This window comes from Triplophysa dalaica, chromosome 3, assembly GCF_015846415.1.
Source record: "Triplophysa dalaica isolate WHDGS20190420 chromosome 3, ASM1584641v1, whole genome shotgun sequence".
NCBI classification, from domain to species: domain Eukaryota; kingdom Metazoa; phylum Chordata; class Actinopteri; order Cypriniformes; family Nemacheilidae; genus Triplophysa; species Triplophysa dalaica.
The window spans coordinates 21,838,275-22,123,770 of record NC_079544.1 but is presented as its reverse complement, the minus strand read 5'-3'; the positions used below and the strand labels follow the sequence as shown (position 1 = coordinate 22,123,770).

Sequence of the window (285,496 nt, the reverse complement as noted above, 5' to 3'; positions counted from 1 at the left end):
CACATCACATATACACCGTAGATGTTATTCTTCCACATTTTGTCATCATACTTTTTCAATTACATTTTTTACTAGTTTTCATCGATTCACACATTTCACATTTATTGTATTTCTCTAGCTTGGATAGCTAACAGGCAGATCATAAGATTGAAGTTTTCCTGTGATGGTAAATGCAATTTGAATGATTCTTCACAACAGACGTCCACTATGAATCAGGTATGTCAGACAGATGACCATTATGAAGAACGTACAGCCCAAATAAAGCATGCAATGCAAATTACAAAATGTTAGGATCAACCGGAAAATTACATTCACACTGAAGGCACATAAGAAACCATCTGATTTATTAACATGTATCTGATTAGAAAATGTCACTTTCGGTGCATTTGTTGGTGTTCACACTGTAATAGATTTTTTTCACATATTTGGGAAATAATCAGATTAAGGCAATTTAGCATCGCGGTATTGTCTATTCTAGGATTGTTGTTGTTATCCATTATATTTAGGAAAGGTGTGTTGGTTATGTCATGATTTGTCTGTTCCTTTTTCGACGGGTGTTGCAGATAAATGAAAAGATGAGAAGATTCGGCCTGGGAACTTACAACGACATAACCTGGCTGAAGGATGAAGGAGGAAAGGTGTTTCATATGGAGATTAATGAAACGAAGCCAAACATTAAATGTGATGGGAACTAATCTTCAAAGAAATATATACATCTAAGAAAATATAATTTATTCACCTTCTTCTCATTTTAAGATGTATGACTTTCTTCTGCAGAACACAAAATAAATTTGAATCATTCACTTCTTCTGTATGGACACAAAACCAAGTAAAGGGGGGCTAGTAAACCAAATTCTTCAAACTAATTTCTTTTGTGTTCTGCGGTGGCAAGAAAGTTGTTTAAATGTTTAAAATTACATAAAGTTGAGTAAATTATGACATAATTTTCATTTTTGGGTGAACTATCTCTTTAAGAGGGGGTGGAAGCTTTATATTTCTTGGTATACTGGTCAAACTCTTGTATGAGTGGGGGTTTTTTTTCGTTTTCTATTGTTTTCTTGCATATTTGAGGGTCCTGAAATTTAAGTTGCAGGGCATGGCTAATTTCTATTGATATTTACAGAAATTACCAAATATTTATTTGCTTGTAATGTCCCCCCACATTAGATTAAGCCTTCAAAATATGAGGTTTACGTTACAAAATGGACAAAGCACTAAGCTTTTGATGTATTTATTGGACAACATCATTTAGCAAAAAACAAATTACATGCAGCATATCAGGAAAAATTAGTTTCTTGAATAAGCAAAGAATACATAAATAAATATCTCAAGGAAATAAAGTCTACATTGACTACAACAGTTATCAATATTTTGTTTATACTCTCTTGTAGTAATAGAGTCATTTGTTTAAATGCATTAATCCATGAAAATCTCTTAACATTTCTTAATTATCATTTTTTATGACCATATGTATAAATTAATATTAAAATAGCTGGGAAATCTTAGTAGTTTAAAAAATCAATTGTTAATAAGCTCTTGGGGAACTTGGGGAACTCCTGTGTCATGACAGATGTGGAAAACGAAAAATGCATAACTGAACCATTACTAAAAATAAATACTCTATGTAAATGCGTTGTTTTATTATTACCCACTAAGCGCTCTAGCCATATATAAAGCTGCATGTGACCTTTTTGTGTTTCTACCTCTAGTACATACGTGACTTTTCATGTGTCTTAGCTTTCTAGTGATTAATCAAGTAACACCAACAGAAAACAGGGTAAAGTGAAAATATACCGAAGCTAAATCTGAACCTGGACCAGCAGTTAGGGTATAAGAAAGATTCCATAACTGGTGAGCTTGAGGCAGTGCAGGGACGGTAAAATAGGTTCATTTTCAATGTGAACCTTTCGGAAGCATTCCCTTTTTGTTTAGAGTAAAACCAACCGTAAAATGATTCCTAGAAAGTCTAAACACCAACTACAAAAAAATCACCAATTGAAACAGACATTAAGATTTTAGTGATTGCTTATAAATCCTTAAACCCCATCTTATATATCTGATTTGATAAAACTCCATGTTCCATTCAAGTCTGTTGACCTTATGTTCTTGGCAGTCCCAAGTAAGACTGAAGCACAGGTGAGAGCGTGCCTCTTTGAAATGCGTTACCGTTGTTAGTGAGGGTGGTACCTTCCTTGTCTGTATTTATAACTAGTCCTAAAATACATTTTTATTTGCTCACTTTTAACTCAGTTTGAGAGATGTGGTTGATCTATTTTCTTTATCTTTGTAGTTCCATGTTCATTTTATGACTTTTTGTAAAGCACTTTGGTCAACTGCAGATGTTTTAAATGTGCTTAAGATAAATATTAAACTTGACATTTGGAACAGACATCAATAATTTTGAGAGATCAAACTGATGAAAAAGGCTACTTTGATGAGAAAAACGTATAACGTGTCCGAAAAAGTGATCGCTTACTTATGGGCGACGTGTGTCGTAGTGATCAAATCATAAAAAGTTTCATGTTTCACATCAAATGTGAGTAAACTTTTATCCAAAAAAACAATTTCAGACATTACGTGTTTAGATATTGTAGTTAAAGAGCTCCACCTTTGAAGAAAAGATCTGGGAGCTCTGTTAGTCATAAACACATTGTTTTACTCGATATGTCAACACATACACAGTTGATTCACGTTGCAGAGATGAGGACATTTTATTTTAAAATTAAGAGTTTTCATGTCTTTTCTTTGTACATCGGTGTGAAGATTTACTATCAGCATTGCACTTCTAACATTCGCAAACAGGGGTCTCATTTATAACCATTGCCTATATATACCCACAAAACGTGACCTGAAAGAGGCGTACTCCACTTCCTACGCAAAAGGAGTCAGTTCCTCTGCTGGAGTCAGAGCAGTTTGGCGACACCGATGGTGAGCGGAGGAACTGGTGACAGATGACAAAAATATTTAACCTGACATGTTTCTCAAAAATATTATTACTTTTGTTACCACAGACCACACACACACAATAAACTTTAAATCCGCATTATACAGTTTAAAAATAATAGAAAATATTTAATAAATGAAAGCATTAGAGTAAATAAATAGTACTTTCATTTTTTAATGATCTCAGGTTTGGTGTAGGGCTTACCATTGATTGTCTGATTGTTATGACATGGCGTAAGGAATTTTATCTCATCGGTGCAAGAATATAAATATAGTGGTGACACTAGGCACCTAGTACAACATGATGGATGCTCTGGCACTACTGGAGAAATATATAAAAATAGCAGGTGAAGGAGGGAAAGAGTGTTTAGGGACCATGAAGATTTCCTGGCCCAGGATGATGACTGCGTAAGCCGATTCAGGATTTCTAGAGCCAGCAGGAATTAACCAATAATTAACTTTTTAAAAAAAATTCTGCGCAAAGCATTTTGGGAATTGTATAACCCTTTTAGTTTGTCGTAGATCTGGGATTTCACAGCCGTCGGTGAGCTCCTTATGTCTGCTGTTTTTAAAGGGATTATTCAAATGACGGGTCGATACATAAAGTTTCTATAGACTGCTGGAGAACAGGCCAATATCAAAAGGCAATTTGCAGCAATGTCCCGTTTTCCAATTGTTATCGGAGCAATTGACTGCACCAATATTGCTGTGGCGCCACAGGAAAACAAATTAATTGGGGACCTATGGAAACTCCACAGCTTTCTGGCTTTCGTCATTTTTACTAGGAGGTCTACGCACTCTTTTATGAATGAGACTGGTCTCATTGGAAAACTTACCTCTGTACATATTGCTACAGTTTTGAGACACACAAGTCCACCGGGGGCGCTAGAGATGAATTGTATTGTAAATTCCAATACACAAAAACGTTTTACATTGACCAAAGATGTTATGCAGTCAGCGTGTAAAAACGTATTCATTGAAAATTAGCTATTTGAATATAAAAATGACTCAATATTAATGATCTTAGCTCATGGAATTATCAAGTGCTTGGGTTAAGAGAAAGTAAAAATTTTGACAAATATGTACGCACTTTAAAAAGACTTTAAAAAAATAGTTCACCCAAAAATAGAAATTCTGTCATCATTTACTTGCCCTCATGTCATTGTAAACTTGCATGAGTTTCTTTAACCTGCAGGGAAAGACATTTTAAAGAATGTTGATAAACAAACGACACTGACCCTTGTGAACTTCTATTGTACGTTTCAACAGAAGAACGAGTCATTTAGGTCTTAAATTACATGAGGATTAATAAATGATACAAGAAGTTTTATTATTGGATGAACTATCCGTTTAAATAGATTAAGCTGATATTTTATCATGATATGAATTTCTTGTATGTATGTCATTATAATCCAACATGCTGCATTAGTCCTCTTTTGAATAACAATTTCAGCACAAAAAACAAAAGCCCTACAGTGACCAGCGTCGTGATTTAATGTGCAAATACATTTAATGGAAATTAGCTCAACGGAAAGAAGGTATTTAAATATGAAAAGTACTGATTTCTTTGTCTCACAAGGTCAAAACTGTGAAGTGATGTTTAATTGTGATATAGAATGTTTAGTGAAATTTTACTCCTAAGGTGTTTACTAATGCCAATCAATAATAATAATTATTAACTGGCCAACAAGTTTGAGCAGGCACTTGTGACACTTTAAACTTTTGTTAATATTATGTTTCTAACATAAAGTTATGATAAAAAATGCATTGAATGTGTACAATATATTCACATTAATGCACGGGATCACCTGAGATGGGGGGGCCTCGGTAATGACTAAAAAAATATTTCTAGTATTTAAGTTACACTTGTAAATATGAGTAAATAAAACATTTTATTTAGACTGAAAGTATTGTTGTTCCTTTAAATTAGTTTGGTTATAATGCATTTAAATTCTTGAAAAACTATGTTTAAGTTACATTAATGTGTTAATGTAAACACGAATGTACACAGCAAAAACGGCAGTGTACATTTTACTCAAAAAATATCATTTATTAAAAAAATGTACATATGACTCCCTCCTTTTTAGAGTTAAAATAATACTTTTGAAAGTGTGAAATGTGTACATTACTCTCAGAGTACATTTGTATACAGTAAGAGTTTATTAGTAAACCAAACAGAAGTCTATGTGTATCCTTCCACAGTGTTATCTTTTCCCACTAGTGTTAAAATGTACACCCTGGAAATATTAAATCAACACCAGCAATGTGTTAATATTAGTGACTAAATATAAATTATTTAAGTCTCGGTTTTGTCTGTAACCTCCGTTCCCCTAATGGAGGGAACGAGACGTTGTGTTGAGAGACAGACTGGGGTTTGATCTTGAGAACCTATCATCTCTGAGATAAATTTAAAATGCCAATGGGCTTGGCGAATGGCCCGCGCATGCCAGTCTCCGGACCATACATAAGGGTATAAAAGGAAGATGGCGGCGGTCATTCACTCACCCTTTGTGCTGAGGAACCTGAGAGGTATCTCCCGGTTGCAGCGGACTGGCAAAGTGTTAGTTGCATGAAGACATACCACAAGCATCAGGAAACGGAGGTTACAGACGTAAACGAGATGTTCCCCTTCAGTCAATCTCTGGACGTTGTGTTGACAGACTGGGGACCTATCTCTACACGCCAAGGTGCTGAGCTGTATCACAACCTCAAGCGGAGCGACACGGACTAGCTTGGCGAGTCCCAAGTGAGTGCTCCTGCGAGACGTAATCTTCCAGTGGAACAGTATACTGTAGGACATACTGAGAAGCCTGTACTGACAGTCATCACAGACAGATACTCTCAAAAATGAGGTGCCGTCCGGAGCCGTAGCACTGGGGAAACACTGTTCTCCTCATGGAGAGTGTGTTACGGAGACCACATCCTACCACTAGGGGAGGTACATGTGGAGACACTGACATTGTCTCACCAGACGGGAGAACACATGCGAAAATAAATGTTAGCCCGAGTAGGGGATACAGACCCAGGTGGGAGTGCCACTGGAAGGGAGGTCACAGATCACCAACGGGGGATCAGGAGTGAGGAATCAACACACGGGACTACCCTGCAGGGCCAATAGTCCTAATATAGGGGTCCACCTGAGTAGGGGCAACTCTACCAGTACTGGACTTGGTTCCTGCAGACCGCTCCGCCCGGTCCGTTACCAGATTGCCAATTCTTAGTAATGGATGGAATGACTATACTTCACCCAATGGGGGAAAGTAGGGAGGCTATATAGCGCACTGTACTAACCTGAAGAGGGGGGAGGGCGCTTTTGCAGGCGCACTGGTTCCACTCAGAGGTTGTAAATGCTTGCGAATGTGCTGGAAGTAGCCCAACCCGCAGTATTGTATATGTCTGCCAGAGAGGAATGGCGTCCATAATCCAATGCGCCAGCCTCTGTTTGGAGACAGCCCTCCCCTGGTGCTGTCTTTCAAAACAGACAAGAGCTGCTCAGAGCTTCTAATGCTCTTTCTGCTGTCCAAGTAAAGGCACAGTGCGCTGGACACAGCATGTTGGAGGTTGAGTCTTTCTTCCCAGAGGGGAGCACCTGAAGGTTCATCACCTGGTCCCGGAGGAGAGTGGTGGGAACCTTGGGCACGTAACCGGGCCGGTGTCTCAGGATGACGTGAGAGTTACTGCCCAAATTCTAGGCACCCATGGGACACGAAGAATGCTAGAGGTCCCTTACCCTCTAGGCAAACGCCATCAGAAGCGGTCTTCATCGTAGAGGAGGAAGAGAGGCGTCTCCGAGGGGCTCGAAAGGCCGTATGGAGCGCGGCCGAGGTTGCGCTGCTGAGAAACCTGGTGACCAGGTTATGTCGATCAAAAGACTTACCCTCCAGGAGATCGTGATGAGCGGCAATAGCGGCTACATACACTTTCAACGTGGATGGGGAGACTCTCTAGACTCTGTAAGAAGTTGAACACTAACCCAATCAAGCAACTCTGTGAGTTCTCCCCGTGGGAAGAATATCAGTACGAGAAGAGGCATCATTTATAAGCGTACATACGCCTATTGGTGGGGGCTCTAGCCTGCAGTACGGTCTCTGACCGCCGGGGGCAATCCACGAAGGGACTGCGCGAAGATGGAGTCGGCACTCACCACGGGGTGTTCCCTGACGAGAGAGATAAAAGTGGCCCTCAGGGATTTGATCATGGGAGGAGGTGTCTGGTGAGTCGTGACATCTGCCGTGAACGTATGCTGCCTGACCTACCAGACTAGCAAGTGTTTTTCCTGAACTAGGGGCCTCAGTCTCCTTAGTGCCAGTAGGACAGCCAAAAAAATCTAGGCAGTTGATATGCCATCGCAGTTGGGAACCCGTCCACTGACCCGATACTGGGTGCCCGTTGCGCAGGGAGGCGTCTGTCGTATCACAGAAGGGTAAGATCTGACCAAGGTATGAGGTGCGCAGACACTGAAGCCTAACCATAATTCGCCCGGTGCTGCTGTGCCGCCGTCCAAGGAACCAGACTCTGAGGTCAGTGCTGAAGTAGCCGCATGTTAATTGGAGATGAAGCTACAGGAAGAATCGAGAACTGAGCATTCTGGAAGCAAAATAAATAGAAACTTTAAACAAACATATAAAAATTGAATCAATTAAATGCTATGTAATTTCAATTTTTTTGTCAACAAGATGTTTTCACATAGCTGAAATGCTTAGAATTTTGGAAATCTAAATGTGTGGTTATGTTGTTTCAAGATCTATAGTATGTTAGGGAAAGCTCTACAGCATATAACTTCTGTAGTTTCTTCCATTTTTTTTAAATAATTTTAATGTGGACTGCTTCATAGAAAAAGTTACCTCCTCAAATCCATATTCCATGTTCATATACAGTATATCATAGACACACCTACCTGAATTCTTGTCAACAACTCTCCATAGGACATCATGTGATCTCTCCTCCAGCAAGTCAGTGAATACTTCATCCACTTCAACACCAGTGTTGTAATATTAGATCTTTGTCACTGATTGAAAATTCTTCTTGACTATGGATAAAAGGAGACAGAAAGGTTTCTTCTCAAAACTCAACACAGCAACTGATAGCACACTACAATGCAATAAGCATAAATAATCAAGAGTATAACATTTTCAATTTATTTAAATGATACCTTGAGTCATTAAACTAGTGTAATCTGCTCCATCTACTTTTATAAGTTTCTTCTTTCCGCCGTATATTACAGTTAACAGTATTGTTACTAGTGAAAACAAAAACAAACTATTAAATTAACTTAATCTTGATATGTTTATAGTTTAAATAATGCTTCTCCTGGTTATTGCAGTTTGGTGATGAAATACATTTGGTTCAAAGTTTAATTCAACAGTTACTGAATATTTAGTATGCCTTTTATACATATTGTTACAAGCCACACCGACCAGGCGATTTGAGATACGCTTAAGCATTTTACGTAAATCTAAGGTTTTCTGTGTGAAAACACATCTGTTCTCATCTCGCACACTTCGCTTGCTAGAGAAGGCGTGTCTTTTTGACCAAAGACATGATAAGGGCAACGCGTTGCTACCCACACATACATTTATTTTAATACTATTACAATGTCCCGTTGTGAGAGTTGTACAATTAAATAATCTGTGATCAAACAAATACATTGTCATGTATTAACCTAACAATCTTTCACAAATGTTTGTAACCAATATGGTATACAATAAGTACTAATGCATTCACAACACATAGGCCTACTCCGGGTTTAGCACTGGGCAACACCAAAAAAATGTACACCCTAAATTGAACTTCAGTAAATTTGCTGTGGAAGTATATACTGATCATTTTTAGGGGGCAATTATAGAATAATTTTAATATATAAATGTTTGTATAGTTTTCCTCATTTAGGTGAAGAAGCAGGATAAATGTTTAAATCTAAGGCTGCAAATATTGCATTTAAGGCTGCTTAAATCAAGCACATACAGTTGTATGTTTGCTTCATTGATTTTTTTCCTCTTTCAAATCTGTCAGAGGCAGGACCAGCAGTCTTCAGACCCTACAAAACGGCCTGGAGCATGCAACACATAGCCAGGCAACCTCGAGATGTGACCCAGTGCGTCTACCACCCCATCGAACATAGCAGATCGCAGAAATAAAAAAACATTAAAGCAAGCGTGTTTACTGTTTTCATTTAAATATTGGCATTAGCATATTTGTCAAACAAAGAAGATATCATCTTTCAAATAGGTAAACTTACCAATTGCTTGTAATTGATTATTGTAGGTTTTAAATGTTTTACTTTTAATTGTGAAATAATCAAAAGGGTAAAGCATACACAGACCTTCACTCTATCTCAAAACAGGCAAACATGAACTGAGACCTGTCGCGAGATTTGATCGTAGCAACTGCTCACATTCATATTGATAAATGGCAAGTTTTGCTTGGAAACAACCAAACGCCCAGTTTTCAGATGACGCTCGTTTCATAAATGAGGCCTACTGAGTGCAAATAGCCCAACTTGCTGGTAGACTCTATTTACGTTCAGCTGATTGTAATAGAAAAAGAAAATGACAATATATGAAATAGCGAGTGCACTGGCATAAGATGTAAAGTCTGTATGGTTCGATGCAGGAGACCCGGGTTCAATTTCAGCTCATGCAAAATCTGCAAATTTACCTTTTTCCAGCACATATAAGATCATGTTGACATTTGTTTTCAATGAAATTAAGAAGGTTTGTGAAAATTGGTAACAATGATACAATTTAAGATAAAGTTTTTGACCACTTTTTCAGCACTTTCAAAATGCTCCTTCCTATATGCAGTACACCAACACCACCTCCCGTTTATTTTAAAGGGGACTTTCACTCTCTCTCCCCAAGCACCCTCGGTCATGATTCTGTCTACACTGTATGTTATGTTGTTTTACCCCCTCATGGTTTTTGTTTTATTCTTTATTAAAGTCTTGTTTAACCCCTTTCCTCCTTGTCTGCACTTGGGTCCTCGGTCCTAACCTCACCAGAGATTCATGACACTCTCTTTGCTAAAGTAACATCCTCAATTCCCTCCAACTTTGCATCTCTAGATGCTGACACTGCCACCGACACATTATGCTCATTATGCCACATTTTATCCTGTCTAGATAACCTTTGTCCTCTGTCCTTCAGACCCCCTCCTGCCCCTGGATTGCTCTGTTCACGGATGTTTTAAGCCTGGGTGCTGATGATCCAATGCGATGAGCTGATTTTAGTGCAAAATCCAGTTTCTTTGTTCTGCACATTAGCTCATTTGCATTTATGGTCACCTTTACTCTGTAATGGGCTGTAATACTCTTGGAATATGATGAAATGATTATGGTATAAAACACATTACTGTGCTGTACACCATCTCTTAAGGAATGAAGAGAGAAACATTTTTTAGATATAAAACATGCCAGGATTATAAGTACATTAACCTGAAATTTGTACAAGAATGAAAATATAAGCAGATTACAACTAAACACAAATGCTTTTGAGGTTATAGGTGAGGCTGAATAACATGGGTACAAACATACAATGTGGAGATATAGGTGCATACCCTTTTAGACCAATTTTTTATGCTTAAGTAGAAAGAAGACAATTTAAAGAGGAATGACCATTTGCCCCATTCCTATTGAAACTTCTGGTGTCCATGTTGGGGGAGCACCCCACCCTCCTCATTGGGACTACTTTGAAGTCCAGGGGAGTGTATTGGAATCTATCCTGGTCAAATGATGGGTGCTTTAAGAGAGGGCAGTTGGATCAGACTTGCTGGCGCCGGTTAGACTCCTGCTGAGAGGTCATGGCGTTTTAAGATGGTCAAATGGTCACCTTTGGTCTGGCCAGATCCTACAACACTGTCAACCACCAGATACTGCTAGCAACCCTGTCATCTCTAGGAACCTCCAGCTGTCCTCTATGCTGGTTTTTAATTCTACCTCTCCGGTAGATCCTTCAGGGTGTCATGGAGGGGCTTGCTGTACACCGCTCACCACATGATCACAGGGGTCCCTCAGGGATTGGTGCTTGGACATCAGCTTTTCTACACGACATCCTTGGGACCCATCATATGGGCACATGGCTTCTCTCATCACTGTTATGCTGATGACACCCAGATCTACATCTCGTTTCACCCAAATGATACATCGCATCACAGCCTGCCTCGAGGACAACTCAAATTGGATGAAAGAGCATCACCTTCAGATGAACCCGGCGAAAACAGAACTACTCCTGTTTCCAGCACCCATGGTGCAACATATCACCTTACAACTTGGCAATACCACAATCACTCCTTCCAAAACTGCCAGGGACCTCAAAGTCATATTTTATAAACAGCTGTCCTTTAATGATCACATTGCAAAGACAACATTAGAAAGGTTAGACCCTATCTCACAGAGCATGCAGCACAACTCCAGGCCCTGGTAATCTCAAGGTTGGATTACTGCAATGCTCTTCTTGCTGGTCTTTCTGCAAAGGCTATCTTCAGCACGCCTCATCTGCCACCAGCCAAAAAGGGCTCATGTGGCACCCATTTCATCTCTCTGAACTGGCTACTGGTTGAAGCTTGAATCAGATTCAATTCACTAATGCTTGCCTGCAGGAATATCACTGGATCTACACAGGTATACTATCACACCCTCCTACATCCCATCTAGATCCAAGCATTCAGCAAACCAGCGGCGTCTTGTACTGCCTTCCCATAAGAGCAGTAAATTGCTTTCCCACTCATTCTTATTCACTCATTAACAACTCTGTCCTGTCAACCACATCTCTTACATTCAAAAAACTACTTAAAACCCAACTCTTCTGTGAATACATGACAGACTATAAAATAACCCTCTATTTCTCAACAGGTAGTGGTCTATCTTTCCCCATCACCTGTGTAGTCCTTGTTATCTGTTCTATTTAAGTTCTACTCCTTGTTCAGTTCCGGGTCGAGTATTGTAACGTTGTTTGATGTTTGTCGGGGCTTATGTTATCCTCTGGAATATTATCCTGTTTACTTTGGTTTTTCTATCAGTCGGTTACATATCTTTCCAGGGATTGGGAATCCCTTTTTGTTCATGGTGGATTTACCTGAAGTTATTCTTTTGGGCTGCCTTTCTTCCAGTAGTGGGTTGTTTTCATTAAAGCTTTCAACCCGAACTATGGTGTGGTAATTTTCTGTCCTCAAGTAACCTTTGACACAGCCTTAAAAATTTTTTAACACAATAATGCACCAATAATGTTAATTATCAGCCTCAATATTAAAACACTGAAATGGACCTTTTTTGTGAATTAGATACTTTTATTTAATTAAAGCTTTGAATGATTCATTAAAAATGTCAAGGCGTTACAGGCACGCAATGAAACTAGGGACATCCTTAGCTGTCAAGGATACATTCGTTCTATCCTTAAAAACCAGCTGAAATAAGGTCGCATTTTGGGGCTGCATTTGTAGCAACCTTTGAATCAGGACAGCCTAACAAGCCTTCAGTCGCGCTGCTGTTACACAATCGGTCTCACAATGCAGCCTTCACAGAACGCAGCCCCCGAATTGGGACAACGGGTTGCACTCCCACACCTGTCAAATTAAGTAAAATGGTTTCTACATGATTTGAGAGGTAAACGATGGTTACTTTCTACCCTAAATAAATGATAAGAATTAAACAAATATGCCTATACAATTTTTGCCTTACTGTTTCAAGACATTTAATATTCAATAAACCTATTTACTATGTCTGCTAAGATCAAAAAAATGTGACACAAATTGTAAACTGTTAACATTTAATCACCACATATTTGATTGAATGTGCAGCTGTCGTCATTTATTCATGTAACAGACATTGGGCGAAGCAAAGAATTGTGGGTTACCTCTAGCAACGAAGGATATACAGCTCATGTATCTTCCGAATTCCTGTCAAAGGTCGCATTCGAAGGGTGCCTCCAGAGAGTCCTTCCTGATTTTATGATACCAGACAGCCTCAGTGACGTAGCAGCCTTCGAATCAGACCACCGGAGGATGCAGCCTTACGAAATGAGACACAGCCAGTGCAGCGGATTAAAGAGCGGTCTGCATGCGGTTTCCTGTTTTGTATTTGTTACATCTATGCCGTATTTAAAAAAACAAAGCACACACATTTAGATTAATCTCCTCGTCACCCACTTCTTTACTGAAATCTTCTCTGTTGCCTTTCTCTTACAGGTAACCGGCGCCCTTTAGCGGCTAATACAGGTAAAAACATAAATGCCAAACAATCTCATACATAACAGTTTTGTTTTAGTGTTTGTACTTAAATTCCTTTTCATTTTGTTAGTAGGCCTATGTTAACATGGTTGGCCAACTTTCAAGTACTTAAATTTGTACACACACTTCCAGCCTATCACGCCATAAGAATAAGCCAACGTCTAGGAAACATATAGCTAGCCATATTCACATGGGTTTACATATATATTTATACATTTGGCAGACGCTTTTATCCAAATATACATTGCTTTGTATTAAACATTTGTTTCTGACTATGTGCAGTCCCCTGGGATCAAACCCATTACCTTGGGATTGCTAATGCAATGCTCTAAACACTGAGGAAAACTAGGTGCCTTAGTGAAAGGTTTAGAGCAGATGCGATTTCTTTAAGACTGCAAGGGAAGCTCAGCTTCCCCTATAATTGTCAAAAAATGAATGGTCAAATATATCTACTATTATGTTAACATTTTATTGACTAAAAATGCGTTAAACACGTTCATCTCGAACGAAAACAATTTCGTTCAGAATCAGCTACTTAGGTCGGCTGACTCGATTTCCTTCTCATTCATTCCCGTAGCGTACAGTGCATTACTCTGTTGAAGCCCAGCGTCCATTGACTTCAATGGGGCTGCTTTAAACAGTTTTTTTCAGTGCTTAGAAACAAGACGGTCATTGGATAATGCTGCGATTATGTCCCGCCCACGGACGCTCAACGTCTCTGGGATGAATGGAGAAGTGGGCTGGCCCGGACTCCGAGCGTCTGCGTGATGATTGGAGGGTCTGTAATCTCTTTTTAATCCACTTTTATGTCCTAAAACGCTCGTTTTTTACGCTTGTTATTATAAAAATGTATTTCTTGTTTTTTTTTAGCTTGTTTGCTATACACATTGTCACATATCAGCTTTTAGACTTTTTTTTTTTTTTATATAAATCATAAATGACAAGGAGGCGGCAGCTTCTCGCAATGCAAAGAGACGGTTGGTGTGGGCGTGGACTTCAGATTATGACGCGTATCACTCTGTGTCTCCATTTCCAACTCAGTCCCATCGCGGATTTTGCATGTGTAGTCGAAAGACAAACTGCTGCAACCTTCATCGTATATTTCACATAATTTCACACCACATTCATTGTTTCAGTTTAACAGAATTCCCACATTTCCTCCCGTTGAGTTAAATATATTGTAGCGAGGAAGGCGTGGCGAGAGCCGTCAGACAAAGGGGCGGGGCCGGTGGCGTGAGAGATAATGGCTATCAGCTGTGCGCACACCGGCTCCGCATTTCTGACGGTGGAGATCGGAAGCATAAAAGAACGAGCTGACAGAAGGTACGAGGAGAGAGGACCGGGCCCGAACATGTAATACGTCTCAAGATATGGAAGGAAGGAGGCGGGAACCGGCAAACATTTAAACAAACATTTAATAAAGTAATAATAGCCGGCGGCCCCTCACGGCCGACCGCCGGCGAACATAACACAAACACAAATACAAACATGTTCGGGCCCGGTCCTTCTCTCCTCCTTTTAGACACGGGCGAACCGGGCAGCCGCCCGGGAAGGCAAATTTTCACGACACGTGGGGGGGGGCGGCAAAAGCACTTGAAAAAGAAAAATATTCTGCGACGCAAAGCGGGTTTCTATTATATATAATATAATTGTTTGTGTGGGGAATTGGCAAAATGCCGCCCCTGCTTGCTGAGAAGCGCAGAAGCTGTGTAAAAAGTGGAAAATGGAGGGGCCGCGCCCGCGATGGACAGTTCACCTCTCCCAATGGAGCGGACAAGGAGGGGGGATCCACTGGGCTAAAGTCAGTCACACCTTGACTTTCTTCCAAATAACGCACATTTCATTCATAATATTAAAGCACAGGCCTATAATTTACATGTTTATTTTTTCTGAATTGTGTGTGTGAAATGTCTAATAAAAAAAGGTAATCCAAAACGATTATGTGGAGGTGAAGTGGTTTAGTCTTGACTTCTGGTCGTGAGTGACAGTGTTGGGGGGGATCTGAAATCTGTTGATTGTCGAGTGCCAGATAAACACAGTGACAGTGATGGAGAGAAAAAGGTTAAATCCGTCAAGTGGCCAATATAGGAAAAAAAATAAAAGTAGAAGAGGAGAAAAGAGCAAAAGATAAAGGTATGCAAGTACGTTCTCTCTTTGTGATTACGTTAGCGTTATCCATGTCATAAATGAAGGGCTAATGGTAATCGGTGGTATAACATTAACTCTTACGTTTGTTAGCCTTCTTGCTATGATGCTTGCTATGCTAATACACGAATAATTCGATTTTAACTCAACAAACACGAGATCTAATTTCACCATAAGATTGTGCTTTGCAACAAAACTGTAACAAGTAAAGTTATTAATTATTTCCATCATTGGGGTTAATGTTGAGCCCTGTAATTAGCCATCGAAATGGTAGGAAGTTTTGCTAAACATTTGCTAAAACTCTGTTGCGTGACAAAGAATATAATTCGAGGCAGTAACCAAGGAGCTAATTGTTCCTCCCTTAGATTAGATTATTATAGCATCTAATGAGTCCTGACAGACATTAGGCATGTAAGGGCATGTTTATTTAAATTTGCAATTCATTAGAGTTATACTGTAGCCTACTGTCTTTTGATGTCAATTGCAATTCAATTTCAGGGGCACTTCTAAAATATTATGGGGAATCCTCTGCCAATGGTCAGCTTTAAAAACCATCAGCCTCCTTGAACTTACCACTTTTATGCATGATAAGGATCTATCGGAGATCTACCCCAACTTTTGGACTGCTCTCAGGATTGCACTTACTCTGACAGTCACTGTGGCTCAAGCAGAGAGGAGCTTTTCAAAACTAAAGTTGATCAAGTCGTACCTGAGGTCAACCACGGCTCACTGGCCTTGCCATCATCAGCATCAATCACTCAATATGGGAGCAGATTTCGTATGATGACATTATTGAGGATTTTGCATCAAGAAAGGTCAGAAAGGTCAGGTTTTAGTTTGTGTTTTCCGTTCTTATAGTGCAATAGTGTAATAATAGTGTAGTAATTTGCTTTTCTGTGATTTGTGTGATGAATTATTTTATTTTATTGTTGTTCTCTGCTCATGTGACATCATGAATGTACATATGTTGCCACTTTTATGTATAAAGAGTATATTTAAGTTCTGAAAACTTATACTGTTTTTTGCAGAATTGTGTTTTTAAAATGTTTGGTTGAAGGATTTGTGCAATTGAGAAATATAAGCTTGTCTTACAATTATATTGTTATGGTCAAACATGGCTGTTTGTGCAAAATTTTATTTTTTTCTCGGATGGGTGGGATAGGTGGGGGGACACCCAGAGGGGATCTCGCCCGGAGAGTGATTCAATGTAGAACTGCCACTGCTCGGATCCACACTGCGCATGAATTACCACCTTCAAAAAAAACAATTACTAATAGTTTAAAGTACAAACACTAAAATCAAAACAATAAAGATAACAGCATGTAGACCCTTCTCTAAAATGCGTCGTCTTCCTTGTCAGGGAGCAATCAATCTAAAACTCACTAGCCATTTGTGCCAGAGAGGCGCAAGCAAACTTGAGAAGCGTAAACGAAAACAAGGAAAACGCAAATGAAATCTGACATCGAATTCAAAAACTATTATTTACATAAACGAAACTTAGAAAATTGTTAAGAAAAATAGAAGTTTATTTGTAAATCATGTCACATTCTTGCAATTGAGTTAATTGTTTTCATTATCAATGTGTTTGTTTCTTTCTCATTGTATATTTTTGTTCGTTTTCTTTATTTTATTGAAACAAAAGTAATCCCATACTTTTTTGTTACATTTGATGATCACTCAAAAATAACCGAATAATTAACAACAATCATTTTATAGATCAACCTCCAATGATTCTCAGAGAAAGTCTATGAAGTAAAATGGATTTAAATGTAGTAAAATCTGTAAATAAAAAAACACTTGGAACCTCCCACACAATGACAACGAGATCAACTGTGATGCTACCGACCACAGTTTGTTTCATTCATGAAATTATTTGGGTAATTTTGGAAGTGTTGCAATGCAACAAATCAGACATTAACTGGGAAAATATAAGGTCACGGCAGAAGTTGTATGTTTCTGTAATAATAGAGAGGATTTATGGGACAAAACAACTTTTAAGAAAAGAAATTCTGTTTTTATTTTATTTCTGATGGTGAAATGAATTGCAAAAGATATAGCTTCATCCGATTTTTATGTTATGTCCACTGGTTGGTTGTCTTATTGCCTTCCAAACTACTTTTAGTTGAGTTACAGACATTGTACATGTGATAAAGATATGTGAGAGTAATGCATGTAGGCCTAAGTGTTGTTATAGCGTTTTTTTAATTTATAATGGAAGACACCGATATGATCAGTTCAGATATGGTGTATCAACTGAAGGTCACGATGCTTTTGGGAATCGCAGCCCTGATCAGTGATGCTGAAACAGCAGAGAGGAGCTGTATGAGCGGTGATGGAAAACTTGCAGCAGCTCAGAGATAGTGCAGAGTGAGGTTTACTGATCTGACTGAATAATGTCAACAGGGTTTTAAAGACAGTAAACAAAGGATACAGTGTATTAGCGTTGATTGGTCAGAAGAGGGCGACAAAGACTCGGCGGCCGTTATGGTCTACAGAAGGGGATCCCGTTGCACAGAGCAGAGGCTGTGCTTCAGGTGATCCTTCTGGTGATTAAGAATGTGTCAGTTTTGCCAGCGAATTTGGGAATAATCTTCCATGCACTCAAATTTGAAACGGTGTGCTGCAATGGTTAGTAGTCGTTGGTGGCTTAAATTAAGATGAAAAGATGTGGCTTTTGCTTTGCATGTTTTAAAGGTGTCATGAACTGAGCTTGTTTTTTGTTTTAAACGTTTGCGTGGTTTTTATATTCAAAACCATCAAAATCAATGAGTAATAGGCTATTTTCTACCCAAGTTTTTAAGGCGTTTGGAATTATTGTGATTGCCATGGTAATTGTTTTATAGCCAATATGTAGGTGTATGTATAGATATATACAGTATATATATATATATATATAAAGTGAATACACACACATAATATATTCACTTTTACCCTAATAATAGAACAGCAATCACAACAACTCTAAACATTGTCCATTTAAGAAACATGAAAACAAATGAGCTTTGTGTTATACATATATGGTCACCATATCTCACGATGCACGGTAACAGGTAACAGGTAAAAATCTGTTACCTTCCCCTGTTTTACGCAGAATAGCCTTATGGTTCTCCATATTGACTCTTTTGACATCTAATGCCTTCTATGTCTTATCCTGAAGAGCATTTAGCTGTGATGAGAACAGTGACTGTGGTACAGCAGCTCACCATATCTCACGACGCACGGTAACAGGCAAAAAAGATCTGTTACCTTCCCCTGTTTTACACAGAATACCCTTATGGTTCTCCATTTTCACTCTTTTGACATCTAATGCCTTCTATGTCTTATCCTGAAGAAGTCACCATATCTCACGATGCACGGTAACAGGCTAAAAAGATATGTGACCTATTTAAAAAAATAATATCAAAACACTTCAAAACAGCCTCCATTGTTTGCCAACGGTGGATAAACCCTTGAAAATGATACTGTATATTAGCCCGACAAATATTATTATTGGACCTGGGTCCAAAATATGATAGTTAAATTGGGAGGGGGGGGTTTACTTTACAAATTACAGACATGGCCAATTGACATCGGATTGAGATCACAGACAACCTCTGCAAATATTATAAATGACTAAAGGTCCCCATGTAATACTAATCCCGTGCAAATAGAGCTCAAGCCATATCTAGCTATCTCTAACAAAGCCATAGAGACGCATAGTACAAATATGTTGTACTCACATAAGATTGCTGCGCCATTCCTATCGGATTCAATATTGACGGCACAGCAATGCTTTCTGCCTTGTTAAAAATATTTTTTCTCAAAATCAAGTACACTCACTGCACTCCATACGTGGAAACTGTACTACAGAAAATGAATAATGTGTTTTTTCTGATCTTACTGAAGAGGAGCTGCGACAGCAGTGATGGACTTGAGTATGTTGTGCTGCTTCTGCTGTCAGGTTTGGGTCGTTATTTAAATCTGTTTTCACAAGTATATGTGCACGTGCATTATTTAAAACATGTTCATTTTAACTTGTGTGCAGCGATTCTGGTGTTCCGCCAAAGTACTACTTCATAAATCAGAATATGACACGGGCAGCAGCTCAGAGTTACTGCGGAGAGAAATACACTGATCTGGCTACTGGGGAAGTAAGAACGTCATAAAGGTTTGAAATGACAAGAGGGTGAGTAAATGATGAAATATTTTTTATTTTCGGGTGAACCATCACTTTAATGTACTTGATGTTTTGTATGAATGACTTGATAATCATTTGAATTTAAAACTTCCATAAAATAAACTTTTAAACAAACCTTAAGAATAGTTTACATACACTCACCTAAAAGATTATTAGGACCATACTAATACTGTGTTTGACCCCCTTTCGCCTTCAGAACTGCCTTAATTCTACGTGGCATTGATTCAACAATGTGCTGAAAGCATTCTTTAGAAATGTTGGCCCATATTGATAGGATAGCATCTTGCAGTTGATGGAGATTTATGGGATACACAAAGATCCCGTTCCACCACATCCCAAAGATGCTCTATTGGGTTGAGATCTGGTGACTGTGGGGGCCATTTTAGTACAGTGAACTCATTGTGATGTTCAAGAAACCAATTTGAAATGATTGGAGCTTTGTGACATGGTGCATTATCCTGCTGGAAGTAGCCATCAGAGGTGGTCATAAAGGGATGGACATTGTCAGAAACAATGCTCAGGTAGGCCGTGGCATTTAAACGATGCCCAATTGGCACTAAGAGGCCTAAAGTGTGCCAAGAAAACATCCCCCACACACCATTACACCACCACCATAATTGCATTAATGAGAAATTGAACATGTGTTCCTAATAATCCTTTAGGTGAGTGTATATGTCAGTATGACAATAACGATTCTGGACCCAAACTGCAAAAAGAAGCAGTCTGACATCAGACTCTTTCAAAAGTAAATATCTCCAGTTCTCAACTTACACATGTTTTATTGTTGTTATGCATGTATGTTGGGATTTCTCTTTGTTTATCGTTCTTTATTATATGTTTGGATATAGCTTTAAGTGGAAGCTTTAAATCGCTAAGTGAAATTCTGTATATTCTGTAGGAGTGTGTTGTTTTTCCTATGTGGTGTTATTAAGTTTCCCTTTAGATAGTTTGAGCGTCTGCCTTCCAGTAAAGACAGAATGTTTAGTTACAGAGACGATGTGACTATTGTATTTTTGTGAATGAAGTACATATTAAAACTGATAAAAATACAAATTGACAGGAATCATATTGTGCTCTTTTTCAGGTGATGTATCATTCTCGAGGGTATGTCCAACATCCGCTGCAGGTTAACAAGAGGCTTGTTTTTCTGGCAAATGATGTAGGCGTCGTGTCATAAGTTCCTGTGTCAAACACAGCTTTTTTCATTTTTAGCCAATTGAAACACCGCCTCTTCTGGGTGGGAGCTTTCATCACTATCCTTTAGTGGAAAAACAAGCCTCTCGTTCGCCAGCAGCGGATTATCGTTAATAGCACTGTCAATATGGATGTTTCTCTTAAACAAACTTCAGGTTTGCTTCAGAAGTCCCTTGTTATGACCACTGAGCTGTGTCGAGAAGTTCTTAGATCAATGGATGAACTTTTTGGAGCTTCAAAAAATGCCCCCCCTTAACTCCCATTCTACAGCTTGAAATAAAAAGGATACGTGTTATTCTAACTCCGACTGCATTGTTCTTCAAGCAGAAAGTCATATTCAGTTACTGTAGGAGGCTTTAAGAGTGAGTAAAACATAGGGAAATGTTGTTTCTTGGCTGAAGTATCCATTAAAAGACGGCTTCCTGAAACGATCTATTGTGATTAGTGAATTTTTGAATTAGTGTATATTACGGTGGTGGCTCAAACCAACATAATTTAAATCAACACTATGTTATTTTTCGACCTTAAAAATAATGTCTCTAAAATTATTTCCGTTGTAGATTTTATAGAACAAATTCTACCTGAGCAGCTCATGGTCAGTACACACAGCCCCCTCCATACCCTGCCTGCAGAAGAGTTTCCAAACATCGTTTCTGCATTCGGAGCTTCCCTCAGCTTAGTCAACAAATTATGTGTATTGCGCTGCCCACGAGAAGCTTAAGCTTACGACACTAGTTACGGAAAATAGTTTGGAACTTCTTTTCTTAGCCTTGACTAAAAGGCTGTTTATTTATCAATATTAGTCACAATATTTGTTAGATGTGGCCGGGGAAGAGGATAAGAGCCAACATGAGGGGAGGTGAGAGAGAGAGAGAGAGAGAGAGAGAGAGGGAGAGAGAGAGAGAGAGAGAACAAACTGACACTATCACCCTCATTGAGAACTTTAATTAAAACTCTCTCTCTCTCTCTCTCTCTCAAGATTCAAGATTCAAAGGAGCTTTATTGGCATGATAAAAGAAAATTTACATTGCCAAAGCACAAGATTAAATATAAACATGCACAAATACAAATTAAGATAAAAAATAAGATAGAATAAAATTTAAAGTGTATAAGTAAAAAAATATATATATACATCTCAGTATAAACAGAAAAAGAGTTTTATTCAAAGTTCTCAATGAGGGTGATAGTGTCAGTTTTTTTATTAAAAACAAAGTATTCAACATCAATGAAATGCTGTAAACTAATATATCAATGAACGTGAAAAAAAGGATTTGTGTAAGCAAGACACATGATATTATGATATACTGATATTAGACCATTAACTATAGTCTACAGTCTATAGCGATAACAATCGCAGTCACAATGCAGCAGTTAAAGCAGTTAAATCCTTCCTTCCACATACACAAACCCTACTACATTAGAATTTTAGTTTTAGTCACTCTGGGTTTTTTTAACTACATTTAACTACACATCCCAAAAAAGTGGGTCGCGGCTTGTTGACCATAGGAAATATGGGTCCCATGGCCAAACCAGTTGAGAACCACTGGTTTAGACCACTTTGCGAGACTTTAACACTGGTCTAGGAATACTTCCAGTTCATTTTTTAATACAGAATACAACCAACAGAACATGCATAGAAATGTTAAACATCTCAAAGACTTATTAAAAAAACTGAAAGAGGAACTGTTTCTGGAGCAGTGCTGTTAATGTCTCTCAAAATCGTCAGTATTTTTTGTAACTGCGATTGTTATCGCTATAAACCCTAGACTATAGTGAATTGTCTAATATCAGTATATCATAATATCATGCGTCTTGCTTACACAGAACCCTTTTTTCACGTTCATTGATATATTGGTTCACATTACCATTTACTTAACATTAGCAATACTTAAACAGCATTTCATTGATGTTGAATAATTTTGTTTTTAATAAATATGAATACATTTGTTAAAGATTCAAATTAGTTTCATTTAACTAGTAATCAACAAGTTCATGATACCGAATGGTAAAAGGACATGCTGACCAGTGTTGGCATACAAACAGTATGCAAAAATATATTCAAAGGAAATTAGCTATTTAAATATTAAAACAGCGCAGCACACGGTGTGGTCCAAAATACAACCCATTCTGGATCTCACACGCACACTCATTGATTGACAGATAGATCCAAAGCTTGACAGGTACAAAGCGCCTCGAAGCACAGAAAATTTGACAAGGATACGTGGATGATTGTCATATAGACTGACTCAGGACAGTTATATCGTGATTTCTTAAAGCAAAAATCCTCGCAAGTGAGAGCTTGGACCAGTAATACAAAGATTCCTTATTTGACATGTAATTAGCGTGTGCTCGTGTTGCAGCGATCGTTTCAATGGCATCTTTTTATGTCTTTGGCTCAAATATTTTAACATGATTGGTTACAGGGTTATGTAAATAGAGAGTTGCAAACTGCTTTTTTTAACCGTCTTTGGTCAACTGCAGTTTTATGGAGAAAATACTCTGCAATAGGTTAATTTGATGAGTTTGCACATGGTTTATCTTAAAGCATATAAAAAACACTGCATATACATATAAACAACAGTTAAAACTTAATTTTACCACAGGGGGATTTAAAGTATACCGATTCAGCCTTTTTAAAGTGAAAGTCAGTCATATTGTGATCTGGTCAGATCAAACGTTACCATTTGGTATCGTAAAACATCATGAGCTCTCAGCAGGGCTCTAACCGGTGCCAACGAGTCTGGTCCAAACTGCCCTATCTTAACAAATTTATCATTGATCAAGACAGATTCCAATACCCTCCCCTGGACTTCAAAGGAGGTTCATGGAGGTAAGAGAGGGTGCTCACCAAAGTGAGAAAACCATATGACCCCAGAGACTGGGATCCTCAAAATCTTTCAAGAGAACTTCTCGTTGTCTCTCCTTAGCCACAAAAGAATGGTCTTAATGTGTTTACACATATATCTTAACATTGTATGCTCGTCTCACCTATAACCTCAAATGCATGTTTGCTTATTGTATTCCATTTACATTCTTGTACAAACTTCAGGATAGAGATGCGATAGAGTAAGCATGAGAAGCGTTCATTGTTTCGTGATAAAGAGGGACTCATTACCTTGAACACGTAACTTATTTTAAAAAAACAACGTATGCAAAATACCCTGAGTATTATTTAAGAGCTCTATGTTCAATGGAATTCTCTTCGTGAAAGATGCTTTTGTCTGAATGCGCCCTGGGCTAATGGTATTTGTTTGTGCGTGTAGCTTTTCCTTGAGAGTCTTTCCATTCCAGGTCATTGCGTGTCAAAGCAACCAAATTTTGGAAACATCCTCATTTAAAAATATTACATTTAATAGTAAATGTTTTTAGACATTCTTTTTTAAATGCAATAAGTATCAGATCGCCATTTTGTTTTTAAACCTGTGCAAATGGAGCCACATTGAGATCCCCATATCTCTGGGATTGTAAAGGGTCTAATAAATAAAGAGACCAAATAAAGTCTAGTCTCTAAAATTTACCTTTAAAATGTATGTTATACTTCTTGAGTGTATACAAGCTTTTGGAGAAAAAATGTGTTTTTTCTCATTTTTGAACTGTCACCATTCGCAATTAATGCGACAAGGATTGCTAAACTTTACAAATCTACAAACAAAAATGTCTGATTGACAACATTTTTTTTAACCTCCTGTAATTTGGATCCCATGATTAATTTGAGTTTGTCATTTTTACACCACTCAACAAAACTCAATAATTATTCCTCCATAGCATTTAGCTTTTATTCAAGAAAAAGAATGATCAATAGGATTACTCAGTTAGTGTTTAAATCTCACCATTAAAGGAACAGTTTACTCAAAAATGAAAATATTCATCAACTCTCCCTCAAGTTATTCCAAATCCGTATGAACACAGAGAAAGGTATTTGGAAAAATGCACCATTGACGATCATATTAGGAAAAACTGCTTTATAAATGTTTTTGTTCTGATGAACACAAAGTCAATAGCTGCTCTGAAACAAAATGTGTAACTTTCTGTTTAAATTTTGTGCATTTTGGCATTGACAGTTAAGCATAATGGCATTTTCAATGTTCACAATCACAATACTTTTCAAAATGTTAAGAAAGGCCATAATAGTGTATTCCTGTCTAATTTTTATGAGCGCACCTTCAAAATACTTTAATATAGACTTGTTATACAGGAAGTGGAAATGATTGATTTGTATACTTGTCTTCCTGTTGCTCGTATTAAAACAGGTCAGCACATGGTGATAAAACATCAGAGGGGAGCTGTGAGAGCAGTGATGGACATGAGTCTGTTTGTGCTGCTTCTGCTGTCATGTTGGTGACATCATTTCAATCTGTTTTCACAAGTATGTTTGTGAATGCGTTTATTTAAACATGTTCATTTTAACAGGGCTTCTGTGCAGCGCTTATGGTGTTCCGCGAAAGTACAACTTCATAAATCAGAATATGACATGGGCAGCAGCTCAGAGTTACTGTAGAGAGAGGTTCACTGATCTGGCAACTGTAGACTCTATAGATGATGTGAACAGGACGGTGAATACAGTGAATGATGGATACAGTGGATCAGTGTGGATTGGACTGAAAAGGGGCACACAGCATCGTTGGGTTTGGTGTGGAGAAAACACAATCTCCGAGTACATTAACTGGGAGCCAGGACAGCCAAATCAACCATTAAGTGAATTTTGTGTGTTTAGCTCTAATGGGGGTTGGCATGATATGCCGTGTAAATCTGTTCTTCCTTTTGTGTGTTACAATGGTGAGTTTTGTGTTTGTTTCAATTTAAGAATGTGCAATTTAGAAAAAGAAGAGCTGATTTTTTTGAATCTATCAATAGAAAATGGGTACATCATGGTAAACAGTTATAAAAACTGGACAGATGCTCAGAGTTACTGCAGACAGTATCACACTGATCTGGCCACCATCCACAGCCTTGAGGAGCAGAACCAGCAAAGTGCAGTTGTAGGAAGCGGACAAAGCGTCTGGATCGGTCTGTCTCTGGACTCTTGGCAGTGGTCTGATCAATGGAATCTCATTTTTAGAAACTGGGCAGCAGGATACACATCACAGACATCAGAATCTGGTGATTGTGCTGTCATGTCCACAACTGACTCTGGGAAATGGATTCAGGACAGCTGTGATCTTCACCATCCTTTTCTCTGCTATGGACGTGAGTTTTTTTTAAAACTAACTTAAAACAGTAAGAATTCCATTGGATTCCTAATGTTGATGCTTCAAATTTTTTTTCTCTTAACTTTACATGGGAATCAGTCTTGTTAAAATGTAATCTTTAATTGAAGAGGATATTTATTGCATTATATATGAACCTCAGGAATGATATTTGAACACTGCAAATAATGAGTTTTTAATTGTCTTCACAATGAAGTTCATTTCTTTGTTGCCTCAGGGCCCAAACCTCTTTATCGACCTCATCACTACATCAACACTAGAATGTCTTGGTCAGAAGCTCAGAGTTACTGCAGAGAGAGATTCACTGATCTGGCTACTGTAGACTCTATGGATGATGTGAACAGGATGATAAATAAAGTGAATGATGGATACAGTACATCAGTGTGGATTGGACTGAAGAGGGCGACACAGAGTCGATGGGGATGGTCTATGGGAGACACTCTTACACAGTACACTGGTTGGAAGTCAGGAAAACCTAATGGTGATGGAGTATGCGGCGAACTTAACAATGGAGAATGGAACGATCTTCCATGCAGCACAAATTATAGTTTTGTGTGCTACAATGGTAGAAATCATTTTTTTATTTTATTCCAGTAATTTAATATTTTGTTTAACTGAAAAGAAGTGCTGAGATCATATTTTCGTTTTGCTTGTCTCAATAGAAACTATTGGAAACATCCTGATACAGACTCTGAAAAACTGGAGAGATGCTCAGAGTTACTGCAGACAGTATCACACTGATCTGGCCACCATCAGCAGCCCTGAGGAGCAACAACAGCTGAATAATCTTGCTGGATATACCTCACATGTCTGGATCGGTCTGTTCTCTGACTCTTGGCAGTGGTCTGATCAATGGAGTCTCTTCTTTAGAAACTGGGCAGCAGGACAACCATCAACATCTGGTGAATGTGTCGCCATGTCATCAGCAACTCCTGGGAAATGGGCTCATGATAGCTGTAATCTGAAACGTCCATTTTTCTGCCATGGATGTGAGTTTCTTTAACAAACTAAATGAATATTTTAGTCAGAAGTCCTCATCAACATGTCTGAATTTTTGCATGGGGTTTAATCTTAAAATAATATTTTGCTGGAAAATTATTTTATATCTGTTGTCGATGCCCATAAACCTCTTTCACGTGATTCGGTAACTAAGTCAACGCAGGGTAATGCAACTTCCCCTACAGATCAAATCCCATTTTAATAGAATGCGCTTGTGTCATTTAAGGCGCGATTCACATTTCGCATCTAAAACCGCGCGGAAAACGCGAGCTGCCCTGCGATCTATTTTTCCCTTTTTTTGCGCTCTCCTGTCGTCTGTCGTCGCTAAGCAACCATTGGCAACCACAAGGTAAAAACAAAGGATATATGGATTATATGCACTGACAATATGTTGCAACAACTCTGCTACTACATTTAGTCATGCTGTGATCATCTTTGTCTATTTTTCATTGAGCTTGTCTTTATTGGCTAGTTGGTTCTTGTCACATGACCTGCGGTGCGCTTGCGCTTTTCTGAAATGTTGAGATTTTTCTCGATGCGGCGCCGACGCTCATGAAAAAAGAGCCCCCTATTTTATAAAAGACACGAAATGTGAATTGGAGCTAAAGCTACGCACGTTTATCTGTACTGTTTTGTTTTGAGACTTTAATATATTTAACATAAAATCTATATCTGTACATTTATCGGTTTTGTGCACTCAGACTGCTAATATTCACTTAAGTGTTTTGATTCATATACCCTCACTGTATTATTAGAAATTACTTTAAAATGCTGGCACTCTTGTTGTAATTAAGATGTCATTAACTGCTAATGTGTTTTTATTGTAATTAAAATACGATTATTTCATTCATAAATTGTGAAAACGTATTAAATGTAGAACTTTACAATTAACCAAGGTCAAGAAATACAAAGGATTACATTCCGTCGTAACCTATATTAATGAATTAGATTTTATTATAAAATGCTTACCACAAACAGCTGTACTGTCCTTTTCCATTTGTTTATGGGTCGCTTTTAATACTACACATTAGATTTTAATTATTCTGAATAATCATGGTCTTCCGTTTATTTTAATATAGCCTACTGTATAGGCTACATAAACAATTATTCACTCCCCTATCACAGTAACACAGGGCAGATCCATCCATCCATCCATTTTCTACCGCTTATCCGGGACCGGGTCGCGGGGGCAGCAGTCTAAGCAGGGATGCCCAGACTTCCCTCTCCCTAGACACTTCCTCCAGCTCTTCCGGGGGGACACCGAGGCGTTCCCAGGCCAGCCGGGAGACATAGTCCCTCCAGCGTGTCCTAGGTCTTCCCTGGGGTCTTCTCCCGGTGGGACATGCCCGGAACACCTTACCGGGAAGGCGTCCAGGGGGCATCCGGAAAAGATGCCCGAGCCACCTCAGCTGGCCCCTCTCGATGTGGAGGAGCAGCGGATCTACTCTGAGCTCCTCCCGAGTGACCGAGCTTCTCACCCTATCTCTAAGGGATCGCCCGGCCACCCTGCGGAGAAAGCTCATTTCGGCCGCCTGTATCCGGGATCTTGTCCTTTCGGTCATGACCCACAGCTCATGACCATAGGTGAGAGTAGGAACGTAGATTGACCGGTAAATCGAGAGCTTCGCCTTGCGGCTCAGCTCCTTCTTCACCACGACAGACCGGTACAGCGACCGCATTACTGCAGAAGCTGCACCGATCCGTCTGTCAATCTCCCGCTCCATCCTTCCCTCACTCGTGAACAAGACCCCCAGATACTTGAACTCCTCCACTTGAGGCAGTAACTCTCCACCTACCTGAAGTGAGCAAGCCACCCTTTTCCGGCTGAGAACCATGGCCTCAGATTTGGAGGTGCTGATTCTCATCCCAGCCGCTTCACACTCGGCTGCAAACCGTCCCAGTGCATGCTGAAGGTCCTGGTCTGATGGGGCCAGCACGATGACATCATCCGCAAAGAGCAGAGATGCAATCGTGTGGTCACCAAACCCGACGCCCTCCGGCCCCTGGCTGCGCCTAGAAATTCTGTCCATAAAAATTATGAACAGAACCGGCGACAAAGGGCAGCCCTGCCGGAGTCCAACATGCACCGGGAACAAGTCTGACTTACCGCCGGCAATGCGAACCAAGCTCCTGCTCCGGTCGTACAGGGACCGGATGGCCCTTAGCAAAGGGTCCCTAATCCCATACTCCCGGAGCACCCTCCACAAGATGTCGCGAGGGACACAGTCGAATGCCTTCTCCAAATCCACAAAACACATGTGGATTGGTTGGGCAAACTCCCATGAACCCTCCAGCACCCTGAAGAGGGTATAGAGCTGGTCCAGTGTTCCACGACCGGGACGGAAACCACACTGTTCCTCCTGTATCCGAGGTTCTACTATCGGCCGGATTCTCCTCTCCAGTACCCTGGCATAGACTTTCCCGGGGAGGCTGAGAAGTGTGATCCCCCGGTAGTTGGAGCACACCCTCCGGTCCCCCTTCTTAAAAAGAGGGACCACCACCCCGGTCTGCCAGTCCAAGGGCACTGCCCCGACCGCCACGCGATGCTGCAGAGGCGTGTCAGCCAAGACAGCCCCACAACATCCAGAGACTTGAGGTACTCAGGACGGATCTCATCCACCCCCGGTGTCCTGCCACCGAGGAGTTTCTTGACTACCTCGGTGACTTCATCCCGGGTGATGGGCGAGTCCGCCTCTGAGCCCTCGGCCTCTGCTTCCTCGATGGAAGACGTGACGGCGGGATTGAGGAGATCCTCGAAGTATTCCTTCCACCGCCCGATGATATCCCCGGTCGAGGTCAACAGCTGCCCCCCTCCACTGTAAACAGCGTTGGTGGGGCATTGCTTCCCCCTCCTGAGGCGTCGGACGGTTTGCCAGAATCTCTTCGAGGCCGACCGATAGTCTTTCTCCATGGCCTCGCTGAACTCCTCCCAGGCCCGAGTTTTTGCCTCCCCAACCACCCGGGCTGCAGTCCGCTTGGCCTGTCGGTACCTGTCAGCTGCCTCGGGAGTCCCACAAGCCAGCCAGGCCCGATAGGACTACTTCTTCAGCTTGACGGCATCCCTTACTTCCGGTGTCCACCACCGGGTTCGGGGATTGCCGCCTCGACAGGCACCGGAGACCTTACGGCCACAGCTCCGAGTGGCTGCGTTGACAATGGAGGTGGAGAACATGGTCCACTCGGACTCAATATCTCCAGACTCCCTCGGGATCTGGTCGAAGCTCTGCCGGAGTTGGGAGTTGAAGATCTCTCTGACAGGCGTTTCGGCCAAACGTTCCCAACAGACCCTCACAGTACGTTTGGGTCTGCCGAGTCTGTCCAGCTTCCTCCCCCGCCATCGGATCCAACTCACCACCAGGTGGTGATCGGTTGACAGCTCCGCCCCTCTCTTCACCCGAGTGTCCAAGACATACGGCCGTAGGTCAGATGAAACAACAACAAAGTCGATCATTGACCTCCGGCCAAGGGTGTCCTGGTGCCATGTGCACTGATGGACACCCTTATGCTTGAACATGGTGTTCGTTATGGCCAAACTGTAACTAGCACAGAAGTCCAATAACAGAACACCACTCGGGTTCAGATCAGGGGGGCCGTTCCTCCCAATCACGCCCCTCCAGATGTCACTGTCGCTGCCCACGTGGGCGTTGAAGTCACCCAGCAGAACGACGGAGTCCCCAGTCGGGGCGCTTTCCAGCACCACTCCCAGAGACTCCAAGAAGGCGGGTACTCTACACTGCCATTTGGCCCATAGGCACAAACGACAGTGAGAGACCTATCCCCGACCCGGAGGCGCAGGGAAGCAACCCTCTCGTTCACCGGGGAAAACTCCAACACATGGCGGCTGAGCTGGGGGGCTATAAGCAAACCCACACCAGCCCGCCGCCTCTCACCCTTGGCAACTCCAGAGTGGTAAAGAGTCCATCCCCCCTCGAGGAGTGTGGTTCCAGAGCCCAAGCTGTGCGTAGAGGTGATCCCGACTATCTCTAGTCGGAATCTCTGAACCTCACGCACAAGCTCCGGCTCCGTCAGAGAGGTGACGTTCCATGTCCCTAGAGCTAGATTCCGCGTCCAGGGATCGGGTTGTCGAGGCCCCCGCCTTCGACTACCACCCAATCCACTTTGCACCGGCCCCTTACGGTCCTTCCTGTAGGTGGTGAATCCACGGGAGGGTGGCCCCACGTCGCTCCTTCGGGCTGAGCCCGGCCGGACCCCATGGGGGAAGGTCCGACCACCAGGTGCTCGCATACGAGCCCCAACCCCGGGCCTGGCTCCAGGGTGGGGCCCCGGCTGCGCCATACCGGGCGACGTCACGGTCCTCGAAATTGTAGTCATCATATGGGTGTTTTGAACCGCTCTTGGTCTGACCCGTCGCCTAGGACCTGTTTGCCTTGGGAGACCCTACCAGGGGCATATAGCCCCGGACAACATAGCTCCTAGGGTCTTTCGGGTACTCAAACCCCTCCACCACGGTAAGGTGGCAGTTCAAGGAGGGGTAAATAATATAATAATAAATCACGCATACATGATGCATGTCAAAAGTAAAACTTTTGATATTGTATATTTTACGTTATAAAAATATTTTTTATAATGTTAGTAGCACTAGCATTTTATGAAACAGAAAGTATGATGTGAGTCAGACGGAAGGGATTGGTTGATGTCCTTCCAGCACAGCGTGCTGCCTTTACTGCTACGTTTATTTTATCGATATAAATCAGAACCAAACCAGACATAAAGAATAAAATGAGACAGAGAACATCATCACTGGATTTTGCAGTTCAGTAGTTAAAATCAGCAAGTACCAGCCTCAGGTTGCTGTCCCATAAACCGACATATAAGATGTGTCCCAATTCGGGGGTTGCAACCTTCCAAGGTCGAGGACTTAAAAACAAGGACTTGCTCTTCGAAGCACGCAACCTCAAAAGTCCAAAAATCGAACTGAAATGAGACGGTCTAGTCTGACAGAGGATTTCCTAATCGTGTCACCTGCTGCTCATGTTGCGTGGTGACAGCAGCAGGACATAGCAGAGACGTTTCTGACTTTTTTTAAACAAATAGAGAGCCAGAAAAATATGTTTTATTTATGGGAATATGACTTGTTTATGTAGATAGACAGTAGATTAAACAGCCCAAAAGTATATAAAATTAATCAACCGTAGAAATTTAAAACACATTAATGCATCAATAATGTTAATTAACAACATTACATATAATATTAAAACACTGGAATGGATCTTTTTTGTGAATTACATACTTTTATTTAAATAAAGTTTTGAAGGATTTTTAAAAAAAAATCATGCGGTTACTGTAGCGCAATGAATCTCTGGATAGCCAAAGCTGTGAAGGATACATTCGTTCTATCCTTAAAAACCCGCTGAAATAAGATTGCATTTTGGGGCTCTATCTGAAGCAACCTTTGAGTCGGGACAGCCGTACAAGCCTTCAGTCGTGCTGCTGTGACACGATCGGTCTTAAAATGCAGCCTTCAAAGAACGCAGCCCCCGAATTAGCACATAGCCATTGTCCTATAAAACATATATACATTGTTTTTATTATGTACCAGTTGAGGACATACAGTAGTAGAATGATTTTTTTTGTTCACTCTTTTAGCTGTAAGTTGTCTTTACAATGTTGATCATTTATGTTCTGCGCAGGGCCCAAACCTTTATATCGACATTATCACTATATAAATGAAAGTAGGTCATGGTCAGACGCTCAGAGTTACTGCAGAGAGAGGTTCACTGATCTGGCAACTGTAGACTCTATAGATGATGTGAACAGGACGGTGAATACAGTGAATGATGGATACAGTGGATCAGTGTGGATTGGACTGAAGAGGGCGACACAGAGTCGATGGGTCTGGTCGATGGAGAACAACACACTCTCTCAGTATATTAACTGGAAAGCAGGAGAGCCAAACTTTGATGGAGAGTGTGTAGGGAGTTCTAATGGAAGTTGGTTTGATGAAACATGCTCAACTTTACTTCCATTTGTGTGTTACAACGGTGAGTCCTCAAATCTGTTGAGTATTTTTCAGTTCAGTTTGCATCCACGTGCTTTATGAATGATCTAACCTGTTAACATAGACATGTTTCAAAATACACACCGCATACGCACTGCAAACGTATGAAACAGATGTTAGAGTTGACCCTTATGTTTCTGAACAGGCACCGCTGGTTTTATTTTTATTAATATGACTCTGACTTGGAGAGATGCTCAGAATTACTGCAGACAACATCACACTGACTTGGCGAGTGTCAGCAGTCCAGAGCAACAGCGTCTGATCAATGATAAATCATCAGTCTGGATCGGTCTGTTTCTACACTCCTGGCAGTGGTCTGATGATTGGAGTCTCAGTTTCAGATATTGGACAACGGGACAACCATCCAACAGTTCAGCGTCTGGTAACTGTGTTGCCATGACAACAAATGACTCTGGAAAATGGGTTTATGACAACTGTGACCAAAAGTTTCCCTTTATTTGCCATGGACGTGAGTTTCTTTAAAAACTAAATGAATAAAGATCAGTATTGCTTTTGTTCCATAATGTTTTCTGTCTTCACAATGAGAGTTCTGTTCACTCTCGTTGTGAAAGTAAGATATGAGCGGCTGTGCTGAAGGGTGTTGTGAGGCTTGATGCGAAGTGGAGAAAATAGTCCCAGATCGTCGCTTCATATTGGCAGTGTAGAATACTTTCTTTTGTGACCCTGGACAGCGAAACCTTTAGGGTCAATTTTACGAAATTTAGATTTTACATAACCTGAAAGCTAAATAAAAACGTTTTTTATTGATGTATGGTTTGTAAGGATAGGACAATATCTGGCCAAGACACTAATGTTTAAGACTCTGGAATTTGAGGGAGCAAAAAATCTAAATATTAAGAAAATCGCAGCAGCGAGTGATGTTTGTAGGTGTGTTTCCGGGCATTTTTGTTAGCGATATTGCTGCATCTATTCACAGAAATAATGTTTTTATATATTTAGGTTATGAAATTTGCAGAATATCTTCATGGATTATGATCTTTACTTAATATCCTAATGATTTTTGGCATAGATGAAAGATCGATAATTTGTATTTGTGTGTACATTTGGCTATTACTAATAATGTTCCCATGCTACTTAAGACTGGTTTTGTGATCCAGGGTCAAATTTAAGATATTAAGAGAGAGCACCATAGCAATAACCATTCATATACAGTATATATAAGCTAAAATACACATTTCTCTCTAGAAATGAAATCAAAATTCATTGAAAGTGGAAATTAAATTTAAATTTATACAAAACTGTGCTCTCATGGGGCTCTCGGCCACCGTTGTATTGTTTCGAGCTTGATCACCTTTCTTGTGCACATACCTTTGTAGCATCGTGAGAAATGTAAGGCAGCAGATGTATCCTTCACTCCCTTGCATTTCTCACATGATTGGTTGAGCAGGATCAAACTCGAAAATAAAATTAGAAGTAAAGTTAATAGGGCAATTCCATGAAAATGTTAAACTTACAAGGAAAGGTTTTTACCAGCGGTTTTTACTATGGTAACAAAACAGATTTTAACATTTGGTGGTTGAATACCCGTGTGAGATCTCTCTTCACATTTGTAAAGCATTTGTTTTATTTTTATTGCATGATTTTTCAGGTAAGTGCCATGTTCAGGATTGTCCCATCCATAACGCTACATATTCCTCATAAATGGACACATGAAAATGTATATAAAGTAAATATTTAATGTTCTATGAAGAGGCATCCATTCTCCATTCATTGGGTATTATTGCTTCAGGATTGTGACTTTTTTTTGGCAGAAATCCTACAAAGTTTATCGTCTCCGAAAAAACGCTTCCTTTTTTGTCACATATATAACGCATGTTTACTTCCTTCTTTTTAATAGATTTTTTTTCATAGACCGACATTTTTTTATGTTTAGACTCTATCAACAAGGCTTCAGTAAACTATAAACAGATGGTTCAACATAATAATAACAAATTCATTATCTGAGCATTTTTAGGTCATGTCCATAACGCAAAATGTCACGACTATAACGCTGAATTTGCCCAATATTGGATTCAGACGTGCCTTCATGGCTTCCTGCTTTGGAATGCAGCGTCTGAATGCAGAGCTTAATAGCTTTCAGATGCAGCCAAATCTGTGCTTTGTCGTAAATAAAACACAGCTATTGAACAATCAGAATCAAGGACTTGAACTAACTGTTTTATAATTGTCTTTACAATGAATACATTTTCTTTCTACCATAGGGCCTAAACCTCTTTATCGACTGTATCACTACATAAACACCACACTGTCATGGTCAGAAGCTCAGAGTTACTGCAGAGAGAGGTTCACTGATCTGGCTACTGTAGACTCTATGAATGATGTGAACAGGACGATAAATAAAGTGAATGATGGATACAGTGGATCAGTGTGGATCGGTCTGAAGAGGGCAACACGGAGTCGATGGGGATGGTCTAATGGTGATGACAGCTACACACAGTACAGAGGGTGGGGTACAGGAGAACCTCATGGTGATGGAGAATGTTGCGAACTTAAGAATGGAGCTTGGAACGATCTTCCATGTAGTACAGATTTTGGTTTTGTGTGCTACAATGGTGAGTAATCAGGTGATTTGTGGGCAATTATTCAGTTAAAGCTGAAAATAGGTGATGAGACTTGTTTTTCTTCTGTCAATAGAAACTATTGGAAACATCCTGATAAAGACTCTGAAAAACTGGACAGATGCTCAGAGTTACTGCAGACAGTATCACACTGATCTGGCCACCATCAGCAGCCCTGAGGAGCAACAACAGCTGTATAATCTTGCTAGAAATGTTTCACGGGTCTGGATCGGTCTGTTCTCTGACTCGTGGCAGTGGTCTGATCAATGGAGTCTCTTCTTTAGAAACTGGGCAGCAGTACAACCATCAACATCTGGTGATTGTGTTGCCATGTCAACAACTGACTCTGGAAAATGGACTCAATACAGCTGTGATCATCAGCGTCCTTTTATCTGCTATGGACGTGGGTTTATTTTTACCTGGGAATTACTGTCAAGTTTTTATTTTATTACAAAGATATTTATTTTACAGAATTCACACTATATCTCTGCATTAGCAATGAACATATATTATTTTCTTCTGCCACAGGGCCCAAACTTCATCGCCATTATCTCTATGTAAATAATAAAATGTCTTGGTCAGAAGCTCAGAGTTACTGCAGAGAGAGGTTTACTGATCTGGCTACTGTAGACTCTATGAATGATGTGAACAAGTTGATGAATACAGTGAAGTCTTGGTATAGCGGGTCATTGTGGATTGGACTGAAGAGGACGACACAGAGTCGATGGCTCTGGTCTTCAGGTTATGACACTCTTAAGCAGTTCAGTGGATGGCAGTCAGGAGAACCTAATGGTGATCCAGCATGTGTGTTTTTCGCCAATGGATTTTGGAGTAAATATTCGTGCTCAAATCGTTTATTCTTTGTGTGCTATAATGGTGAGTAGTCTTTTTTTTCAATTCTTAATATTCAGTTGAGCTATAAAAAAGTGCTAAAGTCGTATTCTTATTTTGCATCTCTCAAAACAAGGTATTGGAAACATTGTGATTCCAATTTGGAATAACTGGACAGATGCTCAGAGTTACTGTAGACAGTATCACACCGATCTGGCCACCATCAGCAGTCCTGAGGAACAAAAGCAGCTGTATAGTGTGGTTGGAAATGGGCCATGGGTCTGGATCGGTCTGTTCTTTGACTCTTGGCAGTGGTCTGATCAATGGAGTCTCTTTAATTTCAGATACTGGGAGACAGGATACACATCCCTGAGTTCTGGATCTGGTAACTGTGTTGCCATGTCCACAACTGACTCTGGGAAATGGATTCAGGACAGCTGTGATCTTCACCGTCCTTTTCTCTGCTATGGACGTGAGTTTTAGAGTTGAGCCGGATACTCGGCTGAAACGAGTATACGTTATGGATATAGCACTTTTGCCGAGTACGAGTATCATACGAGTAATAAGAGTCAATATCTGTGCTCGGATTGAATAATAATCCTCATTGGGTAGCTGACTGTGTCTGCGTTCTATGATAGTCACAGCCCCCCTCCCCTACACAGTACACACATACAGACGTACAGGCGTCTCTGCCTGTCGAGTTTTTTTTTCTTTTTTTAACCGTCAGCTGGCTCTAACCAGTTTTTTTTGTTACTTCACGCACTGAGTCACTGAGACTTTCTTGCTGTATTTCTTAAAAATTTTTTAAGGAAGTAGTGGTATAAAACTATATTACAAATAATTTCTGATCAACCCATATCAACAGCATACTTAAAATAACGTACCGGTTAAAGCCCCGCCCATCTCAAGACAACCCGACCCACTTCCATGTTAAATCCCGCCCAGTCCGAGTACAGATACAGATAATTCATATGGTTAACAGTTACAGATACAGATACAGATAATGCTGTACTCGCTCATCCCAAGTGAGTTTCTTTTACAAACTAACTTAAAACAGTTAGAATTCTATTGGATTCCTAGTGTTGATGCTTCAATTTTTTACATGGGAATCAGTCTTGTTAAAATGTAATCTTTAATTGAAGAGGATATTTATTGCATTATATATGAACCTCAGGAACGATATTTGAAAACTGCAAATAATGAGTTTTTTGATTGTCTTCACAATAAAGTTCATTTCTTTGTTGCCTCAGGGCCCAAACCTCTTTATCGACCTCATCACTACATCAACACTAGAATGTCTTGGTCAGAAGCTCAGATTTACTGCAGAGAGAGATTCACTGATCTGGCTACTGTAGACTCTATAGATGATGTGAACAGGATGATAAATAAAGTGAATGATGGATACAGTACATCAGTGTGGATTGGACTGAAGAGGGCGACACAGAGTCGATGGGGATGGTCTATGGGAGACACTCTTACACAGTACACTGGATGGAAGTCAGGAAAACCTAATGGTGATGGAGTATGCGGCGAACTTAACAGTGGAGAATGGAACGATCTTCCATGCAGCACAAATTATAGTTTTGTGTGCTACAATGGTAGAAATCATTTTTCTTTTTTATTCCAGTAATTTAATATTTTGTTTAACTGAAAAGAAGTGCTGAGATCATACCTTCGTTTTGCTTGTCTCAATAGAAACTATTGGAAACATCCTGATACAGACTCTGAAAAACTGGAGAGATGCTCAGAGTTACTGCAGACAGTATCACACTGATCTGGCCACCATCAGCAGCCCTGAGGAGCAACAACAGCTGTATAATCTTGCTGGATATACCTCACATGTCTGGATCGGTCTGTTCTCTGACTCTTGGCAGTGGTCTGATCAATGGAGTCTCTTCTTTAGAAACTGGGCAGCAGGACAACCATCAACATCTGGTGAATGTGTTGCCATGTCAACAACAGACTCTGGGAAATGGGCTCATGACAGCTGTAATCTGAAACGTCCATTTTTCTGCCATGGATGTGAGTTTCTTTAACAAACTAAATGAATATTTTAGTCAGAAGTCCTAATCGACATATCTGAATTTTTGCATGGGGTTTAATCTTAAAATAATATTTTACTGGAAAATGATTTTATATCTGTTGTCGATGCCCATAAACCGATATTTGAGGGAATATGACTTGTTTATGTAGATAGACAGTAGATTAAACAGCCCAAAAGTATATAAAATAAATAAACCTTAGAAATTTACAACACAATAATGCACCAATAATGTTAATTAACAACATCACATATAATATTAAAACACTGCAATGGATCTTTTTTGTGAATTACATACTTTTATTTAAATAAAGTTTTGAATGATTAAATCATGCGGTTACTGTAGCGCAATGAATCTCTGGATAGCCAAATCTGTGAAGGATACATTCATTCTATCCTTAAAAACCCGCTGAAATAAGATTGCATTTTGGGGCTGTATTTGAAGCAACCTTTGAGTCGGGACAGCCGTACAAGCCTTCAGTCGTGCTGCTGTGACACGATCGGTCAAAAAAATGCAGCCTTCAAAGAACGCAGCCCCCGAATTAGCACACAGCCATTGTCCTCTAAAACATATATACATTGTTTTTATAATGTACCAGTTGGGTACATATCGTAGTAGAATGATGTTTTTTTGTTCACTCTTTTTGCTGTAAGTTGTCTTTACAATGTTAATCATTTATGTTCTGCGCAGGGCCCAAACCTTTATATCGACATTATCACTATATAAATGAAAGTAGGTCATGGTCAGACGCTCAGAGTTACTGCAGAGAGAGGTTCACTGATCTGGCAACTGTAGACTCTATAGATGATGTGAACAGGACGGTGAATACAGTGAATGATGGATACAGTGGATCAGTGTGGATTGGACTGAAGAGGGCGACACAGAGTCGATGGGTCTGGTCGATGGAGAACAACACACTCTCTCAGTATATTAACTGGAAAGCAGGAGAGCCAAACTTTGATGGAGAGTGTGTAGGGAGTTCTAATGGAAGTTGGTTTGATGAAACATGCTCAACTTTACTTCCATTTGTGTGTTACAATAGTGAGTCCTCAAATCTGTTGAGTATTTTTCAGTTCAGTTTGCATCCACGTGCTTTATGAATGATCTAACCTGTTAACATAGACATGTTTAAAAATACACACCGCATACGCACTGCAAACGTATGAAACAGATGTTAGAGTTGACCCTTATGTTTCTGAACAGGCACCGCTGGTTTTATTTTTATTAATATGACTCTGACTTGGAGAGATGCTCAGAATTACTGCAGACAACATCACACTGACTTGGCGAGTGTCAGCAGTGCAGAGCAACAGCGTCTGATCAATGATAAATCATCAGTCTGGATCGGTCTGTTTCTACACTCCTGGCAGTGGTCTGATGATTGGAGTCTCAGTTTCAGATATTGGACAACGGGACAACCATCCAACAGTTCAGCATCTGGTAACTGTGTTGCCATGACAACAAATGACTCTGGAAAATGGGTTTATGACAACTGTGACCAAAAGTTTCCCTTTATTTGCCATGGACGTGAGTTTCTTTAAAAACTAAATGAATAAAGATCAGTATTGCTTTTGTTCCATAATGTTTTCTGTCTTCACAATGAGAGTTCTGTTCACTCTCGTTGTGAAAGTAAGATATGAGCGGCTGTGCTGAAGGGTGTTGTGAGGCTTGACGCGAAGTGGAGAAAATAGTCCCAGATCGTCGCTTCATATTGGCAGTGTAAAATACTTTTATTTGTGAACCTGGACGACAAAACCTTTAGGGTCAATTTTACGAAATTTAGATTTTACATAACCTGAAAGCTAAATAAAAACGTTTTTTATTGATGTATGGTTTGTAAGGATTGGACAATATCTGGCCAAGACACTAATGTTTAAAACTCTGGAATTTGAGGGAGCAAAAAATCTAAATATTAAGAAAATCGCAGCAGCGAGTGATGTTTGTAGGTGTGTTTCCAGGCCTTTTTTTGTAGCAATATTGCTGCATCTATTCACAGAAATAATGTTTTTATATATTTAGGTTATGAGATTTACAGAATATCTTCATGGATTATGATCTTTACTTAATATCCTAATGATTTTTGGCCTAGATGAAAGATCGATAATTTGTATTTGTGTGTACATTTGGCTATTACTAATAATGTTCCCATGCTACTTAAGACTGGTTTTGTGATCCAGGGTCAAATTTAAGATATTAAGAGAGAGCACCATAGCAATAACCATTCATATACAGTATATATAAGCTAAAATACACATTTCTCTCTAGAAATGAAATCAAAATTCATTGAAAGTGGAAATTAAATTTAAATTTATACAAAACTGTGCTCTCATGGGGCTCTCGGCCACCGTTGTATTGTTTCGAGCTTGATCACCTTTCTTGTGCACATACCTTTGTAGCATCGTGAGAAATGTAAGGCAGCAGATGTATCCTTCACTCCCTTGCATTTCTCACATGATTGGTTGAGCAGGATCAAACTCGAAAATAAAATTAGAAGTAAAGTTAATAGGGCAATTCCATGAAAATGTTAAACTTACAAGGAAAGGTTCCCTTTCTGTCGGTCTCTCGACGTTGTGTCGAGAACGACAGATGGGGTTCGCCCTTGAGAACCAATCAACTCTGACTACTATAGAAAAGGCCAATGAAATTTGGCGAATGCAATTTGCATGCCGGGCTCCGCCCCCGGAAATCCGGTATAAAAGGAGGCCGGCGTGCAGCATTCACTTACCTTTTGTTCTTCAGAGCCATCGCTCATGAGTACAACTCAGGATTCAATCCTCTACAACTACACGCTGGTGCTACGACGTGTTACAGCGGATCGTCCCTTCCTGCAGCGACCTTCCCCTGGGCGTCTCGGCGGTTCCGGAGGTGTTAGAGATTTTTTCTAAAAGTCCTTTTCAGGACTGACTGAGCATTCTCCAGCGCGGCATGTCCCGCTGTTCTCTTGGGTGCGGCACCCTCATCGAGGAGGGGGATGGACACGATCGCTGCATTAGGTGTCTGGGCGTCCAGCACACTGAAGCAGCGTTCGTTGACACATCTGCCTGCACTGCGGGCAGATTGTCATTCAGAAGTTGCGGTCACGGGTGGCTGTCTTCCTACGGGAACCAGCCACCATTTCGTCTGCTACCCGGGCTGTGACATCTGTGGCTACGGCCCCGATGACCACCCACGTTAGCAGCGTTAGTGATACGGGGAACTCTGCGAACGTAAACCCGCCAGCCAAGTGCTCACGGGCCGATCGCACCCCGATTCGCTCTTCTGAACGTTCCCCAACCGGCGGTGGCATACCGTCCGGATCCTCACGCACACACTCGGAAACGATGTGTGACGTAGATGAGATGTCGCTCGCAGCATCGGAGGGAGACTGGCATCCGACTCTGCCGAATCCAAACTCCACCCCCAGCGGTCGAGTTCAGGAGGAAGCAGAGGTGATGTCATCCGTGCTAACCCGGGGATACGTGGTTCCCGAGGTCGGTGCGCGGTGCAAACCGCGCCCACCCCGGGTGCCATGTTTTTCCCGGAGGTGCATGAGGAGCTGTGTAAAACTTGGAACGCTCCACTCACGGACCGTTCCAGTGAAACCAGCTCCGGCTCCCTTACTTCCCTCGATGGTGAGGCAGCCAAGGACTGCGTCGAGATCCCCCGGGTGGAACGTCCGCCTGCGGTGCACCTGTGCCGCGGACGGCTACCACCTGGGGGGGGATCGACCACTCCTACCGTCCAAAGCACGTAAGACTTCGGCATCACTGGTGTCGAAAGCTTGCGATGTTGCGGGCCAGGCTGCCTCCTCTCTCTATGCCTTGGCCATCCTGCAGGTCCGCCAGGCCAGGGCGTTGAGAGGGCTCCACGAGGGTAAGGCCGACCCGGGTATAATGCAGGATCTCCGTGCCACCGCTGACAGCGCTCTACGGGCGACTAAGGCGGCGGCACGGGCCCTGGGTCGGACGATGTCCACGGTAGTGGTCCAGGAGAGACACCCCCGGCTATACCTTGTGCAGAAGAGTGACAGCAAGGAAGTCCGCTTTCTTGATGCACTCATCTCGCAGGGTGGGTTGTTGGTAACACCGTCGAGGACTGCGCTCAGCAGTTTTTTGACGGCGAAGCAGACAGTGGCAATTAACCACATTTTTTTCACGCCGCGACTCGGCCGCCTACAGGCCTCCGAGATCTCACGTGACGTCTGCTTCCCTGCAACCCAGGACCCTTTCGGCATCGGCTCCGGTTCCTGTGCCCCCACAGGCGGCACCCCGGAAGCAGAGGTCGAGGGGGAAACCTACACCCCGTCAGCAACCTCCTCGCGAGAAGGGACACTGACGGGAAGACCCCAGGGAGAACAACATCGGGCCCGAACCTTCACAGCCACGGCTCTGATCGGTCGGTACGGGACGACTCCTGCCTCGTCACCAAAGCCGGGCCCTTGTTAGGGCTTGGCGCCCACTTACTCACTGAGTTTTCTGTTCTCCCCGGGTTTACTTGCAGCCGATCGCACACTCCACTGGACTGTGCTCGGCGAACCGACCTCACACCCTGGCGAGGCGTGAGGTCGTACACATACGACAGCCGTCACCACTCTCAAACCGACAGTGCGTGCCGTTGTCCCGCCAGGCAGGTAAGCAGGCGGAGCAAAAACCTTCCCTCCGGGGACTCCCCGCGACATGGTTAGCTCCGCCAGCCGACGAACCACCCCCCGTGGGAATGATGAAGCAGACCGTCCCCTTGGTCACCCTGTCACAGTCCCTGGGAGCTCGAGAGCTGCCCACACTGTCTCGCTGGCTAATGAGGGCGGTCCGTCTTGGTTACTCGATCCAGTTCGCCAGAGACTCACCCAAGTTTCGGGGCATCATCTCTCCCTCTGTCAGAGGCAGGGACGCCTCCGTACTTCGGGTAGAGGTCACCACCCTTCTGGCAAAACAGGCATCGAGTTCGTCCCTCAAAACCAAGATGTTCAGTGGGTCACCACCCGCACTTCATCGTTCCCAAGAAAGACGGCGGGTTGCCCCCAAAGGCTGCGTACCCTGAACAGAGCACCTTCACAAGCTGCCATTCAGGGTGCTCACACAGAGGCGCGTCCTGACATCTATGAGGTGTCAGGATTGGTTCGTGGCAATCGACCTGAAGGACGCTTACTTTCATGTCTCGATCCTCCTCGACACCGGCCGTTCCCACGGTTCGCGTGCGAGAGGCGGGCATATCAGTACAGAGTCCTCCCTTTCGGTCTGTCCCTGACCGCCCTTTCTCCCTGAGAGGAGGAAGGCGAGCGGGTACTAAACTATCTCAGCGACTGGCCTATCTTGGCACACTCGCGAGATCTGTTATGTACACAAAGGGACCTGGTGCTCCGGCACCTAGGTCGATTGGGACTCCAGGTCAACCAAGAGAGGGGCAAGCTCTCCCCAGTGCAGAGCATCCTCTTTCTCGGTATGGAACTCAACTCTGTCACCATGTCGGCACACCTGTCCGCAGTTGTGCCCAACCAGTGTTGAACTGTCTGAAATGAACATTTTAGGCAGACAGCGGTCCCCCTGAAACAATTCAGAGGCTCCTGGGACACATGGCGTCCTCGCGGGCTAATACCCCTCGAGTTGATGCACATGACACCGCTCCAACACTGGTTTCAGAGTCGAGTTCCGAGGAGAGCGTGGCACACCGGCAGCAGGCGCATGGTGATGCCGCCCTGCTGCCGACGCACCATAACCCCTAGTCTTTATGACTTTTTCGACGGACTCAGGTCCCTCTGAGCAGGTTATGAGGCAGGTCGTGGTGACGACTGAAGTCTCCCTGCAGGGGTGCGGTGTAGTGTGCAACGGGCACGCAGGTGGGGTGTTGGACGAACCCCCGCCTGCGCTGGCATATCAATTGCCAAGAGTTGTGGGCTATGCTACTTGCACTGAGCAGGCTACGGCCTCTCGTGCGAGACATACACGTGCTGTTCCGAGGACAGCACTATAGCTGTAGCGAATACAGATCGTCAGGGTGGCGTTCGCACACAGCAGCTAAACACAACTTGCTCGACGCCTCCTCCGGTGGAGTCAACAGGTGACTCGTTCCCTGCAGGCCACACACCCCGGGCAAACTGAACTAGACAGCCGACGTGCTTTCTCGCCAGTTTATGCCTCGTGGAGAGTGGGGACTCCACCCCCGTGCAGTCCAGCTCATTTGGAGGCTGTTCGGGTAGGCCCAGGTAAAACCTGTTCACCTCCCGTAACACCACCATTTGCCCGCTTGATAGTCCCTGCCCTCGGCACGGATATCCTTGCGCACAGCTGGCCGCGGGATGGGCGGAAGCACACCTTCCCCCCCCAGGAGCCTTCTTGTACAGACTCTGTGCAAGGTCAGGGAGCAGGAGCACCAAGTGTTATTGGTTACACCACACCGGTCTAACCGCACTTGGCCTCAGAGCCGATGCTCTGGATAGCGACTCCCCCTGAACCATTCCCCTGACAGAGGACCTGCTCTCTCAGGGGAAGGACACGTTCTGGCATCCCAGATCAGACCTCTGGAACACCCATGTCTGGTCTCTAGACGGGACGAGAAGATCCTAAGATGGCTACTCCCCCTATACGGCTGAGACCATCACCCAGGCTAGGGCCCCATCTACTAGGCGGTTACACGCCTCTAGACGGTGCCTCTTCTCGTCCTGGTGTCTTTCTCAACGAGAAAGACCCACTGAGGTGCTTGATCAGGATTGTGTTCCCCTCCTCACGAGACTGGAGACTAACATCTCCCTTCCACACTGAAAGTGTATGTAGTCGCTATTGCCACTCATCACGACTCAGTCGGTGGAAAGTTTCTAGGGCAACACGACCTGGTCACCAGGTTCCTAAGCAGCGAGAGGGCGGAATCCGCCTCATCTCCGCTCCATACCCTCTTGGGACCCTAAGTGGTCCTGGGGAGCCTCAGGGCCCCCCAAAGAGCCCCTCGGAGGTTCCGATCTTCCTCATAGAGTAAGACGGCCCTCCTGACGGCGCTCACTTCCTTCAAGAGGGTAGGGGACCACCGAGCATCCTCCGTGTCCCTGGATTGCCTTAAACTCGGCCCTGGAAACTCTCACGTTATCTTGAGACCCAGGCCCGGATGCGTGCCCAAGAAGTTCCCACTACTCCCTCCGGGGCCAAGTGGTGAACTTGCAGGCGCTCCCCATAGGGGAGGAAGACCCAACCCGATTAGTGTTGTGTCCAGTACGTACTGGACCGCACGCAGAGCTCTGAAGCTCTGACCAGCTCCGTGTCTGTTGGAGGACAGCAGAAGGGGAAGGCTGTCTCCAAACAGAGGCTGGCGCACTGGGTCGTGGACGCCGTTACGACGGCATTCCGATCTCAGAATCTCCCATGCCCATTGGCAGTGAGGGCTCACTCCACACGGAGTTTAGCCACCTCCTGGACACTGGCAGAAGCGCCTCTCTAGCAGACATCTGTAGAGCTGCGGGTTGGGCTATGCCCAAACACCTTCGCAAGGGTTAACAACCTTCGCGTAAACCCGGTGTCAGCCCACGTCCTGCGTGGCGACATGTAGGACTGGCATCCGGGGGGGCGTATGCCTGCGAAAGCACCTTTCCACCCAACAGGTTGGGTCAGTGTGCTATTTACCTTTTCTTCTTACCCGAACACATCGCTAAGAAACTGGTACCTCACCAGCCTCCCTTCTTACCCAGACACTGGTTAAGAATAGGCATTCCATCCATCACCAAACAAGCACCCCCTGGGGGCTGGCTGGGCAGAGCAGCCTTCCCCCTTAGGCCGGGATACCATGTGAGCTATCACAGATAGCTCTAACCGGACCTAGTGCTACCGGACGTCTGTAACACCCCCTCCGTGGGCTGTTCCGTCTGATGTATCCTCATGAGAATGGTTCCCACTCCTGGTAACCCATGAGCTTCCCCAGGTGGGCCTCCACCTCGCGGTTAACTACTCAGTCCGCACGTTCCATGCGTTCTCCTCCAAGGACGAGACCATACCTATATCCACCATATTCCTCCCCACGGGTAGGAGGTGGCCTCTGTAGCGCTTCTCTGATTAAGAGTCGCGCTTACCCGGTGTAAACTGATCTGGACGGCCTCTCGCCTATAGAGAGCTAAGGCCCCGTCCGTGAAAGTTACCGGTCAGGGCTGTACCCATCTTTCTCCAAGAAAGCTCTGGAACCCCCCGACCACCACACTGGAAGGTTACAGTCTCACGAAAGCTTCGAGATGACACGCCCAGGCTTGTTACCGTCGCTTCGCTAGAGATTGTGACGCGATACAGCGTTGTGGCGTTTTCCATAGGCAACCCCATCTGTCGTTCTCGACACAACGTCGAGAGACCGACAGAAAGGGAACGTCTTGGTTACGTATGTAACCTCAGTTCCCTGATGGAGGGAACGAGACGTTGTGTCCCTTATGCCACGAACACGTATCGTATTCTGCTGCAGTTTGAGAGGTCTCAGGCTCTTCAGAACAAAGGTAAGTGAATGCTGCACGCCGGCCTCCTTTTATACCGGATTTCCGGGGGCGGAGCCCGGCATGCAAATTGCATTCGCCAAATTTCATTGGCCTTTTCTATAGTAGTCAGAGTTGATTGGTTCTCAAGGGCGAACCCCATCTGTCGTTCTCGACACAACGTCTCGTTCCCTCCATCAGGGAACTGAGGTTACATACGTAACCAAGACGTTTTTACCAGCGGTTTTTACTATGGTAACAAAACAGATTTTACTATTTGGTGGTTGAATACCCGTGTGAGATCTCTCTTCACATTTGTAAAGCATTTGTTCTATTTTTATTGCATGATTTTTCAGGTAAGTGCCATGTTCAGGATTGTCCCATCCATAACGCTACATATTCCTCATAAATGGACACATGAAAATGTATATAAAGTAAATATTTAATGTTCTATGAAGAGGCATCCATTCTCCATTCATTGGGTATTATTGCTTCAGGATTGTGAATTTTTTTTGGCAGAAATCCTACAAAGTTTATCGTCTCCGAAAAAACGCTTCCTTTTTTGTCACATATATAACGCATGTTTACTTCCCTCTTTTTAATAGATTTTTTTTCATAGACCCACATTTTTTTATGTTTAGACTCTATCAACAAGGCTTCAGTAAACTATAAACAGATGGTTCAACATAATCATAACAAATTCATTATCTGAGCATTTTTAGGTCATGTCCATAACGCAAAATGTCACGACTATAACGCTGAATTTGCCCAATATTGGATTCAGACGTGCCTTCATGGCTTCCTGCTTTGGAATGCAGCGTCTGAATGCAGAGCTTAATAGCTTTCAGATGCAGCCAAATCTGTGCTTTGTCGTAAATAAAACACAGCTATTGAACAATCAGAATCAAGGACTTGAACTAACTGTTTTATAATTGTCTTTACAATGAATACATTTTCTTTCTACCATAGGGCCTAAACCTCTTTATCGACTGTATCACTACATAAACACCACACTGTCATGGTCAGAAGCTCAGAGTTACTGCAGAGAGAGATTCACTGATCTGGCTACTGTAGACTCTATGAATGATGTGAACAGGACGATAAATAAAGTGAATGATGGATACAGTGGATCAGTGTGGATCGGTCTGAAGAGGGCAACACGGAGTCGATGGGGATGGTCTAATGGTGATGACAGCTACACACAGTACAGAGGGTGGGGTACAGGAGAACCTCATGGTGATGGAGAATGTTGCGAACTTAAGAATGGAGCTTGGAACGATCTTCCATGTAGTACAGATTTTGGTTTTGTGTGCTACAATGGTGAGTAATCAGGTGATTTGTGGGCAATTATTCAGTTAAAGCTGAAAATAGGTGATGAGACTTGTTTTTCTTCTGTCAATAGAAACTATTGGAAACATCCTGATAAAGACTCTGAAAAACTGGACAGATGCTCAGAGTTACTGCAGACAGTATCACACTGATCTGGCCACCATCAGCAGCCCTGAGGAGCAACAACAGCTGTATAATCTTGCTAGAAATGTTTCACGGGTCTGGATCGGTCTGTTCTCTGACTCGTGGCAGTGGTCTGATCAATGGAGTCTCTTCTTTAGAAACTGGGCAGCAGTACAACCATCAACATCTGGTGATTGTGTTGCCATGTCAACAACTGACTCTGGAAAATGGACTCAATACAGCTGTGATCATCAGCGTCCTTTTATCTGCTATGGACGTGGGTTTATTTTTACCTGGGAATTACTGTCAAGTTTTTATTTTATTACAAAGATATTTATTTTACAGAATTCACACTATATCTCTGCATTAGCAATGAACATATATTATTTTCTTCTGCCACAGGGCCCAAACTTCATCGCCATTATCTCTATGTAAATAATAAAATGTCTTGGTCAGAAGCTCAGAGTTACTGCAGAGAGAGGTTTACTGATCTGGCTACTGTAGACTCTATGAATGATGTGAACAAGTTGATGAATACAGTGAAGTCTTGGTATAGCGGGTCATTGTGGATTGGACTGAAGAGGACGACACAGAGTCGATGGCTCTGGTCTTCAGGTTATGACACTCTTAAGCAGTTCAGTGGATGGCAGTCAGGAGAACCTAATGGTGATCCAGCATGTGTGTTTTTCGCCAATGGATTTTGGAGTAAATATTCGTGCTCAAATCGTTTATTCTTTGTGTGCTATAATGGTGAGTAGTCTTTTTTTTCAATTCTTAATATTCAGTTGAGCTATAAAAAAGTGCTAAAATCGTATTCTTATTTTGCATCTCTCAAAACAAGGTATTGGAAACATTGTGATTCCAATTTGGAAAAACTGGACAGATGCTCAGAGTTACTGTAGACAGTATCACACCGATCTGGCCACCATCAGCAGTCCTGAGGAACAAAAGCAGCTGTATAGTGTGGTTGGAAATGGGCCATGGGTCTGGATCGGTCTGTTCTTTGACTCTTGGCAGTGGTCTGATCAATGGAGTCTCTTTAATTTCAGATACTGGGAGACAGGATACACATCCCTGAGTTCTGGATCTGGTAACTGTGTTGCCATGTCCACAACTGACTCTGGGAAATGGATTCAGGACAGCTGTGATCTTCACCGTCCTTTTCTCTGCTATGGACGTGAGTTTTAGAGTTGAGCCGGATACTCGGCTGAAACGAGTATACGTTATGGATATAGCACTTTTGCCGAGTACGAGTATCATACGAGTAATAAGAGTCAATATCTGTGCTCGGATTGAATAATAATCCTCATTGGGTAGCTGACTGTGTCTGCGTTCTATGATAGTCACAGCCCCCCTCCCCTACACAGTACACACATACAGACGTACAGGCGTCTCTGCCTGTCGGAGTTTTTTTTCTTTTTTTAACCGTCAGCTGGCTCTAACCAGTTTTTTTGTTACTTCACGCACTGAGTGTGTGACACTTTCTTGCTGTATTTCCAAAATAAAATTAAGGAAGTAGTGGTATAAAACTATATAACAAATAATTTCTGATCAACCAATATCAACAGCATACTTAAAATAACGTACCGGTTAAAGCCCCGCCCATCTCAAGACAACCCGACCCACTTCCATGTTAAATCCCGCCCAGTCCGAGTATAGATACAGATAATTCATATGGTTAACAGTTACAGATACAGATACAGATAATGCTGTACTCGCTCATCCCAAGTGAGTTTCTTTTACAAACTAACTTAAAACAGTTAGAATTCTATTGGATTCCTAGTGTTGATGCTTCAATTTTTTACATGGGAATCAGTCTTGTTAAAATGTAATCTTTAATTGAAGAGGATATTTATTGCATTATATATGAACCTCAGGAACGATATTTGAAAACTGCAAATAATGAGTTTTTAATTGTCTTCACAATAAAGTTCATTTCTTTGTTGCCTCAGGGCCCAAACCTCTTTATCGACCTCATCACTACATCAACACTAGAATGTCTTGGTCAGAAGCTCAGATTTACTGCAGAGAGAGATTCACTGATCTGGCTACTGTAGACTCTATAGATGATGTGAACAGGATGATAAATAAAGTGAATGATGGATACAGTACATCAGTGTGGATTGGACTGAAGAGGGCGACACAGAGTCGATGGGGATGGTCTATGGGAGACACTCTTACACAGTACACTGGATGGAAGTCAGGAAAACCTAATGGTGATGGAGTATGCGGCGAACTTAACAGTGGAGAATGGAACGATCTTCCATGCAGCACAAATTATAGTTTTGTGTGCTACAATGGTAGAAATCATTTTTCTTTTTTATTCCAGTAATTTAATATTTTGTTTAACTGAAAAGAAGTGCTGAGATCATACCTTCGTTTTGCTTGTCTCAATAGAAACTATTGGAAACATCCTGATACAGACTCTGAAAAACTGGAGAGATGCTCAGAGTTACTGCAGACAGTATCACACTGATCTGGCCACCATCAGCAGCCCTGAGGAGCAACAACAGCTGTATAATCTTGCTGGATATACCTCACATGTCTGGATCGGTCTGTTCTCTGACTCTTGGCAGTGGTCTGATCAATGGAGTCTCTTCTTTAGAAACTGGGCAGCAGGACAACCATCAACATCTGGTGAATGTGTCGCCATGTCAACAACAGACTCTGGGAAATGGGCTCATGACAGCTGTAATCTGAAACGTCCATTTTTCTGCCATGGATGTGAGTTTCTTTAACAAACTAAATGAATATTTTAGTCAGAAGTCCTAATCGACATATCTGAATTTTTGCATGGGGTTTAATCTTAAAATAATATTTTGCTGGAAAATTATTCTATATCTGTTGTCGATGCCAATAAACCTCTTTCACATGAATTTCCTAATCGTGTCACCCGCTGCTCATGTTGCGTGGTGACAGCAGCAGGACATAGCAGAGACGTTTCTGACTTTTTTTAAACAAATAGAGAGCCAGAAAAATATATTTTATTTGAGAGGATATGACTTGTTTATGTAGATAGACAGTAGATTAAACAGCCCAAAAGTATATAAAATGTATCAACCGTAGAAATTTAAAACACATTAATGCACCAATAATGTTAATTAACAACATCACATATAATATTGAAACACTGCAATGGATCTTTTTTGTGAATTACATACTTATATTTAAATAAAGTTTTGAATGATTAAATCATGCGGTTACTGTAACGCAATGAATCTCGGGATAGCCAAAGCTGTGAAGGATACATTCGTTCTATCCTTAAAAACCCGCTGAAATAAGATTGCATTTTGGGGCTCTATCTGAAGCAACCTTTGAGTCGGGACAGCCGTACAAGCCTTCAGTCGTGCTGCTGTGACACGATCGGTCAAAAAAATGCAGCCTTCAAAGAACATATCCCCCGAATTAGCACATAGCCATTGTCCTATAAAACATATATACATTGTTTTTATAATGTACCAGTTGGGTACATATCGTAGTAGAATGATGTTTTTTTGTTCACTCTTTTTGCTGTAAGTTGTCTTTACAATGTTAATCATTTATGTTCTGCGCAGGGCCCAAACCTTTATATCGACATTATCACTATATAAATGAAAGTAGGTCATGGTCAGACGCTCAGAGTTACTGCAGAGAGAGGTTCACTGATCTGGCAACTGTAGACTCTATAGATGATGTGAACAGGACGGTGAATACAGTGAATGATGGATACAGTGGATCAGTGTGGATTGGACTGAAGAGGGCGACACAGAGTCGATGGGTCTGGTCGATGGAGAACAACACACTCTCTCAGTATATTAACTGGAAAGCAGGAGAGCCAAACTTTGATGGAGAGTGTGTAGGGAGTTCTAATGGAAGTTGGTTTGATGAAACATGCTCAACTTTACTTCCATTTGTGTGTTACAACGGTGAGTCCTCAAATCTGTTGAGTATTTTTCAGTTCAGTTTGCATCCACGTGCTTTATGAATGATCTAACCTGTTAACATAGACATGTTTCAAAATACACACCGCATACGCACTGCAAACGTATGAAACAGATGTTAGAGTTGACCCTTATGTTTCTGAACAGGCACCGCTGGTTTTATTTTTATTAATATGACTCTGACTTGGAGAGATGCTCAGAATTACTGCAGACAACATCACACTGACTTGGCGAGTGTCAGCATTGCAGAGCAACAGCGTCTGATCAATGATAAATCATCAGTCTGGATCGGTCTGTTTCTACACTCATGGCAGTGGTCTGATGATTGGAGTCTCAGTTTCAGATATTGGACAACGGGACAACCATCCAACAGTTCAGCATCTGGTAACTGTGTTGCCATGACAACAAATGACTCTGGAAAATGGGTTTATGACAACTGTGACCAAAAGTTTCCCTTTATTTGCCATGGACGTGAGTTTCTTTAAAAAATATATAAATAAAGATCAGTATTGCTTTTGTTCCATAATGTTTTCTGTCTTCACAATGAGAGTTCTGTTCACTCTCGTTGTGAAAGTAAGATATGAGCGGCTGTGCTGAAGGGTTTTATGAGGCTTGACGCGAAGTGGAGAAAATAGTCCCAGATTGTCGCTTCATATTGGCAGTGTAAAATACTTTTATTTGTGACCCTGGACAGCGAAACCTTTAGGGTCAATTTTACGAAATTTAGATTTTACATAACCTGAAAGCTAAATAAAAACGTTTTTTATTGATGTATGGTTTGTAAGGATAGGACAATATCTGGCCAAGACACTAATGTTTAAAACTCTGGAATTTGAGGGAGCAAAAAATCTAAATATTAAGAAAATCGCAGCAGCGAGTGATGTTTGTAGCTGTGTTTCCAGGCCTTTTTTTGTAGCAATATTGCTGCATCTATTCACAGAAATAATGTTTTTATATATTTAGGTTATGAGATTTACAGAATATCTTCATGGATTATGATCTTTACTTAATATCCTAATGATTTTTGGCCTAGATGAAAGATCGATAATTTGTATTTGTGTGTACATTTGGCTATTACTAATAATGTTCCCATGCTACTTAAGACTGGTTTTGTGATCCAGGGTCAAATTTAAGATATTAAGAGAGAGCACCATAGCAATAACCATTCATATACAGTATATATAAGCTAAAATACACATTTCTCTCTAGAAATGAAATCAGAATTCATTGAAAGTGGAAATTAAAGTTAAATTTATACAAAACTGTGCTCTCATGGGGCTCTCGGCCACCGTTGTATTGTTTCGAGCTTGATCACCTTTCTTGTGCACATACCTTTGTAGCATCGTGAGAAATGTAAGGCAGCAGATGTATCCTTCACTCCCTTGCATTTCTCACATGATTGGTTGAGCAGGATCAAACTCGAAAATAAAATTAGAAGTAAAGTTAATAGGGCAATTCCATGAAAATGTTAAACTTACAAGGAAAGGTTTTTACCAGCGGTTTTTACTATGGTAACAAAACAGATTTTAACATTTGGTGGTTGAATACCCGTGTGAGATCTCTCTTCACATTTGTAAAGCATTTGTTTTATTTTTATTGCATGATTTTTCAGGTAAGTGCCATGTTCAGGATTGTCCCATCCATAACGCTACATATTCCTCATAAATGGACACATGAAAATGTATATAAAGTAAATATTTAATGTTCTATGAAGAGGCATCCATTCTCCATTCATTGGGTATTATTGCTTCAGGATTGTGACTTTTTTTTGGCAGAAATCCTACAAAGTTTATCGTCTCCGAAAAAACGCTTCCTTTTTTGTCACATATATAACGCATGTTTACTTCCTTCTTTTTAATAGATTTTTTTTCATAGACCGACATTTTTTTATGTTTAGACTCTATCAACAAGGCTTCAGTAAACTATAAACAGATGGTTCAACATAATCATAACAAATTCATTATCTGAGCAGTTTTAGGTCATGTCCATAACGCAAAATGTCACGACTATAACGCTGAATTTGCCCAATATTGGATTCAGACGTGCCTTCATGGCTTCCTGCTTTGGAATGCAGCGTCTGAATGCAGAGCTTAATAGCTTTCAGATGCAGCCAAATCTGTGCTTTGTCGTAAATAAAACACAGCTATTGAACAATCAGAATCAAGGACTTGAACTAACTGTTTTATAATTGTCTTTACAATGAATACATTTTCTTTCTACCATAGGGCCTAAACCTCTTTATCGACTGTATCACTACATAAACACCACACTGTCATGGTCAGAAGCTCAGAGTTACTGCAGAGAGAGGTTCACTGATCTGGCTACTGTAGACTCTATGAATGATGTGAACAGGACGATAAATAAAGTGAATGATGGATACAGTGGATCAGTGTGGATCGGTCTGAAGAGGGCAACACGGAGTCGATGGGGATGGTCTAATGGTGATGACACCTACACACAGTACAGAGGGTGGGGTACAGGAGAACCTCATGGTGATGGAGAATGTTGCGAACTTAAGAATGGAGCTTGGAACGATCTTCCATGTAGTACAGATTTTGGTTTTGTGTGCTACAATGGTGAGTAATCAGGTGATTTGTGGGCAATTATTCAGTTAAAGCTGAAAATAGGTGATGAGACTTGTTTTTCTTCTGTCAATAGAAACTATTGGAAACATCCTGATAAAGACTCTGAAAAACTGGACAGATGCTCAGAGTTACTGCAGACAGTATCACACTGATCTGGCCACCATCAGCAGCCCTGAAGAGCAACAACAGCTGTATAATCTTGCTAGAAATGTTTCACGGGTCTGGATCGGTCTGTTCTCTGACCCGTGGCAGTGGTCTGATCAATGGAGTCTCTTCTTTAGAAACTGGGCAGCAGTACAACCATCAACATCTGGTGATTGTGTTGCCATGTCAACAACTGACTCTGGAAAATGGACTCAATACAGCTGTGATCATCAGCGTCCTTTTATCTGCTATGGACGTGAGTTTATTTTTACCTGGGAATTACTGTCAAGTTTTTATTTTATTAGAAAGATATTTATTGTACAGAATTCACACTATGGGCCCTATCTTGCACCCAGCGCAATTGACTTTGTACACCGACGCATGTGTCATTACTATTTTGCACCCGCGCAAAACGCGCTTTTCCCTCCACAGAAGCACGTCGCTAAACTAGTGAATGAACTTGCGCTCCCTGGGCGGTTCAGCGCAAAAAAGGAGGCGTGTTCCGGCGCAAACAATCCCTGGTGCTATTTTGCTGTTCCATTAAACAATTGCGCCACTGACCAGAAAAAACCTAGTCTAAAGTCAGTGGCGCGTTGCGCGTTGTTCATTATGTTATTTTAAGGACGCATGCTTGACCATAATGTATAGCGTGCACAACGCGCATATACTTTGCTCATGTTATCTACACAGATGCAACAGTTATTTTTGCAAATCATAAATTGTTAAAAAAAATATTAACACATGAGATGACGGAAATCATTGTGGTGTGCCACGAAGATGTGAAAAAATAGGCATAAATCTAGCTTACAAATTATTCAGGCAAATTGTAGTAATTAAGGATCAGACCTGTTTGCCCAATAGTGGCAAGACATATATGTATATAAGGACATCTGACAAATTGGTTTGTCCGACAAGAACCAGGAAAAAAAATCGACTGAAAAACTGAAAAAACTGAAAGACTGAAAAAAAACTGTGAAATCACCTTTACCATAATGTAAGTGTCACGGTGTGACAAATGGAGAGCGGAACTGTTCTGTTGGATTGGTGTTCCCTCCGGGAGGATAACAATGTAACACCGCTCCCCGTGCCACTGTGTACCTGTTGCCTTGACGACAGTAATGATTACGTGACATCAGGTGTGGAGAATTAACTAGGCACTTGAAAACACATGAAAGGCAAGAGAAAGGGACTGTTGGTGTGGTTCTCCTTCGCTGAGAAGTCCTTTATTCGGGAGTTGCAATTGGTGAGGGAACATTGTGCGAAGAGGAAAGTGCTGACTTGAGAGAGCCCCGATGACGTTGGAGGAGGAGGAAAGCACACTATAAAGGCTGAAGAGGGAGTTAAGTAACATTGTGTGAAGAGGAAAGTAACATTGTGTGAAGAGGAAAGTAACATTGTGTGAAGAGGAAAGTAACATTGTGTGAAGAGGAAAGTAACATTGTGTGAAGAGGAAAGTGTTGACTTGAGAGAGACTTGATGGCATTGGAGGGAGAAGAAAGCACACTGTAAAGGCTGAAGGAGAGAGTTAAGCAAGCGGAAACTGAGTCTCTTAAATGCGTGTATTCGACACTGAATTGGATGTGGTTTGGAGTGCTGGATTGCGATTACAAATATCACTGTTTGGAGTGTATTTGATTCATTACCGACCTCTTTTCTCCTCTTTCCCCAATTAAAACTGGTGATGTGAATTCTGTCCGTGTCTGTGGAGAAATATTCAAAGCATCCTGCTCAAACACCGACGATCGCAGCTCTTTTGACAGAGACCCATGGGTGAGTGCTGGCCTTACTTACACCTTGTGAAGTGGAACTGCAGTGTCCAAATTGACGTGTCTCCCACATTGTATGTTTGAGGTGGAATTGCTGTGTGTGTGGAAGAATTATTCCTTATTGCCGTGTCCTCCCCATGTGTCATACTGGTCTACTGCTTGGAATGAGAGCTCAGTGGTGGTGATCTGCGCCATCTGGCCGGATGTCAGAACGAATAAAATCTGTGTCGAATTAAACCCCTCTGTCATATTAGCAGGAGAACTGTACGCCTTGTCTGGAGTGTCTATCCTGTCGGTTCTCGGGGCGAGCCTGTTCAGACTGCTGACGGGAGCCTGCTGTATGCCTTAGCCCACTCGTGCTGTGGGAAGTGTCCATCCCCTCTGAGAACGAGTGTGAAAGCTGTGTGATCTGCTGGAAATAGCCTTCCTGTCTGGGAAAGAAGCTGCTTGCAGCCAGTCGACATTGAGTCAGCTACATTCCTTTGGCCCACCTGGACTGTGAGAAGTGCTCGTCCCCTTTCGCGGCCCTGTGTCCGTGCTACCTATCCACCTGTCCATCGTTCATCTATGGTAAACCCTGCCCCTGTGGGAAACATAAGGCCCGACTCACCCGTCGGAGTTCCCCTGGCCACTTACCGGTCCCCCGTGCACTCCCCGTAGGATCCCGCACTCTGGAAGAGGGTGGGAGAGACCTTGGCCACTGTCCCGTGGGCTTTCGACCACTGAGAGTGACGAAGGAAGAGGATTTAAATTAGGATTTTCCAATTGTTTTAACTTCAGAAATAAACTTGTTACATTTTATCTCTGTCTCCGACTCGTCTCTGACACGCTCCTCGAGGTGGTCCTGGTTTAGGGTTGGGTGCAGTTACGCTTGGCCCACCCCGACCTGTGACAGATCTTGGCGCAGTCGGCAGGGTTCCGCTTCGAGTTGAGCGATCAGAGTTCGAGATGGCTGAAGAGGAAGAGCCGATGGGGCGACGACATTTTTATGGGAGCCCCATGGGCCCAGAAGTACGGAGGCCCTGGATCAGAATTGACCCTGTCGTGTTGGAAGACCCAGGTGGAATATTTGGCCGGGCTTCAAGGTCTGAGTGCCCCCCAGAGTGTACAGTTTGTTCTAAATTCGTTGGAGGGAGAAGCAAGAAGGGAGGTACAGGCAGCACCGGAAGAAACTCGGACGACTGTTCGAACCATCTTCGAATTTCTCACGAGGCAATATGGAGACACCACCCCGGTAGCTGTCCTGCGTACGCAGTTTTTTAATTGTAGGCAAGGGCCTCGACAAAACGTCCGTGTATTCACACTACAGTTGAGGGAGCAGTTCTCCCGGTTGAAAGGAAGACAGGACCACGGTCTGGGTGATGGGGAAGGTCTGTTGCGAGATCAATTTCTACTGGGGTTACGAGAAGGCCCTGTGCGTCAGAGCTTGCGGGTCCAACTTCGACGAGAGCCCGGGCTCACCTTTGAAGAACTGCGAGGAGAAGCTCTAGCCCTTGAGTGTGACCACACTGCGAGTGTAGAGCCTTCCAGCTGTTTGGCCACAAATGTCATTAGTAGCCCTCCGCCCCCTGTCACGCCGGACTGGAAGCATGCCCTTCGGGAGGAGCTGAAGAGGGACGTACGCGAGCAGTTGTCCGAACTGTCTAAGTCCCTCATGACAGAGCTTCGCCGAGAATATCCCCATTCATTGTCTTCGCCACGGGAGCGGGCGTATTCAGATGGGGGTCATCCCCCAGAACGCCGCCCACCTCGGCCTCGTGGGCCTCGATTCCAGTGGGATGAACAGGGTCGTCCTCTCTGTAATAGATGTGGAGAACCGGGTCACTACTTCCGTCAGTGCCCCTCCAGACGGGCATCGCAAGGGGATTTTTAGGGTATCCGGCCACTGTGGGTCAAGTGGTCGGGACCCCCTTGTTAGACCCTCAACTTCCTACAACTCCCAATGAACATCTGGTAGGCCGTTGCCCGGTGGTGGCGATTCAGGTCAATGGCCGGACAGTACAATGCCTCCTGGACACCGGGTCGCAAGTAACCTTGTTTGCAGAGAGCTTGACTCGGGAGCTGTTTGGCGCACAGGATCGGTCGATGGCCGAAGCCCCCTGGTTGACTCTGCGGGGGGCCAATGGACTCGACATCCCATATGTAGGATATTTGGTGACGGATTTGGAGATACACGGGGTTGTTGTACCCCAGAAAGGAGTGGTGGTAGTACGGGACGACTGCCTGGGGTCTTATCGCGCCCTATTGGGCATGAACGTTATCTCAGAGTGTTGGGAAGAACTGTTCCAGGGCAGACCAGCACGAGCAGCCGTGACATCAGATGGACAGGAGTGGGATCGGGTTAAAGCCGATTGTCGCCGGGTTTGTCTGGCTGAGCAACAAGGTGAACGTGAGAGTATTGGGAGATTGGCCTGCCGTTATGCTTTGTCCATTCCTGCCCGAAGTGAGGCCATGGTCTGGGCCAGAGTGCCCCCTCGGCTCTACAGCCCTGAGGAGGGGGTTTTGGTGGAACCCTACTTGGATGGCCCCAAGGTGGAAGTCGCCCGAGGGCTGGCGACTGTTAGGAGAGGTCGGGTCTCGATTAAAGTCCGAAATTTGAATTCTTTCCCGATCCACCTACACCGCCATCAGCGCCTAGCCCGAATTACCTCGGTGAAGCCCCAGCAAATTCAAGAGCAAGGGGAAGTTGAATTCAGTCAAGTGAGCCCAACAGTGGTAGAGGTGGCCCTGGCACAGACGGGTCGACACGTGGGGGAAGCTGGAGAAGGACTGCCGACACACCTTGAGGGAGAGTCGTTACGGGATAGGGATTGGAAGAGGATCAAGCAAAACAGTTACAGAGTTTCTTGTCGTAATGGCAGCACCTATTTTCCACCCATGACGAGGATTACGGCCGCACGGATGCGGTCAAGCATCAGATCCCGACCGGGGAGGCTGCGCCCAGTAGGGAGCGCTATCGACCTGTGCCCCCGACATTGTATTCTGAGGTCCGCACCCTCCTGAAAGGAATGTTGGATAAGGGAATTATCCGTGAGAGCAGCAGTCCGTGGGCCGCCCCGATAGTACTGGTACGGAAGAAAAATGGTTCCTGGAGGTTCTGCGTGGACTATCGAAGATTGAATCAGGTGACCAAAAGGGATGCTTTCCCACTGCCCCGAGTAGAAGATTCCCTTACAAGCCTCACACAAGCAGCCTGGTATTCAACTCTCGATCTGGCCAGCGGATACTGGCAGGTACAGGTGGATGAGCGGGACAGGGAGAAGACTGCGTTTACTACTCCCTTTGGGCTATATGAGTGGGACCGGATGCCGTTCGGGCTCTGCAACGCCCCCGCCACCTTCCAACGGCTAATGCAGCGGTGCCTGGGCGGCCAACTAATGGAGACTACTCTCGTCTACCTTGACGACGTGATCACCTATTCCCCGGATTTCGGGTCCCATCTCCAACATCTCGAACAGGTCTTTCGCTCCCTGGAGAGGTATGGGCTGAAGCTCCAGCCGGATAAATGTCAGCTTTTCCGAAAGGAGGTAAAATTCTTGGGCCACATAGTGAGTGCTGCGGGGATCTCGGTTGATCCGGAGAAGGTGGCAGCTGTGCAGGGGTGGACTGCCCCTAAAACGGTGCGCCAGGTCAGATCCTTCCTGGGCTTCGTCGGATATTACAGGCGATTCATCCAGGACTTCTCCAAAATCGCTAAGCCGATCAATCAGCTGCTGGGAGGTGCGGGACGAGTTCGGGGCCGGGGGTCCCCATTGATCCAGTGGGGTCCTACGTGCGAGGCCGCCTTCCAGAAACTCAAGCAGGAGTTACTACAGGCCCCGATTCTGGCTTATGCCGACTTTACACAGCCTTTTATTTTGTACACCGACGCTAGTAACCTGGGCTTGGGAGCTGTCTTGGCTCAGAGGCAACAAGGAGAAGAGAGGGTAATTGCTTACGCGAGCCGAAGCTTGCACCCGACGGAGAAGAACGACGCCAACTACAGTTCGTTTAAACTTGAGCTACTGGCAATGAAGTGGGCGCTAAGCGAAAAGTTCAAAGACTATCTGTGGGGAGCGAAGGTGCAAGTAGTTACGGACAATAACCCGCTGGTACATCTACAGACCGCCAAGCTGGGGGCGGTGGAGCAGAGATGGGTGGCACAACTGGCGAATTTCGATTACCAGCTTCGGTACCGGCCTGGGAGGGAACATACAAATGCCGATGTACTGTCTAGGCTGCCGGAGGAAGGATTGGCGGGCCCGGTAGTGACACTCGAAGTAGGGCACGACGAGGGATTGATGGTGGGGATTGTGGAGGTACCAGGGCAACCATCGGAAGAGCCCCCTGGTTGTTGGGGATGGGACCCGCAGCGTTGGAGGTCTTGGCAGGGCGAGGATGAGGATTTGTTGTCGGTCCGGACTTGGCTGAGTCGAAAAACATGGCCAGAGGGAGAGGAATGCCGGGCCCAGACCCGAACAGTGCGAGGACTGCTGGGGCAGAGAAGGAGACTCTACCTGAGGGAGGGAGTGATCTGCAGGGCCCTCCAGGATCCCAGGTTGGGCGACAAGGTTTGTCAGGTGGTGGTCCCCGAGGGACGCTGGCCGGCGTTGTTGGAAGCGTATCACACCAGAATGGGGCATCAAGGGCAAGAGAGGACGACAGCACTATTGCGGCGATACTTCTACTGGCCGGGGATGGAGGGCACGACAAGGGCCTACCTTCAAGGGTGCCCACGTTGTATACTGTTTAAGACCAGGAAAGAGGTACGGGCCCCGCTAGTTCCAATCCAGGCCAAAGCACCCTTGCACATTGTCGCCATGGACTATTTGACCCTGGGTCGACCGGTGGACCGGATCCAGTATATCCTTGTGGTCACGGACCTATTCACCAAATACGCTTGGGCCGTCCCCACCTTGGACCAGACTGCCATTACCACCGCCGATGCCCTGTGGAAATACGTGGTCCAACCGTTCGGGTGCCCCGAAGTACTCCATTCTGATCAAGGGCCTAACTTTGAGTCCAGAGTGATTCACGAGATGTGCCGACTGTATGGAGGGAAGAAGACCCATACGACCCCTTATCACCCCCAAGGGAACGGAGGGTGTGAGAGATTCAACCAGACGCTGCTGAGCCTACTGGGGACCTTGGAGGAAACACAGCAGGGCCATTGGGCCGACAGACTTCCAGCATTGGTCCAGGCATATAATAACAGCGTACACAGTACTACTGGTTACGCCCCAACCTACCTGATGTTCGGAAGGCATGTAAGGCTCCCAATTGATCTGCTTCTGGGGACTGCTGCAGCGGAGGAAGGGAGTAGTCTGACTGAGTGGGTGACAAGACACCATCAGCGTCTCCAGTCAGCTTACGAGCAGGTTTCGGGCCGGATTAATCAAGCTGCAGTGAAGAACAAAAGGCTGTATGACCGGACGGCTCGTGAGGCACCGCTACTGCCAGGGGAGAGGGTGTTGGTAAGAGACAACCGTCGACGAGGGAAGGGCAAATTGAGTGACCGGTGGGAATCCCAGCCCTATGTAGTCCAACGGCAACCACACCCAGACCAGCCGGTGTATGCCCTTCGTCCCGAAGGGAGAGCCGGTCCAGAGCGGGTGTTGCATCGCAATCTGGTCCGCCCTTGTCCGAACTATCCTACTCCTGTTGCAGATAAACCTCCGGTTGAAGCGACATGGATGCCCCAGTTGGTGGGATGGGCAGTGGTCCCAAGGGGACTAGGCATAGAGCCACGGCCTGAAGAGCCCCCTTCCCCAGCCAGACGGTCCCAGCGGGAGAACCGAGGTCGGCCCCCAGCCAGGTATGGAGACTGGGTGTCGGGATCCCGTTCTCGGGACTAGAACGGTTTGGCAGGGGGGTATGTCACGGTGTGACAAATGGAGAGCGGAACTGTTCTGTTGGATTGGTGTTCCCTCCGGGAGGATAACAATGTAACACCGCTCCCCGTGCCACTGTGTACCTGTTGCCTTGACGACAGTAATGATTACGTGACATCAGGTGTGGAGAATTAACTAGGCACTTGAAAACACATGAAAGGCAAGAGAAAGGGACTGTTGGTGTGGTTCTCCTTCGCTGAGAAGTCCTTTATTCGGGAGTTGCAATTGGTGAGGGAACATTGTGCGAAGAGGAAAGTGCTGACTTGAGAGAGCCCCGATGACGTTGGAGGAGGAGGAAAGCACACTATAAAGGCTGAAGAGGGAGTTAAGTAACATTGTGTGAAGAGGAAAGTAACATTGTGTGAAGAGGAAAGTAACATTGTGTGAAGAGGAAAGTAACATTGTGTGAAGAGGAAAGTAACATTGTGTGAAGAGGAAAGTGTTGACTTGAGAGAGACTTGATGGCATTGGAGGGAGAAGAAAGCACACTGTAAAGGCTGAAGGAGAGAGTTAAGCAAGCGGAAACTGAGTCTCTTAAATGCGTGTATTCGACACTGAATTGGATGTGGTTTGGAGTGCTGGATTGCGATTACAAATATCACTGTTTGGAGTGTATTTGATTCATTACCGACCTCTTTTCTCCTCTTTCCCCAATTAAAACTGGTGATGTGAATTCTGTCCGTGTCTGTGGAGAAATATTCAAAGCATCCTGCTCAAACACCGACGATCGCAGCTCTTTTGACAGAGACCCATGGGTGAGTGCTGGCCTTACTTACACCTTGTGAAGTGGAACTGCAGTGTCCAAATTGACGTGTCTCCCACATTGTATGTTTGAGGTGGAATTGCTGTGTGTGTGGAAGAATTATTCCTTATTGCCGTGTCCTCCCCATGTGTCATACTGGTCTACTGCTTGGAATGAGAGCTCAGTGGTGGTGATCTGCGCCATCTGGCCGGATGTCAGAACGAATAAAATCTGTGTCGAATTAAACCCCTCTGTCATATTATCAGGAGAACTGTACGCCTTGTCTGGAGTGTCTATCCTGTCGGTTCTCGGGGCGAGCCTGTTCAGACTGCTGACGGGAGCCTGCTGTATGCCTTAGCCCACTCGTGCTGTGGGAAGTGTCCATCCCCTCTGAGAACGAGTGTGAAAGCTGTGTGATCTGCTGGAAATAGCCTTCCTGTCTGGGAAAGAAGCTGCTTGCAGCCAGTCGACATTGAGTCAGCTACATTCCTTTGGCCCACCTGGACTGTGAGAAGTGCTCGTCCCCTTTCGCGGCCCTGTGTCCGTGCTGCCTATCCACCTGTCCATCGTTCATCTATGGTAAACCCTGCCCCTGTGGGAAACATAAGGCCCGACTCACCCGTCGGAGTTCCCCTGGCCACTTACCGGTCCCCCGTGCACTCCCCGTAGGATCCCGCACTCTGGAAGAGGGTGGGAGAGACCTTGGCCACTGTCCCGTGGGCTTTCGACCACTGAGAGTGACGAAGGAAGAGGATTTAAATTAGGATTTTCCAATTGTTTTAACTTCAGAAATAAACTTGTTACATTTTATCTCTGTCTCCGACTCGTCTCTGACACGCTCCTCGAGGTGGTCCTGGTTTAGGGTTGGGTGCAGTTACGCTTGGCCCACCCCGACCTGTGACATAAGTACATTAAAAACATTAGTCTTCAACTTACCAGTTAAGTTTAACGTGCGCCTGGTAAATACGCCATAATAATAGCAATCCATAATGGAACTTGCGCACCTGCTTTTAAAGGGAATGTTGGATGACGCTCTGATTGCTTTATTTCACGTTACGCCCAAACCACACCAATGAATAAAGAAGCTACTTCAGACCAACCCATTTTAGACTTGCGCCGGGCGCAAGAGCCATTTATCCCGCCAGGAAAATAGCAACAGCGCCGAGACCCGCCCACAAAGTTACTTGCGCTTCGCGCTTTGACACTTGCGTTTCAGATCGTTAAAATAGGGCCCTATATCTCTGCATTAGCAATGAACATATATTATTTTCTTCTGCCACAGGGCCCAAACTTCATCGCCATTATCTCTATGTAAATAATAAAATGTCTTGGTCAGAAGCTCAGGGTTACTGCAGAGAGAGGTTTACTGATCTGGCTACTGTAGACTCTATGAATGATGTGAACAAGTTGATGAATACAGTGAAGTCTTGGTATAGCGGGTCATTGTGGATTGGACTGAAGAGGACGACACAGAGTCGATGGCTCTGGTCTTCAGGTTATGACACTCTTAAGCAGTTCAGTGGATGGCAGTCAGGAGAACCTAATGGTGATCCAGCATGTGTGTTTTTCGCCAATGGATTTTGGAGTAAATATTCATGCTCAAATCGTTTATTCTTTGTGTGCTATAATGGTGAGTAGTCTTTTTTTTCAATTCTTAATATTCAGTTGAGCTATAAAAAAGTGCTAAAATCGTATTCTTATTTTGCATCTCTCAAAACAAGGTATTAGAAACATTGTGATTCCAATTTGGAAAAACTGGACAGATGCTCAGAGTTACTGTAGACAGTATCACATCGATCTGGCCACCATCAGCAGTCCTGAGGAACAAAAGCAGCTGTATAGTGTGGTTGGAAATGGGCCATGGGTCTGGATCGGTCTGTTCTTTGACTCTTGGCAGTGGTCTGATCAATGGAGTCTCTTTAATTTCAGATACTGGGCGACAGGATACACATCCCTGAGTTCTGGATCTGGTCACTGTGTTGCCATGTCCACAACTGACTCTGGGAAATGGATTCAAAACAGCTGTGATGAAAAGTTTCCCTTTATCTGTTACGGAAGTGAGTTGATTATATAAGAAATTATTATATTCATAGTTAAATTACACTACTAATAAACACATTCCTTGACCTGACATAATATGTCTTTATAATGTTGAATTAATTCTGTATATTCTGGTTTGTGGGTAATTTTATTTTGTTTTTTCCTAGATGATGAGTTAATTAAAAGGCAGATTGGTAAACTGCTTTTGTCATGTGATGTGTTACGATCCCCTGCTAAAAAATGCAGTTCTGGTGAGCCTTTACTCAAGACAGCAATTTTAAATAAGGTATGTAAAAAAGTACTTTTTAGACAAATACACAAAAAGGTTGCATGGTTGTCACAGGCGGTTATGAAAAAATGTATGGAGCCATGGTGTGCCAGATTTATATTTCGTTTTTCCAAAATAATTTGGCTTGCAAGTGTGCCTGGAGACTCTGAGGAAACATTACTATTGTTGTTAACTATGCTGTTTCAGCTTTTTGTTTTGTTTTGTTCAGATTGCAGAGATTAATGGGGCTGTATAGCAAGACAATGAGCTGGAGAACGGATGAAGATGGAGATGTGTTTCACCTGGAAAGCTTTTAAAAAATACTTGTGATGGGAATTATTAATACTTAACTTTATTTACATTTAGATATATTCAGTTTTCATTTATGAATCAAGTAATCACTAAATATCTTCTAAAAATGTACTTTTAAACATATATTTCTTTTTTAATTGTGCCTGTTATGGTTGACGTTTTTTAACATCTTTTTTAAACCAAAATTTTCAAAGATACTTCAAAAGTAGTACTACTAGCATATTTTTTTCAATAGCATTGATATAAAATGTATAGCAATCATCCATGTATAATATATTTTGAAGGTTTTAGCAACTTGTAGTTATTTAAAAAAAATCAATGGTTTTAAGCTTTATGTATTACATTTTATTACCTTTATTAAAATGTATTAAACTTTTTCATTGACATAATAACCGCATGTTAAACAAATATTTATTTTACTGTTTTACTGTATATGTAACATTAAAAAAAGGGGGAAAAAAGAAAGTGCTTCTGGATCAGTGTTTACATGGCGCTATTGTTTTTTCCAAGTGGTTGATATCCTTAGGACAACATCATGTTGACCCTGGGACAACATTTAAATCAACCAATCAAATTTCAGAAATAAGTTTGCTTTAACGTTATTCTTCCAACCTAGATTAGGTGCTTCCAGACCATTGTTTTTCACTTATAATTTCCCTCTGATTTCAGGGGTAAATTATGGTTAGGATTGGGGTTTGGTGTGGGTTTAGATTTTAATTACAAAAATGTTGTACTTAGGTCAACAAAATATGTTGTCCTGAGGACAACAACCACTTGGCAAAATCAGGTTGAGCTGTTTACATCTTGCTACGTGGTTTATTATACTGCATGTAAAAGAACAGGTAAACCATTAGTCTGCAGCGTGCTGATTCACTCTCGCAGTGACGGTTCTACATTAATTCACTCTCCGGGCGAGATCCCCTCTGGGTGCCCCCCCACCTACTCCCCCATCCGAGAAAAAAAAAAAAAACAGCCATGTTTTACCATAACAATAGTGTAAGACAAGCTTATATTTCTCAATTGCACAAATTCTTCAACAGAACATTAAAAAAAAAAAAATCTGCACAAAACAGTATAAGTTTTCAGAACTTAAATATACTCTTTATACATAAAAGTGGGGGGGCACGGTGGCTTAGTGGTTAGCATGTTCGCCTCACACCTCCAGGGTTGGGGGTTCGATTCCCGCTTCCGACTTGTGTGTGTGTGGAGTTTGCATGTTCTCGGGGGTTTCCTCCGGGTACTCCGGTTTCCTCCCCTGGTCCAAAGACATGCATGGTAGGTTGATTGGCATCTCTGGAAAAATTGTCCGTAGGGTGTGAGTGCGTGAGTGAATGAGTGAGTGTGTGTGCCCTGCGATGGGTTGGCACTCCATCCAGGGTGTATCCTGCCTTGATGCCCGATGACTCCTGAGATAGGCGCAGGCTCCCCGTGACCCGAGGTAGTTCGGATAAGCGGTAGAAAATGGAATGGATACATAAAAGTGGCAACATATGTACAATCATGATGTAACATGAGAGGAGAACAACAATAATATAAAATATTAAGAATAATATACAAATAAAATATAGAATAAATATTCTAAATAGGACAAATCCTTCATCACACTAAAACAAATCTAATTATTACACTATTGCACTAAGAACACAACATAAACCTGACCTTTCTGACCTTTCTGGCCTTCCTTGATGCAAAATCATCAATAATGTCATCATAGGAAATCTGCTCCCCTATTGAGTGATTGATGCTGATGATGGCAAGGCCAGTGAGCCGTTCCTGAGACATGGTTGACCTCAGGTACGACTTGATCAACTTTAGTTTTGAAAAGCTCCTCTCTGCTTGAGCCACAGTGACTGTCAGAGTAAATGCAATCCTGAGAGCAGTCCAAAAGTTGGGGTAGATCTCCGATAGATCCTTATCATGCATAAAAGTGCTAAATTCAAGGAGGCTGATGGTTTTTGATGGCAGGTGAGGGAAGTAACTTATGAATTGCAAATTTAAATAAACATGCCCTTACATGCCAAATGTCTGCCATGATTGATTAGACGTTATATTAATCTAATCTGAGGGAGGAACAATTAGCTCCTTGGTTACTGCCTGGAATTATATTGTCACGCAACAGAGTTTTAGCAAATAGCAAATGTTTGTCTTTGAAACTTCCTACACATATGTAAATTTCGTTGGCTAATTACAGGCCCCAACATTAACCCAAATGATGGAAATAAACAATAACTACTTGTAACAGTTTTGTTGCAGAGCACAATCTTATGGTGAAATTAGATCTCGTGTTTGTTGAGTTAAAACCGAATTATTGTTGTATTAGCATAGCAAGCATCATAGCAAGAAGGCTAACAAACGTAAGAGTTAATGTTATACCACCGATTACCATTAGCCCTTCATTGATGACATAGATACCGTTACTGTAATCATACAGAGAGAACGTAGTTGCCTACCTTTATCTTTTACTCTTTTCCTCTCTTCTTCTTTTCTTTTTTCCTATATTGGGCACCTGACGGCTTTAACCTTTTCTCTCCATCACTGTCACTGTGTTTATCTGGCACTCGACAATCAACAGATTTCCCATTCCCCCGTCAGCTGCCCGGTTCACCCGTGCCTAAAACCGCCACTGCACCCTCGGCTATTTTGTCATTATACCTGATGCAATTAGATCACAATCCTCCCAACAAACTTTATTCAAGTGCATTTTTTCATATCTACATTTGCATTTATTCATTTGGTACACGCTTTCATATGATTCATAAAAGCATGCACTCTTTTGGAGCTAAACATGATTATATCATGTGTGTGCATTGGCAACTGAACTTGTGATCTTTGCACTGAAATAATCTACCAGTTGACCTTCACAGGAACACTATGCATAAAATTGAGGGATTTATATAAAAAACGCAGGAAAAAAGAGCATACAATGCAATGTGTAACAAATTCCATGTTTGCATTTTCTTATTGGTACATGATGTATCGCTTTTCAGCCATGCAATATGTGTCCATCATATTATAGTCTTCAACAGTACAAGGAGTTTCTGAAAAATAAACTATAATCAGTTTTGACCGTTTCAGAAATATCTTTGAGATAACGTCTTGACATGATGTCCTTATATAATGTCTCTATTAATCTTACTTAGTGAGAAAGGCAGGTTTAGTTTAATCTCCAAGAGACAAATGTTATGTTAGGAAACGTTTCGTTTTTCATTACATATTAAGTTACAGTGGCTGTTGTCAAACATTTTGTCACGAATGAGGTTCCTGCAGACTCTTCCGTTCGCCACCAGAGGGCTCCCTCCCCAGAATATTGAACTTATTTGGACTTCAATTCCCACATGCCTGTTGCTGATTACTTGCACACCTGAACTTCATTGTGGGAGCTATTTAAGTCATGTACACTCCTTGCATCTTTGCGAAGTCTTGTTTTGCCCCGGTTAACATTTCTGAGCTATCTCTTATTATCTGCCTTTCTGTGAATTACCCTTGGACTGCCTTTACCGTTCGTGTCTGTTTGCTGCCTGTCTCTGGACTCTGATCCCTGGTTACTGGAATACTCGATTGTTTGCTGCCTGCCTCGACTTACGCCTGCCACTGGATTCACGATTGTCTGCTGCCTTCCCTGACCTATGCCTGCCATTGGATTACGAACTGTCTTGCCTTTGATATTGTGTTTGCTGGTGATTGACTCTGCTTGTACGACCTTGGTTTCAATAAAGCTGCTCATGGATCCTCAAGATTCAAGTGCTTCATTACACATTTATTTGTTTTATCCACTATTTGAAAATGCTTTTGTATACCTTTTCTACAAATATCCTGCTTAAATTTTGGTTACTGGCAAAAAACCATCTTCAATTGTGGTTTAACTACAAATAGCATCATTAAATTGTCTTGTCTGTGGTAAAATCATTTAAATAAATGGTTTTAGAGACTTTTTTCTCATTTGAATAAGTAAACATGTTTGTTTTACCTGCATGTGATTTTTTTTTGCCTTTTCAAGTCACAGGATTGGCCAATCAACTTGACGAATGGCATGCCAGTCTCCAACCCGTACATACGGGTATAAAAGGAAGATGGCCTGCCCATTCATTCACCTTTTGTGCTGAGGAACCTGAGAACCATTCTTGGTCGCTGCAGCGGATGGCGAAGCACTGTGGCATGAAGGACACAACGTCTCGCTCCCTCTATCAGGGAACTGAGGTTGCATACAGCATACACTGGCTCTACACGGTGGTTGTAGAATCTCGCAAATGTATTGCCAGAGAGGCACAGGAGACCTTGGGATCCCTGTTTGAAGACAGCTCTTTCCTTCTGCGTTCCTCCAAAACAGACAAAGAGCTGCTCAGAGTTTCTGAAGCTCTGCGTGCGGTCCAAGTAGAAGCGCAGGGCGCGTACTGGACACAACACGGTAGGGGTTGGGTCTTCCTCCCCATGGGGGAGTGCCTGCAAGTTCACCACCTGGTCCCAGAAGGGAGTGATGGAAACTTTGGGCATGTAGCCAGGCCGGGATCTCAGGCACTCGTTGGACACAGAGAGTATTTTTATCCAAGGTTATCAATTAATTTCATAAAATAATCTGCTTGCTATATGCTCTTTAATGATCAGCTCTTCCAAGCTTTAAGAAATATCACCCGTGCTTCTAGGATTACTCCCCCTGCCGCAACTACAAGCTCTTCAAGCTTCTTCTCGACATTTCCTCATCTCTCTAGATTTAATGATCCCACAAATTATTATTACATTTACATTTAGTCAATTAGCAGACGCTTTTATCCAAAGGTGGGGTAACCAATGGAAGCAATTGGGACAGCATAAGTACAACAAAAGTGCAATCAAAAAAGAAGACTGGTCTCATATATCCTAACAAAGTATACAGAGCAAGTTAGAGTTTTTTTTATTTATTTTTTATAAAGAGTAGAGAAGAAATAGAAGTCAGTACTGATCAGTCAGGTGTTGACGGAAGATATGTGTTTTCAGACGTTTCTTAGAGATGGCTACAGAATCTGCAGATCTTGTAGCAGCGGACAGATCATTGCACATAGGTGGAACCGTTCCGGAGAAGGTACAAGAGAGAGATTTTTTTTTCCACATTCTCAGCAACTCTGTCTCCTACTCCGATGCCTCAGACTCCGCTGGTCAGTTACAAACACTGAACTGTTAGTTTGCCATTTTGGAGGCAAAAGAATCTTGACTTGTGCGATCTGTAGCTCTCAAGGCCACTCCACACCTTTCTGCCCTAAAGCTTACACTAACTGAGCTCAGCCCGCTGTCCGTGGCGGTGATAATGTAAGCACGCATTTCAACGGTAGAGGACGTCCTATTTTGGAGTTTAAAGTTTTTCCCCTATGTGACTATTTTAATGAATCTGTGTGTTCTTTCCCTCTATGTAAATTTGCTCATCTTTGTAGGTATTGCAAGGACGCGCACCTGAAATCTGTATGCCCACGTCTCTACAGAGCTTTAACTCGAGGGAAGGCCCTCCTTCGGAAAAACTTCTGAGTGGACACCCCTCTAACTGTCACGACCAGGATGAGACACAAGGACAGAGGACCCAAGCACAGACAGTATCTAGGGGGTTAACAAGGGTTTTAATATAACATGAAACAAAACATAAAACAAAAACCCATGATAGTGTAAAACAAAAGAACAGCAAGGTAAGGAGAAGAAGGCTACAAAGGAATGATTAAACTAAACTAGACTATACAAGACTAAAATACAACACTAGACATGACTACAAACTAAACTAAACTTCACTGACAAGACAGGAACTCACCCACGTGAATCGAAATGAACCAGCACAAGACAGAAAACACATGGGCATTATAAAGGGATCAAATCAAGAGGGAAAAAGGTGCAGGGCATGAAATCAATAATGAGGAGACGAGAACAGAGACCAGACCGGAGCGAGTGTATGGAAGGCCATAAGGGCCATCATTGCCTCTCTCCACATAAAACACAAGGCTCTGTCATGAGACACACAGATGCCACTAGATCAAGAGAAACATGACATGATGCGGCAGAATCATAACACTACCCCTATTAATGTCCCAATGCTATCATGTAATTTCTCTTCTCACCCTGATCCGTCCGTTTTCGATTACCTAATCACTGATCTGTCTCAAGGGTTTCGTGTAGGGCTTATTTCTTCTCTCTCGAGCAACTTTGTAGCAAAAATGAAGTCAATAATGCTTGCGTGAGCGGCCCATTCTCTCCTCCGTCATTTAATTCATTCCGAGTTAGTTCGCTAGGTGTGGCAATTCAATTCAATTCAATTCAATTCAAGTTTATTTATATAGCGCTTTTCACAATGTGTATTATTTCAAAGCAGCTTTACAGGGGCAAACAGGAAAAACAGAAAAGTTAAAACACAGCACAGTGCATGGTATTTATACAACGAGTAAGTTCATTCTAATAAATAACATCTAATTTCTAAATAAATAAATAAATAAATGAATGAATGCAGTCTCCCGGTGAGCAGGCCAACACTGCCCTGCTGTGGCGAGGAACCCAAACTCCAATGATTGATTAATGGAGAAAAAAACCTCGGGAGAAACCAGGCTCAACCGGGAGGGCCAGATCCCCTCTGACGTGTCATAGCTGCACTCAGACTGCTGACGTGTGGTTTAGGTTTAGCATTTAATACCAAATATTGTAACTTCAGCATTAATAAGACAAATAGTCCGTCTTTGCTCTTGGTTGGGGATGTAGTGGTCTGAGCTGGGATGGTCCGATGGTCATATTTCTCTTGGCAGCTGGTGGAATTTCCTTAGATGGAGCTGGGATGGTCAGTCAGTCTGCAGCTGTATCTGGTGTAATCTCAGATTGGGGATGGGCATCTGTCGGTCGTCTGGACATGGCAACCCACAAATATTCAGGGAAAAAACAGTTTGTATTCGATATGTCCTCTCCACATTCAAACAACACCGCTAGTGTTAACAAATATATCTCCTCTAAGCCTTTCTCTTTACTCTACGCCTCAGTCAATAACGCCATTCTGTTAATCAAGTTAGCAGGACAGGGTTCTTGGCTAGCGAAAGCTGATATTAAGGATGCCTTCAAAACTTTACCCATTCACCTCTTAGACTGGGCGTCAAATGGCTTTCAAAATTCTACTTCACAGCCAGACTTATCATAACAGGATCCATGGTTTAATGTGGAGAGAGAGAGTTTTGGATCTTTTTGATCACCATACTCATGGGCGCCGTAAAGGGGTGGAAGGTTAAACCGATTCTAAGGGCCCAGGCTGATTTAGGGCCCAGAAGAGCAGACCCGCTTTTTATTTTCCTATTTGTAGGGGGCACAGAAATTTTGGTTTCCATAGGGCCCAGAATTTCTGGCGGCACCCCTGGCCATACTCTCCCTCCAGCTCTCGTCTCTGTTCCCGCCCTTTCGTCTCGTTATTGCTTGTTAATTAGTTAATTCCCTGCACCTGTTCCCTGTTGATTTTGACCTCTTTAAATAGCGCTCACGTTTTATTGGCCTGTGTTCGGTCATTGTGTGTGTGGTTATACCTCTGTGTTCTCTGGTGTTTGTATTGCCCCAAAGTAAGTCTTGTCTATTCTTGTCTATTCTTGTCTAGTCTTGTCTATTCTTGTCTAGTCTTGTCTATTCTTGTCTAGTCTTGTCTATTCTTGTCTAGTCTTGTCTTGTCTAGTCTTGTCTAGTCTTGTCTAGTCTAGTCTAGTCTAGTCTAGTCTAAGTTTATTGTAGTTTTGTCAAGTGTTGTATTTAGTCTTTGTAAGTCCAGCATTTGTTAGTCTAGTTCCTGTTTGCCTGTTCTTGGTATTGTTATCGTGTCTTGTTTTTTTGTTCTTCCTTGTGATTCATGACACAGACTTGCTTTCGGTTCCAGAAGCAGCCCGCGCATCCTAAATTGGCTATCGGAGGCTTTGTGCTGGAACCTATTGAACGTCTTTAAGCTTCCGTTCGGTTTACATGTTCGCTCCTTTTGCTTATCGATTTCCCTTCACCCCAAACGGCAAAACGCTTAAGCAGTTATTTTGTGACGTCGGAGTTCCACTGTCTAAAGAGAAAAGGATAGGTCATTCAACCTCTCTTGAATTTCTGAGCATCTTACTCGATTCAGTAAATATGCATGCCTCTCTCCCAAACAAAACTGCTTATAAGAATTTGATCGTTCATGGAATTGTTTATCGTTTCCGCCGATGTTACCAAACACGACACGCTTTCTCTTTAAGGCCACCTCAACTTTGCCATGAGATTAATTGCCCAGGGCAGAAAATGTATCTCTCGTTTGCTAACCTTAGCTCACTCCGTGCCTAATTTAAGGGAATGGATTTACTTCCATGAAGTGTGTCTGTCTGATCTTAGGTTTTGGACGCACCTGTTAAACCGTTGGAACGGTATCTCTTTTTTTACAATGTCGACAAATTTTTCTATCGAACTAAAGCTTTTTACCGATGTCGCCCCTCCATCGGTTTCGGGGGATTTTCCAACGACTATGGTTCGCCGAGAAATGGCTTAAAGAATTTCCTAGATAAGCTTCAGGTTCTGCCTCCTCTGCACTCCACAAAATATATCCCATAGCAGTAGCGAGCATTCTCTGGGGTTAAGATGGTTGTGAAAATCCTGCTAAACTTGATGTCTCATTCAACTCCCTTTTAAAATCGGCTAGACAAAACATCACCAAAGGAGAAGCTCCCTCTACTTTTAAAGCGCAATCATCCGCTCTGCATGGCCTATCGTGGCATTTCTTCCAGAAAGACTTGCTACGTCATATAGTACAAGTAGTTCCAGCCAATCATCATCCAACACGCTGAGTATATAAACCCTCTACCCCCTTTTTCCGTTAGCAGATACTGACGTCGATTAATTCTATTTTATTGTTTTTCTCACATTCTCTATTGTTTTATTGTATTGCCACACAGGATAGTACCACCGCGCGGCAACAGCTGGAGGTTGCCATAATGGCAGGTTGCACAATTTCACCACTGGCTTTCACAATAGCAAATAATAATGATAAATCTAAGCATAACGTTGGGTGGTTGGAGTAGAGCGTTTGAAAAATGGGTTGCGCCTACCTCCAATCAGGGTATACATGGATAACATGACAACCATTACAACAACCAAAGCATGTACAAAGCGGCTGCTGGATAAGCTCCAGGAGAACAGTTGGCCACAAATGGAGGTCAAACCAAGCAAATCCCGCATTATTTCTATTGTCAAGGGCAGGCTCACCAATGACAGGTTCTGTATAAAGGGTGAGCCCATACCAACAGTCCATCAAAAGCCTTGACCTTAAAGACGCAGAGGAGGTGGAACAACTCTTTCATTTTAAGCGAAAGTGTATTTTTCAATAAATTCATTGATTCCGAGTCATTATGGTAGAACTAATCATTTATATTATTCATTTCATTTGGACTACTTTAAAAAGAGATTTTAATTGTGACAAACATTTTTTATTTTCCAACTTAACGGTTTTTATATCAAACCTAGCTACTTTCTTTATAAAGGCATTTAAAAAGCATAATTAAAGACACTTCTTCATTTTTTGTGTCTTCATCATTAAGTTAAGTCACCTTACCACAAAAATGGTTTGCTTTATTACAAACCTGATGCGGATCCAGTGTTTACTGAATTCATTTATTGTTTTGTAAAACCTGTATTAAAATTATAAGCATGAATATGAGTCTAGTGTGTTATATTTGCTCCAACAGAGGGCCCTGCTCGGTATTATAAATAATTGTGTTATTTTTACATTCGAAATATGGTCGAGAACTACTACATAATATTCTATTCTATTCAAAACAACATATGAATCCCTCAACCTCGCTTTATACTGTGAAACCCAAACAGGTAACACAAGAGATTAGGGAAAGCCCACACAGGTAACATAAGCACGTAGCAACGTGTGAGGTAGGAAGGTCGTTTGACTGCACCCTAAATTTACATTAGTGTTGGTAAACTAAATGGTCCACATTGGTCTCTTTTTTAATTTCGTATAGGTTTAAATGAATATTATACATTTTACAGTGCGGATTGAAATGGGGCGCTATTCTTCAATGTGCCCAGCCGAGGGCGCAACTGACCGGATTCAAGACACTTATTTCCTCACCGTAATTCGGGTGTGTTTATATTTTATAGACATGACATGCACTGTTATTCGGTCTAACATGCTCACATTTACCATTACGAAGTAATTTTACATGTGCGACGAAAAATAATGATAAGATCAATTAAATAAGATCGAAAGTTTTTTCTAGTCCTAATGTCACTAGATGGCAGCACAATCTCACAAAGTGTCGACAACGGGTTTTGAACACAAGAAGGCTCGAACAAATTTTTTCAGTGTGCTGATATTTAAAACATGAATACCTACATGGCATACAATATGAATTACACAATAAACACATGATAACTTCATGATGTTGGGGTGCATCGAAACCCATATGAAAGGCTAATGGCTATCTACCTTTTATGCATTTGGCAGACAGAAGCTGTGAAGCATTGTACTATTCATTTGTTTCTAAGTATGTGCAATCCCTGTGTTCGAACCCATGACCTTGGCAATACTAGCGACATGCTCTAACAACTAAGCTACAGGAAAGCAAATTTAATAAAGAAGATTGAAAATAAGAAATAGGAAATATGCCAACACATAAAAGAACATTGAACCTTTGGCCATATTATTGATACCTTAAACCGAAATAAATTAATTCTCAGTATTGACACTAAAATCAACAGGGGACTGGGTTCAAGCCTTTAATAACTCAACAACAACAAAAACTATAATATAAAACATCTTGGTGCTCAGTATAAAACATAATGCATCCTGCCTGGGTATCATAGTAGATTCAATAGATGAATTTGTCACAAATTTCGGTAACACTTTCCTTGAAGGATGTATATATAATGCATTATAAAGAGTTATTAAAGGGTAAAATGCATTATAATTCTTCATTATGTGTGTTGTAATGCATTATATGTAGGTGTAAAGAATATGACCAATTTAAAATCTTTAGTGTAACAATAAAATCCTAAGTGTTCTTATGTATCAACTGTAATAACAATTATTTATAAGACATTACAATGCTTCAAAACTACTTTTATAATGCATTACAATGCTTCAAAACTACTTTTATAATGCATTATATTGCAAAACTACTTTTATAATGCATACATGCTTCAAGGAAAGTGTTACCCAAATTTCTAATACATAATCAGTTTTTATTTGAAAGCCATTCCGTGAATATTCCAAATGCTAAATAAACCTGTAGGCTAAATCGAGGTTTTGTGTGCTTGTGACGCATTTAACAAATACAGCATTCTGAAAATAAGAAACACCCCCATCTGCGTCAGATCACTTGGTTACCGTGTGTTGTTTCCAAGGGTTTTCACAACGTGGGAATTTGAAGCACACTCCTCCTCCGTGATAGCGTAGTAGATCTAATTCTACCTGAGTAAAGTCTGATATGTGTTTGCTTAAAAGTTGTTCTTCAGATTATTATACAGATGGAGGCTAGATGCTCTATGCAGATTTGTGTTTGATTAGACCAATAATGATTTTATTTGACAATAGTTTACCAGTTGATAATAGTACCCTATAACACTGTGTTCATTATTAGTTTACAGTTTATATTTCGAGTTTATCTTCAAGTTGATCAGTAAGAGTAACATTGAACATATACCATTTTTTATATTTTAATTTTCAAAGAAAAAAACATAGCAAATAGAACGAAAAGAGCCAGGGATGTTGGGGTTGAATCATCCTACCAGTTTGATTGAATGAATCTAATATAAACGCAAACAGTACATCTAATAGTTGATGGTCATATACTGTAAGGATACTAGTGATGTGGGTGTGCGTTAGAGGGAGTGAAGCAGTGTATGATCATGTTTGTGTTTGTGCAGGGGATGTGTGAATGTGCAGTTTTGAAGTGGATGAATGATGATTCACTTCCGCCAGCTCTTCAGATGTGGGCAGCAGAAACATCTCTGTGTTTGGACTCAAAGGGCTTCCAGCATCAGCCCGGAACTATGATCCTTTTCCAGAGCTATGAAAAAATCGTCCTTTCCATCCTTCACACATCCCACCTGCTTATTTATCAAGATTAAGCATCAGATTATTAATATTGAAAGTCATCTAATTTGTAAGAAAACCATGTATCAGTACATAAATCCATAACTTTGAATCTATAGAGCACTTTGCAAGATGTGAACACGGTGTTGCGCAGTACATCTGGTTTAATTTTTCTTTAATCTTACATCATACAATTTTACAGAAATTCATTTAACATTTTGATCCGGTATAATGTTCTGTTGGCTGTATTTTGTTCAAATGTTTGCGTTGTGTTAAAAAAGTTATTCTGTACCAGCATTGGATCAACATTGTTTATGTCTTCTAAAGTGGTCTATAAAATCAACGTTTGGTGCATCTGTAGCTTATTCAGACACATTGTGTACTGTATATGTTCACTGTATTTAAGGCCAGGTAAAAGTACAAGGAATAAAAATCTTAACATTTGCAAAGTCCAGATGTTTTGAAGCTTGATACAACAGGGTTAAGGTTTCATCTTTGCACTATAAACAAATAATAATGAGTCACGGTGAGTATTCATTGCTGAAAGTACAAGTTTGATTCTGTACATCATTAATGTTTGACAGTTTACACCTGCAACATCACTAGCACTCCTAATGGTTCTCATGTACAGGAAGCAGACTCTTCTTCTTTGAATCCACATGGAGAGGTAAGTGATCTCAAATTAATTAAAAAAATCCTTTATAGATGGAGAAACAGAAAGTGTTGATTCTCGATTCTCATTTCTCTTTCTGGTCACCTATCATCAGGGCCACAATGATGTATGATTGCGGTTCCTAAGCAACGCCATTAGACTCATTGTAAGACTGGTAGGTCAACATGACTGAGATGCTATGCTCTGAGATCAGTGGCCCTGAATAGTAATGTGGTCATTTGAATGTACTTTTGAATGTCCTCCTTCCTCTACACGTGTCACAGGAAAACACAGATAAGAGCAGAAGAATGTCTATAATATACAAGATTAGTTTATTTACAAACAGGAAAACAGGAATAAACTTTGACCAAACACAACAGTAACATTTAAGACATGGGTGACGAGAATGTGGATATATACAAGACTGTGATGTCGAGGGTGATGACTGATGAGAGCCACGCGAGGGAACGTGGAGGATCATGGGAAATGTAGTCCAAATGGGGAAACTCAGGGAAACAGGCTAGGGGAGAGATGAGACTGTGACAACACGTGTCTAGAATGCTTAAATTGGGACATTGGGGTCTCATGTTCAGTTGTCTTAAACTTGAACTAAAGCGCATAAAACTGCATATATTATTGCTTATAAACAATGTAAAGAGTCGAATCCGAATTCTAGGGACAGGTTGTCAAACTGAGGTGAGAGATCCCCCGGGAAGTTTTAAGGGGTCACCCGAAAATTTCAGGTGAAAGAGGACGAAGCAAAAAGGTTAAGAGTCTGAACATTATTATAGTTTCATCTTTAAGTGTTCATATTTGATTTGATTTTATTTCCCATTTATTGCTACATACAGTCAAACCAAAATGTATTCAGACATCTTCAACATTTCTCACATTATCACAGTGTATAGCTTAAAAATGGTTATACAATAAAACAAGAACTTTTGTCAGAACAAATTCTCCGTGATGATCTCAGATAACTTTGATAGAAAGAAATGTAATGGATAGGATGAATGGCTGTCAGCTGTTAAATTAAAGTACACATTTAGAGACCAATGTATGGCAACCAAATACCAATGCTTCATTTTGTTCAGTCTGTGGTGTTATGAGGTTGCATTGGCATTTAAAGAAAGTAAAAACATGGTCAGGTCAGTTTTACTGGTACTCCACTGCATGAAGAATCTTTGGAGTTTACTTTATTTTGCTATCCTCACTTACAAATAGGCCTACATGACCTACAGTGTCCTGCAGCCACAAAAAAATATCAAAATATAAATCTGGTGTCTGAATAATTTTTGGTTTGACTATACATACTTTGCAAAACATACTTTTTTGTATCTATTTAGTAAGTTTTGCTCACTGCAGTCCTCTTTATCTCAGTTCCTCGGGTTTTTAAAACTGCTATGAAAAATGTATTGTGAAAGTTGTACACTACAAATACATTTGAATTGAAAATGTTTCTCTAGGTTTATACATTTACTATTACTTTAAGTGCTATTTTATTTTGAAAGCAATATGTTGTCCTACTGTTTAATATCAAACGTACTATTCTTCTAACATTGTTTGCATAAAATACTGTACATACTGATGGATAGGAAATGGGTCGCTGACTAATTGTAAAAAAATCCTGTTCTAAGGGTTTCTTTATATTCCTAACTCTCTTTGAGGAGTTAAAAAATACCTTTACGTTTGACAAATACTCTGAATGATTTGCTGGCAGTAAGATTAAATCCTTTCTTTCATCACTTGTATATACATTATAATGTAAAAAAGTTCACAAAAACAAAACAGAAATGTGACTCTCAGTAAAATCATGGATTATTATAACTCTTATATGCATCTCAAAAGTGTACGACCAACCCACAAACGCAGGGTTTTTTATGCGTTTGCGTGTGAACAGATGGCTGTAAATAATTGTGGAGTTTATTTAAAGCAGACTACCCTGCCTACACACTTTATGTAGGAATGAACTTCTTCACAACTTCATTAAGTTTTAGCAGGCATAAACCTTTTTCATTTGAAAGCAGCACACAAATGAAGAATGACCAGATTGACATTTCTCGGTTGCCCCATCACGCTACATTACTTTAAAATAAGCTCGGTGGGAGCATAAAACTACCAAAAGATCAGGTAGTAGTGATGGCAACAAGAATAACACCTGCAGTAAGCTTGGAAGTACTAGAATCATTTTAAAGCGTTTTTCATAAGATTTGAATGAAGATTTGTCTTTGGGTATTTTTAACATTCATAATTGAAGCTTGTGGAAATGAGTTTTACTGAAATCACCAGTTTAAGATAAACATAGGACTGTAAAGAAATTGTTATTTAGACATATTCCATAATTAGTGAGCATATTTAAGCTTTTTCAATGTTTTGTCCCTTTTTCTCTGTGAGGCACTCAACACACTTACTGATAAGCCATGAACAAAGCCACGTCTTTATCCTTAAGGATTTAAACGTCACAGAGAGCGGTGGGGTGTTACTCTTAATTCTTCTTTATGTCCTTTGTGTCCTCAATTGACACTTTCATCAATGTTATTACTTTACTGTTATTCTGAAAGTGAAAGCCCCAAAAGACTTGTTAAATATGTCTCTATTAACCTACTGTATTGGACCACGAACTGGCAGCAGGAAATCTGGTACGTGTACATAAACAACGGTGTTTCTATAATGTAACTAACTCCCTGTATGCAGATTGCTCACCGTTTTCTGTTCCTGAGGCCGACTGGTTCATGGTGGCACAGGGTTGCGGTGCCACTTGCGCGAGGGCCTGCACATCGCTGCTTGCAGCTTTAATTCTTCTTTATGTCCTTTGTGTCCTCAATTGACACTTTCATCAATGTTATTACTTTACAGTTATTCTGAAAGTGAATAATGGCATTATTATAGTCACTAAAACCCTGATCAATTTAGAAATGCTTCTTTTTATTCATGTTATTAAATAAATGTTAAAATGCTTTTTAATTTGCATAATTTTGTATTTAGATATGCTCGTTGCTTATTTTTAAAGTTATACTTCACCCAAAAATGAAAATCATTTACTCAACTTCAAGTTGTTCCCAATCTGTATCAATGTCTTTGTTCTGATGAATACAGACAAAGATATTTGCAAGAATGCTCATTACCAGACAGATTTTGCCCCGCATTGACTACCATGGTAGGAAAAAAAACAATGGTAGTCAAAAGTGCCCCAGAACTGTTTGCTGTTCCTACTTACTTCAAAATATCTTCTTTAAATGGAACAAAAAAAATGATAAAGTATTTTTCTACCTATGGGAGTCAACGGGGGAAAGATCTTCCAAGCATTCTTCCAAAGATCCTTATCTGTGTTCATCAAAACAAAGACATTTATTTTGTAACAACTCAAGGTGAGTAAATGATGAATGAATTTTCATTTCTGGGTGAAGTATCCCTTTAAATACAGCATGTTACTGTAAGTAAGACATACAGAAGTGCTAGTACAAAGTCAGTTTGATTCGCAGTGAAAAGATGTACTAATGCTTCCTGAATGAAATCTCCCATGCGCATGATATAAAAAGCTCAGCCAATGAGGTTGACACGTATACAGATAGTAAAAAACCTTCCCTGATGATATAATTGGCTCCATGTTACACATAGGTGAGAGTTCAGAATCCTGGTTGAACAGGAAAATTCCACTTTAAGAGGAAAAGAGGAGAGCGGTGAAGAGTCCAGGGAAGTTAAGGAGAAGAGGTCATGCCAAAGACAGATTGCACGCTAGACAGGACAGAATCCAAAAAACTCCTTCCCTTTCACCACTTAGATAGATGGAGATGACAGTGGAAAAACTGCGTAAAGATGCCAAACAACATGAGTTAAGGAGTTACTTACATGAGTAACAAGAAACTTATTTGGAGCAGCGTAAAGAATGTTCAGAATGTGCTATTTAACTTTCTAAGCTAATTTAAACTTGTTTCACGCCAAATCACAACAATTTACTTTAAAATAGCTTTTAAGCTAGTTCACAGTGCATTTATTTTTTATGAAAGAAGAATAAATCGAGAATCGTGTTTCTCCCGCTACAGGCATCATTTTCACAAAAAAAGCTTCTTTAAGATAAGGTGTGATTTTTTTAAATGAGAAATTGCAGAAACTGTGCTTGATATTTGGTGCGATAAATGAATTTCTTATTTTGTTCATTCCTATCAAGAAAGACATACATTAGAAATACAATTGACTAGAATATCCAAGTAATGTACATGGTTGGCTTCAAATAAACTCTACAATTATAAAAAACTATCTGTTCAGAGGCAAACACAAAAGACAGTGAGTGTGTGACATCGTATCTAATCTTGTAGGATGAAAGTAGGTTTCCAAATGAAAAATCTAATTTTATTGTATAGTTGAGGTGTAAAATGGTACATTGTAATTGTATTTCTAGAGAGACCAAAAGGTCATTTTGTTTAAATTATGTACATTTATGAGCAGATTGAAGGAAAGGAGGAAAGCTACAACACATGAAATTCATTTTAGGGTGACAGAATTGCTTGCTAAAGTACAGAATAACAGCCTTTAACAGAGATGTGGGTGAGAGGGAGCCAGGGTTAAACCAGAGAATATTTATATTCAAGAGTAAGTGCATTAACACGTGTGATTCAAAGTAGTGTTTTTGCAGGCTGTTTTTCGAAAGATTTTTTTCAGATTTGAACGAATGAAAGGGTCATTTTTGTGTAATTACAAGGCTGCACATACATTTTTTTATTTAATAAACAAATTAAACAGAAATGAAATGTCAAAATGCCATTTTAGCATATTTTTTGATGTCGACGAAGTCTAGACCCATGAAGTCATTAGACACAAATGTTTAATATCTGTGGAATTCTCACAGTGTTTAAATGAGGCCAAACGGTTGACACTACCATTAAATAGAACAGCTAGCCGCCTCACATGGTTACGAAATAGAGAGAGAAGTTTGTTCTGGGCCAATAAGGACATTGTTATCAAGCCCAGAAAGAGCTTGCCTAGTGCACACATATGATGCCTTAAAATGTTGCCTACATAGATGACTCGCTGGTTTTAGAGCAAAGCCTCTTTTCCACCTTCCAACATTTAGCGTCCACAACACACAGTACTGAAATATCTCTAGAATCCTGTCCCGTTTAAAGCTCCACTTAAATTTGAAGGGCACTTTTTGGCAAAAACACTACAGCAGTACCAAATGCGTCACTCGGTTTCAAGAGTCTGGATGTGATATTGTTTTGGCATATACGGTTGCCCGTGTGCGTCACTTGGACAGCATTTCACAAAGCCAGAAAGAGGAATCAACTCAACACATGACAAACACGGCTTAAACAGCCTCCATCTGATGATCCTCTGAGTAAAGTGCCAGTTATAGGCGGTCCTCCTCAAAGTAGTGACTCGTGGCAATTTCTGGCATTATGGGAACGCTAAGTGCTTCCATTAAGACTGTAAACACAACACCCACATGTCATGTCCCGGTTGGATCGATTAAACCTTAAAACTGTGCTTAGCTTTTTAGCCACAGCCAGTTAATGAATTCATCACCAGTGTTGTCAAGTCGTCGGTGAACCAGTTACCAGTATCTCTCTTTGACTCTTTCAATAATGTGAGAATATTCCTTTTTTGGTCAACTATCTCTTTAATAATCCAAATGATATTGCATATAAAGCAAAATACCTGCTTTTCATTGCACACGGCTGAGAACATCATACGATTTTTAGTGGATTTGTTTCTCTGTATGAGTGAGTTCTGAGAAACCGTCTGGTGTGATTTGATGCCAAATCTTGAGGATCCATCAGCCATCTGAACCATCTGGAGTTATTAGGTTGTTGTTTTTTTTACTTCTGTGTAAATGAGTGAGAAAGACATCACACAAGAAGTCTCATTCATGTTCTTTGTGATGATCAGATTACATTTTTAAAGTGATCCTCTACAGTGTGGAAGTAATAAACGTTGAACCGTTGCTATTTATAATACTATGTTAGCGTGAAGGGTGTTGACGTAACGGATTATACAAACGCATATTTGATGAAGTCATGCTAGGCAATAGTGCTTTTCTCAAAAACATAGTTGGTTGTTTTTTAAGGCAACATTTTACAAACGTACGACACGAAAAGTTTCTCAGATTACACAATTTTGCCTCTTATAAACCTTTAGGCCAAATCACATATATCCTTTAGAAAAAAAAGCTATCCCAGACTGCATTGCGACAGCTGAAGAAAATTATAAATGGCAAATAAATAATTTATCTTATTGTGTATTATAAATCTGCATGTACAGTTGTGTTCAAAATTATTCAACCCCCAATGCTGTAAATGCTTTTAGGGAATTTAGTGTACATTTGTAATTGTATTCAGAATGAAATCCTACAAGGACTTTTTAAATAACCATATGCAACTAAAATGACATCAATTAGTTTTGTAATACAGTAGTAAATGTTTCTTTTGTGAATTCTTCATTGACATAATTATTCAACCCCTTACAGACTACCACTCTGAAGAACAGAGGTTCAATGAAGTGTTTTCAATCAGGTATTGAAAACACCTGTGGATATCAGGGATCAGCAATAAAGCCTAATAAGCACCAATTAGGCAGCTTTAAAATGACTGTGATAATCAGCTCCTTCTAGACATTTACTGGTGTGGTTACAAACATGGTGAGGTCAAGAGAATGGTCCAGGAAGACAAGAGAACAGGTGATTACTCTTCACAGGAAGTTCAATGGCTATAAGAAGATTGCAAAGATGTTAAACATACCAAGAGACACCATAGGAAGCATCATTCGCAAATTCAAGGCAAAGGGCACTGTTGAAACGTTACCTGGTCGTGGCAGAAAGAAGATGCTGACTTGGACTGCTGTGCGCTACCTGAAGCATAGAGTGGAGAAAAGTCCCCGTGTGACTGCTGAGGAACTGAGAAAAGATTTGTCAGATGTGGGTACTGAAGTTTCTGCTCAGACAATACGGCGCACCCTGCGTAATGAAGGCCTCCATGCCAGAACTCCCAGGCGCACCCCCTTGCTGTCCCCAAAGAATAAGAAGAGTCGACTGCAGTATGCCAAAAGTCATGTGGACAAACCACAGAAGTGTTCTGTGGACTGATGAAACAAAATTAGAACTGTTTGGGCCCATGGATCAACGCTATGTTTGGAGGAGGAAGAACAAGGCCTATGAAGAAAAGAACACCTTGCCTACTGTGAAGCATGGCGGGGGGTCAATCATGCTTTGGGGCTGTTTTGCTTCTGCAGGTACTGGGAAGCTTCAGCGTGTGCAAGGTACCATGAATTCTCTTCAGTACCAGGAGATATTGGATGACAATGTGATGCAGTCCGTCACAAACCTGAGGCTTGGAAGACGTTGGACCTTTCAACAGGACAATGATCCCAAGCATACCTCCAAGTCCACTAGAGCATGGTTGCAGATTAAATGCTGGAACATTTTGAAGTGGCCATCGCAGTCACCAGACTAAAATCCGATTGAGGACCTCTGGTGGGACTTAAAGAAAGCAGTTGCAGTGCGGAAGCCTAAGAATGTGACTGAACTGGAGGCTTTTGCCCATGATGAATGGGCGAAGATACCCGTAGATCGCTGCAAGACACTTGTGTCAAGCTATGCTTCACGTTTAAAAGCTGTTATAACTGTAAAAGGATGTTGTACTAAGTACTTCGATTGAATGTCACTTGGGGGTTGAATAAAACTGATAATGATGTGAGCTCAGAAAAGACATTTGTGGTTATTTCATTATAAATGTTATGTTATATTTGTCTGACCTACACGTGCCTCTTTGATTTAATTGTAAGCAGGATGACTGAATGATCATAATCAATGTCAAACCGACCAAAACAATCAATTTCAGTGGGGGTTGAATAATTTTGAACACAACTGTAAACATAATAGTTCAATGAATTGTTAGCTGAGCATCAAACTGTATTGAAATTAAGTCTCCGGTTCCTTATGTGGTTCTCAGAATTGCTACCAGAGCATTTTGAAATGCTTTCTTAGGATTTATAATGGTTTATTGCTGTCTCTGTATGCAGTAGGTATAAAAGCAATGCATGTTTTTATCCAAATGAATGAGTGAAATAGAAACTTAATTATACTATTAGCAGAAGACAAGATATCTGGCACATCTTTTAACAGATGGAGATGGAAAAAGTCCAACACAGAGGTAAAAGTCAGACTGGAGAAAGCAAAGGTGTTTCCCACTGTGTTCATTAATAGACTCTCATATTCAAAGTGCTGCAACAAATCATAAATATGTACACAGTTTGCTCATAACTGCAATTGACAAAAATAAGCCAGTTCAAAAGTTTACGATTGAGCCTTAAAGGTACAGTTGTGTTCAAAATTATTCAACCCCCACTGAAATTGATTGTTTTGGTCGGTTTGACATTGATTATGATCATTCAGTCATCCTGCTTACAATTAAATCAAAGAGGCACGTGTAGGTCAGACAAATATAACATAACATTTATAATGAAATAACCACAAATGTCTTTTCTGAGCTCACATCATTATCAGCTTTATTCAACGCCCAAGTGACATTCAATCTTAGTACTTAGTACAACATCCTTTTACAGTTATTACAGCTTTTAAACGTGAAGCATAGCTTGACACAAGTGTCTTGCAGCGATCTACGGGTATCTTCGCACATTCATCTTGGGCAAAAGCCTCCAGTTCAGTCACATTCTTAGGCTTGCGCACTGCAACTGCTTTCTTTAAGTCCCACCAGAGGTTCTCAATCGGATTTAAGTCTGGTGACTGCGATGGCCACTTCAAAATGTTACAGCCTTTAATCTGCAACCATGCTCTAGTGGACTTTGAGGTATGCTTGGGATCATTCTCCTGTTGAAAGGTCCAACGTCTTCCAAGCCTCAGGTTTGTGACGGACTGCATCACATTGTCATCCAATATCTCCTGGTACTGAAGAGAATTCATGGTACCTTGCACACGCTGAAGCTTCCCAGTACCTGCAGAAGCAAAACAGCCCCAAAGCATGATTGACCCCCCGCCATGCTTCACAGAAGGCAAGGTGTTCTTTTCTTGTTCTTCCTCCTCCAAACATAGCGTTGATCCATGGGCCCAAACAGTTCTAATTTTGTTTCACCAGTCCACAGAACACTATCCCAAAACTTCTGTGGTTTGTCCACATGACTTTTGGTATACTGCAGTCAACTCTTATTCTTTGGGGACAGCAAGGGGGTGCGCCTGGGAGTTCTGGCATGGAGGCCTTCATTACGCAGGGTGCGCCGCATTGTCTGAGCAGAAACTTCAGTACCCACATCTGACAAATCTTTTCTCAGTTCCTCAGCAGTCACACGGGGACTTTTCTCCACTCTATGCTTCAGGTAGCGCACAGCAGTCCAAGTCAGCATCTTCTTTCTGCCACGACCAGGTAACGTTTCAACAGTGCCCTTTGCCTTGAATTTGCGAATGATGCTTCCTATGGTGTCTCTTGGTATGTTTAACATCTTTGCAATCTTCTTAAAGCCATTGAACTTCCTGTGAAGAGTAATCACCTGTTCTCTTGTCTTCCTGGACCATTCTCTTGACCTCACCATGTTTGTAACCACACCAGTAAATGTCTAGAAGGAGCTGCGTATCGCAGTCATTTTAAAGCTGCCTAATTGGTGCTTATTAGGCTTTATTGCTGCTCCCTGATATCCACAGGTGTTTTCAATACCTGATTGAAAACACTTCATTGAACCTCTGTTCTTAAGAGTGGTAGTCTTTAAGGGGTTGAATAATTATGTCAATGAAGAATTCACAAAAGAAACATTTACTACTGTATTACAAAACTAATTGATGTCATTTTAGTTGCAATTTGGTTATTTAAGAAGTCCTTGTAGGATTTCATTCTGAATACAATTACAAATGTACACTAAATTCCCTAAAACCATTTACAGCATTGGGGGTTGAATAATTTTGAACACAACTGTACATTTCACACAAAAATGAAAATTCTGCCTTAATTTACTCTCAAGTAGTTCCAGGTCTGTATCAATTTCTTTGTTCTGATAAACACAGAAAGAGATATTTGAAAGAATGCTTGTAACCAAACTGATTTTATGCTTTGTGATGTTGTTCATGAGTCCTTTATTTGTCTTGTTAGAGAGTCGACCCCGTGACTAAAAGGTCGCCGGTTCAATTTTCAGTGCCAGTGGGTAATGACTGAGGTGCCCCTTGGCTGCCTGGATGCTGCAGTTATAGCTGCCCACTGCTCTGGGTGTATTTGTGTTCACGAATTGCAGTGCGTGTGTTCACTACTCTCTGGATTGGTTAAATGCATAAGTCACATTTTGTCTATGGGTCACCATATGTGACAAATATACTTCCCTTCACTAAATTGCCAGCTGCTCTTTAGGAAAAACCCTATAGGTTCTGCAAATTCTTTGCTTTACAAGCATCTTATTACAATAATTGGGTTAATGTAGCACATAATTAATTATTTGTTTATCATTGTTTGTATATTTTATTTTTTAACTTGAACATGCATATAGGCTTATGGCTTTCCTGTTGCAAGAGTAGAAGATACCATGTTATAAGACAACACTGTGTGTGTGTGTGTGTGGGGGGGGGGGGGGTTGTCAGTGATCTCACCTTACCAGTTTCAATTATACAATACATGATGTGTTATGAAATAGCATCCTTGTGAGATGTTATAAAATAACATATATGATTTCAGATGTTATGAAATGCCAAGTGTTTAAAATAAACAGAAAGTGGTAAGGCATTTGCTTAATTTGCTATTTAAATTCAACTTTTTTACTGTTAAAATACCTTGCTATATCACATTTGCATGCTGTGGCAGATTTAACTTTGTCAATATTCAACATAATCATATAAAAATATGCTATAAGGAGCTACTGTACCCAGATATCTTGTATATATGTAACTGCATGCATACATTTATGCAATTCACTGCAACAAAATAGTCAAATACAGACGCAAATCCTTACAGGTCATTCTCAAAGCATCGCATGAAGAGCATATACGTGTTTGGTGCATAAAGAGAGCCCACATTGACAGTACACACGCTTGTATAACCGTTTGTATAACTAGATACAATTACTCGGACCAACCACAATCTCTTCCCTTCCCATTCACTAGCTTTCCCTCCTTACTACTGATTTGCCCATACGTAACTCACGACGTCACAAGCCATGGATGTCCACGTGAGACGTTTGACATATTTATATAAAAAGACCGGCGGCCTTCTCGGCCAATCACCGTTCGATCCTGAAACTTCCGCGTTCTTCTCATTGAAATCCGTAAGGCTCGGCAAATAGAATCGCGGCGGGGGAGGAGCCACAGGCGGAGCTTGAATTCAGGTCATGCTGCGAGCTGGAGGAACCAGGGCAGCATTCGAGAAACCGGCGCATCTGCTGAAGTGTGTCAAAGCGTTTCTGTGACTGAGAACCGAGACTGGGATTTTAGGAATTTTTCATTTAATCCGGACAGGACAGACATTCTCGCTCTATAACAGAAACTTATTTTTGAGTTGCCAGGTAGGATGCATTCGTCTTGTTTTCGGGTCTCGGGTGGGCGGTTGTATAACACTTTCCATTGAAGCACTGTGACCGATTCTCTAAAACAAAGTTTCAGCAGTGGACAGATAGTGTTGCTGATGCGGCATGAATGACATCATTACGCATTAATACGCGTCGATTTGGTCGTTTTTATACCACACATTTATGTATTTTATCCATCAAACCTGTGCGTTGCATAACTGTGTCAGTGAGGAGGTCAAGCCCCATATCTTACTTCATTGTCCCCTTTATTTCTTTGCTTTCCTTGAGAAATGACGTTACTTCAAATTTACATTTTCTAAAACGTTGCAAGTTACTGAAACTGTAAAATCTAGAATGAAATACTACTAAAGTAAAGTCATTGAGAATTACGTATATTGTTGTGGCGATATATATATATATATATATAGTCATCATGTATGTTAGTATCTCTTGCCTTCTGTGTAACAAAAATGTAAACTCTGAATCAGATGCCTATCAATATGTGGTCATTCATTTACAAAGTGTCAACATGTGTCGCCTATATGTTCAACAAATTGCTATTGAAAGGGCAGTTTTAGCACAGTATTATGTGTGGTTGAGTTTGAACTCTGTGGGGTGTTAAAACTGACCTAGTCCTACAAGAGACGTTTAACATAACTGCCTAATCTGCCTCAATGTATTTAGCACATCAGCTTGGCACAAGTTGTTTAAATGTCATTTAAATTCATCATAAATTGGGTTGTTTTTATACCATTTTTAAGAAAACAAATACAATTTGCCCAATATCTATTGAGTAATATATGCGCCTGTTTTTGCATGCATTTTACTTTTTTGCATACATGCCTTACCATTGCAATTTATTTATTTATTATTTTCTTTGTATATTTAGTTTTGTGAGATCAATGGTGCTGATTCAAATGAGAGTCCATAGATTTTAAGATTGCTGTAATATGTATTTTGGTAAGGCAAGATAAGAAAGCTGGAATGACCTTATAAGCAGCACACAATCTTCTGCTCCTATGAAGGTTGGTGTTCATAAAGGATGTTAGTTTCTATAATGACAAAGACAGAATTGATGGACACAGTCCATACATGTACCATATAGATGGAAAATGGACCCTCTACCATTCATACAAATGATGTGCTTTGCATCATCTCTTTGCTCGGTGGTAGCATTAATTCGCTTGTGGTCTTAAAAACATGTTGTGTGGTCACATGGCTCGATCTTCAACTCTCTCGCCGGCTTTGACACAGAGAGTGGGCGAGCAGCTTGTGGTGATGTGTGTCTGATAACAAGGATTTGTTCAACAGGATAGCTTGAAAGCACTGGCCCTTGCGAGTGGAGTTTGTGACTGGGGCTGAGCACGTAGTAGCTTGGCAATAGGAGGGTAGGAAGTGATGACGCATGAGAGGATTTATTACGTATTTAGATAACAGTTCTGGCTAGGAGCCACACGAACACTCCATCCAAACTTTACACGCTGAGTGCTTTGGAGCAGACATGGGATTACATCACAAAGGGAGTCGACTGATCTGTGACTGCACACAATAATGTTTTTCATCACTCTTCCGCCTGAGAGGAAAAATTCAGCTATTAAAGGGGCTGTATGAAAACTGGTTTATATTATTATGGATTATAGTAGATCTGGACTGCCTTAGGGGCCACCTTGTTGAGATTACACCAACAGTCGAAGGCTAAAATAAAATCGATTTGTTTGCATAAAATATGAATCAGTTCTCATATCCTGACATATATCTTGTGTACAGCACTGGCATAAATCGGTTTTCTCTCCTTCCCGTGCCATTGATTTAGTTTTAAAATACGAAGCCTCTTCATTGTTCCAATAAAAGAGATGACCATACAACCAAACAGCCTCCGATGTGACATTCTTCACTCCTGGAACCGCATGATCTTAGAGATAATGTAATATACTGTAATACAAATATTTTCTCGGCCGTGGGGGTGTTCGTGCAAGACCTACTGACCTCACTGTACATCCTCACTTTCTCTAGTGGTTGTCTATTAACCTGAAAAAGTACAGGAATATTGTAGCCTATAGGCCTGCACAATTTAATATATTGAAAGCCTGCAAGTATGCACATTGCAATGGTTTTGAAATAACAGAATGATTTTCAAAAAGTTGCGTATAGTCAATGTTTTAGGGACTGTGCATACAGATAGAAGAAAGAGTTGCTTGTGAATGTTGGTGCATGTGCGTGCATCACAGTTTAATACATTTTCAGTGTTTAAGTATACTTTGTTATCATCCAGATTAAAGCAGCAATATTTCTCAAGTTATGGTGTTTTTCTTTTATTATAGCTTCAGCTTGCCTTGTCAAATTTGTAGGTGTTGATTTAACCAGAATTTACATCTTTAGGACCCCTATCACGTTTTTAGATTTAATGATAGTTGCATGTTCCACATTCTGTTTAGTTTTTACCATTCACGCTCTTAAAGACTGCAGATCCGCTCATAGGCGAATGTCTGTCTCCGAGCACAATATATTTTCCCCTTTTTTATTGTATTAGAAGGAAGGTTTGAAATACATTTGTCTGTTATAGTGATGTTAAAATGCTGTGTTCTTTAACAAAGACACCTGGCGGCGAAAATCTCAGGAAGATGCATTTAGGTCTTAATAAAGCTCACATTTATGGATAATAATGCACCATTTGAACGTTTTGTTACATGTACAGCTGAATGTGAGTGAGAGTGTTACAAAGGTTAAAACGTCTTATTTGTAACTGCACGCATATATGCATTTTCACTAAGTGTTGCTATGGAGTTTTAGTTGCTAGGTAGTTGTGTACAGGCTTAAATCAAACAGAGACTTTGGGTCCCCTCTTCAGTGCTATTATATTGCGTTTTTTTACACTAGGAGATTCGTTTTAATCTCAAACCCCATGGCGGGAATTGAATAAGTGTGACATAGAAACTTTTTTCAGCTTGCGGGCTTAAATATGGTAATGTGTGTCTGGGAATCTAGAGGTTACCAGTCGTGTTATTGCCCTGTAGGTTACTGGGTTACACAAACCGAACAGGAAACCTGAAAATAATGTTGAAATGGTCTCTTAATTTCTTTTGCGGCTGTAAGGGCACACATGGGATTTTTACACACTGCATGTAGTCTTCGTTCAAACAGGTAATCCATTAACTTCATCTAGTGGTTTATTTTGAGCTTGCAGGTGAACGAGTGGTAAGCCAGACGTTAAAAGAGTCCCGTCTTAATTTGGCATATCTCAGGCCCTGACCAGCTTACCTGGCTCAACCTTTTGCTCTGGTCAAAGACCTTAATTTCACTTTAAGGGTTTATGAGACCTTTAGAACATAGGGGTTGAAGTCCAGTCTAGACAGACGTCTGACACCTTTTATGTGGGCTTGCCAGGATTAAAAGAAATGTTTGAACAAAAGCAGTGTTTACAAGCTGAAATGCCACCTCTGTGTGGCTAAAGGACAGTGCACAGACACAGTGAGGGGTCGCGGGGTCGCCCACCTTTAAACACCGTGCTTAGGCTCTCGGGGTTACAGAAAGAAGTTGATCTGTTTGTACCGGCCAGATAGATCAAACTGGGTTTTTTAAGCTTTGATCTCCCGACAACATTTGGGATAGACCGCCATGACTAGCTTTTACTATTCTACTTTTGATATTGTGTTGTTGGGCAGTAGAGTGCACTTACAGAAGTGATTGTAGTTGGGGTGGCGATGTTTGGGGTGGCCTGCCGATTTGCTCAAAGCATATTCTGTTTGTTCCATCACAAACATATTTGTTTATTTCACGGGGGTCTTTTGGTTTAGATTTTGGCTTGTCTCACCACTCTGCGGTCACAGTTTCGGTTAAACTTTTCACTTTGGCTTTCGACTTATTTTTGTATGGTAGGCAAAGAATCTTGCTATGTTAAATTTGCCATCTGTAACTTTTGCCCATATTATGCCATCTCTATTTAAATCATAAAATTGCTGGATAGGTGAACTGACATTTCTTATAAAATCGTACCAGACAGCCCAAATTGCTCAAAAAGACATTTTAAGATTAACATTGCAAATCAGGGTAGGCGACATTTATTTAACACTTTAAAAATATTTTCTTACTCGTTTATTTGAACAAAAAAAGTTATAATCCACATGTCCACATCGTCATACATGCCACATTCTCATTGCTGTTTTTATTCCCCATAGGAACCCTATCATTGCTCTAAATTCCCTGCACTATGAACATGAGATGATCTCCTTGGCATTGGCTTCTTTTCTTCAAACCCTGTCTGATGTCTGAGGACCTGGATTCCAAAACGTACCGGTTCTCCTCTCTAGTTGGTGGACAGGAAGAGGCAGCCGGCTGCAGTTCCATGGCGACGCTGCATTGCATGGCCAACTTCGCAGAGGGAGCTGGGTTCGGCATGGCATCGGAAGGCAGCGACAGCAGCCAGGACCTGCCCAACTCAACTCACGGTAGCCGGAAGATGACGCATTCCCTGCACGAGGACGTGGAGATGAAGAGCAGCGGGTCCTGTGGGAGTGGAACGGAATTCCACGGCAATGATTCCCATGAAAACGAATCCCACGGCCATGAGTCCACGGGGAGTTCCAATGGCCGAAGCAAAGATTCGGCACTGATTGAATCGTCCGAGAGTAATAACAGGTAATAGTATTCATGCTGATGGTTAGATGTCGTGATAACTGCTTAGTCTTCAAAACTTGAAAGTGTTTTTTTCATTTTCTAAAAAATTTGTTATTAACAGAGCAAACTTCTGCTGTCTGTAAGGGCTGTAACTGTGTTAGATGTACAGTATATGTTGTGATTAACGTTCTTTAAAGGTAATGCTGATGGTGAGCATGATGGTAATATAATATACTCTATCTAAAACATTTTTAAACAGCATTTATCCTGCTGTGCATGCAGCTTATATGAAGAGTTGGTTCCAAAATTAGATTTTTTTATTGAGAGAAAAAAAGAGAAAACTTCTGGTTTGTGCTTAAATTTGATTTGGAGATTTGTGAACAACATGCAACATTCAGACGTCGAACAGACTAAGGGAGATAGTTTCACAATCATTACCTCTTTACCGCTTATTTACTTTAATATTGTGGACCAGAGTAGATGTTGCCATGGAGATGTTTTTAATGTGAAAACCACTGTGTGTGTTAAGTTGGATGCTGAGTGTGCGGTCTATTGTTCAGTAGATGCTCCATCACCTGTTATACCACATGCTGCGATTGCTTTTTCATTTAACATCTGTCAGCAACTGTTGCACTATTTCTCCATTCCTTTCCATCTTCAGTCCTGGATTAATGGGATGTTCTCTTGTTTAAGAGGCCTGTTTATAGAAACCCAAATGAATGTGGTTGCCACAACAGACATTCTTCATACTGGCCAATAAAAAGCTTGATGTTCAAACCCTTCGAGGAAGTTTGTTTAGGGGTATTTTATTAGTTTTTTTAATCTCAGTAAATGTTTAACACTAGGATCCTGTATTATATTTGTTGACATCCATGAAAAAAAAATGCTGTATGGTTATTTATTATATGTAACACATTTTTATTGAATTTGGCCTTTTATGATCATATAAAATGACTCCTGCGTGTGGTTTTGGTGGTACCAGACACACCAATAGAAATGTGTATTTGCGTGAGTAAGACAAGCGAGACGTGCTCGTTTCCAAGATCAAGTACGAAGTAGACAAAATATTTTACAACTCCTAGACAATTGTATAACTTGCACCATCACAGCTGGATTCCATAATCCATAATTTTTTCTCTGTCCTGTTTTGGCATGTTTTGACTGGTAACATTTAATGTTTGTGGTGTTTGTTAAAAAATAAAAGCGTTGAGGGTGTCTGGGCAGCTTCAGCATCATTGCGTCATTGGAAGTCTTTCCATCATTCTCAGGCCACGACGGTTACCATTGACAACCTATTATTTGTTCTAATACACATAGGACGGGTGCGGCCAAAATGACGGTTTGCTGCCGTCATGACTTTCTCCTTTTGGCACGCGTTTGTATTCCTCTTTTTTTCTTTTTCCCTCTCTTTGTCCTCGTACATATATTGTTGTTATCTTCTTTTTCTAACAGTTTTGCTGTGTCTAGAGATTTTCTCTCTCATGCACTTCTTCTTTTGGCTCACATTGTTAGTTTGTGAAGAGTTTTAAGTCCTGTAGTAATGTTATTTCTACTGTACATTTAGTGCAGAAGTGACTGCAATCTTGCGTTTTTTAACAGTATTCAACATGGTTTTTTGGTAAGCCTGCCGAATGCGCTGCAATGTGACATAATCAAATTATGTTAAGTGCCTCTATCTTGCAGCCCAGCATGGGTTTTTGGGTCTAATGTAAAGTACAGTCGCATATAAAAGGTGTGATTAAATTATATTAAAAAAAAGGGAACTGTGAATTGAGCCCTGGGAGACACCGCGTAGGAAGAGACTAAGGAGGATCTAAACCGGTCTAGGAGCGTCACTTTCAATGAATGCCCTTGATGTGCAAATCATGTGGTATCTGCTTAAAAAAAAAAAAAAAGTTTGGTCGCTCACTCAAATCTGTGACTTGTGATATTATAAGCACTTGACTTTCCTACAGCCTACTTATAGACGTCCTTTAAAGGAAAATTTGAGTTATTTGTTATTTACTCAACCCAAATTTTAATTTAAGCGAAACTAATACTTCAAAGAGACTGAATGTAAAGACCGAAACACTTGTTTTTAGCGACACTGGTGCCCATTAAGTGAACTGCAGCTAGCAACTTATTGCACCTGTTCACATTTCATGGTGACAAAACAGTGACTGGATGTATTTAAGAGACATTGTTATAACAGATGAAGGTCATTTAAAGTGGTTCAAAGCTTTTTGTAACCTTTAGACCTACTGTATGTATATATGGAGGACATAAATGCCTCATTCATATGTATTCAAATTTTTATCTATAGGCTTTCATACACAGCCTAGGAGCTCTCATTTTTTCCATTAGGAGCTGCTCACACATTTGCAATAAAAATATATTATTATATTCTTAAGGATAGCATCTTGCAAGAGAACCCGAGATGTCTACTTGTTTATAAAATGACCATAGTGCCAAACTTTTTTCATGTGTAGGTCTATATAGAATTTTCAGAGAAAGTTCTCCGATCTCATTAGCCTCCTAAATTTGCTTTAGTATAGATAGCGTGAAAACTTGTCGTACATGAACACAGATGTACTTTATATAATAAGCTCACCTACCTCTTACATGTGAAGTCCCTGTCTATTCTGAGCTCCTTACAGGGTTATTTATAACCACACTTAGTGTATTCCTGTCGTCCAGCATGTCACATTTAGCTGGACACTGGGCTCTGTAGTAATCAGAATGCTAAATTGAGAGGTTTAATCCATCTTAGTCTGTCTAAGTGATCTACTGTACTAGAAGCCTGCAATGCAAGCTATTCCTGGACATGCTGATGCTGGCATGGTCGAGTATAACACATGCTGTTTATGAGGCGCAGGTGAAGATTACATAATGGACGGCAAAGTCAGATTGACCTCCATGTTGGACTGAAGGACCCATTTTCTTCTCTTGTTGTGCAAAATGATTCTGTGAGATTGGGTTGTCGAGTTGAGGCTTTCTCTGTATTTCTTGTCCATTTATTTCTCTTTGTAAAGACTCACCTGACAGGATTACAAAATAAATGTCTTTTTGTGGTTCTCTCAGTTTGTGTGGGTCACAGTTCATGCGTTTAAATCCAAGAAACGCACAAACTGAACGCTTCTGCCAGGTTTGAGCGGAGTCATGTTCATTTAAAGGGTATGCAAAGTTACGTCGTGCTAAATGTAATGTTTAACATCTTGCACTAATGCTGAAAAAGTGTGTGTCATGATTTGACTCATTGGTTTGAGAGCTGCATCATATGAATGAAGTTACATTGGCAAGGATCATCCAGACATGCTTCTTAATGTGCAACATCTGCAACTGCATCTGTGGTTTATGATGGTTTCTTATGTGCTCTTTATTTACAGCTCCAACTCTCACAGTCCTTCGCCCCCCAGCAGCAGTAACGCTTTCAGCCTTCTGAGTGCAAGTTCAGAGCAAGATAACCCGTCTACCAGCGGCTGCAGGTTAGAAACGCACAAAATCATTGCATCCAACTGCCATCAAGGTCATTAGAAAAGTCTCAGTGCATTTATTTACTGTGCGTTCTTCTTTCTTTTTGAAAGATAATTATATTTGTCCGTAATCTGGCTCTGTAGAGTATATCAAAGAGTTATAACAGCATCGTTTTTCATTACTGTGGCTAAACAACTCACTTGTAGCCATGCCGTACTGTAAATGTGATGAGAATACCACAGCCATTCCCAGCCAGGGTTTGCAGACCCCTAGTGGTTCATAATGGAACATTTTATGAACTATTGATAGAAATGACAACTGTTCATTACATTGAATAAAAATTGATATATATATAAAAAAAGAAGTACTATTAAAAATCATAGTAAAATAATAGACCCTCATGTTCCTCAAAACCTTTATGACTTTCTGGAACAATTTAAAGAAAAGAGAGAAATTTAAAGAAACGTCTCAGGGGGTGTGTTTATACAATGGAAGTCAATGGGGTCAGTGTTTCTCTACCAGCATTTTTCTAAATACCTTCTTTTGTGTTCTGCGGAAAATAAGAAAGTCATGCAGATTTGGATTGACGACGTGATGAAATAATTATGAAGAAAGCGCTGCGTATAACATAGTAGCCACAGTCAGATGGCAGTCAAATGTTTATTTTCTTTTTAAGAACGGTTTTGTTGCTGACCCGTATGTCTTTGTCGTGGACCCCTGCAGTAGTGAAGAGTCTGCCAAGGCGAAGACACAGAAAGAGTTGATCAAAACTCTGAAGGAACTGAAGCTTCGTTTGCCTCAAGATAAGCGGAATAAGGGCAGCAAGTCGACCACGCTGAACACGCTTAAATACGCCCTACGCTGCGTCAGACAGGTGGAGGGTGAGCAATACTTTTTTCTGACTTGTAGAATTATGTAAGTCAATCGGAATGTTGTTGCCTTTGTCTGACAGTGGGGGTGTAGTTTCCCACAGCATTTGTAGTTTTTAATGTTAATTTTAGTTTAATTTTTGCTATTTTGTTATTTTATAATCTAGTTGTTTCTTTTCTATGTTGCTATATAAGATTAATTCATGTAAATTTTAGTTTTATTTGTTTTCAGTTAATAATTTTAGTATCTTAACTTAAATGTAAATATATGAAAATGGTAAATATGTTTAACAGCATTATATTTGCCTATATTTACAAGGGTATTGTTTTTAAAGCCACAGTTATATTTAATGCAGTGTTTTGCAAATAAAAAAAGATTAGAGAAGTAGTCAAGTAACCTTAGATGATTGGTTTAGTTCCTTTTTTTAGGTTATTCTTTTATCATCTACCAGGAATTATGGAACCTGCTTGATTTAATATTTTGTTAGATTTATGGTGTTTTGTTTTCCATATTTTTAGCAAATGAAGAATCCTACCAGTTGCTTATGATAAATGACAGTCAGCCATCTGGGCTCGATGTTTCATCTTATACCATTGAAGAGATTGACAGCATCACATCTGAATACACCCTCAAAAACACAGTGAGTGTCTCTATGATGTCTCTTTATTGTATATAGTAAGTTAGTTATCTTTGTATTTTGTGCCTCAATCTTTTGTATAATGTACAATATTTATGTTAAGTAGATTTCTTTAGAGAGCTGTATTGAATGCAAATGTGAGTAATTTTTTTTATCAGAAATCACTGATCATTGCATGCTTGTTGTGAAGGATATCTTTGCAGTTGCTGTGTCGCTTATCACTGGAAAGATCGTCTACATTTCAGACCAGGCGGCTTCCATCTTGAATTGCAAGCGGGAGGTGTTCAAGAACGCTAAATTTGTGGAGTTTCTCACACCCCAGGATGTTAGCATGTTTTATAGCTTCACCACACCATACAGACTGCCGTCTTGGAGTATGTGCACCGGCGCAGGTATGACACATGAAGACAGCAGACACGCATGACCAATGTGTGCATGTTAGAGAAACACTGAAATAATACAGGAATCATTAAGATATGATATCACTTTTATATGTTAATGTTAAAAAGATGATTCTACATAAATGGATTTTTAATTTCCAGTCCAATCAATTTCCCATAGCCTGCTGTTTTCAATCTGATCAGTTGTGGGGGTTTTGGCACCTAAAGTTTAAAAACATCTTTTACATCAACAATATGAGCTGAAGTCTGACGTCAGTGTGAAATCTCTAGGATTAATCTTTCCACACTATGAATACATTTACGTCAAGTATGGCAGTGCATTGTCAGGACACGCAAACTAAATATTGGAATGAGTTTTGCTTCCTGATTCTTTTACACAGAGATTTTCAAGGACCGGTATGATTCAAACAGTCACCAAATGCTGAATAAACACTTTTACGAGAACACAACATAACAGACGCACATTATTCTTATTCATGAACAAAGCCAGCATGCTGCTTGTAATGCTTAAATATATATAGAAAAAGCAGTCAATTTCTACTGGAGGTGAACGACGATCTGGTCACCTCTGAATGACATCATCCTGTTGAATTAAACCTAAAGCAAAGATATTAAATTAACAAGATGCGTCACTCCGTCATTGAAATGAAGGGGGAGGAACGCAACGCTCAATATGTTAAAGCAACATGAAAAATTAGGTTTCTTATGCGCAAATCGATCATAGGAAACAAACGTTAGGGTACAGTACATCATTTTTAAATGTTGTTTTTAAATATGTCGTTTAACTGGGATATTAGCCGCCAATTGTAGAAATATTTGTATTCCACATTCACGTGTTGTTTGAACTGCCCATATGCGCGTGTAAACATGGCCACCGAGTGGCACGACTTCCCTAAACGGACTTTGCCTGAAGTCATTACGTTCTTGTTTTCCTCTTTCAGAATCGTCACCGTCAGACTGCATGCAGGAGAAATCCTTCTTCTGCCGCATCAGGTCAGTGTGTGTAACTGCACTTTGGATACAAGCTCACATAAGAAAGAAAAATCACAGATAAGATCTATTTAATATCTCAGTTATTTCCACTAGATATCAATGAGATTAAATACAATCCAAATGGAAAGATTTTCTTCAGCCTTCAATGTTTTTTTGCCCTAAGTGTCTGTGGTCAAATGTCAATATTTTTTAATATGATCTCAATATGAACAAACATGAATCGAGAAACATTTCTCATTAAATTTTCCCAAATCCAGAATCTTTTACATATGCCAAATACATTCATTTTTCACCACCGTACGAAACATCGGAGACAGAAAAAAATAAAAACAGCAACCTCTGAGCATTTATAGTAAAAATTGTGAATACAATTTGTTTCTGTTTCTGTTATGGTTACCTTAATAAATATGTGTTGTATGTCTATGGTAACTCCCCATAAAATGTGTGTTTGTATTTGGGTTCTGGGTTGGAGGGTCGAGAGTAAATGTATGCTGCCTTGCACCTGTACACCATCTGTTCAACATGATTTTATTCATAATCTTTCCTTTTTCGATTCAGTATGAGGAAATTCATTACGGTGAACTTCTGTTCCTTTGAATAGGAATGCTTGGTTCACAGAAATGTGCTGGAAATAGAAAACATTCACTAAACCGATAGCAGTTTGAACCACGGTCAACATAATGAGAAAAATAAATGAATAAATGACGAAAGAATTTTCATGTTGAATGAATTAACTAGCCCATCATGAAGGCGGTAATTTCATGTATGTCTGTGTTTAGTCCCAATTTTGAATGTTGGGTAAACCTTTGTGTGTGTGTGCGCTTTTACTGTTTAAGGAATGAGTCATCTTACATGAGATGACATGTTGTGTTGTTGACTCAGTTGGATTTAAAACTTTTGTACCGTTGTTAGCTTGTGCGTCATTGCAGTTGTCCTACTCCAATGAACTTTGCACGGTCGACTTTAGAATGAAGCGAATGTAGTTCTGCGACATCTTCCAATAAGATTCAAATGACATCAATGGCACCCACACGTTAAGGAAAAAGTTATTTTGTGTGTTATAAATGTGATTTTGTGTGCGAGTGAAACTTTCTCTGGTCTTCTTCTTCAGCGGAGGGAAAGAGTGTGAGGGAGATCTTCAGTACTACCCCTTCAGAATGACACCTTATCTGATGAAAGTGCAGGACACTGAACATTATGAAGATCACTTCTGCTGCCTCCTGCTGGCAGAGAGGGTGCACTCCGGCTATGAAGGTCCGTCCGCTTCCATTATTGTATTTTGTTGTGATATAACTTAGCTTGTTCTCAAACATATAAGTGTTGTGGGGTAACAGATTATTTATGCTATGTAAGATACACATTTTCCATTAGCCTGACATTTATTGGTTTCAGAAAACAGGTTCAGGACCAAGTTTTGATATGTAAAACTGCAATAAAGTAGTTGAGGAACAGCTTGTTCTGTTGTCAGCATATTTTGTCATTTACAGAAAAACTTTGACATGTGGGTCCAGTGTGTCATTTTTTTGGAGGGTCTTTTAAAAGAAATGCAATACAATATGCATAACTATGTTTTTCAGAGTTGTCATGATAAATCGTTATGTTTTTACTACATTATACTGAGCTATTTCTATCTACATACACAACTGGTCCCCATGCATAGAATCACCCTGTTGTTTCTACAGTAGCGTGTTTCGTAAATACGTTATCACCTTTGGCAAAGAAAGGAAAACGTGACGACATGTTAGTCATATTTCACCTGCTTTTACATCTTTAAAGGGAGGGGTGGAGTGAGCCCTCGGTTGCAATTTCCAACCACACTGCTGGACGTCGCTCAAATCTCCACATTGCACCTTTCATGTACAGTTTAGGTATATTCATGTTCCAAGATTCTAAATTTATTGCAAAACAAACATTTTATGAAAAACATATCATTGAAATGTATGACTTAGACCAAATGATATGAAACGGCAGACAATAAGCAAAAAGCAAAAAAGCAAACATTTACTCCTTCAACACTGTTTAGAAATTATCCGAGGTTGACACCTTAAAAAATTGGTTAATAAATCGATTTATTTTTTATTTTTATGTCATAACAATTTGTCTAGTTAAATGGCCAAAGTAAGTTCTTCTATACTTTTAATGAGTTCATCAGTATCAACAGGTGCCCCTTAGTGACTCTAAGCCTCTGTGAATTCTCTTAATTTGAAATGGATGATAATCAAAGAAAACATTTTAACAATTTTTAAAGATAAAAGATTTAGGATGCTGTTTACTTTTGTTCCCCCTTTAGCTCCCCGAATCCCAACGGACAAACGGATTTTCACCACAACACACACTCCCAGCTGTGTGTTTCAGGATGTGGACGAGAGGTGAGTAATAATCCTGTGCTGAAAGTTAGCAGATTTAGCAGATTTTCATCATTTCTTATGTTTAAACCTGTGTTGTGTTTTTGTGTTAGAGCTGTTCCGTTGCTAGGATACCTACCGCAGGATTTGATTGGCACGCCTGTCCTACTGCACCTGCACCCCAGTGATCGACAGGTCATGCTCGGCATCCACAAGAGGAGTGAGTGTTTTGATTGGATAACAGTTGGTTTTGTTTGACTGACAAACTTTATTCTTTATTGAGAACATTTTTGTTGAGACAGCGAACACAAATTTAAATCTGTCCATATTTACCTTCTCAAAGTTGATCTGTGTGTGTCATTTTTTTTCTTTATTTACAATGCAAAAACACATTCGTTTTTTCATCTTTCTTCATAATACATAACGTCCTCCACCTCTAAAATGAATTTGCTTTATGGCTGATATCACCAAGCTCTCATATTTTTAAACCCCTCTCTTTCACCCAGATTTTCAGATATTCACGACCAACTGTGACCATGGTGATGATTGGATTTGATTGGATTGGATATTGATGTTTGGGTTGTTAGAATAGAACAATATTTGCCTGAAATACAACAGTTTAAAAATGGAATCTCAGAGTACAAAAAATGAAAATATTGAGAAAATTGCCTTTGAAGTTATTAATCAGGGGCACTGTGGCAGGCCATCCATTCACAAAAATAAAGTTTTTATATATTTAAGGTATAAATGATTTTGGGCATAAAAGAAAAATCTATCATTTTGACCTGTACAATGTATTTTTGTCTTTTACTACAAATGTTCCCGTGCTACTTAAGACTGGTTTCGTGATACAGGGTCACAAATGTAGACCCGATAGATAACGCCCTTTATTCTTTTTGAATAGCCCGTTTTACCAACATCAAACCATGTAAGACAAGCGGGTTAAGAGTCTCCATTTCATGATCAATTCAAAAAGCCTGTTAAGAAACCGTTTATAGTTCACCAGATGGAGCTTTTTCTTCTGTCACATCAGTTTTGCAGAATGCCGGCCAACCGTTCGACCACTCCATCCGCTTCTGCGCTCGAAACGGAGAGTACATCATCATAGATACCAGCTGGTCCAGCTTTGTCAATCCCTGGAGCCGCAAAGTTTCCTTTATCATCGGCAGGCACAAAGTTCGCATGTGAGTGCACAGGATGAATAAAGATTGAAAAATATATATTTAGGGTTGTAACACTACAACCACTACGGTCACGTTTGTATTTGTAACATTTTGATAAACTGACTTTATGAACTGAGTGTATGATAAAGGCCCGTTCACAACAAGAACGAAAATTATGAAGATACTAGTGTCCAACTTTATATTTCAATAGATTTTTCGGTGGTTCTTAATGTTTTTTCATTCATCAGTGGGAAAAAATTCAAGTGATGTTCACGATATTGTTTCTCTGTGTTTGTGTTGTCATAGTTGTGTTGAGAATTTTTTTTTTTTTAATTATATTTATCGTCCTTGGTGTCAGGCCTTTCGTCAAAAACCTTTAATATAACTAATTCCACCAATTGTACGATTTTGCACAAGGATAATGTGTTTTTTAGAAAATGTAAAAATCTAGTTTTGATATGTATGATTTGTGTCTATCCTGATAGGGGTCCAGTGAATGAAGATGTGTTTGCAGCTCCAACTGTGGCTGAGGGGAAGGCTGTGGACTCAGACATCCAGGAAATCACTGACCAAATTCACAGACTCCTCCTGCAGGTGCCAAAACTAAAAAAAAACGACGTATTATTCACTACGTAACTCTGACCAAATATTGTTACAGAAAAAGTTTCCAAACTTTTAGTAAGAAAGAAGAAAAGATGTTATTGACAAAAAGTCTATAAAACTTGTGTGTGTCTTAATGTGTCCGTGTGTAGCCGGTGCACAACAACGCCTCAAGCGGTTATGGCAGTCTGAGCAGTAATGATCACCTGCTGAGCGTGGCATCTTCGAGTGAAAGTAACGGCAATGGAACATGCCAGCGTCAGGAGGACGAGGATGAGAGACGGGCCAAACCGGTGAGTCACATGACACATTGAGAGACGCATTGCTAATGGAGTGCCTGTTGTGTCTGGAGAGGATCAAGATTCACAATTATAGGTCATTTAAAAGCATTTATAAGCTTGCATGTATTTAGTGGTCGACCGATATGGGCTTTTTAATGGATGATATTAAGAAAGCACTGTGCTTTACATCTTACTCGCAATTTTATGCATATAATTGCAGCCAAATATAAAAAAAATCTTGTAAAATGTATCGGCCGATGCTGATCATTAAAAAAAATCTGATTTATCAGCCACGGCAATATACAGGTCTGTCAATACTTGCATGGGACATTTTTTCTGTAATATGTCAATAACGGATGTAACCAAGACGTGTAACCAATGCAGTGAATTAATAGGATGACTTTACATTGAGCTTAATACAATGGCACCGAGCAGCACGTCTACTGAAATGTTAAGCGCTATCTAATGTTATATTGTTTGTTGTTTATTGTTTATTTTCAAGAACATTAAACAAAACGAGGTGTCATGCACCTCATACACAGAATGTTTTGCCCGTAAAGTTAATTTAGAGCATTTGCATTCTAGAGCATTAGGATTAAAATCCAAAATGAGTCATAAGGTATCCCAGAGGGGAACATTTGTCGTGATCCGAATTTCAGAAGTTCTGATGGGATTCATTTTTCATGCTCATATTCATTTGGGTTTGTCTTTGTGCTAATTCAGAGGAGCTTTCAGGAGATATGCAAAGGAATCCACATGCAAAAAAGCCAGGAGCAGCAGTCGAAGAAAAGCCCTGCGAGTACGTACAATTCATGTCCACGTGAATCTCTGCATCTGCGTTCTTCTACGTCAATGAATTTGTACCTTCTTCCCTGCAGAGGTTCTTCAGAAAAGTCCAGCGGTACGACCCAAAGACTCGGCGCACCCCGTCAACTGGAGAGAGCCCACCGAGGAGCAACAGGCGGCTGTGCAAGAGGAGTTGGCCTTCAAAGACCAGACCGTCTACTCTTATCAGCAGATAAACTGCCTGGATAGTGTTATAAGGTACGAAGATAGAAACTCACAATGCAGTGAAACCTGATTAGTGAAGGTCTCTTAGAAGTGCACGGAAAGAAACTGTCTCGACTGGTTTGCTGAATGTCATCGATGTATTGATCGTCTGGCCTGCACAGTTCATTTGTTTGCTCATAAATGAGAACTTCATGTGTCTTCAGGACATTTGATTTGCATTGTTTTGCAATGTCTGGATTGCATTAAAAGGCTTTCGCATCGGAAACTCGGTCATGTGCAGGTCATAAAAAGCACACTCAACTCACTAAACGGATAAAATATATGATATTGGGTTCACAATGTGATAGTATCACAATATTTTGACCAAAATTTAAAACCTGTCACTGAAGTTTCACTAACAAATATCTTTCCAAAACATAAATAATTTTCCGTAACGTTGACAAAATGTTAATGACCTTCTATTTGTAAGTTGTTTACAAAAGCATCTAAAAAAGCGATAGAAGTATCTGCTATAAACCTTTTTTGCTGTGCAAACAACTTGTTATAGAATTGACAACATTCAAGTTTATCTGAAGCTATTATTTGTAAATTTAAACAAAAATTAAAAAGGTATGTCACTGAAAACAAAAAAACTGAACTGTAACAAAATCACGAAGGGGATTAAGAATGCCAACCCCATCACACAGATCTTTTAAAAGAAAAAACATATTTTTCAAAGATATTTTTATTTTACAGGTTAGCTTGTGTTTGTCTGCATTGAAGTTTGCTATGTTAGAGATAAGAACAAGTACCAATAGTTTTCCAATGTCACGACTTTAATAAACAGGATTATATCGTCAGAATAGTACACAACAATGTTATAAAGACAAAGCAAGGTCCCTTTTGTGTGCTTTTATTTTGAATTTAATCAAAATTTGTAAACCTTGTTTAAATTGACGATGGCTTCCTCTCTCCATCAGGTATTTGGAGAGCTGTAACATGCCAATCACAGTGAAGAGAAAGTGCCAATCCTCCTCAAACACAACATCCTCAGACGAGGATAAGCACAGAGTGACTGAGAACACCATTCAAATGTCTGAAGGTACTGAACAAATCCACTTAAAACATCTTGATGATCTTGTCATGTACTATTACATTGTACCTTAGTCTCATGTGATCGGATCTGACTGTAAAAGAAAACCTGATTTCTTTAGTAAATTGTAACTTTTTTTATTTCCTCTGCTTCTCTCTGTTCTTTTCTTTTAGAAACTGGACATTTAAAGGACCGGCTGGGTCTCTCATCATTACATGTGTCAAAGAAGGCCCCAGGCTCTGGCGTCGTGAGTCCGTCTCTCGCTCCGCTTCCACTGCTCAGTAAACCTGGAAGTGTGGTGTCCATCACCAGCCAATGCAGCTACCGCAGCACTATCGTACATGTGGGAGATAAAAAAGGTAATTATTTATTTCTGTCTGGTTTTATAATGGCTCTGTCCTAAAACCTAATGAAAAAGGGCGGGGAAAGGGGTGGGCTAAAGGGGCTGAAGCCCTGTACGAGTCATTAAGGGGCCAATCATATTTCACGTCTTTTGCGTGCATACGTTTTTTTTTATAAAGATGCGTGACAAGCGTGATCAAATACAGCACAACACGGTGCCTAATGTGGTGCAATGCTCTTTTTTCAAGCCTTGTCAGTGCTGAAAATATTTTGCATTTATGGCACCTTCACTGCAAGCACAGCTCATGGTTTCTTAGCAATTGTAGATGCCACAACAGCGCAAGCTCCCGAGCGCTTTGAAAAACGAGAAAGTGGAGTGGGTCACATATTCACACATTTCAGAAGTTTAACTGTATTTTGACACATGTACGGATCTCTTTGGGTTAAGCCCAGAATACCCTCTCACCGTAGAACCGCCCTTGTAACTGGTTTTGTGGTCCAGGGTTACAAATATCACACGTTTAGACTAGGCTTTTTTTTGCTGGCAAAATGTTATGCATAAATTAACATCATCCAAATTAAATGATCGTTTTAAAAACAATATTAAAATTGGCCAAATATCAAAAATGTTCATGTGTCACTGGGTTTTTTGCAAATAACAGTAAAAAGTATTAAAAAGTCCTTTTCAGCTTTCAAAACATTATATTGAATTTTTGTAAGTACTGTTTTTTTAATTGTTGTAAAAAAGTGAATTTGGACATCTAAGATTTCGTAAGACCAGCATCAATATTTAAAAACAAATCTCTTCGAAGTGCCGTTTGTGTACGCAACACACAAGGTTTTAGAAGAGAGCCGGTACGTTCAGTTGTATTGTAGCTATTCGTGTTTTGTATGTGTTCCGTGGTAAAACACCTTTTTTGTTTTAGTTGTGTCATCAACAAGACAAATCTCTTCAAAGCAAGAATTCTCTTCCAAACTTCAAAGTTAGTAACATCTTCCCACAAAGATAGGGACACCAAAAATAACTGCATCCAATGATTGATTGACTTGGTTTGACTGTGGAGTAAAATAAGGGGTCGGTCATTTTCAAGAATGGATGCATTTTCCTCTGATTCCCATCCCAGCATGCATGACACGAGCTTGACGCTCTTGAAGCCTCTGTAAAGAAAAGGCTGTGTCTGCTGTTGTTGAATGAAGATCTCATCTCGTGTTTGCAGAGATCACCGAGGAGGTCCCTAGCGCTGAAGGCATTGAGGTTCAGAGTCTTTCCGTCCCGCCGGCCGCAGTGTCGCCACTCAGTCCAGAGAGAGAGGCTTACAAGAAACTAGGCCTAACCAAGCAGGTTCTGGCGGCACACACCCAGAAGGAAGAACAGGCGTTTCTGAGCCGCTTCAGAGAGCTGCGAGGTGTGCATGCTTTTAAAGCAGATTGCTCTCTTTATTTGGAGAGGCAGAAAGGAGAAGTGGCATTTGAGGGTAAGCAAGGATTCGTTTGAATGTTCTCTTCTTTACTTAGAAATGGCCCAAGAGCAAATTCATCCAATGTATTTCCCTCTCCCTCTCTCTACAGCCGTTCCCACTCCCCATTCATGTAAGCAGGGTGGCGGCGCGCCAGAGACCAGCGGAACACGGCGAGGTCGCAACAAGAAGACCAAATCCAAGCGTGTCAAGCCCAACGATTCCTCCGACAGCACTCCTTCTGGCCGTAGGCCGCCACCCAGACCTCAACTGCAGGGGCTCAACCAGACCTCCTGGTCTCTGTCGGACACCTCGCAATCTGCGTACCCCGGCGCCTATCCATCCGTGATGCCCGATTACCCGCTTCAAGTATACCCTGGGGCCGTTGTCATGCCTTCAGGGGTGGATGCGTCCATGAATGGGAACAGCCAGTGCGGCCTGGATCCATGCATTCCCATGCAGACGGCGTACTCCGGCCCTCTGGTCACGCCCATGGTGGCCCTGGTGCTGCCCAACTACATGTTCCCGCAGATGCCCGGCACTGCACAGCAGCCCTATTACCCGAAACAGGGAGGTTTCCCAGGCCAGCGGATGTTTCAACCACAGCCAGGGTTCGTCCCGCAGCCGCAGTTCCCACCTCAATCCACTTTTACCATACAGACTCAGTTCACCTCACAGAACCCTTTCACCCCTCAGACCGCATTCCAGCCGCAACCGTTCCAGCCATGCCCGGATGAGCCTCCGAAACAACCTGAACCCGAGCTGATGGAGGAGGAGTCACGAAGCCCTACCCCTCAGTCCACACCTCTTTTTCAGTCCCGATGCAGCTCGCCGCTGCAACTCAACCTTCTGCAGTTAGAAGAGACTCAACGCTGTGCTGAGAGACATGAAAGCTCGGCGCCCCCTGTTGTACAACAGGAGAACAGCAGAAGAATTGTTGAGAAAGCGTTGCGTGCTACCGGACAGGCCAAAACAACTGACAAGGTTGTGCCACAGGTGAGACCTTTTTTGTGTACCATTGTAAAGGCACACTTTCAGGAATGTGCACCACAGAATACCTAGAAAAAAAAACTTTCTTTGACAACTTTATGTTGTTCAACCAACAGGTGGCGGTGTTTTCCTTTTTAAGAAAGGTAAAACCCTTGTTTTCTTTAAACCAAGGGTCCATAGCAGTTCAACACTTGGGTGGGGGGAGGTGCAACATTGAAAAGTTTATTTCAATAATACGTTAAAAAAAGTATATACAGTACATAAATCAATAAGATGCATTGAAAATGACAATAGGACATGATGTCCTGTAGGGCTCCAGTTCTTAATAAGTAATACATTATTAGCACATCAAGTTGGTGTTCATTTTCAAGAGCGATTCTTTGATGTTGGAACGAGTCTTCTTTGAGTGAAAGCTCTCCTTACTGTATGAATTTTTAAAGTTAGAGTTCACAAACACAAAAGCAGGTGTTGTTCTTAAGTCTTTGCGGTCTGGGTTCATGTAGCTCATCTGGCAGAGCATGGTAATACCAACAGTGTTGTTTAGGATAAAGCATCTGCCAAATGCGTAAATGTAAATGTCCTTTTCTGTCTTTCAGGATGAAGGCTCAACTGTTGACGGACAGCACAGTGATGCTTTCTCGTCGTCTAGTGACCTCCTGGACATTCTCCCAGAGGACTCGCGGTCCGGCACCGGATCTGCCACTTCATGTTCCATGGGATCCCATTCAAACGGCTGCAGAATGTCTGCTAGTGGCGGTTCTGGCAGTGGAACCGGTCAGTTTGAGAGTTTTTGATTTTATATCACGTGTCTTATTGGACTTTACCAGATCAGTTGGATAAAGAAGTAATTCAGCTTTTAAAATGTCATTTCTAGGAAATAACAGACCTAGATAATGCAAGGTCATTTCTTTTACACAGAGAATCCGCAAGTAAATGTAGAGATGTTTGTAGTGTAACATGTATGAAAGGAAACTGAATGACCCCAAAGGGGGACGAATCTCATATTCGTGGTCCCGGTACTCAACCTGCACCAAAAATGTTTTTTTCCACTTCCTCTGAAGAGTTTCTTTTATATGCGGTGTTTCCTCTTCAGGAAGCAGCCAAACCAGCAACAACAGCAGTAGCTACTTCGGCAGTGTGGACTCATCACAGAAATCCCATAAGGCCAAGGGGCAAGCCTCGGGTACAGGATCAGGGCTGCTGGAGGGCAGCGAGAACCTGATCAAGTATGCACTGACGGACCCAATGTGCCTGCTCATGGCCAACGTGGATGAAAATGTTACGATGTCATACCAACTGCCGTCTCGGTGAGTGCGCAGAGAGAGTAGAAACAACCCCCACCCGTACCGCACTATACCACTAATGTCCGTTACCAGTCTACACCCACTTCTTCTTCCTCATTTGTAGACCCGCCTGTAATGCTTTTAGTTTTAATTTTAGGATACCAAACCCTAACATGTCTGATGGGGTCCATGGATTGTTTTAAGACAACCCCCCGCAAATAGGCTTAAGGCCTGTTTACACCAATGACGAAAACTATTATTATAATATCGTTATAGTTATAATTTAAGTTTTAAAAAATCATTCTTAATTCAAGTCGGTAACAAGAAAGAGACTGAAAATCATTAGGTCAATTTCAGAACAATTTTAGTTAATCGATTAATGATTTAGTTTGAATTTTGCATGACCTTAAATGCAAAAACAAATATTGTTACAGTGTTTTAGTATTTATATTTACTTACCATTTATTAATATTTTTTAAAAAATAATAATTTAATTTAATAAATTTTTATAAAATATTTATTTTTTATAATTTAAAGTCTATTACATCAATGATAATCATTGAGAATAATGGAAATTACAAAGTCTCCAGGGTTAAACATCAGGGCATGATAAAGATAATAGATGAATTGTGAATAAAAATCTCACAATATAAAATTTAGCATCAATATAAAGCCCTAAAATGTGATTAGATTCTGTTTTCTGGTGAAGTGGAAAAAAGCATTTGAACAATAAATGTTGAACTGCCACGTGTAATATTCTCAGATTCCTGTTGTGTGATACAAGTGTGGCGAGAAGCATAAATCAAATGTCAAGAAATTTGTGACCTTTTTCTGTCCTATTTTTTTGTAAAAATGTTTTTGTTTTTATATGTGTCCATTAGGAGGCGCTGAAAAGTTATTTAAAATCAGTCTTGCACGTGTGCTGTGCCACTAAACTGTGTGCCTGTGTGTGTGTCTGTTATTGCAGCGACATTCAGAAGGTTTTGCAGGAGGACAGGGAAAAGTTGCGGCAGATGCAGAAGAATCAGCCGCTCTTTACAGAGGACCAGAAGAGAGAACTGTTTGAGGTGCATCCCTGGATGAGACGGGGCAACCTACCCAAAGCCATTGATGTCAAGGTCTGCTTTACATAACATTGTGGAATATTACTCATTTCAGTCATTCAGGGGGGAAATGGTTTTTCAGATGCCGCGTCATTTCGACTCATGTTGATGTGTTTGTTTTGCAGGCATGTGTCGGCTGCGAGGAGCTCAGTGAAACTCTGACAGAAGAAGATCCACCCGATCTGCACATGGGGTAAACAGAAGACGACCAATGAGGAACCAATACACACTTGTCCAGGTCCCTCACCTAACAAACCACTGATTCAGCCCACATGTACAGGCCTCATCTGATTGGACGATGACATCTTGCATTTGCCACATGACTTGGACTATGTATGGTTTGCCGTTGTTTGTTTGTCTAGAGATGTATAAATATCTGAATGAATGAATCAATGGGTGGATTCTGTTTTGAGACTTTAAAATAATATTTATATGTGGTTTCAAAGGCTAGATTTTGGTCCATTCAATGACCAAAGACTTTATCTTAGAGAATATATTTCCTTTCCAGTGTTTGTTTTAAATCCCTTATGTTAATGTATACTGATGACTGAAACTTTCCTGTGAATAATTTATTTTTGTCTGTACAGATCACTTTTTCTAAAAAAAACGTCTTTTATATGTTTTTCCATGTGAATAGATTTGAACCTTTACAGTATGTTGTGTTGTGGGATAGCTGTCTGATATCCTGTAAATTTGCATTTATACACAGTTTATATGAACCAGAAATATTATTTATTCAACTTGGACAGTTCTGATTCAGATAAACAAAATGAACTAAGGTGACCTAGAGATTTGGTTTAGCGATTGCATCTTATTTTCAGATGTTGAATCTGTTAAGCCTTCACATGAAATGTAGCATATTGGCTATCAGTAAAGTATTTTATTGTGATTGAGGAGTTTGGCAACTGTTTTCCTGTTTAGACGGGCCTGTTTGCTTCAAAAGCAGCCTGTTTGATGGTTTGTAGCACTTCAGTGTGAACTTTACCAAGGTGGAGATTAATTCTTAAACTACGTAACTACCCTGGCCAGTTTTAGACTGTTCACACCTGTCGTACCAACCACCACAGCTTCCACCATTACTAAACCGCAAAACAACCTTGTCGATGACAAATAGAAGAGACTTCATTAACTAAAGTACCACATGGTTGGTTGACTTGACATTAGAACTTATATTTTGAAACAGATATTGTTATGAAGTATTTTTTTTAATCACAATTTATAGGCCACATTGTAAATAAATGTGCGCTTGCATTCTGTGACTTGAAACATGGACACATTGTGTTACTTTATGCTGTCCTGTTTAATTGTTTATAAAAGTGAATCTTAAATAAAGTATATTTTTATAATGAATTTAAGCATCCCGTCATTTTAATAAAAATTTTGTTGCAACTTTGAAAAAAACTTTTGGAAAAGTTGACTCTGATGAGCATCTAGAAAGTTGTCATCTTTTTTATGTATGGCATTTTATCAATCAGCTTCTCAATGTCTCACCCGAGATGCGTTTTTAAGATGTATTAAAAGAGCTCCCATCTCTTCTGGACTTCTCTACTTTTTTCATTAGCCAAGGGATGCCATTTTAAATTTTAATTTGCTTTGTACAGAAAGGAATTATGTTGACAATTATAGTTTTCTACACATAACTACTTTATATACACACCAGGAAAAGTCTACTTTACTGCCTTGTAAGTATTCAATATAGCACAAAAGCACTAAAATGTATTGTTTGAAAGAATACCTGCTTTGAAGAGGTTGAAACCATTTAATCATTTGGTTAAATTGTCATTGTGAAATGTGAAAATAGTATTTAACGTCATGTATAATCTCTGTGAAATAACGTTTTCTAGAGCATTTTGGTGCAACTCTAAAGCGCTGCGCAACTGTCCGTTGGAACAGATCGTGGGGCCCTTTCTGCGCCATATGTTCAAGGCCAGACGCCCTAGTTTCAAAACAGTTCCAATTTGAGTTTTTATTTTTATTTTATTACTAAACAACGCACATCCGATGTACAACTTCCCTGTGATCAGACTCTAGCTGTGCGTAGAGACAGTATTCTGCGCCACCGCAGATGAAAGACGCGTCAGTTCCTTTCACACCTGCGCCAATTTGAGTACAATGTGCGAATGGCCCAGCGAGGCCTCCTACCAAGAACACAACCTTCATACGCCTAAAATCGCTCACCCACCCCCCAGATCCGATGAAAGCGGTGAGATTACAACCTGTCAACAGTCTGCGAATTTAATTTGTGGATTAAAAGAGTTAATACATATTTGTTTCAGACGTGCAGGGCGGTTGTGGAACATTGAACGTGAATTATCGATGGCTTTTGTAATAGTTGAAAAACTTTTTGATATGGTTTTAAACTTCAGGATATCTGTTTTATTGTGTCTGTTTGGACCTTAAAGGGACTTTATGATGTAGGTTATCTGAGGCTGAACGCACTTGTGTCTGCGCGTTTTTTAACATTTACGCATTTTTCAGATGCTTTAGCATGCGCTTTATCATTACGTGTGTTCTCTGAGAATAAAATCACTATATTAAGAAATAATGATGCAGACAAGCCTGACTTAACATAGACCTACTTTTTTGCTGCTACCACATAAACCAACTGAAACAAGTTTACGGTGTGAGAAAAACCCACAATCGGATGACTGTAGAGAGCTCCTAGGCTTTAGTTTGCAGCACTGTAGACGTGATCTGCAGCATGACACTTTTTAGCGATTAATTCTATTCACTGGGTGTTAAACTTTGCACGCTTACAGGCGAAGAGCCGGACATTCGTATAGAGGTGTGATAATAAAGTCACTCATCAAAGCAATGCAGCTGCCTGAAAAAAATAGATAACATCTGCTCTTATGTGTCTGTTATGCGAAAAACCTCGTTTCACCTCTGTATGTAAAATGATGGGCTACACTGTTAGACCTTTCCAGCCATTTCTACAGTCAAATACTGGCAACACTGTTGCCAGCTACTTACTGTAATGTATATTCCACAGTAAGTAGCTGGCAACAGTGTTGCCAGCATTTTACTGTAACTGAGACTTTACGGTGACTAACTGGCAACAGTGTTGCCAGCATTTTACTGTAACTGAGACTTTACGGTGACTAACTGGCAACAGTGTTGCCAGCATTTTACTGTAACTGAGACTTTACAGTGACTAACTGGCAACAGTTTTGTCAGTGTTTTACTGTAAATCAAGATTAACAGCAAATAACTGGCAAGAGTAGTGATAGTTATTTACTGTAATGCAACACAATCACAGTAGAATACTACATATGCATTCTGTGTATTTAATATTGTAGTCATTCTGCTCCATCAAAAATGCTGCAATTTTATTAATGGTATTATCTTCTAAAAAGACAAAGAAATTCAACAGGTTTCAACAAACGTAATTTATTACTTGAGCAAAACATGCATACAAAACACAAGAAAATCCATAATTACATACGACAATTAAACAAATCACATAATTCTACAAAACTGAATATTTTTCTGAAATAAAAAAATCCACTGCTAGTGTATAGCTAAGTATAAATAAGTATAAATAAAATAAAAGGAAAATATAGAAAATAATAACACTGTATTGTAGATATGGGTGTGTATACAGAAATGTATGGCAAAGATCAGTCAAAATGTTAACTAAATACATTCTATTTTCTTTTACAAAAAACAAATATATAAATAAACAGCAGAAATTTTGTCACGTATCAATTCATTAAACATTTTTTCAACACAACTTTGCAAATTAATTAGTAGTCACAACAATACATGTAACCAAAAACCTAAAATATTCACTTACAATTTTACACAAACACACACAAATACATAGAAAATAGGCAAATCTTTAAATGAAATAAAAACTTAAAAAAACATATATAATCTAAACAAAAACAATACCAATGATTTGTAGATTTGGTTTAGCATGTTGTTCCAAACTGGTAGTAACTCAGCACAAATTGAATTACCTCTTTTTGCGTTACAATAATTGTATTAATAAATATTGCTTGCACTTACTTAAATACATGTTTTCCACTCAAATTCGGTGAGCCGCTGCAAAAATGTATGAACATGTGGATTCCTGGTTTGAACCTTTCTTGTAACAGATGAGCCAGTTTTGCGGCTAGTTGCAGCACATTTTGTCCCCTCAGGATTAATCCTCACAAAGAATCTGAAAATCAAATGATTTTTATCAGTTAGTAACAAATCAAACACAGAATCATGAGAAACACTATCATCAACAAATACAGACATGATAGAATATAATTAAAATCATTACTGTGCATATAATATCTCATTTATGCCTTACCTTTGAATGAGCTCTAGTGTGGCACTGGCTGACTCTTGGTGCTCAACATTAAGCGACTGATCTGATGTTTTAACTTGTCTGTCTGTTGCTGCTGTATCACACTGTTTGAGGAGATAAAACTGCTGCTTTGGACATGACTGCTTATGCTTTCGGGATAAATGAGTGATGAAAGATGTTCTCACTCTGAAATATTTCAAGCAATCTTCAACGGGGCAACCAACTTTTCTACCATCTCTAAAATGAATCCGCAGGTGTATGCACAGCTCTGAAAAATGACTAGCCACAATTTAACACACTGGACGCTGACAGTGGAAACAGCCTGTGAATGCCTATGTGTGTCATGTGTTTGTGACTTCCTGTGGTTTCTGTGCATGTGACCTTAATGAGGAGAATTTCTTAAACATACAAGGGCACTGCTGCCTGCCACAAGCAAAATTCGCTCTGTGTTGGTGTTTTTCAACATGTGTATAAACAAGCCCTAGTTGGCGGAAAGGCAAATCGCACAGTTTGCACCTTACATTGTGGGTAATGTGACTACACGATAAAAAATAAACAGGAAAAATAAAGAAACAAGCAGTGGGGTCAGCTGCTAATAACAAAAAAGTTCAACACTATGGGATACTGAAAGTTGTGAGATGCTAAAAGCTAGCTAACAGGTAGCTTTTTGGAACCAAAAGATACGGAGCACATAATAAGAAATGATTAACTTTACCCACATTTGCAGTATATTTTAAAAAAACTTCTAAATATTTGAAATGTTTACTCACTCATTGTTGGGGATTCCATTTTAAGTTTTAAACCATGAAAATCCAGTCAGTAAGATAATTAACACAACACAAGCAAAAGAACAAAAACTCAGAGATCACACACACCTGGTTGCCCTTAAAGGGGCAACACCTTTGTGTTAAGAATTAAGCAGTCAGTGCAGTATAGTAAAAAAGGCTGTATTTTACAGCTGAATTTTACAGCTGTTATCTGTAATGTGTTTATATAGTAATTAACTGTTATATATTATTTGCGCTACAGAAATGCATCTTATGTTTCAGTTAAATACTGTTTCCCAATGTTACTGCTAAACACTGCCTATTTTAAAGTTATTTACCCTGTAATTTACGGCATGGTTTAACAGTGTACTGCAGTTTTAATATAGAACCAAATAAAAGCCAAATATGACTCTCGCAATAATAAAAGCGGAAAGTTTTAATGAAGAAACTTGATGATGAGTCACATGTCTAAACATTGTTTATGATCACACGAAGCATATATAAAACACACAAATGCCATTATAGATGTTCATTTCACATTGACATTTATTTTCAATTCACGTTTATACAAGGATCACATACACTTTCAGATGTCAGAGATCTATATCTACAACCACGACATTTAAATATTTACATTCTAAGCAACAATATTTAAAAACAGGAAGGTGCTTCCTAGAAATATTATTTATCCATACAGTGTTGTTTTGACTTAGCTTATACAACAAAACATTAAATAAAAATGCTAACACAAAAACTGTCCCGTTGATTCTGGAATAAAAATGCATTGTGGCATCACGAAGAGCTTATTGGGGGGATTTCCACGGGTGATTTCTCATTGTCAAATGTAGCTCAGCCTAGTAACGTTAAACTAAACTTACAGCTTTTCAAAGTTGCAACTGTGTCCTATTCACGTGTCCATCACAAAACCCCGGACTAAATAATCATAATGAAATGTTCCTGAACCAACGTGTTAGGTCTTGTGGTTCACTTAGAAATGACAGATTAGAGTTGGAACCATACTCTGCAGCAAGGCATGTCTCCAGGAACATGTCTACCATGGTCTCCACATGGACTTGGAGTGGATCGGCAAGCCCGGCGCTACCGCCGAGACGTGGCTGTGCTCCGTGTCCGTGTCATCTAGGTCAGAGCAAAGATCGTCGCCAGAGGTGATGGAAGGAGATGGAGACAGGAAAGAGGAGCCGCTGCTCGCCACGCTCCTGTCTCCGGGGGAAATCATAGCGTCCGACATGAGATCCGACAGGATATCCTGAAAGCGAGCCTCGTCGTTCAACGGCATGCATTCCAGAAGGTGGTTCAGTAGGTCGGCGGCTATCGTCGCGTCGATTCCCGGACAGCTGGACACGAACGTGTGAACTTCGTGCATGCACTGGATGTAGCCCGCGGCGTATCGCTCGTTCGCTTCGCGGCTCACGCTGTCAGCCTCTGCGGAGGGGGAAAACGCATGATGACGTCACACACGCGATATGAGACATTTGTTGTTTATGAACGTAACGGCGTTAGACGGGAGAATGACAGGCCCGCGTGAGGTCTGATAACGCGCTTACCCGTGACTTTGTTTTGCAGAATACTTTCCACGCGCTTCACGGTCATCTCCAGCACCTCGGCGTTCTCCATTTTTGCCTGCGCCTGAAATGACACACAGTGTGATGTTTACACTTTCTTTCGTGGTCGCGGTGGTTAAAGAGGTTGTAATAAGTGAAGAATTTGCTTACATCCGTATCGTCTAGCAGTAGCCTCAGCTCATGTAAACTTTCATTGATGCGGGCGCGTCTCTTCTTTTCCACCAGTGGTTTCCTCGTCTAAAGAGAGAGAACAGCGTTTAACGGTTGTTTATAAACTTATCCCATACGTGATGAAAGCGCGTGTTAAATACCTTTCTGTCTTTTATTCCGTAATAATCCTCCTCATGCTTGCTGTTGCGAGACGCAGGGGCCATATTGCTGCAATAGAGACCGCCGAGAGGACGCAGTGCCGTTGAGACTCCTGAATGGGGGGCAGATGGTCGGCGAGTTCAGTTTGAGACAAAGGTCTGCGCTAACAAGCACTACATATATTGTCCAAAGTGGCCGATTGAAGGGGAACATTTATGAGGGCTTATTTACATGTGAATGGGCTGACTCGCAACCAATCAACAGCCATGCTTTTGTCTTTGCCATGTAAACCAACCCACCCCGCGTGAACTTGTAGACGAAATTACTGTCCTTTCTTTTACGATTTTGCTTTGTTTATGATACAGTATCATGCAGGCTGAGGCTGGAGTTTTATATTGTTCATTCTGTTCTAAGGAGCGTCATTATTTTAATACACTGGCGTCTTTTGACCCAGGTCCTGCTTTATTGTTTATGGCATTTACACAATAAGTACATATATTGTATACATACATCACTATTTATACAATATACAAACGTATTTATTCATATAAAAAGAATGAATTTATACAAATATTACAACTTAAGACATACGTATTGTATTATCGCAAAGCAAAGAGTTAAAATATTTAAGAGTTAATAAAAGAGAGTCATTAGGCCTATTATTGTGAATACTGTTATTGACTGCAGCTCTCTCTATGGGCCATCAGTTGAAACTAAGAAAATAAATAAATAAAGAGCTGACGTGGACAAAGTCGTCATTTGAGTCTTCAGTATTGGGTAGGCCTGCCCACGGACTCATTATATCTCAATCTTCCCTTTTTTGTAACTGCGAATCAGGTTTACTGAACCAACAGTTATACTTCAACCATAACATTCGCCCTCTATTGGATTCCAGTTCACAGACTTCTTGTCCGTATACAAGGTCTGGATGGATTTCTCGTCCTTTTTACCATCGTCTGCATTCATTCATTTATTTAATTAGAAATTAGATATTATTTATTAGAATGATCTAACTCGTTGTATAAGCACTGTGCTGTGTTTTAACTTTTCTGTTTTTCCTGTTTGCCCCTGTTAAGCTGCTTTGAAACAATACACATTGTGAAAAGCGCTATATAAATAAACTTGAATTGAATTGAAAGTCTGTTTAATAAAAAAAATAACTCTACTCTTTATTTTAAGAGGCCACAGCACACGAAACTTCTAATCCTGTGGTTCCGCTTTGTACAATTTGACTTTCACTTTTCTTAAATTTATTAATTTGCTTTAAAACAGTTTATAGACGATAATTTGTAGAATAAAACCTGCATCAAAGCCATAAAAAGCAGCAAGCCGTGCCAATACATGTATTAGCTTCCGGCTTTCTGATGCAAATCACAACGCGTCGTAGATTACCCAAAACGGTTTAAATAGAAACGGAAGGAATATCCATTTGTGGAAAGTTACATAGTAAAAGTCCCTGACGCAGCCAGGGAAAGATGGGGATGGATTGCTGGTGAAAAGTCTTGGATCAGCGTTGGAACATCTATAAATATACAAATGTTATATAATACGTTTATAAACCACCGATAAGTAATCTTTCAGCATTACTATTAGCATTGAGGTCAACAGCACTTGAATCTCTTTTTCACAGACTTCTTTATCCAAATCGACAGAGCATTTGCTGAGACACATATGACGTTTCCCGATTCTACCTTGGCGTTTCTGATGCTGTATCATACCTGTCGAGCTATAAGAAACAACTTTTAATGATATTTGTACATACGGTCAAGTTCAAATGAATTGTAAGCCCCAGTGATCTCTTTGGTAAATCATTCAAGGTTTCATTAATACAATGTAATGATGTAATTAAACGAGTACATTAGAATTGCACATATAACACAGTTCAAACCTTTCAATTTAAAACCGTTTTTGTAGTTCTTTTTAACATAATTTAGCATCTGTTCCACAAACTGTTTTAAATATTTTTTTTCTGTACGGAATATGCAACCTCCGTCGTAATTTAGGCTACTGTACGTATGTGACCTAAACAATTTTATTTCATTATATCTTTATTTCACATGTATCTTTACTTATTATTATGCAATTCAATTTTCATTGAGGACATGGACAAATTATATTTCCAATTCTTCCTAAAGAAATACGATTGAAAAAGATCAACGTTGATCATCCAGTTTGAAGCAATTTAGTTGACTAAACCAATTTTTTCCTACTGTCGGAATAATGAAGGATACTAATTTTAGACGACGGGCGGCGATTGGTTGACTCCGATTTTGAAGCGTACCGGAAGCGAGGGAATCCTCCTTAAGTTCGCCCTCTGCCGAGCGTTTCATTCACAGCTCGAGCGAGATCAGTCCTTGGTGGTGAAACAGTCACTGCTGGACGGCCCAACGCTAGAAAACTAGGAAGGAAACGTCAAAATGGTGAAGATATCCTTTCAACAAGTTTCGGCAGAGAAGCCTGAAAAGGAGAAGGACGGAGAGAAAGAGGAAATTCACATGCCTTACTCTCACGTGAGTAACTTTTCATTTCAATACGCATTAGGGGCTTTGTTTTGTTGTCTGCTGTTAAACCATCCTTTGTTTTGACCAGAAAGACAAAACCAACAAATGCACGCGACTTCTCCATTTATGTATATGTACTCTTGCTTATTTTGCTTGGGACACACAAATGCATTTTATTTAACAGGATTTTGTTTATTGTCCAATGAAACCAAGTGCTGCAATGAGTAAATTAGACGAAAACATGAGAACAGTGTTCCCAGCAAAGTGTAATGGAATATAAATGCTAAATTAACATAATTAAAACAACAATTTTCAATAAAAGCAGCAATAATTATGTATCATTGTTGTTATTATTATTATGGTGTATAGTATATTATGATTATTTTTTTTAATATATTTTGTTATATTACTTTATCATTTAATTTGTGTTTGTTTTATTAAACATTTTGTGTATATATTACTATACACTTTGAACTCCGAATATGAGACATTGCAGTTCTGCACAGGATTACAGTTGATGGATGAGAGCCAGTATTAAGATTACATCATCCCTCAGTGTCACTGTGTAGCATCCAGTGCAGATTAGGGCTGAACAGATCAACTTGGATCACATATGTTTGTCATCTGAACTTTAGTTCAACTGGAAAACCCTTTTTACCATTTTACTTTTTGACTTGAGCTGAAGTGGTTCAGATGCGTGCAGCCTTTTGTTTTACGTGCTCCACATGCACCTGATCCCTCCAGACGGGCTGAAAAGGATTTTTGTTTTTACAAAATGAATGCCTCACAACCGTCTTTGTGCTGCGTGATGTAATCCGCCCCAAAAATAGACTAAAAGCAGATTATACTGTTAATTTTTTTTCATTTTTGAGAATGCTTTAGTGTGGTCAAGTTAATACAGGTTGTTTAGAAGCATCTCATCTAATCTCAAGATACAGTTGTCCGAGGAACATGTAAATGCATAATTTATTTGTCAAAAAAGCTTCCCTGGGTCTCTTTGTATGTAACACAGAATGTTCCCTTCTTTAGTGTGTCAGGTTGTCCCTTCGTGGCTGTTCTCATTGTCGTCCCCCGCAAAAGATTGTGCTAGAGTGAAAATGACGTCGATCCGTCTCATCGGATACTAGTGCTGTTATTTTCAGCCTGGTACCCACACACCGTCTCCTACCCGCTGCTACCGTGTGTCTTTCCTACGTAGAAAGGAACTCCTGTACAAATATGGAGCGTGGAAGTACAGTACGTGCCAAAAATATCACTCTGCCAGGCGGAGATAGTAGCTCTGTCAGTACTCCGTTTGATTCAAGATGATCCAGAGCCTGCGTGGGTTGATCCGAGCTGGTGTCCTCAGCACCAGCGTCGCAGAGAGACTGGAGGCGGATAGATTGCTCACGCCACCTGACGTCTTGAGATGCTGCCGTGACTAATTTCAAGGCAGAGTCCACTGCTGAAAGTATTGATTTGTGAATATAGAGGCTTTTCAGTCATTTAAACCGCAATATTTTGTTCATAGCTTTCCTGTAGCTCAGTGGTAAGAGCATTGCGTTAACATCGCAAGGCTGTGGGTTCGATCCCAGGGGATTGCAAAAACCTATGCAAAATGTATAGAATAAAGCAATGTAAGTCGCTTTGGATAAAAGCATCTGCCAAATGCCTAAATTTATAGCGTTAAGTAGGGTTGGGAATCGAAAAATTACTCCAAAGTAATCGGATACTTAAAATCATCTCATCAATTCCTGAGTGCTTATTTTCACTTATGAAAATTAACAATCATTTGACTATAGTAAGCATAGTTTATCTATAGTATTTGCATTAAAAAGAACACGAACAACAAATTAACCATAGTTTCATCGTAGTTGCAAGCATTTAACCATGATGAAGTTCAACTATGGTAATACAAATCGTGTTAAATCTGTAAAAACATGATTCTATGTGTATATAAACACAAAACGGTGCTCAATAAACCAGGTTATAAGCAGGCTAAATGACCATACAGGTTCATATCTAAATATTTGACTTCAACTGTGGAATTGAAACTGGTAATCAAGATCGATAAGCACAATCGGTATTGGAATCAATCAAATTCAAACGATTCCCAATCCTAGTGTTAAGGGTGTGTGTCTGCGTACATTTGCTAATACTAAATACGTGCACCTAATGCTAACCGATCGTGTAATCTCTTTACAGTAGAAAAATGACCTTTTTTACTGTACTAGCATGACCCTTCTCCCAAGATAAGTGTCTGACCTCAATGATGCTATTGTGTCAGAATGGGAGCAAATCCCTGCAGGCATGTGCCAAATAGTGCAAAAGATTCCCATAAATAACTAGGCTGTTTTAGAAAAAGAAAAAATAATTATAGTTTCATCCTCGTGCATTACCGTTAATCTATAAAAACTAATTCGGATGTTTTTCTCTAACAGGATGAGTTGGTTCTACCTGTAAATTCCAAGAAGTCTCCCATGAGTGGCCTTTGGTGCATCGTCCTCGGCTTGGTGATCTTCATGTCGGGTTTAATAATGGCGTCTGTTTGCCTCTACCGATACTACTACAACCCTCAGGTAAAACATTTGTTTTATTAGATCAGTGAAACATGAATTATTCATAAATTAGCTTTTTAATGATACCACGGTAGGTGTAACATCTTGCGGTATATTTTACGCCATACACCTTTATCCTTCTCTTTCAATGTCATATAAAGCTCTCCGCTTCCCCTCAACAGATCCCAGAGGACAGTTTGTTCCACTGCCGGGTGATGTACGAGGACCCCGTGTACGCCCCTTTGCTCGGACGACAGGAGGTGGAGGAGAACGTCGGTATCTACCTGGACGATAACTATGAACACATCAGCGTGCCTGTACCTGATTTCGGCAGCAGTGACCCAGCAGACATCATCCACGACTTTCACAGGGTGAGAATCTGTCCCTGAACTGCTCCAAAGAAAAGTTCCAATCATTTAGTCGTGGCACAGTTTCTTCTAGTTCCCTGGCTGTACAAAAGATGGTGTTAGTCATCACAGCTCCCCCAGATGGACCGTGAACATTTCTAAGGAAAGCTTTTGTTCGTTGCAGACATTGTGTAATATTCAGCGCAAAAGTGCAAGGCACAAGAGAACATGCGAATGTTTCTGAGAACGCCAGATTATTGGCAGACAGTTCTTAAGAATATCAGCCAACTAAAGAATGTATTTAATTCTCTAAAGACTAGATCTTAAACTGGGCCATGTTGTCTGAATATTTTAGAGACTGTTACACATTCTCTCTTCATTTGTATACACCTGTGCATGGCTCTTCTGTGGAACGCAAGATATTTTGAGAAACATCTTTGTGTTTTTGTGGCCAAAGGAAGACCGTGAGGGAGACATAATGTTCATCAAAATATTTTTTGTGTTCTGCATTAGACAGGAAGTCTAGACTAGGGTGCTTTTAAATCTCAAGTTGAGTTTTTGACTGATCCAGGAAGCAAACGCCCACAACATCTGCCCACCTTAGTTCACAGGTGGGCAAAACGTTTCCGGAGTGGCTCCTGACAAAGGTGTGATTTCTCATTAACACAGGGACTCACAGCTTACCACGACATCGCGTTGGATAAGTGCTATGTTATTGAGCTCAACACGACGATCGTCATGCCCCCCAGGAACCTGTGGGAGTTGCTTGTCAATGTCAAGGTAACTCATCTTATGGTTTTCATGAACAAAAGGTCTCATTGAGTCACACGTTGGATGCACAGCCGGTTTTAATCCATGAGTTTTAAATACCTGTGTTATTGGTGATGAAGCCGAATGTAACTGTTTCTTTTTTTTTTTTTTTTTGCTTTTTGTAGCGAGGAATGTACTTGCCCCAAACCTACATGGTTCAGGAGGAGATGGTTGTGTCTGGACGTGTTAGGAATATGCGTCAGCTGGGACCCTTTATCCACAGGCTCTGTTATGGCAAAGAAACCTACAGACTGAGACGCAGGACCGGCGGGAGACGTGAGTTGCTCTTACTCGCTCTTTTGTTTCTGAGCTGCTTTCTCCTGCATTTTTTTTTTTCTTGACCTTCATCTTTTTCATTCTGTTAGTTAGAGAGACCAGCACACAGATACTCGTGTGCACACACACACAGGGAGAGATGGTTGGCTGGCTGTTGTTAACCCCTCATTTAGTTCCTGTTTTTCGGCTTCTATCTGGCCAGTTATCTTGCAAAATCTAGGGTGTTAATTTCTGCTTCACCTTGGCAATGCAAAACCCTCTTCCTCTTTTTTTTTTTTTTTTTTTTTTTTTTTTTTAGGCTATGCAAATCAAATAGGAAATATTGTGTAAAAGTCTTTATGGGCATGTGGTAGGATACTAGAAGTCTTGCATTTGCGTGTGTGGCATACTTGCACTTATCTCGGTTCTAATAAATGTGCGGGTGAGTAACCGTGACTCAAGATCGTACACAGAACTTCTCCAGTGAGGGGGATGTGATGCACGTCAGGCAGTGATGTATTGTGGGAGTCGTCCGTTGGATCACAGGGGCATCTCTCGTGTGATGCGGAGGCTGAGGTGTGGGTAGTGTTGCAGTGTGGGTACTGTAGTTTGGCTTCCTGAAGACTTCACATACTCATCAAAGCGCAGATGGTGTCTGGGATGCCACAGGAAATAGAAGCGATGTGGTGACTCGCAACATTTGGAGTTGCGTCTCCCTGTTTGTTCCCGATAGACTGGCTTCAGAGGTCCACCTCTTGAATGACGAGACATTATAGATCAGCTTCCAGAAGTAGACATTCACATAGCGGTTAAATCAACATTAAATTTGATGGAGACATCTTGTTTAACCTGAATCTTTTCTGTTTTTTCCTCAGGTATTGATAAAAGAGAAACAAGAAACTGCCACACCATTCGGCACTTCGAAAACACGTTTGTCGTGGAGACTGTCATTTGCGACCGATTCCTGCTTTAATCCCCCAATCTGAGCAAAACCCAAATGAGACGAGACCCGACCCGTCCCACCTGTCCAGCTTTACAGCACTTTATCAGCATGATAAACCTGTACATAATGTTAATGATGCGACTTTGTGTATTTGTCAGTTAGTTTTTCTAGGGAAAAGATGTAATGTTTTTCACATAATTTTTTGTCGTTTTCCGTCTCTGTCCAAAGAATTTTTGAGGTTTTGGTTTTCATTTGCATATTCGGACGTAGGTGTCTGTGGGGGTTTTATTTTTCTCTCAGGTTATTTATACGTATTTCTTTTTCTTCACTGAGCATTGGGAGGGTGTGTACTCAAAAATAACTGTGAAGTCATATTAGATTCCTTTAGTCTGACATCCATGTTTTGTTTGAGTGCTATAAAGCCTCAGTTTATGTACACTGATGGCTATCACTGTCCACCTGTTTGTCCACCTGTGTTAGGTAAGAAATCCAGATTTAGAAAATTGTCTTCGATGCCAAAAGATGTATACCTCAAATTTCAGAAATCTATGACTGTAAACTTGTTGTTTCATAAGTCATATATGTGTTTTCTGGACGTGATATAAGCAATATACGGTTTCTTATCTTGGATTTCCAGACTTAACCTCTGTAGTAATGTGTGAGTAGTACATCGTTTTTCATTTCTTGTGTGTCACTCTTTATACATGTGAATAAAGTTTGTAGAAAATAAGAGCATGTTTGGTTTTCTGAAGGCCGTGTGTCTGTACTCTTCAGAAAGGACTGTTTGATTATTTGGATTAGTCAAGCCCACATTTTATGAGAATTAAAATGCTTTATAGTGTCAGAAGCATTCTTAGACCTGATTTGTAATCATCTATATTACTGTTTTTATTCCTTGGTGCGTTCCCCACCCTTAAGCAGAAATGGATGTCAGATCTGCTTGTGTTTTTGTCTAATTGTTCCATTCATGTGTATTTTGTTCCTCTTCCATGTACCTGTGTAGCAAGAAATGTTTTTGTCTGGAGTCATGAGATGTTTGCTGTGAAATATTTGATTTAATGCACTATAATCTGCTGCACAAGCTTTGTAAGTAACATTTGCTTGTAAAATCCATCAATAAATTGTTAAATCTCGAATCAACTTGTAGTGTTATTATTATCGTCTCGCTGAACTATAAATGTGAGGAGGGGCACACCCAAACCCTCTTTACCACAACACCGGCTCAGTCGTCATGAGAAACGACGGTCTCATTACCTTGACTCAAAACTAAAATTTTCATTTCCTTTCGAAAGCCTTGCTGTGCAATTTGTTTCTTCGAGCAACGTGTTTTTCACACAGCTTAACACTTTCTTTTCAGACATCTCAATAAAAGTCACGTAGAACAGAGAAATCCTTTTCCTTAAAGAAACAACCTTATGAAAGTTTATTTTTTACAGAAATAATGGCTGATACGAATTTAAGAAAAACATTTTTTATGACTAGGGTAAATGGGACCATGTTTATGATGACCGGAGATAAAAGGGTTCAAGTAGGACATATTTACATTCAATAAGCCTTATTTACATGAGCATTTTTTCATTTAATAGATGCATTTATACAAGCTACTTCCAAATGACAACATTTTGTGTTTATCGCCAACAAAGTTAATTTATACAATTTGACAGAAAAAATTTGCGTTGCTTCCTATTAATTTTAATGCTTTTTGATGATTTGCAACATTTGTTACAACGAACATTAAGAGATTTGCAGAGTACATTCTTGTTTCACAGAAAAACGGATTCACATGTGGTGAGATGGAGGACAATAAATATAAACACGCATTGATATCTGGAAGAGAACCACTTTAGCTTAACACGTGCTGTTTTCTTCCCTTTTTCTTTGTTCAAACTTAAGACATCAGAAATCATCAGATTTGAAGAGTGTTTGAACTTAAATGCACTTGAGATTCAACAGACCTGCATTTTGCATATTTAATTTCCCACAAAGTGCTCATGTATGTAACATCTGTCTGTCGTTTGGTGCATGTGCTCTTCTTTCTTTCACTGTTGGATCAGACTTGTGCTCTGGACCAGGCCGATGCCGCCGGTTTTGGTTGACGAATCACACCTACCTCTACTTTGAAGCTTCTTTGTGCTAAAATAGTAGATCAGCGGATCCAGACAGCTGTTTGTGCTGGCCATACACATTGTGACAGTTTGTATATGGAAGTAAATGTCACCTCCGTGAATTAACTCAAGTTTGTTTAGGCCAAAGAGGATGAAAGCTATGTGAAAGGGAATGAAGCAGATCGTATAAATGAGCAGGTTGGAGAGAAAAAGCTTCACTATCTTGTTTTTGCTCATGTCAGTGTTACTTGAGGAGGTTTTCATGCTGTAACTGCTGAGCTGCCGTACCACAGCGACCGTACAGCCCAAAATGATGCCAAACGGAACCAGAATGCCCAAAAAAGTGACACAGCACAGGATGTAGAAACCATGCAACCACTCCTTTGGTGTGTATTTCTCAAAACAACGCATCACATTGCACTCCGTATCATTATTTTCCTGATGATTCATTGCAGTTGGTACTGATAATCCAGAAATGAGCACCCACACAGTGGCACACAGACCCCAGGCCACGGGTGCTGTCCGGAGAAGTCGAGATCTCAGCGGGTACACCACGGCCAGCATCCGGTCCACACTGATGAGGGTGATGAACAGAGAGCTGGAGTACATGTTGACCGCAAAGAGCGTCCCTGGAATCATGCACAGCGTGTTTCCCAGAATCCAGTTGCCATTGGCAAAATAGATAATCCGAAAGGGCAGGGAAAGAATGAAAAGGAGATCTGAGAGCGCCAGGTTGGCCATGTAGATCACAGGAACAGATTTCCTCAAGCCATTGTGACGAACCAGTATCCAAAGAGACACTGAGTTTAGAGGAAGGCCGAACAGCAGTATCAAACTGTAGGTGGAAGTAAAAAGCGGGTACCTGAAGTGAGAGATGCTGCAGTTTGAATTGTTCTGTTGCATTTTTAAAAAGAGACAAAAGGAGACGTAGTGCAGAGCAGAAATGTACAAAGCTTCTGTGCTTTTTTTTTCATGTGTGGCAACAGGTTCCACTTGCTAGTAACAGGAAACAGGGGGAGGTCTTAGTATGTGAATTGCATTTACATGCAAAAAATAAAAAAACAAGACAATTTTGACGTATGAGGTCAGCTTCAACCCGTCACAATGAGGTCTTAACAGAGCACAGAATTGTTTGCATTTTGTAAACAAAACTCATGATTCACATGTTGTAACACCATTCATATACAAGCTTAAATGTAGTCTTTCAGTATATCTGAAACAAAGTCTATTTAAACCTCAGACTCAACACGACTGCGTGTGTTTCCAACAGTGATAGGTCTAGAGGATAATCTAGTCAACATAATCGCACACAAAGCAATTAGAAATCCTGCACGATCTGTTGCACGCTTGGGGAAATTTGTAACGCCGTCATGACTGAGTTTAAAACTTTGTACAGACCTGGAGAAAGCTAAAATGCAAAAGTCGGTCACAGTGGTTGTTACAGTGGTGTGTGTATATGAGTGTGGAGGTGGAAAGGTTATGATTATGACAAACAGGATGACATGCACAATAAATTGCACAAGATGGTTAGGCTCACTTATAACCAAGCTGACAATCAGATTATTTATAAAGTGAATATGTACAATTTTGGTGTTTATTTTCAAGTCTGCGTTTCAGGTGTTATTAATAAACAACAGGAAAAAAAAACAGGATTGACATACATAAATAATTTAATTCCCTTAAATTAATTTCATCTGTATGAATCCATAGAAACGTCATATGATTATTATAGCAAAAATATTATTTATATGAGATTATAGATTAGATGAAGAAGTAGGTCACATTGCAGGATTTTGTCATTTCAACTACCTCACGTCCAGGTTCTGATGTCATTGCTCCATCTTGAGGTCAAAATGATGTATTTCAGAATATATTTGTATCAAATTATATCACCACATTAAAATCTAATTATTATTGGATTTCTGTAAACTGCACCTGAGCATTTATATTTGTATCACACTTTATATCCAAGTATGATTACAATGCATAAATAAACAAACATGACAATTATTTCCTTGTTATACATTGTAAATGTTGTGCGTATTCATATTTTTTTATACATTTTAAAATAAACACCACTATCTTTGAATAAAAGAAAAAACAAGAAAAATGAAACATAGCTTTTAAACATTATTTGACTGCAAAACTTTACTTTAAAACGCTTTAATTGCTGATTCTACAGTTCGTGTTCATTACACAATTGGCTGAGAGAAACTATACACAATCCGTAGAGTTGCGTTGATTTTGGTGTGTTGTAATGGTATGCCATATGAGACCGAGGGCACTGAGCGCCCATTAATGCTTTGGGTAGTCGTGGCATAATGGTTAGAGAGTCGGACTCGTGACCAGAAGGTTGCCAGTTAGTTTCTCAGGGCCGGAGGGTAACGACTGTGATGCATTTGAGCTGCAGTAAGCACTGCTTCTACCAGATGACCTTGTAACAATGCGACACACACCCAGGTCAGATCAACCTTCGATGGGCCTCCCTAGGCTGAGGGTGTCTTGTGATAAAGGGCCGAAACACCCAATGAAGTGCACAACTGGCGATGTGTCGCATTGATGGGAACCTTACAAAGGGCATTATCCTATGTCCTATTGGGCAATTCAATTGTGCTGAAATAGTGTGATTATAACAACTAGTCTTAAAAAGTGAATCGTTTATATTTCTTCCCTGAATGAGCTTTTGCATTGACGCTCCTTTCAAGCACGTGCCATTCTCGCGCCCCCTGTTGGCAAAAATAGGAAGAAAGCAGATTGTTAAAATCGCGACGTAACACACTGATATACATAAACGATAAACGTATCCAAAACATCCAAACAAATTCAATTTTGGTAAATTGTTTTTCGCTAATTGTATCAGTACTATCCTCTCTATTTGTATCTTTGAGCAAACATGCTCTCATTTCTATGTTTGCTTTCGGTGTGCACTGTGCAGAAGTATATTAGTGACCTCTGCTGGTCAGAAAAGGAATAAAACGTTTGTGCCATATAATGTAATGCTGCTCCCTAGAAGTAATAAGTGAAGTGTTTAGAATTCAAAATTAGAATTGGTGCGTCCCAAATAAGAATTGAAATATGTATTCTTAAAGCATCCGCATGGTCTGTTATCGGAAAAAGTCCTTGAGCATTGCTTTATTTACAGCGCTACAGTAAATCGGCAAATTTGTGATGTTTCCCTGGATTTATTTTTAAAACATTACATTGTATATTAGAATTTTTTTTTTATGCGTCTGGTCAACGGTCACTTCCGTTACGCATTAGATGCCGATGCGCATGCAAACTGTTTAGCTACTCATTCAAATGCATGAACTTTCCATCAGAAAAAGAGTACGTACTTTTAGAAAGTAGGTGAATTGTAGCAGCGCTACATCAGGGTAACTCAGCTTTGGACAATTTAAGCACTAATAGTTTTCACAAAACTTTCAGTAGATCATAGCTAATTATAGATACTTTCAATGTTGCCCACTTCTTCATCGTGATTCGGGTTCGCTTTTTTAAGGCAGCGTTCCAGATGTGTTTGCAAGAATGTGTTTTCTGGTTGTCACATGTAAGTAAACTGTACTTTAAGTGGTCGGGGTGCATCTATTTACGCAGTTCACATTTTGGATTGTTTGTGTGTGTACATGTGTTTATATCCCGGTGGGGACCTAAACCCGAACGCATACCACACCAACAAATGTCACAAGCAAAAAAGCTTATAAATCGTACAGAACAATATTTTTTAAAATGCAGAAAGTTTTCTATGAGCTTTAGGTAAATAAAGTTCATAAAGTTTGTACGGTATAAAAAACATTACATCTATGGACTGTCCCCACGGAGATAGTAAACCAGACATTTGTGTGTGTGTGTGTGTGTGGGGGGGTGCGCGTGTGTTTGATTTTAAAACATTATTTCAATTTTTTTGGTTAAAAAAACATTTTGTAATGTAACTCAATACCTTTGTTTTATTTCTATTAAATTTGCAGTGACCATACCTCTCATACAGCCCTTGGTATAACGTAGGTATTCGTGTATCAGTACAAATGTGACATTGTGGCCATATAGACATGCAAGTATTTTTTCGTCAGACATACTTTATCACACAAACAGAACAAAAGTGAATCATATAAAGGTAAAGAAACTCGTCATTTGACTAAGTGAAACCAGTGGCACATGGCAGTGTACCCACAGAGTGCTCACAACGTGTGGAAATCAGTGCCACACCATCCCCCCACACACATGCACACACAGGCGAATCCGATTTACATTTCAGACTTCCATGTAAACAGAAAATTTATTTTTCCTCTTTATTCTAAACTTTTGTTAAATCAATTTAGAATGCAGAGTGAAGATCAAGATTCATCAGTATAATTTATATTTAAATAAGGGAAGTGGCAAAAAATTCAATGTTGCATCAATGTCTATGAGTCATTGTGAAGGTTTCGTGTTTGGTTTGTCAGACCATCATCGCGTGTGAGTGAGGGCACCTCAGGTTTCTCGTGTTGACAGTGTGAATTGTGACAAAGACAAATATAAATTCTCTGATGTGAACGAATAATTCTGATGAAATCTTAAGTCATTGTGTCAATAGAATTTTTTAATTATTATTTTTATTTTGAATAAAAAGTTTCTTCCAATAAACAGACTGAAATAAGAGTCCTGGTAAATTAGACCTGTCTTTGTGAATGTGAAAGCCAAAATAAAAAGATATAGGCCTAAATGGTTTGTGCTGTTTTAGCCAATCAGAAACCCTCCTGTCAATCATTTTGCACGCTGGCGCTGTCGGGCTCAGTCTGCTGGGCGTCCCCTTATTAGGGTATATGTCGAACATCACACAACCAGACTGGAAACCTGTGTAATTACATCCGCTTGTCTGAGAAAAAGTCAATCGACTGGCTGGTGGTTTTATTAATTTTTGAATATTGAGAAGGAAATAATTACATATCAATATGCGATCTGCTATGCTTATATTTGGTATCTCATTTAAAGACATTTTGATTAAAACAGCAAGCTTTGTTTTCTTGTTTCTGCATGTGATGTTCAGTATAAAGCCTATACTTTTAACCTCTTTCCTACAGTGCTGCAAAATAAAAGCATAGTGAAATTCTCTTGTAATTTTATAATACACATAGAAATGTAAAAATAAAGGGAGAAAAAATAAACTATCAGGCTCGTTATTTTTTATAAATCATAAGCCTGCTGTTGGTCACCCTTCATGTTTGTTAAATGAGCTTGTACAATTTTTACACCGTGTTTCATTGTTAAAAAAATACAGTATTTTTACATTTTCTAAAAAGTTGTGATTTTGGAAATATGAGGTTTCCGTCCGAAAGTAATGATATGCATGTTCCTGACATGCAACGCATGGAAAGCCTTGGGTAGTTGCAAAACCTAAAAATATCTCACATGTTGGCAGTATGCCATGTGAAACTATATAATTCATCAAAATGACGGTCAGTTCTGACTAAATAACCTTTGTTGTCATTCATATAGTTGTCATGTAAGTCCATAAAGTTTTCCAGTTGTCCCATTTACCGTCAACACGCATTGTGAAAGTCTCGGTAACCTCACTCGTCAAACTTCCGAGGTGCTTATGGATCTCACTCTGCTCAGAACAGTGTCTGTGGTGGATCGGACTTCCTTGGCAATAAAATAGTAGCAAAGCGCATCCAAGCAGATGGTCACGTTTGCAAGACTCATTGACACCTGTATAAAAAAGGCAATATTCTTTTGATGGCTGCAGTCCGAAATGAAGTCATTACGGACGAGGTATTGCAGGAATATGGCCGCGTGACAAGGAGTAAAGGGTATCAGGAAGGCCGCTAGGCTGCTGTAAATGATTCTAACCCCTGCTTGTCTTTTAGAGTTTTTGCTCTCCGTGGCCTTGAGTGTGCGGATGCTCTGAGAAGAACATACCACCAGTACAGTTGCAGGCAACAAGAAACCAAAAATCTCCAAGCAAACAATAACTCCAGCGGTCCAACCCTTCTTAGAGAAACCGTGGAAACAGCGGAAATCAACTTTGCTAAAATCACGGAAGGTGTAGATGGGTGAAGTTGCCACCATGACAAACACCCAGATGAAAACGCAGACAATCAGGGCGACTTTTTTCGAACGCAACTGCTTGGCCCGAAATGGGTGTTTTATGGCGATGTACCGGTCCACAGCTATGCAGGCAATTGTATAGATGCTGCCGTACATACCCACAAAGTAAAGACTCTCTAAGAAGGAGCAGAATAACTTTTTGTTGCCATCCCACATGTTCATTGCTGCATGCATTTTGAAAGGTAGCGGCAGTAGCAGCAGCAGATCCATCAGAGCTAGGTTGGTCATGTAAATGGTGGACTCCGTCCATTTTCTGAGCAGAGCACAGAACACAAGCAAGGCTGTGATGTTTAGTACCAGTCCGAACACCAAGACGGGCACGTAAATCACAAAGTCCAGGACCATCGTCACATTATCCACGACAATGAATGTGCAGTTGGCACTCATAGTGAAACTGGCAGGAGAGAGGAACAAAGAAAAGCTTAGTGAATTTGAGAACTTTTACAACCGAAACTTAAATACTGTATCTCTTAAAATGCCCACTCATTCATCTTTGCTCAATTTCATGCTTTTATCGCTCCAAGACACTTTTGGAGTAATTCTGCCACGTGACTCATCCTGCAAGTTTGTGCCACAACCCGTTGATATAACTTAATACATGTGGTTTGTTGAAGAGAGGTGTGGTAGTACTTCTCTAAACCTGGCACAGAATATCAGAGATTTGAGGGTGTGTTTTTAAATTTAACCAGTGGCCTTAGTAACCACGAGATCAACCACTTTTAGCATGTGCAGAGCATCACTAATGTTTAGAAGGTGAAGAACTTTAACACATTCTGTTTCACACGGAGGCGTTTTTATAAATAGGTCTTGCTAGAAACTTTGCACACACAGTAAATGTGATCTGCTTTTCTTTGTAGTATTTAAACGTGGCAATTGTTCTATAAGAGAAACACTTTTCTTAAGGAATGTTTATTTGTTTAAGATAAAGAAGGTAAGTGCATTTAGAAAGTGAAAAATTTTAATCACGATGAATCAATTCATGCACATTTGCCCCTTGCATGAATGTTTGGCAGGATTTTTGTTTATTTATGTACTCTTACAAACATTTGTACTTGTTGAATTTAACAAATATTTTGAGATTTTCAAGTTCTAACCATTTAGGCTTGAGTAAAATAAAAAAATCTATAACCATTTTAAAACTCCTTGTTTTATCAAATCAACCTGTCAATTCAATAAATGCCAAATGCTTTGACTGTTTGTATCTTGGAGTTGTTTCATGGTCAATTTAAAGTTAATAAATATTTGTTAGAAAGGGTTTTCAAACACAGGTTGAATCTTTATCTTTTTAAGAAAAAATAAAGTTTGTGTCACTGCTCTAATGCAACCTGTTCTTATTTTCATTTTATTGCTTTTAAGATAATTCAGATTATTATTCAGATAGATTAGCCTGTACTTACCTTTTCTGATGATTTCAAAATTTCATTTCTCCTGGAGTGAAACGGCTATTTCTTCACAAACTGCGCACATGAAGTAAATCTTTGTTTAGCAAAAATATGACCGTTAAATTTCTTTGCAAGACCCCTGAAGGGGAAATAATGAATGTGTAACAAATTGGTAAACATCCTCATTTTCGGCACATACAAACAAGTGTACATACAAGTAATAAACTGCCTACATACAGTACGACTGTAGTAGCCTTCTTTTGTTGCAAAAAGGTCCACAGAGAGTTTGTTAACTCTGGTCACAATTGTTCCTTACAGCAATAAACCACATGAACAAATTCTGTTAAACATGACATGATCGCGCCACACTGGTTTCCTACAATATTTTTGAAATATAGCCAAATGCTATAATTACCAAGACATGAATTGCGTTCAAACATTACTCACTGAGAGGTCTGAAATGCTAAACCAGGTTTTTTGTAACTTTGTCTGAAGCACATGTCAGCAAATCGTGGTCTTCCCCTTTTCATCGAGTGTGTGGGCTAGATCTGTCACGAAACAATGTCTTTTTTTACAGGATCATATGGTTGTTACAGTCACAGGAATGAAATTGGTAAGAATTAGTTTTGTCCCACGTGTGCATTGCTAAGAATATACTGAAAACCCCTTAAAAATTTACATAAATGACTGTAGCCTAATTAAAACTCAGAAACTGTAAATTGAGGAAAGAAAGTTTTTGCTCAAACACAAAATCATTAATGTGTCTTACCTCAAAAGAGGTTTTGACGTGATCTCCAGTACTGTAAATCATTTTTTGTTTAGTTAAATATGAAGTGTTTGTGCTTACCTGTGCTTACTAGGGAGATACGTTGTCTTAAATACTCCCAGACAGACTGTAGTACTTCTGTTTTTAGAGGCTTGTCTGTGACCACATCCTTTGCTAGCAGAAACTATAGCTTTGGTATTTTTCTGATATCTTCCTGTTAGCCTGTAAGTAGGCTACCTACCTCGGTTCTCTTGTTTAGTAAGCACACATCAAATGGCTATTATCATCTCAAGTAGAAAACACAACTTCCTGATCGTGAATTGATTGCTTGTTGTTGATGTGGAAAATTAGCAACAATTTAATAAATATTGTAGAGTTCAAATGTTTTTAATTAAATAGTTACATTACATCAAAAATTGTTAGGCAACATTACATGTTTTCTCACATAGGTTTTAACTTTGCACAATAACCAAAGAGTAAATAGAAATAGCTTCCTTCTTATTTATATAGCATATTCCCAGTTTGATGTACCTAAAAACCTAATGATAAACTGTACATAACTGCAATTTCTAAGACATTGTTGTGAAACACAACAGGCTTGTAATTGAAGCTTTATGTACACATCCAAATACAAAAATAAAAATATCGTCTAAAGAGTAAAATAGCCTAAACAAAATTGGAAGAGGCAGTTGTGCAAAACATACATTTTGTGAACACCGTATTTACAGATGCAATACAATTGCAAGGCAAATTGTGTTAGGATTCACGTTGTTTCTCTGAAAACAAGTATAATATGAAAAACAAGCATGAAACCTATAAAATGATGCAAACTTAATTTCTCTGTAAATATTATGGTAAAGAAACTTTATGTAGTCTTCTTGTTTCATTTGCAGTTTTTCTTTCAGCAGAAGACTAGACCATTTACTATTTTCTAGACAAATATTGAAAATAACAAAAAATAAATATTCCACCTAAAAATAAAAGCGCACAAATGAAGTCCAAAGATATTGTAATAGTCGTGAGTATAATAAAAACATGGATATATTGTATTTAAACACATCTTACGGAGACAATAATATATACACTTTTAATTGTGTAGAAATTATTGTCTCGCAACAATCGTTTTGCAAGTCTCTGTAGACAAGCGTGCGCATGCGCTCTGGATCTGCCGTTGTCAGCGCGCTCGCTCTCATCCGGGCATTTCTCAGCATACGTTTTGTCACGTGACCCATTTTCAGCCATCTTGTGGATACGAATCGAGAGACGCCACTCGCACACAAACTCAGCGCTGTCAGTAAAAGTAGAGGTAAGACAGCGGCACCGGTATACATGGTTTGGTTCTAAACTAAAGCGTAACTATTCCTACGATAATATGCAGTGACACAGACCCGCCCCAACGTAGCAGACCGACGCTATTGTAGCGCGCATGGTTGTTAGGTCTCGAAGCACCGGGCTCGATTTGACCGCCCTGCCGTTCAGTGTTCAATCACGAGCCCGCAGACAGCTTTAGAAAAGAGCGGTGCGGTCTGAGTTTGCGAGGACAGGCCGCGCGGACTAAAACTCGTGTCAACGCACAAACAACATTTCCTCCGACCGAACACACGCTGTGCTTAACCGCTCCTCTTGACATTAATTCAGACATTTGTCAGTCATTGTCGATAGGTGTGGTTAATTAAAATAAAGTTGTCAGGTGTTGGAAGTCAGAAAGTGAAATGTGCAACGTTAGCCACAGCCTCTGCCATGTGTATCATCTTTCACCTGTTTATAGTATCGTTACATCTCGAACGTATTGCTGAATATTTGGAGCCGTTAATACACTAATGTACGTATTCACTTTACATTTAAAGTGCTGTAACAAGTAGGGATACGGTTTGTGTACTGCAGTGCTAGCATGTTGTTTGAAGGCATGAGTCGGCAGGGATGTGGTTATTTATTTGCTTCCTTGAACTGACATTCACCTTTGTTTTTACTGAGTTTTTTTATCTCACTCTTTTATCAACTCGAAGTTGGTCAGTCACTTTTACACAAACGTGTACTAGTCCACCGGTCAAATCACGTTAAGTGTATGACAGGTTTTCAGATACGGTCGTTTATGACGTTTCTAACTTGCTCTGAACGATTTTTTTTGCCCAAATGGTTCGCTCTGAATCCTGATAATGATTTATGCTAATTTTGTAAACTCGTACATGTTTTGCAACATATTTGTTTTTCGTAAAGATATAATAAGTTCTTCTCAATAAAGACAGTTTGCTATGTGTTTGAAATCCAGACAAGCTTTGCGAACTTGTTTTATGTGTTTGGCTTCGTGACTGTTGTAAAAACAAACACATGAACTGCGCGTTTGTTTGGGGACTTGATGTAAATGAGCAGCGGCTGACGTAACCGAGTAAAAGTCTTCTTTAGTCAGAAGTTAGCTGATTTACCGATCAAAATACTTGAATAACCGGCGAATGTATATAACCATCACCGAATTCTCGTAAACGGAATACGTTTGGTTGGCCTTTTAAAGGCGTTTTGTTGATAAAAGCGTATGGAGTCGTACACGTGGTTTATATCTCAGACGCGGTAAGTCACTCCTTCATGTTCTCCATATCCGCTCTCATAATTGCATTATGGATGTGTTGGGGGTACATAACCAAATAATTCTTAAATTTATGAAGGAAATGTGATTTGGACATTTTTTCTGACAATAGTTTGAGGCTAAGGGCTCCTGCGAAGCTGCCCATGGCATGTGATTTACACTGCTTTTTGTAATCTTTGTTTCAGTTTGATCCATTCAAATTTAGAGAGATGACTTGTATATACTGTACAAGGGAAGTCTTGGGTTGTACAGATATCTGAGAATGCCCTTCCAAATTGGGAGAGTTCTTTAAATAGCTCTGGTCACAGTAAGGGGTGCAGAATGGAGAGGGGTCACCTCTAAAATATCCTGGAAAGGTGTATTTGTAAATGTGTCAAGATTGATCAAAACAAGGTGGGGAATTTATGTTTAACATATTGTAATGCAGGTGGCATACACACGTTATGATGATCGTATCAATAAGCCATTTTGAACAAAGGGTGGCACAATGCTTTGCCTTAAAGTATTTATATGTGTTTGTATATGTTCCAAGAACACAACACTGGTACTCAATAAACAATACTTAAAAAGCTATGGGTGCGTGAGAAGGGGAAAATTCGGTTCGAAAAGTGGATTTTTTGCAATGAATGTAAAAAGATTTCAATTCTAGGAACTCGCATAGATATTCGGGTATTTAAAAAGCCTTTATTTTCAGTAATACAATACATACAAAAAACCTGTCTGGTGCATAAGCCAATTCCAAATTTGAGAGTAGATTTTCTCTTATTATTTCCTCTCTATGATGAATCACTTTTTCTTCACACTTTTAATTTTGTTTTGGATAATCAATTAACAATCATCATCACGCACCTGTAGTTAATAGATAGGTGCACACGAAAATAGTCCAACAGGTCCAAACATGAACAGAGAAAGAGAAAAAACTTGCTTTTACTGATAGTGTGCTTGCAAAAAGATGAAGAAATATTTATTTATTTGATAATACAACTTTTCGGTCTCATGATCTTCATCAGGCACATGCCAAATTTTGCATTAGATAAAAGTGTATTCAATATGTAATGGAACATACAAGTTCAAATAAGTGAGCTAGTGACAAAAGTCAGTATTGGAAATGGCTAGCAGTTGTTTGTTAAAATTGATGTGTGTTAAAGTTATGTCGGTGCATTGCATTCCCTTTTTTATTGAGAATTTGCCGTGTTGAATGTGGTGCCATCTTGGGAGGATGGCTGCTAGTGCTTTCAGTGCAGTGTTTTTTTTGTTTATTAGGAAATATAACTATGGTAGGTCGGTCTTTCCGTGTTAAAAACTTCAATGGCATTACGTAGAGTCCATGGCTCTTTCACTTTTGATTTCTCCATATATCACACAAGTTGAGTAACAATGCATATCAATAAAAAAATAGCAGCGGAGCATTATCCTCCCAAGATGGCTGCAACATGCAACATAGGGCGTAACGTCAGCTTCACATCCATGCTATGCTTTGGTCTAGCTCAGAATTTTCAGTCCTGAGATGAACCAGCACAGATATAACAACTTAACAGGATCTTATGTTTATTACTTTTCCAAACATAGTTTAGTAAATGTAGTTTTCACATTATAAACTCCTTCATTGGAAAAACTACATAGCTCTACAGTGCTACATATTAATTACTTTAAAGGCCCCGATTTGCAGACAAGGCTTAGCTTAAGCATGGACTATGCCCTAGTTAAATGAAGATATTTACGACACTTTCTAGTTAATATGAACTGGAAAAATAAGGCAGTGCTGCAGTTAAATGTTTGCAATTAAATAAACGTGTCCTGGCCAGCTTCTCTCCAATGGCCCTTGTCAATCATGGCCTTCTAATATTCCCCACCCTCTGAATTGGCTCTATCTCTCTCCTCTCCACCAATAGCTGGTATGTGGTGAGCGCACTGGCGTCGTTGTACTGTGGCTGCCGCCGCATCATCCAAGTGGATGTTGCACACTGGTGGTGGGTAAGGAGAGACCCCCCTCATATGATTGTAAAGCGCTTTAGATGTACAGCAATACACAATAAAGTGCTATATAAATGCCTCATTCATTCACTCATGTCATGAATATGCAAATTAGTGCATTTTGTTATGTCATCTACCAAAGAGGCTCACTCGCCGTAGTATCACAGACTGAAATTCTCTCTTAAAGGTTGATGGGATTGATCGCCAACAGCTATTTCACTCCTGAAGCTAGGTGGCGCAGATGGAAAATGAGTTCACTATGTTGTTTCAGTAAATTAAGTGATCGTGTTGTATCGTTATACAAATAAACATGAGTTGAGAAAATGTCAGAATGTTTTCATGCCTGTCATTTAACTAGAAAATAGTCTGACTGGTTGTGACTGCTGTGTTTACAGTATGCATATTATCAAGTTGTATCTAGATGTTGTTAATATAGTATTAAACTTACCTTCAAAAAAGATTGATGTATGCTGTTATGTTTAAAAAGTAAAATTGCAGAACATGTACATTCATCTGTTTTGTATTTCACTGCTAAGTTTTTTGCTAAGTTTTTTGTTTTTGTAGTCTACGTCAACCGGAAGTTGGATTCTTTTTTACTTCCGTGTTTTGACACGGAAAAGGCATTTTCAAAGGAGAAAACTAGTGGGCGTGACCTGCGTTCTTGACTGCGAGTGTGTAAAGAAAGCTGTTGCAATGATTTTGAAAATAAGCTGGGAGTAGACTGACTGCTGAAGAGGAGGAGTTAACGGAGGCTCTGGCCAAGCAGTCTAATTTACGTTATTTGAAATGGATAGTCATGTCAGGACGGAAGTGCATTTTTCAGATTTTAACTCCTTCACCGCCATGGACGAGTTATCTAGTTATTTAAAACGGTTCCCCGCCAAAGACGAGTTATTACGCCAATCAGTGTTTGTACTGTTGTACAGCAGGTGGCGCTTTTGGACACACCTTTGGGAAAAAGGACAGAATCCCAAAACCTAGAACGTATGTTTCTTATCGGTTTTTAATGATTGTTCTGTGTGAAATCTGAGCGGAATCTTTGACAAAAAAACGTTAATCTCAGCTGTTTAATCAATGTCATGCATGTTTGAAGAAACCTGCCCACATCTAAGGAGTGATAAAAATAGAACACTTGCAGATAGAATACGGTATCTTTTGTTTAAAAGCAGAGACTCTGTTCTTTCATTGGACATATTGTTTGTCCATATATTCTTTACAGAAAATGTACTGTGAGCCATTAAAGTTAAGTAAAAATGTTGAAAAATGCTGCGGAGACTAGAAACTTTTTTTAAAAAGGCTGGCGTAGGTAAGAGTTAACTGACACAGTGGACGAAAAAAAAATTGCTTTCTCGCGGCACGATTGATCGCGCGCACTGTGGAAAGGTTCATGGGGATCTGTTGTTTTTATTCCAGCGCGGCATCGCGTCTCACACTCCCGTCACTTTTCTTGTGCAGTCTGAAAACTCTCTTACATGTTTTGTAAACTACACATTAAAAAATCTGTATTGTATGTGTTATTTTATCTTATGCCTGTACTGTTGATTGCATTTGTCCTCGCTCATATCATTTTAGTGCTAATGAAAATTATTATTTTCAGACTTTCAAGGAAAATGGCAGAAACCCAGACACTCAACTTTGGACCAGAATGGTGAGTTTTATTGTTGAAGCTGATGCATCTTAGTAACACTATAAATGTTTAATGTTGTGAACACGGTCTAATTCAGCATTCAAGGTTTTCACATCTCAACTAGAAGTGTATGACTAGCAATATCAAGGTCATGCGTTCATTTCCCAGGGAACACACATTAGGCTTTGGATAAAAGCGTCTGCTGTTTGCATAAACATAAGCTCTACTTTTTGTGGTTGTTGCAATGTTTAATATTATAATTTATTCACTCTCTTGACTGTATAGATAAAAGCATTGTAAATAATCTATTGTAACTTTATTGTTTTTATATTTGCCTCCATTTACATACATTTAAATCTGGTGAGGCTTTTATCCAGTGGAACGTTCAAGCTATGTGTTTTGTCAGCATGCGTATTCCTTGGGAGGTGAACCTGTGACATTGTCGTTGCTTGCACCTTGTTCTACCAGTTCATCTACATAAGTGCTCAAATAACAAACCTTTGTTTATGGACATGGACATGGACAAGTTCATTAATAAATAGTCACATCCCAATCCCATACAGGCGTAAGAATTGTTTAAGTTGTGAAACGTTAGCATATGCTGGATCTTATAATGTTAAAGTTGTTTTTCTTGTCTCTGTGTCCAGGCTTCGCGCCCTGTCTGGTGGCGGGGTTAGCAGCAGTGTGGCCTCCCCTCCGCTATCTCCTGCATTGCCAAAGTATAAACTCGCAGACTATCGCTACGGGAGAGAAGAGATGCTAGCACTTTATGTAAAGGATAACATGGTGAGGACTTTCTCTGCTTTTCAGATTCTGATCAGGTGTGTGCCTAGTCATGTGTCCCCAAGTCACAGAGTTTTTACATTTTTGGCGTAGGTTCCGGTAGATCTTCATGATAAGGAATTTCTACCTATTTTACAAGAGGAACCCCTGCTGCCATTGGCGTTAGTCCCATTTACAGAGGAGGAACAGGTGAGAATTAAGAAAGGTTATTCAAAAGTCAGGTCAAGTCACTTTTATATCTTAAAGTAATTGTTCACCTTCAAAATGAAATACTGTCATCAATTACTCACCCCATTGTCTTTTTAAACGTGTGGTTTTCTTTCTTCTGGAATACACTGGAGCTGCTTGTTTGTGGGTAAATTGAGAATCATGATTCTTTTGTTTTAAATAGAGATTGCGATTCTTTACGAAGATTTATAAATTTGCCTGATATCTACAGACTGCTTGAAGGGGTCTTAAAAGAAAGACACTACTGATAAACATAACTCTGTATTCTCACCAGTAAACAGTGTAAAATAACCTGAAAACATGAAATGCTGGGCAACTTGATGAAAAGCGCCAATAGCGCAGCTTCACTATTAGCGTTAATACAGTGATTAGCGCAACACACTATCGTGACGTCTTTTACCGCAATGACGGATATGAGCGCACTCGGATTTGTCCGCGATACAAACTGCAATCGTTAGTTTCAAATCGTTAGTTTTCATGTTTGAATAGTTTCAAACCTGTGTAGTTAAGATGCGAGCATAATCAGAACAATGTAACACAATCCCGAAAGACACTCATAAGAGCAGCTTTGTTGTCCGGCTGTATTTACGTTCTGTGTTGGTCTGTCATTTGGTCTGAGATCAATTTTGCCAGAGTAGGAGCTTGTAAATATGCCTCATGCGTGTAAATTTGCAACTCTCTGCTTTTGCTTTAATCCCAGTACTTCTATGATCATTATCACAGAAATCATGATAGTTTGTGAGGTTGTTATGTACCTTATGATAATAATGCTTTCTCTGCTTCTGCGGCAGCACCAGCTCATATTGAAGCGTAATGATTTTAATCGTTTGAATTTCCTTAATGATATCGTGTGGGTGTTTGAATAAGGGATCGCAATCTTTTAACGATTAATCGTGCAGCTCTAGAAAACACAAAAGAAGATATTTTGAGGAACGTTGGTCTCCATCGACTTCTATTGCATGGACTCAAAACTAATGCAAGTTAATGGGGACCAACGTTTTTCGAAATATTTTCTTTTGTGTTCTGCAGACGAAAGAAAGACATAAAGGTTTGAAATGACAAGAGGGCGTGTAAATAATGACATAATTTTCATTTTGAATGTACACTTGGGCCTCAAATGTGGTGTATGCATTCACACAGCAATTGCAACAGCAAAACCAACCAGATTAAAATAATAAGATATGTTGTTCCCTCTTTGGCACGAAAGCGGTGGCCACATTCTGGCAGTAGCCTTTGAATTTTGCTGATAATGTAATGCGATTTCATTTTGGCACAAGCTGTGGTCGAAACGTTAGGGAATGCACACCCACACTCAGCCTTGCTGTCACGCAACCTGCGCGTGGACCGCTCTCATGGTGCCATGCATGTGTGTCTGTCTCCACAGAGAAATTTCTCCATGTCTGTAAACAGCACAGCAGTTCTCCGTCTGACGGGCAGGGGAGGGGGGACGGTGACAGGGGCACCCAGAGGACGGAGTTCCTCACGGGGGCGAGGTGAGCTGCGTTTCAACCACAGCCTTTTCCTTTTTTTCTTGTTTAAAGGAAGTACAGCAAGCTCAATGTATTTATTGCGGCGGAAGTGCTGCACTTTCTGTTGAAGTAGAGTAAAGTGCAGACTTGAGACTGCTTGCGGAACAGTTGGCCTTTTGAGAATACATTTCCCCTCCTACGTTGTTGTTTCAGATGTTTATGCAATGAATTTCTCTCATGCTTTTATGTCGGTGTATTAAGGAGAGTCTGCAGGCCTCTGTGTGTTCTTGAGTAGTTGTGGTGTGTGATTCGCAGGGAGGGGCAGAGGCGATGGAGGCTTTTACCAAAGAAGCTTTGATGAAGTGGAGGGAGGTTTTGGCCGCGGAGGACGAGAGATGCACCGCTCTCAGAGTTGGGAGGAGAGGTTTGTAAAATGTAACGCAGTGTGACAGTGCTGCTGGGATTCCTTGTGCTTTACGTGAAGTGTAAACATCCCTTCTATTGTGTACTTCTAAACACCTTTTTAAAGGGATAATTCACCCAGAAATAAAAATTCTGTCATTTACTCAACCACTTGTGTGCTTGAACACAAAGCAAGATATTTAGAAGAATTTATGAGAGCGAACAGTTTTGACCTTTTTGCCATGGCAGTCAATGATGTCCCAGAAATGTCAGTTGCTTAACATTCTTCTAAATACCTTTCTCTGGGTCAACCAACAGGGTTGGAACAATTTGAAAGCGAGTCATTCCTGACAGAATTAAAATTTTGGGACAAACTATCCATTTAATTTAGAAACTGCAATTTACTGACGACTATAAAAGGGGCCTCAGATGACGTTAACTTTTTTTGCAAACATTTTTAAAAAAAGGTTTTAAGTTTTGTAGCACAGGCCAAACTGTTATAAGCATAGAACGTCTTATGTCTTAATTTAAAAAATATGCAAGTGCTGTTCATCACATGAATAGGCAAGTAACTGACAAATTACATTAATGTTACACACAGATGGATAAATTATGTCATTTTAATGAGTTTTTTACTTTACAAGCGCTGTATATTTGTCCACATTATTTTCTGTAGTGTACTAAGTATTTACTATAGTAAACACTATAGATACTATAGTGTTTTTGAGCCATATTATAGTGTACTACAATATTTACTACAGTTTAACAATTTACTACAAGGGCACTACAATTTTCTACAGCAAGTACTTTAGTACACCATTGATTATTGTCACACACAAACACGCACAACAACAAACGGCCTTCATAGAAACGCGCAGCTCTGTCTAAATCACCAGACAAACTGTATCGCAGGCGTGCTACACTGGTAAATGTATTCTTAGCGCAGACTGTCTTTTGGTAGCGCCAAGCTCTCATTTGATTAGTTGACTATTTGGAAAAATAAATGGCAAAAAATTAATAATGTCTGCTTTTTGCATGTTTGACCAGGTTACCTGACAACACATTATTTCTCTCCTCTTGTTTTGTATGTCCAGAGGAGACAGAAGGTTCGAAAAGCCAGGTCGAAAAGATCCAGGTTAGTATGCTGAGGTATAGCGTCTTACCTGAATAGTTTGTTGACGTATTGTATTGACTTGCATGTTATTACTGAGACAATTGATTCTCTTTCTCTTTAGATGGAGCACCTGCCCATTTTCCAGTCAATCACAGTAAGTCATTTTCTGCAAAAGATGTTGAAAATGATGCAACATATTTTCCTGAGCTTTGAGCTGATCAGAGAGACTTAAAATATACTGTTGCCGTCTTTTAAGTACGGGCCAACTATGAGGATGTTGCAGGGAACACTCGAAAACAAGAATTTACACGTGAAAACTGGCGTATGTCTCGAGACGAGCAGAACGGAGAGGACGATGATGCGGGCTGGAGGATCGCAGGGTCTCGTCGGGAGAACGAGAGGTGGTGTCCCCCGAGTCCAGGTAAGCCACATGCCTTTCGCCACAAGGGTTAACACATTAGGTTGTTTATGTCCTTGTACTACACAAAGCAGTACCAAACTTGAATTTTAAAACCTAATCTCAACAGAATTAATTTGACATTAAAACTTCCTTTGTGTTATTTTTCTGTTTTGTGTCAGTTTGATCCAGAGTTACTTGATTTTTTTGTGGTAACATTTAAAACCAAGCATACGGACAATTCTCCCAAAAATGACATCTGTCATCATTTACTCACCATCTTGTCATTTCAAACCTGTATGACTTTTCACAGAACGCTAAAGAAGATATTTTGATGAAAATTGGTAACCTAACAGTGCTGGCACCCATGCACTTCTATTTTATGGACACAGAGCCAATGCAGGTGATTGTGCGGCAGTTAACAAAGTTCTTCAAAATATCTTCTTTGGTGTTCTGCGTAAGATAAAGTAATACAGGTTTGAAATGACAAGTGGGAAAATGTAGTAAATCATGACAGATTTTTCATTTTTGGGGGAACTAGCTCTAGTGCAGTGGTTCTCAACTCTTGCCTGTGAGATCCATTTTCCTTCTAAGTTTAGCACCCATCTCTGATAAAAAACATCTGAACAAGTTAATAAGCGTCTTTAGGAATAGATGCGTTTAACTTAATGCGGCGCTGCGCAAATCTATCAGCTTATGACATTTAAGTACCGCCACATCGATTCAAATGCAGATTGCTCCATGTGCATTTGAAACAATCTCGCGGGACTTTAATGCGATATGCCAAACAATCTGCTCAGCCCAACATTAAGTTAAGCGTCTGTTCCTGAAGTTGCTGATTAGCCTCTTCAGGTGTTTTATCAGAGTTAGGGCTAAACTCTGCAGGAAAATGGATCCCGTGGGCCAGAGTTGAGAACCACTGCTCTAGCGTGTGGGACTATTGCAGACACCACATCCCTGTACGCATGTTTTTTCTTTCTTTGAAAAGGAACTGTGCATTCTATCGAAAGTTCATCTAAAAATGGTACAGTAAAAGGACACAAGATTAAAATCGTTAATAACATAATCCTTCATTTATAGATGGGCCGCGGTCTGCTGGGTGGCGGGAACACCCAGACCAACGGCGGCGCTTTCCATTCGATTCCAGGGACGAGGAGCGCAGCGGTTACCGCAGAGCTCAGTCGGGTAACGGGAGCGTAGAGGAGGAGAGAGACAGTTTGCCAGAATGGTGTCTGGAAGACGCTGAGGAGGAGACGGGGACGTTTGACTCCTCGGGGGCCTTCCTCTCACTTAAGGTGAGAACATTTGAAGTAAGTTTTTCAACTTTACAATCCATACTCTCATTCTCTGTATAAGATTCAATCTGTACTTGTTTAGTAAGGGAGGTTGTGTCTTTTAGGCTTAATTTGTCTAATCATCTGTGTCAGATTAATTTTGTTTGTTAAAGGATTTTCTTATTTGCCCCCTTAGAAAGCTCCTAAGGAGCCAATTCTGGAAGAGGCGGAGCTGGATTTCCGGCCACTGGAGGAGAGTGAAGAATATGCAGAAAGAGATGAAAGCGAATCAGAACAAACCAAAGATGCTGACATGGACACTAGGCAAGAGGGAGAAAGAAGTGACGGTGAGCAGGAATTGAGACTGTCTTGTAAACCACAGATGGTATTCTGGAGAGCATTATCAGTTCAATCTGTTAAATTGTTGAGGTGATGCATGACAGCTCTGTTTCAAAGAATGTTGGTCTGCACAATATATTGAAATATCACAAATGTGCAATGTTGCACTTAATGGAGTTTTTCACCATCAAATTAAAATGTCATGTTTATTCACTCATCCACATGTCATACAAGCCAGCCATGTGTTTATTTCTTCTGTCGAAAACAAATTGAGACTTTTTATGAAAATGCTTTCCAGGGTTCTTATCCATATCCATACTTAGACGGGGGGCTGTTGGTTAAAGTCCAAATTTCAGTCTCATCACAGCTTCAAAAAACTTAACAACACCAGCCGATTAATCAGGGTGTTGTCTAGCGAAAGGAGAAGTCATTTCCAAATAAACTAAGATGTTTTATACTTTTTAAACATAAATACATGGCTTGCACTGCCTCCGCGATGCACTTCCACGACTTCCATATTACTCCATCATGTTGGAAAGGTTACGTTTGACATAGGTTATTAAAAGATTAAACATCCCTGATATGCACAGGAACTGACTATAAAAAAAAAAAAAAAGAATCTTGCACAGAGACTTCTAACATGTCATTCAACATCTAAGAACTTTTGAACGGTATTCTTTTTCCACACTTGTAAACACTGGGTCGGAACTTTCGCTTGGGTCATCCGTGACCTTGTAGTAAGTAAAGTCGTGGATGCGCTACGTAGAGGCACTCCCAAGGCAGTGCAAGCCATATATTCATGGGGAAAATGACCAGTCGTTTCGCTAGGCAATACCCTTATACTCATTGGCTGGTGTCGTGTATAGCCTATTGTAGCTGCGATGAACTGAAGTTTGGAACTTAACCAACAGCCCTCCCCATTAAAGTGCAGTATATGGAAACACTGGAAAGCTATCGTCCCAAGCATCAATTTGTTTTCGAACGAAGAAATGAACATACTTTGACATGTGGGTGAGTCATGAAATTAAAATTTTATATTGAACCACTCCTTTAAACATAAGAGAGGTTAGTCATTGATGGAGAACCTGGGGTTGTGTCCACATAACAGGTAAAAAAATGTACTCTGGTGGAACATAAATGTTTGCAGACAAGCTGCAGGACATGCTGTTTGAAATGCACGCTTTTGTTTGCCGTCCCTTTAAAATGTTAATCTTCTAATTGTTAAGGTCTTGCATTTTGTCCAGCACAAACAAGATATGTTTTCACAACCTTTTCACAAGTTTTACTAAAATACTTATTTTGTTGACAGGTTGCAGTAAATCAGGGGAGCCATCACCAGCTGCTGTAGTGTTGCCAACAGCGGTTACCCCACCAGAGCCCGCAACCCCAGCACCTCTTCCTACTGTGCACCCGGAACCAGCTGAGAACACCGATAGACCGTTGGAGAGACCAACTGTACTCGAATCATGTAAAGCACCACCACACACCGCCCTACCCAACAGCATCGTGGAAGCCATTTCCATACCACACATCACCACCAAACTCCCAGGTACAGCCCACATGAATAACTCCAGATTTTCGAGTAGTGGGATTAGTTTGGGAATGCCGAGTAAATCCGATTATTTCGTCTAGATCTTCCGGTCCCATCTTCAGTTCTTCCTGCCCAGCCAATGTCCACTCAAACCCAGCACGTCAAACCTGTCAAGGTGCCGGTGGCAGGAGCACCACTACTTCCTCTATCAACAGGCGTCGTGGGTCCCATCAGTCGGCCCAATGCCCTACCCTCTGACATGGATGAGGATGAGGGACTGAAGCACTTTGAACAGGTGTGGGTTGGTGAAATAATGTGGAGCTTTTCTTGCGGTGTATCATACATTCCGTTTTCATGAATGGTTATAATGGCAAACATGTTACTCTAGATTATGGACAATAAAATAATAGCATTTAAGAAACAGTTTACCCCAAAATTCTGTCTTATTCACAGGGTGTCCGCGGGTCCTTAAAAAGTCTTAAAAAGTCTTAAATTCCATAATGTGAAAATAAGGCCTTAAATAGCATTAAAATGTCTTAAATCCGCGTTTCAAAGGTCTTAAAAATCCGCGTTTCAAAGGTCTTAAAAATCCAATCAGACCTACACCATAAAAAAAATTGTATTTTCGTTTTAAAATCATGTCATTATTAGGATACGTCTATTTCTAAAAAAAAAATAGGCGGAACCGCAACTAACACATTAGTTCGCGGGGTTATTTGCTAGGCGCGTGGACTCGATATTAGCAATTTCTCGCTTTAACCATGGGGAAGCGTAAATATAATGAAAACTGGTTACAAACCCTAATTTTGCGCCGTGGTTAAGACCAGTTTGTGGCAATGCTTTCGAAGTCAGGTGTATATTCTGCAAGAACGTTTTAAAACTCGGAACAATGGGGATCAAAGCTTTGGAAACGCACATGCAGTGCGAAAAACACAAAGCGGCTGTGGAAACCTGTCGGAGAACACCAGATATTTCTCAGTTTTGTTCCGTTGCGCCCTCCTCAGTACCACTGAGCACTGCTCCATGCCTTACTCCGGCATCTGCATCAGCTTCAAGCACCGCGGTTTCTACGCCAACAGACATCCGAACAACGTTTGGCGCCACCGCAACACTCAGAGCCGAGGTACTGTGGTCTCTGCATACTGTAACAAAGCACCAGTCCTATAACGCTAACTATGCTGTCGGGGACATTTTTCGAACTATGTTTAACCGATCTGTACAGTAAAAACCCAATGTTCAGGTTATTGTCATGCAGTGTACTAGGGGTGTGCGATATGACGATATTAGATCGCGAACGATTAAAATGACTGCACGATCCACTTTTTCGGGAAAATCGTTAAATCGTCCTATATAGTGCTGTTCTATAGAATTCGTCAACATACTTGCAATAGATTGCGCCATGTTAACAAGCTCGTATACTTTGCTTGTGAATTCAGTAAGATTAAGTGACGCGGTCTGTGAAGATGGAGGGAAAACGGAGGACTTGGTCCCTAAAAAAGTTCTCCATCAGTAATATTGAAATGGTTTGGGTTTTCCACAACTGACACGGCCCAAACAACAGTTATTTGCAAATGTGGCAATGATAAGATTTGAGCGTCGTAAGGCAACACAACAAACCTTTTTAACCACCTCAAAATAAAGGGACTGAAAGAGTATGCCGACAGTCAAATTATAAAGGGATCCCACGCGAGTAAATCAGCTACAACCAAGCATACAGAAACAAAAAGACCTAAACAACGACTTTAGCGAAAGAACCATTTGAGAAAAAAAACCACGTATCCGTATGACAGAACGAGCAAGCGCTGGAAAGATGTCACTGACGCGGTCGCATTTTACCTGGCCAAAGACATGATTCCCATAAAGACTGTGGAAAATGAGGGCTTTAAAAATCTGCTCAAAGTCGTAGATCCACGTTATGGAATAACCAGCCAAAAATATTTATCCTCCACGCCCATTCCACAGCTTTACTCCGAGTGCCGCAACAAGATGAAAAACAAAATTCAAAATGTAAAGTTTTTTGCTAACAGCTGATTTATGGTCTTGCACTTGCATTAAATATTAACTTGATTAAAATATTCTTCAAAATATAAATGGTAAAGAGTATATTTTTATATGGGGACTTAGTTTGGCTGTATTGAAGCCCCTTTAATTTGCAAAATAGTCTTAAAACCAACTTGAAGAAGAACCGCGATAAAATCGTGAATCGTGATCTATCTGGAAAAAATCGTGATTTGAATTGTTTTTCTAGAACGCCCACCCCTACAGTGTACATTCCTCATGTTACTGCTGTGCAGTTTTTTTTTTGTTGGCTGTCAATGTTCTGCCTAACGATTAGTCAGTCTTTGCACTATGTTTTGCAATTTATTGTTCTTTCACGCTTTCAATATGTCAATAAACAATGTGTGTTAATGATCGTAATTGGTGGTATTGTTTGCTGTTTGCAAATTTGTTGGTATGTGTAATCAGGTAAGATGCTATGGGAAGGAGGCGGGAACCGGCGAACATTCAACAATTTAAAAAAAATCAACAAAACAATACAAAAATGAAGGTATAAGCCAGCAGCCCCTCGCGGACGCCTGCTGACCACACAAAACAGAAACAGCGTCGTCGCTCCACCTTTTATGCTTCCGCTCCTCTGTGAGCTGAACTGGTCTCGCGCCGTTCTCTCATGTCCCTCGACCTCAGTATGAAATTGGTCTTAAATTTCATTCTGCATGGTATTAAAAGGTCTTAAAAAGTCTTAAATCTAACTCTCAGAAACCTGCAGATACCCTGTATTCAAGTTGTTGCAAACCTGTATAAATGTCTTTGTTCTGATGAACACAGAGAAAGATATTTGTTAGAATGATTGTATCCAAACAGTTCTTTGCCACCATTGACCAACCTAGTAGGAAAAACTGTTTTATAAATGTCTTTGTTCTGTTGAACACAAAAGAAGATATTTTGAAGAATGTAAGAAACCTCCTATGGTAGTAAATGGTGGCCAAGAAAAAGCATTCTTCCAAATATCTTTCTCTGTGTTCATCAGATCAAAAACATTCATACAGATTTGAAACATGGAAATGATGACATTTACATTCATTTTGGGTGAACTATCCCTTTAAGACATAAAAATGGGAAAGTTTTTTTTATTGAATGTTTGTATGTATTGCCAAGAGAAGAAGAATGTGAGAGTGTGTTTCTTTCTCAAACAGGAAGCAGAGAAAATGGTGGCGTACCTGCAGGACGGGGTTGTGGACGATGAGCGTTTGGCTGCTAAGCTGGTCACAAAACCCACAGCTCTTCACACTACCCACGAGGCTGCATTCAAATGGTTTTACAAGGATCCGCAAGGAGAGATCCAAGGTGAGCAGTTCCTGAATCAAGCTGAAGTGTGCCATGGCAGAGGTGCATTGAAAACATTGTTTTTAAATCTGTACCGACTAAAAAGTTAAGCTGTCTTAAACACTTTCGTGAAATACTGCACAAAGTGAGTGTTACTTCTGCAACATCACCACTTTGACCTTCAGAGAATTACAGATGTGACCATGGCCCTCATACATACAATTTTGAATGTCTTTCCACAGGACCGTTTAAAAACCAAGAGATGTCGGAGTGGTTTCAGGCGGGTTATTTCACCATGACCCTGCAGGTGAAGCGAGGATGCGACGAGATGTTTCAGCCTCTGGGTGATATTATGAAGTTGTGGGGACGAGTGCCTTTCACCCCCGGCCCGACGCTGCCTCCAATGGTGGTAATCAGACTTTACTTTCTCTTTTTGTCAAACTATGATTTTCCCAATGTCCTTCAGCATCACAGACTTTTTGCGTGTGTGTTTGCACGTAGGGAGATGCTGAACAAGAGAGGATGAAGCGACAACAGGAGCTTAATGCTTTAAATATGTTTCAGATGCAGCAGCTGCAATTTCAATACCTACTCAGGTAAGACAACAACCTGAACGTTCACAGTTCTTGTAGATGGTGATAGATATTGAAACCCACATTTGTCTACTAACACACACGTGTCTTTTTTACCTATCGGTTAATCACTTGATCTCTGTCTGTGTTGTTCTGTAGGCAACAGTACGCTCAGGCATTGGCTCAGCAGAAGGTTTTAAGCTCCGCCCCTCCTCCTCCCACACAGCAGCAGCAGCAGCTAAACCTTCTTCTGCATCAGGCCCTCAAAATAAGGTTGGCACGTCGCATGTTACATGACAATTTTGTAACACCACCCTGGTCAGATCATACTTCTGTAATTTAAACAAGACCACAAAATGACAGAAGTGTGATCAAGAAAGCACGTCAGGGTACAAAAAAATATATCATTAACTCAACATGTGGTTGGCTTGTGGTGGCGTCAGTGTTTTCTGTATTTCACTGGGTGGTTTTGTTTGCAGAACTCCGGAGCCACAACAGAGCCTCTTGCCTCCAGTCACACGCTCCATGTCGGTTCCAGATTCAGGGTCTGTTTGGGAAATGCAGAACCCTTCCACTCAGGCCTCCTGTTCTCCAAACATGCCGCCGGCCGCTCCAAGCAGTACGTAATAGGCACAAACATAGAGAACTGTGGGGTATCAGTTGTGCTTTAGTAGTGAAAGATCAGTAACACGCTTGGGGAGCTCTAGACTTCAGAATGCCTGTCTGGCTCTTTATACTGTGGAAGTAGTTAATGTCAAGAATGAAGAATGCTTCTGAATGAAGAAAGTGTTTCAGTTTTGTGGAAGTTTTCCATTGCATGTCTGGCATGCTTGTCTCCTCACTTACAGTAACACATCACTTCTTTAGTGTCAGATATGACTCATTCTCGTCTCATGCCGTGTAACCCAATTGTGAGTTTTTTGACTCCGCTGAGTACATGCCAGTTATGCAGAACTGAAACAACTTGCATCCAGAATGTCAGATTTTTTACATTTACTTTTAAGCTTGCTAGACGTTTTTATCATAGTAACATCAAGCCTGTGACCAGCGCTAAATTCATTTGTTTCTCATCTAGTGTTGATGTGTAAAACTGCCCCAACTTTGTTAACCGTAAAGTTCAGTTCATTGCTTTTTATCAGCTGTTACTTTATCTCTTGTTGCCATCAGGAAATAGTCTTCCTTTATGCCACTGAACTTGCAAGAGAGGTTTTCTTATCAAAATATGTCTCACAGATTTATGCTTATGATTAAAAACTTTGGCTTGAAAGTCTGAAGTAAATGACTTTGTGTCTCAGCTTGGGAAGGGAGTAGCGTTTGGGATTTGCCATTGGACTCAATGGCTCCGGTGTCTTCCATTGAACAGCAGATACAGCAGATGGAGAAAGCCAAAGCTGTGAAGGTGAGAAGGGTTTGAGAAATACAAGTATCAGAATGTTAAATTACTAAGTCATGTCCTAATTTTGAGTAGCTTTGAAGTAGGGGTGTGCGATATGACGATATTTGATGGCGAACGATTAAAGTGACTGCACAATCCACTTTTTCATAATAATCGTTACATAGTCCTATATAGTTTAAAACATGTTATATCCGTTGCTGTTCTATTGAATTCATCAACATCCTTGCGATAGATTGTGCCATGTTAACAAGCTCGTAGGCCTATACGTTGTGAATTCAGTAAGATTAAGTGACGCGGTCCGTGACGATGGAGGGAAACACGGAGGAGTTGGTCCTTAAAAAATTCTACATCAGTAATATTGAAATGGTTTGGGTTTTCCCCAACTGACACGGCCAAAACAACAGTTATTTGCAAATGTGGCAATGATAAGATTCGAGCGTCGTAAGGCAACACAACAAACCTTTTTAACCACCACAAAAGAAAGCACTTGAAAGAGTATGCCGACAGTCAAATTATAAATGGATCCCACTCGAGTAAATCAGCTACAACCAAGCATACAGAAACTAAAAGGCTTAAACAAACGACTTTAACGAAGGAAGGATTTGAGAAGGAACTCCGTATGACAGAACGAGCAAGCGCTGGAAAGATGTATATGATGCGGTCGCATTTTACCTGGCCAAAGACATGATTCCCATAAAGACTGGAAAATGAGGGCTTTAAAAAACTGCTCAATGTCGTAGATCCAATTACAAAATACCCAGCCGCAAATATTTTTCCTACATGGCCATTCAACAGCTTTACTCAGAGTGCCGCAACAAGATGCAATACAAATTTTTTTTTTTTAAGTTTATTGCTAACAGCTGATTTATGGTCTTGCACTTTTTATTAACTTTTTATTAAAATAGTCTTCAAAATATAAATGGTAAAGAGTATATTTTTATATGTGGACATATTAGACAGTTTGGCTGTATTGTAGCTCTGTAATTTGCAAAATAGTCTTAAAACCAACTTGAGGAATCAAATTGTGATTTGATTTTTTTTCTAGATCGCCCACCCCTACTTTGAAGACACTTTTTGACCATTTTGTATTTCTCATTGTGGTATTGTGTGTTTTTCCTTTTTTTGCTTTAGTTTCGTAGGAATATGAATGTAAAAGTAGTAGTTTGTTTATTGCTCTCGTCTGATTTAAAGCTGGAGATGGAGAGACGAGAAGCAGAGCTTCGAGCTAAAAGGGAAGAAGAGGAGAGGAAACGTCTGGAGGAGGCTCGACGTGCCAGACAGGATGAGGAGCGGAAGCGATTGGATGAGGAGGAACTGGCTCGCCGCAAGCAGGTCAGCAGAGCAGAGAAACCCATAAGTATCACACATCAAAAAAACGAAATTAAAGAATTACGTTAAACACGCATAGGACATTTTACTGCTCTGTTAGTCATATTCTGTTCTTCCATGTTTCTTTTGGCTAAACAGTGCTAAAAAGGCAGATTTATTGACCGATATTTGCAAAAATGTATTTTCCGGATTGGCCAACAAATCTTTCCGTTTGGCCGATAGATTCTCAGGTTCGGTCACGTTAGCATCTTGTTCCTTAGGAAGATGGCTACACTCGACTCCACATAGCTCCCGACGGACCGCGTGTCTACACAACGGAGAATCACATCACATGCACTCTCAGGAACATTTATGTAATTTATCTTTTGCCTCTATTATCCAAATATCTTAATTTAGCGCCAAATGCGCTTCAAACCCTTTCCGCTCTGCGCACTGCTTCTCTCCCGCCAAAGATGATCTGCATGAAGAGCAGCAGATACGTTTTAACAACAGTAGTGCAGATGAGGTAAATAGACACACAACTGTAAACAAAAAGCAGGAAAAATAAAGTATATTGTATCCATCAGTCAGTTTACTGTTTGCTTTGTCTCCAACCTTTCGACCAGATTTGTGATATTTAATGAACCATAACGTAACCATTACATATGGCATTAGCATTATTGATCAGCATGAAAACATTTGTGACGCTGTGAAAACCCAGGCTAAAGACTCATAATCTAATTGATTATTAGACAACAAGCATCAAAGATTAATTTCACTAAGATTTTGGCCTTATTCAGTCAATTTTGAAGATATTGTCCCAGAATATTCTGTAGTATGATTTTAAGAAGGACATTTGCTGGGTTTTCACAAGCAGGTTCACATTTTGTAATGAACAATGTTTTAATTGGGAAATTATTCAAAGATAGAAGTAGTATGAAAGTGAAAAGGTGAAAATGGCACGGAAAGGCTAAATTAGTAACTCACTTTGTTTTCTGCATTTTAATTGTTACATTTGCTGTTTGTATGTTGCTAGTATTTTTATTTACAAATATTAACTATCAGACTTTATTAAGAGGGCATTCCCCTAAAGCCACAGAGCCTATACATGCATAAATCAAAATATAATATGAATGGCCTGATAAAAGATCATATCTTTTATACAGTATATCCAACTGGACTAAATTGATTAAAAATGTATTTATTAAGACCGGACTTCTTTGAACTTTAATTGAATACCCCTGCTTTAAAGTATTGTAAAATAGTAATAATGAAATACTATCTCCTGTTTATTGTTGGTTTCCTCTTTTCTGATCAGTTGGAATGAGGATAAAAACACACAAAAAAAAACATTTCCTGAATGTTATGAAATTAAATTTGCCGTCCCTGATGTCCTATGCAAATTAATGAATATATTTACACCCCACATAAACTTTCGTTCATGCACAACGCTTTTTCAATCTACTGAAGATCTCTATCTTTAAGACCTTTCAAGCAACAACCTTTTGAAATCTTAAATGTCAAAATCTAGCACATTTCCCAAAAAAAATCTGTCGCATAAAGGGCAAACGCAAACAGGTGTCATAGCCATAACTACAGCTGGGGACAAAAATATAATTAAAGCAAACGTAAATAATTTTACCCCACAAACAGTGACAAATCTCGCGACCGGCTATGCCTCAGATATTTGTTGTTTTTGATAACTTACAAACAAGACGCTGTTTCCCCCCACACTCAGGAACTGTCACTCTAAACCCATTATGACGCATGGAAGCTGTGTGGCTGTCTTGTGTGCGGTAAACGAGACCGAGACATGTACACTGTATGTCAAGTCAGGGCTCCACATTATCGCTTGTCTGGGACAAGTGAATGTTTTGTATGGGCAAGTGAGTGAGAATTTTACCTACCCGACAAGACAATTAACTTGAAAAAAAATTATAACAGTGCAACTTGGATACAAAATAATACGAATATGTGCATTAGACAGAGTTGCGTGTTTGTGTGAAGTGCGTTTGTCGTGGTTTTGCTTGTGCTTGTTTGTGTGTAACAATAAATAATAGTGCACTGCACGGTGACCATGTAACGAACATTAACTAGATACGGACACGGAATCGGAATCCTTTTATTTATATGTCATCTGACTGTTCAGCGTGTCTGAGTGAATTATGTGCACGGTTTAACATACAAATCGAGTGATGGTCGAGGACTTATCTCACCTCCAGAGTTGCTCTGAGTTTTGGCAGTTTGGCAGAGCTTGACTGAGCATCAACACACAACTGAGATTATTCAATAAATCATTTGTCTGTCTATTTAACATCACTTCGTCTCCTGCCTGCTGTTCTTCCCTTCAGCTCTTTATCTCCCTGGTGGTTGGGTTAAAGGATTGACTCACAACGGAGTTGATATCTCCAGGTGTAATTGGTTGTTTTGAGTGAAGCTATCGGCAAAAACATGAGTCTTCTCCGAAGACCCGTCAAAATAAAAGTCCTGTTAAATTGAACACTGTAATTTGCTATTGAAAATTGTATTGCCTTTGTAGTAAATGGATAAACAATGTGAACTATAGTAAAGTTCAAAAACACTATAACAAAAAACTTTCCGATGCCTATACGAACCTTGGGGGAGTGTATCGAGCACAGAAATGCTACGAAATACAAGATGAACATGTCAAGCAGGACAAGACCGCACGTTTAACATTGTACACAACACAGTCAGAATGCATGAAACAGTGTTGCATGGCCCCTTTAATGTAGTTTCTGTGTTTGTTTGTTCTGCAGGAGGAGGCTCTCCAGAGACAGTACGAGCAGGAGGAGGCAGAGCGGCGGCACAAAGAGGAGGAGGAAAGGTTAGCTCAGGAGGAGACTCTCCGCAAGCTGGAGGAAAGGAGGAGAGAAGAAGAGGAGAGGAGAAAAAGGGAAGAATTACTGCGCAAACAGGTGTGAACTGTTACTTGTGTGTATGTGTGTGTGTCTCTAGACTCATTCACTTGAAATTCAATGCATTTCATTCTTTTGACATGAACAGCAATATTTTTTGAGTCAATTTTTATTCATAAAATTAAATTTGTATGTATGACATAGCTTTTTGTGACATTAACAGCCTAATAATTGACCTATAGCTAAGCCCCTCCCCTCAAGCGCAGATGAGCCAATGGCATCAAGTGCTTCAGCAATGTGTCACTGGCTAAAAACGGGAAAGTTAGTGAATCCATGCTAACGTACCAACCTAAGTTGCTAACTGTTCTCACCTCATGTTCATTGCCGATGAAAAACGCACAAATCAAGGTCTACATGTCTGTGCCACTTCATATTAGACCAGATGTAAATTAATTTCATCTCACCCTGCCAAACACAAACAGATTTTTTATTTGTGATCATGAAGACTGGCTTCTCTCTTCATTTCTGGGTATGTCAGTTTAAGAGGGTTGGAAGTGATCCTTGTAGTCATCTGTTGTTGGTTTTGTTCCCAAAGCAGGAAGGGGAGCGCAGGAAACGGGAAGAACTGGAAGCTTTGAGACGACGTGAGGAAGAGAAGCAGCAGCAGCAGGAAGAGGAAGCAGCCGCCGCTGCAGCGTTGGCACGGCAACAGCAGGAGGAGCAGAAGAGGAGAGAGCAGGAGACGCAGAAGCAGCAGGAGCTACAGAGACAACGGCAGCAGCAGCAGGAGGCTCTGCGCAGACTTCAGCAACAGCAGCAGCTCGCACAGATGAAGGTGAAACATCCCAGATAAAAATGCATGAAGATTTCAGTAAAGTGATTGCAGCTGGAAGATCTTTCAGGCTTTGTCTGTTACAAATTAACATGCATCTTGTAATATAATCATGATGGAAGTTGTTTGCGTTGGTATCACTTTTAGAGCAGTTTTATTAATAAGTGATGAAACTTTGGCTGCCTATCAAAATATGAATTTAAAGGAATACATTTTTGTTATGTTTATGTTAAAGTGGCAATACGTAAGTTTTTTTTTTGTAAAAATGAACTAACCAATTATTGAGCAAGTACATGAGAGAACTGCGTTTAAAATGGAGTCATTACCCTTGCTGGATTCACCCCTATAATAGTTTATAATCTTCCTTGTCGGGTAATGTTTCTCTGGAAATCCTTATTTGGTGTCTTTCATCTATACGTCATTTCGTCACATTCGTGAAGAGAATGAGAGAATATGTCCCGCGCGTGGATGCTGCGGATGACGGGATGCGGATGAGCATTGTACACAGAAAATCTTTCTTGGAAACTTTTAGTAATATTTATGGTGCCGTTGAATACTTTTTGTGTTAATACAGACGGGTAAAGTGTCATCAGTTGTTCTTTCTCTCTTTATGATGTTCATTATGATGAATGTAACTTAAGCCCTATTTGCACAGGATTGGTATTATCTAGGGACCTCATGTGATTTAGAAATGACCTCCCCACATCTGTATTTCATGTGGCGCACTCGCAGAGGATAAGTGAAGCCTGTGATTTTCTCAAACAATAGAGGTGCCCTTGAGCAAGCCACCTTACCCCTACTTGCTCCCCAGGCACTGCAGTGATAGCTGCACACTGCTCCGAGTGTACGTGTGTTTACAACTTGCTGTGCTTGTGTTCACTACTCTCTGAATGGGTTAAATGCAGAGGTCACATTTCGGGTATTGGTCACCATATCGGACAAAGCTCACTTTCACTTCACTTTTTCATTTAATCTACCATGTCATCTGTTATGTCTATTATGCGCTGCTGATGTACAGTAAATATTCTCACAGTCACAGGATTCACGTGACATACAACTAAAACAAAACAGACTCAACCGCGCAGTTGAGCAGTGGCGAATCACAACTCGCATACAGAAACTCCTCTGCACATCACTTGCAGTAGCAATTACAAACTGAGATGGTGTCAAAGAGGCCATTCTTACGGACTGCCACTTTAAGTAAGAACTTAGAATGCATGTTCATGTGACCCATTTATGTTTGACTTGTCTTATGTGACTCTTCCTTAGCTCCCTTCATCTTCAAAGTGGGGTCAACAGTCAACCACAGCAAGCACCATTTCACAGTCTCAGAACGCCCTGTCGCTTGCCGAGATCCAGAAACTGGAGGAGGAGAGAGAGCGACAGGCACAAGAGGAGGTGAAATTGACGACAACTTCCCCCATCATATTCACACAGTCATGATTCATTATTGAATTGTATATTATGTCATTTGTCATCATGGCCTTTCCTTAATTGGTATAGATATGAAAATGGTGACGTGATTAATTTCTCAGGCTTTATTTATGACACGCATCATCGTTTTATTCATTCTTTTATCTCTTGCAGCAAAGACGACTGGAGCAGGAACTCCATAGGAACCAGCCGCAGCAGCAGCAACCTCAGACGAAACTCTCCGGCTGGGGGAACGTTGCCAAACAGCCGCCTGCTACCAAATCCCTGCTGGAGATTCAGAGAGAAGAGGCGCAGCAGATGAAGCAGGGTAAAGAGCAGCAGCAGCAGCAACAACAGACACCACAGCCACCGCAGCAGCAGCAGCCCTTGTCCGTCACCCAGCAAATCCGCACGCAGAACCGAGCTGTGAGTCATGTTCTTCTTTTATGAAGATCTTATTCCGTGTCTGTATGATCGTGTTCATGAGCTCTGTATAACTCTATAGACCCTCAGTTCATCGGTGTGGGGTTCTGTCAATAATATTGGGTCAAACTGGGCTATGGACAGCAGTAGTGTGTGGGGTGATGCTCAGAACTCGAATGTTGGCTTCTGGGACGAGGCAGTGAAGGAGACCCCCCCACCTCAGGCTACCCGCAAGAGCCACACCCAGAAAAACAAAGGCAACGCTAACCTCAGGTAAACAACTACCACTTACTTTATGACAACAATGTGCTGTCCAGGAGTGTTGTGTATGTACCACAAATAGGATAAAGGGATTTGTATAAAGTATTTTACTAAACATGGTCTAATTTTTGCCATAATTTCCATATTGTTTGTAACAATGTTTCTCTCGGCCGATGTGCCGCAGCAACAGCAGCAGCGGTAAAGTCAGTAAAAAGGTGGAAGAAGAGGAGAAGCTAATGAAGCTGTTCCAAGGAGCCAATAATAATCAGGACGGCTTTATGCAGTGGTGTGAACAGACTCTACACACGCTCAACGCGGCCAATAACCTCGATGGTGAGTCACTTCGCTAAGCTGCTATCTGTTGTGGGTTCAATTAAAGTGGTCAAAAGATATTCAGATAAATCGCACAACCCTCTTCAATCTGCAATTTTTTTCTCACTTCTTCTGCATCTATCTGTGATCTTACTTTTGATACAATATGCAACTTCTGTCTGTAAAGGGGTTTTATCGTGGGTAATTCAACTTTCTCACAATGTGTTTTTTTGCTCTTGGCAACATGCTGTACATTTCAGAACTGGAAACTTCCTCTCCGAGATTTAGTGAAACTGTTTTTAAGCCCTGCATTCATAAACGCATTTGCATTTAAGCAAAGTCTATTGTGTATTTAAAACATATTGTGACCGTTTTTGTCTCTGTGCCAACATTATAAGTAGACCAGAGGAGAAAAGAGTTGTAGCTTCCTGTTGTTCAACGGCAACATTGTGGCTATCACAGATCAGTGGTTTAATTCCTGGAAGCGCACATGCTGTTAAAATGTGTAGCTTGAATAAACTCTTGGTTTTATTACCTTAACCATTTAAAGCCGTCAATCCCATAGCAACTATTTAAAATACAAGCCTTGATGCCTGAGCAAGTTTTTATTAATCATACATAGTAAGACATTTATGAAGTATATTTAAATACAATGTTTTTGTATTCTAAAATCTACCTGTATTGGTATTGAGCATGAAAAGGTCGCTTTTACAGAATATTACGATTTTAATATTTGTGCGTGCGCGTGTAGACTGATCTTTGAAAATGTTATGGAGGATGAGAAGATCAGTCATGGACAACTCTTTTTTCCACTATTTCTTCTTTTTTATTAAACCTGTCATTCATGTTTTGGACACTTTTTGTCATTTAAGAACATTCAAATTTTTGTTTTTTCAAAGTATTTTAATTTTTTCTGTTTAAATTGCTAAATATATTTCACTCATACAAATCAGGACGCATCACGGCAACTTTATCAGAGAAAGAAATAAAATGCATAAATATATCATTCCTTTGTTAAAAAGAGAACACGTGGTTAATTATGATCATTTTTTGTTACAGAATTCTGTTTTATAACCAAAGTTTTCACTGCAATGATGTTTCAGGGGTTCGTGAGAAGGACCCACGAGTTAGATCTGATTCAAAAAATAATCGGTCTTCTCTCTTCACAGTCCCCACCTTTGCGTCATTCCTGAAGGAAGTGGACTCCCCGTACGAGGTCCACGACTACGTGCGAGCCTACCTTGGTGACACACCTCAGGCCAAGGACTTCGCCAAGCAGTTTCTGGAGCGCCGTGCCAAACAGAACACTAACCAGCAGAAACCTCAGCCAGGCCAACAGCAGAAACAGCAGGTGTGAATTCGTGCACTTTTGAACTCAGCGCTTACGATGGTGTGAGTCTTGCTGAAGTCATCGTGTTTGTCTCTTAGGAATCTATGTGGGGGGTGAGCCAAGTGTCCCAGCAGGTTCTTCATCAACAACAACAACAGCAGCAGCAGCAGAGGTTCGAGACGGTCACATCCGGAAAGAAGAAAAAAAAGCAGAAGATGGTGCGAGCTGATCCGAGCCTTTTAGGTAAGGAGTGGGAAGGTCATATTCATAACCAGACCGTGCGATCATTTCTAAAGTTAGGATGTGAAATAGCTTGAAATGACTCACGTTGTTCAAACTGGGTTTGTTTTCAAGTTAATCATTCTTGATAAAATAACGTTTTACTTTTTTAAATGCTTATTTGTCTTTAAAACGTTTCAATATTTTTGTATGTTTTATTTTACGCCTCCTAATTGTTTTTCAAATGTTCCTGCAGGTTTTTCTGTTAATGCCTCGTCTGAGAGACTGAACATGGGTGAGATCGAGACCGTTGAGGACATTTGAGGCATGCTGATCAACAAACTTTCCCTTTGAACATCTGCCATTATATTCCCTCCCTCCAAACGTTTCCTTTTTTAATGTAATCCTCATTTTGATTTTGAATATATTCGGGGCAGCAAGTTTTTCTTCCTCCTAACCAGGTGGATACTCATGTTGCAATAACAGCTCTGCCCCGACGCCAAGAAGACAACCAAAAATTCCCAACAGCCCTTACACAGGACGAGAGGGAAGACGAGCGGACTATCTCACCGTCTCCTAACACATCAACTGTTGCCCTCCACCAAGGTGGTGCGTCTGCTTACATTCATGACCGTCTCCCACGTGGAGTTTCTTAAATTGAATATGCAAGGAGAGCAGAGGAAAAAACTAAATTCTCCCCATAACATCTTTCTTTTTTATTTATTGCCCATCCCCACTTGTTTGGTACATTTCTTGTTTTCTCCCGTTTTGTTGGCGGATGTTGACGACAACGTTAGGACTCAAGGACATGTATTCAACAGTGTCCTGTTTTAAGGACATGTTGAAAAGTTCCAGATAGTTATTCATTTCTTGTAAAATACTAGGCTGTTTAAAGAATAAACATTTGATTCTGCATCTGTATTATAATATATGGAAATGATGAACCAGTGGAGTCATACGTTTTTTTTATTGCAGTATGAGAAATAAAACCAACAGTCTCTTGTGTGGGCTGTTATACACAGTTTGATTGTAATTCTTGCATCCAAATCCCTTTTGTCACTCAACCATATAAACAAGTGCAACAGTAGGTGAAAACTTGGTTTGGATAAAAACTGAAATAGTACATACGATGTAAAACATTGTATGAAGGTCAAATCTGTCTTTCCACTGGTTAAGCCCGAGGTAATATTAAATCGTGTAAAACTGCACAAAAAGTTGTATTTCACTAGCTCAAACGACAGCATTCCAGACCAATACTGACACCTATTGGTATGTGTTTGAATGATGGAAGATTACACCATCTCTCCTAGATCAGTTTTATTTAGTACAGTGTACCAATGTGTTTTTGGACTAAGCATGCTCAAAAACCATTTAAAAATCAAGGGTGAAGGATTATTAAAAAGCAAGTGAGCCTGAGCCAGTGAAGCCAAAATCTATTAAAAAAATTCTCCATGATTTAAGGGAATTTGTGCCTTCAGGTGCGTCTGTAGAAGATATATTTCTTCAAACTTATGAAATTAAATCATACAGTACCGTAGCCTATTGTTTCATCACATATTTTTGTAATTGTTTGTAGACCTTTTAAACCTCTGAACAAAATTTTCCACCCCTACTTGCTTGCTTTGGTCAGAGTTACATATATACGCCTAATTCAGTCAGAAAAACAGCCACGGGAGTGGAATAACTCACTTTCTGCACATCTGACAGAGTCTGAGGAAGGTGGGTAGTTACCAGAAGAGTTGACAAAAGTCTTCACTGTCCATACAAAGCCCTCCCACCCAACTACCCCTCTGCCCACCTCACTTTCCAGGACTCTTGTTATTTCATGAAGGTGCCAGTCCTGGATCAGTAGTGTCTGACCTCACACAGGAACCATGAGCATCTGCGGCAGCTACTGCGCTTCATCTCGGCTTGTCCTCTTCGCTGTTCTGGCCATCTGTTTGGCTTTTGTGCAGACAGGTAACACACTTTCCTCCCTGGTTTACTGATGGTGGATATTTCATTGGTTCTGGATTAAATTTTAGAAATGGTATAGGAGAAGTTCTGGTTTGCTGGCCGTTGGGTGGTCATGAGGTCTGTTGGTTGTCCTGATTCAGTAAGTGTATGTCAATATCTTGTTCACAAGGTTTCACAAAATCCTCTTCTCTCAATGTTCTGAATTGTGTATACGTGTCGTGTTCACCTTGTTGACCCTATGGTTTCGTTTTGAGACCTTTTGAGGGATGTGAATAGATCTGTGTATGCGTAACTAATCATGAAAGTAGAATGAATGAAAATCATGTTATTATTTATTTTGCAACAACAATTTGGTTTAAAAATGTCGCACATACATTTTTATTGCAAACAAAATGCAGTTAAAATGTTTATATGGAGATTAAATCAGTCTTATGATTTGGGTTGTTAAGTGTGCGAGACTGAAGCATAGTGCTGACTAAAATGACTCCGATGTTTTTCTCTTCACAATCAGGTGTTGAGTCTGAATTTAGTCGCGTGTTGAGAGCATAAAGGCACAAAGACCTAGTTTGTTAGACACTGGGGATACGCTGTTACAGCCTTATATATAGAACAAAATTCAATCAGCCAAAGACGAGTGAAACTGATTAAAAATAATGTACAAAAAACTGACAAACATTAATGATCAACATTTATCATTTATAAAAGTGAGTTCCAAGATCTAGTTTCCCCAAAAATAAACATGTCATCATTTGTTCACTATCATGTCATTTGAAACCTGTATTTGACTTTCTTCTGTGAAACACCGAAGGAGATATTTAAAGAAATGTCTCAGTTGTTTTGTGTCCATACAATGGAAGTCAATCGGAATAACTCCATTTTTTTTTAAATTTAAAAGCATGTTTTCTATGTTTTTATTGTGTTAGTTGCCGGTGTTTTTTTAGTAGTCCTATTAGTACTTAATCAAAATAACCCAACTGGAGTTAGATTGATTTAATTTAGAATTCACAATAAAACCATGATTTTTAAGTTATCTGGTTTTACACATACTCTTAAAGGAACTATTTACCCGTAGGAGGATCTATTGACACAAATGCAATATGATATACAAAACTGATGTGTTTAAAGATTTTCCGTACTGAACAGTTAAGCTTTTTGTAGAGGCTATGGACGTGTCGTCACTTTACCACGTGAACACCACGTGAGTACGCCGGAGTGTGCCCTCCTGGGTGGCAAAACACTCAGCAAAAAATATTTTGCCACCCACAGGATCATGTCCCAGGGAGTTTCCCGACATATGCACGCGGGAAAGTGACGTCAATGCGTACCCTCTGTATCTACACACAGAGTGGACCTACATACATTGAATTCGCCGCCATGTTTTGTACAGTAGCCCTAAAAGGACAAACAAATCTACGCCGCGCGTTTCCTCTCTCCTGCGGTATAGTGGTGAAACTGTGTGACCCGCGGATTAACTTCTCATAAGTTTATACATCATTGAATAAATTAGTAAAAAAAAAAATGTTTAGTGCCAACGCGCTTGTTATAACGCCCTATCATTATAACAACAACAAAGCTTGGTTCTAACAAACAGAAAGAAAAAAAATGTTAGTCACATACTGATCCGAATCAAAGCAACCTCATCGGGGGTGATTTTTTTGACGATTTTCTTTCTCTCCAACGTCTCTCTGCTGGAAAGTATCTCCATAGATATCTATGAGTATCTCCGCTAAAAGATTTGAGATTTACATTGCTTAGAACCGCGGGTCCTAACGCGTCTCTGCTGGAAAGTCCTTGTAATATAGCTCCTGCCTTACTTTTATCCTTCTTTTTATACTTAAAATCCACAGATCTTTTATTTTATCTAATAAATCAATTTCTAATGCTCGCATGATCCCTTCGTCCACATGAGAAGACACGCTGTCGTCTTTTTGTACTGTGGTGGCCACCGTCGTGTTTGGATTGAGAGATTCGTTGCAAATCTATAATAAAAGGCTAGTGGCCGCTGTTAAAGTGACAGTGCACCCACAAATTATGTTCTGTCGCTTTTTACTTTTGTCTTTTCAGACCAGTATGACTTACTTTCTTCCGCAGAACATAAAATATGTTTTGATAAATGTTGTTAACTGGACCCAATTCACTTGCATTGATTTTGTGTCCATACAACAGAAGTCAATAGTGTCACTGCTGTAAATGATGAAAGAATTATTATTTTTCAGTAAACTGTCACTTTAAGAGAATGTGTAAAAGCAGATTACTCTGTTTTTAAAAATCATGTTTTATTGTGCATTTTTGGGTAAACTATCACTTTAATTCATTTTGGGTCAACTAACACTCTAAGGTATTGCCAGCAAATGTGATGTTACTGCTTTGTCTTTGCATTCAACAGCCAAAACTTGATGTTGTTTATGACATTATTTGTGTTGATGTAAAAGCTTTAGAAATGGAGCCAAATGACATGCAATTTATAATTTATTATAAAAAATAATGTTTTTAATAAAAAGGTCATACAAATGATTAACGGCATCATAATTTCCAATCGTAATTATAATAATTACTAAAATAATCTATAATAAACTATTCTTCAGGGCAACATTACTGAAAGAAGAAACCAATGTGTTGACTCCTAGACTCTTAATGCATTCATGCTGACTAAAGAGATGCTCCTTTGAATATAACCCAATCGGACTGCATGGTGGGCGTAAGGTGAGGTGAGGACATGGCAACGCCCTGGCACACGCAGAACCGGAGTGGCAGAGGATTGTGTCATTCACACAAACCTGTCTGCATGTTGTCATCTCGCAATTGTATGTGAACACACCAGCAATAACATTCTGCCTTAAAGCAACAGTTCCCTCAGAAAGGAAAAATCTGTTTTCATACTTATAAATCTATATACATTTGAATTGTTCTAATGAGCACAGAGAAAGATATTTGTAAGAATGCTTGTACCAATACAATTCTTGTATTTATACATTTCTTTTGTTCTGTTGAACACAAAATAAGATATTTTTAAGAATGTAGGAACAGTTCTGCTGCGTTTTTTGACTACCATTGTAAATTTTCCTGCTACGGTATTCAATGATGGCCAAGAATTACAGTTTGGTTACAAGCATTCTTCCAAATTTCTTTCTCTGCATTTATCAGAGCAAAGAAATGAATACAGATTTGCAACAACTGGAGGGTGAGTAGATGATGACTGATATTTTTATTTTTGGGTTAACTGTCCCTTTACCACTGCTTACACACACAGTAGCATGCTCATCGTCGCAAAAGGATCAGCGGCGTTTCATAAATATTTAAGCAGGCTGTAAAGCGACAAACACCGACTTGGGAAAAATCAGCTACGTTACACACGCTTGGTTTTCCACCGTCTGCTTTCATAAACAAGTTTGTTTGACTTTCAGTATACAGGCTGTGTTTAGTTCATCAGGTCGTCTGCCTCTAGTCGTGCGCTCTGACCACACAAGCGCCCTTTTGTGCCATCTAGTGAAGGGCTCATTGATGTATCGCTGGCCTAGCGCCTCTGTGCACTGTACCTACAGCCTGCTTCGGGTCAGAAACGTGTGCGTCTCACTGAGAAAATACACCATTATCAAAAATATGTGTGTACTGGCCTTCCATACTTGCTTACAACAAATATTACCCTTTTATTTTTAGAATTGGAGTGGAATATTCCCGTTTTAATACGAAGTGCAATTTTAGTAGATAGGGTAATTGGCCACTGCATGTAAAAACACACATTTCTCGACCAGAAAACCAAACTGGTCAATGGACAATTGGCGCTCTGTTATTTCTATCTGCCCGTGTTCTTCAAGCAGGTCAAACAAGGTCACTGTAGAGCATAGGACAGTCGTGTCAAAACATGCCGGCCCGTCTTTGTCTCTTTGTTTTGGGGTCAGAACCTTGGAAAAAGGGGTAACATGGGAAATTGGGTTCAGACTCCATGGGTGTGGTGTAGGTGAGAAAAGTCGCATGGCTGTTCCATGCCTGTGGGGGCTGTGGAATGTCAATGGGAGATGTGAGGAGAGGAAGAGGGAAGGCAGGACAACATACCTGTAGTGAGAAGCCAGTGCTAATCCTCTATAAAGACGCCTATTGAATCACACACATTGAAACACATTTGCCACTTTCTAGCTGCTTCCGTTCCCTTTAGTCAGTCAATCTTGGATAAGTGTATACTTTATGTGTACTTAAAGGGGCCATATGGCGCGAATACGTGTTTTTCTGTGTCTTTGGTGTGATATAAGTTGCCCATGCATGCAATAGACACGTAAAATTCACCAAAAAAGTGTCGGAACAAAAGATGCATTCTATCTAAAAGCAAATGCTCACCCAGACCTGCCTGAAAAGCCTTGTGTATCCACACCCCCACAAATCTACATCAGTTCGTGGTATGATTTGACCAAGACCACCCAAATGTACACGCAAGTAAGGTGGGTGTACCTGTCAGTACAATTGCTTTGAAACCGGATGTTCCATATATGGTAAGAGACTTCACATTTCCATCACACGCTTGCAGTATTCGACCAATCACTACGCACTGTTTAACTGGCCAATCATAGCACACATCGCTTTTCAGAGCGATGAGCTTTGTAAAAAATCTGCACGTTTCAGAGAGGCGGGGCAAAGAGGAGATACAAACATGGATGATATGTGGAAAATACAGCGTTTTTTAACCTTAAATCGTGTATAAACATAGCATTAGATCTAAAGCAAATGATAACATTAGTTTTTGTCGTATCCTATGACCCCTTTAAAGTACAGTGAAAGGTAAATTTCAAGTATAAAAATGAATAAATAGAATACAGTGTATTTAAAATTAAAAACTATAATACACTGTATGATATGAAGTTCACTTAAAAATACTTACAAAATAATCTGCGGTAAAAAAACTACTAAACATGTACTGAGAGTATACTTTAAAGTGTATTTTTATAGCTGAAATGTATAACAAACTAGTGTAGTTGCAGAACAAATATTGTACACTAGTTGCATAGTCAAAGTTTCTACTATTAAACTTACGTGTACCTAAAGGATACTTTAATAAACTAAAAAGTAAGCCAGTTTAGTCCCTAGTAGTTGAATAGTACATACAGAAATTCAGAAATAGTACATTTGTACTACATACTACTATTACACTTCGATTAGTATACTTACTGCACGAATTTTAGAAAATTCTTAAGCACACTTAATAAAATGAACTTGAAAATACTTTTTTGTAAAGGTTACCTGCAATTTTCAAATGTTTTTCAATTATTAATTTATTTATGGGGAAATCATTTACATAAAAATAAATATTTTTTCTTTGGCTTTTTGGTTCTAATTGGAACATTTATATTTGTGTGTATGCTTATATTTTTATATGAAAACTGTTTTGGTCTGTAGCTCTGTATAGTTCGCTTGGCACCCTACAGTTTCCATTCATTAACATTAGTTTCAAGCTCTGTCTCAAAACTTGAATGTCTGTGTTTTTTCCTTTAGAAACAGTGGCCGATTCCTCCCCTGCGCTGCAGAATGACAATCAGGATACGCTGTCTGGTGGAGGAGCTTTGGAAATAACAACACAGAGCCCCGTCCATCACGTGACCGAAAACTCCATCGGCTTTGACTATGAAGATTCTACACCCACTCTTACCCTGGCCGAGGATGAAGGTGAAGTTATACCAATCCATTCACATTTATATGTTTTAAGTATAGATTTCATGTTTTCAATACTTTACTATACAAGTCCTGCATCCTCATTCATCACCAAAGTATAAGGAAGCTAATTGTTAAAACTCATTACACTTAAAACAAATGACACAGTACATTTTTGCAAAGACATAAAAATATATGACTATAATTTTTTCTGTTATTTGCTTGTGTCTACAGGTGTGCTGGGTCCAGGTGCTATTACAGCTATAGTCATTGCGGTGTTTCTCGGAGCTTCTGTTCTTCTGGCTCTCGTTGTCATCACACTCAGAAAGTTCACTGCCTCCTAGAAAGTGCAGGGATCTCCTTCTCCCAATACCATCTGTTTAATGTTTTTCATTTATTTCCTCCGCACCTCTGAATTATAGTTTCTGTGTCACTCATGAAACTGCCTGCTCTTTGCTGTTAGACCTGATTTCTCCTGTGAGGGAAGACATGGAAAACCAGACTGACACTAATATAAAAATTATGACATTATTTTATGATCATCTGTTGAAACACACATTGCCAATTTATCTTGTAACAATTTCTAGACTGAAAGACTTTAGATTATAGCTCTAAAAAGGAAATTATTATTGATGTTTTAATGTTTTAAGAGACTTCACCAAATATTTACTTTCATCTTCAATCCATGTGTAACTATAGTTTTTTGCTTATCTGTACCAAGTTCCAATGTTCTTGTCTGCAGGTTGTGTAAAATGAACACTTCCTTTAGAGAGTGTGTGTGTGTGTGTGTGTGTGTGTGTGTGTTTGCCTGTGTTCGTTTGAGGAAAATCTCTTTCACAAGATTTTGGTTGAGTGTTTTAACTGATTCTAGATACTGATGAAGCTGTGTGTTTGGTCATACTGAGCAGTTTAAAAAGACCATGTATACTTTTTGTGATGTTTAGTTTAATAAAATTGTAAGCATTCCTTGTTGTAACACTCTATTTATACTGTCTGTGAGAGGAATAGGATCATTCATTAAAAGTTTACAAAAAAATTGATTCTTGTGTTTTGTGCCTGAAATAGAAACTACAAATGGCTTGGATGATTTTATTTTAAGCACAATATGTTTACCCTAATGACAGCCAATAATTAAATAAATGTATTGGTTACTAGGTAAAATAAAACTATGAATATGTAAAATAATTCACAAATAAAACAATGATATCATATCATATAATAAAATGGAATAGAAAATCAATAAAATAACCAAAAAAAAAATAATATAAAAAAAAATACAACAAAAACTTAAAAATGCCCAGTAAAGTTAATAGCTGGGTTTCAGTCACGTGATTATGATGACGCTCGAAGGCGGGGCGATTTCAGATGGAGGGCAGGAAGTAAATATGGAGAATACGTCTATGGAGGAAACCGTTGCGGAGAGTCCGTATTGTATGAAATTAGGACCAGTTTCAAGCAAAATATACAAGGAGTTAGTAAACAGATATGTTGGTCGATGATTGAAATTTTATGTCGAACTTGAAGATTTGCCAACAGTGGATGCTGTTGACATCACCAACTATCTATCATTTTGACTATTGTTATAAGTGTGGTCTTTGTAAGTTCTGGCTGTTGTTTAATATAAATGCAAACATTAAATGCCATTGAGAAGACAGAATTATAAATGGTGGTTTATTTACAATATTAGATTTTTCAACAATTGTTATAATAAGAACATGGTGTGCAATAACAGATTAGATTCCATTTCATTACATATAATACATATAGCCAGTACAATTGGACTAGTCACTAGCCCTCGTCACTAGTTTTACACAAGTGTAATACTTTTATCCACTGGTCACTAGTCACGCTGCTTCGGTTCGGAACTTTCGGCTGTCTGTGTCAGATCCTGGCTCTCATCTGTCTGTTGGAGATCCAACATAGCCTCTGCACATTTCGACCGTCTTTGTTGGTCTTCCTTGAGCGTCATCCTCTGCTCTCGTTTGAGAGATGCCTCTGATTTGGGTTTAGTTTTTGGGGACCTTAGGTTGACCGTCGGAGCCCAATCTACCGACTCAACGTCACCCAAAGCGCTAGGGCAGTCAAAAAAGCCCAAATGAACTGCATATTAAACATACTGTTAACTTTATAATAATTACTAAGTAAAGAGCATTTAACGAAAACCGAATGCTATATAAACACAGACACAAAAAACAATTTGGCTATATAACATAACCTCCGACGAAGTGGTCGCTGCACACACGGGCATTAACAGACTCTGCTCCTCCCGACCGCAGAAGTTCGTTAAAAATCCACTTTTTACGGCGTTGTTCTGTGAACTTTTTACATTTCTCACATTTATGAGTGACAATCTTTGGTACTCTGTAAAATCCTTTTCTCTGTTTGAACGATTGGAGCAGCCGTAAACTACACAAAACATTGGCATTTTTTCAGACGGCACTGGCAGATCCTCAACTATTTTACTTCCTGCCCTCCATCTGAATTTCGCGCTCTCACGATGCAGCATCGTGACGTCACGTGAAACCAACCTATTGGTCTCAAGCTAGCGTTAGCTAACTATTTACTGCAGCAGCAGCTAACGTTAGTTAGCACTGACACTGCCCTAGCATTTGGTATCGTTTTTTTAAGATCCAAATTGGTACTTTTTTAAGGATTTAATTAGACGTTGTTAATTTGTTTTTAGCTATCAATTATAATGCCCATCAGTCGGTTTTTTTAAGAACATTCAAGAAAAGACGGACGAGGCTGACTCATTTTGTACGCTTGAAAATAGCGAGAGATGTTATATGTAAGCTTTCAAGTTCATCGGATAATGGGTGTTTTATTTAACTATCAAATACTAGCTGTGTGTTTATAAGAATGAGGTCAAAGATACGTGACACGAACGTGAGTGAGACAGGGTCAGATGTACTTGCCGTTAGTATAACAAGTAAGTTAAACGCATGCCGAATTGTTTTTCAATATATTAAGTACGATGATTTCGAACTATCATGTATCGGCTCGTTGGTCTAGGGGTATGATTCTCGCTTAGGGTGCGAGAGGTCCCGGGTTCAAATCCCGGACGAGCCCTCCTTTTCAGTATCTCATGAATTGCGAGTTCTTTATCTGAATAAGTTAAAATATCTTTAAACTATTTTTTTAAGTTGACGCTCCTTAAATTAAGTAAAGTAAAAAACGACAAGAAGATTAATTGTCAGCATATGCTTACAGTGCCTCTCTGTGGTGGAGTAAAATATACTACCTCCCAAACTGTAATAGATGTTGTGACAAATACCCAATACTTCGTAAAATTTTTATATTTAGTTATGCGGTATATGTTTGAGTAAATTAATAATGTGTAAGCTGACACTTTTCCCCAGTGGGTTAGAAAACACCAATATTTTACATGATGTGTACGTTATCTAAACATTGGGTTATTCTTAGAAACATTTTTTTGATTATCAGCCATGTAACGTTTCACATTAGTCTCCGAAACTGAACCCTCAATTAGAATGCTGTTGTGATCTCTACTTGTCAAAGTAACACACACTGGATCTCTGGCCATTATGGTGAATTACATTCACATTTCAAGACAATGTGCCTAATCAAAAATTATCTTATATTGACCCCGACGTGATTTGAACACGCAACCTTCTGATCTGGAGTCAGACGCGCTACCGTTGCGCCACGAGGTCAGACGCAATACGTGCTCCAGATTCAGAACATCTTTTTATAGCAACCAGTCTGTGTCCTCTAACCTTCAAGTTGTGATATATCCGTAAATAAACCGCTACGTCATGGCCGGTTAGCTCAGTTGGTTAGAGCGTGGTGCTAATAACGCCAAGGTCGCGGGTTCGATCCCCGTACTGGCCATCATCGTTTTAGCCCATATGATTACCTTTGTTACAGGCATTAAGTGACTTTCGGCGACATGAGCCAATTTTATGTTTACAAAAAAATCCGATTATAAACCACATCCGGGAATTAAAGCTAATTAAAGATCACAGTTTAAACATTTAAATGCTATCGAACTGCTATTGCTGGTTTTTACAGCAAAATGTTAGATGCTCAAGACGCAGTTACTGTACTAGTCTCGCACGTAAAACGTTGTTTTGACACAACTGACGAAAAAAGTGGATTCCAGTTCGTCACCGCCTCTCCTGCTGATCTATATTCTCACCGACAGAGGGGAACATAGCTTAACCTTTCCCCAATGACATCTCAGTTATCTTTACTCTAAGCAGAATGTCTTCGTCTATAATGTGTATCTTTCATTTTAGCAGCAAAAAATGAAAAAAGCTGAGTAGCATTACATGTGCAGTGGAGGTCATGCAGAAAGAATGACAAGCACTTAATTTAGGCCACTTGTCGCAGTGATGACGCCACAGCTTGAGCTACAGCAACTGTCATACAGGTCATGTTTCATTCACTCTTGCTCTCCATATCTTTGCACTTTGTGTGCTTATGGCCTTAGGGATAATAGACGAGAGGTAGACGAGATGGGTTTACAAATAGAAGACATATCTGAATCAGAAAGAGCTTTATTGCCAAATGTGCTTCACACACATCCAACAAAATTAGGATAGTAGCACACGACCATAAAACCACGCAGGGCTATGTTTAATTCACAAGGTGTGTGGCCTGTTAAAGTCATGAAATGTGATATATAAGTCATCAATGTTTGATCAACATGTTTTGTCTGCAGGTTTGTGTGATGCTTTTGTTCCACTTTTTGACCTTTTCCTGTGGCAAACCTGTCTTCCCATCTCTTATGACAAACCAATGTTCTTTTTCTCACACATGCACGCACAATTGGTCACATGTCAGTTTCATATATCAAATTTCTTTGATCAACAATTCAGAGCTGTGTCTCCACAGAACAGAGGTTCGCGTTTTTTCATTGGATTATTCAGGCTCTAAGACTTTCTAAATGGGTCACAAAAACTTTGTTTAATCCCTTCTTCGATTATAATTTGTTGTAATAACTCAATACAACAGCCTTTTGTAGGTGTAGAAATTCATAAAAAAGGTCACAAAGGAGTATTTTCTAGTCTAAACTTGGAAATCAATGTAATTAATCCCAATTTTGGATATCCATTGGTCTGAATTCATCTAGATGAGACGTGATCTGTAGCCTTATTGCTTTATAATGCTGTCAATCTAGAAAGGGGCGGTAACGTTAGATGCACGAGAGTCTGCGAAGCGCACGTCCGACACCGGAGGAGAATTAACCTGCAGAGCTTGTATTCTCTCCGGCTACGTTGAGCACTTTACCCTGGCATTAAAGCCGTTGGTTTGTATTGAGAAGATATACGCATAATAATGACGGACTCCAAAAAATTCATCGAAAACCTCTCCGGGGCAGGGAAGTCTATTGGCGTCCTGACAAGCGGCGGAGATGCGCAGGGTAGGCTATTTTTTTCCGGTAAAGAACGACACACCAGTGTCACGGGTGCCTCGTTTACTTGACAATAAAGCGACAAACTGATTCTTAAATGTTTAAGCTACATTTAACGGTAGGCCTATTGCTTTTATTTAGCATATAAATGAGCATAACAGAATCGGCGCAAGATGGTTACGGTGGTGCAGTTCTGTGCCTTTAAACTGACATCAAACTGCCGTAAATACTTTTTGGGGGTGGGTTCCAAAATATACTGAATCGCGAAATCAAAAAAACTGATGCCGAATATATAGGCTATATAGATTTAGAACAGATTAACATGCAAGTCTATAAATAGTTATTTAACAAAGCTTAATGATGTCATTAAATCAATGCAAACCCAATAGTGTTGCGCTCATTGCCGATGCGCTCAAGCGTCATGACAACGCGTAAACTGGGTGCGCTCGGGCGCAATTGAAATAACGCAGAGCAAAAAAATAAACAAATAAACAGAGGACAAAAACTGCATTGGTGTAAGGTCATTATCTGAATAAACGTTTTGTTCACACCGGCATTGAAATAACTCATCATGGGTAAATATTCAGACATTCAAAAGGATTTTGCGCATGTTTTTTCCTCACCGTTTGATGCGCACCTGTGGGATTCCTGCATTCATTATGCTGCTCACGAATACGAGCGCGTGATGTCGGGCAAGAAGCAAAGCGGTCGCTGCCTCTGACTCCCTGCCGTGATCACGTGGGAAAATAACCCTAACCGCATCCCTTAGGGGTTTCAATAGCAGGAGGATAGCCTAAACTTCCGTTCAAAGCCCCCGGGATCGTCTTTAAAAAGAGCATCAAAGCTATACATTTGTCATCATAGCATGCGTAACTGTAAACACAACAAGAAAGAATTCAATATGACAGTGTTGTGTGACTTTGTTTACAAATTGTCTGACTCTCTTCAAGAAAATTGTAGTGACATGATATATTGTTAAAGAGTGTTGTGGTATCAACTCAACAATGAATGAATCTATAAACTGATGAAGAAATTTAAACGAATAACAAAGAAGGATGTTTGGATGTAGTGTGGATGTGCAGCCGAACTTGTTCGCAGGTACTGATACAAACACTTGACTATGTGCACTTTGGCAGTGTTATTTCAGATGGTTTTGATAGTCTGAGGTCTACTGCGAATTTCCTTTGAAACAGAATCAAATGTTATTTGGGGGAAATCGCTTATATTTTTATTCTATGTTAAAGCAGTTTTCACCACAGATGTGGTGCTGTGTGTGTCTCTTTCAATAAGCAGAATATTCAGTACTGAAACCACTAAAACTAGGTTTGAAAGATGTATACAATAAAGTGCTTGAATTGTGTCATTGGCAAACAGAAAAGCAAATTTTGTGTTTTGGAAAGTATAATAATAAACTTTATTTTTCTAAAGCGCCTTTAAAGTGCATCTCATAGCTCTTTACAAGTCAAATTCAGTACTAAACATTCCACAGTTTTGAAATTGAAAAATAAAAATAAAACCTACCAATATAAAATAAAAGAATCAAGTAAAAGCTATCATAAATACATGTGTTTTAAGACGAGATTTAAAAGTGCTTAGAGATTTAGACTGCCTTATCTCATTCGGAAAAGCATTCCATAATTTTGTAGCTAAAGAAGAGAACGCCCTATCACCCCTCGATCTCAACCGGGTTGGTGGAATAGTTTAAAGTTTTGGATGAGCGAAGGTCACGCACTGGAGTATAGGAGATTTAAAGCTCAGATAGATATGGAAGTGCAAACCCATGCAAAGACTTAAGAAAGCATTAAGATTTTAAAATCAACCCAAACCTAACGACTCCAAAATAGACGGGATATGATCACTTAGCATAGATCTTGTCAGGATTCTGGCAGCAGAATTTTGCACAACCTGGAATCTGTTTAGGGTAGATTTATAGACCCCAGCCAACAACGCATTATAAAAGTCGATACGGGAAAACATAAAGGTGTTAATCAACCTCTCAGCGACAGAGCCAGCCAGGATCAGCCGTAATCTACTGATATTGCTAAAATGAAAGAAGGATGTTTTAACAGTATTGCCTGAATCAGAGTCACTTTTGAGTTACCCACTTTTTCATCTCTGGTGACACTACGTTTCCTAGCAACGGTCTCTAGGCAGTAGGTCTCCCATCACTATGGGTTAGGGTGGACTCTAGCCTCAGGGGAATACATGCTTTATTTGACTTGTTGGGTCACAGCACTATAGAAACATAGTGAGCTTAACCTCCACATCTCCCTCTACCAGCTTTGCATCACTGACCATGTATGTCACATGCAACTTCAGTAGCAAAGCACTTTGTGAGCCTATACAACATTTTTTTTTTAACTCTTTCTTTCTGAACTTTTTTCTTCCCGAAGGTATGAATGCTGCCGTGAGGGCAGTTGTCAGAATGGGAATCTACGTAGGAGCAAAAGTTTATTTCATCCATGAGGTGACTTTCTGAGTCTCAGTCTCAAATTTTTTAATATGATTTAGAAATTCAAATCCCGTGTGAAATCCCAAGTGGATTGTTAAAATGACAGTTCAAGCGAAAATATCATCTTTTATTTGCACTCATGTCGCTCCAGACCTGTGTGACTTTCCTTCCCCCTCAAAATACAAAATGAGAATTTGCTGAAGAACGTTAGTTGCCAAACAACATCGGTTTCAATTTGCCTCCATTGTATGGACACAAAACCACAACATTTCTCAAAATATCTTCTTTTGTGTTCCACAGAAGAAAGGGTCATAAACTGGTTTTGAATGACATGAGGGTGAATAAATGACAGAATGTTCGTTGTATTAACATACGTATGAAAACTTGAAACAGATAAAAGACCCTCCTGTTGTTGCTTTGGACGAGAGAAAAAATGAATTCAGGTTTGTTTTTGTAACAATGAGTGGATTGTGTCAAAGGGGTACCAGGGCATGGTGGACGGAGGTGAAAACATCAAAGAGGCATCATGGGAAAGTGTTTCCAGCATGTTGCAAGTGGTAAGCAAATTGTCTTATTAAAAAACACACGTGACTGGACAACAAAACCAGTCTCATGGGTCAATTTTTAGAAATGGAGATGTTTACATAATCTGAAAGCTGTATAAATAAGCGTTCTTTTGATGTATGAGTTGTTAGAATAGGACAATATCTGGCTCAGATACAAACCAATTTGCTTTTGAAGTTGTTAATCGGGCTCTGTGGCAGGCCTTCCACTCGCAAACATAAAGTTTTTATATATTTAAGGTAGGAAATTTACTAAATATTTTCATGGAACACGATCTTAACTTAATATCCTATTGATTTTTGTCATAAATGAAAAATCTATAATTTTGACCCATACAATGTATCTTTGTCTTCTACTACAAATGTTTCCCGTGCTACTTAAGACTGATTTTGTGATCCAGGGTCACATACATACATTATAAACATAGAAACAGCATTGAGCAAATACACAAACTTTGCAAGAAACGATTGTCGTACCTGCATTACAAGATCAGTCTTAGTTGTCAGCTAATATTCTCTTTTGAACATGACATGACATTTTTCTTAAAGGCTTTGTGTGCGTTTAGGGTGGCACAGTGATTGGCAGTGCCCGTTGCAAGGATTTTCGTTCCCGGGAGGGACGTTTGCATGCGGCTTTAAACCTGGTGCAGCGGGGCATCACCAACTTATGTGTGATTGGTGGAGATGGCAGTTTGACCGGTGCTAACCTCTTCAGGGAGGAGTGGAGCGGACTATTGGATGAGCTCGTCCAATCGGGTAACAGAGTAGGAGGAGCTTGGAAATTGGAATAATGTCTGTCAATTGTTTCTATGGTGCTTTTCAGAATTTTGAAAGTACAAAAAAGCTTCAGAAACTACATTAGCAAAAAATGGCAATTTAAAGACATTATATAATAAGCTTTCAAGGGATAGTTCACCCAAAAATGATTTGCTCATCCTCTAGTTGTTCCGAACCTGTATAAATGTCTTTGATCTCTTGGACACAAAGAAAGATATTTTGAAGAATGTCAACAACTGAGATTTCTTAGCCACCATTGACTATGGTTGTCAATGGCGCCCCAGAGCTGTCTGCTTTCCTAAATTCTTCAAAATGTTTCGTTTTTTCATTCAACGAAAAAACAATTACAAGAATATCATTCTATGGTAGTCAGTGGTGCCCCAGAAATGTCACTTGCAAACATTCTTTCAGATATCTTTCTTTGTGTTTGACCAAACAAATAATATAGGTTTGGAACAACTAGAGGGTGAGTAATTCATGACAGAATTTTCATCTTTCAAAGAAATGGCACATTAGAGGCATAAGAAAAACGCAGTGTAGAATCCTTGTTCAAATCTTCGTATTCCTTTTTTATTTGTCACTTTTTACCGTCTTTGCATTTCTCTGTTTCTCTCACTCAGATCAAATCAGTGAAGAAGCTGCTCAGATTCATTCTACGTTACATATAGTCGGGATGGTGGGCTCAATAGACAACGACTTCTGCGGGACAGATATGACTATTGGCACTGACTCCGCATTGCACAGGATCATAGAGGTGGTGGATGCGATAATGACCACAGCACAGAGGTATATACAGACACCAGCCATCTATCATCCATTCTTTTCCATCCAACATCTCCTCACCCTCTTCCTCTCTACATCCATCCATAACACATTGATCGATACACATTCCTAGCTTTTCAAATATAAATTTCATTTGCATACATTTTGAATATCAAATACACAGGACCGCACAGTTTATAGATTCAATGGCATTAAAGATAATTGAACGTCTTTTTATGTTATGTGTTTTAGCCATCAAAGGACCTTTGTGCTTGAGGTCATGGGCAGACACTGTGGGTAAGACCCTAGTTTAGTACCACCACGCAAAATTCATATGTAAATCAGTATAAACTATTTGTTTGTCTATGTGTGTAGGTATCTAGCATTAGTCAGTGCTCTCGCATGTGGAGCTGACTGGGTCCTCATTCCAGAAATGCCTCCCAAAGATGGCTGGGAGGAACAGATGTGCCAGAAATTATCAGAGGTAACACACGCGCGCACGCACGCACGCACACACGCACGCACACACACACACCTACAGACAAACACACACTCAATATAATCATTATGGCTGAGAGAGCGACAGACCGACGGGGGAAACGCCATCAGCTCTGATGCAGTCAAGGATGTGAGTACAACCTTCCTCTGTTCACACCGGTGAGAATGTCTCTGTGTGTTGCTGCTTCTTTTCCCATGTAGAATCGTGCTGATAAGAAGCGGCTTAATATCATCATAGTAGCAGAAGGCGCAATAGACCAAAACAACAAGCCCGTAACCACAGACCATATAAAGGATGTGAGTAATGCACCACCTGCAAACCACATGATATGTACCGTCTGCACATGTATGCTTGATGAGCCTGCGGTACCGTAACTTCACTGCTCTTAATGCATCTTCTGATAAATTTCAAACAATTAATGAAAAACAGCAGAGAGCATAGAATGCATTCCTGTGTCCTTTATTACTTAGTATGTCCTAACAGGACATTTTTTACTAATGGTGTTTTTGGGTTGTTTCCAAGTTTGGTCTGATTTGTAATTTTAATAGTAAATATATTTGCAGCTGTCATTAAAAAATGCTGGATAATGTCTGGGACACCTCAGTGCGGATTGTTCTTTGATTTGTTTGCGTGCAGCTGGTGGTGCACTGCTTGGGATTTGACACCCGGGTCACCATCTTGGGCCACGTCCAGAGAGGAGGAACACCCTCTGCCTTCGACAGAATTTTGGTATGTTCCTTACTTAAAGGAAAAGTTCACCCAAAGGTGAAAATTCTGTCATCTTTAACTCACCCTCAAGTTGTTTCAAATCTGTAGAAATGTCTTTGTTCTGATGAACACAGTTCATCACAGTTATTTTATACGTTTCTTTGGGCTGTTGAACAGATATTTAGAGAATGTAGGACAGCTCTGGGGCACTTTTGACCACCATTTTCTTTTTCCTACTGTGGTAGTCAATGGTGGCCAAGAACTGTTTGGTTGCCAGCATTTTTCTAAATATCTCTCTCTCTGTGTTCATCACTTAAACTGATTTTGAACAGTAGAAAAAGACAGAATTTTTATTTTGGGGTGGATTGTCCCTTTAACTAAGTTAAACAAAGGCCTTTTCCTGGCAAGCACAAAAACTTATTGTTTCCAACATTTGAAATGTCTTCCTCTTTAGGCAAGTCGTATGGGTGTGGAAGCTGTGTTGGCCCTGTTAGAAGCGTCTCCCGGTACCCCGGCGTGTGTGGTGTCGCTATGTGGGAACCAGGCCGTCAGGGTTCCTCTGATGGAATGTGTTCAAATGGTGAGAAATAATCGCCTTACTTTAGTTACCACATTTAGTCACTTTTATGTCAAAATAAATGAATAAAATCTCTAAATTTACAGTTTTGTTTACAATTGCTAGGACACATTTGTCCATACTTTGGTGACTTTTGCACAACTCTTCTCACAGTGAGCACAACAGTAGTATGTGTGAGCTAAACTGTGGCTTTGGCACAAAATGCAGTCATTGATCACTTCTTTCAAATTTCATGAATTCTTTTCTCACTTAGACACAACACTTGCCAAAACTCTGTATACTTACAGACTAACTTGCTCACATCTAAATACTCTTTTCAAAATTGTTAAAGTTGAGTTCAAAACCATAACATAATACAAATTTAATAAGACAGCGATTTTCTGTATTTCTACAATGATATTTGATTGAAATGTATTTTGATTCTAAAAACTAAATGCTATCAAAACAGTGGGACCAAACACAGATGATTCCAGTTGTAGCTAAAGACCTACAAATGTGTCACTCCTTTATGTCATTTTATTACCATCTATAAAAAAGAGGAGAAACTAGGTTTCATTTGAATTGTAACATAAACATGGAACAAACCAGACATAGAGAAGTGGTCGAAAGAGGACGAGGAATACGTATGCGTGGTGGAAGAAGAATAAGAGGAAGATCAAGAGCTGTAGTCTCAGATGAGATCAGGGCAACTATAATTGGTAACAACAGGTAAGTTGTATTCTACGAGAGCATCCTTTCAAAACCTACTTGTGTGTAATTGTTTATGCATTTTTGCTTACTGTAGGACCCAACGGTGACCTCCCAATGGTGGGAGAGGGAAGATGCTCACTGAGTCTTAAGGAAACTGCAATTGTTGATATGGTCATTAGAAACAATGCCATCAAACTCACAGAAATTCCAGAAAGTGTGTTGGCAGACAACATCACATTTGAAAATATTCACAGTATCAGCATGACAACTATTTCAAGAGTCCTGCAAAAACATCACGTCAGGATGAAGCAGTTGCACACTGTGCCTTTTGAGAGGAACTCTGACCGACTCAAGCAACACAGGAACCAATACGTCCAGGTAAAATGACCATAAAATACAGAACAGTTGTTTGACAAATACAAATGCACCCAAAGACATGTTTTAGGTGTAATATATGTTACTGTACTGTAATATACTTATTCTTCTGTTGCCTTCTGGGTTACGTCATTTAGAGAGTCATGGAGATTTAAAGCAGGCAAACCCCACACGTTTTCACTTTTGTGGATGAGGCTGGTTTCAACTAGGAGGCGAGGAAGGAACCTAATTGGGAAAAGAGCCACAGTGGATGTCACAGGACAGAGGGGTGCTGACATTACAATGTGTGCTGCATTATCCACTAATGGACTGCTGTTACACAGACCGCTTATTGGGCCAAAAACTCTGAATGCCTTCTTTCGTTCCTGGATGACCTCTATGGAAGGGTTGTGGTAGGTGAGGAAAGGAATGCAGTGAGGAAAAATCAGCCAACATTTATAATTGTATTGGACAATGTGGCATTTCACCACTCTCATGCAGTCACAGAGTGCTTTGCAGCCCATCCCAGGATGGTGTCACCTCTCCTCCCACCTTATTCTGAATTATTTTCCTCGTGGAGGTGGAAGGTTTATGACCACCATCCCCATGATCAAATGTCCCTTTTGGATGCCATGAATGCAGGATGCCTGGAGATTTCAGCAGAAGATTACCAGGGATGGATCAGGCATGCCAAAAGATTCTTTCCTAAGCTTTTGCCCTGGAAGACATGTGTGATGTGGATGAGAATTTGTGGCCAAATGCAGAGAGTGGAGTTGACTAGCATTCCTACCATATCTGTGGATGGTGTGAATTTTTGTACTTGGCAATAACTTCTTAAAAAAAAAACGTACAGCATCATGTCTGATTACTGTAGTTCCTGTAACATATAATGCCGTAAACAGTAGAAAGGTGTTTTTCTTTTACAGAAAAATCTGTGTTTACCGTAATGGTACCTGTTGTTAGTGTTTTTAAGGTCATTGTTTTATAGATAATCAAGTGTGTTTGTTGACTGTCAAGCTTTGCTATTGTTATGAAAGAATGAGCTGATTTGAGAAATGAATGAAGTGCTTTGATAGTTTTAGTGAATTTTTAATGTGAAATGAACAGCTGTGCCAAGATGAAAGTTTGTTAGGAGAACTGTGTGAAGACTTTTACAAAAGTCACCAAAGTAGCCTATGGAGAAATGTGTCCTAGCAATTGAAAAAAACTGTAAGAGAGTAATTATTTCTAAAAGGTTGTCACTTGCTTTGTATAAACCACACCGAGCAACAGTCCCAATTCTGACTCTAGGTCAGTCAAAATGAAAATATCATTCAGCCAAAAAACAAATACTCTGTTGTGTGCAATCTATTGGTTTAAGGCTCTATTCGGAGATTGGTTAGAGGTTTCAGGTGTTTGTTTGTTTGTTGAATGCAGACTCAGGAGGTGCAGAAGGCCATGGATGAAAAAAGATTTAAAGAGGCTGTAAAGCTACGTGGCAGGTAAGACATGCAAATCAAGATTGTGTTCTAATCCAGTGCACTTTTAATGTAACACTAAGTGTACCAAATGTGCATCTTAAATTTTTCTCTGCAACATTTTAGAAGTTTTGAAAACAACCTGAAAACCTACAAACTCTTGTCTCACCACAAAACGGACGATGAGCTGCCACATGTAAGCCACTCAGTCAGTATGATAGATAGATGCGCGTTATTTCTCAGACTCAGTTCACATGAAGTAAAGCATGTCTGATAGCTAAGTGTGTTTCTCTTTTATTGTGTTGATGTAGATGAAATGAAGAATGGCCAGCATCACGAATAGTCTAGAAGAGAATGTCTTTTGTCAATAGTGTAGATGTCTTTTGATGACTGAATGATTGTGTGTTTTGTTGTGAATGTGTTTTTATACTCTCCTCTTCTCTCTAGAGTTCATTTAATGTAGCCGTGTTGAATGTTGGTGCTCCGGCAGCAGGGATGAATGCAGCGGTGCGCTCAGCGGTCAGGGTGGGCATTACCGAGGGTCACACTATGTTTGCGGTCAGTGATGGATTTGAGGGCTTCTACAAGGGGCAGGTAACATTACACACCTTCACGCTCATTCTACTGCAGGCAACACTAGATTACTGAGATTTTGCACATTTAGTTCTTGTATGCAAATCAAACTCTTGCCAAAGGAGATAAACGGTAATGCTTACGTGAAGCCCATTATTCCTTCCCACAATCCCCTTCTGCACTGTATTCAGTGCCATATTTACCTCAGTGCAGCATTACAGATTCATCACATTCTTCATTCTAGATGCTCTTTCAAAGCACTTTTGTGGAGATTTTTGGTCGAATGGTTTCAGACTGACATCATGGGGTCGCTCTGTTTGTGTAGGTTAGAAATGTACATATTTTTTAATTGATAGAATTGTTTATTATAAAGGGTTAAATGTATTATAATGTATTTATTGTGACCCTAATCATGAAGAAAAACACCATATTTTAACAGTGTTGAATGTGCAAGACATTTTGTTCTATGTAGCATAACAGAGTATATGAAGAGAAAAAAGTTGCTTTACATAAAAGGCAAAATAAAGCTGATAAATAAACGTAGTGCTGCTATCGAAAAACACATTGTGAGTTGCTTTCCTACTTCGTTAAAAGTCATTTTGACAATTTTATATATACAAATATAAAGAACTTTTAATCTTTTTTTATTTTCTCTGCTAGATAAAAGAAATAAAATGGGGGGATGTCGGAGGCTGGACTGGTCAGGGTGGCTCCCTACTAGGGACAAAAAGGTAGAATAATAAGTCTAAAAGCCTAATTCGTATAGTTTAAAATTGATTGGTATTTTGTATGTTGTCATAGTAACAAAAAATGTGTTTTTCTGAAACATCATTTCTAGAACCCTTCCAGCAAAGCATATTGTAAAGATTGCAGAACAGATGAGGATTCATAACATCAATGCTTTACTGGTTATTGGAGGATTTGAGGTATGTCATTTTGTACGGATTTACTTTGGAATTATTATTTCCTGGACAGCTTTCTTGCATTGCTGTGTTATAAATGTACTGTATTCTTTTTTATTATGGCTCTTTTAAATATGTTTTTTTAGAAAATATAACATTTTACATTTATGTACTGTATATGATAAATCATGTGAAAAATCTAATCAAGCCCTCCTACATTATATATCATTTTTTCCAACATTATATGAGTGTTTTATAGTATTTATTATATTGTACAGTATATATATAGATGTATATTTGTAGGAAAGAATCAGATCTAAATTTGCATTTATTCTGCAATTCTAACAAATGAACTGTTTCTGCATTAAACTGTACAGTTAAGTTAACATTAAGTTATACGACTAAACTACTTACATTTTATCATGAATATAAAAGCAATTATTTTTGTTATGATAAATAATATCTTTTTGCAATCATTAAAAGGGAAGCGAATTGTGTGTTTGCAAAAGCACCTTTGTGATACTCTGAGTCTATTCAAATCTGATGTGAGTAGGTCAGCTTCGTAACGCCAGTGTTATGCAAGGGAGAGCGGCCGCGTACGTACTGTGTCACACACTCCAGAAACCTCTCTGTCTATGTACTAATTCATTTCCTCCTAGAGCGATATCACATTTCTGTCATTTCATATTCTTACCTTAACAATCAAGAGATGATACTCTGAAAGACTAGAAATATCAATATATGGATGGTATTCTCTCATTCTCATGTAATATCATGTAATGTCCATCAGCTTGGGCATGGCTCTCTGCCCCTCTCCCCTTTTTATGACTACCTTTAAATCTGGTCAGTGACCCATAAGCCCTTGCTCTGACCGCAGGCATATATGGGACTTATGGAGCTGCAAGCAGCTCGCTCTAAACACGAAGAGTTTTGTGTTCCCATGGTGATGGTTCCGGCCACTGTGTCCAACAATATTCCCGGCTCTGACCTGAGCATTGGGGCAGACACTGCCCTCAACGCCATCACAGACGTAAGACGTCACAAGCTTGTGCTGAAGTGTGTGTGTTGTGTGTGTGGTGGTGGGCATGTACTGTTGTTTGTCACGATCACTGTTGTGTTATATAAGACATGCTGAGATGTCGTGGCTGAGGATGGCCAACTTTCCCACACAGATTAACATTTTTGTCACATACTATGGACCCTACTGTATACGATACAACAGTTGGGTTAGTTTAGCTTGAGGATATATACAGTACTTGTACTATATGCATCTATGTACTTGTACTGTATATTCTATAGGGGCCATTCACATTTTGCCTCTTTTGCGCATGCAAGTTCGTTGTTAGTTTACATGAGATGAAACTGGATTTAGTGAAGTATTGCTTTATTTCTTGTGAACAATTTACCTCACAAAAATAAGTGTACTTCAATTTATTATGAATACTTAAGTAAAGTGCAAGTATATTTTAAGTGTACTTGTTTAAGTCAGTATTGTCATATCAATGCACTGGTAGGATATGTATTAGTAAATATTTTCTGGTAGTAGCAATAGTATACTTTTAAAGGGGTCATAATGCACAAATATGTATGAGGAGTTACAGCTAGTCTGTTTACGGTAACTTCTACAAGTGAAATAGTACACTGACAATCTACTTAGTTCGATACATTGTATTTTGGTTTATGAAAGTAAACTAATATGTAAGTGTAATTTTAAGCATATTTCCGAGAAATATATATAAAAGTAGACTCAAAGTACAATTTCTTATCCTTGGTTTTCTAATAGTACACCTAAATAAGGGTGTGGTGGGTGTAGGTAAATCTGTATTTGTGGAGAAGAGGTATAGATTTGATGGTGCGAGGTTGGTGGTCACTTCAGCCCGATTGAATCAGTGTGTTTGGGGAGAAAAGCATGTGGTCACACAGCACAACCTGGTCCCATTCTGTTTGTGCTTGTGTGTATACGTGTTCGTTCCTATCAAAGGTCTGGTCCACAACAAATTATTCATTATAATCAGAGTCACAAAACAGTGTATCATCAGGTTTGGTATTAAAAATTGCAAATTGTATTTTGTGTTGTGACTATAATGCTTGCACTGCTCATTTAGTTGATCTTTTAAGGTTTAATATGTTAATATGGACACCACTTTTAATAGACATCAACTTATATTATAGACAATAGACATTAAGTTATATTCCTTCAATCTTTCATAATGTTAAATTTAATTGAACTACATGTTGTTTTGAACCTGGCCTGATATCTTGCTGTATTCTAAATGGAAATATTGTGGTGTGCTGCTCAGGGTCTGCTAGTGCTGCTGGTGCATTCAGATGGTCGCACTTTGTTTCGGTACATCGGCTCAATCTCTCGATCGCCATTTATTCCGTGGAACGTCATGCCCACGTAACAAGTTGAAGCTTTCTGTGAATTAAGACATTGTTCTGCCACGATTCACTGAGAAATGAAACCCAGGGGCCAGGTGGCTACTTTTGGCCAACTCACCTCACACTCAAACAGTATCTGTAGTTGTGCCTCCATCCTAATTTATATCCACTGCTGCAGGCCTTTGAGAGTTTACTGCAGCTGTTGGATGCCCGCAGCAGTTATCAGGAGTTCAGTGTGCCCATGTGCATGCTGCCCGCCACCATCAGTAATAATGTAGCCGGCACTGATCTCAGCATCGGAGCCGACACCTCACTCGATTCCATAGTGGAGGTAAGACCCGAACGCCCAGATGTTACCATGACGATTAGAACAGAGTTGGAAGCACAATAAAGTTTCTTTAAGGGCGCACTAAGTACTTTGACAGCTCTTGATCTTCTAGACAGCTTTTCTATGGACAGTAATATAATCTTTGTATACATATATTTTTAGCAGATGCTTTTTTTAAGTTGCTTACAAATACTATTATTTAAAGAAATAATTCACTTTCAAAATATAAAATTCTGTCATCATTCACTCAACCTCTTGCCATTTCAAACCTGTATGAACACAAAAGAAGCTATTTGGAATCACTTGCATTGGTTTTGTGTCCATATAATAGAAGTCAATGGGACCAATGATTTTTGGTTACCAACATTGTTCAAAATATCTTCTTTTGTGTTTCGCAATAGAAAGAAAGTCATACAGGTTTGAAATGACAACATGGTGTGTAAATGATGACAGAATTTTCATTTTGAAGGTGAACTATTTAGTGCAAACACTTCTTTAAACTATGAATCCAATGCTAAAGATAAAACAAATTTCAGTTATTGGTCAAATTGCGAAAAATTGTGTTCGAAATCGTCCCCTAACCTTAATTCACTTTGCATTGGTGGGTTTGTAAAAATGAATGAATGTATCTTTTGAGCGATTGCACGAAATGTCAGTTTGACTTTAACTCACATAGAATAGACATGTACGTAATAATAAATAATAAAGTGAAAAAGTACTTAGTGCACCTATAGGATGAATCTAAAGTCCACAACACAAAATTTGTTTATTGCTTTATTCTGGCTTTATTTCAGTATTCATAAAAAAATCTGTTTAATTCTAATGTATTTGATTATTGTACTTTTGATACCCACACTCCACACATTTCCAAAGGAAGCACATCTGGGAGGTCATTTTAGACATTTGGACCGAATATTATTCTCAAGTAATGTTGTTTTTCAGTGAAGTCCCATTTCAATATCTTCTTAAGAACTAATAAACTTCAGAGGTGTTACATTATCTGTGCTTAGATCACACAGTGTTTATTCCACTGCAGGAACAGATGTAGACCTGAAACCATTGTTTCAAGTTTATTATTTTCCCAAGATGCATGGCGAACATGGCTGGTCACAAATCAAAAATAACTAAAAACAGCAGAACCACATGCATGCTCTTTGTTGTAGTGAACTTCCCTTTTGGTAAAATCGGACATAAGTTGATAGCTGTGCTTTGAAACAGTATCTGGTTTAACCTGCTGGACCATCAAAGACCAGCTATTATTCTAAAACACAGCTACAACCTCAACCTGGGTAGCTAGGCTATGTGTGTGTCTTGCACTTGCACTGTCATGTCTTGTGTTCTTTGTGTAACGTGCCGTATGATTGAGTCTTTATGACTGTGCAGTGTGTTTGCATGCGTGTGAAGGAGAAAGATAGAAGATGTTTTTTCCCCTTAAAGCATTACAATGTGTGTGCGTGTTAGACGTGTGACCGCATAAAGCAGTCGGCCAGCGGCACCAAGCGGCGGGTGTTCATAATTGAGACGATGGGCGGGTACTGTGGTTACCTAGCGACCGTGGGGGCACTGGCGGCAGGAGCCGATGCAGCCTACATCTATGAGGAATCGTTTGACATCCGTGACCTTCAGGTGAGGGAGGGGCAAAGACGTGTTTACTTCTTCCATGGTTACTACCATATATTACTGAATGTAGATTTGTATTATTTGCTACAGTATATTCATACATGTTTACAATGCAGAATGATAATAGCATGGTATTCTTTGAAGTAATTGTAATATCATGGTTTTCTGATGTCTTTTAAAAATGTCAATGATAATTTACCGTAATATTTTTATATGTAACTACATATATCAACCATGATAACTGGATTCCATTCACTGCACATTATAAGGTCATCTAAAACAGTTGAAAAGTTTATAGACCCATCATGCTTTGCATTGTTTCTTGTAACAGTTTGTATTGGAGTTGATGCTGAGCATGGGGTCAAAGATCATATCTGCCCCCTTCTGTGAGACACTTGCATTGCAGTCTACTGTCCTTCCCCGTCCTCTGTCTAAGCTTCCCTTAACGCATAGAGGAATATTTAGCAGTGTGTGCTATTTAAGAAAGGAGAGAGAGTCTACGTCACGCTGAGTTTTTATAAGTGCTCTATTTTTCAGTCTAACGTGGAGCATTTAACTGCGAAGATGAAGACCGGCATCCAGAGGGGTTTAGTGATCAGGTATGAGCTATAAGTCTTACTCATGTGTTGTGTCAAGTAGATGTAGTTTGTGAGCTGAAGATTGAGTGTATGAGTGTTTGTGTTAGTGTTTTATTGTGTGTTATGTGTGTTACGCAGGAATGAGAACTGCAGTGAGAACTACACCACTGACTTCATCTATCAGCTGTACAGCGAAGAGGGCAAAGGAGTGTTTGACTGCAGGAAGAATGTCCTGGGACACATGCAGCAGGTACAACACACAAACCATCTTTTATAAGCATTGTATTTTCTGCTCTCTAACAAGAACCCTACACTTAAAGGAACATTTTACCCCAAATAAAATGTTTGTAGAGGCATTCTTCCAAATATATTTCTCTGTGCTTATCAGAACAAAGACATTTATTTATGATGACAGAATGTATATTTTTGGGTGATCAAGACAGACTGATTCCACATCATTTTAGATGTAATTGACATTTGGTTTTCAGTTTGGAAAGATTTATGTATTTTGTCCTGTAGGGCGGCGCTCCATCCCCCTTTGACAGAAACTTTGGCACTAAAATTGCAGCTAAAGCCATGCAGTGGATCTCCAAGAAGCTCAAAGAGTTTTACAGAGAGGGTGAAAAGAGATTATTTCTTTTATATGACGTTATATATAAGAGAAACTTTCTGAAAAGGAAAAAAAAACTAAGACTGTTTTAGTTTGAAATAGATTTTGTTAACGCTTTACAATACGGTTGAAATTGTTAATATTAGTTATACTTCAAAACGTTTTTTGTTTACTTAATGTTAACTTTAAATGTACAAATTATATTTTTTAAATCAAAAGTTTTCTGTGTAAAACATTTTGGTAGTGCTGAAATATTCAGTGTTAACAGAACATATTTTTTTAAGACTTTTAAGGTGTTTATATTCATAGTTATTTACTATCACAGTGGACTAATTTTATTTTGCTCTACATTTTGCTTTCCTTGGCTCAGGGGAAGGTATATTGTCATCTTTTTGGAATAAGTTTCAAATCACAGAACTCTTGTACAATTTTGTACAATCTTATACTTTTTTGGAATTGTTTTAAGAGTGTGTGTGTGTTGTGTAGGACGTGTGTTTGCGAACACAGAGGATTCAGCGTGTTTGCTGGGAATGAGACGCAGGGCACTTCTCTTCCAACCTGTGACACAACTCAAGGATGAGACAGATTTTGTGTAAGATCTGACATACACACACAAAATCAGAATTTCCAAAGTTTCAATACAAACCTCAAATAATACTCAATTTTGTTGTTTCTTGTGTTTTCTGTATTTTCTTGAACTAAAGTCAAATAAATATAAGGATTTTAGGATTGTTCTTATGTATAGTCAAGGTTTCTTTCACCATAGGCAACGCTTTTGTTTTGGTATGGTTTGCTATTATACTTTTACTTAAATTGTTATGAATGGCTAAGCTACAAGTAGGTCACAGTAAATTTACATTTAGTCATTTAGCAGACGCTTTTATCCAAAGTGACTTACAAGTTGAGTAAACAATGGAAGCAATTGGGTCAAATAATAGGACAACAAAAGCATAAGAGCAATAAAACATCTCTCACAAAGCCCACTACAGTGTACAGAGCCAAGTTTAGTTTATCTAAGTATGCTTTTTTATTATATATTTATATATTTAAAGATATAGAAATCAAAAATGCTTGTTCAGGTGCTGACGGAAGAGTTGTTCTCAGCCGATTCTTAAAGATGCCGACAGAATCTGCTGATCGACAGTATTACAGTTTACAATAAAAGTTACACCTAAAATGTTACATTTGTTGCAAAGTTATATTAAATGTTACATTTGTTGCAAAGTTATATTAAATGTCACATTTGTTGCATTCAAAATGTTGCAAGTCTTATGTATCATATTACATGTAATTTAAAGTGTAGATTGTAAATATATTGGACTTAAAATGTTTACATTACATGTTAAAGATAGGATTTTCATGCACCTTGTCAGTATGAAAGTCAAGACATAACCCATAATTTAAGCCTGACACATTTGCACTGTTTTTCAGTCACAGGATCCCAAAGGAACAGTGGTGGCTCAGACTACGGCCACTCATGAAGATACTGGCCAAGTACAAAACCAGTTATGACGTGTCCGACGCTGGCCAACTGGAACACATCGTCCCTCTGAGAGCTAAAGACAACTCTGCTATTTAAATGAGCTGTGTGTGTAAAAACATGTCATTCTGCAATATATGTATTGAACCTGTGGGACCTGTGTTAGCATTCCGCAGCAGATCTATTGACCTGATCTTTAACCCTAACGAATAAACGTATAAATCAGTGCACATTAAAAGCCAAGAAATATACTAGCTATGTTGTGACAAAGTCAGTTTAGTTTCTTTAGCCTTCAGCTTTTTTCTCCAGGTTATGGGGATTCCATTTTGTGAATAGTCAAGAGTTACTTATATTATTAATAGTAATAATGTGCAGATCTTATTTTTAAATATGGTGAAATTGTTCTGCTTGCATGCAGTGATACGCCTCATGCACTTTCCACATCTTATTCGGTTTTGTTTGCGCAGGCCGTTTGTACCAAAGCAGATGTTGCGTTAGTGTAAATGTTTTTCCTCCAATTTATTGTGTGTTTCCAACCAATGATGCATAAACTCCTTTAGAATGTATTACGTGTGGCTTTATTTGTTCTATCACAGTGGCTCAAAATTTGCACACGATGCAATTTTTAAACATTTTTGGTAAATACAGTTTAAAAAACATTTTCATTAAACATGGTAACATTTATTAAATTCTACACATTTCATAAATAATCTTTCAGTCAACAACATCACCATCACTGCATTATGACTGCCAACGTGCGGTCAATGTAAGATGACTTGCTACTAAGAGATGATTCGGGCAGTTTTAACCCTTGAATATATCTAGCAGCATTTAGAAATGCAGCAAATCATGATGACATCGGTAAAAAAGAACAATGAGAAGTGCGCATCTGGAGACAAGGATTATTTGTGCGTAATGCAGGACCATGTGCGTGTTTTATCCCTAATAACATCTGTCAGAATCTATTTCACCACCCAGGATGGATCTTTTCTGATGATTTCATTTTCTGGACCTAGAATCGCCACACCATGTGTCTTCTGGCCAACACCTAGAAACCTGTTAAAAGAAAAAACACATCAATGGTACACAACACATGCAAAACCTCAAATCATTTACACTATAAAATGAATGTATAGTTTCTTTACCTGCCAGCGACATCAATTAGGTTTTTATCCGTCACGGCAAACAGTCTCTCTCTATACGTTTGTTTCATTTCATCCGTAATACCACTTAGAAATCTCCCCAAACCTGCCACACAATGATGAAATACTCGTGAACTTGGTCTTTTCAATGGTCTCTTCATTTTTTTGCGATAACACATTGCAATATTTGATATGCAATATTAAAATATTTAGTGTACGCTTCATTTCCGGACCTTTATCTGAGGGTGCCACAGGTGCATCAACAGCAGAGAACACTGAAAGTTTCGCCTCATCCACGTCCTGCTGTGTGAACTTCCCCTCTCGTGCCCATTCGACACCGCCACGGAAAGCCGATAATGTCTGTGTGGAGTTTGGATCTCTGGGAGATTGTAATGACAACCGGACAAACCACGATTAACAAACATTCACGTTACATAAGCCAAAAGCAAATCAAACAAAAGTCTAAAAAATTATGGAATTTGAACTTGGAATGCATTTGGCATACCTATATGAATAAAAGGAGAACAGGCCACCAGATCCCTGTCTGACCCCGCCTCCATAGGCTCCACCCTTTTCTCTGATCTCTCCATGCAAGAACTTCGCAGTCATCATCCTTGCTAGAATACACAGACTGAGACACATGACACTGTAAGGTAAACCTCAGTCTACACAGTTGTGTGTTTGTATGAGTTCAGCACACTCAAAATTCCCGAATGTCTTTTAATAAATTGGTTTACGGATTTTAGACAAGCAAATACATTAATTTCAAAATAAAAGTCCCTGAAATTACTTTTCGCTAACCCTACCCTGTGCCTATCTGTCATTAAAAACACTGAGTAAGGACATATTACCATGTTTACCAGAGGATGCATGTCTTGGCTATCATCCACAAAATTAACGAATTTAACATCCGAACGAACATCAAACTGCATTCGCTTCTCTGTAAAAGAAGCAGGGGTGTAGAACTCAGTATGTGTGGATGTCTCACCTGGCGAAATCATCGTGTGTGAACGGCACAGTGCGTACACACTCGCTGACGAAGTTCACAGGAAAAGGAAGCTGAAAAAAGGTCTTCATCTGGCAAGGTTTAAAATGAGGCTCCTAGAAAGTTAGAGACCGTTTAAATGAGAGAATAATGTGTTTTTAATTGACAAGTACACATAAAATACACATTCATAAAAAGTAATTTATATAAATATACTGATGTAGTTCTACATATACTGTACATAAATTGCATGTGGTATATGTAAAACGTGTCAAGTGTATGTGCTTACTGAGATGAGTTTACGACTTCCAGCTGATCGAGTTTGAGGATCCAGTGACCTCTATGGACAAAAAACAAGAACAGTAAGATTTCCCACGTCTATCTTCTTTAAAGATTCTGGACTGCTTAAAGATTGTAAGATGGTAAACCATCAAGAACATTTGACACAATAAAAGGAATACAGTCAGTAATAAAACGATGATGTAATTGTTTATGAACTGCTAAAAGTTACCGTGAACAGGAAGTTGCGATCGTTTTTTACTTCTGTATTTTGATGCATTTCCGAGTTAAATGGAATTTTGAATGAGAAAAATAGTGGCCGTGGCTTTCATCTTTCTCTGCGATTTGATTGGATGTATAAAAACAGCTTCAGCTTCATTTTAAAATTGAACTAGCAGCAGACTGACAGTTGAAGGGGAGGAGTCAAGCCGTCTTACATGCGTCATTAAAGAAGTATAGTCATTTCTCGGATGGAAGTGCATTTTTAGATTTTAACTAAAGATTATGAAAGCACACAAAATTTTAAAAGAGAATGACCCACATTGATAAACTATTAACAATAAATGCTGAACTATTTCATGAGAAATGTATTATTATGTATTATTTAATTGATTTAAAACCATGGAGAACATTTGCCACAGTAAAAGCATACAATCAGTGATAAAAAATATGATGTCATTGTGTATGAACTTTTTAAGTTTGGTTCTCACCTCAACAACGCTTGGTCTAACAGGTTTGCGCTCTTTCCTGTTCCCTGATATATTACTGATAAATCTTTCCATTTCATTGGCAGCATCAGACATTTTCTGCGGTGTGGCGTTAACTGCACATCTGGAATGTGACATTGTGATGCATCACATTTGAAAGGTGAGAAATCAACAGCTGTGTTAGGAATATAATACTGTGGCAGGATAATAAACATAGTACTGCTTTCATTTTATTTTAAACAGTACACATTATTGTGCCAACTTCATATTTGATTTAACATTGTTATCTGGAAATAAAATAATAAGTCTCCAAAGACTTTGAGAGAATCTAAGCATTCCTGTAGCTACATGTTTGATAATTGTCTGGGTGCCGTATTGTTCTGTTTATTGCAGTGCTGTATTGTTGATTACCTCGTGTTTTCCAGATTGAACAAGTGTCTCTTCATCCTGGGAAGTTTCCTCAAAACTGATGTCAGATCAGTCATCTCGGCTATTCGCTTCATAAACTTCACCTGAACATAAAACTTTAGTCATTTATATTCTACTTAAGTCCTCAATGACTGAAGAACATCACGAGGCACCGTCGTAACACTTGCCTGGTCCATCCCACCGAAGGTCTCCTGCAGGTCCGCTGTGGGCGTGAGGGATCGAGCAGCACGTGTCATCGCATACATGTGACCGGAGTACGATATCCCATTGGCCAGCTCTTGAGCTGACATCATGACCAGCACACGCAGACGCTCCTCATCATCAAAATTGGGGCTGGAGAAGTAAAATGCAAATGTCACTACACAAGAGCTATCATTTAGGCCATCCCCAAAACTAGCTGTTCGCATGATGTTACTTTGCCTGTGGAATAGCTCCACAATTATCACCATTTTTTATTATTATTATCATCATCAGTTATTTTAGTTTTTATTAATGTTTTGAATTTGCTTATTTAATATTTCTATATATATTTTTTTTACATTTTTAGTTTTATGTTAATTAAAGTCTAAATTTTAGGAATTTTGATATGGTTTTGTAATTGTATAATTGATTCGTAATATTACTATTTAGGTTTAATTTCTTGTTATTTTAGTTTTCATTTAATTCCAGTTTATAATTTTAGTTCATCGCCTAAACATATATCAACATATTTCATCTATTAAAAAAATGTATAAATGTATTCTTGAGTCTAGTTTTTTTAAATAATATTTACACCTTATTAAAAAAAATTTTGTAAAGAAATGTTTTAATAATTTTAGTTTTAGTAAATGATAATATGCCTGCCCATTTGCTGTCAAAAAAAAAAAAAAAACGCTAGTTCACCTTTTTTTTTGATCCAAGTATTACAGATTTACAAAGACATAAGGCTACGTAAATGATAACAAGAAGAGAAAAGACAGTAAACAATATTTCACCTAAAAAAATGAGACATTAAAAGCTCCTGTGAACGCACCTGTTGAATATGTCACTCCACAGCTGAAACATGTCGGGTAAATTTCTTTCCAGGCAAGAAGAAGAAAGTACAATACCCTAACACAACACATAAGCACACACATTTATATAAAAAGACATTCATTGCTTCTACAAAAATTTTTGGGCACATGTGCATTTGCAGACAGTGTGGCCTGAAGTAAATCCACATGAGTGATGGGTGACAGATACCTGCTCATACAGATCGAGGTCATCGGTGTCTGGTATGACCTGTGGAGAGACAGACATGCCTCCGGTCTTTAGTTCAATACGCTGAGCCTGCTGACGATAATCCAGCCCGCCGCTGCCCAACCTGGAATAAGATAAATGAGTACATTTCTGTACAGTCACACTTTGTTCCTTTTAGATTTGAAGTAGTTTATATTTAACAGAAGTTCATTTTGAATAAATGTATGTCGTACATCAATACATCCGACTATATCATAAGCAGAGTTTCATACTTGGTGACGACGCTGCAGAACAAGGGAACAAAGATCTTCAGGTCTTCAGGGAGGGAGTTGAGGTTACACACAGCTCTGAAATACACCATGCCATTGGTGGGCTGCTCGCAGTACTGCACAGGCACACCACCTTCACGAAGACAACAGAGAGATTGCTATTGGCTGTGCTTTACGTTTCTATTTTCACCACTGATTTTCTATTACTGTATGTGCGCTTTTACCTGCGGTACCAAGCTGTACAGGTGTGTAGGGAATGATCGGCTCAATGTCGGACACCTTCAACGCAGGGAGACAAGAGGCATCCTGAGCTGTGTTCTGAGCATCCAACAGCTGTAAACCTAAAACAAAGATAACAACACAAAAAATAAACATCTGTGAACTGTAAAAAAAAAAAAAAAAAACTCTCCGCTGTTTTCTGCACCTTTCTCATAGATGTCTTTGAGGTCCACGTCGGTGAGGTTTTGTATCTTGTGCCGTAGTTTGTGTTCTTCAGCTTCGGTCTGTTTGTCCAGGTACTTCTCATCAGGACTCATGGAAAGGGTCAGTTGATGTGCGTTATCCTGAGACACACACAAGAACACATGCGCATTTTAATGTAGCCACACAATCTATTGTAGAGACAAACTGTTACTCATTGGTCTAAAAAGAATAATATTTCGTTTTTATTGAGTGAATGAATGAAAACCTTAAAGTACTGCTGGACTTTGTCCTGTAGGAAGCGAGGGTTGTCCTTCAGACACTGTCGGAAGCGGGACACATTTTCACTGATCTTAAGCAGTTCCACCGGATCACCGTCGTGATTCCAACAAGATGCAACATACTGACAGAGAGAGAAAAAGATTTTTATGATAAATAATATTTCGATCTTATTATTTCCTAAGGTCTTCACAAGTGTCAGCACTCACTGAAGCCAGAGCCAAGCCGAAGCTGGTGGACTGATGTTTTATCTGAATCTCAATCTTATGTAGCAGAGCTTCAACCTGCTCCTCTTCAAAACCGGTTCTGAAAACATTCGCATTCACACACGTAAATAATTTAGGTTTTCAGCCTAGAACTAGCCTTGATATTTGCTTACAAATGATTCTATTCAAATTACTTTCCAGTGAATACTCACGTAACAATGTCATCGATGGTTTGGGCAATGATGTGTTTGACTCTGTCAGTGTCGGCCTCTGCCATGCCCTGGAGACCAACGGTGAAAGTTGCTTGTCTGGTGCTGCTATCAAACCTGTTTTAAATAACACTTTTTTAAAGTCCCGTGTCATGATGATGAAAATAGATCCACAAAGATATTACAGGTGATTTTACAACGACAACAGTTATCTATCAAAGCACAGATTTGGTATGGTGTCGTACCCTACGGAGGAAGAGAAGTCGGAACCGATTTTGGGCTCGATCAGGGCTTTGTAGAATGGAGAGTTTGGACCAGAGATCATCAAAGAGGAGAGAAGGTTCATGGTAAACGTCTCAAACGTGTTGGTGATGCTGCGCACACAGAGACAAAAACAAATGTGGGTAAATAGGGCTCTTCTCTTCTCACATAGTTTAACACTATTATATTACTGCATGATTATTTACTCAAAATGTATAAGAAGTTTACATTTATATTTTCCATGTGAATGTATATATATACTGTTATATAGTTATGTTTTTAAAATGGATGAATAATGAACAAAACCTGCCAATAAGAGCCCAGAATATATTTAATGCTTTACTCATCCTCAAGTTGTTCCAAACCAAATAAAGTTCTTTGTTATGTTGAACAAAGAAATATATATGGATGAATATTAGTAACTGACATTTCTGGGGCACCATTGACTACCATAGTAGAAAACTGTGTGTTTTTTGTTCCGTTTAACACAAAGATATTTTAAAGAATTTAGGAAAACAAACAGTTGTGGGCACCCATGTTTGACTCCTTCAGAAATGTCAGTTCATTCTTCTAAATATCGTTCTTTATTTTCAACTGAACTAAGAAATGTACAGTGGGTACGGAAAGTATGCAGACCCCCTTACATTTTTTCACGCTTTGTTATATTGCAACCATTTGCTAAAATCATTTAAGTTTATTTTTTTCCTCAATGTACACACAGCACCCCATATTGACAGAAAAACACAGAATTGTTGACATTTTTGCAGATTAATTAAAGAAAAACTGAAATATCACATGGTCCCAAGTATTCAGACCCTTTGCTCAGTATTTAGTAGAAGCACCCTTTTGATTTAATACAGCCATGAGTCATTTGGGGAAAGATGCAACAAGTTTTTCACATCAGGATTTGGGGATCCTCTGCCATTCCTCCTTGCAGATCCTCCCCAGTTCTGTCAGGTTGGAGGGTAAATGTTGGTGGACAGCCATTTTTAGGTCTCTCCAGAGATGCTCAATTGGGTTTAAGTCAGGGCTCTGGCTGGGCCATTCAAGAACAGTCACAGAGTTGTTGTGAAGCCACTCCTTCGTTATTTTAGCTGTGTGCTAAAATAAAATGGTCATTGTCTTGTTGGAAGGTAAACCTTCTGGCCAGTCTGAGATCCAGAGCACTCTGGAGAAGGTTTTTGTCCATGATATCCCTGTACTTGGCCGCATTCATCTTTCCCTCGAATGCAACCAGTCGTCCTGTCCCTGCAGCTGAAAAACACCCCCACAGCATGATGCTGCCACCACCATGCTTCACTGTTGGGACTGTATTGGACAGGTGATGAGCAGTGCCTGCTTTTCTCCACACATACCGCTTAGAATTAAGGCCAAAAAGTTCTATTCTGGTCTCATCAGACCAGAGAACCTTATTTGTCACCATCTTGGAGTGCTTCAGGTGTTTTTTAGCAAACTGCATGCAGGATTTCATGTGTCTTGCACTGACGAGAGGCTTCCGTGGGGCCACTCTGCCATGAAGCCCCGACTGGTGGAGGGCTGCAGTGATGGTTGACTTTCTAAAACTTTCTCCCATCTCCCAAATGCATCTCTGGACCTAAGCCACAGTGATCTTTGGGTTCTTCTTTACCTCTCTCACCAAGGCTCTTCTCCCCCAATAGCTCAGTTTGGCCAGACGGCCAGCTCTAGGAAGGGTTCTGGTCGTCTCAAACGTCTTCCATTTAAGGGTTATGGAGGCCACTGTGCTCATGTGCCCTTAAGTGCAGCAGATTTTTATTGTAACCTTGGCCAGATCTGTGCCTTGCCATAATTCTGTCTCTGAGCTCTTCAGGCAGTTCCTTTAACCTCATGATTCTCATTTGCTCTGACATGCACTGTGAGCTGTAAGGTCTTATATAGACAGGTGTGTGGCTTTCCTAATCAAGTCCAATCAGTATAATCAAACACAGCTGGACTCAAATGAAGGCGTAGAACCAGCTCAATGATGATGAGAAGAAAGGAACAGCACCTTAGTTAAATATATAGGAGTGTCACAGCAAAGGGTCTGAATACTTAGGACCATGTGATATTTTAGTTTTTCTTTTTTAATTAATCTGCAAAAATGTCAACAATTCTGTGTTTTTCTGTCAATATGGGGTGCTGTGTGTACATTAATGAGGAAATAAAATGAACTTAAATGATTTTAGCAAATGGCTGCAATATAACAAAGAGTGAAAAATTGAAGGGGGTCTGAATACTCTCCGTACCCACTGTATACAGTTTTGGAACTAATCGAGGGTCAGTAATTCATGTCAGAATTTTCAATTTTGGGTGGGGACTCCCATTAAACAGTTTGTAAACATAGCTTCACAAAAAACATGTCTTAGAAATAAAGGCTGATCAAGCTTGCACAGTTTCCCATGTGTATACATACTTTTATAAGAGCTTTTAATAAGTTTTTGTAAGAGTTTGTTTCTACTCACTCTCCGAGCAGATAGCTTATGCAGAGCGAGTTTTGTTTTGTGGGGTCAGGAGCCAGAGAATCCGGGCTGCATGTCACATGAGTCGCCCTCTAAACAACAACGTAAGTAAAACAGGAGCGTGTATGGGTTGATTGTGTCATGTCTGAATGTGTTTTACAGGTGTTTCTTTGTGCAACTTACCGGTTTGTCCCAGAGCGTTTGGGGTGGAACTGCTGTGTTGGGTTGCGTTCTTTCAAACTTAGACAGGGCTTCTCTCTCTATTTGCTCCAGATGCTGTTCCAACGGCAAGTCCCCGTACGTAAAGAACCTGCAAACACACGACAATAAGCATTGCATATTATACTGTAATAATACACAGGCTTGTATTGTGTCTGTCCAAGCAAAAGAGATTGTGAGGGGAGTGTTTATTACCTTGCATTGCTGGGGTGGTAGTGTGTGGCGTGGAACTGTTTGAGCTGCTCCCAGGTCAGATCAGGGATCGCTAGCGGCTCCCCTCCAGAAACAACAGAATACGTGTGATCCGGCAAAAGCTTATTCTGCAGGTGCTGACCGTATATACGCTCATTATCTGACTGCATGAACACACAAAACAAACAACAGGAGGAGTCCGTTAATGACATCATATGAAACTCAAGGGTGAATTTACTGAATTAAAAACAAATACATGTTTGAAATGAAGAGTCGACTCCTTACAAACACTCCTTTCATTTCATTGAACACCACTCCCTTAAACACCAGACGGCTGGAGGGGTCTGTGGGGGTCTCATGTTCCAGTCTCCAACCCTCCTGCCTGAAAAAAGAAACACACAAAAGTTTAAAATCCAAATAACGACAATATGGGGCATAACTTTTCCCGTTTCATATTAATGGCGTTTACCAGAAGTCCAGTTCTCTGAGAGAGGGGAAGAAAACAGCATCCAGATAGACAGACAGAAGGTTCTGGAAGTCTTTGGCATTCTGGGTCGAGAACGGATACATTGTGTAATCACTCGCTGCGGAGGAAGATCGACGTAATCAGACGCGCAAACAATTTACAAACACACAGTCAAAAAACACAGAGGGACGTACCTGTGAATGCATTCATGAAGGTGGAGAGGGAGCGATTGAGCATTTTAAAGAAAGGATCTCTACACGGGAACCGCTGAGAACCACACAGAACCGTGTGTTCAAGAATGTGGGGGACACCCGTGCTGTCCATGGGTGTGGTACGTAATTGCACACTGTAGAAAATCAAAATTAAAAACGACTTCAAATGTATTTATTGTGAGAGAACAAAGCATACACATTCACACTTGATATGTTTTCTTACGTCTTTACCTGAAGAGATTGTTGGAATCATCCCTGGCTGCATGTAGATATTGAGCGCCGGTAGAATCATGAGTGAGTTTAACTGCTGTCAGGAACAAATCTGGAACTGCAGTTACCTACACAACAGTTACTTTTATTAAAATAAGTCCAAAGTAAATCATATAACCAAAATTGTATAATTATGCAAACCATCACTTTTAGCAATTATGTTATTTATGATATTCAATTATTCCACCAATTAAATTTTAGTTCATTAACAACGCTACATTTGCATTTATTCTATGCTGTTTTCAGCAATATGTTAAATAACCAAAAATAAATAAAAATTATAATTGATCAGATAAAAAAGGTGTGTTTATCATCATCGTTACAACTGCTTCAAACGCTTAGAAAATGCATGCAGTGAAACTATAAATTGTACAATACAACAACTACCTATTAAACAAATCGATTCGAGGAACTAATGTCGATGTTGCCATGGTAACTCGGTGCAGGTTAAAGGTCGGGTCACCTTATAAACTCGAGTGTGTACTTCCACGTTTTGTTTAATCTAATATTTACCTCTGTCACAGAAAATCCGTGAATCTTCTTTCCCACTGTGTACTGCTGTGCTCTCTCGACAGCAGAGGTTCCTCTCGACCTCCACGAACCCTGGAAACTACATACAACTCATTCTTTAAACATTTCACCGATCTGATCACCTGACGCATGACTGAGCTGTTCGCAGAGGATTACATCAGATACACGACAACACCCATAAACGTATTACAATAATTATATTGTGAATAACAGCAATTTAATTTTGTCAAATATTTCAATACCACGTATTTTATAATTTTACATTTGTTTGTATGATTTATTTTCTCCATACCGTCTTTCTACTGTCTGTGTCTTTATAAGAATGCAAAACTGCGAATAGTGCCAAGGAAATGAATTTAACGGAATCAAAATAATGGTCGAAATCAGATCAAGCGTGTGTCTGAAACCCGGTGCACTAAAGTTCAACTGCAGTCAGACACAGATACTGGGATGATAAATGTTACTCACCTCAAATTTGTGAGTTTTCTGACGATTGTCCTACTTTGCCGAAACATTGTAAATACTGTGACCTAACGTATCTGACGATCGCTTAAATTGTCGTTCTGATTTAAACGTATAAACACATTATATGTGTGTTTGTATAATCATAACTGTCTCATAATTGCTCTGCCCTTCTGTGCCCCATGCTGTACATAGCGCATGCGCATTGAACGCGACACCGGCCGCAAACAACGATACATTTCATTGGCTGTGACAAAACAAAAGCTTCGTGGATTGGTTAATTCAAAGTCAAAGTGCGGACATAATAAAAGCATGGCAAAAATATGCTTTAAAATTATAACCGAATTAACTGTAAAATAGAACACGTTAATTAATAATTAAAAATAATAATAATAGTAAATTAAATTAATACCGTTTTGAAAATGGAGCTAACCCTAACAAGATGATCGACGGTGGTTAGTTTAGATTTTGACTTGTTACAAGGCACTTCCTCAAATGACCAACAGATGACAGTAGATCAATATTAAGTTTGTATCATTTGCATACAAGAGTAAAAACAACTTGGACATAAATAAAAAACGAGAAACATTGATAACTGTACAAAACACAGACACAAACAAAAGTCATGTCAAACAATGGGTCTGATATAAACTTTATAGGTAATTAAATGTAAATAACTGATCATTGTAATTTTAAAGTTTAATTAAATATGTGAATCATACAATATTGTGACCTTTATGTCCTGCTTTCTTGCTTTTTGTCAGATCGATAATATGGCAAAAATAGTGCTCTATCCATACAACCAAGGAAATATATTGAATAACACCTTTCTGTTGTTTTTTAAATGAGACGATGGAACAGTTTGTGTGGGAAGATCATTTAGTGCTGTTTAGATTTATGTAGAGGTAAAAGTCAGAAAAACATTCTAGTCTTAAAGCACACATAATATTTATTTGTTGCAATGTCGAACAAAGCGTATAATATTTTTGTACACAGTCCTCTGGGATCTTTTTGTTTTTGATGAGATATAACACTTCCATCTGGAGATGTGAACCATATAATCTCTGATTTTTGCATATCATATAAAGAAACCACAAAAAAGTGTTCCAGGTTTTATAACATGAGTATTATTATTGTGCTTCAAATGTATACATTGACAAGTTTTATTTTCAATTTGTGTGTATTTTTTAAAACAAACAAAATCATCATAAGTTTTTTTAAACATTCATACATCAGGCACTTTTAAAGTTGGTTGACTAGCAAACGTTAAAGACTGTAAAATTGTAATAAAAAACACTGGAATGACAGTTGCATGGGAGTTTTTTTTTCCAGATTTTCATAAAATACAAAATGTTTACCTTGTTCCCTCAATTTCGTTACAAAAATATATATTTTCAGGCACTTAGAATCTCTCTAAAAATGTAGTAAACATTTTCGCTCAGAACAAACAATGTCGTGTGTGTAACACTCACAAAACACATGGACAACAAATACTTGGGTTTCATAAGAGCTGGCTGTCAACATGATGTCAATCTGTTCGTGCAGTAATTTATATATACTACTCAAAACCTGTTTCTGCTGAGTTCTGCATTTTTTTTACATTTAAACTACAAAGTCACAGTTTCACAGCAGAAAAGTACTGTACCATTTTTTTTGGTTTCAATTCAGTAATTTCAGTCTTCATAACACTTAGGATTGTTCAGTTTTTTTTTTATAAATGCTGAACGTTAATGTGCCAAAATGATTTTTTATAATGAAAATTTTTGGCATCAAAACCAGTTTTAGGCCCCAATACAGTCAGTAACAATTTTATCTGCATGACAAGTTAAATCTGCATGATTTTGCCGACAATAATGTACTCTTATAAAACCACATGTACACAGCTGCTCAGAATAACATTTTTCTGCAACATTTATCTTGTCTAAAGTTCATTAAAATGTAAACTAATAAAAAAATGTTTTTGAAAGAAATGCTGGTTAAGGAAATGCAATTTGTTTATAGCTCAGAACCAAGCATTGGATTCATAAACTGAGTTTTATTAATACATTAATTAATAAACTGTGCTGGCGATTTAAGTTGGTTATACAAGCTAATACCAAAATTTGCACAAAATGTTCATAATTGTAAATGCATTAAACACAGCTTTAACAAGACAAAGACAACATAGTAAAATCTCAGTACCCAATTTTGCACAAAAAAAGTAAGATCTGAGATCAGAGTGCAAAATTCACAACAACTTTGTTCTCGTTTTCAAGTTAACTATTAAACACACGCACACATTATTGGATTTAAGGTATGGGGCAGCCAAAAATAAAATGTTTGTCATCATTTACTCATCGTCATGTCATTACAAACCTATATTATGTTTTTTCTTCTGCAAAACATTACTAAGCAAACAAAAATGGGCCCCCATTGACTTCCATTGTACAGACACAAAAACACTTTTTTCCCCAAAATATTTTAAACTGTAAACATATACAAGTTTTGAATGCCATGAGCGTGAATAAATGATAACATATGTTTTGGGGCGAACTATCCCTATAATACTAGTATATAGTAGCATGTACCACCTAACATGTCTTCACAAATCAGTTTCTGCTTTTTGTGAGGACAAAACTTGCCAGCTAGACAACTAGCTGTCAGTCATACACACACACACACACACACACACACACACACACACACACACAGACATTCTATTCATTCTTGTGCGCGGATTCATTCCAATTGTATGGCCTTTTTGGGCCATGACTCTCTGACAGAGAAAGTGCTCGACTCCATCTACCCTGAAGCTCGAAACCTTTATCATTCTTTTCGTCTCTGAATCTCATTCACATGTGTCGCTTCACGTGAAGGGCCAGGTGATCAGAACGGGAGAAACATCTGCATAGAAAAAGACATAGGAAACATAATGTACAGTACAGCAACTCAACGGAACTCTATTTGGTCACATGATCTAATGGTCACCTGTCACAGTGGCTGCATTTGAAGGGTTTCGCTCCTGTGTGTTTTCTGAAGTGCCTCGTCAGTTCGTCGCTACGAGCAAAGCGCCACTCGCAGCCGTCCCATGAACAACTGTACGGCTTCTCACCTGCAAAGACGAACGACACACAGACACACACCATTACACTCATTATTCAGTGCTGTCGGTCCTAATTCCACATAATGCCATACATACAGCGAATATTTCATGTCTGCTTGTGCAAAAAACTGATTAAGTATATTTACTTAAACAAAACCATGTCAGAAAAAGGCACACGCAGAAACATGCAGAAAGACTAAAGTGTTGCTAATCTGTGTTCCTGGACTATGATAACACCACAAATGATGAGCCTTTCAGGAATGCAGCAAGTCAACAAACCACACGTACTTGCTTTACAAACAGAAATGGTCGAAAGTGGTCACTTCAAATATTCAAACAATGAGCGTGATGCCACAGCCGCAGCACGTGTGAATGAATGCATACTTCTAGATTTGTGTGCTCTTGTGGTAGGGAGTGTAATGAGACTGAAAGAGGAAATGTTTCACTTCAGCCAGTCCATTAACCTCACTGAAGGGTATATGAGGGATTTTAAAAAGTGCTTAGAAGGGTTTTTTATGTCACGTGCAACACTGTTTATTCGTTTATCCAACCAATGTCCAAACTGTTGTGGCAACAGTTAGTCAAAATACAGGCGTACACAAACTGCTTACCGGTATGTGTGCGTTGATGTGCTTTCAGGTGGGAGCTCTTGGTGTATACCTTCCTGCAACCGTTGAAGCAACATCGATGAGTTCTCCTTCGTCCTTCAGGTGACTCTTCACCTTTGAGCTCCTCTTCCCTCTCCACATCTTCTCGCAGCTCTGCGGCAGGTATAACGGAGAGTGATGCTATGTCCAGGACCTCTTTGGCTGACAGAGGAGAGCAAGGCGGAGTTGGGGGCGTGTTTGTGACCGCATGTTCCTGCTCAGATACCCCGGGGCCCGGTGGGTGTGAACGTACATCAGCAGATGGAATTTTCTGGCGGCTGGTGGCGAAACATTCTTTAAGATCTGGGTGCGGAGGGGTCTTGCAGACCCCGTCCTGTTTGGAAACAGAAGCTCTTTGCGGGGGCGTGTTTGCTCCAGCTGTCCCGCAGCATCGCAGAAACTGATTCCACAAATTGTCAGACTCGCACGCTGATCTCAGATCTGCCGCAGAGACGTAGGGCTCATTCTGAAGATAGCGTTCAAGCTCAAGACAAGTCTGAGAAGAGAGAAACCAGTTAACGAGACAATTAACCTCAAAATAAAAAATCTCATTATTCACATCCTAAGCTATGTTTGGGTTTTAGAAAAATGGCAATGCAATTAAGTTCGTATAAACATGTTTCAGTGAGTGCAGTAAATGTAACTAGCTTTGTAAAAACTACTTAAATCGACAGGTCTTCACTTATACAGATTTTCAGAGGTTTAACGTTTTGGCAATTTAAAGATTTTCACAAAGCAAACAAACCTCAAACACTAAATGTAGGAAGGAATTTCATTTACATGCGCGAATTTGACATGCCATTTTTCATTTAATAATAATAAAAAATAACATATAACTTGTGACATGCGCAGTACATGCACATCTGTCAACTTATCAAAACACCGCATAGAGACACGAGGGATCATTAGATCACAGCATTTCCCACCATGTAAACTAAAATCGTACTCTCTAGAAAATAAAAGTTACTTAAATGCAGGGAGGAAGAAGCATTATTATTTGTTCTTGCTTTTAAAAACGTTAAAGTATGTAACGTTACACGGTATATAAAGTTGTATAAACTCAATTTATATAGCGCATTTTACCATTTTCATTGAAGCCAGGTTGTTTAAATTACCTGTTGCCAATACTCTTCTAAAGATGGTAATGCAGACAGGTATCCAGTATCGAGGACGCTCTGCAGCTCCTGAAAAATACCGCACATGGGAATAACATCCATAATTCACCCACTAGCAGATCTGTCACACTCGCTGGAAATCGATTAGTATCCGTGTTTCAAGCGAATTCAAGGCGACGGTTTGTAATTTGCGCGCCTCGTGAATGATCTACTTCACAGACAGCGCGCAAACACGATGCAAACTTGTCAATTTTAAACACACATCCACTGACATTCAGTGACCCGCCCACCACAGTATTTGCAAAGTGCCTTTACAGAAAGTCTACGCACTCGGGACCTGTATTTGCAACGCCCGGTGCAGTGAAGCGCACGTAAGCTTAAACTCCATTTACTTAAACGGGGGAAGATATGTGTCCTTAAAACCGATGGCTCAGATCACAATAAAACAACGCTTGTCCGATCGAAAACTAAGCGTGACATGAACTGTGCTACAATTTTTGTTTCTTGAGCTCAAAATGCGCGTGCGTTTACGATATTTAATACACAGCAACGCCCCATGAAACCTTTAAAGATTGATGATTGGCTATTTCACTGGAAGGAGGGACTTGCTTCGCACTTCACTTCATTCGCATTAATCGCATTGCAACGTCTTGTTATTATCTACAGTCTTTGGTACTTGTTTGTCATTTCGCTTCTCTTTGAGGATTGGTGAGTTAGAGTTGGAGATATTTCTGTCACGGTATATAAACGTTCAAGCTTCGGTACATTTGCGGAAGTGTTTGTGGTACTTCCACGTATTTCAAAACTAGTAGGACAAGTTGTACTAAAAGCGTCATATTAAAAGAGTGCTATTTTCTGCAACATAAAATGCACGAACGAGTAAATGAGTAAGTGTAAAGAAAAATAAGTTTTAAAGGGTAATCATAAATAACTCATGAAGTAGAATTTTTTAAACACCATAATACTAATGTTTACACGTTCCATATGTTTGAAAACAAAGTTTCTGTACAAAGTGTAAATTTTAACCCCTAAACCTAACCTAACCCAACCACTAAACCTAAAGATCATAGAAAACGTTTTGCATTTTTAGATTTTCAAAAATTATCGTTCTGTACAATTTATAAGCTTGACCATGGGTGCCTCAATTCTTGTCTACACAGTGACACGAGTCCCCATGAGTGTGTTTTCAGTTTTAGGTCCGCAGTAACATGTAAAAACCAAGTCCACACACACTCACTCACAGCCATTTTGACATAATTGTTTTTAAAATGAGCTTACTCTAACTTTCATGCATATTTTGCTATACTTCAGTTTCTTTCAAAGAAACCAACGGTACACACGCACGCACACACACACACACACACACGGCTTTGTAAATGAATCGTGCACACACATTTACTTGCGCTAACATGCATGTTGATCACAGAGTGTGTGTATATAGGCTAGCGGCGATGACTCATATTTTCTTTGAGATAACACTTGATCATGCTGCATGCATGTGTTTTTTGGTCTTCTGTATGAGTCATTGTTTACCGCAGGCCCACACAGCCTTTTTTACTCTTTTAGAGATTGTCATTCACCTGAAACTCCAGAGATTGTTAATCTAACACACAGCATCAGTTGCACAGTATAACAACCAGGAAAACCACAAAATACAAAAAATAAACCGTGCCCTCAAATTGACAGAACATGGAAAAAACAACAAATCCAAAAATATATTGGTGCTGAAAAATTCCATATCAACAAACATTGTGAACGTTGTTTTTGGCACACTTAATATAGTGACTGAAAGACTACTTATTCACATTTCTGAATTCACATTTCCGCATCAAACACCAAATTCCCACGATTGTTGGGTTTTGATGAATCAGTGTGATAACCCTGTGATTGTCTGTCAGAGAGATGACGGTTACCTGTATGTTTTCCGGCAGTCTAACAAACAGCTTTTGAAATGTTGCCGTTTGCCAGGACTGTGTGAACCAGTCTCAAGTATGAATGAAATCAATTGCTGACGATCTGACAAACAAGTTTGTAGTTTTATTGTAGCATGCTGTTTTCCCATAATCCCCTGCCTCCAAGATTGACAATGCTAATAATAATTTATTGAAGTAAAACAAAAGGGCAAGATTGTGCAAGTCTGAATGCTTGGTCAGGGTGTGTGTGTGTTATTATTAAATTGTGTTGCTTTGTTATTAAAAGCTTGACTGGCTGAAAGGTGATCACCACTGGAAAATGTTTGATATTTTACTAAGAATAATTAATGCATACAGAAAATAAAATAACTATTTGCAATGTATAACAACTTTGTAGTTTAAACACGCTGCGTCATTACACGCACGCTAATCAGACATGTTCTCCTTTACAGATTCTATAGTTCTGTTATTATTCAAGTAATTTTTAGCAAAGAAGCTATCATAAAGTAAACATGATTCTTGTCTGGACTAGCCATCACGCAACATCATACAGAACCAGTTTTACTGGATTAAAAGGCCTGACATCTGCAGCGGCAGAAAATGTAATGGATGCCTGTGAGTTAAACATTAGCGAAAGACCCCTGGAGGCAGGGCCAGATTAACACTTCGCTGTTCCCTGGGCAACAATATTCTAGTACCCCATCATCACGACCCCAAAATCACCATAATCTGGCAAAATACAGAATAAATGACAGTAATACAGTAAATATACTCAATATTACAATAACTAACTGTCATCAAGTGCATTTTGATTAACAGATGTGCAAATGCTCATAGAACTACAAATGCACCACTATGTTCTCTTGTCAAGGCCCCTGATTTATGAGGTTATGAAAACAAAACGCATTGGGATCAATATAATCTGGCAAAATTGACCCACTACATAGAGAGTGAAGGAGGGGTCCTCCATTTTCACAAATAAATAAGCAACCACTTTCAAAGAATCCAGTATTTATTTAACAACACCTGCTCCCATCACAAATGTATTGAATTGTTAGAGCCATCACAGAGGAAGTCAAAAGACACAAACAAAAATCCATAATCTCCTAGAATCAAGTAGCATTTTGGTCCTTAACTCCTTTTAAACAGAAATCAACCTGTCACCTCAGAATTCAACAGGACAATCAAGTTATAGTGCAATAAAAACACTTTGAAATCTGCGGTTTTCTCACAGCAACAATAAACAATTTACAGCATTTTCATGGATCCACCACAAGGAAAAATTAAATAAAATGCAGTATCATCTGCTAATAAACTCATTTTAACTTGTCTTAAAACAGAAAATAACCGGTCACATCACAGTTCAACAAGGCAGGCAAGGGTTAAACATTTCAGTGCAAGATAAACATTTGGAAATCTGTAAATTTCTCTCAATTAGACAAGACAAAAAGAAATGCTAAATAATCCGGCAAAACACACAATTTTAATCCTAAAAAAGGGGAAGAGCATGTTTAAATTTGATTTCATTTGGCAAACACATCACACTGGCATTTTTTTGGACTTTGAATGTGCAAAGTGGTGTAAGAGAGAAAGTGCAGAGAGCTGTCTCGGTGGTAGAGGGGCTGCTCACAGACTCAACGACCCACATAACAATTTTGTGTTGGCCCAGCTCCGGCCCACACCAATACTTTTCCCTCGGCCCACATACAACATTGAATGACGGCCCTAAGGTGGCCCAGATCCAAATTCCAGACCATGACCAGATATGGGCCGCAACTGGTCCGAGCCTCCGCCAATTAATAAGCCATAACTGGCCCTGAACTGGGCCAGAGTCGGTTTTAATACTGGGTGCCGTATCGTAGCCACAAGTAAACCAGATCAATGCCGGCTTTTAACAAGAGACCCCCAAATTTAGCCATAGTACAGCCTGCGATTGTTTAAATCATGTGAAAAAATAACTTCCAATACCTGAATTGTGTTTTTCAATACATTTTTTATTTACAAATAAAGTGAACACATTGTGTTGAACATATTTTTATGTAAAACGGAAACCTTTAGACTTTAAATGAACAGTACCTTAACACTTGAAAAAATGAAACCGAATACGGACTAAATGAAAACGTTATAAACCAAAGAAAGACAAAATTAAACTTTATAAACAACATAACACATAACTGCGTGTGTGGACATGAAATGAGGAAATGAGTGTATTTCGTATGTGTTCGCACGCATAAGCTATTGAGGCTCTAAATGAGAGGCACAGCTATTTATCATCTCCTTTCTCTTCAGCCGTTCTCTTCTTCCTCCATCCCTATCCGGAGCAAGCTGAAGCCATCTCTGGATATGACCGTTTGCCTCCTGCTTGGTGGCATGGCGTGTTAGGGAATTTTTCTCACCGCAGCTGAAAGACACACATAATTATTAAATATAGTTTTGGTAATTAAAAAAAAAATGTTTTCAGTTCACCGTTTAAAAAATGTTTAAGTGTGGAAACTATGGTGTAAATAAAATAACGGATAATGCACATTAAGTACACGCAATGAAAGGTGTAACAATTTTTTATTTATATTAATTAAATACTTAAACAATCCCTAATGTACTTTTTTAGATAAAAATTAAAATGAACATAACCTATAAACAGCATTATTTAATCTTAAGAAATAATTAGAGGGATTAATCCGCCTGTATTTGTTCCAAGCATGTTTACATTTCTTTGTTCTGTTGAACAGAAAGAGAGATATTTTGGAATAATGTTAGCAACCAGCTGTTCTGAAGCATCATTGACTGACATAGTAGGAAAAATGTCAAATGTACTCAAAAGTTCCCCAGAACTGTTTGTTTTCCTACATTACTCAAAATATTTTCTTTTGCGTTCAACAGAACCAAAAAATGAAATGTTTTTCCTACTACGGTGCTTCAGAACTGTTGGTTGTTAACATTATTCCAAAATATCTCTCTTTGTGTTCAACCGAATAAAGACATTTATACATGTTTGAAACAACTAGAGGGTGAGTAAATCAGACAGAACTTTCATTTTAAATGTCCATTACAGTTTGTGACCCTGTCTGTGAAATCTAATTCTGAGAGAATGAGTATCAAAGTGTGATTTCAGTCATTCATTTCAATATGATTTAGATCTTTGACATGGCCTTAGTCAGTCAATATTTAATGTATCAACATTATATTTTCACAATGTTATGTACATTATGTTATGATTTTAGGTCCAAAACAACTTCAGCTGGGTTTTCAAAGGCAGGGTCACATGTTGTTTTACAAAAACAATTTAAAGGATTAATGTAATTTATACACAATGAGTACAGAGCACAGTGCTCTTGATTAGTGATGATATTAAGCAGAAGAGCTGCAAATAAGTTTTTTATTGAAAACTTATTAAAATCCATACAAAACCAAGCACACAATCTCATATTTATTAAAGATATTTTGCAGAGATATAAATATAAACTTACAAGTGTCAAGAAAAAGTTGAGGATTTAGTGGTCGTTTTGGGTCATTCCTTCTCTGAAATGGGTCAGCAGCTGTGGGGCTTATCTGTAGCTGGACTGGAGGAGTTCGGTCTCGCTGATGGTGGATTGGAGGACTTCTGCCAAATTAATTAAAAAGTAAGGTCAAATATTAAGTGAATAATCCCATGTCAAAGATGTATATCATAAAGATGGAAACAAATTTTAAAGCTCATATTATCTCAGAAGTAGATTTTCATTAACAGTTTAGCCATTCCAGAAGATAATGTTGTGTTTAAGGATCCCAAATTAGTGATGTCTAAAACAATAAAGGACATTAATGAGTGCCATTCACTTTTATATAACATGCAGACACTTGAGCAGTTACAAATTAAGAGATTTATACATTTATAATCAGATACATTTTGAAATTATTGTATGTGTTATTTCATGTGAATACATTTTTAAATGAATATTTATCATGATTATATTGTATAAATCCTGACAAACAAGTAATTCATTATTAAACTATATAGTAAAACAAAGGTTAAACGTTTTAAATCAATAAATTTAGTTGTTACAAATGCCCCTATGCAGGCTGATTACATTAATATTTGTAAGCATAAATAATAGAAAAACATTGATCCTGTTGCATATGAAAAGTTCAGATGCAAAACCCTCTAAGAAATCCTCAGTCAACCTACGTTACTCAAATAATTTTGCTTCAAACCCCACTAAATAACACACTCTGGTTCTGAAAATACATGGAGGATTCAGATAAAATTACTCGTTTAAGAAAATTGTTCCAATTAACAACAACAGCACCGACCACACTTACCTAAAAACAGCCGTTGAAGAAGAGACGAGAAGAATCCTGGGCGGGAATATAGTTTTCGAATCCAAAGTAACCCGTGAACCTGACTCAAATCAACCAATCAGATGACGCGAGAAGCTGTCGTGATCATGTAAATCGCGCCAAAACAATTAACCAGCCAATGGATGAACTGATCCAGATGCAAACTGGTTGAAAACTTGGTGGGAGGAGTCGGAGTTCTGCGCACGCGCATAGACTGCACATTTGATTTAATTGCCAACCGCCACCGATTCGTCTGAGGTAAGCAATGTGTTTTGAGTTTACACAGTTCCTTATACTAAAATATAAAATAAGAACCAACTTGTTGTTCTTATACTGTTCTGGGTTTTGAAACGTTCTTGCATTATAATCTTGTAATTTATTGTCGTGATAGCACACGGTCTGTCTGATGTGGAAAATGTTGAAAGGCCACATGCAGCATCGATAAAGTGTAAAGCATAATTTAAGATAGGCGTTTGGCTATTTCAATGCTCGAGGTAGATGCGATGGTTTATTACAGCAAATAGCAAACAATTACTAAATCTTACTAAAACTTACAACAACACATGAGCTCATATATGTAAATAAAACGTTTATTTGTTAAAAAGCAAGTAATGAAATAAGAACAAAAAATAATTAGAACAGAGACAAATGATGTAAACAGTATGTTATATCTAGATCTGAAAGTTATTTAAGCGTTCATTAGTTGAACTTTATATTCACTGTAATTAAATGTACAGGCTGCTATAAACACAGGCAGTCTCTGTTGTGCTTAACACATGCCTTTGCAGAGTGTTGTTGAATTCTTATAATTTCTGACTGTGATTGAATGTAAAAAACATTATTGTTCTTATCTAATCTTTAATTGTTTCAGGTTGTGTCTGAACATCCCCTTTATCAGAGTGTTGTGGTGCACTTGCATTGATACCATGCTGTTCCTGTACCACTGTAGGTGAGGAAGATATAAAAAATCCTTCATATGCTAATGTTGTTTGGCCAACAACCCTCTGACACGGTTGTGTGTTTCAAAAGTTTTTTTAGCACATGTGCTGTGTATAAATGTTCTAATCTGTTAACATGGCTGCTGAAAAACAATATGTGACTACAGGAACTATTGGAATTCAAACTATTAGAAGCTAATGTTACCAGATGTCCCATGTGTACCGTGATGTCATCAACAACTAGTTGTTCAGTTTTGTTCCATACACACTGATTGGATATTTTATTCAGGTGGAATATTTTACACAGAGAATTGTTGTGTTGTTGTACAATAATGTGAATATTATTGCAACATGAGTTTGTGAGTGAATGGATTTGTAATGGGTATGAATTGTTTGATTTTTCTTGCTGGTCTTTTTTTTTCTGTGAGACCCAGCTGAAGATATCAAGAGCTCAGATGTTGGCCTACAGTTCATTACACTGACTTTTTTGATGTTCCCTGAAAGTCTGACTACTACCATTTCATTAAGCTAAACCGAGAACCTGTGACAGTTTGTGGAGTTTGAATTTAAAGTCACACATGTCTATCAATAAATTGAAGGTTTTGTCATGAGCTGCTGTTTTCTATTTGTCTTTCACAACATCAGTTTTACCTTTTCAAAGTCTTGCAGTTTGTGTTTACATTGTGTGAGCATATTTTTTTATTGGCTCAATGTTTGTTATACAAAGTAAAATAAATATTTTGCTATTAAACATATTTTTGTGGGCGTATTATTAATTGTTATGTGTATTTCACAAATATACGTGTATATTATTTGCTATTTATATATTTGCTCCAAAACTAGATTTATAGTCAAGTGTTGGTTTATTTTGATTTAGGCCATAAAACTAAAAAGTACAATAAAATGTGAAAACATAATAAAAACTTTTCTCTTTATTTAAATCGTTAACTCATTTTGGAATTATTTTGATTATGATATTTCACTTCACTGATACCTTATTAACCTATTCTGTAACTGATACCTTAAATATAGCTCAGCACACTGCAAGCTTGTTCCCTGCTGAAAAACAATAGAACCTAATAACATAAATTCTTAAGGTTTCCATTAAAATACCATCATGAACCAATAGCCTTTTCTATTAAAACCACAATCTATGTAACCTACGAAAATAATTAGTTGTATGACAAAGCATTAAATAGACAAAAATATGTGCAAGAGTTTTTTAAGGCCAGGTCCCTTTAAAAATAATCTGCCTGAAGTACTTTGAATAGACAGAGTGCTGCTTTACTTGATATTTCAACATTTCAGTAGAACAGGCTGAGCGGAGTTAACCAAATCTGCCTGTAACCTGTTGCCAAAATGTACAAGGTAAAACATGTTTAAATGTAACCGGGCAATAATTGTGAATTACACAATGTCAAATGTGGCCTACAATCGCTAGACTGATCTGGGCCACAGACCTAATATCAACAATTGGTCCAACACCTCCATCCACAATCGGCCCAATTATTGTTTGCCGTGATGGACCCAGTACCATCACTGCCGCACATGGCCCACACTCGGCTGACTTGTTGCATGCCAGTGCCGGCAGTGCGCCAGCAGTGCCATTCTGAGGCCACATTCGGGCCGAGTCTGTCTGCTATGTGGGGAGCTGTTCAGATGGCAGTGAGATTCGAGACCCATCACTGCTTCCCTCAACTGTCGCACTCGCACCATAATCCGGGCCGTCGGTTGAAGATGCTGCCGGGGGCTCTTCGCTCTCGGGGCTGTGAACACTTTTGTTATATTGCAGCCATTTGCTAAAATCATTTTTCATTTTTTCCTCATTAATGTACACACAGCACCCCATATTGACAGAAAAACACAGAATTGTTGACTTTTGCAGATTTATTAACAAAGAATCACATGGTCCTAAGTATTCAGACCCTCTACTCAGTATTTAGTAGAAGCACCCTTTTGATTTAATACAGCCATGAGTCTTTTTGGGAAAGATGCAACAACTTTTCGCACCTGGATTTGGGGATCCTCTGCCATTCCTCCTTGCAGATCCTCTCCAGTTCTGTCAGGTTGGATGGTAAACGTTGGTGGACAGCCATTTTTAGGTCTCTCCAGAGATGCTCAATTGGGTTTAAGTCAGGGCTCTGGCTGGGCCATTCAAGAACAGTCACGGAGTTGTTGTGAAGCCACTCCTTCGTCATTTTAGCTGTGTGCTAAAATAAAATGGTCATTGTCTTGTTGGAAGTTAAACCTTCGGCCCAGTCTGAGGTCCTGGGCACTCTGGAGAAGGTTTTCGTCCAGGATATCCCTGTTCTTGGCCGCATTCATCTTTCCCTTGATTGCAACCAGTCGTCATGTCCCTGCCTTTGAAAAACACCCCCACAGCATGATGCTGCCACCACCATGCTTCACTGTTGGGACTGTATTGGACAGGTGATGAGCAGTGCCTGGTTTTCTCCACACATACCGATTACAATTAAGGCCAAAAAGTTCTATCTTGGTCTCATCAGACCAGAGAATCTTATTTGTCACCATCTTGGAGTCCTTCAGGTGTTTTTAGCAAACTCCATGCAGGATTTCATGTGTCTTGCACTGAGGAGAGGATTCCATCAGGCAACTCTGCCATAAAAGGCAGACTGGTGAAGGGCTGCAGTGATGATTGACTTTCTACAACTTTCTCCCATCTCCCGAATGCATCTCTGGAGCTCAGCCACAGTGATCTTTGGGTTCTTCTTTACCTCTCTCACCAAGGCTCTTCTCCCCCGATAGCTCAGTTTGGCCGGACGGCCAGCTCTAGGAAGGGTTCTGGTCGTCCCAAACGTCTTCCATTTAAGGATTATGGTGGCCACTGTGCTCTCAGCAGAATTTTTTTGTAACCTTGGCCAGATCTGTGCCTTGCCACAATTCTGTCTCTGAGCTCTTCAGGCAGTTCCTCATGATTCTCATTTGCTCTGACATGCACTGTGAGCTGTTAGGTCTTATATAGACAGGTGTGTGGCTTTCCTAATCAAGTCCAATCAGTATAATCAAACACAGCTGGACTCAAATGAAGGTGTAGAACCAGCTCAAGGATGATGAGAAGAAAGGAACAGCACCTGAGTTAAATATATGAGTGTCACAGCAAAGGGTCTGAATACTTGGGACCATGCAATATTTCAGTTTTTCTTTTTTAATAAACCTGCAAAAATGTCAACATATCTGTGTTTTTTTGTCAATATGGGGTGCTGTGTGTACATTAATGAGGAAAAAAATGAACTTAAATGATTTTAGCAAATGGCTGCAATGTTACAAAGAGTGAAAAATGTAAGGGGGTTTGAATATATTTTATGTTCCTCTGAGAATAAATTGTATTTAGAGCAAAATGCATTAAAGTACAATTTTGATGTGATGTGTATCAATAACAAACCAATAAATCCACAGAACCACAATAATGTGGACCAAAAAATGTATTGTTCTTTAGCACCCTGCCTTTCAAAACTAGACCATTATCTTTTTTTCTCAGGAAAGCTCCAACATTACCAAGAATCAGATATACATACATGGCTTTGACATAAAAGGTTTTCTGCTTCCCCTAACATCCCGAAATTCTAAGAATACACGCCACCTCAGTGTATCATTTTGTACAATTTACCTGTGCAGACTCGCCCGCAGGTCTTTGAAATGCTCTTGAGTGCTGATAAGTTTACTGAAAATGACTGCAGGTGTAACAGGGCTCGGTGTTCCCTGGCAAGTGTTTGGATGAAGGTTTGGATCAAAAGTTATAGCGGGTGACAAACAGTTGATAAGATCTATACTTACGTGACTTGCGCTGTGTTTTAAATCTGATTTTTTTTTCTTTATTTTTCTTTACTTATATTTATTAGATGTATACTTATGAGAAGTCCCTGAAATATTAAAGTTTATTCATAGCTTTATCTTAATTTCTTGGGTCATGTTACCCACACACAAGGAGAAGCCTTTGGTAAAATTTAAAAACATCTTTTACACTTTTAAAGGTAGAGCATAGAAGGTATTCCCCTTCAGTCGGTCTCTCAACGTTGTGTTGAGAGAGAGACTGGGGTTTGATTCTGAGAACCTATCATCTCCTAGAAAATCTAAAACGCCATGGGCTTTTGTGAATGGCCCGCCTACGCCAGTCTCCGCCCCGTACGCACGGGTATAAAAGGAAGATGGCGGCGGTCATTCATCATCCTTTGTTCTTCGGAACCTGTCTTGTATGACTACAAGCGCATCTCTTCGAGATTTGACTGCTGGATTTACGACGCAGAGCAGCGGATCTCCCCCCATTTAGAGTGGGCTTCCCCTGGGCATTTCGGCAGCCAGCCACATAACTAAAAGAGCAGGCCCTTTTCAGGGCCGAGATTTCCCACAGCTGCGTGCATGTCTCATAGCTGTGTCCTGGGGTGCGACAGACTCATCCCTGAGTCAGATGGCGGAGGTGCATGAGAAGCTTTCTAAGTCCTGGAATGCACCCTTTTCGGCGCGTTCTAGACTTGGTAGCTTTGTAGCTGTCACTTCCCTGGATGGCGGAGAGGCTCGAGGCGACATCCCTTGGTGGAGCGTGCTGTCGCGGGATACTTGTGCCCGCAGCACTCATGTCGAGGGCTAACAATGCCGCTGGACAAGTCGCTTCTTTGAGGACCTGGATGATGGGAAGCCAAACCCAACTCGCATGAGCGAGCTTCGCACTGCCACTGATCTGACACTCCGAGTGACTAAGATCACGGCACGTGCCTTGGGTTGGTGGATGCCCACCATGGTGGCCCAGGAAAGGTGTCTGTGGCTCAACCTTGCGCCCATCTCGCAGGCAGGGCTGTTCGATGATACCGTGGAGGAGCAGTTCTCCGCGGTGCAGAAGCAAACTGAGGCAATAAAGCAGAAGTCATCAGAGCCGTCAACCTCCCCGGGGTGACCGCTCTGTCCACCACCGGACAAATCCTCCAGGGCACGGTGAAGGAGATCATTCACCGGCTACAGTGCACCAGCCCGTCACGATGGCTAGAGAGGACGAACTGTCTCGGTTATGCGATCCAGTTCGCCAATCGCCCGCCCAAGTTTCGGGGCATTCTATACACCTCGGTGCAAGGAGAGAACGCCCCCTGTCTCAACGGGTTTTTACAAAACTCGTCAGGGAGCAAAGCGTGCGTATTCTCAACTATCTCGACGACTGGCTTATCTTGGCAAACTCGCAAGATGTGTTGTGTACGCAAAGGGAATTTGTGCTCCGGCACCTAGACCGATTGGGACTACGGGTCAACCTAGAGAAGAGCAAGATCTCCCCAGCGCAGATCTCCTCTTATCTCGGTATGGAACTAGACTATGTTCTTATGTCGGCACACCTCACCAGCGAGCGGGCACAGTCGGTGTTGAACTGCCTGAGACTGTTCAGTCGGACTCCGGTGGTTCCACTGAAGCACTTTCAGAGGCTACTGGGGCATATGGCGTCCTCGGCAGGGGTAGTCCCTCTCGTGTTGATGCACATGCGACCACTTCAGCACTGGCTTCAGAGTCAGCACACCGGCACCAGACGGATTACGGTCACGCCTCAGTGCCGGCACACCCTCAGACTTTGGTCAGAGCTGACCATTTTACGAGCGGGAGTCCCGCTCGGGCAGGTCTCGAGGCGCGTCGTGGTAACGACAGACGCCTCCCTGCGAGGTTGGGGTGCAGTGTGTAACGGGCACGCAGTATCGGGATGTTGGACGGGTTCCCAGCTGCGTTGGCACATCAACTGCCTGGAATTCTTAGCGATCCTTCTGGCACTGAAGAGGCTTCTTCCTCTAGTGCAGGACAAACACCTCCATGGCGACTCTAGAGACTGCGTGGCAGTCCGGCTCTTATGGGAGCGGTTCGGGAGGCACAGGTAGACCTGTTTGCCACCCTGGACTCCACCCATTGCCCCCTTTGGTTCTCACTGACCGAGGGCCCCCTCGGCATGGATGGCTTAGCGCAAAGCTGACCGCGGGACTGCCGTCCATTTTCCATGTCCCAGGGTTGCCTAGAATTTGGGCCTGGCAATTCTCACGTGATCCTGAGAACCCGGTTACGTGCCCAAGGTTCCCACCACTCCCTTCCGGGACCAGTGGTGAGCCTGCAGGCGCTCCCCTCTGGGGAGGAAGACCCAACCTCCAACGTGCTATGTCCAGTACGCGCACTGCACCTCTACTTGTACTGCACTCAGGACCTTAGAAGTTCTGATCAGCTCTTTGTCTGTTTTGGGAGACAGCACCAGGGGAGGGCTGTCTCAAAAAAGAGACTGGTGCACTGGATTGTGGACGCCATTTCCCTGGTGTACCGATCAGAACCACCCGTGCCCGCTTGCAGTGAGAGCCCACTCCACACGGAGTATGGCCTCCTTGTGGGCGCTGGCCCAAGGCGCCTCTCTGGAAGACAGATGTCATATGTCGGACAATTTTTTTCGCATTTGATCTCATTCGGGAGACCATGTCAGTATCTCCACATGTCACCTCCTGTATGGCAGGATGTGGTCTCTGTAATACACTCTCCAAGAGGAGAGCAGTGTTTTTCCCAGTGCGACGGCTCCGGACGGCACCTCACTTTCGAAGGTGAACGCCCTGTCCGTGATGACTGTCAGTACAGACTTCGCAGTATGTCCACTACTATTCCACTGGAAGGTTACGTCTCGCTGCACCGCTCACTTGTGACTCGCTAGGCTAGTCAGTGTCACTCAGCTTGATGTCGTAATACGGCTCAGTGCTCTGGCGTGTAGAGATAGGTTCCCATTCTGTCTCTCAACACAACGTCGAGAGACCGACTGAAGGGGAACGTCTCGGTTACGTCTGTAACCTTCGTTCCCTGATGGAGGGACCACGCACAACTCCAGTGGATGTCCAAGGGTCACAAGGTGGTTCCTGGCACTCCAGGACTACCACTTTACCGTGGTACATCGGTCCGGGACCTCCCATGGTAACGCAGACAGTCTGTCGAGGTTATGGTCAGAATGGACATCTCGGTCAGGTAACTCCCCACCTCTATCTCAACACGTGTTTTTACCTCTCCACAGGACGCCTCAGGGGACCAGGTCGACGCTTTGGGGGGGGGAGTGTGACGAGTCACCCAGTGTGCAATCAGTGTCGCCGTGGAAACGGGGGAAATTAGAGCGTTACACCTGTCGATCATCTCGTTCTATCACGGCCGGCTATAAAAGCCTGAGCCATCAGAGAGGAGGTGAGCAACGTCTCCCAAAAGACCCCGAACACTCACGTTAATCTCTGATGTGGTTTTAGGCTCAGACGAGGAGTGACCAGGCAGGACCGCTCTCCCCCTTACCAGTGGATAGAGCTGCCGATCGACACAAGGAAGCAATCGCACCCCTAAGCCGGACGCTCGAGCCACGTGACGAATCCCGGGAAACCGGAAGTCTTTTGTTTGTTTTGGCATCCTTCCATTTCCCTGGGAGATTTAAATAAACTTACCCTTCGGGGATTGCTTAAATCACCTCTTCGTGTGCGTGTCATTGCTCCGTGCCTCACAACTAGGGAGAGAACAGAACATTTAATTGAAAGGCATAGTGTTGACCCTAATGGAAACTAGGGAGTAATGATTGATATTGGTGTATCCTCACTATAATCCTTTAGACAAACACTCTTGGCTATCTGTCTGTCAAAGATAAATTTAATATTTATAATTCTTAAAAATCAGTTGACAGCACATAGACCCACCCTGCAAATATAATCTGGTGTTTTACATATGAAGACATCTTAAACATTTTGGGGGAGGGGTTGGGGGCTTGGGATGGGGAGGACTGAGGTTGAGAAACACTGGTAAACCAATGAAGGACACAGAGAATTGAAGGCTGATAACAAAATGGCGCCATCTAGTGAGTCACTTATTTCTAAATCTTTTGTCACTTTAAGAGTGTCACCTGTTGATTAACTTCTGGAAAAAGAGACAAGTTACTGTAGAAAACATCCAAAAGGATGCAAAATTGCCAAAGGATTTTTAATATGTAAACAGTTTTAACAAACTAAGACTAGTTAATGTTGATAAAACAACATACTTTAAACACAAAAATAACAAATTAACTAAAACATTTTGAGTTGGTTTCCCGAACAGGGATTCGTTTATGATTGGCCTCAGCTAAATTAAGACATATAGGTAGATTTAAAAAAAAGCCTAACAAAACAACATTACCTGCATGCATTTAGAGCTAAAACAATGGCACTGATGTTTTGAAGATGTTTCACAGCAAGCAGTTTTCAAATTTAGACAGACCCTTTATTCTGACTTTGGTCTAGGACTAATCTTAAGCCATGTGCGGGAACCACCCCATAATGTAATCATACACAAGTCTCTGTTCTGCTGAAGCACAAACAGGTGGCACCCAACTATTATTGATTTATTATTGTTAACTGAGTTTGTTTTGGCTTTGAACTCTTTAACCCTTAGAGACACACACAATGATTTATGTTCATGTTTTTCCACACTTGAGCTTGATTTCCTCTCTCCCTCTCTCACTCCCTCACTCACTCACTCCCTCACTCACTCACTCACTCACTCACTCACACACACACGCACATGCACACACAAACACACACGGACGCACGCACGCACACACACACACACACACACACACACGCACAAACACACACTCTCTGTCTCTCTCTCACTCACTCAATCACTAACTCACACACTCGCAAACTCACACACTCTCTGTCTCACTCACTCACTCAAACACACACACACTCTCACTCACACACTCTAACTCACACACACACGCGCGCACACACAAACACACACATAAACAATCATGACTTCATGGTCCTCAAAAAAAATCAAGTCAGTGTTTGACATCTAACTTAAAGTGGTTGTTTGGGGTATAAAAGTTTATTACACTTGATAAAATTCCAAGACATTAAATCTATCATATTTTCTAGAACGATCTACCCCATTGGCTCATATGTGACAGATTTGTCAAATCACAGCATTGCAACACCTCACTTCTCTATAAAAGTGCTGTATTGATAGCAGTTCACACATTTTCGCTGTACACGAAAAGGACCAGACAACTAAAAACTGCCATCAAGAATTAGGTATGTGTGCTTTAAGACTTACATTAGCAATAACAAGCTCAATATACCAACTTTTATGGTAGGCTAGTTATCAACAGGTTCATGTGAACTTAAATATGAAAACATTACGGTGATTAGATTAAATGATCTGTGGATTTAGGTCATGTGAACTATGTTTGCTTGTCACCTCAGTTTGACTGTTTAATTAGACTGTGTGTCAGAAGCATTTCCTGCCATTCAGATTTCATAGGGTTCTCAATTATGTTCATGGAGCCAAGTTTATGTGATTTAATTATTTTGCAAATTAAAAAGATGCTTGTTGAACATGTGAGTAGCAATTCATCAAACATTTAGTAGTAGACTTTTCTTTCTCTCTCTCACTCATGGCAGCACACAATTGGCAGAAAAATAACTGAAGATGGGGGCTGGTGGAAGTAACGAGGATCCGGTTGATCGGGCACAGCGTCGAGCTGAGAAAGAAAGCAACCGGGCAGACCAGGCTGACCAGGCATACCGTCGAGCTGAGGCAGAACGCAACCGGGCTGAGCAAGGACGACAACAAATCCAGGATCAATTTAATATTTTACGACAAGAGAAAGAGATAGCGAGAATGAAAGAAGAAGACAAGAGGAAAGTGACTGAAGAGAATAGGTCTAGAGAACAACAAGAAAAGAACAGAATTCAAAATAGTTCTTAATTAATATTACTACTAATACTGAAATCCTTTTAATGTATAATCAAAACTTTGTTTATGAACTAGAAATACCACATGGCACAGTTATTAATATGCAATGGAAAATTAATTATTGAGAAATTTTACCAATAAAGCCAACATCATTTCTTAAAATGGTCCTTAGTTATTTGACTTTTTTGCTGGAAAACATCTCACTTAACACTTCCTGAACACTATATTTTGTCTTTAAGTCTTCATTTACACTGTAATACATTTGAACCAATGTAAAAAAAATGAGGCAACCTGATGCAGTTAGACTTTCGTGTTCACTCAATGTATATTATTTAATTCTTCAAAGTAATGATACTTTGTTTAGCCAACTTAAATTTGTTTGTTTATTTAATGCTCATTGTCTTATTTTTCTAATAAAGATATCATTGTCACACCAAATACCATTGTTCAGGCAGTTAATATATTTCTGTCGTGTGGATGAAAAATGTTATATTAGCTAAATTAAATGTTCCAAGTACTCTTATACTGTTAAATATAAAAATAAACAAATGTATTTGTCTTTTACAATTGTAAGTGTTTTCACCCTCAAACAGACCCTTTGATAAACTTTGATAAAAAATCAACGCTCAGTGAGTTACATTTTTTACAATTGCTAGGACACATTTATCCATAATTTGGTGACTTTTGTAAAACTCTTCACACAGCTCTCCTAACAAACTTTTATCTTGGCACAGCAGTTCATTTCACATTCAAAATTCACTCAAATTATCAAAACACTTCATTCATGTCTCAAATTAGCTTACAGCTTTTGCCCATTGCTTACACACTTTTTGCAGAAATTGTCTCATTATGTCAAAACTCTACACCCAATCAAATTACACATAGCACATCGAGATTATCAACTCACATCTATGCCAAAATAAAACACTGCAATCAAAACTTAACACTCCTTTCTAAAAATTATATTCTTGAATAAAAACCATACACATAAGAACCATTTGAATGTTTCTTTCATATCACCAGCAACACACTGATGGGTTTTATTTGAAACACTGCAGTCTTTGGGTCTCTAATATTTAATTTTCATTTTCAGATGTTTTTACAAAAACCAAACATTCTTACAAAAAAAGAATCAAAAATCTAATTTAGTAACAAAACAAAACCAAAGTAAAAAACAAAAAAACTGAATAAATTGCTATTGGGAAAAAGCAACTCATTTGTGTAATTTGTGTTTATGGATCCCGCCTTCTGTTCGGCTCTGGCCACAAGACCTCATCCACATCACAGGAAATGTCCTCACATGCTAGGCATCGGGGAAAATATCGCCTTGTGTGCCGAATCCATCCTTGTATTGATTCCACCTCAATGTCTCTGCATACCTCTTCCATTGCTTGCAGAAGAGTCATGCGGGCATGTGGTTGTCGATCATAAACTTTCCACCGCCATGCTGAAAAGAATTCCTCAATTGCATTTAGAAAGGGGCTGTAAGGGGGCAGGTATAAAAGTCTGAAATTATTATGGTTGTTGAACCACTCTTGGACCAGAGCAGCCCTGTGGAAACTTACATTATCCCAGATGATAACAAACCTAGGCTGCTGTGGTCTGTCCTGCACAACTACATGTAGTGCATCTAGAAATTCAAGGATCTGTCCTGTATTGTAGGGACCTACAGTGGCATGATGATGCAAGACTCCTTGGACACTTACTGTATTGCGGCACACAAAGTGATATTTCCCCCACGCTGCCCAGGGACATTTACAATTGCCCTTTGTCCAATTACGTTACGCCTGGTTTTGGCCAGATTGAAGCCTGCCTCATCCACGTAGATGAACTCATGTACCAGTTCAGCGGCATCAAAATCCATAATTGTCTGTAACAGAAAAAGATTGAATAGTGTTACTGAAAACACATACAGTAACTACAATGTCTATATTGTCACAGGCCGGGTATGTAGGGGGTGGATTGGGTCAGTATAGACAAAAACTACAAGCTATAGGCAGGTCAGGTGGCAACATAAACCCTTATTCCCACATCACAATATATAGTATGTAAAGTAAAGTGAAACACCTGCACATAATCACGACGAAGATCCTTGACCCTGTCACTGTTTCTCTCAAATGGGACTCTGTACAGCTGCTTCATTCTGAAGTTATGTTTCTGTAGGATGCGACTTAGTGTAGAAATGCTGACCCTGTTGATATTGTTAAATACTTCTCTATTTGCAATTATGCATTGTTGCAACTCACGAAGTCGTATTGCATTATTTTCTCGCACCATTTCAATGATTGCAAGCTCTTGTTGTTCAGTGAAGAGCCGTGCCCTTCCACCTTGAGGAGGTCGTCCAACCATTCTGTAGATAATGCCACCAAGATATCATTAGATAGGTTCTTTTTCACAAAGTGTACTTTCAAACTGTGAATACCACTGTAACATCACAATGGTATTCCTTTATATACACTGTAAAAAATGTCTGTAAATTTAACGGTAAAATACCGTAGAAATGCTACAGAAAAAGGCCATATTTCATATAACACGTGAAAACCGTATAATGTACAGGTGAAACCCTGAAATTAGCTATACGGAGAAAGGCTGTAAATATAACAGATAAAAACATATTGAAATACGGTTTACTGTAGTAAAATTAACAGTTAACTGTATTATTTGCCATAAAAAGAAAGGAAAATACTTTTTTGTCATAAACTTATTTTTATTAAAATACATTAACATATTTACCCCCCCCCCCCATGGAGGGTGCACTTAAACACCACAATGCAGGACACACCATAACCAGTTTTAAAATATGTGTGATAGAATAATCTTTTTCTGTGTAAAGTTGTAATATAATGACTTCTTTCAACTTTTAATGTTAAATTGTCTGCCTAAAACCCTAAAAAGATTCACCTTTAAATTTGTCACTTTTGAGAATTTAAATATAACTTTTAGGTAATTAACAGTGATTTTAAATGTTTTAAGCATTTCAAAAAATAACCGTTAAATATCATCCAATCAAGATATAGTTTGCATCTTGGCTCCGTGAACAAAGGAAGTGATTGGCTGAATACTCGTTTGGCGCCGAGCGCAGCGTAACGTAATGTTTGCGTTCCCTCATTTCATCAGTGACGGTTCTGGTGAAGCACCGTAGGAGCTGAAATTCAAATCAATGCAAATTTTGTCTATATATTTATATAAATATATATATGGGCACGTTGGTAAGTTGGATTAAAAAGCTTTACCAGTATGCTATTTTAAACACGAGTCGAATGCACATTATTTTCACGGCGCATAAACGAATCTAACTAGCCAGCGCATCTAGGCAGACTTGCAAACTCTAAAACGTGAGAGCTCTCGATCAGTAGAAATACTGTGTGAAATATATGTTTGTTATGTACTTCACACATTGCTAAGTAGAGTCAAACAGTTTTAGCGCGTCGTTTTAAATACGAGTAAGGGAGCATCCGCCCTGATTTCACGATGTCCAGCCCATAATGTAAAACATAATTTGTGTTTGAAACAGTAGAAGGGTGTGTTTTTGTTCACTAAATTGAAATGTTTAGCTGTCAGTTCTGTGGGATATCAGTGCAAACCCTTAGGGAGCATGTTTTACATATCAAACTTCACCGTAATGAGCCACGGTGCGTGTTCAAGTGTGCCGCTATAGATTGCCACGAATCGTTTCGTTCACACGGAGCATTTAAGGCTCATTTTTACCGTAAACATAATATAGATTCACGTGTTGCTACTACACATACCCTTGCGGTGTTAAGATGTAATATATCTATGTGCCAACACCAGTGTCGGGATGTCAAAGCACTACTCGCTCACTTAAAGGAACATATCGCCGAAGGACGTGTCGTGACATGTCCGGTAACAGGATGTAATCATACTTTCTTTGTAAAGTCGTCGTTTACTTCCCACATCTCAAGAAAGCACAGACAGTGTTCTTTGAGCAGTATACGTGGTCTTTATAGAGAGACAGTTCCTCAGTCTTTTGAAACTGAACCTTTAGTTACAGGCCCCACAGAGAGATTAAATGAGACTGATGAAGGTGAAGTTCATCTTGCAGAGAATTTCAGTGATCTTTTTCTCAGAAATATTAGTCTTTTCTACTTGAAATTACATGGGCAGTTTCTTCTGCCAGCATCAACTATACAAAATATTGTTGAAGAGATGCAGAGCATACATGAACTGGGACAGACATATTCTTTGAAAAAATTGAGTGCATTCCTGAAAAATGATTTAGATTTAACAGATGAGAACATTGGTAGAGTATGTGATGTTGTGAAGGAATCTGACATATTCACCACTTGTCATGATGGACCAATGAGAACGAATTTTTCAAGGACAAAGACTTTTAAAGAGATGTTCAGATACACAGAACCTGTAAAGTTGTACTTAGGAACAGATGAAACAAGGTCACAGAGGTTTGCCCACTATGTTCCACTGAAAGACACTTTGAGAAGTTTACTGCAGTCTGACCTATGGCAGAAATGTGCTGCACAGGATACATGCTTACCCTGCACAGATGTGCTTTGTGATGTCATTGATGGTCAGGTATACAAAAACAATGAGTTCTTTTCTCAAAACCCATCGTGTCTCAAACTAATTCTATATCAAGATTCTTTTGAGGTGGTGAACCCATTAGGTTCAGCAAAAAGCAAGCACAAAGTACTAGCTGTTTATATGTCTCTAGCTAATTTACCACCTCATATAAGATCAAGTACAGACCACATGTCACTTGTAATGCTGTGTCGAGAAAAAGATTTCAAACACTTTGGACATGAAAAAGTTTTCTCAAGGCTAATTGCAGACTTAAAGGACTTGGAAGATAATGGAATTACTGTGGCAGAGGAAACCTTTAAAGGGACTGTTTTGTGCATTGCCGGTGACAATTTGGGGTCACACAATGTCGGGGGATTCACAGAAAATAGTACTTCTGAATATTTCTGCAGGTATTGCCGGATAGCACGAAGGGATTTTCAAACGGATCCAAATGCATGTGGGCCTCAACGCACTCCTGAAAACTACAATTCAGCAGTAGACATTTTACAGTCTGAGGGACACCAAAACGTTGAAGGTATAACATGTAAGTCAATCTTTAATTCATTGAATTACTTCAATGTTTGCATGCCTGGCCTGCCACCTTGTTTAGGCCACGACATTTTTGAGGGTATCCTTTCCTATGATTTAGCCCTCTACCTGAAATACTTCATCAAGCAGAAAAAGTGGTTCACCTATTCAATTTTGAATAGACGCATTAAGCAGTTTAAATACAGTGCATCTGATGCATTGAGTAAGCCATGTACTGTGAGCTCCAATGGAGTAAAGCTTTCTGGTCAGGCTATTCAGAACTGGAATTTTCTAAGACTTTTACCTGTGATCATGGGTGACAAGGTGAAAGAGCCCATGGATGATGTTTGGCAGTTGACCCTTCAGCTGAAAGATATTGTTGAGATGATTTGTGCGCACAGGATTTCATTGCCTGATGTTGCATACCTTGATGTTCTTATCCAAGAGTATCTGTCTTGTAGATTCTCTCTCTTTCCAGGACATAGACTAAAGCCTAAGCATCACTACTTGCGACACTACCCTGCACTGATTTTAAAGTTGGGTCCTTTAATCAGATTGTGGACGATGCGCTTTGAAAGTAAGCACAGTTACTTTAAAAGATGTGCTAGGAACTTGAAGAATTTTAAAAACTTGTGCTTCACTCTCTCTGAAAGGCATCAAATGTTCCAGGCCTATCTGTCAGAAGGGCCCATGTGTGATTCAACTCTAAGAGTAAAAAACAGCACTGAATTTTACCAAGAGCTGTACGGTGATTCTGTTAAAGATGCAGTGAGGCACTTTGGTTTTACAGAGAATAATACCAAAGTGTCAGCAGAAGTAATGTACAGGGGTACATTGTACAAAAAAAGTCAGTTCCTTGTGACAAAGAATACGGACTCGATAGAGTTTGGAGAACTTGCACTTGTTCTCATAAAAGATGATGTCGTTCATTTTCTCCTGAGAAAGTTTGTAGCAAAATTCATTCCTGAATACCATTTGCACGCATTGACAAATCAGACTGAAGTAATGCAATGTGTGAACATCAATGACCTGGCAGATTTCTATCCTTTAACTTCATATGTGATGAATGAAAAACTGGTTATTCCACTAAAACACAGTGTAATGTCACACTGAATATGTTTGTTGATCTCTATTTTATCATACTAAAGGTGTATTTAATTGAACCATTGTTATGTGGTTGTTTTCAGAAATGGGAGAATCCGAGATGAACATTTCAAGCATTACCAGTGCCATTGATGTTATATTACCTGACCTTCCAATCACAACAAAACAATCTCTTGAGGACACCTTAAAATCACTTGGAGTTGACACCCCAGAAGATTTCCGATTTCTTCAGGAATCAGATCTTGTAGCTGTACTGAGGCCAATTCAAGCCAGGAAATTTATTTCTGTTCTAAAGGAGACTAGTAAGTCCATGCATTTGTTTCAGTTACGAAAACCTTAATGGTCAGATAAATATATAGGACATTTCTTATTGTTATTAAAATTAACTGTATTAAGTATCTATTAATGATATGCATCATCTATGTTAACTGTGATTGAAAAATTGTGACCTTAAAGCAACTGTAAAACCAAGTTTGTAAAAAATGTACTAAACCATTGTAGTGCTAAATGAGTACCTGATTAGACATTATAAGAGGGCAATAAATTGTTATGATTGTTTTCTTTTTGGTTTAACTATTCATGGTCCAACTAAGTAGGTGCATATGACTTTTTTTACAGCACAAATTTCAGAAACCCCAAGGCAGCAACACTGTCCATCTCAAGGATCTGTTTTGTCCCAAAGTTCTTCATCCTCATCTTCCAGGACTTCCTCTCCTCTTAGTGTGAAATGGGTGGACAGCTTCGAAGTCCCATGGAAAAACTTTCCTGAGGAATTAATGCAGGCACTTGAGAGACAGAAAAGGCCAAGTCCTCAGTTGCGCAGGGAAATGGTGAGGATTGTTATTGCAGCCATGATGAAAGTTTGTGCTTGTCCAAGTAGGAAGAATTTAACAGAAGTCGCCAAAATAATGGTTGCCAAATATCCAAAGTCTTTGCAAGATGTAATTGAAGAGAGTGTGATTGGTCCTGGATACTACTCCTTGGTCAAACAATTTCAAACCAGAGTTGAAAATGCAAGAAGGACCAGCACACCAAAAATAAAAAAGCGTGTTCATGATTCAGATGAATTTGACACTGAGGAAGCCACACCTGAAAAAAGAGCTGTGGTCCAAGATACATATGGCTGTGTTAATTGGGAAGTAAAATTTATGCCACTCAGTGAAACTGCCGAGAGTCTGCAGTTGAAAAAAGAGAAGATGAAGAGTCTTTCGCAAACATCTGACTGGAATGAAAAAGAAGTGAAGGATCTCATGAGGTCTACATACTACTGTCAACGAAAAGATATAAACAAAGGAAAAGACATGAAAACCCTCAATGATGAGTGGCCATTTTTGTTTCAGGAAAGTGGAATGGAAGTGCACTTTAAAGACCTCACAGGAATACCACTTAAAGAGACCTTCCTGGAAAGCATTGACAGAAAAGGAAATCGGTTGTTGCACTTCATGAGGAATATTTGCGCAAACAAGAACAAGCGTGTCTTACAGGCTGTTGCAAAACTACAAGTTTTGAGAGGACAGAGAAATGGTTGCTCAGAGGATGTAAAAGATATGATTCTTCTACTTCTCTCCTATTTTGACGAGAAAGAGGAGGTCCTCCTTCGTTATGTAGAAGAGACAAGCCTCGCAAAGGATGTAGAGTTGGGAAACCTGCCTGTGACACCTTGCATTATTGTGTGTGGTAAGTAAAACTTTTATTAATATAAAGTAGAACCCTTAAGCTTTAATTATTAAAGGTTGAACTATAAAGTTAAGTTTATAAATTGACATTTCCCTTTCAGAGTAGGAATAATGATGGAGATTAAAGTGATAGTTCAGCCACAAAAGAAAATTCTGCCATAATTTACTCACCCTCTTATCGTTTTATGTAATAACTTTGCTCTGCAGAACACAAAAGGAGATCATTTAAATACAAATTATACATACACAAGTAACAGCTGTGGCGCCCATTCATTTCTATTGTATGGCCACAAAACCAACACGTGAATGGGGGCCAGTTAACAACATTCTTTAAAATTGTTTACTGCAGAAGAAAGTCATAAAGGTTAGAAATGACAAGAGGGTGAGGAAATGAGACAATTTTCATTTTTGTTGATCAGTCAGTTTAAGAAATGAGACAAATCATACAAATTTCAGTTTTTAATTAGTTCTGCACAAAACAAACTGTTTCACATAATATATTTTTTACATATATTCAACAACACAGATTAATAACTCAGTTTAAATAAATCTAAACTATATATCTGGGTTATTTCCAATATTTATAAAATATATTATGTGAAATAGTTATTTGAGGGCAGTACTACAGAAACAAGATTTTGTATGATATTCTTGACAAATATGTAAATACAGAATTATCTTACTTGTTCATAACTATGTATATTACATTTATCTACAGGACCCTCCTGCTATGCTGCTGTCCATTTCATGCTTGCTGTGGACCGCAAGATTGTGAATGATAATATCACTTCTTTCATCTCTGCTGTTTGCCTAATGTTGGGCAGTTATTACAGCTTCAACATTCACTACCCTACAGAACTGGCGTCAGTTCTCGAATTCCTGCAAAGGTATGTAAAGAGACTCAGGTGGGGAGATTAATTTCAGTGTGGCTTCATTTACAGAGTTGCAAATGTTTTTTTTTTCAAGGTGTTTTTTCCTCATCAATCCGGAGAAGGGAACAAAGGTGGTGGAAAAGAAAAACAAAAAGCGACTCCTAGTCAACCCAAGAGTATTCACCCTAATCTCTGACCTTTCTGACCATGAATGGCGAGAGACTTCGTAAAGGTGGTCTTCAGACTGTTTCAAAGTTGATACTCTCTCAATGGATAGTTCATCCCAAAATTTAAATTCTTCCATCATTTACTCACCCTCAGGTTGTCCCAAACCTGTATAAATGTCTTTGTTCGGTTGAACAAAAGGAAGCTATATTTGTGAGAATGTCAGTAACCAAACAGACTTTATCCCTCATTTATTGCCATGACAGGGAAAATAAATACTATGGGAGCCAATGGTGGAGCAGATCTTTTTGATAACTGACATTCTTGCAAATATAATCCTTTGTGCTTAGCAGAACAAATAAATATATACAGGTTTGACATGGCAGGAGGGGTGAGTAAATGATCTATTTTTGGGTTAACTGTCACTTAAACATTGGAATGTTCATTGTTAATGCAAGTTTAGTCATATAATCAACTCTGTAAGCACTTGTGTTGTGCTGCATTCTACTTTTTTATACTGTAAATGTTCATGTTAACTTTTCTGAAACATGCTCATTTTGAACTGAGCTTAGTTAGGTAAATGATTTTAATGCATTGGACTGACTGACCTTAATTGAACCACACATTAACAGAAAAGGCTGTCATTTGTTGTTTTAAATGCCTGCCAGACTTTATTAAAAATGGGACCACAGTGATGTCTTTGTCTTTTATAGATTTTGATGAGTTTTGATGATTTGATTTAGGTTAGTAAATGTAAGATATTTATGAATTAGTATAACAGTTATATATTAGTTTCTTAAAGGTTAAATCTGAATGTTTAGCAAATAATTATAGGGTTTAACTGTAATTATAACAACAAACTTTAAATTAGACTGTGCTGAACTGTAACAAAGATGGTTATGAACCGTAAATAAAACAATGTAAACCCTGGAATGTGACAGTTATAAGCTGTTTTAAGAACAGCATAAACAAGTAAATTGGACTGTTATGAACTGTAAAAAAGATAGTCATGAACCGTAATTAATACAATGTAAACCCTGGAATTTGACTGGAATAAACAGTTTTTATTACGGCATAAACAAGTAAATCGGACAGTAATGAACTGTAAAAAAGACAATTAAGAACTGTAAAAGTGGGTGAAATCCTGTACTACTAATAACGGTGCAACCGTCTTTTTGACGGTTAAGTTCTGGCAACCACAGCTGCCAGTTTTTTACCGTAAAATGTACGGTTTATTTTTTACAGTGTATAGTAATCCTACAGTAATCCTGTAATTCAAATCATCATGCTATACATACAGTAGGTGGAAACTTGAGGATATACCTGTTCTCCAGTCGTAATGTTCTTATTACCGATGCCACTGTGTAGCGACTGAGGTTAGGGTGGACTCTTTGCCCAGCCTCCCTCATGGACAGGCCATGATTTATCACATGGTCCACCAAAGTAGCACTGATGTCATCTGATACACGTCTCCGTACTGGTCCTCCTCTTTCTCTTTGTCCTCGTCCTCTTCCACGTCCACGTCCACGTCCAACTACCCTCTGTCTTTGTCCTCCTCTTACTCGGACTCTCATTGCCTCCATGATTACAAAGATCTCAAAATGGCTTATTGGCCTATTTGTAGTGCTAAGGCTCAGACTGATTGGTGTTCTGTTTTCTGTGCAAGTGCTTTCAGGTGTGTATGTAAGTGCCTACGATTACTAGAGGAGTTGTGCATTTTGAACAGAGTGTTTTCCCAATGAAAACAGTTGATTTCGTTTTTGAACAAAGTGTCTAATCTAAGAAAACGTGTGAAGTGTTCCTCAGTAAGTGTGTTAGAGAATTGCAAACAAAGTATAAAGTTGACAATGTGTTTAAGCTATGGTTACACTGTGTTTAAGTTATGCTACAAGAAGTTAGGATTTTGAGGCTTTGGTGTAATCATTTGGTTTTAGTGTGTAAGCAATGGGAAAAAACTATATTATTTCATAACACTAGCAAAGCTTGACAGTCAACAGACACACTTGATCATCTATAAAACAATGACCTAAAAAACACTAACAACAGGTATCATTACGGTAAACACAGATTTTATCTGTAAAAGAAAAACACTTTTCTACTGTTTACTGCACTATATGTTACAGGAACTACAGTAGTCAGACATGATGCTATGTATCTTTTTTATTTGTTTTTAGAAGTTGTCAACATGTCAACGATTGCAGTTTCCTGTGCATCAGTGAGCATCTTCCCTTGGGTTGGGTCCTACAGTAAGCAGAAATGCATAAACAATTACACACAAGTAGGTTTGGAAAAGATACTTTCCCAGAATACAACTTACCTGTTGGTTTGCCGGAAAACTCTAACAATAGATGCCACTGTTGAACATTGACGATTTGGCTGTACTCTCAGACCAGCCCCTCTCATTGAAAGACAATGATTTATTACAAGATCAATTATAGTTGCCCTGATCTCATCTGAGACTACAGCTATTGATCTTCCTCTTATTCTTCTTCCTCTTTCGACCACTTCTCTATGTCTGGCTTGGTCCATGTTTATGTTACAATTCAAATGAATCCTAGTTTCTCAAAATACATTTCAATCAAATATCATTGTAGAAATACAGAAAATTGCTGTCTTATTAAATTTTGTATAATGTTATGGTTTTGAACTCAAGTTTAACAATTTTGTAAAGGGCATGTAGATGTGAGCAAATTCGTCTGCAGGTACACAGATTTTTCGCAATTGTTGTGTCTGAGTGAGAAAAGAATTCATGAAATTTGAAAGAAGTGATCAATGAATGCATTTTGTGCCAAAGCAATGATAAATGATCCACAGTTTAGCTCACACATACTACTGTTGTGCTCACTGTGAGAAGAGTTGTGCAAAAGTCACCAAAGTATGGAGAAATGTGTCCTTGCAATTGTAAAAAACTGCAACAATGCAAGGTCCTGGACTCGATCCCAGGGGATTGCACATACTTAGAAGCAAAATGTATAGGACAATGCAATGTAAGTTGCTTTTGATAAAAGCATCTACAAAAGGCATAAATGTACCGGAAAAAAATGTAACAGTTTGGGTTAAGTGTTCATATATCTATTTTGTCCTTGCATCATGCACTTACACCGCAACATTGAACACACACATCAAAACGATGGTAACAATCAAAACCCATCATTCATTAAAAGAACTCTAAACTCAACAGATAACAAACAGTAACAACGATATTAAAGCATAAATTAAGCCAGCAAGAACTAAAGCACTAATCTTCAAAAAAAGAAACAGTATTTGAACATGCTGCAATGCATCTTGGGAACTTTCAAACTCTTGCAATATTGCTTGTACAGAATACACTATTTTGTAACTTTCTGACGCATTTTGGCCAAAAACTTGAGAAACACAGTCAACAAAATTACCTTTGTTAGAAACATTGTTTAGGCTAATTTAGTTCTGTATATGCAAAACAATCATTTGACTTCTTTAACTACAACTGCTATGTTCAAGTTACTGTACTTATTTATCTATTTAGGGAGAAAATTTTGCAAGTTGGATTGTTTACGCTCAACCTGATTTTGCCAAGTGGTTGTTGTCCTCAGGACACATTTTGTTGACATAAAGGCAATTTTTTTATAAATAAAACCTAAAACCTAAACCCACACCAAGCCCCAACCCTAACCCTAACTTACCCCTAAAATCAGAGGGAAATTATAAGTGAAAAACAATGGTCTAGAAGCACCTCATCCTTGTTGGAAGATTAAACCTAAAATAAACTGTAAACTTATTTCTGAAATCTGATTGGTGGATTTAAATGTTGTCCTAGGGTCAACATGATGTTGTCCTAAGGATATCAACCACTTGGTAAAAACAGGAGAGACATTTTTTATAGTGTAGTGCTATATATCACTAAAAGTGGTTCTTGGCTCGTAATCATAGGGGAACCACTATGTGCTTTAGCACCATATCTTGGTGCTTCAGTGGTTCTTCAGTGGTTCTTTGGTATGACTGAGGTGCTCTATAGAACCGCTGAGGAACCATTTAGGGGCATAACAGGTTCTCTACTCACTGTAAAAATACAACTTCAAATTGTTCTCCCGACATAGGTAATAAAGTGACTTGAACAAAGTTTTTGTAATAGAAGAAGAAGAATGTATTATTTTGAGCATCTTGAACAAAATGTGTCTAAATGTGGTACCAAAAAAGATTCATTTGTTGATTGTACATAAATATCTAAGTGTTTGTCCAAAGCGCATCAAGAAGTTTGACCAACTTGCCAAACTGTGTAACATCAAAAAACAATTGAAAGTTCCCAGCATGCGTTGCAGAATTTTAAATTTTCCGGTTAAAATTATTACAATTATTGCTATTTTAGTGTTTGCTGGCATTATTTTTTGTTTTTGTTGTCATTGTAAGTTACCTTAAATATTCTTAGTTAGTTTTTAACATGATGTTTAATGATGTTTGATGATTGTTACCATGATTGAGGCTCATGTGCTCAGTGTTGAGGTCTGAAGTAAAGGACGCATAGAAGCTACTGATAAAATGTTTAAACAGCAATTACTTAAGTAGAGTATGTAGATAATGCAGAACAATTATATATTAACGTTGTATAAAACATAATCTTTGAATTGGGTCAACTAAGTCCATAGTTGAGTGAACTCAGAAATTTGATTGTTGCATATTTATTTTAAGTTGGTTAAACTATTTTTTTTCAATTAAAGTCATGTGACATTACTCAGTTTATTGAGTTAGGTGAAATACTTGGCCAAAAGTTGAGTAAACTCAAAAAGCTGTGCAGCGAGTTGCCTTGAAATTTTAAGCTAAGTCAACTTTTCTTTTTTCACAGTAAAAGAACCTCTGAAGAACCACAGAAGCACCAAGATATGATACTATATAGCACCAAAAGGGGTTCCCCTATTACTCCGAGCAAGTAACCCCTGTAAGTTCTATATAGCAAAAAGAATTTAGGGTGTGTGTTGACACATAAAACAAGCGTTTACATGAAACATGGTCACAGAGGATGTGCACACAAAAAGTTATAATTTTAAATATTTCTTGGGCATATACAACTCCTTTTTAACAACAAACATGCTCTGCTCTTTGTCTGTTCAACATCCAATCATTTCACTTCACACGGTTGTATTTTTTAACATCAGTTCATGCATTAGCCTATATGAAGATTGAGCTACAAAGTTTTTCATAATTTATTAATATTTAGTTCTAAACCCTAGATTTGGCAGATATTTAATCAAAGTTCATTGCATGCATCATTTTTTAATTGTTCTGTGATTAAATTGACAGATCATTATTTAATAGATCAAACAAATAAGTATTTATTGTTTAATTCTTTTATTTTAATTGTAAGCTTGATATGTTTTGAGGAGCCCTTGAAAATCTCAAGGGACAATGCTCCCAACATCCTCCTCGACCCATTCCTGTTTCATTATATAAAATGCTTTCAACAAACTTCTGCAAAATTAATTTTTTTTCCTCTGACATTTCTTTAACCTTAAACATGTCTTTGACGTCTCACCCACTGGAGACATACCAATGTAGCAGAAGTGCTGCTTGGTGTTAAAGCTGATTTTGCTGATAAAGAGGAAGTGTTCCGAGTTGTTTTTAATGAACAGTGAAAAGGTCAAGGTAAAGTCAGCTACATGTTTCATGTCATGACCCGTAAAAACACTCTGCTGATCTCCTGATATTAATTTTTCATTATACTAATCCTTATTTAGGTATTGCAAGATGGCCATAAATTAGTATTTGTTTTGCCAATCATATCAATCAGACTAATGAACAATGAAATGCATATTTTCCTCCACAATGTATTTAGCAGGGATCAAATTAGATTACAGTATAGACCACTAAGCCGTCAATTATTGCTAAACATCTTTTGAATATGGAAAAAAAGTCTAACATTCTCTTTCATTTCTTTGCATTGGCAATGGATTGTTTTGAATAATATGAATCATTGCCCTGGCAGTCTATGGTGGTTTAGGGCAAGTAAGTGAATATCAATTTAATAAATACAGACAAATTACAATTATTTATCTGTGCTCAGAACATCCTGTTGATCCTTACTGATTAATAAAAAAAATTGAAACGCTGTGATTTGCTTTGAGGATTTACTGTAAATACACTTGTGAATGAAAAGAATAGAGAACGTGAAACTTTAACAAGGAACTAAAATTCACTTACATACTGAGGATCTCAAAATAGCTTTACAGAAGCCCAAAACTTGAAACTAAGAAACAAGGAACCAACATTCACCACACACTCATTTAAAGATAAGACCTTCCTGATATGTCACATGTTGAGTTGTTGCTTACACAACCTTATGTGTAAATACAGTATTGAAATGTATAAGAGAAGAAAACATACCCATTGGCAGTTTTTGCATGGCAAGTTCTTGTACGGGCACTTGGTTTTGTGCATAAAAAAGTCATCAAATAACCAAATTTTAATTTTTAATAGTTTTCATAATAATTCTACTGGACCTCCACGAAAATGACAGCACAACTTGCTAGGTAATCAAATCTTTTATGAAAGACAAACCATATTACATTTTAAAAGAATGAAAAAAGAAAATCAGTATCAATACTTACAACACAACAATATCTGGTTCTACAATATCTAATAATAAAAAAAAATCATGCTTAGGTAAACTAAAATTGGCTCTGTATACAGTAGTAGGCTTTGTGAGAGATGTTTTTATTGCTCTTATGCTTTTTGTTGTCCTAATGTTTGACCCAATTGATTCCATTGCTTACCCAACTTGTAAGTCGCTTTGGATAAAAGCGTCTGCTAAATGACTAAATGTAAATGAAAATGTACTACAGCATCTATGACATGTGACATGGTAGTTGAGTCCAAAAGTCTTAGCTTTTGTGATAAACCCCTTTTATATACTTACAAAGGGGATACCTTTATAATCCTAAATTCTAATAATAAAAGATAAAATATTTTTAGCACTCCCCTCTGTACACATTTGCATTAATTCAGTTATTCTGTTTACATCCTCTTGATTCCCTTATATAGAGTATTGCTTTCTCGAGTTTGTCAAACTGAGAAGTTTGTACCAACATGTGATACATATAAGTGTTAAATGGATATAGATATGGGACACGACAGTGGAGAAGGGATTTAAGCTTGGGGTCACATGCACATAAGCGCCCCCAAGCAAGATGTTACAGCACATGCTTCAAAAGCTTGAATAAGAGACCTGTCACTTGCCCAATCACAGCGTTATAAGGAGTGGCCTTACCAAACTCTATAAAACCATAATATCTGTTTGTCAGAGATCAGTTTTTGACTCGCAAACAAGTAAGGTAAGCTTTTTTATTGTAGCAAATTATTTAAAGCAGTTTTTTACAAGATGTATATGCTTCAGAATTAATGCTGACCATCAATTAAATGCTATACTGTAGCATTACATCAGGCATTACGTCTGCCTCATGAGAAGCTGTCATTTGCAATCTTCATAATCAAACAAACCGGTGATTAACAAAACCTCATTATATGGTACTTTTATTTTACTTGCAACATATTCTGCATAAACTGTAATTGTGCTTCACTTCATTATATATATATTTTCACTTTACATCACAAATGTATCACTCAATGATATGCATTAAAAAAATAAAGATATATTGTGTTTGCTTAAAAAATGTCTTGCATTTGGGCAAAACCAGCACATGGGATAGGCCTATAAAACAGCTCACTTTAATTCACACACTGTAGAAGGTCATTTCAACTTACTGTGACAACTTTTTAGGGCTGTCAAACATTTAATTTTCATTAATCGCATCCAGAATAAACGTTTTTTTTTGTGTACTGAGCATGTTAACTTTGTATTTATATACACTTACACATACATGCATTTATTTAGGGATGTGACGAGACACTTATCCCATGAGACTGAGTTCACGAGAACGAGACGAGATTTTTTTTACTTTTTTAAAGAAATCCTCAATGATGAAATATAGGGGAAATGAAGGCATTATAAAATCAACTTGTACTTTATGAAACAAATTAAAGGGGTCATGTGACGCAGCTAAAATTAATATTGTTGTTTGTTTAAGCTGTAATGCAATGTGTATAAACGATTTATACACATTGCGTGTATCTTTGCTCCGCCTCTCTGAAACGTGTGCTATGATTGGCCAGTTCACTAGTGCGTAGTGATTGGTAGAATACTAGACAGAAATGTAAAGCCTCTTACCAAATTCGGAACATGAGGCTGCGCCGGCGGGGTACAATGAGATTTACAAGACCGCCACCTTACTTGCGTTTAGATTTGGGCGGTGTTGGTCAAATCGTGTTACTAACATGGGCGTAAATCCCGGGGGGGACGGAGAGGACACGTCCCCCTCCATCCGAGGGCTGTCCCCCCCAAATCAATTAAACTCGCATTCTCTATTGTCATAAATATTTTACCTAAACTAGTTGTGTAAGTGAAAGTAAATTCAAACTCAAAAAATGCGTTTTAAGTTTAGAAACTGTTGAGTTCCCCCTCCCCTGCCTCTCACAGAGGTTTGGCCCACTGCCTGCTCCCCCCGTTCAGTGTCACCTGCGCATATTCAAATCAGGTATTCGGCTCAGTTTATCAGTGGTTGTTGAACTCCAGTAAGAAGGATATTTTATTCACTTTAAATGAAGTGATTCTCTTTGATGTAGTTGATGCTGATTCATTAATTAATTAGTTGTTGCAAAAAATGCTGATTACCGATGTATTTTCCATGAATCTGCTATGTTAGCGATTAAAACGTTACTTAGATAGTAAACGATAGGTTGTTGACGTCACACACTGCAATTAACACGCCGAAGCCGTTTCCCATGCATTGTTTTATTTTTGGCGTGATGTGAACATTAACGGCCACAATTAGCCACCGATCCTTCCATTCAGGTCCCGTGTAACACAGCCGCGAACATACCGGTTACAATTTTGTGACGTTGGCACAATATCTGGCATCCACAAAAGGTGCACAGCTTTCATTCAGTTGGAGAAGGTCGTTTTCTGAGCATCTATTGTGTGCAGTATGTGCGCGGCGGATAAACTAAACATTCAGTTTTACTGAAACTCGGCCGATCAGGTGCTGCCCATCTCAGTGGTGCTGAATTAATGGATATCGATCGTTCGACAATCAATTATTCTCTCTATACAGGGACTGCTTCACTGCGTTGTGTGAGGTAGAGGCGTTTCTTTATAAAATAAGCACTTTAGAAAAAGTTGAAGTTGCATCTATTAGGACTCACAGGATAAAAACAAACCAAACTTCAAACTAAATCCATCCATGGTTATCGTGTAATTATGAAATGAATGTGCAAACCCGCAATCTCATGCCCAAATTTATCAACCCACTTCGAATAGACCCGCTACGCTGTAAGAATATAACTTTTTGTCCCCTTTGTCTAGGTAGAAGGTTAAAAAGTATAGTCGATGGAACACACAGAGTTTCAGATCTGGAGACCAAGAATGACACAGACACAGAAGTACAGTTCAATCAGACCCCAACGTTTATTGAATATTGTTCCAATACTTATAATCATAAAGGGGAAGTAAATATGTCATTGAATGCTATGTCATGGAAATATACCAGACCTTACTGATATTATTCAGGTGAGCTAGTTCCTTATTCTTAGATTCTTAGTTGTGTTCAGACCAAACGCGAATGGCGCCTCAAGCGCGAGTGATTTACATGTTAAGTCAATGCAAAGACGCGATAGACCTACTTGCGGCGCGAATCGCGCGAATGAGGCACGCGAATGTATGGCAAGCCAAGAGGGTCACAATTACGCCACAGATTAAACGCGTTTGTATCGGAACGCCGTGACGGCGTTTTAAACAGTATTTGCGCCGCAAAATACGGCGTCGCGATTCCAAACGCCGTAAAAAACGCGCGAAAAGCCGTTCATAACGCCGTATTTGACGGCGTTTTAAGGCGACCGAAAAGCGCCGCTTTTTGCGCCGCTATCTTGCCATAATGACGGCGTAAAAAACGCCGTTTTGGTTGCACAGAGCGCGCGTCTTTTACGGCGTTTCGTCTGTTTTATAATGAGCCCCTCCCACCGATTTCCAAAGCCAGTAAATTTGAACCGTTGTCAACCAATCCCTGATGAACTGAGCCAGACCAGACCAATTTACCACTGATCATTTCACAGGATTTTATTATGTGCGCAGTGTTTGATAACATTTGACAAATTATTGCTTGCTTTCTGAAGAAAATATTTATTCTAATAATCTAAAGTAATCTAAGGTTACATAATGTCGTCAACAATTATATAAAGGCCAACCAATCCCATTGTATGTATCTTGCTTATTACATAAGCTATAGCACGTATTGTCTACGTAAAATGCAAAAAAGCAATCGGTTGAAATATTGCATTATAGTATCATTGTACAATAAATCATTCTTGGTACAAGCGGTGTCAGACAGAATAAAAGCTAAACTGCCTTCCCTTTGTTAAATCGTAGGGTGTCACGTAGCATGCTGAGTAGTATTGTGGTCTTTTCACGGTTCGAGTCCCGCTTGGATCTCACCGGTCATTTTTTAAGTTGTTGGTCTTGATCTATTTATCTGTATCACCGGGTAGTTTTTAGATTTATATTTCAAAACTTAATGTGTGGTCAGTATGAAATGAGAGTCTGGAATGAGAGATCTTTTTATAAAACGGATCTGTAGTTGATTTTGCCGCTGAACTCACACATCAGTGGACTTTCATGCTATAAACAGGACGAACGAACAGTAATAAATGTTGCATTCACGGATTTAGCAGACACCTTTATTCAAAGCGACTTACAAGGGCCTTTAAGCATATGCATGTCTTTTATCAGTAGCCCAGGTGATTTTGGTTTCCATATTACAAAAATTGATTGACTATAAGGATGTGCAATAATGTTGCGCAATGATTGTAATGTAACAAGCATGGACTTACTTATTAAATATAGCTAACAAAGCCCAAGTCAATGCCAAATGCCTTGCCGTTTACCACCGTGAAGAGACTGACGCTATATCGTCTCTGCAAAGAAGCATACAATGAACAGCCACATTTCCTTTTGAAATGGAAAAAGATTATGCAATATTTTCTAAATTTCAGCACATGGATATAGGATTCTGGCCCAGTTACCCACGCATGCAGCCAAGCATATGCGAGAACATAGCAAAACTGAGTCGGGATGCTCATTAACATACTGTATACTAAGGAAAGTATAAGTGAGGAACTTGATCGATGTTGAGGGTTATTCCAAGATGTTAATACACAAAAATGATCTTACTCTGACTGAAACATCCAAAGTGGGCACATCAGAATGTATGTGTCTCGCAAACATAATTATGTCTCAATTGAATGCTTGGTGAACTGCCGGGGGAAATATTTGTTCCTAATGCCTTAACTCTCGATGTCAATCAAACAAATTAAATAAAAAAACATCCATAAAAATACCTATAGAATTTAGATATGGTTTAATTTTATTAATCAGGTTTAATATTTACGAATGGCCCCTGCTATCGATGACATCAGCTACACTTAAGACGGTAAAGAAGAAACAATGAGAAAAATACCACAAAAATGAATAGGCCTACTCTATCTTTGAGGGGTATTATTGAATAGGGTTTTTTTTAAATAAAAAGGCAGACATTTTAAATAGAAATATATATTATTAATGCATAACAACAGGTGCAATTTAACGAAGTGTTTTCTTGAAATAAAAAATGAAAAGAAAAAAATGTCAAATGGCTATAAATAAAAGCTAAATGTTTAGCCTGCATTGCAAACTTACAGAGCCTCAATACAACGAGGACGGAACACAGTGGATCTAAAAGAAACAAAAATAAGGCAATCTATTTGAGCAGTTACAGTATCAAAACGAATACAAAACAAAAAGCACTGGATATTATAAGGTGTGGCATTTACATTATTATATTACTATAACAAGATATCCACAACAAACTTTCAAATAAGTAACTAATAATATCGTGTAAGAGTCTCAGTGAAGGGGCAGGCCACACAAACGCATTTTAAGTTTACACAGAGCAACCGAAAACCCCGTTTAATAAAATAGCCTTCACACAGCCTACTCAAGTGAGTCATGGTCATTTTTTTTATTTTGTTTCATGCTTTGTCGAGTAAAATCAATCATATCTAAATGCTTGTGAAATGCTTTTGTAACAATTATACTGATTAAGTAATTTTCAAACTGAAATCTGCATGTAGTCGGTTGACGCTGCATTCTCATATAATTGAATTTATATGAGATGATATTTCAGTTTCAGTTTGGGTGAAGTCTGAGACTTAGGCTATGCATAGCCGCATTTTATAAGTAAACACTGTTTTCCTTTAGGAAAAAATTACTCTCCTAACTCTTGTTCTCCTACCATTTTATTTTATCTTTATTATAGTTAATACATTAATATAATACAATTATATCTTGAATTAGCTTAGTTTCGTTAAATTCCGTTAAGATAGCTTTATTAAAACGAAACTGCTTGTTCTACAAACACCATGCACTGTGTTTTACCTTATGTGTTTTTTTTTAAATATATTTCTTCTGTCAAGCTGCTTTGTAACAAAACACACTGTGAAAAGCGCTATATAGGTAAAATCGAATTGAATTATCCATGGGGGAAGATGGTTAAATGATTCAGACTTACCCCAGCTAATAGAAGGCCAGCGGCCCAGTGGTAAAGTTGGCGTGCCACCGGCGTCAACTGACTGTGGTCCACCGGGTTTTGCTAATCATTTTTGCAGCGGTCAACTAGCGGCAGTCGCCACATTTCTGCTAGCGGTCCGCCATGAGCCGCTGGTTTATCCACGATCGGCCCGCCGTTCATAATTGTTAAATAAGGCAAACCAATGTGTCCTTAAATACAATACTGGATCAAACATGTTTAATAGCAACAGCACATTTATTATTTTAACACATCAAATACATAAATGCACTACCTTTATCAAATGCTTTTAACCAACGTTACACAAAAAGAAGCAGATAACATTTCCATACTTATATAGTTTTACATCTTTCCAGTGAGACCATAGTAAATGGTCAACACAAAATAAATAGTTGTACTACAATTATACACTTCATAGCTGTAGTAAAACCACAGTAAATCCAAAAATAACCGTAGCCTTATTGCATAGTATAATTCATATTATATACTTTTCCCACACTGTAAAAAATGATTTGTTGACCCAACTTGACTTAGTCAAGTCATCTTGTTGCATGGATTTAGTCAAGTTCGGCAAACATTAGGTGTTAAGTTATCTTGACTTATATGTAGTAGTTGAAATAACTTGCAGTTAATTGAGCCAACATACTGTATCAATTAATGAGCATTTAGAATTTTTAGTGAAGTCAACTAAAAAACATCATTTTAACTTAATTTTTCAGGTTCACACAACCACGAACCAAGTCTTATTGACATAAAATTGTAATTTGTCTTCAACACCATAACTTAACTATTTTAGTTTACTGGACTTAATTGCCTTGATGAGAAGTTCAGGCTATTTTTCTGGAACCAGATTTTTTAATAATCAACACAACAGCCAAATTGACAATCTCAGCATTTATTTTTTAAACAAGATACAATGTATCCAAAGATATAAAAACAAGAAAAAATACTCTATGCATAGATTCCTCTTAGAGCCAAAACAGCTCAAACAAAAAATTATCCATGCATGCACAAAGCCATCTTAATGACAATGAGAGATATTGTACTATTTTGCCTTTATCAGACATTTTGAGTACATGAAGAACTCACAATAAGCTGTTTAAACTGGACAGTTAACTGTGTCTTCAATTCCGTGTCGTGGAAACATGACAAGGAAGGATGAAGCAGGAAAAGGTAAGAAAAAAATTCAGTTGTTCACCTTTATAATGAAAATCATTTATCTGTCATTATTTACATGCCCTCTTGTCATTATAAATCTGTATGACTTCTGCAGAACACAACATTTATTTTGAAAAACTTTAGTAAAGAATGTTGTTGACAGACCCCCATTCTCTTGCATTGGTTACAATAGAATTAACCACAATAGAATTAACCACAATAGAAGGGACAGCACTCTATTCAATTCTATTGTAACCAATGCAAGAGAATAGGAGGGCTGTCAAGAACAGTCGTCAAAATATCTTTTTTTGTGTTCTGCGGAACAAGTCATATAGGTTTAAAATGACAAGAGGGTGAGTTAACGATGACAGAAATGTATTATTAATGGTGAACTATTCACAATGAGATCTAAAACGAAAATAATCTTAAAACTGTACAACCGAAGATTTAGTTTTCTGCCTTATCGCAGCAACTTGTTCTTCAAAGAGTGAACCCTTGCAGTGCATGAGTCTGACCCAAGTCCGATAAACAGGTGCTGTATCACTTCACAAGTGAATTTTAGTTCCTTTGGGTAGTTAAGGTTTAATGCATACACCAGGCCCATCAGGTTTAGAAAAGCATTGGGTATATCACTCAGGTGACGCATTATCACTTGTTCCTCAATCACCAGTGCAACGTCATTGTAGAACAAGGGGAGAGGTTCCATCACATTCTCCACAACTACTAGAATTCCAATCACCACACCCATGATCACATCCTCTTCACGGTCACTGGGCTTTATAGAATGTAAACAAAACAAGTTACAATTACTTACAAGCAATTAATCAACGCAAATAAGGTTCTCAGACCCCTGCAAATTAAGAGATCTAATGTCCAATTTTCCCTTATATGTTTCATATTACCTCGCAAATCTTGATGAATTTTGAAGGAGTTTCTCGCATGTACCACGGCAGGCCCAGCAATGCTGCAGTCCTCATCCTATGGTTTGTTTTCTGTAAAATATAGAATGGTTTCTTCAATCCTGATTTTTATTCGTTTTATTTTTTCCAAAAAGCATGCATTTCAAATTTGAACATTTACACTTGTATACTTCGGTTGTACATAAATAACCAGTGATGTGATGCAACAACAGTAGTTTGTTACCTTTTTTGTTCAGCACCAAAATAAGATTTAATAGTGGATCTAACATTCTTATGCCACCTAAATAAGAGGCGTCTAATCCTGCTTCTGGAGGGCCAATAATGTATTGCAGTGTTTAACTCCAACCTGATTTAACATATTGCCGAGAAGTTTATAGTGATACTGAACAGCAGGATTAGCTGGTTTAGGTGTTTTTAATTGGGGTTAAAGCTAATCTCTGCAGGATCTTAGATCTGTTTTTGTAAGAAAATATTTCACTATCACTAGTTGTATGATCTATAGAATAAAAAGGTTATGAAGGTTATTTGGACAAACATGAAAGTGAGTAAATGATCACAGAATTGTCATTTTGAGGGGAGAAAGACTGCTTAAATTAGATTTACTCACATCCTTATCAAGGCTCTCCAGTATTGAAGTCATTTCTGGAATGTCCTCATAACGCTTTGACCTAAATAACTGTATCAGCTTTGAGAGATGACCATCTAGGCCTTCAAAAAAGGACTTGCTCAGGTCCTTTGACACAAGCCTGGTGAATTCTTTGCTGATCTATAAAAACATAAATGCATTTACAAATAAAACAAAGCGCCAGGGTCTCAATGACAGTCTTTAACAGTACTTAATTAAAATATTGTGCAGGAAGTTAAAACATTTTAATTTCATTCAATTTGACAGAACCGGTTATATAATCTAAGGATATTAAATCTGCCCATATCTTGTAATAGAGCAGTACAACTTTCATAGCCCTGGATTATCTGATAAATTCAAAGCACAATGAATCATCACAACTTACCTGTCTCTCTGTGAAAAGTGCTGGCCATCGGACTTTCATTTGTGACACCGGTGGCTCGTCCTCAATGACTTCTTGTCTTCTCAAAGAATACGTGCTGCTCATAGCAGCATCAACAAAGTTGATGTCTGGTGTCCTCTTCGTCATCTCCACCGCTATTTGCTCTCTTTCCTTGTCTAGACTTTCCCGGTCTTTGCCCTGAGGTAGATTTGGCAGAAAATTGGTCTCACACCGTCTAGGTTTCTTAACTTTGTTTTGCTTCCCTCTTGTCTCCCCAAGACCTCTCTTTTCAGAATTTACTTTCAGTTCCTGACAACCTGCATCTCTCAGCTTTTGTCTGTAGTTGCCCATTTTGAACTTGATACTTATTTTCCACCCATACCATCCAGATGTGGAGCTTGGCTCTTTGAGACAGGGGTGTTTTTCAATTAAGGCAGATGCTACACTTTCAATCTCTTCATTGCCAGGATAGGCTTTGAATGAGTATATAATTTCTGCAAGTTTCTCAAGAATTTCAATCTTCATGTCTTTGGGAATTGACAGAAGTGTCAATTTGAAATGCCTCATTACCTTGTCTTAGCCTCAGCTCAACATCAAACGCAAAAAGTGGAATGGGAAAGGCAGTTGGCCATGGCTGCGAACGGGCGGCATATGGCTCTGAATGGATGCTGGGTGTAGAAGTTGATGGAGATGACGATTCACTTAAAATTGCAGTGTCTAAACTGGAGTCCGACAATGTATCTGGACAGGGGTTGGAAAGAACCTTCAGTGTCACCTTGTCTTTAGGCAGATCAGCTACACGTCAGATTACAGAAATCCTTGAAGTCTTCATCTTCATATTGAAGGTCAAAAGGGCCTTTCAGCTGGAGCCTGCTTTTAAGTTCAAATTTGAGGCCATCAACAGAATCTGGAACAGGATCAAGTCTAACTTTTTTTATGTTCTGTGGGGAGATGATTACACGAAACAGCATTTTGTTGTGGGAATTCAAAATTCAAGGGTTTCTCTGCAACTGGTGATAAAGTAAAAAGAGTACATTGATTGACAATTACATAATAATGTGAACACCTTAAGAATCATGTGCATTTCAGCAAATGTACCTTAGTGAAGCAAGAAGGTTTTCGGTGTGACGTATAGCTTGCCAGCTCTTACATATGGATAAAGTGGATGGTATCCATTGAGTTCCTGGGGTTCCACAACCTGCAGTTCAGAAGTGCAATTACTCGTCAGCTCATAACTTCGCAAATGCTCTATGTACCAGGCTTTGAAAGGTTTGAAGATGAATGACACTTTATTGTTCACAATTAACATTTTAACAATCTCGCCAAAGTCGGGCAGTCCACCTGTGTGCCCTACAGACAAAAACATTCCCTCTGAGTACTTTGTACCATAGATGCATGCATGGGTTGAAAGAAATACAGTGTTTATGTTTCCATATTTATGCTCAATAGCCTGCCTCACTGAACATTCAAGTGTGTCAGGTGACACGACAGCAGCGTCTCCTACTTCTAGATCAGGTTTGAAAACACTTGGCAAGTCAAGGAAGTAAGCCAAAGCAAGCTGATGCTTTTTGGCCTGAGTGAGCAAGACATTCTTGAAGTTTTTACAGTCATGTACAACTCTCTTAAAGAACTTGTGCTTCGCCTCGAAGCGAATAGTCCAAAAATCAGTCAGAGGCCCAAATCTACGAATCATTTCAGGATAGTGTTCCAAGAAGTGATGCTTGGGGAGAATGTGGAAATCTGGGAAACACTCTTTCATCAAGCACCTGTGTTCTGATATTTTGGACTCCAATTAACACAATGTCTCATCAGAAAATTGTCCAGTAGCTAGGAGCTCAATTATATCCTTCAGATCTAGTAAGATTTGTCATGTTTTGTCTCCTTCTGGAACTCTGTGGCCCATCATCAATGGCAGAAACCTTATCAGAGTCCAGTTTTCATGGCAGTTTCCACCAATGGAATGTTTTGACACAAATGTCTCTGAAATTTGTTGTGGTTTGTTAGTTTTATCAGTAAACTTGAAAGGAAAAGATTTGATGACAGCATTAAGGTCATCTAATGTGAAGTACCTTTTGGAAATAAGGGACTTTAGGCAAAGACTTAACTCTCTTGGTACTATACCTTCAAACAGGTCATGCATAAAATCTGGAGGAAACCCTTGAACTGTGTGGAAATATTTAAGTTTCTCAAGAACGCAGTCTCTCTTTACTCCAGCCACAGAAACCAGTGAATTTGTCTTCAATTCCTCAAGGGTCTGTTTGTGAGTTTCAATCGTCCTGAGTGGAAACACCCCCTCTCTGACCTCATGCAAGTCAATATCCTTGCGACTAGCTAGGCAAAATCTGCAGAATCTATCAACATTGAAACTTTCTTGGAAACCAGCTAGCGAGTGGGCCCTCAAGTTGTCCGCTGACACATACAACACGGAACCCTTCACACTTGTTCCTAATTTTTGAACATATAATCCTTCCTCTTCAAGGACTTGAATGTCCCTTATCAGTGGTTGAAAAATGGCATCATAGCCATAATTCTTTACATCATTGCTATTGGCCAGACAACCCAGATAAATTGATTGTACCGAAGATCTATACTGTGCTGGCAAGTTTGATAGTACCCAGTACACTGCACAGACCTTGTGCTTTTTTCTTGATGTTCCCAGTGGGTTACATACCTCATAGTCATCAATATACATCCCAAGTGCAATGCTTAAACTCTCTGAGGAAAGCAAAAGATTATCTTTGCAGTACAGTCCATCTCTGTATGTTTTAATCTGACCAGAGTGGTTAGCATTTTCTTGCAGGATTTTATCCACAATGTCATCTCGGTTCAACAACTCTGTCAAAACTTCCAAAATTGAAATATAAACGAATTTGTCTGGGGAGCACGATTCCAAAAAATACTCAACTGGCTCAATTACTTTGAACTTGTCCTTGTAATAAGTAGATCTTTTGTATTCGGTTGCAAAAGGGCCACTCTTTGAAAGGGACGTTAGGGGATTTGTTTTTTCAACTATCTCAGCTAAGGCAGCAGTCAATTCGTTGGTTAACACACACTTGTGCTTAACCAATACACTTTCAATTATTCTTGGAGTGAACTCTTGCACAACAGAATAAACACTGCAAAGCTCATTTACAATTTCCTGTGTGGTGGCCTTTGAGACATGTAGAGTTGTTTGCATGCGAATTAATAGTGATGCTACTTTGTGTTTTATCAAATCCTGTAGGTCCTGAACATCTATGTCACTATTTACTGTTGAGCAATCCAGGCTGAATGAATCTGCTTCAGAGTCTGCATTTTCAGGGTTTGAATAACCAGGATTGCAAGTTTGATACAGGTCTGTTCGAAGATCTTCTAAAGTACTGTGGCGATGACTCCTACTTTTATGAGCACGGAAAGTGCTGGACACACCGGTCTGGAAACCACAGTCTTGAAAGGGGCACCTCACTGACTCTTTTTTTTGAATGTGTGTTTTCAGATGTGCAAAATATTGTGAAACACTGCAAACCTCAGAAAAATTACACAGGTCACAGTTCACATTTGATTTTGCTTTAAGCAATTTGAAGGCTTCAACACACTGACTATGGTCACGAGTTAAATGCTTCTTCAGAGACAGTTCACTCCTAAATGTGCATACACAGTCTTTATAGATGCATGGGAGTGGACAGTGACTTGCCTGATGGCAGTGTTTCAGCTTGTAGTGTGTGATTAGGACACGCTGGTTTGGCGAAGAAAATCTGCAAATCTTGCAACACCACCTCATTGCCATGGAGTTGTGCTTCAACTCAGCTTGTACTGTACTGATCCTGCAACTAAAAAACAAAAAAGGTCAACCTCCAGCCAAGTACACATTCACATGTTACATACAGAAATCTTCAATTAACATATTACCTCCCAAATACAATGAGGAAATAATATCAACAATATTTTTATGGCTGGGTGATACAGCGCGCAAGTTAGCAATGCAAGACACACGTGCACGTGCTCAAAACACCCTAACGTTAGCATGCATCTGGTAGCTTTATGTGTTAATTTAGAAGACTAACAACTGAGCGTTTAAAAAACATAAGTCCCTCAAACATTTGTATAATATAACAAATTAGAACTTAATGTTGTTGCTACCACGTATAAATAAAAGTGCATATTTCTCATATTAAACAAATATGGCCTGCGGCGCTTCGGAAAATACTGGTCATTCGGTGTTTCTATTATAAAAATTAACGATGAGATCCGATTAAGAACACGATTAAGTCACTGAATGTAACATGAACACACATACATATATATATATATATATATATATATATATATATATATATATACATATATATATATATATATAAACATTACGTTAACTTGCAAGACGACTTCTCGTTCTCCTCATGTCTCGACAGCCACTCGGTGTCTAGCAACCAATACTTTAGTGGTCCACAATTTTAGGTGATTATTCACTTTCACGCGTTCCTAACAGTCCCCGAGACTCGAAATAAACCGATATTTCGGAGTATATGGTACGCAAGTAAGTTAACTTCAAAAGTTAACTGAATTGAGACATGCTGTGCTGAGAGAACCGATGAATACAAACAGCCGATAGTGAGCATGAGTGTAAATTAACATTAAAGAAAGCACAAATACTTACTGATTTTGTTATCCGCAGTCCAAAGAGTCCACCTCTAACAGTTGAATTGCGGGCTCTTCGTCTTTAATTTCTGGAAACTTCTCGACTCGTGTGAAGAAAATGGCCGATAGTGCGTCTGTCTCAACGTCTTCGTTACAATAGTACGTCATCATGAAGGAGTTTGTGGCACATGCGCATTACATAGAAAATTGATGGAACCTATGTTTTGTTGTTATCTGAACACGCAATTTAAAGTTTTCCATTTTCCTTCAAGTTGAAGTTGTTACGACTCATTGTTTTGTGTTGTGACACAATGCAATTTGACGTGACATGATTTTATTTGTCCACTAGACTAAAACTCCGAATCATTTTTTACAGTGCATGGTTTTCAAAAACTATAGCTTACCACTCTAGCATTCCTATAATTTATCTATAGTAGGACCTTTATATCAAAACCTTATAGTTTAAAAAAATGTTAAACTATTATTTGCCATATCCTTTCATTGTTATTTTCCTGCCGTTAGGGGGCAGTGTGGATCAGCCACATTGACGTCATCAAATGCTGGTCCTTCTCTTGCCTCTTAGCTTAAAGTTAATTCTGCAAAGGGTTTATCGCGAAAGTAGTTGCAAAAGTCAATGCGAGATGATTTGAAACTGCAATGACAGGTTGCGAGGCTGTAGATGCCTATTTGTGGTGGCAATTAAGATCTGAATAGGAAAACGTGTAAATACGTGCAAAACATTTGTATCTACCAATGTATTTTATAAATGCCAGTTTACACATTTGTGACTATTTTTCTGCAATTTCAAATTCAGAAGACAGATAAGTCAGTTTTGTCCACGAGTGAAAATTTTAACATTCAATTTAAGTTTTTTATTTTACACGTTTTCCCATAGGGGCTGTGAGTGTACATTTTAGTGTACCCGTAGAAATACTTACTTAACAAGTGAACAACTTAAAATCTACCTCCTCTAAAGTTTTGCTACTGATTTTCCTTCATAATTACTCCGGATTTAACGGTGTTTTACTGCGCCCTGAAAAGCGCCGTGTTTTGCGCCGCTGTCTTGCTTTATGACGGCGTAAATAACGCGCGCTCTGTGCAACCAAAACGGCGTTTTTTACGCGCGTCATTTAGGGTGTTTTGTCTGTTGTATAATGAGCCCCTCCCGCTGATTTCAACAGCCAGTAAATTTCTTAATCTTAGTGAGGATGACTGGCAACTATATCTAGGTAAATTATATGGGCATAAAGGGGGACTTACCCCTGTAAGTCGCTTTGAATAAAGGTGTCTGCTAAATCCGTGAATGCAACATTTATTACTGTTCGTTCGTCCTGTTTATAGCATGAAAGTCCACTGATTTGTGAGTTCAGCGGCAAAATCAACTACAGATCCGTTTTATAAAAAGATCTCTCATTCCAGACTCTCATTTCATACTGACCACACATTAAGTATTGAAATATAAATCTAAAAACTACCCGGTGATACAGATAAATAGATCAAGAGCAACAACTTAAAAAATGACCGGTGAGATCCAAGCGGGACTCGAACCGTGAAAAGACCACAATACATATTACGGGTCGAAGGTGCTACTCAGCATGCTACGTGACACCCTACGATTTAACAAAGGGAAGGCAGTTTAGGTTTTATTCTGTCTGACACCGCTTGTACCAAGAATGATTTATTGTACAATGATACTATAATGCAATATTTCAACCGATTGCTTTTTTGCATTTTACGTAGACAATACGTGCTATAGCTTATGTAATAAGCAAGATACATACAATGGGATTGGTTGGCCTTTATATAATTGTTGACGACATTATGTAACCTTAGATTACTTTAGATTATTAGAATAAATATTTTCTTCAGAAAGCAAGCAATAATTTGTCAAATGTTAGCAAACACTGCGCACATAATAAAATCCTGTGAAATGATCAGTGGTAAATTGGTCTGGTCTGGCTCAGCTCATCAGGGATTGGTTGACAACGGTTCAAATTTACTGGCTTTGGAAATCGGTGGGAGGGGCTCATTATACAACAGACGAAACGCCGTAAAAGACGCGCGCTCTGTGCAACCAAAACGGCGTTTTTTACGCCGTCATATGGCAAGATAGCGGCGCAAAAAGCGGCGCTTTTCGGCCGCCTTAAAACGCCGTCAAATACGGCGTTATGAACGACTTTTCGCGCGTTTTTTACGGCGTTTGGAATCGCGACGCCGTATTTTGCGGCGCAAATACTGTTTAAAACGCCGTCAAAAACGGCGTTCCGATACAAACGCGTTTAATCTGTGGCGTAATTGTGACCCTCTTGGCTTGCCATACGAATGACGCGAATTTGACGCGCGAATGAAGCGAGTAAACTAAAATGTTCAAGCGTCCAACTACGCGCGAATAGCGCGATTTATTCGCGCCATTCGCGTTTGGTCTGAACACAACAAGTACATTAATATTATTAGAAAAAGGCAGCACGATGTTCTAAACATTCTGTTAGCTTGGTCAGATTAGACATTATTCATGTACAATAATCATTGAAATACATTTTCACATAATATGATTCGTGAACAATAATCATCGCAATACATTTCACATAATATCTGGGACACAGGCAAAACCCAAATTCTCACTACTACAGTATGATCATTTATATCAAAGGTTCTCAAACTTTGGGACGGAGGGTCACGCAAAGCCACTTGCTGTTGCAGAGCATTAAAAAAAGTTTATTCCATCAAATAATAATTAGGCCTACTTGTACAGTTCACACGTTTATTGTTCTTGGACACTGGATGCGCAAGCGGCGCATTTACAGCACGATTGATTAAAACATTAAAATATAATCAACGTTATTAATCAAACTTACAATAACAAGGGGAACAAGGGAAAGTATCCCATACAATAAGGTATTTTGATATTGAAATTAAACTTACTCATTCACGACAAGAAAATTTAAAAGTAAAGGGAGTGAATGTGTGAGGTTTCCCTATTTTTTATTTAAACGGTGTTCCATAAGATTTGATTATACCCACCTTTGATTATACCTGTGTTTGGGAACCCCTTAGTTATATTATTATACTTTATATTGCTAAAGTGTCATTTACTCAATAAAAGCACAGAATGCGGAACATATAATCAACAGCATTCTTTAATTATAATTGCAGCATAAATTGTAGCCAGGTTTTCACGGATTTAGATTTAACCAAAACATTTGCTGTTTCACAGTAAACTTTGTACCACAATCTTTCTCTTTAAATATAATCAAAATAGTTTGGGTTGCAAGCTGATGCGCAGATAAAATAATTTAAAAGCTAACAACCATCAATGTAAAGACAATTATATTCCTTTCATGAAAACACGTCAAAATAGGCTACTGGTATTTTTAACTTCAGTATTTTATTCGTATAGACTGCAAAATAAAAAAAACAGTGGCCATACGCGGATGAACTCTTAACAGTGATAATAGACCAACCTTCTGAAAGTATGATTTACAGAAGGTATACTTAACTAGGAACGTTTTAGAAAACACATATTAATGATAAGATACAGCTTAAGGTATAATTTAAGAACGATTTAGGGTTAAGGTTTCAGGAAACGCGGCCATGGTTGCTTTCTCTTATTTGACTCCCCTACTTATGATTGGTTCATTCAAGAAAGGATGTTGCTTTGTGATTGGTCCCTATCTCTTAAGAACGCCCCCAACATCTAATTCTGACCTTCGTAGGGGATAAAAGAGGAGTCATAATCTCACGGGGATTCAGATTTTGATATGACACCTTTCACTGTAGCTCACATCACGCACATACTTTGTGAGGATATTAGTGTGTTCTGAACAATAATGAAAGCAGGTGGAACTACAACAAAATGTGCACTCACACATATGCTCCCAAATATATTTTGAGGTCGCACAGGTTTAATTTAGGGAGCATATGCGACTAAGATGGTATATTTACTATATACATATTATGTTATTATTTTGTGTTCCTATAATTGTGCCAGGAAATCGTGTCACACCCCTATTTATTAAGGAAAGAGAAATAATAATTTTGTAACATTTATAAATGAGTACATCTAAATATTTCCAGAATATGAATACATTTATGTGAATTTTTGTGATTATAAATACAAAATGTATATGCACAGCACCCAGACATACTGTATATTATGTAGAAACAGACTTATATTCTGGATGGTATTAAGTGAATTTAAAGTTTGACAATCCTATGTTTTTTGTTTTATACATTACTTTCACTTACCAAAAAAATTAGGCAATTTAAACTTATTTTTTTTTGTAACTCACAACTGGCCAAAACATAAAATCTTAAATTGAAATTCCTTTAAAAGCCAATTTGAGTGAACTTTATTTTTTTTTGTCAACAATTTCTTTCCAATTTATCTGACTCAAAACTGATATTTTAACAAAACAAATTTGGTGTCGGTGTGAATAAGAATTTTCTCTGGTTTTTTTGGCCTTGATGGTAGAGCTAAATTTTTTTACCTGGATATATTTTTGATAAAATTCAACTAAGCAAGTAAGTAAGGATGAATTAATATTTTAGGAAAAACATCATTGAAAACCTGAAACATGTCTGAACATGGGACTATTGAACTGGCGTGTCTTGGCCGACCATTTCAGTTGGGAATGTTGTATGACTGTCGACGAGATGTCCTCATTCCAGGTAATAAATCTTCAACATTTAAGGTTTCTCAGTAGAATCATCTAAGATTTAAATTGTTACTTATTTAAAAATGTTTCTTATTTTTTAAATTGCCTGGCTAAATTAAATTAACCTTATATCCATTTTAAAGGAATAACTCTCTGGGATGCAGAGATGTTGCAGAAAAATATAAACGTACGACCACAGCCGAACACAGACTTCAAAATAATTGCCTCAGATTCAAGTGAAGACAAAGTAGAAGCTCTTAATGTTTCTGCATCTCTTGAAGCCAGCTTTCTGTGTGGATTAGTCAGTGTGAAAGGGTCAGCTTCATTTTTAAGTGACAAGAAGAAATCCAAACATCAATCTCGAGTCACCTTACAGTATCGAACAACCACAAATTTCGAGCAGCTAACTATGGAGCATCTTGGAGCAGGAAACTTCAAACACTGCAATGTATTTGAGGAAGGCTCTGCCACACATGTTGTTACTGCTTTGCTCTATGGAGCTCAAGCGTTCTTCATTTTTGACCACGAGGTTTCATCCGATGACAACTACCAAGATATACAAGGTGATCTCCAAGCATCAATCAAAAAGATACCTTTAATATCAATTGAGGGCGAGGCATCTTTAAAAATGAGTGAATCAGAACAAGAGAAAACCAACAAGTTCAGCTGCACATTTCATGGAGATTTTGCCCTAGAAAACAATCCGGTTAGCTATTCAGATGCAATCAAAGTCTACTCAGAGCTTCCAAAACTCTTGGGAGGAAATGCAGAACATGCTGTGCCCATGACCGTGTGGCTTTACCCTCTGAAGAAACTCGATTCTGCAGCCGCTCAGTTAGTCAGAGAGATCAGTGTCAGTCTAGTACGACGTGCCCAACGCTTCATGGATGAACTGGACGATTGTGACATACAATGTCAAGACCTGATGAAGGACAGGATCCCTATTCAATTCCCAGAAATCAAAGCCAAACTCAGAAAATGTAAAGATCTCTGCTCAGAGTACAAACTTGTTTTTCAAAAACAGCTCTGCCTGCTTCTTCCATCTATAAGGGGAGGTGGAAAAGATGAACAGGAACTTGTGGAAGTCTTGAACAGCAAAGAAAGATCTCCATTTCAAGGTGCTCTGATAACAGAATTTCTAAAAGACAGACAGCGAGAGATTAATGTTGTTAGATCTTATCTAGACATCATGAAAGATGTTCCTGCGCTATCATCCACCAATGAACTGGACAAGATGGTTCTGAATGCAACCAATGACTATGTGATAGTTTTTGCACTCTCCTCCTTGAATGAAAAGGAACCGTACCTTACAGACATGGAGAATTACCTCAAGAACCAACCATATAACAATGCAGATCAATTAAATCATGACCCAACCTCGACAATGAGGGGTGAGAAATGGTTTTCCTCAGGAGACGTAACTGCACTGACCAGGGCAAATATACAGGCATTTCTAGATTTCAAGCAGGCCAATGATGAAAGAAAAAATATTGAATTCTGCATTGCATCAATCCCAGACAAGCTCATCACAGCCTCCTCCATTCATGTTTATGAAAGAGGGAGACGTCTGAGCTCACAGTATGAGCTCCCCTCAAAACCCCCAACACCAACTGTCTTGAGTATAGAGCATGATTCTGTAACTTTGCAAATCCAACCACCTGAGCGTGGTGCTGTGAACTCTTATTGTATTCTATACCAGTCTGTTCAAAGCTCTGAATGGACAGAGATTTATACAGATGAGGTTTCAGATCATGTCATTGTGAAGGAGTTAGAACCACATAAAGAGTATCAGTTCAGCTACAAGGCTGTGTGCCGTCCAGGGGTAAGTCTGTCTAGTGATATAACATCATTCTTCAGGACCCTTCCATGTTCTCCTCCTGGAACACCTATAGTCAAAAGAGTAGAAGCTGAGTCTGCAACTGTATTCTGGGATGTTCCTACATCTATTGGTGAAGATGTCCTGGTCACTGAATATGTGTTGGAATATAGAGAACACATAAAGGATCAAGAAAACGAAATGGCACGGAAGTCAGTGAAATCTAGAAACAGGGAATGCACTCTTCAACAACTCAAAGCAAACACAGATTATGCAATCAGAGTTTTGGCAAACTGTGGTAATGATGGAATGAGTCTCCCCAGTCCTGAAACTGTGTTTTCTCCCCATTTTCAAGGCAAACAGTCAAGTCAGCATGGAAGTGAGTTGTTCCTGAATAAATCTGTTTGTATACAGAAAGGTAATCCTGGAATTCATGCGCTGAAGCTACATAAAAAAATAGAAGAAAATGTAGATTTCAGTCAGTATGTCTTTGGAAAGAAGGTGGACAATGTGAAAAACAAAGTCATTCTTCTGTTGGGATCGACCGGTGGTGGAAAAACCACACTGGTCAATGTCATGGTCAACTACATACTGGGAACAAAGTGGCAGGATGGATATCGCTTCAAATTGATCAATGAAGTTACCAATCGCACCCAGGCAGAGAGTCAGACATCTAGTGTCTCATCTTATGAGTTGTACGACCAGCCAGGCTTTCAAATTCCCTATTCTCTAACAATCGTAGATACACCAGGATTTGGGGATACAAGAGGAATGAACTATGATAAACTGATAACAGAGCAGGTCAAGAGCTTTCTTTGCAGTCCGCTAGGAATTGATCATATTGATGCCGTCTGTTTTGTTGTCCAAGCCTCTCTTGCTCGCCTTAGTGCCAACCAGAAGTACATCTTTGATTCAATCTTGTCCATTTTCGGCAAAGACATTGCAGAAAACATCATGATCATGGTGACATTTGCAGATGGCAAAAAGATCCCAGTTCTAGAGGCCATCAAAGCCGCTGACCTGCCCTGTCAGAAAGATGCAAAGGGAAAACCCACCCACTTCAAGTTCAACAACTCAGCTGTGTTTGCAGACAAAAAAGCAGAATCTGACACGTCTGACAATTCAGATGAGGAAGGCGATGATCAGAAACTTAGCGAGATTGTCTGGACATCAACCTTTAAACAGATGAAGGCTTTTTTTAAAGCACTGGGGAACATAGAGAGTAAAGATCTGACCCTGACAAGAAAGGTCTTGGAGGAACGAGAGCGTCTTGAGAAAGCCATGGCAAGTCTGACCCCTCAGATAACCGCTGGCCTTTCTAAACTGAGTGAGATTAAAAATATAAAACAATGTTTGAAAAATGAGAGTGGGAACATGAAACAAAATGAAGATTTTTTGCAAGATGTAGATGTGGTGAAAGCAATCAGAACTCCTGTCAACTGTTTCACCATGAACTGCAACAAATGCTTCTTCACATGTCACTCCAACTGCTTCCTCCCTGCAGAAGATGCTTTGAGCACTTGTGCTGTGATGAATGATGAGGGCTACTGTGTTATCTGCCCTGGAAACTGCCACTCCTCTGACCATTCAAAAGAAAACACCATGTGGACGTATGAAACGATAACCGAGAAAAAAACTATTAAAGAATTGATGGACAACTTTATGAAAGCACAGGAAAATTTTATGGGATCCAAGCAAATGCTTGATGCACTTGAAGGTGAATTCCATGTTATTGAAGACAAACTAATGAAACTAATCAAAATGTCCTCCGAATGCTTAAGAAGATTGGATGAAATTGCACTGAAGTCAAAATCTCTCTCCATGACCGAATACCTTGAAATCCTGATCAAAACAGAGGAGGAGGAGAAGAAACCTGGCTTTGAGAACCGCATCATTGGACTTGTGAAAATGAAAAAAGAATCTCTGATTCTTGAAAAGATTGCAAGGGGAGAATGTCTGCTTGAAAAAGAGCAGCGTATCATGGCAGCGAGAGAGAGTAGAATGAAGAGCCTTGCACTGAAAATTATAAAAATGAGAAAAGTTATTGCTTCTTGTTCACAAAACCAGCAGGAGGCACCCAATGAATAAGAAGCTCTTGCTGCACTAATAACAAATGCTTAAGAATTTGTATCTTCTTATATTAACTTTTTATTTAATTTTTACATTTTTAATGATCATACAGACAAGAAAAGAGCCTCTGGAAATACTGTTTTCATTTCATTTTATATGAGTAATTCCACATTTTAATTAATAATCCAGATGTATTTTGAATTCAAATCAATCGACAGCATTTATGGAATGATGTTTGTTACCACAAAAAATCTTTTTTTCAATTAAATTCCTTCTGTTCTTTCACCTGTTTCTCCTTTAATATGCCAGCATTTTGTAAGACCTGACAAGTTCACTTTGTACAATGTTACAATAAATAAAAGCAATATTGAGGAAAAAGTATTTGGCCTGTAATTCTGCATCATTTTGGAAAAAAATGAAATTATAATCAATTTGACACAATCACACAGGCCTGATGGACCCTCGTGCGGAACACAAGAACATATATTTTGAGAAAGGTCTTGTGTCCATGCAGTGGAGGTCGACGGAGACTTGTTTATTTAGGTTAGAGTACAAGTGTTTTTTTAGCAGATACTAGTTCCACATACACTTACAGTACATACAATGTAAGTCGCTTTGGATGAAAGCATCTGCCAAATGGAAAAATGTGAATGTATTTGTATAACCATAGTTTTATCACGTGGTAACAATGGTTGAACTTTAGTTATGGTGATATTTGGTTACTTTGGTAGACGTGTTTTTACTATGGTTTTACTACAAATAATTGTAATAATTTATTGAACAGTTCAAAAATAGTACAAACGAGATCAAATGCATTTGTCTAAATGTGTTACCAACAGAAAAGGCTGCTGGGATTGACATAACTCAGAACATTTTATACTTCATATTTTGTGTCTGTTCTCCCCATAAATAAGTTTACACATAAGCTGAGGTAAAGACTTTATTAGAACACAAAAAAACACAAAGGGAGAAAAATAGAACCGTACAGTGAGAATTTTTTTACTTTAAAACTTTTTAAAATAAACAAAATACAAACTAGAGAAATATCTACTGATGAAATATCAACAACACCAGGTCCAGTTATTGGTTTTAGTCTGTTCTAGGACAGGTTTCCCTGACTGTCTCAATTCATTTACCTACTACTGCCACCTAGAAGCCGACAGTGGTCTGACATGCTTTCTGTCACTACAAAGATGCGGCCTTTTTCCACGAAGGCAGTTTCGGTGCTGGTTCGGAGGGTCAGGGTATATTCTGGCAAACTGTTTCCCGATCACGTTTTGCAATCGGCAAAGCAGACTGTAGCAGACGCCGTTTACCAACATACGATGGATATTCCCAAAGCAAATTGCCCCTGTCTGCTTTCCCAGCGCTACACTATCGATTTGAGGTAGAATCGAGAAGCTGGAGACGTAAGAGGCGAGAGGCGGGTATCTGTTTGAAAATTTCAAAGTAACAGTTACTTAAACTGTTAAAGTTAAAGTATAAATGAAAATTTACAAATCTGCCGGCTAAATTGGCACGTTAATAAACCATGAAAATATAAACCAAAGAATATGGGCAACTCCGTTAAAATTCCAACCTTACCATTAAAAATGTTTTAGTTTTACCAACGGTTTTTATCATGCCAACAACAAAGATATCAACATTTGATGGTTCAAATACCCATGTGAGGTCAAGTTTTAAAAGCATTTGTTTTAGTGCATGATTTTTCATAGACGGGTAAGTGCCATATTCAGGATTGTCACATATCTCTATCGCTAAATATCCAGTGGTAAAGGACGATGGCATATGGCATTACGTTCCTATTTAATAACTTCACCAAACCGTAAAAACGGAACACTTTCAGTTCAGTCATATTTTTTTGTCTTTGATTTTTGCCCATTAATATGGATTTTAACCAAAACGACTACCACATGCCGAATAGGGATGATGAACCCTGGAGTACATTTGTGCATTTAAGCTGAAGAGTAAATAATGATGAAGTTTCATATACCTATGAACACTCATTTAACCTCTTTATTTAATAATTTAAATAACTGTATTCACCCTGCCTAATATATACTGTACTATGTACTGCTGTATGTACTGCTAAAAAAATAAGGGAAAACTTATAATCAGCACAACATAATACCAAGGAAGCATAAGTGATAGTGAATCAGTTTCACTTGCATATAGCAAATAAAAGTGACAACAGGTACACTGCAGATGCAACAGCAAGGGTTATCTGTTGTCAGATCTTTTGCCGTGGGGGATCTCCTCTGTGACTTGGATCAGAGTATAAGTGAGCCCCTTGACAGTATATGGTGTTACTTGACAGCTTCGGATATACGAGATCCCAGAGGGTCTCAACTGGATTTAGGTCTGGGGAACATGAGGGCCAGTCAATGGCATCAATGCCTTCATCATCCAGAAACTGCCAACAGACTCTGGTCACAAGTGGTTGGGCATTATCATGCACCAGGAGGACCCTGCACTGCACCAGCATAAGGTCTGAAAACACATCTGAGGATTTCATCCCCATAGCACATGATGTCTGTGTGACCCCCTAAGGATGGTCCACCCCAGACCACCCTTGCTGTTGATTCTCCAGTATACCTGTTGTCACTTTTATTTGCACCAAAAACAGTAAATATGTTTCACAATCACTTATGCTTAAATCACAGGTTGATTGATATTCCTGAAGGTTAACTGATTGGTGTTATACTGTGATGAAAAGCGTTCCGTTATATTTTTGAGCAGTGTATAAACCCTCTAAAACGTGCTGGGTTGTTTTTGACCCATGATTAAATATTTGACAGAACACACTGCTGGATTAAAATAACCCAATGCTGGAATATTGAAATAAATTACATACCCCTCATAGAATTTGGTACAGATAAACCTAAAACGTTCACAATTACACAAATTATGCTATTAATGCCAGCATCAGCCATACGTATTTAATGGTTAAAATAAAAGCAGGATTGTGAACATGGTTGTATACAGTTTCAATTTTTTGTGATATTTACTGTTCTTGTCATTTTACACTTTTATGTTTTTATTTTACTGTTTTTCAAACGCCTAACCATAGACTGGGCCTGCAAAATTATCCATTGGCTTTAAGTCTGTGTGTAGAGGATCTGTAATGTTATCCTGCATTGTTCCTGTTGAATAAACACTTAAATAAATACAAATGAACAGAGGATACCAAGAAACAAAAACTCAGACCTTGAAAAACGCAGTCTTTGATATCCCGTAAATTATTTATTGCATTTTAAAAACAGAACGTTGAAATTAATAGGTTAATAGAATTAATAGAAAAACATTTTAAATTTAAACCGCCAATAGGTGTCGCTACTGCCGAAGTAAGTCATTAGTGAATAATAGTGAGTGATTATTGATTTCATTGAACCGATTCAAACAGCGGATTCATCTAGGAACGCAGGATAAAGATGGCTGAAATCAGAACTGATTCAACTTGATTCGTTTCAGCACGCGGATTCATTCAGAAAGGAAACGCGTCTTCTAAAAGGACTCGCATATCGAAAGCCAACAGTATCACAATTCGCGTGCTTTGGATCGCCGTATAAATTTAAAAACGCCGATTTCTTAAAGCCGCCAGGCGTTAAATAAGCGCCGTCTGGAGCTAAATTAACGTCATACGCCGCCACGCGTTTAAGTAACGCCGGGCGCCGATCGACGTTAAGTTAACGTCACACGTCACTCAAAACGCAAACGTATTAGCTAATATACATAGCCCCTCCCCTTTTGGGTTTGCGCGCTCTATGGCAAGTCGGAGGCCCGTGTCATCTCAAATCCATATCCAGCTTAACTTTGTAGAAAAACAAAAAATGAAAAGAAATTAAAGAAAATCCCGCTGAAAACAAAACCACATTACTAATGCAATATGTTCCAGTAAGCTATTTGTAAAATGTGTAAAATGTCAAATTAAGTCAAGTCATGATTAAAGGTACCTTAGTTCCCCCCCAAAACGAAATTTCTGTCATCATTTACCAATGGTCCCGATTGACTTCTATTGTATGAAGAAAAGACAATGTGGACGAACGGTTTTCTGTTACTAACTTTCTTTCAAATATCTTCTTTTGTGTTTATACGGTTAACACGTTATGCTGTTATACAGGTTTGAAAAGTAAAGAGGGTGATTACAGAATTCTCACTATGCTCATGCAAATTTCAATATAAGCCATTGCTATTCTAAAGGTCAGCTCGGTTGGCTTTCATTCGCATGCTGTGTCTTTGACTGGTTCTAATCCTGCTTGGACCAATTGCTGATTTTACATTGTTTGTCTTGTTATGTTTATCTGTGTCACAGGGATTTTTTATTTATATTTTAGCATTTATTTCGTGGTTAATATATAAAGAAAGTCAGGAATAAGAGCTCTTTTCCCACAACAAAAGCAATGGGCTGTGAGTAGTGATGGCAAAATGAGGCTTCCTGAACCACTGAGACCTCACAGCCCATTGCTTCACCAAAAGGTTCATTACTCGAAGCTTCATTCATTATTGCTCACTACTGACACCTAGCTACTGTGCAAAGAAATAGCAGACCAATAAATTAATATTGAACCAATGACCTGAGCAGACATTTGTCCATTGCCTGGGTATCAAATAAAATATGTTTCTCTGTCTGTCTGAATTTACTTGTGCAGAGACAACTGTCACGCACAGTTCATTAATTGTTCATAAATTGTTTGGATAGTGACAGTAGGAACAACAAAAGTGAGACTGTGTTGAGTCGAGTGCTTATGGTGGAGGGAGTGTAATAACGCAAATTGCAACAGAAAAGTGTGGGGTGGGAAAGGTTGTTCCAGGGCTGTTGAAGGGGTGAAGTCAGTCTTTAGAGAAGCCAGGGCTGCCCCCACTGGCTCTCTCAGCTGATAGAGCCGTTCCAGCATGTTGTAAGTGCTGTTCCAGAGAGTGTGTACTTAAATGATCATTTTCAGAACTGGTCTCCCCATCTGCTCCTGTACTTGGGCCAGTCTCTCTTTTGCTGTAGTGCTGGTTTGGAAATAGGTCACAAGTTTCCTACATTTGGATCGAATGTCATTGAAGCTACTGATGTCATCAAAAGATTTCCTCACAATAAGGTTTAGAGCACGTGCAATGTATATCGAATGCCTAACATTCAATGATCGTACACATCCTATCATGTTGGCTGCAGCATCAGTTACCAGGCACTTCACTTCATCCTTTATGCCCCACTCGTCCATGAGCTTGATATGTCCAGTATCCAAGTTCTCCGCAGTATGGCTCTGAGGGAAATGCTCTACACGTAGTAAAACAGTGCAGAGCTTGTCATTGTCATCTATAAAATGGCAAGTTACTGCTAGGAAGGCATCCATGTTTAATGATGTCCACATGTCAGAGGTAAGGCTTATTGCCGCAACTTTCTGCAACTGCTCTCTGGCCTTCTCCTTAGCCTCCTTGTATTTATGAGCAACCATGGCCTTCAAACCCTGTGGATAAAAAAAAATGTAGCTAATCTTACTTTAAACTTCTTAAATAATGATGAATCTCTTTATTAATCACATACCTTTCGAGTTGGGATAGCATAAGTGGGATCCAACACATGCAGAAGCTCCCTAAATCCATCAGCATCCACAATGGAAAAGGGTTGGGAGTCCTTGATGACCAAGTTCACCAGGGCCTCATTTCCCTTTTCTTTTTTGGAATCTATAATAAAATAAAATGCAGGTCTATTGTAGGAGCCTAAAATATTATTTAGATAATGTTTATTATTATTATCATTATTATTAATTACTTTGACTACTGTGTGGATTGTTAGTAGTCTGTGCATGCTCGTGGCGTGCTCGATAATGCCTGAGCATTGGAGGAGGTGTTATTGCTGTATGTCAGCTCCTTTAGGCACAGAAAGCATTTCACCTAGAAACATAAACGAATAGACATGAAATATAATACAGACTTATAGTGAGTATTATTATTATATCAAGACAGTAAAACAATAATAATACACATACCTTATTGTGACCAACCATTTAAAAAAACTCCCAGACAGGGGAGTATTTCCTCTTTCTTGCTGGCTCCATTACAAGGCAAAAGGAAGATGTCACAAAAAGTTACTATAATTAATTATAACAATATACTATAACTAATCTAACTTGATATAATCCAACAATACATAGCAATAATATAATACATATATGACACAATAACGACGACGACACAACTATCTAACTCTGACTCTGACTATAACTTTGACTCTACTACAACTGATTCAACTACTCCTGACAACACCCACAAGGGGGCGCGAGTTTCGAACCCCCTTTATCCGACACGGATAAAGCGAAACGACACTCAGACCGAACCGATGATGTGTCCACACAAACCGAGGCCTAGTTTGTCATCAGTCACCTGATTTTCCACGTTTACAACACAAGCCTCGAAGCGCAGCTTCATCTGGCACGGCCCTTTTTATCGAAAGCCAACAGTATCACAATTCGCGCGCAGATTTCTTAACGCCGCCAGGCGTTAAATAAGCACCATCTGGTGCTAAATTAACGTCATACGGCGCCACACGTTTAAGTTAACGTCACACATCACTCAAAATGCAAACGTATTAGTTAATATACATAGCCCCTTCTCTTCTGGATTTGCAAGTCGGAGGCCCGTGTCATCTCAAATCCATATCCAGCTTTAACCTTGTGGAAAACAAAAAATGGAAAGAAATTAAAGAAAATCCCGCTGAAAAGAAAACCATACTACTAATGCAGTATGTTCCAGTAAGCTATGTGTAAAATGTCAAATTAAGTCAAGTCAGGATTAAAGGTACCGTAGTTTCCCCCCAAAACGAAACTTCTGTCATAATTTACCAATGGTCCCGATTGACTTCCATTGTATGAAGAAAGGTCAATGTGGACGAATGGTTTTCTGTTACTAACTTTCTTTCAAATATCTTCTTTTGTGTTTATGTAGTTTACACATTATACAGTCATACAGGTTTGAAAAGTAAAGAGGGTGATTACAGAATTCTGACTATGCTTATGCGGCAAAGAAAATGAGTCATTGCTAGTCTAGAGGTCAGCTCGGTTGGCTTGCAACCGCATGTTGTGTCTTTGACTGGTTCGAAGACCGTTAGGACCAGATGTGAAATTTACATGGTTTGTATTGTTATGTTTATCTGTGTCACAGGGATTGTTTATTTATATTTCAGCATTTCATTCGTGGTTAATATATATAGAAAGTCAGGAATAAGAGCTCTTTTTCCACAACAACCAGACACCCACGCCAACAGCCTTTCAATAATCACCTTCAATAATATTGTTTCATATGCTTTGTCGAGGAAAATTAATTATATCTAAAAACTCTGCTGAACAGTTCCACATACGGTATAGCGTCAATCTCTTCACAGAGGTACAGGGAAATATGTAGATAATGTGAGTGCACCATGGTCGGGTGCTAATGAAATGTAAGTGGGCAGGTGATGTGCTTTAAGGGGATTATTGAAAGGCTGTTGGCGAGGCTGTCTGGACGGTGTCGGGAGCGATTGAGACATTTAGAATATACTGTAAGTTTGTTCTGGAAAAAGAGCTCTTATTCCTGACTTTCTTTATATATTCACCACGAAATAAATGGTAAAATATAAATAAAAAAATCCCTGTGACACAGATAAACATGAGACAAAAATTAAAAATCCGCATATAGATCCAATTTGGGAATCGAACCAATGAAATACACGACGTGCGGTTGCAAGCCACAGTGCTGACCTCTAGACTAGCAATGATATACACTGAAAATTGCATAAGTATAGTTATAATTCTGTAATCACCCTCTTTACTTTTCAAACCTGTATGTCTGTATACTGTGTAAACCGTATAAACACAAAAAATATTTGAAAGAAAGTTCAATAGAAGTCAACCTGGACCATTGGTAAATGATGACAGAAATTTCGTTTTGGGGGGGAACTACGGTACCTTTAATCATGATTTGACTTAATTTGACATATTACACATTTTACACATAGCTTACTGGAACATACTGCATTAGTTATGTGATTTTATTTTCCGCGGGTTTTTCTTTAATTTCTTTCCGTTTTCTGTTTTTCTACAAGGTTAAGCTGGATATGGATTTGAGATGACACGGGCCTCCGACTTGCCGTCGAGTGCTATATGGGGAGTCTGCAGACCTGGAGCATGCAGTTTTGCGCCCCCAGGCAGTTTTACGCCCGGCAGTTTTACGCCCCTGCTGTTCCTTATTTCTCCAGTAGGGGGAGTTGATTGACAAAGTAAAATATGAATCAAACTGCTAACCAAATATCTTTAGTTACCATTATTTTTTGTTGACAATGTAACGATATGCAGAACAGTTTAAAATATTTGTAGATATCTACTAACGGTCTTAATACACAGTTTAGAGGAGACAATTGATTTGCAATTGCAAGTGCAAAGTGTTTTAGTGAATTGAAAAATTAATAATACACACAGTTGGATCAGATACTTAGTACAAAAATAATATATAATATAATGTGGCCTAGTTATATACAAATATATATATATATAAGACTTGAGTGTTTGTTGTGAATGTATAGGCATGTTATAAAGTTACCTTCAAATAACAAGACAGTACAACTGCATGATCATTTAATATTTGTTTAATTATTTCCAAGTATTATTACAAACGAGATCAATGAGATTAATTAGCCAGCCAACAACTACTATTAAGAAAACAAGATGGATTAATTGAGCACTAACAATCACAAACGTGATAAAACCCACATAGGGTGCTCATACAATTTAATCCAGATCATTAAGTTAAAATATTCAATGGAAAATATCAAGAGGTATATTGTATTTAGAATAGATAATGGGATCATCTCTTTAACCACTCAAATCAAGATCCATATGGGACTTATGTTTTCAATTTGAGTTTGAACATGTTTGTGGTTGTTGGTGCTCAATTATTGATTTTTTTATTTAAAAATAAACTTGAGTATGTGTGCAGCTAAACTGAAATAGTTTATATATAATATATAATGCAAGTTGACAGGGTCAGAAGAATACCAGGACAGGCCATCTCGCATTGACTACGGAGACAAAATGAGAATAAATTATAAAGAAAATAAATATGAGAATGAGTAAGAGATATCGAGTTGGCCTACACGTGGTTAGCTAAGGCTGATCCAGAGACAACATTGACCTGGTGGCCAATAAGTATTAATTGTATTGTCTTTGAGTTTAAATTACACTCACCAATATCTATATTATATATATGTTAAGATGTTTAAATTAATTCATAACAATATCAATTAATCGTCAAAAAACGATGCATTGTTGGACCAATTCTTAGTAACAAAAACGATTATTAACCATACCTCTAACTCCCGATAGACGATGAAGTTATCTGTTAGGTCTGTTCTGGTGGTTCATAATGAACAGCGAACCCCTACTGGAGAAATAAGGAACAACAGGGTCCTAAAACTGCACAGGGCGTAAAACTGCAGGGGCGTAAAACTGCATGCTCCAGGTCTGCAGACTCCCCCTTCTCGTCGAGTGCGCAAACCCAGAAGAGGAGGGGTATAGCTAATACGTTTGCATGTTGAGTGACGTGTGACGTTAACTTAACGTCGATCGGCGCCCGGCGTTACTTAAACGCGTGGCGGCGTATGACGTTAAATTAAGCACCAGACGGCGCTTATTTAACGCCTGGCGGCGTTAAGAAATCGGCGTTTTGATATTAATACGGTGATCCAAAGCACGCGAATTGTGATACTGTTGGGTTTCGATACCTTTTTTCTCGACACAAGCTCCGACGCCTCGGTTCAAATGTCACATCACTAGCTGTGAGGTCTCTATGGTAAAGGGAGCCTCATTTCGCCATCACTAATATACACTATGTTCTTCACAGAAAATAAGCCAAGGCCAATGAGTCTGATTTTGAAAAAAAGATATGAATTGTATCAAGCTCAGTGGTAACAGCAAAGTTGTGGGTTCGATCCCAGGGGATTACATGTACCTATGTAATATGTATGTATGGATAAAGCAATTTAAGTCACTTTGGATAAAAACGTCTGCTAAATGTAAATGTAATTTTCTTTTGATAAAAAATGAAAAATGGGTCCCACAGGCGCGAACACCATGGTTCAAGCTGATCCCTGTCCGGGAAACCGCCCCTAAAAGTCAAAACATTGCAATCCCATTTGCCCTGTGTATGTTTTACAGCATTGCAAACCCACTTCACTCGACGGAAGTGTTGTGCTCAAGTATTCTCTATAATCTACCTGAACCTGTTCTGAAGGAGCCCAGACCATCAAACTTTTAAAGTACCAAGGAGAACTGGGTATGTGTCTATTGAAGTTCTGCACTTTTTCTCTTTCAGAAAGTCGTCTAAAATATTTAATTTTACAAGCATTGAACTTGCAGTAAAACGTTTTAGTAACTCATTTTCATAACTTTTGTAATGCTTAACAGACCAGCAGTTAGTGTACAAGGAAACCAAAAATATACAAAACCAAAATAAATGTTTCTGACTATTTCATTATTTGTATTATCTGTAGTATTGTTTCAGTAAAAGCAAAAGTTTTTTGTTTAGTTTAAGTCTATATATGTCTAGAGAGAAGAAATGAAATCTAAAATTGAACGTGTGGATTCTGTAAAGATGATCATTTTTTGTTTTATAACACTCTTTAATGACATCATTTTAAAATGCACAAAGCAGGTAAATCAAAGAGAGACTAAAAATGGGGCCCAACCATGATAAACAAAGAGCTGAAAATGCAGAGAGGGAGCGCAACGAAGTCAAGGAGAGAGCTGACAAAGCAGAGAGGGAGCGCAACGAAATCAAGGAACAAAATAATCAATTACGGCGAGAAAAAGATATGGAGAACATGAAAAAAGAAGAAAAAAAGAAAATAGATGAGACTAACAGATCAAAAGAAAAAGAAGAAAAGAAAAGAATTCAACTGGAAAAGCAAAACATACAAAAATAAATCTGAATAAATATTTTTTCATGATTGAGGTATTGAAACAGTTTGCATTCTGTAAATTAATTAGCCATGTGTGTGCTACGTAGGAGTTCAATAAACACAGAAAATTTGACATTATTTTCATCTGTTTTACTTGTTTTATACAATAATTTTTTAAGCTTTTGTTTATGAAGCAGTAAATTTCATTTAGCTTACTGTGTATGAAATGATGATTAAATTTTCAATTTGAAACCAGGAAGCATAAGGTTTGATTTAGGTCACATGACTTTTGCCCTCACATTTGTGTCGCTAATCTAAGTGTTGGTTTTATGGAAGGAAGAATCCTGGTCAATAAAGTTTACAGTTCATTTGGCACTTTGAACACTTATAAAGTCCCTGTTTTTGCTTTGAAAGCAAACTATGATTTTAAAATATTGCAAAAAAAAATGCAGCTCCTTTTTCTCAACTAAGTTTTGAGTTTGCACCATTTACGGTCCTGCAGACTACACCTCAAACCCTGCTTCAGCAACCCTGAACACCTTGATTAGATGCTTCATGTGTGTTTGATTGGGGTTGGAGCTGAAATCTTCAGGACAGTAGCTCTCCAGGAGCAGAGCTGAACACTCCTGGTTTACAATATACTCTCCACAGAACCGTATGATGATAAAGTGTTAACTGAACACATTTTTTATTCTGGGGACCAAAAGGTGAGATTCACTGTAAGTCTCAAGACTTTTGCTTCGCATTTGTTCCATTCATATATGGATGGAGAAACATGGTCAGTACTACACAAGACGTTGAAACACTTTAAAATGGTACGATTTTTGCTTTAAAATGCAAGCTATAGTTAAAAATGTAACGCAATGGCAGACTAGTGTCTGCTGACATGATGAAGTACTTCATTGGCCAAAAGTGCAATTAAGACCTTTTGTCACAAATCTTTTACGTGCGTGTTTTATGAAAGCTAGAAATGTAGTTGATGACACTGTGCTTTCAATTTTCAAATGGGCTCATTTCTTTGTTAAAGTCTCAGTCCTAGCTATATGACCATTAAACTTGTCTATAACAAGATGAAAATGTTTTATGAGGCTGTTGATCCAGGAGTGTGTCCTACTTGAACAAATCATGTTTCACCTTAATTACACAGAGAGCTAAACTTTGCATGGTAGACCTGTGGAGACACATCGTGGAGTTGTCCGGCCAATCACAGTGCTGCAAGGAGTGGCTTTACCTCTCTCTAAAAAACTGCTGCTTTTTAGTTGCCAGATAAAAGCCTCTATACCCAAAAGTAAGAAATCATTCTGGAGTAATATAGTAGGGGAGAAAAGGTATGTTGATTTTGAATTGAAAGTGCCTTTGCATAAATGTTTGCTTTAGCAGTGTTGTTACAGATTAATTCTATGTCAGTATAATACAAAATATCTGTTCTCCAAACAAAAAATTATGTACCGATTTTGTAGCATGAGGATGTGTGTTACGGTGTTAAATTGTCTTGTTACAATCATTCCTGGGGCTTTATCATGGTATACTGTATCTTCAAGGTGTTGGGCTGTATTAGTAAAGTTAATAAAAATGATAATGTGCAAACTGTCGCAAACAGATTCCAATTGAAAGAATAAAATAATTAATATTATTAAATAATAAAAGAACCCAAAAAAGAACCCACACTTAATCAGGTTTTTCCGGGCTGGCATGTTTAGTTTAGGTTTTGTCTGTTTCATTCAGACTTGAAGACAGAAGCGTTTTTATACACAGCACGTATGCAGTTTTGTACTAAACTAAAGTAAGTGAAAAAATAAACGTACTTATAATTCAAAGTGTGCACAATAACAACACCATACATGAAAAATTACACTTTTCAGTTTATATTAATTGAGATCAACTGAAAATGTATCATAATTTGTTCAACATGCTGTAATGTGATTGTATATACTGTATCTTATAACACAGAATATCAGAAATGATAAATGATGTTTAATTAACAAAGTTCGGGAGGAGCCGGAGCATATAACCAGCCAGCTGGTGTGTAATCAGCAATCACAACGTATACACAATCAGCCTAGCGAGCTAGCTAATAAATAGGGAAACCATCTTACCTGCTCGTTCTCCTAAGATTAAGCACCAACTCCTACGTTAGACGCTATGTCCGAGACCCCCGTCATTAACGACGCATCCACAGACCGCAATCCTTCAGCGCCAACGAGCGCGTCCCATTGTTCCAGCTCAGGGTCGGATTCGGTAGCTGATTCCCCGGCTTCATCACGTGGCCGCCAGCTTCGACGTTCCGCACCTCGCAAGGCCAAAATCAGAGGGGACACTCCATCACTTGTGCCAGAGAGACGTCCGCCGCCTTCACCGGCTTCTTCTTACACCTCCACGCACAACACGATCCCCGCCATCCATAAATGGACTGTCCAGGGCCTACGATTGGCTCTATCCAACGCGGACATCGAGTTCCATAGGCGGATGACCAAGGCGGAGCTTTACTGCCTCTACGCTTCTTCCCTGGCCGACACCGCCCCACCAAAGTCAGCTCCGCAAAGGAGCACTGACAAGCCGGGTACGGCTCGTGGTTCCCCCTATTCCCGGCCCGGGCAATCCACCAATGCGGCCCGTCGTGGCCGTCCGCCGGCAACCCGGCACAGCAGGCCCTCCGCGAGCGCAGGTACCGCCACGGATCTCCCGGACGCCTCAAACCGTCCGGTCGAAGTTTTCCAGCAACTAGTCCCTCTCGCAGTAGGCCAGCTCCAACCTCCAGCCAACACCACGCCAGCAGTAAACACTGCGGGCCGCCCAAGAAACGTCGGCTCACCAGCACTCGGAGCTCCAGTGCTATCCCACCCATTCCCTGCCCCTGGCTCTTGGCCCACGGCACCCCCATCGACCACTAGCGCGAGGCTGCCTCAGCTAGCGATGCAGGTGCCGGTCATCAGCCATTTCACCGCCCCCTTAGAAGCCGCCGCTAGCGCGAGCATGGCTCCGCTAGCCGCTCAGGCGGCTGCAATCCCCTCCCTTTTATCTCTCCCGCAGAGCAGATCAGGCTTCACATTGGCCACAGCGACAGCAATGCCAGTGCCAATCAACGCACCAGCGTTGGAACCGCCCCCCGTCCCAGGCAACATCAGGTCACAGATCTTGGCAGGTGCGGACACAGATCTTTATTTACTCCTCTCACCTTTATCACCTCCGTCAAACGAGCGACAGATCACTTACGGCGATCTGTCGCTCACGCTTAAAAATCAGTCACCCAACCACACCCGCACGCTTTCTTTCCCCGAATTCATCGTTGCTTTTTCCCGCTACACTGACGTGATCTGCACTGCGTTCCCTCATAGGAGACGCGAGCTGGGCGATTATCTCGCTATCGTGGCAGAGCTCGCTCTCTCCTATGGGGGCGCGCATTTTTACACGTATCACAGACTTTTCTCCGCCAAATGTGCAATTCGTATAGCTCAGTGGAACCAGTGCCCCTACTGGGGAGCATTGGACACTGAGCTGCATAACAGGGTTTTTCTGGGCGTCCGCAATATTACATGCGCGGTGTGTCGCTCAGTTGCGCATACCACATTAGATTGTCCCCTAGTCACTCCCTCTCTTCCCCCACGCTCAGCTTCGCCTCCCCAGTCTACCTGCTCTGTTCCGCGCCTGCCAACCCGCCCAGTTCACCAAACCCAAGGGCAACCTGGCAATTTGGAGGCTTGTAGGAATTTCAACGCCGGAAGATGCGTCAGGCAGCGTTGTCGCTTCCTGCATGTGTGCTCATTTTGTAGCGGAGCACACGCACGAATCGTGTGCCCATTGTCTCAAACGCAGAATAAAAAACTAAAAAATTACCTTTCGACTCCCGTGAACATTTCTTGTTTGTCTTCAGAATTGTCCTTGCACCCCGACTTTCAATTCACTGACTATCTTCTGACCGGTCTCTCGAACGGTTTCAACCCCGGCGTCGTCAGTCTTCCGTCACACAGCTTAATATGCCCCAACCTCCAGTCTGCGCTCGCCGAACCAGAGTCAGTCGATTTCCTCATTAAAAAGGAGATCGACGCTAATTTCATTATTGGCCCCTTCGACGCTCCCCCTTTTCCTGCATTTCGGATCAGCCCCATTGGCATAGCGACTCGTAAATTCTCTGGAAAAAAGCGCCTCATTTTCGATCTCTCGTCACCACACGGCTCTACCTTCCCTAGCATTAATAGCCTCATTCCGATCGAGGAATTTTCCCTGCACTATCATAACATCGATCAAGCCATCACTTTAATAAAACATGCCGGTCATGGCGCTTGGCTAGCAAAAGTCGACATCACATCAGCATTTAAAGTCATGCCAATCCACCCAGACTTCTGGCACCTTTTCGGCATTCGATGGCGCAATAAATTTTACTTTTCTGTCCGTCTCACCTTTGGCTGCAGAAGCAGCCCAAAAATTTTCGACATGTTGTCGGAGGCAATTTGCTGGATTCTCTCTAACAATTATGCAATTCCCTACCTTATCCACCTACTGGATGACTTTTTAATCATCTCGTCTCCCGACTCGTTTCCGGCTGCACATCTAGCAAAAGTCCAACAGGTTTTCAAAAATCTCGGCGTTCCCCTCGCCCCAGACAAAACTTCAGGTCCCAGCACGTCCATCGAATTTCTCGGAATTAAATTAGACTCGCTTAAATTCCAGGCTTCTCTGCCGAAAGAGAAAATCGATAGAACGATCTTGATCGCGTCCTCCCTATTATCAAATCCCCGCTGCTCAAAACGCGAGCTTCTGTCTGTTCTCGGCCATCTAAATTTCGCGATGAGAATAATCCCGCAAGGTCGCCCGTTCGTTTCACACCTCCTCTCTCTCGCGTCATCCGCACACGCTTTAGAGGACTCGTTATCCATATCCAGCTCCTGCCTCGACGAGCTGAGCCTATGGATAAAATTCCTCAGACAATGGAACGGCTTGTCATTTTTCTACAGTGACATGGCCTCTTCCCCCGTCGATATTCGCCTATTCACAGACGCCGCCCCTTCCGTCGGTTTCGGAGGCTTTTACCAAGGCCGTTGGTTCGCGTCCACCTGGCCCCCCCAGGTTTTAGAGATCCCTTATGCTTTAGCATCCTCAGCTCTCTTTGAGCTATATCCACTGGTCGTCGCAGCATCCCTATGGGGAAAAGAGTGGTCAGCTTCCAGCATAATCGTGCACTGTGACAACGAGGCAACTGTTCATTGTATTAACAAAGGCCGCTCCCACTCCCCCGCCATAATGCCGTTCCTCAGACGCCTCATCTGGATCTCAGCCTGTGACCAATTCATTCTAACTGCCAAACACATTCCCGGATCAAAAAATCAGATTGCTGACGCCCTTTCTCGTTTTGCCTTCCAGAAGTTCAGGCTGCTGGCACCCGAAGCAGATCCTTTGCCAACACCGGTACCTCCCTATTCGGAGCTGATATTCCAGTTAACCACCCCCTAAAAACCCTCATCGATGCCTCTCTAAACTCCATCATCCAAGCCGTCTCCCTCAGGACCCTCCAATCTTATCTAACTGCATGGAAAAGCTTCAAGTCTTTTCACCTGGCATTCAACATTCCCTTTCCCGATTTTTCTGTCATCACCATCACCTCCTTCATCTCCTTCCTAAACTCTTCAAAAAACCTCCAGGCCAGCTCAATTAAAGGCTACATGAGTGGAGTCCAGTTCTTCCACAAACTCATATTCAATTCTCCTTCCGCAGCCATAGCCAGCTCCCAAACATCTATGCTTATCAAGGGCATTCAACGTACCCAGCCTGCTCGCCAGGATGCAAGGCAACCCATAACCCTGGATATATTGACCAGATGCATTTCCACCCTTCGTAAAGGATACCACTCCAAACACGTCGATCGCACACTCGACACCATGTTTATACTAGCATTCTTTGGATTTCTAAGATGTTCAGAAATTTCCACAACATCCATTTTCAACCCCCTAACCCATCCAACGGTATCCGACCTGTCAGTAGTCGATTCAGAGACTATGTCATTTTCCATTAAACAGAGCAAGACGGACCAAACCAGGAGAGGACATTTCATTTACATATTCAATCTCCACTCACCAATTCAACCTTATCAGACCCTCCTAGCCTACCTCCACTTCAGGAAATCCCAGACCACAACCACATCGGATCCTCTATTCGTCGACGAGTCTAACCGCCCAGCTACACGCTTTTGGTTCCAAAAGCACCTCAAAGCTGTCCTGCTCCTATCCGGTATCCCTGCAGACCACTTTTCCGGCCACTCCTTCCGCATAGGCGCAGCAACCACAGCAGCCCAAAAAGGCCTCTCGCACTCTCAAATCCAAGCACTAGGGCGCTGGACATCGGAAGCTTTTAAGAGCTACATCAGGTCCGATCGCTCTATCATCAGGGAAGCTCATCGAACCCTCATTTCCAAGATCATCTAGAGAATTCATACTTCACACGCATGAGTTCGAACATCCTCCATGCCAGCCGAAATCTCACTTACAGGAGATCTCACCGCCGATTCAGCCGGCTCAGGGGCCAGTGCTCAAGTCTCAGGCTCTGCAGCAGCAGTTTTAACAGCAGGAGTCAACATCGCAGCAGCGACTACCCTGGCAGAGACCAACACTACGTTTCAAGCAAAGAAGCCAGCGTTGCCACAGCAACAGCCTCAGCCAAGGCCAGCTTTCCCATTTCAAGCATGGAGCCAAGTGCGGCAACTAAGAATCATCCACAGAAGCCTATGCTTCCGTCACAAGGGCTGAAGCCAGCGTCGCAGCAGTGACCACCTCCACAGAGGTCAGTAGTTCCATCACAGTGCCAAAGCCAGCGTCGCAGCAGCGATCGCCTCCGCAGAGGCCTGTGCTTCCATCTAAGGCACAGAAGCCAGCATCACCGCAGTGACCGCCTCCGCAGAGGCCAGAGCTTCCATCTAATGCGCAGAAGCCAGCGTCGCCGCTGCGATCGCCTCCGCAGAGGCCAGTGCTTCCATCTAATGCGCAGAAGCCAGCGTCGCCGCAGCGATCGCCTCCGCAGAGGCCAGAGCTTCCATCCAATGCGCAGAAGCCAGCGTCGCCGCTGCGATCGCCTCCGCAGAGGCCAGTGCTTCCATCTAATGCGCAGAAGCCAGCGTCGCCGCAGCGATCGCCTCCGCAGAGGCCAGAGCTTCCATCTAATGCGCAGAAGCCAGCGTCGCCGCAGCGATCGCCTCCGCAGAGGCCAGAGCTTCCATCCAATGCGCAGAAGCCAGCGTCGCCGCTGCGATCGCCTCCGCAGAGGCCAGTGCTTCCATCTAATGCGCAGAAGCCAGCGTCGCCGCAGCGATCGCCTCCGCAGAGGCCAGTGCTTCCATCTAATGCGCAGAAGCCAGCGTCGCCGCAGCGATCGCCTCCGCAGAGGCCAGAGCTTCCATCCAATGCGCAGAAGCCAGCGTCGCCGCTGCGATCGCCTCCGCAGAGGCCAGTGCTTCCATCTAATGCGCAGAAGCCAGCGTCGCCGCAGCGATCGCCTCCGCAGAGGCCAGAGCTTCCATCCAATGCGCAGAAGCCAGCGTCGCCGCTGCGATCGCCTCCGCAGAGGCCAGTGCTTCCATCTTATGTGCAGAAGCCAGCGTCGCCGCAGCGATCGCCTCCGCAGAGGCCAGTGCTTCCATCTAATGCGCAGAAGCCAGCGTCGCCGCAGCGATCGCCTCCGCAGAGGCCAGTGCTTCCATCTTATGTGCAGAAGCCAGCGTCGCCACAGCGATCGCCTCCGCAGAGGCCAGTGCTTCCATTTTAAGTGCAGAAGCCAGCGTCGCCGCAGCGATCGCCTCCGCAGAGGCCAGTGCTTCCATCTTATGTGCAGAAGCCAGCGTCGCCGCAGCGATCGCCTCCGCAGAGGCCAGTGCTTCCATCGAAGACGTCAAAGCCATCGTCACCACAGCGATCGTCCCTCAGAGGCCAGAGCTTCCATCTGAGGCATCGAAGCCGGCGTCGCCGCAGCATTCGCCTCCGCAGAGGCCAGTGCTTCTGCCTCGCCTTCGGCCATCTACAACTTTCCACGAAGCAAGCATCACAGCAGCAATCACCACAGCAGGAGCCTCCATCAGGCGCTCTGCTACAGCCGGCCCCCGCCTTCAGTTGCCTCTTTCCAGTATCAGTCTTAACAACAGGGGCATGAAGCAATGAAGCAGCGTTCATTTGGATAGTTCCCGAAAACCCTAATATTACAATCTCTCCAAGCACTACTGCCAGCACCTCCTAGATTCATACTTCTCATCACTGCATTGGGCACCCACCTTCTTTTATCTTC

At 39.8% G+C, this 285,496-nt stretch overlaps 17 protein-coding genes, 3 long non-coding RNA genes and 3 other non-coding genes across 54 annotated transcripts; 13 read left to right on the top strand and 10 right to left on the bottom strand.

Annotated features, from left to right (window-relative positions):
• Positions 1 to 15,163: 15,163 nt before the first annotated feature.
• LOC130417612 (uncharacterized) lies at positions 15,164 to 66,112 on the top strand. 8 transcript variants are annotated; one of them, XM_056743272.1, is made up of 30 exons: positions 15,164 to 15,297; positions 15,808 to 16,138; positions 24,936 to 25,014; positions 25,091 to 25,867; positions 26,105 to 26,452; positions 26,550 to 26,876; positions 32,538 to 32,888; positions 33,051 to 33,374; positions 35,128 to 35,478; positions 35,561 to 35,887; positions 36,013 to 36,360; positions 36,452 to 36,787; positions 37,566 to 37,913; positions 38,011 to 38,337; positions 39,048 to 39,398; positions 39,561 to 39,884; positions 47,740 to 48,090; positions 48,173 to 48,499; positions 48,625 to 48,972; positions 49,064 to 49,399; positions 50,175 to 50,522; positions 50,620 to 50,946; positions 51,777 to 52,127; positions 52,290 to 52,613; positions 54,368 to 54,718; positions 54,801 to 55,127; positions 64,532 to 64,879; positions 64,971 to 65,306; positions 65,457 to 65,575; positions 65,787 to 66,112. In XM_056743272.1, the coding sequence occupies exons 3-30, from the start codon at positions 24,939 to 24,941 to the stop codon at positions 65,811 to 65,813; spliced, it is 9,135 nt and encodes a 3,044-aa protein (XP_056599250.1). In that variant the 5' UTR covers positions 15,164 to 15,297; positions 15,808 to 16,138; positions 24,936 to 24,938; the 3' UTR covers positions 65,814 to 66,112. The 8 variants fall into 8 exon arrangements, 7 of the variants coding, with proteins under 7 accessions (XP_056599250.1, XP_056599254.1, XP_056599255.1 ...); XM_056743276.1 differs by lacking the exons at positions 15,164 to 15,297; positions 15,808 to 16,138; positions 24,936 to 25,014 and adding exons at positions 19,063 to 19,249; positions 19,334 to 19,474 and having other exon boundaries at positions 25,740 to 25,867; XM_056743273.1 differs by lacking the exons at positions 15,164 to 15,297; positions 15,808 to 16,138 and having other exon boundaries at positions 23,565 to 25,014; positions 25,091 to 25,456; positions 25,535 to 25,867.
• A 23,785-nt stretch (positions 66,113 to 89,897) lies between these two features.
• per2 (period circadian clock 2) lies at positions 89,898 to 114,004 on the top strand. Of its 3 annotated transcripts, XM_056743279.1 has the most exons (24): positions 89,898 to 90,036; positions 94,215 to 94,674; positions 98,019 to 98,117; positions 98,830 to 98,987; positions 99,495 to 99,616; positions 99,804 to 100,005; positions 100,956 to 101,007; positions 102,119 to 102,261; positions 103,298 to 103,376; positions 103,466 to 103,572; positions 104,386 to 104,536; positions 105,001 to 105,109; positions 105,268 to 105,408; positions 106,120 to 106,195; positions 106,275 to 106,440; positions 107,367 to 107,488; positions 107,653 to 107,838; positions 108,748 to 108,804; positions 109,039 to 109,296; positions 109,391 to 110,274; positions 110,865 to 111,042; positions 111,362 to 111,575; positions 112,519 to 112,669; positions 112,780 to 114,004. In XM_056743279.1, exons 2-24 carry the CDS (start codon positions 94,301 to 94,303, stop codon positions 112,849 to 112,851), a joined length of 4,101 nt encoding a protein of 1,366 aa, XP_056599257.1. In that variant the 5' UTR covers positions 89,898 to 90,036; positions 94,215 to 94,300; the 3' UTR covers positions 112,852 to 114,004. The 3 variants fall into 3 exon arrangements, with proteins under 3 accessions (XP_056599257.1, XP_056599258.1, XP_056599259.1); XM_056743280.1 differs by lacking the exon at positions 108,748 to 108,804; XM_056743281.1 differs by lacking the exon at positions 89,898 to 90,036 and having other exon boundaries at positions 94,642 to 94,674; positions 98,783 to 98,987.
• A 4,245-nt stretch (positions 114,005 to 118,249) lies between these two features.
• On the bottom strand, positions 118,250 to 120,042 carry hes6 (hes family bHLH transcription factor 6). The gene is made up of 4 exons (XM_056743326.1): positions 119,616 to 120,042; positions 119,455 to 119,541; positions 119,287 to 119,368; positions 118,250 to 119,164 (listed from the first exon to the last, which is right to left on the bottom strand). Exons 1-4 carry the CDS (start codon positions 119,676 to 119,678, stop codon positions 118,773 to 118,775), a joined length of 624 nt encoding a protein of 207 aa, XP_056599304.1. The 5' UTR covers positions 119,679 to 120,042; the 3' UTR covers positions 118,250 to 118,772.
• Positions 120,043 to 121,856: 1,814 nt separating this feature from the next.
• itm2cb (integral membrane protein 2Cb) lies at positions 121,857 to 128,146 on the top strand. Its single transcript, XM_056743321.1, has 6 exons — positions 121,857 to 122,123; positions 124,535 to 124,672; positions 124,834 to 125,022; positions 125,668 to 125,778; positions 125,934 to 126,084; positions 126,939 to 128,146. The coding sequence occupies exons 1-6, from the start codon at positions 122,031 to 122,033 to the stop codon at positions 127,034 to 127,036; spliced, it is 780 nt and encodes a 259-aa protein (XP_056599299.1). The 5' UTR covers positions 121,857 to 122,030; the 3' UTR covers positions 127,037 to 128,146.
• A 259-nt stretch (positions 128,147 to 128,405) lies between these two features.
• Positions 128,406 to 130,074, bottom strand: lpar5a (lysophosphatidic acid receptor 5a). Its single transcript, XM_056743310.1, has one exon. The coding sequence runs from the start codon at positions 130,012 to 130,014 to the stop codon at positions 129,046 to 129,048; it is 969 nt and encodes a 322-aa protein (XP_056599288.1). The 5' UTR covers positions 130,015 to 130,074; the 3' UTR covers positions 128,406 to 129,045.
• A 2,992-nt stretch (positions 130,075 to 133,066) lies between these two features.
• Positions 133,067 to 137,595, bottom strand: LOC130417632 (G-protein coupled receptor 55). Of its 8 annotated transcripts, none has more exons than XM_056743316.1 (4): positions 137,025 to 137,595; positions 136,793 to 136,888; positions 136,593 to 136,652; positions 133,067 to 135,589 (listed from the first exon to the last, which is right to left on the bottom strand). In XM_056743316.1, exon 4 carries the CDS (start codon positions 135,580 to 135,582, stop codon positions 134,665 to 134,667), a length of 918 nt encoding a protein of 305 aa, XP_056599294.1. In that variant the 5' UTR covers positions 135,583 to 135,589; positions 136,593 to 136,652; positions 136,793 to 136,888; positions 137,025 to 137,595; the 3' UTR covers positions 133,067 to 134,664. The 8 variants fall into 8 exon arrangements, with proteins under 8 accessions (XP_056599294.1, XP_056599293.1, XP_056599292.1 ...); XM_056743315.1 differs by having other exon boundaries at positions 136,593 to 136,716; positions 136,815 to 136,888; XM_056743314.1 differs by having other exon boundaries at positions 136,815 to 136,888.
• Positions 137,596 to 138,540: 945 nt separating this feature from the next.
• gigyf2 (GRB10 interacting GYF protein 2) lies at positions 138,541 to 166,349 on the top strand. 7 transcript variants are annotated; one of them, XM_056743288.1, is made up of 29 exons: positions 138,541 to 138,649; positions 143,496 to 143,546; positions 144,173 to 144,311; positions 144,402 to 144,497; positions 145,921 to 146,029; positions 146,321 to 146,429; positions 147,502 to 147,542; positions 147,643 to 147,675; positions 147,778 to 147,942; positions 148,999 to 149,213; positions 149,389 to 149,539; positions 150,841 to 151,080; positions 151,164 to 151,357; positions 154,257 to 154,407; positions 154,629 to 154,795; positions 154,888 to 154,982; positions 155,118 to 155,231; positions 155,438 to 155,577; positions 156,254 to 156,357; positions 157,546 to 157,686; positions 160,440 to 160,598; positions 161,137 to 161,373; positions 162,640 to 162,768; positions 162,958 to 163,209; positions 163,289 to 163,479; positions 163,652 to 163,800; positions 164,949 to 165,130; positions 165,208 to 165,352; positions 165,585 to 166,349. In XM_056743288.1, exons 2-29 carry the CDS (start codon positions 143,509 to 143,511, stop codon positions 165,650 to 165,652), a joined length of 3,954 nt encoding a protein of 1,317 aa, XP_056599266.1. In that variant the 5' UTR covers positions 138,541 to 138,649; positions 143,496 to 143,508; the 3' UTR covers positions 165,653 to 166,349. The 7 variants fall into 7 exon arrangements, with proteins under 7 accessions (XP_056599266.1, XP_056599263.1, XP_056599264.1 ...); XM_056743285.1 differs by having other exon boundaries at positions 161,134 to 161,373; XM_056743286.1 differs by having other exon boundaries at positions 148,999 to 149,228; positions 154,951 to 154,982; positions 161,134 to 161,373.
• An 804-nt stretch (positions 166,350 to 167,153) lies between these two features.
• snorc (secondary ossification center associated regulator of chondrocyte maturation) lies at positions 167,154 to 173,826 on the top strand. Its single transcript, XM_056743327.1, has 3 exons — positions 167,154 to 167,287; positions 172,766 to 172,936; positions 173,156 to 173,826. The coding sequence occupies exons 1-3, from the start codon at positions 167,203 to 167,205 to the stop codon at positions 173,263 to 173,265; spliced, it is 366 nt and encodes a 121-aa protein (XP_056599305.1). The 5' UTR covers positions 167,154 to 167,202; the 3' UTR covers positions 173,266 to 173,826.
• Positions 173,827 to 175,918: 2,092 nt separating this feature from the next.
• On the top strand, positions 175,919 to 175,990 carry trnap-agg (transfer RNA proline (anticodon AGG)). The gene has a single exon. It is a non-coding gene; the product is annotated as a tRNA-Pro (tRNA).
• Positions 175,991 to 176,523: 533 nt separating this feature from the next.
• On the bottom strand, positions 176,524 to 176,595 carry trnaw-cca (transfer RNA tryptophan (anticodon CCA)). The gene has a single exon. It is a non-coding gene; the product is annotated as a tRNA-Trp (tRNA).
• Positions 176,596 to 176,699: 104 nt separating this feature from the next.
• Positions 176,700 to 176,773, top strand: trnai-aau (transfer RNA isoleucine (anticodon AAU)). Its single transcript has one exon. It is a non-coding gene; the product is annotated as a tRNA-Ile (tRNA).
• Positions 176,774 to 178,075: 1,302 nt separating this feature from the next.
• Positions 178,076 to 196,176, top strand: pfkpb (phosphofructokinase, platelet b). Of its 5 annotated transcripts, none has more exons than XM_056743299.1 (22): positions 178,076 to 178,307; positions 180,692 to 180,765; positions 181,230 to 181,307; positions 181,880 to 182,069; positions 182,711 to 182,876; positions 183,105 to 183,149; positions 183,228 to 183,336; positions 183,552 to 183,647; positions 183,988 to 184,080; positions 184,514 to 184,639; positions 187,097 to 187,161; positions 187,264 to 187,333; positions 187,585 to 187,731; positions 188,371 to 188,441; positions 188,549 to 188,636; positions 191,173 to 191,325; positions 192,784 to 192,948; positions 193,480 to 193,541; positions 193,659 to 193,770; positions 194,040 to 194,139; positions 194,617 to 194,722; positions 195,562 to 196,176. In XM_056743299.1, exons 1-22 carry the CDS (start codon positions 178,223 to 178,225, stop codon positions 195,707 to 195,709), a joined length of 2,349 nt encoding a protein of 782 aa, XP_056599277.1. In that variant the 5' UTR covers positions 178,076 to 178,222; the 3' UTR covers positions 195,710 to 196,176. The 5 variants fall into 5 exon arrangements, with proteins under 5 accessions (XP_056599277.1, XP_056599276.1, XP_056599275.1 ...); XM_056743298.1 differs by lacking the exon at positions 191,173 to 191,325 and adding an exon at positions 189,490 to 189,642; XM_056743297.1 differs by having other exon boundaries at positions 178,076 to 180,765.
• LOC130417644 (uncharacterized) lies at positions 185,198 to 187,090 on the top strand. The gene is made up of 3 exons (XR_008906202.1): positions 185,198 to 185,344; positions 185,421 to 185,704; positions 185,839 to 187,090. It is a non-coding gene; the product is annotated as an uncharacterized LOC130417644 (long non-coding RNA).
• A 133-nt stretch (positions 196,177 to 196,309) lies between the features above and the next one.
• pitrm1 (pitrilysin metallopeptidase 1) lies at positions 196,310 to 207,014 on the bottom strand. Its single transcript, XM_056743295.1, has 27 exons — positions 206,829 to 207,014; positions 206,343 to 206,439; positions 205,791 to 205,897; positions 205,542 to 205,693; positions 205,351 to 205,465; positions 205,167 to 205,263; positions 204,885 to 205,045; positions 204,654 to 204,780; positions 204,474 to 204,562; positions 201,999 to 202,127; positions 201,757 to 201,870; positions 201,548 to 201,644; positions 201,328 to 201,462; positions 201,064 to 201,202; positions 200,864 to 200,980; positions 200,643 to 200,772; positions 200,374 to 200,494; positions 200,165 to 200,241; positions 199,320 to 199,485; positions 199,135 to 199,235; positions 198,727 to 198,847; positions 198,027 to 198,077; positions 197,741 to 197,853; positions 197,258 to 197,383; positions 196,986 to 197,131; positions 196,756 to 196,858; positions 196,310 to 196,666 (listed from the first exon to the last, which is right to left on the bottom strand). Exons 1-27 carry the CDS (start codon positions 206,873 to 206,875, stop codon positions 196,573 to 196,575), a joined length of 3,072 nt encoding a protein of 1,023 aa, XP_056599273.1. The 5' UTR covers positions 206,876 to 207,014; the 3' UTR covers positions 196,310 to 196,572.
• A 750-nt stretch (positions 207,015 to 207,764) lies between these two features.
• Positions 207,765 to 212,156, bottom strand: klf6b (Kruppel like factor 6b). Its single transcript, XM_056743320.1, has 4 exons — positions 211,667 to 212,156; positions 210,516 to 211,047; positions 209,790 to 209,913; positions 207,765 to 209,705 (listed from the first exon to the last, which is right to left on the bottom strand). Exons 1-4 carry the CDS (start codon positions 211,766 to 211,768, stop codon positions 209,654 to 209,656), a joined length of 810 nt encoding a protein of 269 aa, XP_056599298.1. The 5' UTR covers positions 211,769 to 212,156; the 3' UTR covers positions 207,765 to 209,653.
• A 3,396-nt stretch (positions 212,157 to 215,552) lies between these two features.
• Positions 215,553 to 217,377, bottom strand: LOC130417642 (uncharacterized). Its single transcript, XR_008906200.1, has 2 exons — positions 217,047 to 217,377; positions 215,553 to 215,980 (listed from the first exon to the last, which is right to left on the bottom strand). It is a non-coding gene; the product is annotated as an uncharacterized LOC130417642 (long non-coding RNA).
• A 10,404-nt stretch (positions 217,378 to 227,781) lies between these two features.
• On the top strand, positions 227,782 to 228,710 carry LOC130417641 (uncharacterized). Its single transcript, XR_008906199.1, has 2 exons — positions 227,782 to 227,884; positions 228,254 to 228,710. It is a non-coding gene; the product is annotated as an uncharacterized LOC130417641 (long non-coding RNA).
• Positions 228,711 to 231,303: 2,593 nt separating this feature from the next.
• LOC130417623 (uncharacterized) lies at positions 231,304 to 238,123 on the top strand. 3 transcript variants are annotated; one of them, XM_056743303.1, is made up of 6 exons: positions 231,304 to 231,757; positions 233,498 to 233,622; positions 234,803 to 235,021; positions 235,338 to 236,396; positions 237,114 to 237,282; positions 237,362 to 238,123. In XM_056743303.1, the coding sequence occupies exons 3-6, from the start codon at positions 234,805 to 234,807 to the stop codon at positions 237,495 to 237,497; spliced, it is 1,581 nt and encodes a 526-aa protein (XP_056599281.1). In that variant the 5' UTR covers positions 231,304 to 231,757; positions 233,498 to 233,622; positions 234,803 to 234,804; the 3' UTR covers positions 237,498 to 238,123. The 3 variants fall into 3 exon arrangements, with proteins under 3 accessions (XP_056599281.1, XP_056599280.1, XP_056599279.1); XM_056743302.1 differs by having other exon boundaries at positions 233,498 to 233,631; XM_056743301.1 differs by having other exon boundaries at positions 233,498 to 234,192.
• A 6,551-nt stretch (positions 238,124 to 244,674) lies between these two features.
• LOC130417618 (uncharacterized) lies at positions 244,675 to 266,697 on the top strand. Of its 3 annotated transcripts, none has more exons than XM_056743289.1 (3): positions 244,675 to 244,728; positions 262,324 to 262,443; positions 262,574 to 266,697. In XM_056743289.1, exons 2-3 carry the CDS (start codon positions 262,350 to 262,352, stop codon positions 266,332 to 266,334), a joined length of 3,855 nt encoding a protein of 1,284 aa, XP_056599267.1. In that variant the 5' UTR covers positions 244,675 to 244,728; positions 262,324 to 262,349; the 3' UTR covers positions 266,335 to 266,697. The 3 variants fall into 3 exon arrangements, with proteins under 3 accessions (XP_056599267.1, XP_056599268.1, XP_056599269.1); XM_056743290.1 differs by having other exon boundaries at positions 244,695 to 244,733; XM_056743291.1 differs by lacking the exon at positions 244,675 to 244,728 and adding an exon at positions 244,827 to 244,926.
• On the bottom strand, positions 251,020 to 254,464 carry LOC130417629 (sterile alpha motif domain-containing protein 3-like). 2 transcript variants are annotated; one of them, XM_056743309.1, is made up of 6 exons: positions 254,257 to 254,464; positions 253,729 to 254,168; positions 253,162 to 253,356; positions 252,759 to 252,917; positions 252,134 to 252,223; positions 251,020 to 252,006 (listed from the first exon to the last, which is right to left on the bottom strand). In XM_056743309.1, exons 3-6 carry the CDS (start codon positions 253,303 to 253,305, stop codon positions 251,692 to 251,694), a joined length of 708 nt encoding a protein of 235 aa, XP_056599287.1. In that variant the 5' UTR covers positions 253,306 to 253,356; positions 253,729 to 254,168; positions 254,257 to 254,464; the 3' UTR covers positions 251,020 to 251,691. The 2 variants fall into 2 exon arrangements, with proteins under 2 accessions (XP_056599287.1, XP_056599286.1); XM_056743308.1 differs by having other exon boundaries at positions 253,162 to 254,168.
• Positions 253,950 to 258,346, bottom strand: LOC130417430 (uncharacterized). Its single transcript, XM_056742992.1, has 3 exons — positions 257,795 to 258,346; positions 255,830 to 256,967; positions 253,950 to 254,099 (listed from the first exon to the last, which is right to left on the bottom strand). Exons 2-3 carry the CDS (start codon positions 256,922 to 256,924, stop codon positions 253,950 to 253,952), a joined length of 1,245 nt encoding a protein of 414 aa, XP_056598970.1. The 5' UTR covers positions 256,925 to 256,967; positions 257,795 to 258,346.
• Positions 266,698 to 267,399: 702 nt separating the features above from the next.
• On the bottom strand, positions 267,400 to 272,804 carry LOC130417637 (E3 SUMO-protein ligase ZBED1-like). Its single transcript, XM_056743323.1, has 3 exons — positions 272,078 to 272,804; positions 271,850 to 271,989; positions 267,400 to 271,772 (listed from the first exon to the last, which is right to left on the bottom strand). The coding sequence occupies exons 1-3, from the start codon at positions 272,142 to 272,144 to the stop codon at positions 271,242 to 271,244; spliced, it is 738 nt and encodes a 245-aa protein (XP_056599301.1). The 5' UTR covers positions 272,145 to 272,804; the 3' UTR covers positions 267,400 to 271,241.
• A 6,428-nt stretch (positions 272,805 to 279,232) lies between these two features.
• On the top strand, positions 279,233 to 282,809 carry LOC130417620 (uncharacterized). The gene has a single exon (XM_056743294.1). It carries the CDS (start codon positions 279,377 to 279,379, stop codon positions 282,680 to 282,682), a length of 3,306 nt encoding a protein of 1,101 aa, XP_056599272.1. The 5' UTR covers positions 279,233 to 279,376; the 3' UTR covers positions 282,683 to 282,809.
• Positions 282,810 to 285,496: the final 2,687 nt, after the last annotated feature.

What these genes read in the sequence shown, in the direction of transcription:
- LOC130417612 (XM_056743271.1), top strand. Translation starts at nt 24,885, where the DNA reads ATGATTGATTTGTATACTTGTCTTCCTGTTGCTCGTATTAAAACAGGT. An exon ending in TGGTTTTGTGTGCTACAATG is followed by an intron (nt 35,479 to 35,560) that starts GTGAGTAATCAG and finishes TTCTGTCAATAG; the next exon opens with AAACTATTGGAAACATCCTG. An exon ending in TAGTTTTGTGTGCTACAATG is followed by an intron (nt 50,523 to 50,619) that starts GTAGAAATCATT and finishes TTGTCTCAATAG; the next exon opens with AAACTATTGGAAACATCCTG.
- per2 (XM_056743279.1), top strand. Translation starts at nt 94,301, where the DNA reads ATGTCTGAGGACCTGGATTCCAAAACGTACCGGTTCTCCTCTCTAGTT. An exon ending in AATACACCCTCAAAAACACA is followed by an intron (nt 99,617 to 99,803) that starts GTGAGTGTCTCT and finishes CTTGTTGTGAAG; the next exon opens with GATATCTTTGCAGTTGCTGT. An exon ending in AGGAGAAGTGGCATTTGAGG is followed by an intron (nt 109,297 to 109,390) that starts GTAAGCAAGGAT and finishes CTCTCTCTACAG; the next exon opens with CCGTTCCCACTCCCCATTCA.
- hes6 (XM_056743326.1), bottom strand. Translation starts at nt 119,678, where the DNA reads ATGGCCCCTGCGTCTCGCAACAGCAAGCATGAGGAGGATTATTACGGA. An exon ending in TACTGCTAGACGATACGGAT is followed by an intron (nt 119,369 to 119,454) that starts GTAAGCAAATTC and finishes GTGTCATTTCAG; the next exon opens with GCGCAGGCAAAAATGGAGAA. An exon ending in TCTGCAAAACAAAGTCACGG is followed by an intron (nt 119,165 to 119,286) that starts GTAAGCGCGTTA and finishes CCCCCTCCGCAG; the next exon opens with AGGCTGACAGCGTGAGCCGC.
- itm2cb (XM_056743321.1), top strand. Translation starts at nt 122,031, where the DNA reads ATGGTGAAGATATCCTTTCAACAAGTTTCGGCAGAGAAGCCTGAAAAG. An exon ending in TTCACATGCCTTACTCTCAC is followed by an intron (nt 122,124 to 124,534) that starts GTGAGTAACTTT and finishes TTTCTCTAACAG; the next exon opens with GATGAGTTGGTTCTACCTGT. An exon ending in TCATCCACGACTTTCACAGG is followed by an intron (nt 125,023 to 125,667) that starts GTGAGAATCTGT and finishes TCATTAACACAG; the next exon opens with GGACTCACAGCTTACCACGA.
- lpar5a (XM_056743310.1), bottom strand. Translation starts at nt 130,014, where the DNA reads ATGCAACAGAACAATTCAAACTGCAGCATCTCTCACTTCAGGTACCCG.
- LOC130417632 (XM_056743316.1), bottom strand. Translation starts at nt 135,582, where the DNA reads ATGAGTGCCAACTGCACATTCATTGTCGTGGATAATGTGACGATGGTC.
- gigyf2 (XM_056743282.1), top strand. Translation starts at nt 143,509, where the DNA reads ATGGCAGAAACCCAGACACTCAACTTTGGACCAGAATG. An exon ending in GAGTTCCTCACGGGGGCGAG is followed by an intron (nt 146,030 to 146,320) that starts GTGAGCTGCGTT and finishes TGTGATTCGCAG; the next exon opens with GGAGGGGCAGAGGCGATGGA. An exon ending in CAATTTCAATACCTACTCAG is followed by an intron (nt 154,983 to 155,117) that starts GTAAGACAACAA and finishes GTTGTTCTGTAG; the next exon opens with GCAACAGTACGCTCAGGCAT.
- snorc (XM_056743327.1), top strand. Translation starts at nt 167,203, where the DNA reads ATGAGCATCTGCGGCAGCTACTGCGCTTCATCTCGGCTTGTCCTCTTC. An exon ending in TTTGGCTTTTGTGCAGACAG is followed by an intron (nt 167,288 to 172,765) that starts GTAACACACTTT and finishes TTTTTCCTTTAG; the next exon opens with AAACAGTGGCCGATTCCTCC. An exon ending in TACCCTGGCCGAGGATGAAG is followed by an intron (nt 172,937 to 173,155) that starts GTGAAGTTATAC and finishes TTGTGTCTACAG; the next exon opens with GTGTGCTGGGTCCAGGTGCT.
- pfkpb (XM_056743297.1), top strand. Translation starts at nt 180,595, where the DNA reads ATGTATGTCACATGCAACTTCAGTAGCAAAGCACTTTGTGAGCCTATA. An exon ending in AAGTTTATTTCATCCATGAG is followed by an intron (nt 180,766 to 181,229) that starts GTGACTTTCTGA and finishes ATTGTGTCAAAG; the next exon opens with GGGTACCAGGGCATGGTGGA. An exon ending in TCCTGGGACACATGCAGCAG is followed by an intron (nt 193,771 to 194,039) that starts GTACAACACACA and finishes TTTGTCCTGTAG; the next exon opens with GGCGGCGCTCCATCCCCCTT.
- pitrm1 (XM_056743295.1), bottom strand. Translation starts at nt 206,875, where the DNA reads ATGTTTCGGCAAAGTAGGACAATCGTCAGAAAACTCACAAATTTGAG. An exon ending in CTCAGAGAACTGGACTTCTG is followed by an intron (nt 205,264 to 205,350) that starts GTAAACGCCATT and finishes TTCTTTTTTCAG; the next exon opens with GCAGGAGGGTTGGAGACTGG. An exon ending in ATAAGCTATCTGCTCGGAGA is followed by an intron (nt 202,128 to 204,473) that starts GTGAGTAGAAAC and finishes CTGTGTGCGCAG; the next exon opens with CATCACCAACACGTTTGAGA.
- klf6b (XM_056743320.1), bottom strand. Translation starts at nt 211,768, where the DNA reads ATGGATGTTATTCCCATGTGCGGTATTTTTCAGGAGCTGCAGAGCGTC. An exon ending in ACATCAACGCACACATACCG is followed by an intron (nt 209,914 to 210,515) that starts GTAAGCAGTTTG and finishes TCGTCTTTGCAG; the next exon opens with GTGAGAAGCCGTACAGTTGT. An exon ending in AAATGCAGCCACTGTGACAG is followed by an intron (nt 209,706 to 209,789) that starts GTGACCATTAGA and finishes TTTTCTATGCAG; the next exon opens with ATGTTTCTCCCGTTCTGATC.
- LOC130417623 (XM_056743301.1), top strand. Translation starts at nt 233,673, where the DNA reads ATGCCTGGCCTGCCACCTTGTTTAGGCCACGACATTTTTGAGGGTATC. An exon ending in GTGGACGATGCGCTTTGAAA is followed by an intron (nt 234,193 to 234,802) that starts GTAAGCACAGTT and finishes GGTTGTTTTCAG; the next exon opens with AAATGGGAGAATCCGAGATG. An exon ending in GTTCTCGAATTCCTGCAAAG is followed by an intron (nt 237,283 to 237,361) that starts GTATGTAAAGAG and finishes TTTTTTTTCAAG; the next exon opens with GTGTTTTTTCCTCATCAATC.
- LOC130417629 (XM_056743308.1), bottom strand. Translation starts at nt 253,725, where the DNA reads ATGAGGCATTTCAAATTGACACTTCTGTCAATTCCCAAAGACATGAAG. An exon ending in TGGAGAGCCTTGATAAGGAT is followed by an intron (nt 252,224 to 252,758) that starts GTGAGTAAATCT and finishes TATATTTTACAG; the next exon opens with AAAACAAACCATAGGATGAG. An exon ending in AATTCATCAAGATTTGCGAG is followed by an intron (nt 252,007 to 252,133) that starts GTAATATGAAAC and finishes CATTCTATAAAG; the next exon opens with CCCAGTGACCGTGAAGAGGA.
- LOC130417430 (XM_056742992.1), bottom strand. Translation starts at nt 256,924, where the DNA reads ATGGCAATGAGGTGGTGTTGCAAGATTTGCAGATTTTCTTCGCCAAAC. An exon ending in TGTATATTGATGACTATGAG is followed by an intron (nt 254,100 to 255,829) that starts GTATGTAACCCA and finishes ATCTCCCCACAG; the next exon opens with AACATAAAAAAAGTTAGACT.
- LOC130417618 (XM_056743289.1), top strand. Translation starts at nt 262,350, where the DNA reads ATGTCTGAACATGGGACTATTGAACTGGCGTGTCTTGGCCGACCATTT. An exon ending in ACGAGATGTCCTCATTCCAG is followed by an intron (nt 262,444 to 262,573) that starts GTAATAAATCTT and finishes TCCATTTTAAAG; the next exon opens with GAATAACTCTCTGGGATGCA.
- LOC130417637 (XM_056743323.1), bottom strand. Translation starts at nt 272,144, where the DNA reads ATGCTCAGGCATTATCGAGCACGCCACGAGCATGCACAGACTACTAAC. An exon ending in CAATCCACACAGTAGTCAAA is followed by an intron (nt 271,990 to 272,077) that starts GTAATTAATAAT and finishes ATTTTATTATAG; the next exon opens with ATTCCAAAAAAGAAAAGGGA. An exon ending in ATGCTATCCCAACTCGAAAG is followed by an intron (nt 271,773 to 271,849) that starts GTATGTGATTAA and finishes TTTTATCCACAG; the next exon opens with GGTTTGAAGGCCATGGTTGC.
- LOC130417620 (XM_056743294.1), top strand. Translation starts at nt 279,377, where the DNA reads ATGTCCGAGACCCCCGTCATTAACGACGCATCCACAGACCGCAATCCT.